We start from the raw sequence: 288,358 nt of genomic DNA on the forward strand, positions 1-288,358 counted from the left end.
AAATGCTAGAATTTAATGAGAGACATTGTTGTCTAAAACTAGCAACAGTTGATCGCCTGTCATGACAAACTCTCAAACGAAGCAAGGGCTTAAATAATTATGCTAGTTAATCAATCAGGTCTCTTAACATTCCCTTTCTTCTCCAGTCGTTTGATATCCACCGACAAATAAGTTGGAAATGACTTTAGCGCGACAATAACCTTATCTAATTACAATGAGTTTGGGCATTCCTTTCAAGTTATGTTGATGTTTATTGTCTCCGTGTGATTTGTACGGATATTGAAATTAGTTAACTTGTTGTTGTTGAGCAATTACACATCATTAATTTTGCTTTACTACCAGGGTTCACCGTTTGATCGCCTTGTAGCGTGTACCTACATGAGCGCTACATGCTCAACTTGTCTAATAAAAATATGGTACCTGCGGTATGCGTTTATGACTGACGCAAACTTAACATTCGTAAACTCATATGCAAGAATTTCGCCTTCTTACAATTCAAAAGTTTATCCATTAAATGTGACATTATTAAAAACTAAAATTTTATAAACTTTGAATTTTAAACTTTTAAATTTTTAAGTTTTTAAAACTAAAATTAAAAAATTTTTTCCATTTTCAGTTTTGTTTCAAGCAAATAAACAGCTTTGTTTGTTGCAATTCATTAATTATAATCTATTTTACTAATGGTTATTAAAATATATTATAATGGATTATTGATGTTTTTAATCAAACTTACAATAAGTGAATGACAAGCCACTGACAAAATAGTAACTGCTGAGCAAGCACTAGTTTAAAATCGTTAGCTGGATTCGTCTACCTGCGCTTAGGAAGTTTAGCAAGGTTATTTAAGCAATCGATGTTGCTCTGTTCAGCCATTAAATTATATTGATTCCAGTTTAACATATTGTCAGTACTGTCTCAGATACTTCAAGCAATTTCAAAAAACTTAAATTAACTCAAACATCTTGAAAAGGCAATGGAACTCGTTTCAGCAGCAAATAAATCTACAATATTGGGTTTTTCTTCAAATCTGCAACTCATACCATCTACTTGAACTAGAGGTTAGATTTTATTAGTAGTCTAATTGATGACTTGAAGCCATCAGTATCTTTCCTTATCACGCTGTCCTACTAATCCTCTTAACCCACTGGAGTCCCACTACCCTTCATCCAACTCCAAAAACTTCTGTTTGTTCTTTACTTTGAACACCTAAAGTTCCAAATCTCTCGTGACGTAAAGCTTTAGATCTCATGGGTGTCACCAGAGCTTCTAGTGCAGCTCAAAGGCTTACAAAATGGATAATAAAATTATATCCGTAATTTAGTTAGTGATGGATACAATTCATAGGGATTTGTAAGTCTCAATATTTTACTCTGTCATTGTACATATATTGCAGATTACTTGTGAGGCCTGTGGTTTCACTCTACTTAGTCGGTGTCTTGCATACCCTAGCGCTATTCAGCCTGGTTCCCATACACGCCGCAAAGCACCGGCGACAGCACTACAGGCTATCAGCGATGAAATTTGCACCTACACATCGGGTACCGACGAGTAACACCGGTAGCTGCCAGCGGTCAACGCAAGAGTTTAGCGTTGTTCAAATTTAGTGAATAGCCACAGGCAAAACCTTCCCGAAATGCACTGTACAGGTGAAGGTCATCATTATCTAAACGGCCTGGCGAGCGAATATTTTTATGCGGTTGTTAGTGATGCAGCTTTATGTGAACAGAAGCCACCGAGCCTAGCGTCGCAAGCGTTTTGCTGCGCAAGATTACTGACGGGGTCTCGCAATCGATATGGGAACCAGGCTTAACCTGAGATGGATTGAACTATAAGAATTTGCCGAGTCAGTCTCAAAGGTTTGGTTGAGATCTTTCATAGGCGACAGCAAAGTTCACACTTATTTGCAAGGTCATGTTTTTTATGCAAAGATATTTAATTTGTTGTGTCTTCATGCATTGTATTGTTTTTTCTTAAAGCACAGTAATGTTAATGCAGTTTATTTTGCGCACTAGTAAAATATATACCTGTTTCGTATGTGAAAAAAGTTTTTTTTTAATAAAAAAACGTTTTTGAAAGTGTATATGAAACTATTGGGGTTCCATATGTTAAACAAGGTTAGAAACCACTGCCCTAAATGGATATTCACTATAAACTTGAAATTATTTTCTTTTTGTAGCTTTAATTTCCATAAATGAATCAGCAAAACAAAATTTCAAAAAAAGTATTTGTGGTGAGTAAAACACATGGTAAGTATTTGTGGTGAGTAAAACACATGGTAAGTATTTGTGGTGAGTAAAACACATGGTAAGTATTTGTGGTGAGTAAAACACATGGTAAGTATTTGTGGTGAGTAAAACACATAGTAAGTATTTGTGGTGAGTAAAACACATGGTAAGTATTTGTGGTGAGTAAAACACATGGTAAGTATTTATGGTGAGTAAAACACATGGTAAGTATTTGTGGTGAGTAAAACACATGGTAAGTATTTGTGGTGAGTAAAACACATGGTAAGTATTTGTGGTGAGTAAAACACATGATAAGTATTTGTGGTGAGTAAAACACATGGTAAGTATTTGTGGTGAGTAAAACACATGGTAAGTATTTGTGGTGAGTAAAACACATGGTAAGTATTTGTGGTGAGTAAAACACATGGTAAGCATTTGTGGTGAGTAAAACACATGGTAAGCATTTGTGGTGAGTAAAACACATGGTAAGTATTTGTGGTGAGTAAAACACATGGTAAGTATTTGTGGTGAGTAAAACACATGGTAAGCATTTGTGGTGAGTAAAACACATGGTAAGCATTTGTGGTGAGTAAAACACATGGTAAGCATTTGTGGTGAGTAAAACACATGGTAAGCATTTGTGGTGAGTAAAACACATGGTTAGCACTTTAGTTCATGCATAAGTTTCAGCATAAGTTCAGCTAACTAATTTACTCTTAATAACATTTAAAATCTTTAAAAAATTTTAGTATTCAAATGTTTACAACTATTATGTAAAAAGTCATTGATTGACCTTCTCTTCAAGACTGCATGGTTAAATCTGCCAATAGCATACACTTGCTAGTGATGGTTTCAACTGTCAATAGCAAGTGTACGCTATAGCATAGCATATAGCATATGCTATACTATATGTTATAGCGTACACTGGCACATTATCGGAAGATTAAATTCCCAGCCTACAGAATATGGTCATTGTCTTATTTCAACATAGCCCAGCCATTTGGACACAGACGCTATTTATAGCTTAGGTCGTGTGGGTTAGAACTGTGTTGGTGGTTTTAGAGATGGTGGTTGGTGGTTTTAGAGATGGTGGTTGGTGGTTTTAGAGATGGTGGTTGGTGGTTTTAGAGATGGTGGTTGGTGGTTTTAGAGATGGTGGTTGGTGGTTTTAGAGATGGTGGTTGGTGGTTTTAGAGATGGTGGTTGGTGGTTTTAGAGATGGTGGTTGGTGGTTTTAGAGATGGTGGTTGGTGGTTTTAGAGATGGTGGTTGGTGGTTTTAGAGATGGTGGTTGGTGGTTTTAGAGATGGTGGTTGGTGGTTTTAGAGATGGTGGTTGGTGGTTTTAGAGATGGTGGTTGGTGGTTTTAGAGATGGTGGTTGGTGGTTTTAGAGATGGTGGTTGGTGGTTTTAGAGATGGTGGTTGGTGGTTTTAGAGATGGTGGTTGGTGGTTTTAGAGATGGTGGTTGGTGGTTTTAGAGATGGTGGTTGGTGGTTTTAGAGATGGTGGTTGGTGGTTTTAGAGATGGTGGTTGGTGGTTTTAGAGATGGTGGTTGGTGGTTTTAGAGATGGTGGTTGGTGGTTTTCACAAAATTTAATAGATTTTATCAAAAAGTATCGGTAGTTTTTTATTATTTGAAATAGTTTTTGACGTTTGAGGTGATCTTGCTCTTAGAATGTGTCAAGATTAAAATCAACAAAACTTGATTGTGGTTAAAATGCTCAGAAAAAAATGCGTGCAAAATGACATCAATAGTTGCTCGGTTACCTGTCTCTCTCATAGATTATGGCTATTGCGTTAAAGCTATAGCGTTACGCGTCTATTCGACGTCATAATCACGCTTTTTTAAATCTGAGAGTTTTAACCGCAACATATTTGTGTCAATTTTAATCTCCTCGAAATATCCTGGCAGTCAGATCCCCTTAAACATCAAAAACAAATGATAGAACAATAATAATAAATGATGAAATCTAGCAAAGTTTAGGCTAATTTCACATTTAAGAGCCAGGTGTGGGTTGATACTGTTTAAACTTACAGAACTGCAACTAATCTGACTGTCGAAGCAGTCATAACATGAAATCAAGTCAAATAAAACCAGCGTGCAGTCTTGGTTCTGTAACCATGTTCTTGTACTATCGCTATCACTGAAGCTGGCTGTCAATATACAGTAGCGTATAAGAAATCTTTTATTCGATAATGTTGCCACTCTTCTAGCAATATATGTACACTCTTAACAGATTGTTGTTTTTTTTTGTTGGTTTACCTTGTTTACAGCATATCATTGTGGCATATCATTCATAAACCACAAACATCTGTTAGGATTGCTCATTATGTAAGTAGATAAGTATAAGTATTTGTAAAATAACTGATCAATGCAAAAACAGTATGAATCATCTAGAACGCTATAACAACTGCGTAAAGTTAAAGGAAAAAAGATTCACATGTAAAAAGTGAGTTCAGTAATTGAGGGTGATTGCAGACTCTGCAAATGTAGAAGGGGTATGCATAGGGGTATCCGTAGAGGTATGCATAGGGTATGCATAGAGGTATACATAGAAGTACACATAGAGGTATACATAGAGACACACATAAGGGTATACATAAAGGTATACATAGAGGTATACATAAGGGTATACATAGAGATATACATAGAGGTACACACAAGGGCATGCGTAGAGGTACACATAGAGGTATACATAAAGGTACACATAAGGGCATACATAGAGGTATACATAGAGGTACGCATAACGGTATGTGTTTGGCATACATATGATGCATTAAGATTCTAAGCATGTAGTCTAATAGTGTTAGGCCAATTACAGTAGATTTTGCTGTGATTAGATTACACCATAATACAATGATAGCAGAGTTGCGTAGAGTCCACTGACAGCGGATAAACACAGCATCAGCAAAGGTCGCCGCCAGGAACCTTAAAAAACGTTGTGATATTTCCGGCTAATGTTGGTGAAATGCGTGAAAACGCCTAAAATGTGTTAGGCAGATGCCAAAAATGTTTACCATATTCATTCACAGGTCATCAATATAGGAATTACTGTATCAGTTGCATATCACCTAAAGCACGATATAAGATAACTCCAAGCTCTAAGCAAATGCTTATTCCATACTCAGTCCATGATAAAAACTATTTTTTAATATTCTATCCTTGAAAGTCCACGTAAAAATCGAAAAGTCCACTAAGGCGTTTAAGTTCCCATAATGCTGCACTAACTTGCTCGAGTAATAGATTAACAGTCAGTGAGGCAGCGAACATAGCATTCATAAGTAGCCCACTCACCCTCTGGCAGCTGGTTATTACCCTGGTAACTTACCCCTTGGCACAGAGCATTGTCCTTCGCACCTTCCGGCTTCTCTGAACGCATGTGATATGAGATGAAGGCTGCCAGTCATGAAGTCATGCTTACAAAGCTTAAACAATTGCAGGCAAATATAGTAAACAGCAGGTCAATCATATGAGCTAGCATTGCTTTTCATTGTTTCAGGGGGACGTTGCAAAGAAAACATTTGTCGCTACATAAAAATAAGCTTTGAGCACGCTTGGGTTTCAAGTTAATGAATGACAAAGGTGCTGGCCTGAAAACATTTGAACATTCCTATAGATTTTAACTTTGTCATCAGCAAGGGTAGGCTAATATTGAAATTTTACAGTTTTTATATGACAGCAATCATAGCATGGTATAATAGAAATTATAAACTAATATAATATAATATTTACATTTTAAATAGGGATATCAATAAACTTTATCTTTTAAATAGCAACATTGATAAACTTTACTATAATAGGAGCCATGTTCAGAGGTTGGGCTAGAAGATTACTTTGAATGGGGTTCAAACTCATTGAATTCAGCTCAGTATACGGACACTATCACACCTTCACCAATCGGCCACCTTTTAGCCTCTCAGAATACTTGTGCATATAGTTATTCTCCTGTGCCTTATCAGCACACATGACGACCTTTCAAATCACATCACGCTGCCAGCGTAGTAATGTTGTTGATATTCCTAAGGCTCAAAGCTTTTTTTTAATCTGTTTTTAAGTTTGTAGCCTGATATGTGTTGGAATACTCAGCCTTCCATCAGCAAGTTATTGTTAGAATTTTACAGACTCATTCACTAGTGTTATACGCTACAAATTTTTGAGCTTCGAAGTTGTGGTTTTAGTCGCAGGAATGAGGACGAATTTACATGACACGCAGGAGTAGTTGTAACACTCGCAATTATTTATAGCTGATGAGTTTTCGTGCTACGAAGAAATTGTCACACAACTCAGCTTTTGCTATATTAGTCTGTTGCGTTTTTATTTACATCGGGGCGCATAATTTATATCTCGGCCGGCACTTCTAAAATGTGTCTAAGGTCAAACGTGAATGTCAAAGCCTGTAAGAAACTTTTTTTTAAATTTCAGAGTTAATACTTTTTATTTTGAAGATAATATTTTTAAAACACGTGCATTAAAAACAGAGATGCTGTAAGGACGTCACTAATGAATACGATGAAAATCTAACCTCCAATCGCAAAGATTTATGCAATAATACAAATATTGATGTTTAAATGATACGCAGTACTTCGTTGTTGCTACGATTTTTTCAAAAATACCCCCTTGAAACGGAGGTTTGAATCGCTTTGAAGATTTAAAGATTCAACGTTTTCAACCATTTACATGCTACGAAGATGAAAAATACGACAAAACTTTGTAGCATGTGACACTAGTGATTGATGAATCCAGAAGGACCATTTGTCATAAATGCTCCAAAATTGTTATGCGGTAAGTAAGCAGTGCACCATCTTCTCTCCACCTCTGATAGAACTATTTGTAAAAATAATAAAGCATAAAAATATAGTTTTTTACTAATCTTAGGTACTAAAGGAAGTTTTATAGCAATTTTAAAGCAAGAAATTTATTGCTTTAAACTCAACAACCTCAGACGTTAGACCACAACCTCTAGTCTGAGCTGATCGTCTTATAACAGCTGTGTTTAAGTTGCTATCATCTGAGTGTGTGTAAACCTTTAAGACTTCTCTGACCTAAATATGGTTACTCTCTGAGCTGGCTGTAAAAACATTAACAATTATACCCTGGTAAGCATGATGATCCAAACTTTATAGCATGGTTTCAGCCAAGCTCTCTCTTTAATGACATAGCAAAGGCTTCTTATGAGTTGAAAATGAGGAATGTCTTATTCAAACTTACCAGGTTAATAGCCTATTGCCTCATGTCATGATTCAGATGATTTTTGGCAAAGTCATGCTTTCAAAAATTATATAAAAACACTCTGTTAGTTGCGGCACATATTCTTACAGTTGTTGGTAACCCTCTGTTACTTGTTCAATTTTATGCTTTGTAAATGAATGCTTTTAAGTTTTTATGTGGGTGGAAATTTTCACTGTTGATTAAAAGTATTAAGTGTTTGTAGTAAATTTTAAATTGACTCTGTTTTGTGACTTTTAGGTTACTTGACAGCACAAATTCCTATTGCGCTAACAGCAGTACATAGCATTACAGATGGGTACTTGAATAATATTTATGCGTATTTTTGACCAAATACCAAGTTGTGTCAACATTTTGAAATTATGAAAGTGGACAGAAAGATTCATGTTTTGGAAAGATATAAAGAAGAAACAGTTGTGACGCTATATAATTATATTAAATTTAGCCGTTTTTTGAACCAGGTTATCTAAGATTCTGCTCAGGATCTTTATTCTCAAAGTTGGAGCACGGGCTAATAGGTTTTACATAAAAAAATGGTTTCTGAAAATTGCTAAATTTTGTAAAAAAAAGCATTCTTAAATTTTGTTGGTTTACAGAAAGAATTATGTGCTAGAACGGTCTAGAAGGCAAGACACACATGCCGTTTGTGTAATTCCATAATCACCTCTTGAAAATTATGCATTTGTGGAATCTATTTCGACCTTGTGTTATACATAAGTATCTGCCATTTTGGGTAGCCAATACAAGACTGTAGTGAAACAGCTAGATGGAAAGAAGGAATTAAAGCAGTAGCAAACAAATGCATTTTTGTCTCGCATTCACAACTTAGTTAATCATCAGCATTGAGATTGTAATCCATACAACTGTGACTTGAACACTTAAATCCATACAATTGTGACAACTGCCTTGACTTAAAAACAACAGCCTGTGTCACAGCGTGGAGAATACGCTGTGAGCGCACTGTTAAAACTTCCTTTAGTAGCTAAGATTAGTAAAAAGCTATATTTTCACGCTTTATTATTTTTACAAATAGTTCTATCAGATGAAGAGGCTTTTTAACATTAAAATCATTGCTAATCATTGAAATGCTTTGATTTTATATTTTTGCCAATAATTGTCAATTCAAGATGCTGTAAATTAACCTTTAAATAGTGATGTAAAATTTCGGTTTAAGAGATTTTGAATAACCTTGAGGTAGCCTCTATATTCAACTAGACCGCAAACCATTTATTTGTGTTCACTATAAATAGGTCTTGATAAAAACATAAAACATGGGTTTCAGGTTTCCAAGCTTTCGGTGAATAATAGTTTCCTTCTTTAAATTTTTTATTCCAAAGAATTAATTAAAATACAACTATGCAAGCACTTAAAGGATGTCTCATGTTTCTGTTGAAAAAGTGTTATTTTATAGAAAAAGTGCCAAAAAAAGTGTTATTTGTTAATCCTGACACAAATATTTTGCTTTATTATTAGTAAGTTTAAATTCTATGCAAGAGACAAGGCATTACAAAGTAAAAGTGCCCTAATTGTGAATACCTTGCTTTTTCTTATGAAATTACTTAGTACAACTCGTTGTTGTCTTTACTAGGTGGCCTGTTTGTAAATCACATATATGATGGTAGAACTTAAAATCAAGTTTTTAAAGCGGGTGCAAATGCTATTTTTAGACTTTTACAGGTCATGTAATTATTTGTTCCAATTTACATAAAACCTCTACAATCACAAATGAAGCTGGCATAGGAACAAGGTCAAGGACATAAATCTTAAAGCCGTTAGTTGTTAGTGCACTTAAAAACCTTTCAAAATAAATATTTTGCCTGTTTGAGGGTCAAAAGGAGTGGTTTTATTGAAAGCTTCTGTTTATAACTGGAGGACTCATCAGTGCATCGTTAATTTTATGCTAATCAGAATAATTTTAATCAGGGCTATAAAAGGAAAGTTCTCTGTCATAAATTTTTATGTTAATCACTTTGATGCCCTGCCTACCATGCTCACTAACAATGCATACAAAACAATAATCACATAGCATTGTTTCAAGGTGTTTATCGGATTTGACTTGATAGATTTCTAGCTTGTCTGATGCATTGTATTGTCTCGCCTCAAAGTGTTATGAGCCGCGAGCTAGCTCATTATTCTATTATATATATGCAAAATATTTAACACATTTTTCTATGAAACCAGCAGAGCTGGTGCCAAAGGCCAGTGCCTGACTGCCATAACTGAATACGACAGACAGCCGATAGCTTGCAACCTTTTTTAAACCCGCACGAATCTTAGTACGACTTTGTTGTCTTCGAGAAAAATTCTTTGTCGATTGCTGAAGCTGTCTAGTGCTAGCGTCAGCTGAACAGCCTCAATGATACCCTCGACATATTTGCACTTATATATTTTATTTCCCGTTCTCTAATTATCTTTAAAATGCTTTACAATATGATACTAATATATACAGTATTTTGTTGATTATAGTATTTTCCCACGACCAAACGAGCTGGAGCGAAGTTTGAGGTTTTATGATAAATTCATGTGCACAAAACTTACAAAAATTATTCATCAATAAAGTCGCAAACCCTTGTCTCGAAATCTCATCAACAAATTTAACTATCGTTTTGTAGAGTCGTTTAAGTATAATAACGATATAAAACACATATAAGCCTAGTTAAATATGTTACCAAGTTTTTGTAAATTGTCGACAGTCTCTTAAAACTTACCCATCTGAACGGATTATACACAAATAACCAGATTTATTTGGCCGAAAATCGTTATTAAAACTTACTAAGCCTTACTTTTATCAAAGTTAAGACCGAAAATTGAAACGCCGAACGACAGAGAATAGAACGATTAAGTCGTGCGCATTTCACGAAAATATAACGTGCACATTTCACCAGTCTATAGCATTGTCGAGTTGCCGAAGGTTTCTGTAATTAACGTAGGAGTACTGAAAACGTTTCATTTTTGCCGATTTAAAAGTAACTGACATTTTAGACACTTTTGAATACTTTGGTATTCTAACTGATGTCTAACGCAGAGTAAGTAAAGGAAATGACGATGATATTTTTTTCTAACGATTCTTATGAGATTATTACAATACTTAATTACTAGTTTGGATGACTACAGAACAATGACTACGTAGTACAGATTTTTGAAAAATCTATATAAATATCACAGCTTCTTGATATTGCTAGCTATGACATTTTGAAATGTAAACAAAATTGTGCATTGGTTTTATATTATTACTATATTAATAATATTGGTTATTCTAATAATATCAGTGCATTTTACTTCTAATATTGGCCAATATTGCATTTCTCCTATTGCAGGAGGAGAGATATAAACATATAATCTTTTCCTTTCATTATTGCTGTTTGTTGTATATAATAACACCCACACCCAGTACATTACAGCTACCATTGCAGTTATCCTATTGCACTGCAGTGCCATTTGACTGCTAATATTGCATTTCTCAACCATCAGTACCCTTTTTTTCCAATATTTCTTTGGTCGTGGGCTGTATGGCAGTGGAATCTCTAGTAATATAGTAATAATTATCTTTAAAAGGCTTTACAATATGATACTAATATATACAGTTTTTATTGGCTGTGGTATTTTAGTATAGATGGATATGAGCCTTATTATTACCAGTGACTACTTTTCAAAACAAATTAGACCGTGAGATAATAACTAAATAAAGATTAGTAAAATAAAATTATGCAAATTGAAAGAAAATACTTTTTGCATTTTATACACATTAACCAGTTAACCTACTAAAACTGAAAGCAATGTTGAAATTAACCTACAGCTTCTTGTTTTTTTGTTGACTTTTAAAGACATTAGAGTGTCTTAGAGTGTCGCCATAGCAACAAATAAAGACATGCTTGCATAAAATAAGAATGACAATGAAATATTGTGGGAGGAATAAATTAATAATTTCTTTGTACAGTACTTGTGTACCTTTCGTTGAACTAAAAAATTCTTCAATTATTTTGACAAATGTTGGTGAACGACCAAAACTCAATAAATACTATAAACCTGTCCAAAGCCAAGTCAAAAGTCAGTCCATTCTGCTAACAAGAGCTGAACTACAGGTTTATTGCTAATTGCTATATCTTTTTAATACTTAAATATCTAGTGTGTATTATATTTACGGTATTTAAAATAATTGCATATTTCATCAATATTTTGATTAAAACTTCATGTATTTCACAGAAGTGTGAGGCAGCAGCTCACTAGAACAACTGCATTGAGTAGGATTATAGAAATAGAAACTAGTCTGAGAGCCTGGACTTTTACTATCACCTGTGTGAGATACATTGATAGACTAGGTCTGCTCTCCAGGCACCTGTTGCTAACACAAACATTTTATATTAGGAGATGCAAGTGTTGCAGCTCTATACTATACTAATGCTTCCTGTTAAACTATTAGGTTTTAGATATGATATGACTCTAGAGTTTCATCGTGGTGTGAGGTCAAGGTCAACTTGTCAATGATTGTGATGCGTGCAATCACACATGATATGAGGTTTAACGGCTGATGATGCCGAACGCTGTGGATGTATATGTATGCTTTATAAAAGTTGGCTATGGACAGGACCCTAACTCCTGACATTCAGCTAACGATACTAACACTCTGTCAACTGAACTAATCTGACAACTATTTAGATTATATATATATTACTTACATATATATAATTTTAATATATATTTTTATTTATATATATTAATTTTTGTAGCTTGCCCAAAATATATATATGAGTATATATATATATATATATATATATATATATATATATATATATATATATATATATATATATATATATATATATATATATATAAAGAAGTAATGATTGCAGACTTGATGGAAGTAGTTTTAGGAAATGAACCTACAACAGAAACAAAAGAATGATTTTTCTCATTCGCTCCATTAAAGTATTATTTTAGGCACATCTAAAATTAAATTGAATGAGAGCTGACGGTTGCAACATTTTATAATATGATCAGTAGATACAGCACTTTGTGTCTAAATTGAGTCCATAGCAAAACTATACGTAGTTCATACTATATGTACATGTGTCATATATGCTATGTATAGTATTATGTACAATACAAAAGGAAAGGATTGACTGCAATCACACATTTCTACAGAGTTCCAGGGCTCTGAATAGGTTAGGTCGAGTGTAAGGACTTCATGGTATGCATGCTTTGCAAAGAGATGCAGTTTTGAAGGAAACAGGTTATATCTATAACAACCAAATAATTCATGTCTGATATTACAAGACTGATGGCTCTTTCATCGCCATGAATTTTATTTTTTTTTTTATTATATCATCATTTTCTAATACCTAATGCAACTGAGACTGATCGCATTTTGGTTTGATCTCTATGTACATGTATTTGATGGTTCTGGAGGGAAGGCAAGCTGAAGTGCTGCAGTAGAAAAGTTAAGTCAATCCTGGCAGCATAGTAAACGAATTGGGCCAGTCACGCTTTACTCTATTTATAACAAATGTACTAGATTTTAAAAGGGTTAATTTTAAATGCTTTTGGAAAATAAGTGAAAAAATTATATTTCAGAATGCCATTTATTGTTATAGCATTCTCAGCTTGTGCTTTCAGATGAGTCATGGCTCATTCATAGCCCTCATAAGGCGTTACACGTTGATGAGGGTGCACGCGGGTGGGGGGGTGCACTGACTAAGACAACTTTTCATAATCAGATGTTGGCTGGCATGTAGTTGAACTCCATCTAATGATTGATGGGAAAACAGTTATAGTGTCAATAATACATGATAAATCTCAGCTTATTCTGGGCCAGAAACTCTGTAATTAATGGCATATTTGTGTTTAATATGTCTTACACAGTGCTATCCAATTTAGTATTTCTGGTCGCAAAACTTTTTTTCCTGATGAACTCAACTGATGCAATTTTGATATAGAGTGTATTAACTCTTTTACTACAATTTTCTTTGTTTGTTCTGACAGAATTAAACCATGCCAAAATATTTTCGCTGCCACACGCTCAGTATTTTTGCTGCAGAAAACTAAGTTTCTGTCACTGAAGTTTAATCTGCAGCGTTTTTGGAATTAAAAGAAAATTATGCACAAAAATGCATTTGACAAACAAAAAGTTGTTTACTTAATTTTTTGTATGTTGTATAAGAAAAACACTATCGTTTTCATAACTTGTCCGAATTGCAGACCCACAATTTTTCAATATAAAAATATAGTTATCATAAATATCCGAGCACTATCGTTGAAGACTTTCGCTCGCACAAATGTGTTTAGATCGCTGTTTATCATTTTTCTTTTCCTCCATCCTAATCCAAAAATAACAAAAATTTGAAAATTGCAATATTATGCTGTGAATTCTGAGTAAAAAGGAAACTAACTGGTTTGTTTTATGGCAAAACGAGAACCTATAATATCCTAAATTTATTGTGGTAAAGTTTTAGATCTGTTAGCTTTCTGATCTGTGATCAATTTTTTTACGCACAAAGGTGGGCCATTATAAAGGCTTTCCGGCAGAAAGAACGATATACGCAAGCCATTATAAAAGCATTCTGTAGCGAAAGAATTAAAAATACAGAGATAAGCCTAGTTGGTACGAACAGTAGTTGACCTACAACAAGCTGCTAGCTTCATTTCTAAACATATAGCAATGCATCATTGGAACTAAGAGGCTAAGGCTAACTTGGGCTGTCAGGAATACATGTGATCTCTAAACCTAGTCTCATCTCTAGTGGCTCCTTATTTTACTTCCTCATTCATAGAGCAATCAGTTTGGTCAGACAACTTCAAAGTCTTACCACATTCTGGCTCACTTTGAAAGACAGAACTACAGAGTATCATAGCATGTGGTGTAAGTTTACACACTAACTCAGTGTCACGCCACTAAATATATTTTTAGGCATTTAAGAAGAACTTGCGGAGATTTTTTGTAGATTTAATAAGAAAGTATCAGTATTTGTGCTATAATTTGCTTTTTCTTTATGTTTGAGCTGATCTGACTGCCAGGATGTTTCAAACTCCTCTTGAAACATCCTGGCAGTCAGATCACCTCAAACATAAAGAAAATGCAAATTATAGCACAAATAAATTTATCAAAATCATCCGTTTCAAAAGGATCTTGAAACAGAAAAAAATATGACGTCATTTTCCGATAAAATCGATAAAATTTCATCGGGATTAAAACAATAAAAAAAACATACGTGTGAAATGATGTTACTAGTTGTTACCGTTTTGATAGTTTACATCGACTATTGGCCATCGACTACTGCGTTGAAGTTAGAGCATTACGCGTCTCTATTCTGTTGGTCTCTTTGCAATTATAGACATAATAGTTGCACTTCCGCTTCATCCGAGTCTTTTCATCATGACCAAGTTTTATCGGTTTACATCTTCAAACATCCGGCAGTCAGATCACCTCAAACATCAAAAACAACTGCAAATGATAAAAAAAATACTGATACTTTGTTATAGAATCTACAAAATATTTGGGCAGTTCATCTTTAAGGGTACCAAAATGCAAGCTGCTAAATTATTGGAGACTGACATACTACCTTGTCAATCAGACACCGTAGTTTTGGTTTAAAATTCCAACTGTTTGAGCAATCCCTCAAAGATCGAGGATGATGTGTGCTTCGTTTACTGTTTGGGTGTGTTTTTAAACGCACTGTTGCACAAACAATGGCTCTGTGATCTTGGCTGAACACGTCTGAGTCCAGTGGCCAGAAAACCACAACAACTAGATACATGCCCAATTGCAGAGAGCTATATAAAGCTTGGATGTCATTTTCCTCACCACCAGTAGCTTTTTCTTGGGAATGAAACCCCAGCATGTTGTTTACAGTTCAGGCCTGTTATACCACTAGGCCGGAATTTTTGATATAGTGAATATGTTACATGCAATAAAATAAAACATAACTTCATGATTTGTAGAGCAGTTGATAGAGTTGAAATGTTATTCCTTTACACTAACCATCTGCCAATTCTGCAATAGTTAATATATGAACCATCGCTCGCACTACTAACTAGTTACTTGGACATTCTACCAGAAACATTAATTTATCTACCATGCGTTATATAAAATGGTCTTTAGAACATCTAAAAACAATATTTCAGCATTACTCTCATGCGAGGTTAGATTTTGCGGATTTCTAAAGATTTATTACATTTATACTGCCATTAAATGCAGCTGAGTCACGAGTTGCCAGAAAACTTGAGTGCTCTTTAAGCTCCTAGTAGACAACCGGCAACAGCCAGTCACTTGGCTTCCTTTTCTGCCTGCACAGTACAAATAACGGTCAGCGCTTTTAGAAGTTGCTACAAATGTAGGTTTATATTATTTTTAACTTTTTGAATTGGTTTCTCAACACATCATTTCTGAATATGGGCAACCTTGTTTGGGCAAAAGTAATTTCTTGCATTAAGATTTTTTTGAATGAGGACTCTGCAAATAAAACTCAGGCAGTCTTTTTTAACATAAAATCTCTCTCTTGCAGTCAGCCGAAGTGAATAAGACTGTTTTTGGTTATAGCTTACGTATGATATCAGATTTCCAATCAGCTCAATTACGAGCAGTTGTCTGTCATGATTCTGTATAGAGTCAACTTCGTCATTTTTTATAGAACTGCATGCAAATGTTTTTAAGTGATATCACCATTGATAAGTGATGAGTTTTTACGCGTGAATGTTTTAAGTGGTAAGTTTTCAAGGGATTCACTCAACCAAAGTTACTCTCTCGACAAAAAGGAAATGGTATCCAGCGAGCAAGAATAGGTCAAGACATGCTAGTATTTCAATCTTGTTGCAGTGGCTGGCCGATGGATAGGTTTTCTTATACTCACTCTGCAGTTGCTGCCAGGGTGCATCACTGGTATAGCAGTGTTTTACAGATGTTGTTTTTGGTTTTGCAAGGGTGTCCAGTTCACCCCTCTTCGATTGTATCAAGGTTGAGGGTTTAAATGCCGTCGGCCCGGTTGCAACCAAAAATCTAAAAAGGCTAGACATAAAAGCATAAGTAAGAAGGGGGGTAGTAATAACAGAGCAGTTTGAACTTAGGCAGTGTCTGTATGGAGTCTTGTAATCATGTTCATGTGAGTCTTGCTTATATTCCATCGTCTCATTGGGTATTGTGATCAGCTGGTTTTAATACTTAAAGTTAACATTTCAATTTCATCAGAGTTATTATGTTTTTCATATTTCAGTAGCCAGTTTTCAGTGTCTTTTTGTTTGGAGCTACGCTCAGAGGTTAGCAAATAAATGCTTTTGATAGAACTGAAACTCGAAACTTTCAGCTTGCTATACTGATGCTCTAACAACTGCATCAATCAACTACTTTCAGACTCTCTGGAATTAAATTTCCAACTTTAAATTTTATCAACTCAGCTGACGATCTTTCACAGCACACTAGACTGCTAGGAGACTAGTCTGTCTGTCTGTCTGTCTGTCTGTCTGTCTGTCTGTCTAAAGCCATAGTTAGTGGTTGGAATAAAAGGCTTTGCACAAACAGCATTTGGCTTTGCACACCTCTACTCTAGCATCTTCACCAATCAACTACCCACTGACATCGCAGAATAATTATAAGTATAGCTATTACACCTGACGATCTCTTACAGCACACTAAACTTCCAAAGTAGTAGTAATGAAAAAAATATACTAGTAGACTAATAATAGTAGAATAATAAGCAAAACTCTTGATCATATAACATATTGTGGTGGAAGAGATTTGTTCAATGTAAAGTTCTGCATTCAGAAGTGTTATGACAGAATACTTAATTGTAGTATAACTTTACTGCAGCCAAGCAATGACAAAACAGATTTATTAAACTATGTAGTTAGTTCAACAATAAAACTAGCAAAATGCAATTGTGGAGTTATCTTTTCTCTTACTATAACTTCAAACAATAATGTCAGTGACATTACCTGGTCTTGGTAATTAGTTGCAATTATTTGATCGTCAGTATACAGGAATGTTATTCTAAAAAAAAGAAATATTATGAATAGCGAGAGCCTGTTAGACAGTTTATTCATTACACCTTACCTCTCAAGTTAGGTAGTCAATCATAGAGGTTTGGTCAAAACTCTATGGTTTTACATAATTAAATAAAGTCTTTGTTTTATTTGTTAGAAAACAAATTTTGAGAAGGTTATGAACTCAAATATAAAACACACACTAAGGATTAGGTATGCCATAAAACTTTTCTAAATTAGTACCAAATGTTATGACAAAAGTTTATTTGCTGGATTAATAAGCCTATATGACCAGGAAAATCTGAGATCCTTCCAAAAATTTTTAAGTTAACGGGCTATCACGATCAAATTCTTGAATCAAAGCAAACATGTTGAACAATGTTGGATATGTTTGAGAGACCAAAAGAGTCAGCAAGGGTTACTTAAAAAGCTGCTCATGAAAGATAAACTGTAAGGTTATAGATAAGCAAACCAATGCTTATCATGTGCACACGATTCCACGAAAGATTTTCTACTATATTTTGCTTTGGGTTCCTTTCCAGAGAAGACATAAAAACTCAAAGAGCATCCTGGGCTTGCGATCAACCAGAAAATCTTGTTAGCAATCTAATTCCTGAACGGTCACCAATGTCTCTGGTTCAACCATTAACAGCCTATCTAAATAGTTGAGACTACAGTTAATGCTCTGCCTAAAGAGTAAGCTAGCCACCATCGGCTCAATACCAGAGTATTGCAGGATGACAATAAATAACAGTAGAAGATATTCGAAAGATTTATTAGTAATAAATAGGTGACAGACATCTTATGGCAGATGAGAAGATGTTTGCTTCAGTATCCTAGAAATCATTTGTGCATTACTAATGCTCTGTCATTCCAATACTTCAAACAATATTCTTCAAGATTATATGCGCTTAGTTAGGTTAGGGAGTTGTGGAGTGCAGTAAGGCTGGGTAGTTGAGCTACTTGATTTAGATAAGTGTTTTACTCTCAGCAAAACTGACTGCTATTAAATTCTAGGCAGCAAAACAGCAGCCTAATCTGTGTTATAACTGCAGTGTGACAGTGGTCAACAGGTATTTGCTGACATTGGTCAACAGGTACCTAGTGTCTCTGTTGTGATCTAACATATACAGCAGCAAAACAGCAGCCTCATGTGTGTTATAACTGCAGTGTGACAGTGGTCAACAGGTATTTACTGATATTGGTCAACAGGTACCTAATGTCTCTGTTGTGATCTAACATGTCCAGCAGCAAAACAACCGATGAACAAGAATAGAAAGCATTCTGTTTGTATATTATATATGCAAATGCACATGGATGAAGTGCTTGTAAGTGTATATTTTAGAACCAACTGCGAATGCTTGTAAGGTGTCAGATATCTGGTTTAAAATGCCAGATATCTGATTTAAAATTTAGCGACTTAGATTTGAGTGGTATTAATCACTATTACTAGTTATTTAATTTTTATCAGCAAAGATTTATATTTTTGCTGCAAACGAAATTTAGAGAAAGCAAAAACTTCCAAAACAGGAAAAAGAAATGTGAGCTTTGATGTCAATTTCAGTATCGACATCATCTACATCAATACGTGACAATATTAAATAAAAGTATCATGGTACGTGTAGTTACCATGGTACGTGTAGTTATCATGGTACGTGTAGTTATCATGGTACGTGTAGTTATCATGGTACGTGTAGTTATCATGGTACGTGTAGTTATCATGGTATGTGTAGTTATCATGGTACGTGTAGTTATCATGGTACGTGTAGTTATCATGGTACATGTAGTTATTATGGTACGTGTAGTTATCATGGTACGTGTAGTTGTCATGGTACGTGTAGTTATCATGGTATGTGTAGTTGTCATGGTACGTGTAGATATTATGGTACGTGTAGTTATCATGGTACGTGTAGTTATCATGGTATGTGTAGTTATTATGGTACGTGTAGTTATCATGGTACGTGTAGTTATCATGGTACATGTAGTTATCATGGTACGTGTAGTTATCATGGTACGTGTAGTTATCATGGTACATGTAGTTATCATGGTACATGTAGTTATTATGGTACGTGTAGTTATCATGGTACGTGTAGTTGTCATGGTACGTGTAGTTATCATGGTATGTGTAGTTGTCATGGTACGTGTAGATATTATGGTACGTGTAGTTATCATGGTACGTGTAGTTATCATGGTATGTGTAGTTATTATGGTACGTGTAGTTATCATGGTACGTGTAGTTATCATGGTACATGTAGTTATCATGGTACGTGTAGTTATCATGGTACGTGTAGTTATCATGGTACGTGTAGTTATCATGGTACGTGTAGTTATCATGGTACGTGTAGTTATCATGGTACGTGTAGTTATCATGGTACGTGTAGATATTATGGTACATGTAGTTATCATGGTACGTGTAGATATTATGGTACATGTAGTTATCATGGTACGTGTAGTTATCATGGTATGTGTAGTTATCATGGTACGTGTAGATATCATGGTACGTGTAGTTATCATGGTATGTGTAGTTATCATGGTACGTGTAGTTATCATGGTACGTGTAGTTATTATGGTACGTGTAGTTATCATGGTACGTGTAGTTATCATGGTACGTGTAGTTATCATGGTACGTGTAGTTATCATGGTACGTGTAGTTATCATGGTACGTGTAGTTATCATGGTACGTGTAGTTATCATGGTACATGTAGTTATCATGGTACATGTAGTTATCATGGTATGTGTAGTTATCATGGTACGTGTAGTTATCATGGTATGTGTAGTTATCATGGTACGTGTAGTTATCATGGTATGTGTAGTTATCATGGTACGTGTAGTTTTCATGGTATGTGTAGTTATTATGGTATGTGTAGTTATCATGGTATGTGTAATTATCATGGTATGTGTAGTTATCATGGTACATGTAGTTATCATGGTATGTGTAGTTATCATGGTACGTGTAGTTATCATGGTATGTGTAGTTATCATGGTACGTGTAGTTATCATGGTATGTGTAGTTATCATGGTACGTGTAGTTTTCATGGTATGTGTAGTTATTATGGTATGTGTAGTTATCATGGTATGTGTAATTATCATGGTATGTGTAGTTATCATGGTACGTGTAGTTATCATGGTACGTGTAGTTATCATGGTACATGTAGTTATCATGGTACGTGTAGTTATCATGGTATGTGTAGTTATCATGGTACATGTAGTTATCATGGTATGTGTAGTTATCATGGTACGTGTAGTTATCATGGTATGTGTAGTTATCATGGTACGTGTAGTTATCATGGTATGTGTAGTTATCATGGTACGTGTAGTTTTCATGGTATGTGTAGTTATTATGGTATGTGTAGTTATCATGGTATGTGTAATTATCATGGTATGTGTAGTTATCATGGTACATGTAGTTATCATGGTATGTGTAGTTATCATGGTACATGTAGTTATCATGGTACATGTAGTTATCATGGTATATGTAGTTATCATGGTACATGTAGTTATCATGGTACATGTAGTTACCATGGTACGTGCAGTTATCATGGTACATGTAGTTATCATGGTACGTGTAGTTATCATGGTACGTGTAGTTATCATGGTACGTGTAGTTATCATGGTACGTGTAGTTATCATGGTACATGTAGTTATCATGGTACGTGTAGTTATCATGGTATGTGTAGTTATCATGGTACATGTAGTTATCATGGTATGTGTAGTTATCATGGTACGTGTAGTTATCATGGTATGTGTAGTTATCATGGTACGTGTAGTTATCATGGTATGTGTAGTTATCATGGTACGTGTAGTTTTCATGGTATGTGTAGTTATTATGGTATGTGTAGTTATCATGGTATGTGTAATTATCATGGTATGTGTAGTTATCATGGTACATGTAGTTATCATGGTATGTGTAGTTATCATGGTACATGTAGTTATCATGGTACATGTAGTTATCATGGTATATGTAGTTATCATGGTACATGTAGTTATCATGGTACATGTAGTTACCATGGTACGTGCAGTTATCATGGTACATGTAGTTATCATGGTACGTGTAGTTATCATGGTATGTGTAGTTATCATGGTACGTGTAGTTATCATGGTATGTGTAGTTATCATGGTACGTGTAGTTTTCATGGTATGTGTAGTTATTATGGTATGTGTAGTTATCATGGTATGTGTAATTATCATGGTATGTGTAGTTATCATGGTACATGTAGTTATCATGGTATGTGTAGTTATCATGGTACATGTAGTTATCATGGTACATGTAGTTATCATGGTATATGTAGTTATCATGGTACATGTAGTTATCATGGTACATGTAGTTACCATGGTACGTGCAGTTATCATGGTACATGTAGTTATCATGGTACGTGTAGTTATCATGGTACGTGTAGTTATCATGGTACGTGTAGTTATCATGGTATGTGTAGTTATCATGGTACGTGTAGTTATCATGGTATGTGTAGTTATCATGGTACGTGTAATTATCATGGTACGTGTAGTTATCATGGTACGTGTAGTTATCATGGTACATGTAGTTATCATGGTACATGTAGTTATCATGGTATGTGTAGTTATCATGGTACGTGTAGTTATCATGGTATGTGTAGTTATCATGGTACGTGTAGTTTTCATGGTATGTGTAGTTATTATGGTATGTGTAGTTATCATGGTATGTGTAATTATCATGGTATGTGTAGTTATCATGGTACATGTAGTTATCATGGTATGTGTAGTTATCATGGTACATGTAGTTATCATGGTACATGTAGTTATCATGGTATATGTAGTTATCATGGTACATGTAGTTATCATGGTACATGTAGTTACCATGGTACGTGCAGTTATCATGGTACATGTAGTTATCATGGTACGTGTAGTTATCATGGTACGTGTAGTTATCATGGTACGTGTAGTTATCATGGTATGTGTAGTTATCATGGTACGTGTAGTTTTCATGGTATGTGTAGTTATTATGGTATGTGTAGTTATCATGGTATGTGTAATTATCATGGTATGTGTAGTTATCATGGTACATGTAGTTATCATGGTATGTGTAGTTATCATGGTACATGTAGTTATCATGGTACATGTAGTTATCATGGTATATGTAGTTATCATGGTACATGTAGTTATCATGGTACATGTAGTTACCATGGTACGTGCAGTTATCATGGTACATGTAGTTATCATGGTATGTGTAGTTATCATGGTATGTGTAGTTATCATGGTACATGTAGTTATCATAGTACGTGTAGTTATCATGGTACGTGTAGTTATCATGGTACGTGTAGTTATCATGGTACATGTAGTTATCATGGTATGTGTAGTTATCATGGTATGTGTAGTTATCATGGTATGTGTAGTTATCATGGTACATGTATAGTTATCATAGTACGTGTAGTTATCATGGTACATGTAGTTATCATGGTATGTGTAGTTATCATGGTATGTGTAGTTATCATGGTACATGTAGTTATCATGGTATGTGTAGTTATCATGGTATGTGTAGTTATCATGGTACATGTATAGTTATTATGGTATGTGTAGTTATCATGGTATGTGTAGTTATCATGGTACATGTAGTTATCATAGTACATGTAGTTATCATGGTACGTGTAGTTATCATGGTACATGTAGTTATCATGGTACGTGTAGTTATCATGGTACGTGTAGTTATTATGGTATGTGTAGTTATCATGGTACATGTAGTTATCATGGTACGTGTGGTTATTTTGGTATGTGTAGTTGTCATGGTACATGTAGTTATCATGGTACGTGTAGTTATCATGGTATGTGTAATTATCATGGTACGTGTGGTTATTTTGGTATGTGTAGTTGTCATGGTACATGTAGTTATCATGGTATGTGTAGTTATCATGGTATGTGTAGTTATCATGGTATGTGTAGTTATCACGGTACATGTAGTTATCATAGTACGTGTAGTTATCATGGTACGTGTAGTTATTATGGTACATGTAGTTATCATGGTATGTGTAGTTATCATGGTATGTGTAGTTATCATGGTACATGTATAGTTATCATAGTACGTGTAGTTATCATGGTACATGTAGTTATCATGGTACGTGTAGTTATCATGGTACATGTAGTTATCATGGTATGTGTAGTTATCATGGTATGTGTAGTTATCATGGTACGTGTAGTTATCATTTCGCCTTCACTGGAGATTGTAAAAAACTGTTAGTCATTTTATTTCTCACGTATTATTTCCTATTAAATGTTCATGTGGCCCAGCTGTTAGTAGTTACACTTTGATATCCGGGAGGAGATTCAGTCTGCTCTACAACTCTGTCAATAATCAGGTCACTTGAGATTAACAAGCTAGCGTCGTAATGTAAAAAATATTTATCAAATTGACTTCACAAGATTATTATTTTAAAGCTTGCTATCATCCAAAAATATGTAAACCTTGGCTTTAGCCATACTGCATCCGCAATGTGGGGTCAAATGAGCTACATAAAGCATGATGTCTCACCCAGATTTTAGCTTCTGGATAAGGAGTGGTTTTGCATGCAGAACAGAACTTGAAGGTGATCTTCAAATACTTATGCAGCTAGCCATTTAAGAGTTGAAAAAGTACAAAAACTGCTAAGAGGTTCACCATTTTCAGAACTATCCATTGTACTGCTCTTTTGTACAGCATGTCTAAGTTTCATTGGGTTTTTTACACTCAAGTAGCTGTATTTTCATTGGGTTCAATAGAATTTGTTAAAGCCATTTTGTTGGCAGGTGTCGGCAGTTGTCAGTTTTGTTTTTCTGTTCATGCCATGCCAAGCTTCACTTGTCTAGATCAGAAATAGAATAATAAATTGGACAGGACATTGTTCACAATAAATTGCATAGACATCGGCTAATAAGTATGTTTCAGTAATTTGCTAGTGGTTTGACTCAAAAACCAACTGCTTTAGGGAAATATTAGTCTGTCGCATTAAGTACGACAGACTATTAAGCTACTTCATGAGTTAATCTTCTTTTCACATGAGGCTAGTAAGTTAAAGTGACTCTAGTTGCTGTAGCTTTTAAGACTGGTTCACACTATATCGCCGTATCTCAGCGTTGGTTCCACAATACTTCGATGACCATCGATGATAACGATGTTCACACTATTACAAACCGATCCCGTTTGCATCAGGAAGTATTCCGTGACGTAGTGTTCCATTTCTCTTTTTAAATTTTCACGAAAAAATCTCTTTGTTTTTGGGTACTGGAATTAAATACTTGGAATAAATTACACTATTCCCTACTGCGAATTACTATCGCCGAAATAGCTCACATTTGAAAATTTGTTGTTGATGTGCGACAAATAATAGAGAAAATCTGACAGCTATAAATTTTCTCGAAGTGTCCGCGATACTTCGTTGATGCTATAGTTTTACGGTTCATATAATTGACGATGAATGGCAAAAGGAAAATGCTGAAAAACGGCGATATAGTGTGAAGCAGCCTTGAAATGAATTCCCTCTGAATTTGAGGTTTGATCTGTTATTCATTTTGTCTATAACTAGACTATCATCCTGTACAATATCGGTGTGTTCTGCTCACTTAGACAGAGAAGCAAATCATTCAACTTTTGTGAGTTTATTCTGTAGAAAACACACTGTATAACATGAACAAATCATCATAACAGAAGTTAAGGTGAATTGTGTAATAGAGTATGGCACTTGAAACTTTGGGTGTGACAGTCATGTAACTTTTAAATATCTTATGTAGATTATTTGGATATGTCATGTTCATATAAACCTATTGGAAAAAATGAAGTTTAATGTGTGACAGCTGTTTGACCTTGCATGCAATGTTTTGGGTTTGTAATTGTAGCAATTTCAGTAGATCACTTTTTAATGTTGCTCCACCATTGAGGTCAGAAATTTTTAAGTACAGTTATTTATGCACTGCTTTTTTAGAGGGTTTTGGCTTAATGGTGAGAATTTTTCTAAAAAGCGAACTTCCTTCATACCATCTGACACCGAGCACGGTAAGTAGTCTCAAGATCAACAAACAAGTTTTCTCACGTGGTAGAACTCGAAGTCTTTAAGAAAAAACAGTTATACTTTTGCTAAGGAAGTGAATAAGTGCTGTTCTTTGATATGGGTCTTCTTTATCTTTATCTCAGCTTCCATCACCAACTGACTCTGCCAGATCTTCATACTATTTATTTATCTAAAGCTGCTGCCAATGCCATGTTCATTAATGCCTGATTTTGTCACAAAGCTATTATACTTAGCTACTGAGTGTGCAAATAAAGTAGGAAAGATTCATTGCCACTTACATGTTTCCAAATATAAAATAAAAACAGTATTTCATGTTGGGTAGCAACTTGTTGCTGGGATACGCAAACTGCATTACACGGCAAGTGCAAGAAAATCTTCCTTGAGGTTTAAAGTTTTTGGTATAAAATACTAGGGCATCAAAAACAACTGATGCCAGCTGAGATCAACTCAGAACAATTGTCAGTAGGTAGAAGGTTCATATCTTTTATCGCTTGCAGTTTTTATTTAATTAAATTTAAGTGTAAATCTTTTTGCCACAAGTGAATCGTTTGAAAGATGAGTAGTTTATATAATTTCTATTGATGAATACATATAAAGACATAAAAGATACATGTAGGTTCTTTATGAGTGAGCAGCAACCACAAGTCACATTCAGTTATCAGCTAATCAATTAACAGTGAAAACTGAGCTGTGGCCCTAAAACTTTTTATATTGCGAAAGCTTAGACGGTTGATATGTTTTTATCAACAACATTTAATCTTTTTTTAATTTATTTCTTATTTTTTATTATTACTAGTGTTTGTCTGCCAATAAAGCACAGAGAATATGTATGCGCACAATCATTCAGATGTTGTTGAAAGTGAATGATCGGTGCGAGTGGGAATGTGCTGGGTGGCAGTGCAGAATGTTATGAGTTCCTATCCAACATGTTGCAATCTTTTTGCCTAATGCTCTAAGCATGATTTTGAACAAACAGATAAACGGACAGACATAGTTTGTACTACAGTACAGACAAGGATATACAAAACCTTTTGCTATACTCTGTGACTATCACAGTCAGAATTCTATTGATAGTACAAAAATGATGCACAAGCAATGCGGAAGATGACTGAAACACCTGTTTATGTCTGCAAGTTTTTCCTTTATATTAAAACACAAATATGTGCCAATTCATTTTACGACAGATCCAGTTGGACTGTGACAGTAGTATATTGAATAAATGGCTGTTCGCGTAATTGGAGGTTTCGAGTTCAAATCCATTTCGCAGCAGATTTCTCATTTCTAAGACTATCACTATGGCTTGTCGAACAGATGGACAGACAGACAGATTGACAAACATTAAGATTTATAAAGATTATGATTTTGTTATAACTTAAAAAGTATGTATTTATATATCGAATTATATTTCCGCTGTTATATGTTACTGTCCGTAGTATAAGAAGGCTAAAAAGGAATATTTGAGAGTCCATAGACATATGTATAACTAGAGTGATGTACTAAAGACAAAAAAGGAAAAGTATGCTCTAAACTTAGCATTAATCTGTGCACCTCTTCACCTTCGCACAAGTGTGACATTTCTCCAATAGTTCACAAACTTTGTAAGTTAGCAGTTAATATGTTCTACTCGCCAGCTGATTTATGTATCAACCAATTAACTATTTTCTGCTTAATCTTGCAGTAGAGAAAAGACAATTACTACAAAACTCAAGCAATGAATTTGCTAGTGGAGTCAAGTTAATCCTTTCAATGCGAGCTGAATTCAAGCCCTGTAAGAGCTGTACTATCATGCTTGCCAGTAATCACTTAGACCCAGCAAAATATAGTAGCTATGGAATGCAATTAATATCATCTAAGGTTAGCTAATCCTTAAACAAAGATAGAGCGGTGTGAAGAGTTGGTAAGAAGAGTGCTGCGTAGCAACAACGGTGATGCAATGCAATAATGGAGTGCTTAGCAACCACTGCAAATTAGATTTACTGTTCAGTCTTCCATCTTCACTGTCCCCAGCATAGAAAATATAGTGAAGTTGCTGGTGCATTAGAACTGGTTTCCTAGTACCATATCTAGCAGTTTATGAAGCTCCATGAAAAAGCTGTGAACTAGCATAAAACTCTATGTAGCTTTGGTTCCAAAGTCTTTGTTTTATAGTTGTAGATAGAAATAGGTGCATGTGAAGACATAGTGTCTCTTAGATAAAGTTTTAAAGTTGCGAAGTCTGGCTATACTCAAAATTTCCTGACTCGCAGTGTAACAACAGCTAGGCAGTCTTTTAAGATCTCACAAGGCTTGTAGCCTACTATGAATAGAGTGTTAGTCACTCCGTACATCATGTCATATAATTAAAGGTTGACTTACAACAAAATTCACATTACAGTTATTTGATATGAAAAGATTCACCATGTCTTACTCTGTTGTGTTGTAGGTACCAAATATGTGGAAAGGTGATTACAAGCTCTTAAAAGCTAAAAAACGAACAGTTAATCGTAGCCACACGAGACCGCCGTAGTTTGGATTCTCTTTCCAAAACGGCTCAAATGTGACATAGTTTTGAAAGATGGTTTCTGTTTACACTTTCATGCAACCTTATTCGTCGAAATATTTTACAAATATACTTCACGCATTCAATAAAACCATGTCTAATGTTCTTACGCGTCTGTTTTATCGTCATTTTAATGCTGTCTCTTTCAGCACTGATATCTTATAATTTACCGTAAAAATTCGTTTAATTTTTTAGCCTTTGCTTGAAGGAGTACATATCATTGTCTGATAATCATGACGAGCCTGTTGGTCACTTGTGATAATCGAAAAGTGCTGCAAAAATTATTTGCGAAGTATTGGGTCACATGATTAGATTACGACTTGCCGATTAGACTAAACCGAAACAAAACTGTAAAGTAGCGAGCATTTATAGTTAATACGAGGTCTTCGGAAAAACCCGAAGTGTTTGTCATAAACTAGTGCTACGATAAATTTTATATTGAGCTTTTAATTGCCCTTTCAATTCACGGGAAAACATCACGTGACAAGATGATAACCAAATTTCATGACTACGTCAGAGAAATAAAGAGATTCCAATCTACGGCGGCTTTTTGTTTTTGAGCTTTTAAGAGTTTGTAATCACATTTCCACATATTTTGCACTTACAACACAACAGAGTAAGACATGGTGAATCTTTTGATACCAAATAACTGTAATGTGAATTTTGTTGCAAGTCAACCTTTAAGTTGGCATGTTAGTCAGTGTGTTCAAGGCTTTCCATATTATTATAGGTGGTGTGTAAGTTGGCTTCTCCTAGTCCTTTGTATCAAAGGTCGTGTATTTATTGTTATTTAGATTTTTGTGATATGAAAGACGTGCAAGTCAGTATAAACTACTCATTTTATATAAAGGTTGTCGTAGACAGTACTAATCACGTGTTTTGTGTTTGTGGTATCTTTCGTCGGTATTTATGAAGCTATCTCAAACAAAACTTATCAAAATGAGCCAGTTATTTGAGATTAAAAACTATAGTTTATTGTTAACACATAAAAAATTATTATTGGTAATTTTCGCCCCGATAGTCACAGGATTTTATATTGTAATGAAGGCATGTAAATGCTGCTTAATGGCTCCCCAATTTTTCTGCTGCTTTTCAATATTTAAAATTTTCTCCATTACAAAAATGAAAACAAAATATTCACCCTTTTCATCATTCAGCTTTTTGTAAATGAAGTCATGCTTAAAATCTTTACTTTTCAACACATTCTAAATAAGAACTCAATAAGTGCAATAGTAAATTATATAGGTCATTGTTGCAGTTGAATTAACTTCTTCTTTGAATTGTAAACCAACAAAAGGATGTAGCTTTCATCTCAGCCAGAGCTAATTTACTCAGGAAATCTACTTTTCACACTAGCCCAAAGCGGTTGCTACTCGAGCACTCAATGCTACTGAACCCTGCCAATATGGTGTCTACATATACAGCCAGCAAAACCAACTTACACAAAAAGGCAACATAGCATGTACAGCTGCCCACTTTAGAAATTCAATTTTGACTTGGGTAACATCAGCAAAGATTCTTGTTTCAAATATCACTGTCTTATTATGACTGGTCAAACAAGGAGTTCTTAAGGCATAGTTAGCACCTAATAGTTAGTACAATGTTTGATTTCTTCAACTTGTCAGACTAGAGGTACTCTATAAACAACCAGGAGGGGTTCCATAATTGCAACACAATATACGCAAAACTAAACAATTTTAATAGTCTAGTTTATAGACTATTATCTCCCTAAGAATGCTTTCTTCTAAAAGGATTTAATTAAAAGTAAGTTTGTTCACAAAAACATCTTTTGAGGAAACCCTAATTGTCACCATTTCGGTTGGCCACACTCTAATCTTGAAGGATGTCAAGCATGGGCCATTATATCCCAGCTTTTCTCTGAAGACTAGCTTCTATCTAACTGGCACCAAATAGTCTTAACGGAGCCAGTAGAAAGATTTCAAAGACTTCTGGATTTGTCACGCTTGGAGGAACCTCGTTATGGAATCAATACAATGAAATTCAGCCTCTTTGAATCTGAAGCTGTTATGTACACATAGGAGATCTCTAATGGCTACAGATGTAAGGCCGTGTGACCAGCCAAGTGTGGCAGAGGCTTTCTGAAGGATATTTCATTCCCGTTTGGCATATGCCAGTGTCGAGAGCAACCGACGGCAGTCGTGTGCACGGGTTCTGTTCAGTGAGAGCCAGGGAATTCGCATGTAAAACGGAGTGGCATTCTATTCACGTAACTAGCCATGAGTGTTGGACACGCTGCTTGGATATGCTTGGCTGTTATGATTACTCGATCTATGGCAGTTGATTATTTTCGTAAGTAGTTTGTATCATGTTTAGTCAATAAATGTATTTATTTACTGAGTTGTAGATATGCTAGTTTATGTTAGACAATTTGATCAGTGTACTTAACTAATGGGCCTAAACAGCTCACATACAACTACTGGCTCGCTGTCAATGAGGAACTTTCACAGCTTTATGCCAATAGAGGTTTTTGGGTTTTTAGTTGTACTTCTCATTTCATATAAATTCATAATATTTGAAATTACATCAGAAGGCATCGTATAATGATGAAAGTTTATTAATTTGTTATCTGTACTGTAACTTAGCAAGAGGGTGAGTAGAAGCCAGATAAAACATTCAGTTCTCACACCAAAAACTTTTTGTGACTTGTTGATTTTGTTAGTTTTCAACAGCTGTCGGGTTGTTTCCTTACCATTGGCTACTGTCAGATTATTTCCTTGTCATTGATCTGGAAACCTTGACCAAAAACCTCTTTTTGTAATATTCAAGTAAACATTACAATAAAGAAGTTTGTGATGTTTGATGATTTTTGGTAACAACAAACTAAAAACTTCAACTTTGAACTATTGATTTGTTTTTACTTTTTTATTCCCGGTTAAGTTTTAGTAATTAGTTAAGTTATATCGACTTGAAATTTTATTGCATGTTTGATATACCTGCCATTAATTTTTGGTTATGAAATGTTCGAACTTTGGTGAAAACTGAATAAATCTTAACTACATTAGCAGGTATATGGATTGCTGTCAAAAGAAACGTTTACTAAAAACCAAAGCAATAGACTGCTGTTAAAACTCTATATACTGTTAACTTGAGGTGCGTGACTCCCTACGCAAGGTGCTTGTATACTGTTAGCTTGAGATGCGTGACTCCCTACACAAGGTGCTTGTATACTGTTAACTTGAAGTGCGTGACTCCCTACGCAAGGTGCTTGTATACTGTTAGCTTGAGATGCGTGACTCCCTACGCAAGGTGCTTATATACTGTTAGCTTGATATGCATGACTCCCTACGCAAGGTGCTTGTATACTGTTAGCTTGAGATGCGTGACTCCCTACGCAAGGTGCTTGTATACTGTTAGCTTGAGATGCGTGACTCCCTACGCAAGGTGCTTGTATACTGTTAGCTTGAGATGCGTGACTCCCTACGCAATGTGCTTGCAAAACCTTTTTCTATAAACCGACCTTGATACTAGACATATTATTTATTTGTGATATTTTCATTTATTACTCTAGTTATATATACATATTACTTTATTGACAATAATTTTATTTTAAACAGAAAAATAATTTGTAAATTATGTCATGGTAGCATCATAGAAGGGCAACAGTTTACCTTGAATTATTATTATTGTTATCATTCATTATTCTTTTTTATTATTTCACTTGATTATTACTAATTATTTATTATTTTAATTTAATTTCTTGCTGTGATATACTTTATTTGATTTTGTTTGTTGCTTTGTTTGTCAGAGCCAACCGTATACCAAATATGTGATCTAAACTTCGTCAACACAACAGTACCTATGGGAACCCATGTAGAAATACACAGCCCTAATTGGCCAGCGGGATATCAGGGACCATATGACTGCTCTCTTACTGTAGTATTACCTGAACTCACCTGGATTGGATTTTACAGTATCGATTTTACGCTGGAGCAACCGGCATCAGGCTGTAGAGATAAGGTGACAATCAGAACTGATGGCAAACCCGGGAGTTTACAAACTCATTGCGGGAATATAACAGCGCACGATATAGTGTTTTATGATTGGTCACTCGATGCTGTAGAAAATGTAGTCATTCGATTTGAAGCTAGTCAATATATGAAAGGAACTACCCCAGAGCAGAGATTTGATGTCCAATATACAGGTAAGCAATTGACTTGCCATTCATTATTGAACTATATGTATATGGTATAATCAAACACCTACATTTAAAGATGTATGCGGCCATACCCTTACTTCTTTAGTCAATGAAGCTTACATCAAATCTCTACTATAATAAAAGTCATGCTCATTTATCCTAAGCCAAACTTAGGAATGGAAAAAAAATGCATCGTACAGGGTTCACACCTGCGACTTTCAGTATGGCAGACCAACCCTCTAACAACTCCACTAATCGATCACCTCTTCAGATATATGAATAACTGTACACATAGCTGTTACACTAAATGATATCTCATAGCATAATAGACTGCCAGAGTACTAGCTTGTCCATCTGGTCGCAGCGGTGGTTAGAATTTGAAAAAAGGATTACATTATATGGGAATCGAACCCACGACCTTCAGCTTGATAAATCGACATTCTAACACCAGCCTCGATCAGAATAATTGTGTACATAGTGATTTGTTGTGTTTTATCAGCACACCTGTCAGACATCAGACAATCTCTCATGGCATACTGAGCTGCTAGGGTACTAGGAACAATAATTTCATCTGTTATAAGTTATCTGTTAACTGTTACCTACATATACAAAGGCTGAGGACAAACATACTGTAGCAAACATCTTGAAATGTTGGTGGTAGCATATTTCTCCCTATCCTATACAAAGCATTTCAGTATTAGAAGCTTTAGTTAATTGTTTTATCAGCAATACAAAGTTACAAACTAACCTTCATAGAGGACAGTGAGCCAATAGTCACACCTGGTTTCTAGTTTGATGAGAGTAAATCATGGCAACAGTATCCTAGGGTTGAAACTTGCCAAATGTAAAAAAGATTTTTTGGGTATAGGCACTCGTTCAGTTAGCTAAACAATACAGTTTTTTGTAAGAATTCAGCTTTGATAGTTCTTGCGCTTGTGTAAAGCCTGGTTCCCACATCGATTGCGAGACTCCGGCAGTAATATTTCGCAACAAAATGCTTGCGACGCTAGGCTCTGCCGCTTATGTTCACATAAAGCTGCATCGTTAAGAAAGACATAAAAATGTTCGATCGCCATGCAATCGCCATGCCACACCACGCCATGACAAGGCTGACCTTCACCTGTACATTGCATTTCGGGAAAGTTTTCCCTGCGGCTCTTCGCGAAATTTGACCACCGCTAAAGTCTTGCGTTATCGCCGACAATTACCGGCGGTCCTCGGCGGTCCTTGGCGGTACCCATCGCATAGGTTCTCATTTCACCGCTAATAGCCTGCGATGCTGTCGTCGGTGCTTTGCAACGTATATGGGAACCAGGCCTTAGGCACAGCTGATGCAATCAGGTAGCACCTATATTAAACAAATCAATGACCGAACTCATGCAAGAGTTAAGTCTGAAATGGCAGGTTTAATGAGCTGCTGAGAATTCAGATAGAAGTTTGTGTTTTGTTAATATCAATCTAGCAGGATCGTCTAATCGGTCTAGAGTATACTTAAACTTAGATGAGCATACAAAAGAAATGAAACCGTTAAAGCTGAGCAATAACTAGAAAAGGCAAAGCTAACCTTTTCATTCCAAAAATAAATGATACCAATATGCATTCTTAGCCCAAACCAACCGGCCAATTCTACATTAGAAGGTAAGCTATAGCAGGATTTTTGCAGCCACGTCAACTGACTACTGCTACAGCATCAAATATCCACTAACATTTGCTAACTCTATGACTGATGCTTGTTAACTCCATGATTAACAAATGCTAACTTTATGGCTGATATTTGCTAACTCTATGACTGATGATTAAAATCACTTATGTAATGTCTAGCTATCCATTACAGCCTGTTGTTCTTATAGTAAAAATACCTTTAGTTGTTCACCAAACTTAGAGTTTTTTTTGGTAAGGTTGACTAGAAGTGGGCTAATATACTACTAGTAAATGACTATCGGTGGTTAGTTTTGAGACAGGAAATTATACATTATTCTCTCTTTTACTTTTTGGCGTCATAAAAAAGTAGCATGTTCGTTTTTTTAATGTCTGATTATGTTTGGTCAAACCAGCTGCAATAAGAGCTTTGGGAAGACTTTGTGTTTTACAGTCTTGTGTTTTATTTTAACTCAAATATTAATTTTAATCTATTAGTTTAATTTTTTTTATTCAATATGCTTTGAGTCGAGACTTCAGTTGTTTGTACATATATATAGGGGCCTATATGTATTTTGTATATAATCAATAATCAATATACAGTAGAGAACCTATATAGTCAATAATCAATATACAATAGAGAACTTATACGTAAAAGGCACAAAGGTGCTCTTATCTTGCTGGTGTTCCTTCCCTTTCATCTAGGTACTCCGGTAAATAAGATCATCCTTCTAAACCGAGATGTCTTGTCTTCTGTCGGTAGTCTGGCAGAGTAGTGTGAGAACAAGTCTAATTGATACAAAGCCAGCCCAGACATAGGGTCTGTTGGCTACCATCACATGCAATCTTAAAACAGAAAAACAGAAGCCAGTTGATTAAATGCATAAAAACATTAATGGTATCAGTAATGTCAGTAGCCACAGATTAGCTCTAGCTGTATGAAGATATAGATGAGAAAGTACTAAAAGTTTTCTTTATTTTTAAGTACATTATCTTGGATTAATGCAAACATTTTTGGCTCAACAGTTTATGCAAAGCATAATGTTTGCTAGCCACACTTTTTATCAACACAAGTACCATGGCAGTTCAGTGTTCTGTGACTTTCCACTTTGTAATTTTGTGTATCTGCTTGTCTGCATAACCTCTAGTTTTTTTCTCATTTTTGGTTTGGTTTCAACCAAACTTTACACACTTTACACGGCCCCAGGTCACTAGGTCACAGGTCACTATAGGACACAGGTCACGCTAGGTTGCTAAAAGTATTTGTTTTAAAACTACTGGATTTTTGAAAAATGGCTTTTTAAACACCCATTTGCAATTATTTGTTTGAAATTAAAAAAATACCACGATTATCAGTATCACGAATATCAGGGGTTACTGCCAATCCAAAAAAGATGTGTTGTTGTTTTTTAGCTTCTAGCAAAAAAGTAACCTAAATTTTTAAAAAATATTTGATTCCATGGTTGTTTCTGTTACAATATTTAGTTCCATGGTTGTTTTTGTTACAATATGATAAATAACAATTCAGAATACATCACCGGTAGCCATTTCAGAATACAGTATTGGCAAGTTGCCCAAAATCCTTTGTGATCTAGTCAATTGTTTTATGATAATAAATAACTGGTATCCATGAATTTTTGAGAATGAACTCTTAACACTCTTCATTCTCCCATCAGCACCATTTTATTTCAAAGTCAACTTTCATATTTGACACTCATTGTCATGTGTCGTGTTTCATAAACTTGTCTAGGCCTGTCAAAAACTTGACACTTGTAATGGTTTAGTCCAAGCCAGTATTACCTTAAATCACGTCTACAGTTTAATGTTTATCCTTTGGATGATGTTTGGTTTAAGTTACTCCAAGTACGTAGTTACTAGGGGCAACTAGCAAAGATTGGCAGTGAAGCTGTAGTCATTACCGTGTATATATACTCTGTGTTTTCATTCGACAAATGGGTTCAGAGTTGCCTTCACTTCGAATAGCAGAAACTGTAAAATCTGAACGCATTCGACTCCATTTCACTTCACTAAATTTGTGCAAAAGGTATTCAGTAAAAAAGTGAGTCTAGTTTAACATGTCTTGTTTTGAGATATACATCACATATCTTTGAAGGATCTATATACTTGTACTCTGAATCCGTGAAACTGTAGGATGCGAATTCGTCGTCAGTGGGCAACTCTGAACCCATTCGAAGCACGGAAACACAGTGATAGTTTCATTTTAACTGCATTGAGACTGAACTCTGAATATAAATTGGATTTCTGGTTTTGCTAGATTTGATTACATAAATAGGTATTGCTGTACGTATTAAAAATGTGTGTTGTATAGATTTGCGCCCAACTTTGTAATCTACATTGCAAAGGTTGGTGTCATGGATTTTTCATATATTGTCCAGTTCGAGTTTCCAGCCTTGAAAGTTTTGACAGAGGTTTTCTGCTTGCTATCGAGTGCTAATGCAGCCTCCACCCAAAATACCAAGACTATATTATATATAATTTTAGCACACTAGCTTAATTATGATTGATTCTCTTTTGAGCATTGCTGATGAAAGTGTCTAATGTTATGAAAAGTTTTACATGTGATTGCGGAATCTGTCAGTATCTATATAATATGGCATCTGACTTCAGCAGATAATCAAATGTTCGTCACTTTTCACACGTCTAATGCTGACTCATAAAGGAAAAATTCAGCGCTTATTGGCTAATAATTTTTTTTTATCATTTCTACTAAACGTTTGCTTACTTTTTCAAAGATGATTTTTAAAACTAAATTTATGATACTCATTGTCGTATTGTAAAATAGGACCTACAACCTTTCATAAAATTCTACAAAGGATTGAATTTTATTATATATAATGAATTTATTTATGAAAATAGTTCAATTGTGTGTATAAGTCTAATTTTTGTTAAGTTTACATAATCTTTAACGATGACAAATACTTTTTACTGGAGATTATGTGGTCACATGATCCTTTTTGAAATTTTACAAAATGGCCAACCAAGAAACATGCTCCAAAGTTGAACAGAGGCCAGTTTTTTGTACCTGAAGGGTGTAAACCCAAAACGATTTATAGGAGTATGATGAATGCTTATGCAGGAGACAGTTTAGCATATAAAAGATGGCTAAAGTCTGGTTCCCATATCGACTACGAGACCTGGCAGTATTCTCGTGGAGCAAAACACATGCGGCGCTAGGCTCGGCGGCTAATGTTCACATAAAGCTGCGTCACTGGTGATCACATAAAAAAGGCCGCTAGCCATGCCGTCTCGAAAGTGTTGACCTTCATCTGGACAGTGAATTTTAGGGTTTTGCCTGCGGCTCTTTGCAAAAGTGGGACAGCGCTGAACTCCTGCGCTGACCGTCGGCAACTGCCGGCGGTACTCGGCGGTGCCTACTCTGCGCATAGGTTCACCACTGATAGCTCTGCGGTGCTTTCACGGGTGCAGTCACTGGTGCTTGCGACGTATAAAGAAACCAGGCTTTAGTATTGGTGCTTGGTCATAAAATAGCAGTAAAAGAGTGATGTCAAAACTATTATTTTATGTTTTTTTGTCGTAAGAAATCATTAAATTTTCACCATTTACCACACATAAGTTGACAAAATAAGAGGATATATTACAAAAAGGCTGATATTACCAGGTGCTTGCTATGATTTTCCTTATTGTGTTTCTTATTGCAGTTGCTGATATAATCTATCCAGGAGTCAACCATAACCGCAGCAAGCCTGTCGTGCTGAATGATCACGGGTATATCGTGAGCCACAACAACTTTGGTTCAAAAGACGAGCACTATGACCCCTTCATCAACTCATTTTTTACTCTTACGGAGCTGGAACCAAATACAGTTGTAGAGATATATTTCATTGCCTTCCAGCTACATCAGAGTGGAACTTGTGCTGACAAGTTGACGATAAGTGGCATCAGCGCTGCCCTTAACAACAATAATCCGTTAGAGCTGTGTGGAGTCAGAGCCCACAATACCGTTTACGAAGTAATAACGATAGGAAATTCCATAACATTTAATTTTAAAACGGATAGTTTGAGTAGTAGCCAAGGATTTTATATACAATACGATGTGAAAGGTTACTGGGATCCTGATGCTGGTTACCCTCCAAACGGTGACATCGATTGGCAAAAGAATAGAGGCTCATCACTTTTCTGTAAGTTGCCAGTTGAGTTGAAATGAACTTACATAAGATTTTCCGAAATTTTGTTGTTTTATCAGAAAGTTTCAGTATTTTTTCAACAACTTGTTTATGTTTGCGGTGATCCGACAGCCAGGATGTTTTAAGATTAAAATCAACAGAGCTGGATAGCAGTTAAATTGCTCAGCTTCAAGCGAAAGTGTAATTATGATCGCTGTAGTTGCGAAGAGACTGACAGAATAAACACATGTAATGCTGCAACTGGAATGCACTAGTTGATATCAAAACGAGAGAGACAGGCAGCTGAGCAGATGGTGACATCATTTCACACGTATTTTTCATCTGAGCATTTTAATCATGATCAAGTTTTATCAATTTTAATCATGAAACATCCCGATAGTCAGATCCGCTCAAACATATAAAACAATCTCAAATGATTAAAAATTAACTTTACTTTCTGAAAAAAGAAAACTTCTGATAAAGTCTACTAAAAGTTTGTTTAAGTTCTTCTTTAAGGTTTCTCATGAATTTTGTTATTACATGTAACAGTATGATATTTTTATCTCCTTTCATTTGAGTTTGTTGCTCACAGTATACCTATATCATCCAGGCTAAGTTTAGGATGTAACCATTACATGCTATATGTATCGAATACATATAGCATGCATATAGGAAATTAGGAGTATGTTGCTTGCAGTATACCTTCACCTACATTGGTCAGGCTATGTTTATAATGCAAAAGATGTTTTAGAATACATATAACATGTAATATAGAAAATCTCAAAGCGAGTAGTAAATATATACAGTACATACAGCATGTATCTTATACACCCAAACAGTACATTCTACATATAGATGTATATGGTACATACAGATACATATAATACCTAAATGTGCATGTGTATGTAGTACATATATATATAGTACATACATATAGATATATATATATAGTCCATACAGATGTACATAGTACATACCTATGTATTTAGTAGATATGAATGTATATAAAACGTACAGCTTATACATAGTAAATACAAAATGTAGTCATTGGTAGAAAGGTTTTGATCTGTACAAAAATTTCAAACAGCAGAACCATGAACCCAAAGTATAAAACATGGACATTCTACACTGTAAATATGAAGTCTGTCTTATATGTTAAATATTGAATGGTATGTATTGAAAGCCTACAAATAAATATTCTATTCAGAGTTCAAACATTAAAATCTTTGCAGTATCATAAGATAAAATCACTAAAGTGGTTGTTGATATATGCAGTTAAGGCTAAACACGTGGAGGAAATATATCATTTGAGTAGCAGTCTTCGTTGCCTTTGTATCTATATATATAAATTTCACATGGCCAGTTATAGTGATGAAGTTTTGGTTACGAAAAAGCTGCTTCGTTGTGGATTTGAACCGGGAACCTTCAGGTCTGCAGACTCATGAGTTAACCCTCTAAACCACATGGCCTGCTTGCGCTGCAATGAAATAGTTGTGCACACGATTATCACACCGGTTAAAATACTCACACCTAAAGCGCGGGGAAAATGCTATCGGTTACTACTAGCTTAGTTTATTAGTTACTAGATGCGTTAAAGTTCATTGTTAAAGTTCATTGTTAGAGATCATTGTTAGAGATCATTGTTAGAGATCATTGTTAAATATCATTGTTAGAGATCATTGTTAGAGATCATTGTTAGAGATCATTGTTAGAGACCATTAGTGTAATGTAACCATTATTAAGCAAACTTCCGAAATGGCTCTTATCATAGTAAATACTTAGACTTGCTTAAGTTACTAGCTTAAGTTACTCAAATTAATTAGGTAATTTTTTATATTACCGGTGCAAAGTCAGACATTCAGCAGTTTGTATTTATATTGAGTACCTGAAGCTATCAATGTTGGATATAATTCTTACTCTGTTTCTTTCATTTCTAGATGAAGCAATATTATGAGCTCTTTTTATGACTAATAATAAATTGACAGTTTTAGGTCAAATCTAAATATGTAAAAGCGTAAAATAGTGTAAATATGTTATAACGTAATCAAAATATCCCACATGAGTTGAGTAGTACTTCACACTGTGCAACCATCACTATTAATATTCTTTATTTGCTGGGGACTCGTGCAGTTTAGTCCAATCTTTATCTCATTATCGACTGCCATTGATGGCATGTCATCTGCGGAAGCTATAATTTGTAAATTTGTCTCAAATAGCTTTGCATTGTTGCCGCTGGCCACCCAATCATTGCGAGTGTATTACACCATTTCCCAATGAACTCAGAACTATACGGAGGTACAGGATAGTGGAAAAATGATAGGCACATAAATAGCCTCCCTTTTGTATCACAGTTGTCAGTCTTCGTATTAGAGAAAAATGATTTAAACTTTGTTTAAGATATAATAATATAAATAGGATTGTTTAGTATGGATGCTGACTGGTTGATCAATGTTGCTGTCGATATATTGGCTATCAACTGAATAGACAGTAGTTATGGGTAGGCAATCCCTCGAAGATAAAGTATGGTATCAGCTTAGTTTACTGTAAGCAGAAATTGTGTACATGCTTTAAAGGCATTGAAGAACAAACAATGACTCTTTGATCTGGACTGGACATATCTTAGTCCAGTGGCAAGACAACCTCAATGATTGGAGGCATGTCCAGTCGCAGAGAGACATTTAAGGTTGGGTGTAATTCCTGTCACCACCAGTAGCCTGTTTGGGAGTTGAGCCCCAGCCTGTTGTTTGCAGGGTCAGGGGGTTCTAGACCACTAGGCTATGGCGACTCCCAGTAGAGCGTTGCCAGCTTTAAAACAATTTGTTTAACATTTGTAAGAAAGACCCTCAATTTATCTCTTACAAACTTAAAATAATATTCAGGCTATTCAAGCTAGAATTTTTATGTACGTAAAGTTTAGGCGCTTATGTATGCAAAAAGGTGCATACTCTCGGTATATTAGCGAGACACACACTTTGAATAGAGTTAATTAACTTTTACAACAGAACTCTGTAGGTTAGTTAATCGGTACCGTCTGATTCTCATCTAATTGCACAGAGAGTGTTTACTAGGCGCACAAATGATTCCATATTTTGAGTTCTTCTAATGGCATACACAATAGTTCGCTCGAGCATGACACCACAACACCATGACCCTTGTGACACCATGACATGGTGAGACTGTACCGCCGGGACACTGTAACACTGTGAAATTTTGATACCGTAACATCATAACACCTTGACACTGAGCAAAATCAGCAAAGAAACATGTTAGAATGAGTTTATTAAGGCAAATATCTAGATAAAAGCTTACAGCGCATTCAGTTTCCTAGTCAGCTGTTTCTAGTTAAAACTCTACAGCTTTGAGGGCACATACTCTGTACTGTATGATAATATAATTCACTATTAAGGCCGTTTTGGCAAGTATGCACAAGTGCCAAAAGTAGATTTTGAAGTGTTTATTTCATCTACTAACTAAACTTCAAAATAAGCTCAGAAAAACTTTATACTAATTTAACATTTATATAATAGTAAATAGTAACATTAGGTTTACGGATATAGAAACACTATATTTTAATACAATTCTATTTTTTTTTTAATGTACTCCGAGTATCAAAGAACATTTTTCTAATGATTGGAAGCTGCTAGATAAAACAGAATATAGTTCTTAAATTTAATAAAATACTTGTAATAGCAATATACTTTTACATAAACTCATTTGTACATTTACAACTTATAAGGATCTCAGTTTCAGTTTATATGATTCTTAAAATTCCAATTTTATAGCAGTGTGCTGATAAGTATATAAACTATTTTTATTGCCTATTTCATCATCCATCTTCTTGGGCCGACAGTTGTCAATAGGATGTCATTTTGTCCTATTCCATAATCCAAGCTGTGGAAAGCTACAGATTGTTATGCAAGTGACAAGTCCAGACCAGTGCAAACATATGACAAAGATTTAAGATGCATACTTTGGTTAAGGAGGAAAGCAAGAGTTGACAATTTTGTTTATGGCAGTTGAGGTACAGATGTGGACACCTAATGTGGGCATTGATGTGGGCATCCATGTGGGCATTGATGTGGGTACCCATGTGGGCATTGATGTGGGTGCTGGTTGTAGGTCCTGATTTGGCTACTGATCGAGTGTTCCTCGTGTGGGTACTATTTTTTTACTCGAGTGGGTATAGATGTAGGCAGTCATGTGAGTTTGCTACACGTGTTGAAGTGAGCGTCAATATGGGCAATGATGTAGGGACTAGTAAAAGTACCGATGTGGGTATTGTTCTAGATACTAACGTAGGCACCAATATGAATCTCAGGATGGGGATCACCGTGCCTGCTGATGAGAATATTGGGTGTGTTTAAAAGTGTCACTGTTTAGCTCTTTAGTGTTAGGCTCAAGTACCCTTTTCTGCAAAATTACTCTTGCACCTTTGGCTAAGAACACGCTAGTAGCTACTTCTAGCGTAAACAACTTTTTTAAAAGTTGGATCGGTTGATGATTCAAGAAAACTTTTTATGGTCGACCAATCTGAAACTTGTCAAGTAGCCGATTAGAAGTCCAGTTTTCTTTCGTTCATGTTCGTGGAACTTTTATTAATTGAAGATAAAATCGGGTGCTTTCAGTGTTTTTTCATCAACTGTTGGCTTAGAGCCTGAGGTTTAATCAAACCCTATGGGTTTAATGAATCAGTCTCAAGAGTTTGGTGAAGGTCTCACAAAGATTACAACAGAAATCAAACCGATTTGCAATACGATGTTTTTATAAAAAAGCCATGTAATTTGTTGTGAATTCATTCATTGCATTCGCTTGGTTCTTTGAACACAGTGATGTTAGTGTACAGCTCATTTTGTGCTCCAGTAAAATATATACCTATGCCTTGAGTGTGAAACAAGGAAATTTTTTTTTTAATAGTAAGAGTTTGGTGAAAACGCATATGAAACTGGTAGGGGTCGGCATGACCAACAAGGTTAAGAACCACTGGCTCAGAATTAAGATTTGGATGAGATTATTTCTAACCACCTGAACTCTATATACCATCTGCCAATATTGGCAACTGTTTTGCAATCTATATACAAGTTTACATGTTGGTGGGATATATATCTTTAGTTTCATATTATCATATCTTATCATAGGCTTGCACAATCCATTCAATGGGCATTAAATCTTACTTATGGTTTACAATTATATAGTTGGTAATCCTAGCCATATAAGCATCGCAGCAAATCATATAAAACCACATATTAATGTAAGTTTTTGACGTAGATCAAATTTTCAACATTCCCATTAAATTGTCAAAAAACACCGATTTTAAATATTTACAACCACAAATGGAAATAATTCATAAGTTTTCCAAAAGCATTATTGCATGCTGAACCATTCCTAGTTGATTGCCTGTATTCCATGAGACTATTAGGAAATCAAGATAGGGATGGTTAGGAAGGGCCCGTGTTATTGCCTGTATTCTATGAGACTACTAGGGAATCAAGATAGGGAGGGTTATGGAGGGCTCATGTTATGCTAGAATTAAAATATGTTTATCCTGACCTCCATAAAGATTGCTCTTGCTAAAATTCATTAAAAGTAGTCGTTAATGCTACAGTCGCCTCTACTTTTTTGAACTTCACTTTCCAAGACATTCAATTGATGCAGCTGTGTCTGTCTGAACAATGACAACTTTTTCCAAAAGGTGGCGCAAGTGGCGCATGCGTGTGAGACTCCAGTCAGAGTGTTGTACAGTTGTGCTGCAATTTTTGTTTATTATTATTACTGTTATTAATATTATAGTGTACCTTATAGTAAGTACGTATAACCATAGTTTACTCTCTCGTGTATATTCTATATGTATACTGTAAAATACTGTAACCTAGGAGTATATGTATGAGACAATATAGCTTGTTTTATGTACAGTACAGAACTGTACAGTCGGACTTGAAGAATATTGTCTGGTCCAGTCTGTATTAGCTCAAACAAAGGAGAGTTGTCTATAGTTTATTGTTGATAAATTTCATACCCTGCTAATGAGTCATACTTTCAACTAGCTGATACAAAATCAAAGTGTGTTGGGTTTGTAAACTTGATGGAGATTCGCTATTCACATTCTGAGTAGAATAGCAGCCTGAAGAGAAAGGTAACTTTAACTATTTGACAGCGGGTAGCGCACAGAATCAACATAGAAAGATCCAATTTTTGTTTGAACTACTTCCTTATAATTAACAACAACTTGTGTGGAAATCATAAGGGGTTCTAACACTTATGTCAGCCAACTGCTGCTGTCATCTAGATGCTTGAAAATAGCTTTAATTTTGTTACTTATAAATTGATTATAGCCACTTCGAAGCCAAGAGGGACAAGTTCTTTATCAGTGAACCATATGACAGGCACTACCTCCAGAAAACAGAAGTATTTAGCCCTTGGTATTGGAATCGGCGCAGGAAATTGTGTAATTATTATCGCGCTCGTCATAGGTATTGTCTGCTTTATCAAGAGAAGGAAGAAAAGGTAAGTCCTTGTTTTCTTAAGTTCATTCATTTTGTTGGAGAAGTTTTAATAATAATTCATTTTGACTTTTGTTTAATTAATGTAATGTTATTTATGTTTTTTACTTAAGGAAATTGTATTGTGATTCTGACATTTTCGGTTTCAGTAAATGGTTCACTCCCAACAAACAGGTTTCAAAAAGTTTCTTTTTAAAACTATTTTTAATAATTTAGTTAATACTTTTTACACTAGAAAATGAAAAATAGTCTAGTTATATCAGCTGAAGCTTCTATTATTATAATAATTCTAGAAAATAAAAATAAAAGTCTTTCAGTAAAGCACAATTTGTTCTAGCTGTTCTTTCAGGTGATTTTTTAAGCATCACTTTTGTCACAACCAACTGCCTTGTAACTAGTTTATTTCAATAAAATAAAGCTTTAGTAGGGTTGCACAATAGAATGTATTAATTGTTCATCGACAGCAGTTTTGTTTAAGATCTGCTTCCTGTGAATTGATGCAGCATTTTCAGATATATATATGTTAGCATATGAACTGTGAGCACAGTGCCACACAAAAAAAACAAATCACTGAAAAGGATTTGATCTTCGGGTCACCAACCAAAGCGAAGTATGTGTGTTAATGACTTGCCTTAACCACCAGTATCATTTGTAAACAAGCTGGTGCTGAGAAGTGCTTTTTCCAGGTTGCTTGCAGTTGTGGTTTTATTTTTTATAAACAATTTTTAAATAAAATTAAAAAACAAGTAGTTAATATTGTAAAGGATCTGACTCTGGTAGCTGAGTCAGCTTTACTTCCTAACAAGGGAGTCGCAACCTGGGCTACTGGCTGACCTTGTCCGAGGCCTGACTGACCTGCCTGTGGCGGTCCAGTCAGTCCAAGACAAGAATCTAGTAGTCAGGCTTGCTCCGAAACCAAACCCCCGGCCTGCCTCTGGATCTCTATCCCAGGCTAGTCTGGATCCACTAATGGCTGGTCTTAAGACTGGATCTCTAGTGCCATGGCACACCCGATCGAGCCTAGACAAGGCCGTGGATCGCCTCCTAGCCTTCTTAGAGTCACCCTGGCAGTTCCGTCTGTTGGTTGCACTGAGCCTGCTTGTACAATCGGTGAGCCAACCAGGCAGGCGTCAATAGAAGCAGTTCGTATGAGTATATAGCAGTTTATTATCGATATCTTCAATACAAGTATGCACAAGTATGAGTGGAATCAAGCACACCTTGCCTATCTATCGCGCTGGCTTATATAGCCAGCGCCTATAGTTTAGCTCCGCCTACCGATCTATTTATATCACAAAGGACATGCAAGATATAACAGGATTAGTATGGTTATGTAACAAAAAGGCAGTTCAGTAGTATAGTTATATAATAATAAAAAGGCAGTTCAAGTATGCGATAAAGGAAGTTCGAGAGGTTCGGGTAATTGCTAGTGCGGATATATATATATAAGTGCAGTAAATAATATACATGTATGTCCCGGTCCTCCACACTCTCCCCCCCAATTGTTTGGCCAGGGGTGAACAATTAAGTAATGACCATAAGTAACGTTTCAGCGGAAACGTCGCGCTTGTGCTCTCAACCTCTGAGCTTCTATACGGCATTCCGCGGCCATCCGGGTGTAACGTTGGTATCGTTCCTCTTCTCTTTCTGCTCTACGGTTGTACTCTTCCCGCCGGGACCGTGTGTTCTCGTTGGCCCGGGTTACCTTGCTGCTGGTAGGTTCCTTGGTCTTGGCACCGGCTCCGGCATATACCCCAGCGATATCGTCCGCACTGACGTGTATCTCTAAAGCGGTCTCGCCTTTTCCTGCTATCTCTATCCCAGCTCCCTTAGGCGGTGTGTTTATTTCCTGACTAATGAGTCTCGCTTTCCTCTGATTTACCCTTGGGATTACATACCCTTGGGGGAAAGGCCTTTGGACCCGCTCCTCCCTTCCTTCGGTGGTTCGGCATCGGTTTAGGTGGACGCGGAGGTCGGCTTGTCCGTCCCTCCCGTCTTCTTGGAGGGTCTCCTGTTCAGCACACCCCTTTTCTTCTGGTGAATTTGTCCTTAGTCGTTTTTGTCCTATCCTTCTACCTCGTACCCATCCATTCCCATCCTTTATGGGAAGGCAGGTTCCAAACGGGGGGCACTCTGTCCATTTCATGTATGTACAAAAATCGGTATACCACTCCTGGTCTACTTGGTATACAATACTAGGGTGTAGTCGGGAATCCTTGGCTTTCTTTTGGTGCTTGTATATACTAAAGAACGACGATGAGTTTTTCTGACATTTGCACCAGTAGCGCCAGAAGTGTTGCCGTATGTGTCTCCTTACTACCCTACTGTCCTTGTTTCTAAAGCCACAGAGTCTGCATTCCCCCTTCTGGCGGTCTTCTGCGGCCTCCATCTTTTCGTAGGAAGTGGGGGAGTACCAGATATCCTCAGCTACTTCGTCGAGGGTTTCCCGGTTTTTCCTTCTCTTGGGCAGTCCGTTCTCTTTTGTCTGATCGACCGGAATCGTTGGTAGGTTTATCGAGCAGGCTTGCATTGGTCCTGGTCGTAGTGGAGTATACATTTGGTGCCTCTGGCTAGTCTCTAGCGGAGGGCCACCCTGGAGTGGTTTACCTCTGCTCCTGACTTGGAAACTCTGGCCCTCAGAATTTTGCCTGGCTTGTTTTGGCTTGGCTTTGTCCTGGGGCGTCCTGTTCCCTACCATTTGCACCATCCTGGTATTGGTTATTGCCGGTTCTACCGGCCTCTCTCCCTTATAGGCAATGGATGCGATATTTCTCTTGGCTACGTTATTCCCAGGTAATTTTACCTGATCGACTTCTTGTTTTCCTGTCGTTATCTCGGTTTCTTCCAGGATCTCATCTAATTCTGTCAATAATTCCTGCAGTTCTTGGTCCTCGATGGCTCCGGTTTCATCTGAACTTGGTCTCATATTTAATTTCGCGATATAGGTTTGTGGAGAGAGCTGGTTCTTCGTTAGCGTACAACGGTTGAAGTGACTGGAGGCAGTCTCAATAGAAGATGGCCGCTTTCCGGTCCCGCCGTGCTCTTCTTCCTGAATTTTTCTGCCGTTCGGAGTCTGCTGTCGAAAGCCTTCATTGCCGGACGGTTCCTCTCCTGCTTGATTTTCTTCGTCTGCCTTCGTCTCCGCCCCCTTTTCCGAGTTGTTTCGGTCAGGTATGATTGATTCTGGTTGCTCTTCTCCGTGGTGGCTCGCGGCCATCATCTCTTCTAGCTCGGCAACTGACTCCTTTAAAATTGTGTATTGAGACATCAGTTCTAGATTCGTCCTCAGGCCTTCCCTCTCTATCAAGGTCTCCAGTTGTTCCACCATAACTTTGGTAGACTGGTACCGTTCCCTGAGTTCGGCTTGTCTTTCTCTGGCTTCCGATCCTTCTTCTTCAGGGTCGATTTGGTGGCACACAGTCTGGCCGTATCTGATAGGAGGACCCACCATTCGCCGGGGTCTCCCGTCTCGTCTTTCTCCCATACTATTTTCTGTTCCCCTTGGTTCTGAGTTTATTCGCACCTCTTCTTCAGCTGGTGCTGGTATAGAAACTTCGGGTTGGGGCGGATCCCTTTGCTCGGTGACCCCGGAGTCGGACGTCTCATCGACTGCGGTATTGTCTGCCTTTTCTTCTGTCAGCTCCTGTCCGGAAGGCTCCACCGGGGGTTCGGAACAGGGCCCGAGACTCGGTTCCTCTGGTTCTGTGTTGGATATACCGGGTTGCTCTGTTGCCTCTCCAACCCCCTCGGTAGGATCGTGACTGCCCGAGGCGGACCCTCTTTCTCTGGCCAGGACCTCCAGAAGTCGTCTCCTAAACGTGTCACTGTCCATATCCGGGGGAGGTTCCATCCTCTCCTGCCGCGTTGGCGGAGGGGGCTCCCTTCTAGTGTACTCTACTGTGGGCAGCATCTCTCCTAGTCCTTCCAGCCTCCTCTCTCTTCGTCCAGTGGCACCTCTCATGTTTGGCCTTCTGGAGGGTTCCTTGGTGGCTGGGGCCCTCCCATCCGCCTCTGGACACGCATAGTATGGTTTTAATCTCTCCTCGTTTTGTACTGATATTTGTCCTTGTCTCTCTACTTGGTATGTATGGTTGGGATTACACCTAGTGACTGTATAGGGTCCCACATATTTGGGCTGTAACTTGGGGTTTTCTCCACGTCTACGTCTCTTGTTGACCAGCAGCACCAAGTCACCGGTCCCAAACGATGGGGGCTCTTCATCGTCCTCCACCCGGATCTTCATTTGGCGGTCTCGGAGAATTTCATACGTTTCCTCCAGCCGGCTGGCCAGTTCCAGTACGTAGGGCTGTACCGCCTGGCCAGTGACTGCAACGGGGTCTGAGAGCTGGTCTGGCAATCGCAGTTCCCTGCCCATCATCATGTAATTCGCGGTTTCTCCCGTGGCGGAGTGGGGAGTGCCCCGGAAAGCCCTCATTATCTGTGGCAGCAACAAGTCCCACTCTGTAGGCCCACGGCGCAGGAGCAAGGCTCTCAAGGAATCTCCCAAACTCCGATTGTTTCTTTCTACAATGCCATTCCCCTGGGGGTGGTATGGTGTAGTCCGTGTTTTGTCTACGTTCCATAGACTACATAATTCTCCCATGAGTTTAGACTCAAATTGGGCCCCTTGGTCGGAGTGCAGCTCCTCGGGTAGGCCAAAATAACAGAACACCCTTTCATCCAGGGTTGTGGCCACCACCGGGGCAGTTGCATCCGGGATCGCTATTGCATCCTGCCATCTGGAGAAATGGTCGCTAATCACTAAGATCCACTTGTTCCCTCGGTTAGTCACTGGCATCGGTCCCACCAGGTCGACCGCTAGCTTCTGCCATGGTCGCCCGGCGTACAATCGGTGTCTGCTCCTAGTTGCGTGATTCCCGCCGGTTTTTGCCACTTGACAGATCTCACACGTCTTGATGAGTCGTCTCACGTCGGCATTCAGTCCCGGCCAATACCAATTGAGTAGTAATCTTTTTACCGTCTTGTGAACCCCCGCGTGGGCAAGCCTGTGCGTGTCCCACATTACCCGGCTCCGGTCCGCCCGAGGACATAGGGTACACCATCTGGGGTGGCCGTCCGTCGTTAGTCTGACCTCCAGGACGCCGTTTGGGGATAACCTCAGAGCCTCCCGTCTCTTGTGTAGGACCCGGAGCTCGTTACTCCCTAGAGTCAGCTCCTCCTCTGGTAGCTCCTGATCATTTTTTACTGCCCAGTACATCCTGGCCACAGCCTGTGTCCCTTCCATTTGGCTCTGTACCAGCTGTCGAAAATTTCGGTCTCCTGGTAGTTTAATTGCAGCCACGGTGTCAGACTCTCCTTCCAGCAATGCCTGTTTGCTAGGGCCCCCGTCTCGCTCCTCTATTCGGATACACTGTCGACAGTCGTTTGGGCAGACCTGTCGACTCAGGCCGTCGGCATTCCCGTGCTTGACCCCTGATCGGTGTTCCAGTAAGTACGAGAATTCTGACAGAATCTCCAGCCACCGAGCTACTTGAGCCGACGGCTCCCTCCTCCTACACAGCCATCTCAGGGAGGCATGGTCCGTGCGGAGCACGAACTGTTGACCATACAAGTAGGGCCGGAAGTGCTTGACGGCTTTTACTACTGCCAGGAGCTCTCGGCGCGTTACACAGTAATTTTGTTCGGCTGGGCTGAGGGTCTTGCTGTAGTACGCCACTACGGTCTCCCTGCCCCCCTGGTTCTGGGACAGGACGGCCCCCACTCCCACATTACTGGCATCGGTGTCCAGAGTATATTGACTCTTTGGGTTGGGGTACCCCAGCACTGGTGCCGAGATCAGGCCTTGTCGAAGGGTCTCGAATGCCTGCTGCTCTTCTGCTCCCCACCTCCAAGGCTTCCCTTTGCTAGTCAAGATCGTGAGTGGCTTGGCAATAGTGGCGTAATCTCGTAGGTACTGTCGGTAGTACCCCGTGGTCCCCAGGAAGGCCTGCAGTTCCTTTATATTTCGAGGGGTCTGCCATTCGGCCACTGCCTTTACCTTTTCTGGGTCCGTGGACACTCCCTCCGGGCTCACCACATGGCCAAGGTACCTCACTTTCCTCTGGAGGAGCTCGCATTTAGAGGGCTTCAGTTTCAGCTGCGCGGCGGCGAGTCTCTGGAAGACCTCTCCCAAACGGGCCAAATGGGTCTCGAAGTCTGGAGCAATTACGATGATGTCGTCCAAGTATAGCAAGAGGGTTTTCCAATGGAGCCCGTGAAGTACAGACTCCATCAGTCTTTGGAAGGTGGCGGGGGCCGACGTCAATCCGAAGGGCAGTACCTTCCACTTCCACAACCCGCTTCTCGTGGCAAAGGCGGATTTCTCTTGAGCGTCCGGATCTAGCGGTACTTGCCAGTATCCACTGGTCAGATCCAACGTACTAAAAAATCGGCTTCCTGCCAGGGCGTCCAGGCTTTCATCAATCCTAGGGATGGGGTACGCATCCTGTTGGGTGACCGCATTCAGCTGTCGATAATCAATACAAAATCTCCATCCGCCATCCTTCTTCCTCACCATGACGACTGGGGAACTCCATGCCCCATTGGCAGGCTCGATCAAACCCTTTTCCAGTAGTTCCTGTACTTGTTTGTCCGCTTCTGCCTCCTTGAGGGGTCCCAACCGGTGGGGGGGTTGTCTGACCGGCCTGGCACCCTCCATCAGGGGTATGCTGTGGGCGATTCGGTCGGTCCTTCCTACGTCGCCATCATACTTGCTAAACACGTCCTGGTACCTGGTCAGAAGATGGGCCAGGCTCTGCTTCTCTCCTTCGTGCCGGCATCCTGGGAGGGCCTGCTGATATAGCTCAACCAGGTGACCCGGGACGGCTTCCCCCGTCTTTACCGTGGCACACCCCACTCCTGATTCGTCGAGGCTCCCGTGTTCCGGCCCAGACCAGAGATCCGTCTGTATGTCCTCTTCTTCCACAGCCGTGTATGAGCCAATGACGTGTCCGGCGCCCAACTCTATCGGTTGACGTCCGGGGTTCAGGCATCGTATGGTGACATCACCCCCCTCTCCAGGCCTGTTCAGGCTGCATGCCACGGGTAGGTGTGGATCAGAGCCCTCTATCAAGCCCATCGGCACGTAATTTCTGGCGGAGATCTTCCCCGTCACTCTTACCTCTGACAAGGGAGGGATAGTAACTTTTTTCCAGGCGTGAACGTTGGACACCATTATCCTCCCGTATTTGTCGGTGCAAGTAAGTTGCCTATTCCCTAGGGAAATGACGGGTCGGCCGAATTCAATCTGACACTTGTGGGAGATCAGGAAAGGCATACCCAGAATAGCGTCTTCGCTGATCTGGCTTACGAGGAAGTTCTCCTCTATAGCCACGTCCCTGATCCTTCCGGTTAGCCTTATCAGTCCATAAAACTGGAGCTTGCTACCATCTGCCATGAGTCCATACCGGTCATTCTCTTCTAACTGCACCCTCACTCGCTCCGGCATTCTGTCGAACACCTTTTTGGAGAGTAGGTTAGTGTTGCAGCCGGTGTCTATGAGGAACAGGAGGTCTTGCCTCTCTACCTTTCCCGGTAGGAAGTAGCTCGACCTATGGGGTTTCTCCAAGGCTCCAACCCTTGGCAACCCTTCCCCCGTTGCGGCGGTATTGAGCATCTCTTCCGATTTTTTCCTCCTCGGACGTCCCCTAGGCCTGTCCGGTGGTGGACTCTTTTCGAGCTGGTCCTCCAGGCTTTCCTCGGGAGTAGCTGGCCTTGTGCTCTCCCCGTACCGGCCTGTCGGACCCGACACCGGACTCGTGGGTTGGCCTAGATTCCCTCCTCGGAGATGGCCGCCTCGGGTCGGCCCCCGTCTCGGGGGTTCGGCTTCATTCCAGCCCTTTTCGTCTCTGGGTCTATGGTACTCCAGTCTCTGGAGATGCTCCACCATTGCTGGGTCCTCGTTCCATCCTGATCCGGTTGATACGGATCTCCTGAACGGATCAGCGCCGGTGGGGCCATCTCTCTCTGACCTAACCTGTCTAGGCTTACGGCGGGGTTCCATTTGGGTCGCAAGCTCCCTCCTTCCTGATCTGTACAGCGTTGGTCTCTCGAGAGCTTCAGTTACCCCTGAATCCGCTCTCTGTCCCGACCCTTGCTGTCCAGATCGCTCGGGGTGCTCGGCCCTAGTGGGACCTCTCTTCCGCCCTGGCCTCTCTGGTTCTCTGGTACGTCCATAAACTCTTCGTTTCTCGTCCAGTCTCTGGATCTGGTGGAGGTATTGCCGCTGCGCCTGTTTGGCCGCCCGCGGTGAGTCCCGGGGGCTCGCCTCGCATCCCTCTTCCTCTTCGTCCAGTTCCCATAGACTTTGATATGGGTTGTAGACGGGAATCGTTTCTACCGGGGGTCTCTTGACCGGTGCCACCGTTTTAGTCGGATGCTGCCAACCCTCCGGATCAACTCCAGATTCCCTTCGACTTGTATTGTTACGTTGTCTGTGTTTTTCGTGTCCGGGTGCCCTTGTGCAGCCAGCAGGTAGACCTACTGCTGCGGGCCGTAGGCGTTTCCCTGGTCCTGCCTATAGGGTGTCCTCTGATTTGCCTGCCTCCGCGGACAACTTCTCTTCTGGTGGCCTTCCTGGTTGCACCCCCAGCATCTCGCCATTTCCTTTTTCTTCGTCCCGCTTTCTGTAATAGACTGCGGTCGATGGATATACAATTTTAACTTGGCCACTTCTTTGGCTAGGTCCGTCACCGAGGTCAACAGCAGCTCGAGGGTATTCGGGGTAGTCCTAGCCACCACAATCGGCTCTTCGGGGCCCTGTTCTCCCTCGCCCTGTCCTGTCTCGTCTGGCTGGACTGCCCTGACGTCCGACTTGAAGGGTTGGGCTTGGTGAGACGCCATACTAGGTCGAACCTGTAAGTACTCGTTCCCTGCTCTCACGGCTGCCTCTAACGTAGGAGTAGGCACCGCTAGCAGATGTCGCTGCAAATAAACATTGCCCAGCGTACCACAGAACGTGTCCACGGCCATCTCCTCTTTTAGGCGATCTGACATTTCCCCAAACGCGATGTCGGTCAGCTTCTCTATTTGGGTGGCGTGCTCAAATAGCGTTGCTTGCTGGTCCTTTTTTAGGCCCTGCAGTTTGGCTCTGGCTTCTTTGGGTGTCAGTCCAAACCTGGCCCGGAGGTTGTTAAATACGCCGTGTATGGTCTGCCCGTGTCCACAGTCCTTAGCCTGCCCTCGCAGTCTCTCTCGGATGTGTAACAGCGCGGACCCTGGCCCCCAGTCATTTGCAACGGCTACATCGTTGAACTGCCTGATGAAAGCCTCTACATCGCTATTCCCGTCATATTCTGGGGCTCTGAATGTTTCTCTTGGTGCAGGGGGTCCCTGTGTTCCCTGGTTGACGAGCAGTCTTTCCAAGACACCTGTCAGTCGCTCTAGACCTCCTAATCCCTCCGTTCGGAGAGCTTCCGGTCTTTCCGCGCTGCGAGTCCGTCTGGTCATACCTGCGTCGTCTTTTTAGTCCCTGTTAGTCGTCCTGTTGTGGGTTAAGCAAATCCCACTGCTGCCACCAGTGTAAAGGATCTGACTCTGGTAGCTGAGTCAGCTTTACTTCCTAACAAGGGAGTCGCAACCTGGGCTACTGGCTGACCTTGTCCGAGGCCTGACTGACCTGCCTGTGGCGGTCCAGTCAGTCCAAGACAAGAATCTAGTAGTCAGGCTTGCTCCGAAACCAAACCCCCGGCCTGCCTCTGGATCTCTATCCCAGGCTAGTCTGGATCCACTAATGGCTGGTCTTAAGACTGGATCTCTAGTGCCATGGCACACCCGATCGAGCCTAGACAAGGCCGTGGATCGCCTCCTAGCCTTCTTAGAGTCACCCTGGCAGTTCCGTCTGTTGGTTGCACTGAGCCTGCTTGTACAATCGGTGAGCCAACCAGGCAGGCGTCAATAGAAGCAGTTCGTATGAGTATATAGCAGTTTATTATCGATATCTTCAATACAAGTATGCACAAGTATGAGTGGAATCAAGCACACCTTGCCTATCTATCGCGCTGGCTTATATAGCCAGCGCCTATAGTTTAGCTCCGCCTACCGATCTATTTATATCACAAAGGACATGCAAGATATAACAGGATTAGTATGGTTATGTAACAAAAAGGCAGTTCAGTAGTATAGTTATATAATAATAAAAAGGCAGTTCAAGTATGTGATAAAGGAAGTTCGAGAGGTTCGGGTAATTGCTAGTGCGGATATATATATATAAGTGCAGTAAATAATATACATGTATGTCCCGGTCCTCCACACTATGGTGCCTCACATAAAGCAAAGTCTGCTACTCATAAGTAAATAGACATCTTAAAAAATATGTTCTAATCTTTGCATAATTTAGACATGCGCTTTTATTGAGATAGTCAGTAGGTGATAGCTATGCATTTTACTGCATTCTCAGAAGTTATGTACCATGAGCAATGTCCTCGAAGTTTACATTTTGAAAAGATCCCCGCCACTGCAATTGTTTTGTATCTAATAAAATAACAGCGAATTGAAATTCAAAAATGGCTACTTAATAGTTAAAATGTTATCATATCCAAAATTACTAAAAACTTTTGTATAAAGTATTTTAAAATGCGACGTTGGTTAAATGGTTGACTGTTTTAGTTTTGATGGGAGCACCATTATGACGCGATATAAGCTCTGAAGGATATCAGGCTATGTTTATGCCATCTTAATATCACATATTTATTCTGATTCAAAGCTTTAAATCATAGTAAATTCTCCCAGCAGATGCTGCGGTATGACCCGACTTTTCAGTGCAAAACAAAAACATAATCTTATGGCACTAGTAGCTAGTGTGACGGTCACGAAGGTTGGGATTTAGGATGTCTGATTTGCCATAAACATCCGTCGATGGTTTTATCGATGACGCCTGTTACTCCTGGTAACTATCTTAAAAGAATTACGTAGGCAGATTAGAGGGTAAGGTACAGTTAGCTAATAAATGGTACGAGAAGAAATTTCTTTGAGATTAGCCAGAACAGCAACCGTATCATCGTCCATAAAGCAATTAATCATTTCACGTCGAGATACGACTAACATTCTTTACGTTAGTGCTTTTGGTTGATATAACTACCTAGCGTGCCGTTAATAGCGTCCCTTTTGAGATAGCAGCTGCCACTCAGCAACAAACTCGAGCTTTAGAATACTTATCCCGTCACATTAATGTTGATTGATTTGAAAGACCTAGGATGGCTTCTATAGATAGCAGCCGCGTAGCTCAGTTGACCTAATACTGACAAGTCATGAACGCATAAATATTTATACAGGCGTGTAAGATTTATGTGAGCATCTACAATGATGAGGGGAATATAATTTTTATTGAAGGAAAAATTAATTATTCTATGCTTGTTTCGGTTGCAGCTGTAGATTGAGCTAGTCGCATCTAAACCAGCTTGTGCCAGCCCAAGCGGGCCATCAATCATCGAGTTCACACCTTTTTCTATTGTTTTGGTCGTTAAATGGATGCAAATAAAATATTAAACAGGGTTTCCAGGGTCCTCAGCCACAGCACGAGCTTGTTGATTGCCAAAGCCAGCCATTAAAATCTTTCAGCCATATTGAAAAATGAGGAAAGGCGCTGACGGGAACAAAAAATCAATTTAATAATGTACATATATACAGAGATATACAGAGGTAGATACTGTAGAATTGCTTTGAGTGAGCTGATCTTTTCAGTTTCTGTAAAGACCAACTTACACCAATTTTCATAGATTTTATCAGAAAGTATCAGTATTTTTCTATTATTTGCGATTGTTTTTGATGTTTGAGGTGATCTGAATGCCAGGATGTTATAAGATTAAAATTGTTAAAATACTCCAATCAAGCAAAAGTGTGGTCCTATAGACTAAAGAATTGCACTATAGTCGTCCTGTCATGTATATTTGCAACTATAGATGTCCTGGCTATAGTTGCAATAAAACTGACAGAGACACATAACGCTGCAACTTGAACACAACCAATAACAACTATAGCAACCATAGCAACTAGTGATGTCATATCGTCACTTCTTTTTCTGAGCGTTTTAACGACGATCAAGATTAGTTGATTTTAATCTTAAAACATCCTGACAATTAAATCACCTAAAACATCAAAAACAATCATAACTGATAAAAAGATCTTATACTTTCAGAGAAAATCTGCTAAAATCTAGTGTAAGCTCATCTTCAAAGTGTTTCAGCACATGTGAGGCAAAACAGTTTAATATTTGTATATTTAAATCTCTTTATTGTTGATTTTGAGACAAAAATTTCTAAAATGGTTGGCATATGCTTACTTTAAATTTTAGACAGTTGTCTAGAGATAGCAAAAGAGTTGGTTTCACTGATTCAACACGAAGCGGGCCCCTGCCGTCCCCGAATGGATATTCGTATGAGAAGAAGAAAAAAGGTAAGGCACACTTGCCTTGTAAATGATATTCAACTTGGCACTAGTAACTCTCTCTAGCATCGCTAGTGGAAAAAGGAAAGACCATAAATTAGCTTTAATTTTTGGTTTGTGGATGATTTGACCACAGAAAAGATGAGAAACATGCCTTTTATTCAGGAGGTGACATGATACACAGCCTTGACACTGCTAGTTATTGATTAGAACACAGTTTATTTTGTATTTACTTTTTGCTAACTATTCGCAGTGTACTACATTTCCCATATTTTGTGTTATCTGTACATGTAAGTGGTATATATAAGTGTTATATGTAAGTGTTATGTGTAAGTGTTAATTGTTATGTGTAAGTGTTATATGTAAGTGTTATGTTTGTTTACAGCTTGGCTTGAGTAGAGTGGAATCTGGGCTTAAATTACAGAATTTGTTTTTTATGTTAAAACCATCGCCTGTAAAATGACATATTTACTTAAGAATTTAATGTAATTTGTTTAATATATTCTATGCTTAAAAGCCAAATAAACATTTGTATTAAATACTGCAAATGTTTTATATATAAGAGAAATTTGAAACATGCATTCCTCAATAAATAATGAATAAAAAAGACTCTCACTTTATCTTAGAAACGTGTAACTACAAAAATATGTTTGTCAATGCTGACTCTTTTTGGCTTCAAGTCAAAGGAAGGCTTTACTTTCTTTCTCTTCTTAACCACTAGCACTAACCTTGTTAACCACCAGCATTAAGCTTGTTAACACCTAAATATTAAAAACAACGAAAGGTATAAGACAATATAAAAGATATAAAACACTATTGATTATTATCTAAATGATGCTAAAGAGAATTGTGCTAGTAAAGGTTTTATTGTGTTAGATAAATAATCTATCTTTGAGGTAGTTCTCCAGTAGTTAAAGACCTGATAGCCATTAGTTCATAGAAAAGCAGTTTGGTTGCCTTCAACCGTCCCAGTTTCTGGTTTGGCAACAGAAGAGACATTTGGTTCTATAAGCTCTCTCTTATCTATGCTAGCAATGTGAACATTAAATTCTCTAGTCATTGCAGCTTTCTGGCAATCCATTGAAAGAATTTGCTGAGTGTTATGTGTTTGATACACTGCCAGCCTCATGTCTAACAGTGTATTTATAAGTTTTGCACATTTTACTCTACGTTAGGTATCACTAGTAAGAGATAATATCAGTAGTATTACTAGTACTGATGTGTCATACCTATATACTGTACTATTACATGTGTATCATGTACTTTGTAAATCTTATTGAGTGCTTTACCCTATACTCTGTGTTCTGTATATTAAAGAGCTTTAACCTTGTCATACCGGCTGTAAATGCTATAGTAAAATGTGCTAACACTGTGACAGTGTAAGCTCTGTAGAGTGTGTGGACAGTGTAGTCAAATGTCGGGCTGTTGTAGTATAATGTGTTAACACTGAAGTAAAGTTCGCAAACACTCGTGATAGGGTTGTGGTCATTCACTAACTTTCAAGAGAAATATTAAACAAAAAAATTAAACACGTTATCTCAGAAGCTTTGCATGGTTTTTGCCAGCTGCATTCTTTAGAGACCAGACTTGGATTTTGCCAATATGTATTAGTAGTCTCTTGTAAGTTGTAACAAACAGGATACAGCTCTATATTAAAAAATATTTATTGTATAAGTTGACCATAAGGTCTGTCCAAGTTTAATCAGTTTGGTCTACAGCATTTGTTATTATTTATTATTATAAAGACAAAGGAATGGTTCATCACTTTGCCAAAAGTGATTTTACATTTTTGATTTTTAATGAACCGGTAGTGAAGTTTTTTTAACTAGATTCAAGTTCGTCATTCTCTAAAAATTTTATCGGTCAGTCTGATAAACTTTCTATTGTGAATTTTTCATTAACAATTTAAGTAGTATATGAGTTTTTGTTTTATTGTTTTATAACTATAGCGGAAATACCCAGCATTGTTTGGGTCAGGTATACGAAACAAAATTCACATGTGATTTACTTTTTAGCTTTATTCATCAATCACATTATATTCTACAATAATTTCTATTAAAAAAGCTTATTTAATCTGGCTATAAAATCATAATTTATAATGACATAACACTTAAAATAATATTTCAATATTTGAATCTAAGACAGTACATCTTTATGGATAATATTCTCTGTTTCTTATTTGCTCCATAAAAATCATTATAGCCTTCAAAGAATATAAGCACAACGTCCTAGATATACTTTTAAGTAATGTCGTCCTTATCAATAAAAATTTATAAATGAAGCTGGCATCGCAAGATGTTTCCTTTAAATACTTTTCAAGAAACTTCTAGAAGAATTTTGAAGAATGTGGAATAAGTAATTTACCTATCTAAGTAAGATAGCACAAGTATTCTGAGGGTTTCAAAAGTGGATGATTAGCTCAGTTGGTAGAAGCATCAGCCTACAAAATCGCATTTAGCTTCATCTTCATTTTAAAGCACTTTAGCCCCGACACTCATTACGCTATGACTCACTTGGTGATCTTAAAGTTTGTTTTGACTAAAACTTGAAGGAGTATTAGAAAAACCACATGCAAATTTTCTGACACAATGCTTAATTAGGAGTTAGTTTTTATAGTGGACAAACAAACAGACAAACAAAGACAAATTCAATTTAATTCATTAACTTAAGATTATAACCATAAGCTTTTTAATTTGTTGTTTATCATAATACATAAAAATCTTTTTTGCAATTATCAGAAAAGCTTGTCAGAAATGAGTTTATTATCAGAAATAAGATTTGTGCTGCATACACATCATTACTTTTATAGCTGAACTGAACAGAGTTCAGTATAAAGTCATTGGTTTCTTGTTTGAAGAGACAAATATGTCACTACTAGAAGTGCGAAAGGTGGATCAAAAGACTAGAAGAAAAAGATTGGCATGTCTGTGATAGTCAATTACACTTTTGGCATGTCTGTAGCAGTCAACTCCGCCCTTGTAAAAAGGGAACTGACTAATTCAAATCAATCTACCATCTGGTCAGGAACTGAAACGAATTAAAGCCCATGGCAAATCATTCCTTGGATACGTCCTTTGTCATTCTATTCACCAGCTGCCTGCTGAAGCCAAGCCGTGATAACGCTCAAAACCTTCTACCTATCAATCCTTTATAGATTTTGGCACAGCTAAATCTGACTTCCTTTCTTTGCACATTTTGTCATGGTACAGGAATGCCTTATATCTGTAGAAGCATCTCTATGACCCTCTCATTTAGGCGTCTGATAAAAGTAAAGCTGTCATGGCCAATTAAAGTTAGATATTTCAAAATTTTAAGTCTGCCATTTGATCAGCTTTGCAATCTGACCAGAAATTTTAAAAATTTACATTAGCCTTTTGCAATGTTGAGTAACAAAAACCAATCCTTAATTACCGTGAAAAGTTGTTCTAGAGTTTTATCGAAATGTTTCATAGTTAATTTAAAGTTGTTGTCATTAGTTCATCTTGTTTGTGATCGCCGAGATAGTTTAGAAAGTTAGGCTTTATCATTAAAATGTTGAAGTATCACTGTAGCTTTAGCTAAAACAGAAATTAGCCTCATCAAACACTGGGTTTGGCTGGTATCTTCACATTGTTTTTGTATTGGAACTTAAGCTACAAGCTTATTTCTACATGCAATAACAAGCTAGCGATAGCTAAAACAACCAGAGGATATTGAAGAGGATATACTAACCAAAAGTTGGTTTTTGATATTAGCATCGCTTGATTTTGTAAATGGTCACATGACCTAATTGGTAGGTTTAAAATGGTACTTTATAGTGTTTTGAGCAGTCTCGGTACAATTTGGAGAGCTAAGTACAAAATTTCATTAAACTAGAATAATTTGCCCAAAAAGCATACAATGAAGCATTTAGTATGTACAGAAGCGTTACTTGGTGTACGCTTAGTTAACGACTTATTTAGATTTAAACTTTTAATAATTTTTATTAAACCAACTTTTTAAAAATTTTAAATGTAAATAAAGTGAATGTACTAATTTTTGCCTAGCAGAACTAAAAGCACCATTTTCTCATGAGTCTGGTAAAAAGGTAGCTACACTTTGGAAGCTGTATTCGGTGAAGCAGTCAAAACACTTGAATGCCCCAAGCTCGAATTTGATCAGCTTTAATAATACTCGCTTTTGTCAGGTAGAACCAAACTCTGTGTTTGGTTGTACAACTTATTATTAACAAATGAACTATTCAATTATAATTCAGAACTCACTAAATTGAGCCTCACGACTATATGATTGGAAACAGTCAAAATGACGTAAAAATTTGCAGTTCATTTGGGTACTTGTCAACTTGTGTTGCTTTAATTGAGATATGCGCAGTTTGGCAGCTTTGATTATGTATGAAACACTATCAACATGTATGTTTTTCGAACAGTCTCCTAAAAAAGTCTATTTGATTGAAACAATTTTAATCTAGACAAATATGCATAAATTAGCTGCATGAACAAAGACAAACAGAGTGCGATTATAGAGTTATTTGGCAATATTACTAGCTTATATTGGCAAGCTGCACTCTCCACATAACATTCAGCACAGGTAAAGGTTTATGATTGGATAACTGAGTGCATAAAGTTTATCCGACCGGAGAGATTTTGCTATTTATAACATCATTAAATAAATCAGTGTTCTAGATTTTTCTAGAGAGAGTTGGTTAAACGTTTGAAAAGTTTCATATACATGTACTACTATGTATATTATTTCATTAATAAATAAAATTATTATTGTTTATTTCATATCCACTGAGAGTATTACGAGTGTTTAACAGAACTAATAAGTTTTGCTTAAATTGTTCCTCTTCTTCTCCTTCTTTTCTAAAAATTGCTCTGTAGTACTTGCGACCAAAGTTTGAAAAAAAATCCAGAAAAATTTCGTAATGCCCTTTTTAAAGTAGGCGTGAGAGATTTCAGCCAGGCTAAATTTGATTAATGAAGACATGAATCCCGTAACAAAAATGACTCTAACCAAAATGAAATTTTTTGAAAAATTGATACAAGAAGCATTCACTGTTGGCGCAATCTGAAACATTCAGGTTTCAAAGACAACACAACATTCTTTAGCAAAGATGAACTTGCATAACATTTTAATAGACTTTATCAAAAAGTAGCTTTATTTTTTTATCACTTGCGATTGTTTTTGATGTTTGAGGTGATCTGGCTGCCAAAATATTTTAAGATTAAAATTGACAAAACTTGATCGCGGTTAAAATGCTCAGATCAAGCAAAAGTATGGTTATGACATCTATAATTGCAAAGAGGATAGCAACAATAGCAACAATAGCAACTATAGCGACAATAGCAACTAGTGATGTCATCTTTTACATGCTTCCCTTCTGAGCGTTTTAACCGCAATCAAGTTTTAACGATTTTAATCATAAAACATCCTGGCAGTCAGATCACTTGAAACATTAAAAATTATCACAAACGATAGAAAAATACTGATACTTTCTGATAAAGTCTGTTAAAGTTTTGTATAAAATAATCTTTAAATATAGTTAGGAATTATTTCATTTTAAAGCAGAAAACTGCATTCTCTATGAACAAATAAGTGTTATTTATCACACCCTTTTGTGTTCACCAATATCAGTGAATAATATGGTGTGGTTTCTGCCACTAAATTCTTAAATTTAGTTTTAACCCTTTCAGGAAATATTAACTCAGCACCAGAAGTCAGGGATGATGAGTCTGCATACTATAGCGAGATCGGAACTTATCATAAAAGACACGAAAGAGACAACTCGGACGTACACTATGCCTCTAGAAATATACGTGACACGCATTTCTACCACGTTGTCGAAGATGACAAGCCCGCAGCTCCCCGTGTACCGCCTACGAACTCGGCAGCGCGGCCACCAGATGGACCCGTGCTCAAGCCGCCCTCACTCCACAAAGAGAGAGACTTTCACCTACCATACCTCAATCCACGTCAAGAAAGCAGATTTACTTATACTAAAAATAATGAAAGGTAAATATTTAAAATTTCTTTCAAGGAATAAATGTTAAACAGTATGTTTATCAAATATTATAAAACTCGCCAAGTCAAAAACCACGAAAACATCAGGTCTTTTTTTAATATAATAATTAGTTGGCTTATTTAGGCAAAGGAAATCAATTATTTTAATAAAATTTGGTATTACATTGGCATTATTTGAGGATGTCATTGTAACGAAAATCAATCTCCAGAAACTAAGGCTATATGTACTTGTATCTTGACCCTCAGTTTTGAACTGACATATCACTTGGCAAAACTACTATGCGAGGATTATGGAGATCACTTGAAGTGTATATTATCATATATACAAACATATTATATTATAATAAATATATTATATTACATTAAATTAATACTTTATTATGTATATTATATTATAGTATGCTGTGTTATCACCATATAAATGATATATCATTGGAGGTGTATATGTAGATGCATCCACACTATTCTTATATATTATATTATTTGAATATTAATGACACTACGCCATTACCGCTAATATTATTGTACAATATTAATATATAATGTGCAGTTAAACACAGAAACTATATATTAATTGCTGGAAAAGATGGTCATGGCTTTAAAAACCTTCATATATTAAAGTTCTCAAAGAAAGCTATGCAGGTTTCAACTATTGAATGCTTCAGTTACAACATTTTAAAAGACCAATCAAAGAGAGTTTAACAAAGGTGTCCGGGCTGACAGCCGTATTCCGTTAAGCAGCATATACTGTCCTAACATAAAGTGCACACTCAAACTAATGCTCTTTGAAGATGAGAGCCGCCGGTTTGCATTGAAAAGAAACTCGTTAGATTTAGGGATAGGCAAAACTTTAATCTTTGGCCAGACTCCAACACGAAGTAGTACCATTTAGACAGCCACTTGGGTTTAAACTAGGTTTCATTTGAAAAAAAGCATCATTAGTTGTCGAACTTGCATTGCATGGTAATACCAAACTGGTTGTGGCTGCCAGAATATACTATGTGATTACTATTATATCAGGAAAATCATTGCCAAACGATGCATAGTAGGAACTAGTCATGATGTGATTATAACCAATCCATATCTGTTCACCATTAGATAATCGGCACTCACCCACCTTCAGCTAAAACACATCTGTCCACCACTAATTAGTCCTCATCCGCTCACCATCAGCTTGCCCATGTCTGCCCTTTTCAAGCTAGCTAATCTAGCGGTGTCTTTAGACAGACTGACAGATATGCCTTCCCTTAGAGTAACAAAGATTGAGCAGATATGGGAAGATGTGGGACACCTATTGGGTAGTCAACGTCCATCATTACCTAATCCACATTTACCTACTGGTAGCTAAACCATATCTACCGACATAAACTAACCCAAACCTGCCCACCACTAGGTGTCCCAGATCTTCCCATATCTGCTCAATCTTTGTTACTCTAAGCTAAGGGAAGGCATATCTGTCAGTCTGTCCAAAGCCACCGCTAGATGTTAGAAAAGGTTTCCATCATATGGGATTCAAACTCTCAACCTCTAGCAAGGTGAACCAACATTTTCAAAACTGAGCCAACTAGCCACTCCCTAGTATTCCAGAATAATTGTGCAAATACTTAGTCTCAGGTCTCTATCGTCACTGCTGACAATTCCTTATATAACACTAGACTACCAGAGTAGAAGTAATGGAGTAACATCAAAACATTTCAAATAAAGCCACTATGCGCATAGTTTAATCGCTATATAACTGGAGTTGTCATACTGTGTAAATGCAACCCATATCAACTAAGGGAGGTTTAATCAACATTTGGATAAAGTTTGTCCAGTCACTGATACAGTAGCGCTGACTCTACTAATGACTTCTTCACAGTTAGGTAATGACTTCCTTTTGTCTCACTGTTTGGTATCGATTTAGTTTAGAGAGTTATGAGTGACCTTGTTGTAAGGATATACATGTACAAACATTTTGTGCCATAAATCTTAACAACCTGATAATATCTGCCATTTTATGGCAGACAAAATGCAGTAATTTCACTCAAGACGAAGCTTCACACGTGATTTAATGCATCTTTGAAGTGATTCACATAGCTAGTTATTGTGCAACAACCCCCCTGCGTTGATGAAATACTTTTATCTTCAATATGTTTACTATTTTTATCTTGAGTTGTTTACCGGTCAAAAAGTTACTCAGTGTGACAAAGATATAATCGCCTGTATAGAATATATGCAGGTGGTGAAGTTATATGATAATTTCACCAAACAAAGTAAAAATTCTCATATCTTTATTATGTATAAATTTTATATATATTATATATAATGTTTCATAAACAGAAGGATAGCACTGTTGTTGTATTTTTAATTTATTCATCGTCATCTGGTCAATGGCAATAATATTCCCCATCTTATCGTATCAGCAGCAGAAAATTTGAAGATATATAAAAAGAGGATATTTCGGTTACACAAATCTGTACAAAGACTTGTGTACTACCGATCACGTATTCCAGCTAACCATACTTCAGCCAATCTTATCACAAAATCATTGAGCATATGGCTTTATTCCAAATCTGCTCGTTTGTGCATCTATGTTACAGGTTTTAAAATCCTGCCTAAACTATGCCCAGAATATTTGTATTTATCCTTCCACACATATGACAAACATCATTTCCTATTCTGTGACACCAACATACTGCATCCACCATCATATGTTTCAGTTTATGAACTTTCTGTTACTACAACCTTTAATTCACCATCCAGAGACCTTCACAATACTATTAGATTATCATCTTTTAAAACATGTCTGTTCAACTCACTCAACAATTCCTGATTTCTGTATTTGCATTTTTTTTCTTTATGTTGGCATGTAACGAAAAACATCATTTTGTTGGTGATTACCAATGCCAATGAAAAGTTATGCATATGTACATCATCAAAACACTTATATGTAGTCTATGAATCATATAACAAAATGTTCGGGATAATTTTATACAACAAGCAAGCAGACATAGCTAGCCAATATTGATGAAAATCTCAAACCATTATTTTTAGCAGACCTACCGTAAGCAAGGTCTTTACGACACTAAGACATGTAGTTCTTGGTTATCACCTCATGATATAGCTATTGCAAAAGCTACAGCTTAGTATAAATACCAAGGGTACATGTTTAGAACCTGAATGTCACATCATCATCATAGGAGTCTGTCGATGTGACAATGACTGTCCTCATGTCTGGTCAAACATCTCCAACCATTTTTATGCTTAGCCCTTTCTTGCCAACCATACCTGTCTATATCCAGCTTCTTCATATTGCGCTTCACGGTGTCTTTGAATCGCAACATGTGCCTCTCCTGGTTACGCTTTCTATCACAAAGCTGAGAATAAAGAGGTTGTTGAGGCATGCGCTCATGATCTATTCTATCGACATGTCTAAGCCAACTAAGATTCATCTGTATTAGAATGGACTTGAGTCGTGTTATGTGTGCTCTTCTCAATGCCTCAGTATTGGTGATCTTGTCCCTTCATGAGATACCCATGATCGATCGAAGATGCCGCATCATATATGCCTGCAGCTTGTCAAATAGTATTCGGTGTACTGAATATTATCTGACAAATAAGTGATATTCAGCCTGAATGTCACTTACTTGCTCATATACTTACTTTTCCCATAGGGGAAATGCTTATACACATACCCTATCTATAGGGAACATGTCCTAATACATACCCTACCCATAGAGAACATGCCCATATGCATACCCCACCCTTAGAGAACATGTCCATATGCATACTCTACCCATAGAGAACATGCCCATACGCATACCCTACCCATAGAAATAATGTCTATATGCATACCCTACATATAGGGAACATGCCCATATACATGTACATACCCTATCTATTGGGAACATGCCCTAATACATACCCTATCCATAGAGAACATGCCCATATGCATAACCCACCCTTAGAGAACATGTCCATATGCATACTCTACCCATAGAGAACATGCCCATATGCATACCCTACCCATAGAGATAATGTCCATATGCATACCCTACTCATAGAGAACATGCCCATATACATACCCTATCCATAGAGAACTTGAATGTATTCTATACTGGCTAAACATTGATTATCAATACAAGTTAGTATTGATCTAATGTTTATAGTGTTATCTGTAGAATATACTGTTTACAGTAGTAGGTTTAAAAACATTCAAACAAATGATTTGCATTTATTGTCTAATTCGAAAACAATTGTGACTATTTTGTGTTTTGACAGATTGAATGGAGTACAGGTGGAATACCAGCCACAATCATGGCAGAACAGTCAAGGACTGCAAAGGTTTTAGCATTAATTCTACCAGAACAAAGTTTTATTTTTCCTCTCTTGAATGACTCTGTTCTTGTTTTACTCATTTGCTATTTAAATGCTTTTATGATTGCTGAAAATTTTTGTCTTGCAGAAATAGACGATTTCTCCAACAGCGGAAAGTTGTGTTTTTTTCTGGCTTTGATATTTTTTATCGTATCTTTAGTGTGACTGCATAATATCGTGATTTGTGATATTTTTTTGATAAGGCAAGTTTTCACAGCTAATACATACATACGTATATTCATATATATATATATTGTAAACCTTATTTCGTGCTAAATATTCAATCTATTAAATCTGATGCAAGGTGTTGTAAATCTAAATTTACTCGTCATGCTAAAAAACTCGTATGTAATAAAATTCATCTAGAAGTGAAAAAAGGCGCGTTTCACCAGGTATTTTATATTTGCAATGAATCCATCGAGAATTGTGCTCTCAATCTTTTTGTCTCATATATAGCTGTGAAAAATATTTTGCATAAAACAAATTTAACATCATGTTATTATTGGTATTAATAATAATAATATTATCTTGCTATTAGCCTCCGTCAAATTTTTGAGAAAAAATTAGTTTTTCGATCAGAGATGAATAAATTTCGTTGGCAGCCATCATAACAGCAAATATTCAAGATGGAGGATTATGTTACAGCAGGGAAAGTAGTGTGAATATAGAAGAATATGTGTGAGCAATGCTTTGAAGATGGAGTACAATATCTGCTTCTCTTGCTACAAGCAGAAGCTGTGCACTTTTAAGAGTATTGTTATGCACACAATGGTTCTGTGTTCTTGGCTAGGCTTGTCTGAGCCAAGTAGCGATGGAACTTTAAAGATTGTAGGTATAGGTATTTTATATTGCCCATTTACAAAGAGCAATTGAAGGTTGGACACCATTTGTGACATCTATGATTTGGACGTCAACTGGATGTTTACAGGTCAAGCACTCTAAGCCATTAGCAAAGTCGCTACTTGCATCAGATGCCATATGCAATTTTTGAGAGATTGTCGACTTACATAGAATAAACTCGAGTGCTAAAGTATTTGTTCTTAAAAATGAAATTACACAAAATTTTAAATGATTTCAAACGATTTTCTCAGAAAGAATCGATATTTTTCTATCAATTGCGATTGTTTCTGATGTTTGAAGTGATCTGATTGGCAGGATGTTTCAAGATTGAAATCGACACAGCTTGATCATGGTTAAACAGCGCAAATCAAGCAAAAGTGCAATTATGACATTTATAGTTGCAAAGAAACAGACAGAATATCGACCCAACTTGAACTCAACAGACAATATCAATGATAGCAGCGACAGCAACTATTAGTGACATCATTTTGATTGAATTTTTTCTGAGCATTTCAACCACGATCAAGTTTTGTCGATTTTAAGCTGAAAGCGTCTCGGCAGCTAGATCATCTCAAACATATCGCAAATGATAGAAAAAAATGGATATTTTCTATTAAAATCTACTAAAATTTGAGCAAGTTTATCTTCAACATTTGGTCATATGTATTCTGCCTAAAAACAAATTGCATACAATACTTCTGACACTTTAGTAGGTTGGGTAACATTTAATGTAGTTACAGCCTGTGGTAAAGAATTCTGTCAAATCTGTCTGTGATGAACACATGGCCATAAGTGTCATGCTGACACTTTCGATGAAAAGGTCTACAGCGCGTGCCAAATCTACCCATAAATAATTTCTTTCTAAATATATCAATCTATCAAAGCAGATAGTCATGCCGAATTATCCAATTTACTTCCTAATACAATGATTTGCAAAAAAATTATTGCGTGTCATCGAGATATAATAGTCTGGCAAAAAAAGAAGCAAAAAACTATAAATATTAACATTTTTAATAGTCATTTTATTTTTTAATAGACACCGGCTGGTGTCACTGCGTTATATCTAGAGACACCCGGATTTCTATTGTCACTGACACTAATATGGAAGTGAAGTGTCTGGATCTTTTTTTAAGTAAATCTGAAACCTTTGATACTTTTTACTAATTCACTACAAATAAAAGTAAAAGTAATTCAGCATATCAAGCTAGCAAACTCAGTACAATATATTGCAAATTTTCATTTCTCGGATAAAAATATCCAGTGAGTACTATCCCTGTCAGATTATATCAGGGTTTACCATATTTTCGAATATACTAAATGAGGAATGTAATACATTCCTGATTAGGTGTTTTCGCACCCCTAAGGTGTGCAGAGCTGTTGTTGTTCGCGCCTTGAAAGCCTTGAAAAGAGCCTTGAAAGCTTCTGTTCCATTTTTAGCAAGTTGGCTATGTGAGTCAAGGTATTTATTTTTTCTATACACCAAAAGTAAAATTATAATGCTATCAATCTTAAAAAAATTATCACCGCATTTCATTCAGCCACAAGAAAACTCTGTTTCAATCATATAATAGGAGAAAGAGGAATGAAAAAAGTCCAAGAACCTAACGTGAGTTGTTTTTAAATGTTGCTGGAGTGTGAAAACGTTAGAGTCTTCTCAGAATGGCCTTCTAATAACATATCGTTTTTATATATTCCCGATATGTCTGTTTTTGATCGCTTTGAGCCTTTTTGTCTCAATCTAAACAAGAAGTGAGAAAATGCCCTTATGAGTCATAGGGGGTGTTCGGTGATAAAAGCTAATAAGAAGCTGCTGGATTACATGTATATATTTATAAACTATGGATTCAGTTGATATATTTTGTGTATCAGTCAAGTCAGGGTGTACAAACTATATTTCTGATGTCTCCTATTTACAGCACTATCAACCATTACGATCAATTAGGTTAGGAGTGAAATCTAATATTTCTATTATCTTTATAGAATTAAATTAATTCATGGGCATTATTTTATATAAGTTATATAAATATCAATTAAATATATATTTCAAATACAAAAAAAGAAATATTTTTTACCTACATTTTCTGTAAAAAGTAATGCTCACTATATAACCCAACAGATCTAAACCAAGTTAGTTTGTGTTGAGAATTGTTGATCTAAACTCATATGCTGAACCGGCGCACCTCTAGTCATTTGAACCGGTGCACCTCTAGTCATATGAGCCAGTGCACCTCTAGTCATATGAGCTAGTGCACCGCTAGTCATATGAGCCAGTGCACCTTTAGTCATATGAGCCAGTGCACCTCTAGTCATATGAGCCGGTGCACCTCTAGTCATATGAGCCGGTGCACCTCTAGTCGTATGAGCCAGTGCATCTCTAGTCATATATATATATATATATATATATATATATATATATATATATTATCCTATATATATTATCCTATTATATATATATTATATATATTATATTATATTCCTATATATATATATATATATATATATATATATATATATATATATATATATATATACTCATGCTACAGACAGTACTGTTTCGACTATTGAAGCCTCATCAGTGCAGCTCAGAGCTTAGGCAAGGGACACAAATCCCATTACCAATGAGAGTTGACTTCCTGCCACGAAACAACCAAGTTGTCTCACAGACTTTAAGAAAGTCAATGTGCTGACACCAGAGTGCTCTAATCACAAAAGTGATGAGCTTTGCACAAAGGCTAATAGTGCCGCACCTCTTACAGAGTGCTCAACCAAACCGAAGTAGTCATACTCATACTACAGACAGTACTGTTTCGGATATTGAAGCCTCATCAGTGCAGCACAGAGCTTAGGCAAGGGACACAAATCCCATTACCAATGAGAGTTGACTTCCTGCCATGAAACAACTAAGTTGCCTCACAGGCTTTAAGAAAGTCAATGTGCTGACACAAGAGTGCTCAAATGACAAAAATGATGAGCTTTGCACAAAGGCTAATAGTGCCGTACCTCTCACAGAGTGCTCAACCAAACCGAAGTGAGGGAGCATAATATGCTCCCTCACTTCGGTTTGGTTGAGCACTCTGTGAGAGGTACTGTCTGTAGCATGAGTATACTATACTCATGCTACAGACAGTACTGTTTCTACTGTACAGCACTGTACTATATATATATACAATATGTATATATATACATATAATATGAAATGCATGGAAATATATATATATGGATATATAAATATATGCATGGATATATATATATAAATATGGAATGCCTTAAGAATGCAATCAAAACTCTTCTTAGACTTTTTGTGGCAATGAAACTGCAAAATCTCTGGTCCGAGCGATCGAGGCTGTGGCGGTGGCACACATTTCCATCTGTTGCAAAAAGTCTGTGTCTTCGTGTCTGTCAATCAACAAGTATCTACTGCCATATTGTGCATAAAAGAAGAGTGTTTAGCAATATCTGCGATGACCAGTAGCTACTAGGTATAGCTAATCATATCAAAGAAAGGGTTATATTAGTCATTGTTTCGCATGAAAGCTGGCAATTATTTTTCTTTGACACATGGTATAGCGGTTTACGCTAGGTTCGTAGCTTGCAGGTGTCTAAAGGTAGAACTGAACCACTGATTTGGAACTCGTTGCTGTTGTAATGAATCAACACCGAAACCATGAAATCTACAATTAAACAACATGTTTACCACAAATTCATTCACCGCAATACAAAAAATAACGATTTTATAAAAGATAAAAATTATCGACACAAACCTTTTGTCGTCTTTAAAAAATATTTACAGAGCTAATTCAAGTAGTCCAACAAAACCAATTAACAGAATAAATTTCAAATTGTTCGTTTTTTCGTGACGTCATTCTATCGCTGTCTGCCATCTTTATGGACAACTTTTATTGTTAAAAACACGAAGCTTCTGCAATTAATTATTGCAAACAATGCTTTTGTTTGCAAATTTTTTATTTTAGTATCAAAACAACACCAAAAAACACTATTAATCAAGAGAATGACGATCGTTTCTACAAAGATGGCGGCTTTTTCGTGGACTAGCGCATGTGCAAACAAGGTGATGACGTCAAAAAAAATAATGGTTTGCTCTTATCAAAGAAATCATCTATGAATCACCAGCTGTGTGTAACTCGTTGGAATTCAAAATTATAATGCCAAGCTTGGATGGAGGGTACTTACTGGAAGTAAAAAGAGCGTCGAGACACAGGCCTGGCCACTGAAGGCAGTTTGATTCTACTGCCAAACAACCAGCACAGTTAGCCGAACACACAACACGCCGAAACAAGTCTCGTGGCGCCTTAGACCCGAACACAATGATGTTTTATTATCAAAGGACAATGAAATCGGTGCGTGAGTAATAGACAGAAAAGGCTACTTGATTTCTCTTACAAACGGTTTGATCATCAGGTCCAGTTTTTTGGTGTTTGCTTGGCACACAATTGCATCTCGTTACCTGATTATATTAGTTTAGCCGAAGTTTTTCTTTTTGAAGAGTAACCAGCAACTGTAAGATCACAAGTATAATAAATCCTGTCGTGAATAACTAAAAAGAATCATTAAAAAGCCAGAGTAAACTGTAATATGAATATTATTAAAAACTAACAGTAAGTCTGGCTGATTTTTAACCAGATAGCCTTTTTAAAAATGAACTTACACAAAACTTTTAGTAAATTTTACCAGAAAGTATCAGTATTTTTTATCGCTTGCACATGTTTCGGAAGTTTAAGTTTGGAAGATGCTTCAAGATTAAAATTGATAAAAAGTGAACTTAAAATGCTCAGATCAAGCAAAAGTGTAAAAATATGAGGTCTATAATTGAGACACGTAACTCTTCACCTCGATTGCAATAGCCTATATCAACTATTGCAACGGTAACGACTAGTGACGTCATTTTGCACGTATTTCTCTTCTGAGCGTTTAAATCATGATCAAGTTTTATCGATTTAAATCTTCAAACATCCTGGCAGTTAGATCCTGGCTATCAGATCACCTCAAGCATCGAGAACAATTGCAAATGATAGGAAAATACTAATACTTTTTGATAAAATTTACAAAAGATTTGTGTAATTTTGTTTTTAAGAGGCTGGTTTTCAGAAACCAAATGAAATCTTGAAACTAAATACTTTGAGCAACCTTGCAGAGGGGATAGAGCATATGCTTGTGAAGGTTGGATAAAATCTGTCAAATGTAGCATTTGCACAACAAACAAAGAAACAAGCACACTAGCAGATGCACAAACACAATGGCAAAGTGAGATTTATTGATATAGATACTAGCTGTGTCTTCCGGCGTAGCCTGGGTATTAAAAATCAGATTATAAACAATGAGAAGTGATGAGATTTGCTTACCACTTGCTGGCAGGCAACTCTCCAGCAAGTGGCAGGCCATTGCCAAGTGGCCTGGCACATTGCCAATGGAAAATTCCAATAACCTAGTTAGTAAGCTTCAAATGCCGGTAGGCAATAACATTGCATCAGCATTGTTGCCCAGCTAGGCTATTCTAATAATAGCTATAGCCGGAATTCGGACAGACATACGACATACAGACATAAAACATACTTTGAGAAATGTATATATATAGAATATAGAATATAGATATGTTGACTACATGGGAAACACAGTGAAGGGAACATTGGAAGGCAGGCTCAGCCTGTCTCACCTCCAAACATTAAAATAAGGCTCTTTGCTGAGTATAAGTGCCCTGTGTTTTGGTAGCTTTAAAATGCCAATTGACGTGTCTCATTATGTCTAATTTAGAATAAATTTCTAAATCATTTACTTAAATATCTAAAACTTAACAGCAGCAGTATTTTGCATATGATAAACCTTTTACGCAAATTTCAATTAACATAAAAAGTTTATGTAAATCTTTGCATTATATTACATAATAAATTCTTTATAACGTAAAGCATCAAGTCTGTGCAAGTTCTCAAACTGGATTTTAATAAGGAGAGACCCATAGCTAGCCTTTCAAGTATCATTTCCTTTCTTTCCATAATCGGGAGAGAAAACAACGTATATTCTAAAAACAATTGCATGAAGCGTTTTAGAAGCTTTAAAAATTCTCAAATGCAAGGTTTGTTTGATAGATATTTTCAAAGCTTTATCTACTGTTGGTGGTGTTGGTTCACCAGAAGTAATAAAAAAATTGATCATAGAAGTGGCATGAAAGACAAATAAATTAAAAGATTTTTAAATACACAAACAAATTTTAAAATACAAAGTTTTGAAAAAATATTCTTAGTTTTTTTGTGTGTTACTGTGAGGTCATTGAACTTAGAAGTTATGTTTAGTTTTTCATTTTGAAGTACCAAAAGTTGTAAGTTTGAGAAGATCTTGAAACAGATCCGGTTTTTTATGTGTATTTTACAGTTTGTATAACTTAAACATTCTTAAACCAAATAATTTTCATGTAGGAGTGTTTACTGTATACCCAAATTAGAAGTAACTGTTAGCTGAGTGATGCCTTTGAAGCAAGCCAGGCTATAGGAACTTTCTGCCAGCTTTTCTGTCAGTTTGGAGACGCAGAGAACACCTGGCCAAATGGTTCGTATAAGTAAAGAATGGCTTATCATTTCCTTTTAGTGGTACCAGAAGTAGTCCTTTTGTGATTGGCCAGGAGGAAAGCAGCATACCAAGTTGTTAATTAGGCTGTCATTTGAGACAACAATTCAAAAGTGTCTAAAACCTTAGCATGTCTTGATAAACTGTTGTTTTTGCGAAGTTGTCCCCCGGCGATCGAAGCGAGCAAAACAACTGTTTTGTTGCTCGCTCCATTCGAGAAGAGACAATTCCGCAAAAACAACAGTTTGTCAAGACAGGCTACTCAAACCTCTTCTGTCTAAGCAGTTTTACACTCTGAAACAGGAAGTATGACAATGCTGCTCTTAGAGTAATCCTGTAAGAGTCGGAGAATGAGTAGTTTTGGCTACGTCCTCCAGTCAAACTTCATGTTGACTGGAGGACGTAGCAATTCTCACATAGAAATACATGATTGTAGTTGCTTTGCTAGTAACAGAAAAACTATTAAAAACATTTCAGTGCCAGCTCTGTTGCAGACAAGTGAGAATGAGGCCAGTCAAGAATCTATTACTGACTAATTAGTACTACCGAGAAGAGATTATAAATCATGGTAACAAATCATAGCGCAGATCTCCAGTAAAATTATTCTAAGCAATAGAATCGCTTGGAGCGAAGGTCTTTTCAGAATTTATAAATTTTCTAGAATGGGATTCAGCGAGAATGTTTGTAGGAAAACGACAGATTTGAACTCGAGGTATAAATGGTTACGGAAGGGCATTATATTAGCGGTTGAGAAAAACCTGTGAAGCAATCACTCGAAGATTGTGTATTATGTCAGCTTAGCTTACTGCAAGCAGATGTTGTGTACGACTTTAGGAGTATAATTGTTACACATTGCAATGGTTCTGTGATCTTAGTTGAACAAGTCTGAGTCCAGTGTTAACGGAACCTCAATGACTGGAGACATGCCCAGTTCAAGAAAGAATTTTAAGGTTTAATGTCACTCCTGTCAACACCAGTGGCCTTGTTTAGACCCAAACCTGGTGTTTCCAGGTCGGAAGTTCAAGAATATTATGCCACACCTGCTTTATAACTATAACCATAGATACAAGTCCAATAGAATCCTAACTTGGTATTATAATAATTTTTATCAAGATTCGCATGTTTTATTTTTAATGTGAATTTTATTGGTACAACTATTTAGAGCCAACGCGGTTGCCTAAATTTTTGATTGAATGTATTAGCTTGAAAGTTCGCAGAAGGTTGAATTACATAACTAGTATTTCAAGCCATTTGCATATTTTTTCCACACCGCCTGAATTACTTTTGTCAGCATTGGCGAGCGAAATAAAGTAAAGCTCAAATAAAATATTGTATTTTAGCATGAATTGTTGGCTTGTCGCTGATCATTAATCAACTTAGTAGAAGTTGACACGATGGCAGTGAATCACAAACTACTAACCATTACTAGTTGGTCGAGATAAGTAGCCAACCGTGATTGATTCATTCTAACTCTTATTCACAGTAATTTTCATGGTCATGTTGGTTAATTTCTCAGATTGGTTAATCTCGAGCCCTGTTTTGTAAAACTAGGGTCGCTAGCTGTAATTACAATATTCTCCTAATCAGAGAGTATTGCTATCTTGTGGTGTGTTATTCACATGTTATTTATAATAATAGCATTTTCAACTGTCAACCACGGGGTTGATGGTTCGATTCCTGCTTAATGCCGATCTGACAAAAAGCTCTCAGCAAGCTTTCAATCCTAAATTGCTGGGTCTTTTGTATCTAGACCGTAACTTGGAGGCCCCGTGTACCACACTGACAACATGGGCACGTTAAAGATCTACCTCTGCCCTTCATACATTGGGCAAGTGAAATGGCTACCCGGTTCTGTTAGACTGAACGTGTTGCGAAATGCATCCCTTCAGGTTAATCTGACAGTTCCAGAAGTGGTAGACACTGAGAACAGGGTCACCTCTACTCTACCATCCTCTTGACACAATTAAGCGTGCACCACTAAGATGCAGGTCATCATCGATTTTGACAGACAGCCATACTACTTATACTATTGATACTAGTACTCTGGCAGCCCCTGTGCCATGAGAGGTCATCATGTGTAATAGCTAGCCGCACAAGTATTCTAAACTGTGTAAAGTGGTGGTAGATGATAGTGGGCCTGGGTTGTAGTCTGAATATCTTGGTTCGAGTTTTTTTCCTAAAGCTATTAGCGTGGCTTAAGACAGACAGACAAACAAACCTCATATTATAGTAAAGGCTAATACTCTGGCAGTTTAGCGCGCTGAGAGAGAACATCATTTGGGCCAATGATGCGCAGAGAATAAGTATGTCCACAATAAATCTAAACTCCTGAAAGGTGAATGATTGGTGCAGGTGATAGTGGCTCTAGGTGGCAATATGAAGTTTTGTGGCTGTAAATCTCCAGAAGCAATCTTTTTTCCACCTTCCAACCATGGCTTTGGGCAGACGGAACAGATGTGGTTTCTATTATAGTACAGACTTTAATTTTGTGGAATACCATTATCTTTAGGATGTTATTTATAGTGATCCCTATTAAAGGAGGTTGCATCATTGTTATATCGGGTCTACTAATAGAAAAATAAAAGAATTAATGGCAATGACGACAAATAATTAATAGCTAGATATGCCTGCTCTGCAGATGCTCATCTGTAGAATGAGTAATATTTTGTGTACCGCAAAAGGCAAACTAAAGATATATAAAACAGAGAGCTGTCGATATACAGGATTTCTGAGTTAGTACGCAGTAGATTCCTATCTAGCTTATCAAAATAACCTAGCTATTTTGATAAGTTAGGTAGTACAGTGTTGCTGTTTTCAGCTTAGAAAGAGTAGTGGTTTGGAAGAGCATGGAGGCATTAAGGTTGTTGCTCTATTGAAACTTTAGCACATAAATCTTTTGTGGGTTCAGAGCCATTGTTCAGTTCGTTGAAATAAATAAACGTTTAGCCACAATTCTGACAAGCAAATTTTATTGCAGAATCAAGTGAACACTCAAGCTCTGTGGCAGAAGCATTGCTTATATGTATTGGTTTAAGATGATGTAATGTGTTCTGCAAGCAACATCAGCTATGTTAAACACACTGAGAAGAAAAAGAAAAAGCTCAAAAGCAAAGAAAGATAAAACCGGCAAGTAAAAGAAATTTTTTGTTAGAACTATGATAAATTAAAACTTACTCATAAAAATAAAACAAACGGATGTAATTGTTTTTGTGTATGTTTACATGCACTGTTGAACTTTTGCTACCTTACATAAAATACCCCAAATATGGAAAAAATATTTGCTCACCTAATTTCTGTTGGGTAGTTGGACTGTCAGAGTGCAGACTTATTCATATTAGTTGAATTTGAAAAAGAGAGCATGAATTGAATAACGTCTCTACTATTGACTTTCTTTAGAATTAAATTCCAACCTACAGTTTACATGTCAGGCATTCTTGACTACTAGGTGCCTGCCATTCCCTATAGAGAAGATAACTCTTATAAACTTCTACTTACTAATCATCAACTTAATTTACTCCTGTGCTTTGTAAAAAAGAAACTTTTTTAATGACACAACAGAAAAATGATTATAGTGTTGCAGTTGACTTTAGAGTTGCCTTACCTCTGTAGATGAAGCACGAGAATAGGATTGACCATGGCTGGATAAAGTTTCTTTTAGTACGATGTTACATTTCGTGTAGAATTTGGTTTGCTTAACAAAGAAATCCTATTACTGAGATTAAATTTTATTGATAGAAAACCTGGTACGTGAGTAATTAAGCTTATCTCATATTGAACACACAATAGAAATCAACCGCAAGCCAAAAAATTTTATTCATAGTGATGACATGTGCTGCTACTATATATTTCTGTTTTTGCTTTATTGTTCTTTATATTGTATATTTATATACAGATGAATTAGTTTAGGTTTATTCCTTTCAAATATGTCAAACAACTTAAAACCGTAAAGATTGTCTCTGATGCTGCATCCTTACTTTCTAATAAGTTTAAATCAGCAGCTAAACCCAACTTTGACAAAGTCAAACTTATTTGAAAGCAGAACTGACAGATGAGGAAGCATCCAAAAATATTGCAGTACAAATTAGAATATAATCGTATTTGTTAATGTTATTGTCAGTAATCTGATTTGCTATACAAACAATAAATACTTATTATTACTGCTTTCAATCAGTGAACTAGACCAGACTCCACTTTTATATTATTTTATATTTCGTTGGGATGGAACTGCACAAACTAAGCACATTATTTGTTATTACTTATCCTTTCTCGATATCTATAAGATAAATTATAAAATATGCATCTCAATGGAAAGCTACGGATCTTCTACTCATGAATATTATTAAGTATTAACTGATATTTGTTTTTTTAGCCTAATTTTAGTAAAATAGCAGTATCTGCACATTATGACAAAAAAGTCGACAAAAATTAAATCAATATTTGTCGACTATATTGGTCAAATTCACATGGTTTTAAACATATCTACAAATGTAATCATTTGAAAGCAAATTGGTGCCCCTTTGGAGTATAAGTAGCATTTTAATATTTAGTTGGCCAGGCCTTATTATCAATTACAGGATAGGATAAAGTGGATGCTTAGTGAATAGATTATATTTTTATAAATACTTGTGATGACAGCGAGAGTGTCTACAAAACTTGCTTTTCAAATAAAGTATAGTTTCTGTGGTCTGAGATATTTATGGTCTCATGCTATTAATGGTTTTATACCATAAATAGCTGTGCTACCTGGCGTTGCCCGGGTAATAAAAAAGTCTTTGGACAGAAAATTGATTTGTATTTAACATATAACAACATTTGCCATTCTAACTTTTAAACTACATATCATGAGAGAAGTGTTTTGTGTAGTTGAAATAAATTAAGAGAAAAATAAAAACAACTGTAAAGGTTTTAAAACTTTGTCAAACAACTGTAACTTTCAAGCTGTTAGCCAAGCACATTGCCAATGGAAAATTCTTGTAAGTTGTTTAATAATATAGTAAGATAGGCTTCTAATGGGGGTAGGCCATGACCTCGCGTCGGCATTGTTGTCCAGCTACAAGTATTCTAATTATTGCTATAGCCGGACAATCAATCCTACAAATACACATACGGACAAACTTTGTGAAATATATACAGTCAAACATGGATAACTCGAACTTCAAGGGACCGAGCAAAAGTGTTCGAACTATCAGAGCGTTCAAGTTATCAGAGCACTGTCACAAGTCCATATATTTACTTATTTATTAGTAGATACATGTACATATACAAACTATAATATAAATCAAAAGCACAAATGGCTTGTTTCAAATTAAAAGCTTCTAATGTAAAGTTTAAAACGTTTTCATGAAAAAGTATAGAGATTTTTCTATCACTTGAGATTGGTTTGTTGTTTGAGGTGATGTTATTGCCAGGACGTTTTTCAGATTGACATTGGCAAAACTTGATCGTTGTTGAAATGCTCAAAAGAAAAGACATTTTTTTCTTTTGGGGTTTTACCCACGATCAATTTTGCCATTTTTTCTTGAAGTTTATGCAGATTACCTTACTTTACCTGGGATTCGTTAAGAGCAACACTCCGAGGCAGTTCAATTAGAAGTTTTACGAGGTTTTACGGTACATTTTATATCACTCACGCTTTTTTAATAGATACTTATTGAATGTACACACGTATTCTGTGTTTAGGTCAAACGATGAATAGTTTTTTGTAGTTCAGACAACCGTATACGTTTAATTACAACATTTTTAAGACGTTTTAAACATTCAACATTCCGACGTTGATTCAGCACGGAATCAACGTCGGAAAACTATTCATCACGGGCTAGCCGGGTCACGCACTCAAGGATTTTCGCCACGCACATACAAAACAACATGCGATTTTTGTTTTGTATGTGCGTGGCGAAAATCCTTGCGCGCGTGACCCGGCTAGCTCGTGCTATTCATCGTATCACAGTATAAATCAAATTTCACCAAACTTTTAGAAAAGTCGTTGACAAAAATATTTTGCCGATGGTGGTAATAACGACGCTTATGAATTACGAAAAGATGAAGTTTACCTCTATGGCTTTGAATAAAGTGATTTTCTAAAGCGATAACAACCGTTTCGGTAGCCGTTGGGCAAAAAAACAGTTCGAATTAACAGTGTTGAGTTCGAGTTATCTATAGCAATTTATCATTACGTGGGAACGGACCAAAGGAAATGTTCGAATTAACCATGTGTTCGAGCTATCCGTGGACGAGTTATCCATGTTTGACTGTATATAGAATAGCAAATAACAATACAACAATGACCAAGTAGTCTCATAATTACGTGGGAAATGATAATAAAACATTTATACTTTCAGATAATAGAGTAACATATTATTACATATATTAAAAGAACCTTTTTTATTATCAAAGAATCTGTTGCATTCACTACTTACGTTATGACGAAGGCTTTCCGCCACGCATGCTGTCTCTAAAAGATTATCACACTCTTATGCAAACAAAGTATTTTTCACTTATCTGCTGGAGATACTGGGCCACTTCAATCAACTTCTGTATCTTTCAGCCTTTTTATCAGATCACTGCATATAGTCCTTACAGCCTCAGCACTAACTAGGTAGAAAATCAAGCCGGTTAAAAAAGGTTTTTTGAAATGTTTAGTATTGTCTTCTCTTTGGATTTTCAGTTTACTTTCAGTTAAATCGTAATTGTAATATTCTGATGGGTTGTTTAAATAAACCCAAAAAAGAACATTTTAAAATCAGCTTTTCAGTTGATAGCCTATGTAATGACAAGCAGTTATTCATCAAAAATTGTATTTATATACAGGTGTATATAAATTACTGCTGCAAGAATAACAAAATCTAACAAGAGGTGTCCCAAAAGCCTGTATAGATTGAGCTGCTAATAGAGGTGCATTAATCTTTAATTTCCATAAACAATGACATGTATTACAGATTTTTTTAACCACCAGTTTTAAATTTTATGCATTGTAAAGAAAAAATTGATAAAAAGTTGGCAAAATTTATTTAATGAAAATAAGCGTTTAAAGATAAACAGTCTTTAGTCATAATATACTGCTCTCTCACATAAATAACTGGTTTTTTAAAGACCTCCTTCTACATTAGGTGGATGAGTGCATGGCATTACACTTATTATTAAAATAAATTATGAAGGTATCTAAGGTTAGTTAACTTCTGGTTTTTAGATTCTATTTTCAATATTTTAAACTTTTAATTTTTTTGTCTCGGTTCCCTTAGTAAAGTTTTACCCTAATAAGCTGCAGCGATTGAGTTGAATGCAATGGCTAATATCTAAAAGTACTTCATTAGTTAAAAAGGGCACCGCTGTAAGACAAAAGTTTAGAGCAAAACATTAAGCTCTCTCTAAATCTAGTTTTAAATCCATTTTGCATCCACTATGTGACGCTTTCAGACTTTTTTCTTAATTGTAAGCCAGCATTTTTTGGAAAAAAATTTGCAATGAGTTTATTCAACTGTATATATACTAGTCGTTTATAGTTTGACAGATGTCAACACTAAAAATTCTCAACTGTTGATTCAATTTAAGTTTCCATTTTAGGTCAGCAGTAGATAAAACTATTTAATAAACTATGAAAATAGTGAGACTAGTTGCTGGGCTAGTTAGACTGGAGTTGTTACCTCATGGCTAACAATGTAAAGTTTAGATTAGGTTTGAGTTGAGATTAGTTAAGCTAACCCATCAATTTTGAGCTAGCTAGGCATCCAATTGTATGCTTGGAAAAATAATAAAGCTATTTACTCTTTGTAACTATTAATAAATCTGATTTTAAAGATCGAAATGCTAACACTAATTTTTTGAATTTCAAAAGCGAGTTACTTCTATCATTAAAATTCTATTGCAAGATAAGAAAATTGTTTTTGTGGCATGTTATAAAGTTGGCATGCGGTATAGTGATGGAAATGTACAACTTGTTTGTAGATAAGAATAAATACACATGTTATAAGCATTGGTTTGGTTTCATCTGTTCAAATGTTATGTAAACAGATACCAGGTGGATCTCTATAATTACTAGTACCCTGGCACTATAGCAGCCATGATCGATCAGCAGATGTAATAACTACCTGCACAGTTGTTCTTTAATATGGCAAGGTGGTTGAATGGTGCAACAAGTATCAGTTTACCAAACTGAAAGTTGTGGGTTCATGTCCTGTTGAAAGTTCTATGTTCTTAACAGGTTGACGGATGGGTACAGCTTTTATCATATTAAAGAGCTGAAAGGTTGTAATCATGTCTCAGGAATAGAGGTGGAACGAGACAGGTTTTTAACTAAACTTGAGGCACTGTCTTGTAAAATTTCAAGAATCGAGACACGTGACAGTAAAATAATGAGCATTTGGTGATGATTTTACTACACAAGGACTAGCGCACTTGATATATGAAATTGATAAACCTCTTTTTAAATGGAATTTTCTCCTGGTGTAAACAACTTAAATACAACATTTTAATAGCAATGTGCATGTGTTTTTTGTAAAAAAAAGGGACACAAACTGCTCTAAAATAGCGAAGTTATATGTTTCTAAGAATTTTGAGCTTGATTGATAATAACTATTATAAACATATTGCTTTGTACATGTATAATTGTACCATCTATTGAATAGGTCTTACTTTATTTCCTGCAACTTTATTTTCCTTCTTCTGCAGCCATGTTTTAACAGCTGTGCGCAGGCGCTATAGTTCTATTTCCTGTCTCGAGTTTGGCAATAGTTAGGTCGAGACGAGAGCAATCTGGGATGAGACAGGTCAATACTCAAGATGTCTTGTGTCTCGTTCCACCTCTACTAAGGAAGCTTGTCAAAGCTTGATCATTAATTGAGAAAGTACGGTAGCAGAAACTTTTCTAAGGCGTACTAAGTGGACTAGAGAGCTAAGAAGAGCATAAAAACCTAAGGTTTCTTGTTATCTGAGTAAATATTATGTTGTAATGATTAACAAAAACAAGTCATCGGAAGTTGCCTTCCTTGCCTACCTAAAGTAGGCTAACAAATACAGTAAATATTTAGAATTGCCAAGAAGGTTGTAACTTTAAAACCAGTATGGATCAACCAGTTTTTCACAACTGCACTCAGCTCCTACCACTTATTTCAGCAAATCTTTACTGTTGGATAAGAGTCGTGTCCCTCCGTCTGTCTAAAGTCTTGGTCACAGATTAAGAAAAATACTCCTTTTAATAGGATTTGATCTAACAACTTTCATGTTGGTGGACCAACTCTCTACCACCTGCTCCAGTCAACCACCTTCTCAAAGTTTGGAATAATTTTAGAATTAGTTATTACACGTGGTGATATCTCATGGCTTATCAGTGCGCCTGGGATCTCGTATTTTATAATTTAACCCGCGATTGGTTTGGTACATAATCGCAACAATACCTTGCATGAGACAGTAACTACAGCCTTCATTACTTAACCCTACAATGTTTACGCTACCCTCAACAGCTAAACTAAATGCCGCTACATATTTATAATAAAAGATTTTTCAACACTTTTTTCCACTTTGCTGTTTTTTCATTACATGTAAGTCAATTTGAAAAGAAATATGGCTAACAAAAAAAATTAATAAACATTATATTTATTTTAATTTAAACTTTGTAAGTATTTAATACAAATTTAAATGTTTTTATTTTGATTTTTAATATTAAATATTAATAAAATATATTGAATAGGATGTCCTCTAGCACAACACATTAAAACAAACGTTCACTGCTGCTGAGTATCAAACAGTATAGATTATTTTTCTTGTTACCAGCATAGCTGAGAGTGATTTTCATATTGACTGATTTGTATTTCATTTCAAGTGTTTACACCACACAGTATTTTCTTGTAACACAGACGATGGACTGCAGTCAGGGTTTTGACAAGGGGAAGTAATCAATCATCACAAAACAGGAACTCTCATCATGTAATTAAATTTACACTGTTAAGAATGCCAGCATCTATTACATTCTGTTGAGAGATTGGTAGAAAGTTGCGCCAAAGGGTTGGCTGTTATTTGCCTGCATTTCCACTCACCAGAATGTAGCACATCTTTGGTCTGAGCCATTAGACATTTAGAATGGAGGAATATTTCACCAGAGCCATTGTGATTTTATACACAACCAGTTACATCTCTGCTGTCACAAACTGTAAGTAAGATTTAACTTTTATTATAGTTTTGTGTTGTTATTCCTTTTATTATAAGCTTTTATAACTTTGATTACCTATAATTATTTATCATTCACGTAAGTATCCTTTTTATTTTCTAGAAAAAATACAACTTATTATGTCTTAAGGAATGGTTATCAGAATGTTGACCAGAAGTCATATACGTATGTAACAGAGCGGCCTTTTCGGGTTTTTCATCTGAAATAAAACCACCAAAACCACCCTTACTTAAAACACTTGAGCCAAAAAAATTGTTCTAGCCTGAGGTCTCAACCTGTTTGTGCAGCCGTTTAGTAATCTTAAACTATCAAACTCTAGCAAACTGTTAACTTAAACAGGTTTAGACTGCAACCAAAACTCAGTGACAAAATCAACATGACATTTAAATGTTTCAATGAACTAGACTAGAGGCAACAGATTTGCTGGCATTTTATAATGTTTGTTTATTTGCACCCCAGTTAAAACTTCAAAATGTCATAAACTTTTCCCTAACCACTTCCTCATCTGTGGTTAGTTTCTACACAGAATACCTTTAGAAGTCTTTGTATCATTATTGCCTGATTGCTTCTTTTTCATATGTAATGCTTACTTGCTAGAAAGTCAAGCCGTGTATGTATGACTACCATTGTCGCTAGTTACAGCATACACTAGAGATGTGAAAGTCCTTGAATTCTTTACATCCGCCATATACAGTATATGAGCAATCCATTGTGTTTCCATAATGACAGTTGGACACTATCATTTACATGTAGTAATGATTTGCGGAATTTTCGCCGTTGCACAGATAATAAAAAGGTTTTTGCACAGAGCATTTATTTTCAATCAACATTTACTATTCAAACTTTTAAATAGAGAAGTTTGTTTATTTCTGTATGTGCTATAAGTTTAATTAAGTTTATATTATATATACATATGTTTATGACAAATATGTATGTCATATTTATGACATATATTTATGTCGTATCTTTGGGAGCTCAACTTAATCCACTTTTAGTGAGTACAAACACACGCGTTTGCACTTGCGTGTTTGTAGTGTGTAGTGTAGCGTAGCGTGGCATAGCGTAATGTAGTGTTTGTTAGGCACATTAATCTCTTGCGTGCAAGAACTTGCGTGCAAAGTCTCAAATTCAAACTTTGCTAAGGATTGTAAGATGTCTTTTGTCCACAGTTGCTACTGCACTAAGTCTACAATAATAACAATGGTAGTTATTAAAGCTGGCAGTATTGTGTTTCACATCCTTTCAGCAAAACTGGTAGTTGAGCTAGCAGCTGGTTCTAATGTCACCAGAACATTTCTATCTTCTAATATAATCATTTTCTGAATTCTTTGCAATATCTATGCATCTTTATGTAATGAGGGCTTCTCTGTTGTCACAAATAATAGATCTACATTAATCCAGGCAAGATTGGTCACCATTGTTTTTTTAAATAATAATATTATTATCATTGTTATTATTATAAATATTAGTACATAGGTAGTACGATATGTGGTGAAAGATTGCCAGGTGTAATAAATATGTACACAATTATTCTTTGTTGTGGAGAGGTGGTTGAGTGGTGCAGGTGGTAGCATGCTTGGGTGGGAGTCCATATATCAGGGTTTGATTCCCATGCAGTGTCATCTTTTTTTTAACGTTGTATGTATGTTTTGGACAAACGGACATGGCTCTTATTATAGTAAAGATAATTATCACTGCTATTATCTTTCTCTATAAATAAAAGTGCTTGTTTGATGGTTTGTTGGTCTTTCGTATGTCTAGTTACAGCGATAAAGTACGCACAAAAATCGCTTCAGCGCAGGAATTGAACTTGGAAACACCATTATGGCAGACAAGCGGGCTAACTACTGCACAACGCAACCACTTTGCCATATTAAGGAATGATTATGGACATGCTTATTACATCTGCCAATTCTTAATGACGATTGGTTAAAATATTCACACTTCACATTTCAGCTAGCACGCTTATACTACTATAAAAAAAAATATGTGCCTAGACTTTCCCAAAATATTATAAATATATATATATATAACATAAGCTTAATTAGACTTATAGCACACACAGAAACAGACAAACTTCTTCATTTAAAAGTTAGAATAGTAAATGTTATACATTATGTTTATTGAAAATAAGTTTTCTGGGCAAACACCTTTTTATTATCTGTGCAACGGCAAAAATTCAGCAAATCATTACTACATGTAAATGATGGTGTCTAACTATCATTATCCAACTATGATTTTTAGATGATATTATATGATTTGATATGATACTATGATTTTTAAACTATATTTCAAGGTTGGTCATCATTTATTGTAACCAAGATAAACATTTCTTAGAAATAAACATTAAAAACTCCTCATTGTGTTTGGCAGAGTTACTAGAATAGAGTTTTTCTAAAATAAACCTACCAAAATGAAGTTGAGTAACATTTGAGGTCATTTGTGATTCCTTATTTCAGATGCTTATGTCGGCCCTTATGATATCTGTGATCCAGAACTGAGTTGGCATAGTATACCGGTCCTTCCTTATGGGCAAATAAGGAGCCCTGGCTATCCTCATCCTGTTCTCCATCCTTACCATTGTGACATCACAGTAATGGTAGAACGAGAATCTTGGTTAGGGATATACACGAGCAGCTTCTCCATTCTTCCTTCTGACAACTGTATCGACAGCAATGAACTAGTGCTATCAAGCAGCATAGGAGGGCCAGCAAAGCATTTCTGTGGAGTGCAGACAGGACTGCTGTACAGAATGTATATGCCATCAGCTGGCAGCTTTGCTCGTTTGAGCTTCAAGACATCTGGAGACGCAGAGAGCGATGCAGTGTTTGAGCTGCACTACATAAGTATGTCCTAGTAATAACTACATTAGTATCTCTATACTATATAACTCACAGTTTTTTTTTTATTAAATCCTGTGTCCATTTATAGCAATTAAAATCTAGCAAAGAAAATTTCGCACAGACCTGGATTTGATCTCAGGACCTCTAGATATCGAGGCAGCAAACTTAACCATTACACTACACGGAATACAATGGAGTCATTGGGCAAATATTCATTACATTGGTTAAGATACTCATGCTTAAAGCACTTGTTTGTGGTTAATAACTAACACTGTTGTTCATTATGCGAAATGATTGTTAAGCTGGCTCAAAACGTGGGTATTATTTTAGTAAAGATCTAGCTTTCCAGTTAAACTCCTCAAATCATTGGGTAATTGTTTTACTACCTGTGCAAGAGAGAGCTATAGAGGGCGTAGAGCTATATTTACATGCATATAGACCATTAAAGCATAACCTCACTAACTGTAAGCTCTCCAGTGTTTAAAGGATTCGCCATGAATCTAAACAGACTTTCGGTAGAGTGAAATCTTTACTTAACTTGACCGAACTATATGTGACTTGACTTTATTTAGGTTCACTTTACTTTACTTGACCTGATTTGATTTTACTTGACCTCACTTAACTTCAAATGGCTTTACTTAACATAACTGAAAATTACTTGACTTTACTTGACTTTACTTGGCTTTACTTTACTTGACTTAACGTGACTTTACTTGACTTAACGTGACTTCACTTGACTTTACTTGACTTTACTTAACTTAACTTAACTTGACTCCATTGTAGTGTTTTTAAGTTAATTTTTACTTGACGTATTTTTGCATGGTTTAACTTGACTTCACTTTATTTTTGTTAAAAATGAGTTAAAAGAAGCCCAACAACTCATGTAATAAAGCTTATGGCAGAAGATATCAAGGGTTAGAAATTATCTTGAATAGTTGAGTTGTTTTAACACTTTAACAAAAACAAAGTGAAGTACGCAAAGTTGAGTGAAGTGAAATAAATGGTATTAGTGAGGATAATAACGTAATCACAATCTAAGCCCATAAAGCAAAACAGCATTTCGTAGCCGTGTTTAAGTAATTCTACATAGATAAAACACTAGACCATTAATAGAAGATAAACAAAGCATATGTACAATGTATCTAACTTTGGTTGGTTGATTATTTGCTGATTCAACGATCGAAAAATATGTTTAACTGCTTATAAATACATGTAGTTTGAAATATATTAAACAAAACTAGTTTATGTCTAAAGTATCTATTACCTATGTTATGTTATAATTGGTTTGGCCAAACTGTTGTAGATACCGTGTTTAGTTTGCCAATATCTTTTAAACATCTTTTTAAAATTTCTGTAGTGGATGTTCTGTACATTTAAACAAAGAAGCATACAAAATATAATTATATATTTCATTGTCAAACTAAGCAACTCTATTTGCTTTGCTGTTTTTCTGATTAATTTCGGCATATCTTCGTAGCCTGCTTTAAACATGATAAGACATGTTTGTAGTGTATGTAGTGTATGTATGTAGTGTATGTATGTAGTGTATGTATGTAGTGTATGTAGTGTATGTATGTAGTGTATGTATGTAGTGTATGTATGTAGTGTATGTTTGTAGTGTATGTATGTAGTGTATGTATGTAGTGTATGTATGTAGTGTATGTATGTAGTGTATGTTTGTAGTGTATGTATGTAGTGTATGTATGTAGTGTATGTATGTAGTGTATGTATGTAGTGTATGTTTGTAATGTATGTATGTAGTGTATGTATGTAGTGTATGTATGTAGTGTATGTATGTAGTGTATGTTTGTAGTGTATGTATGTAGTGTATGTATGTAGTGTATGTATGTAGTGCATGTATGTAGTGTATGTATGTAGTGTATGTTTGTAGTGTATGTATGTAGTGTATGTATGTAGTGTATGTATGTATGTAGTGTATGTATGTAGTGTATGTTTGTAGTGTATGTATGTTTTGCCTGTATGTAGTGTATGTATGTAGTGTATGGATGTAGTGTATGTATGTAGTGTATGTATGTAGTGTATGTATGTAGTGTATGTTTGTAGTGTATGTTTGGTTTTAGTCTCAGTTTTAGTTTTCAATACTTCAAATGCCTATCGTGCAGTTTCCTTATCTTGTAGTTACCTTGCCTTGTAGTTGCTTTACCTTGCAGTTTCCTTACCTTGCAGTTTTCTCACCTTGCAGCTACCTTACCTTGCAGTTGTCTTACCTTGCAGTTGCCTTGCCTTGCAGTTCTTGCCTTGCAGTTGCTTTACCTTGCAGTTTCCTTACCTCACAGTTTCCTTACCTTGCAGTTGTCTTACCTTGTAGTTGCCAAAGCAATATACAACAGAGCAAACATTTCAAGGAGAGTAGAAGCGAACAATATTGGACACATTGTCAGCCACAGTGAATTTACTGACAAACGCACAAGCCCCGGTTATGACACAAATATCAATGCCTCACTAACTCTGACAGGTTTTCGCCCTGGCAGCAACATTAAACTAGACCTTCTGTATTTTGATGTCTACAAAAGTGCCGGAGTTAGCTCACCCTGTACAGACTATCTTAAAATTATTGGCGCCATTCGACCTCTATCCGATCAACAGATACCCAAGTTGTGCGGTCAAAAAGGTACTAGTGACAGCATTGTAAAAACTCTGGTTACATCTGGAGAAGAACTAACATTTACTTTTAGAACCTCTGCCATCAACAACTCTAACAGAGGTTTCCTTATACGATATGAGTTGTTGTTGGATGAGATGACAACTCCATTTTACACTCCTTACTCCACAGAGACCACCTTTGATGAGGAGACTATACCTAGTGGTCAGGACAAGCGCAATCATACAAATGTTAATACCAAAATATCTTCAGGTATGCTGGTTTAACAACCTCTGTGCTTCCATTTTCTCCAAATGTTATCTTTGAAGTCAGGATTGTATTCTATAATACAATTGATATATATTGTTATAAAATGCCCTATGATAACCTTTTCTATTAAGGCTATGTTAAATTATAATATACTTGACTACTGTGATTTTTCCTATAGTTATACTAATATACATGTATTAACATTTTATTATACTCTATAAAGTAATATATCTTAACATATTGCATAGTAACGCAATGCGCTGAAGTTAATTAGTGTTAATTTAGTTTTGAGAGAAATAAAATGATATCATATCACATTGTATTGAATCATATCACATTGTGTCATATGGCATAGTGTTAAATTGTATTATGTAAAGTTGCGTTTTATTATATCATACTATTATATCACACTATTATATAATATTATCATATTATTATGTCATATTATTATATAGGATCACATTGTATGAGGTTTTATTGTGTTATGTCATGTTGTGTGATGGTGTATCAGGTTGACTCAAGTCATATAACATATTATATTATATTATATCGTATTATACAATATAACATTATTTTTATATCGAAATTTTTATATAATCTATCATATTATATAATATTTTTTATGGCATATTTTATTATATTTTGTTACTTCCCAAGATTTGTCGTAAAGTTAGCTACCATTAGTTTGCCGTCATGAGTATAAATGAGCAAGTGCCCTATCACTGGAATATTCATTATTAATTTAATCAATCGTGTTTACTGGAGAATTTTCAACTTTTAATGTCTAGCTTGTTTGCATGGATGTTATAAGAGCTTTGATAGCTTTTTATTATATAATATCATTTACTGATGGTGTGGTGAGGGCAACTCCAATTTTTTTGCATCCAACATGCTTTACTTTTTTAGTAAAACTGGCACAAGAAACAACTCCCAAACAATCAAATTCTGAAAGAGAACCAACAGAAACCACAACAAAAGACACTTATAAAAACATGGCTAAGAGCAATAGAAATGCGCAGCTGTCGCCGAGAAAGCAATTGTCATACACAACAGAGATCACTATCGGAGTCGCATCGCTTATAGTAGTTGTAGCACTGGTGATCATTGTGGTCATTGCGGTCCTTCGACGTGGTCGGCGGCAAAGGTAGATAAAATAAGTGCTTTTTCATTGTAACTGCGACCGTGCAATGATTGAACAAACCTCACAGGTAAATTTTAAGACTATGTAAATCATTTCTTAATAAAGAAAAATTGGAATAGATTTTCTGAGTACAACTTTAAAATTTAAATAGTTCGACATATGGGAGAGTTTATAGCGGAGTTTAAGTTTAAATCAATGTGATGAGTCATAATTAATGTGATGAGTCATAACTCTGTCCAGCCATCAGTAACTGTAGTCAATGTATTAGCCAGCACACCATAGAGTTCTTTCCATAGATAGCGAGTAAGGTATGATAGCCTGAGTTCTACTTATTCATGATTTATGAATCTAAGTTGTTCATACAGCAGACACCCCTACATCGAATATAACTCGTTCTTAGATTGTTTACGCAATAGTGATTTTATGTTATACGAACAGTAAAATACACATAAATTGCCTAATCTGTGCCATTATCTTTATATTATTTTCTTTCTAGCCCTTCAAAATGAAAAAAACTAAACTTAACTTTTCAATTTAATGGCTGTACAGTAACACATAAACTAAAACTAAGAAAAATATTTCAACACTTAAAAATTTTGTATTTTTTCACTTTTTGCAATTTTTGCTTTTTTATCTCACATTTTTATAGATTACAATAAGTATATTTGTATATTGTCAATGACGCTATCTTTCGGCTATCTTCAAAGGTTAACTTCGCTTTGAAATTAATGACAGTTTTTAGTTCATCTACAGCAGACATTCGCTTACATTTGCATATGTCCATAGGTTAGTTTACCTATGGGCATATGCACCTATAGTGGACATATGCGCCTGTGCATAGTTTACCTATGGACATACCTTTATGTCTGGAAAACACATGTACCAATAAAATTAAGTTGTTGTATATGAAATTGTAAACTTAAGTTCACATGTATGAATACAGTAACATGGATTTGTCTCCAAAACTACTTCCTGCTAAAACTAGCCTAGCCTTACCTACAATGCTAGGTTCAATGTGTAGATCAAACTTGTCCAAATCATTATCAGCCACAAAAGTAGTGCAGATATTATTGTTTTAAAATCAACAACTTCTGTGCTGCCTTTGTGCCAGAACATACAGCAGCCTTGGCTATTAGTCATTCATTATTTATTCATTCAAGTCAGTGATGTTTTTATGGTTACTAATATCGTAAATACATTGCTATATGGGAAGGACTCCCATCAAAACTGTTGGTATAAACAGCTGTGTGTTGCTAGACTGAAATATCAAAACAACTCAAATTGCTAAAATACCTATAACCCTTTGCAGAAATATTCAAGAATGTTTGAATTTTTTAAAATTTGTTTGTATATAATGTAACTCAGCTTACCATGGCACCATTTGATGTCACCGTGGTTTACTGAGGACCGCAGAAGTCTGAGTCTAATGTTCTCATTTAAAATGTACAGTAGCCATATTTCTGGCATACCATTGCCCTTAACTAAGTTTCGTTAATCTACGGTTACTATGACATTCAAAAAACATTCAGTGATGAACTGGCTTAAAAACTATTTATATACATGGATTTTACATCTAATGTTCAAGAGATACCTAATATTTGATGTTTCAAATAAGTGCCAGATGCTTATATATTTTTAGTCAACAAACCTTGAAATGGTTTTTGTACCTGTTGGTTTTTAAGACTTGACGAGTAATCAATACGATTGTCATTGCAAATCATTATTCTAACTAGCATGGAAAGCTTACAACTTCATCCTAGCATCAATCTGAATATCTACAATATTATAAATATTTTAGCGAGGAAGGCTGCTATTCTGAAAACATCTTCTCCGTGAGAAACCTGCCTCAGCCCTATATTTCTAGAGAAACTCAAGCCGGGGGTATGTAGCACTACACACTTATGGCTATGAGGAGATACCATTTTATAACAAGCCTAGACCAAATACAAAAAGCTAATGGCTTGAGTTAGCACCCAAGTGGAGCATATTTGTCTCAAGTCATATAGCACCTAAATGGAGCCTGGTACTTACCAGCTGGTAAGTAACAGCTTAACAGCTGGTACTTACCTAAAAACGTGATTGTTAGCAGTCTGATTTTTTTTAACCGTACATTTTTTTCTTTTATTTTGTGGAACCAGTTATCAACTTCCTGTTATTAAAATGCAGCTGCAGTGGTCATCAGAAAATGTCTCTTCATACTTAATAACACGATCAGCATGTTCATAGATCAAATATGAGAATTTCAAAAACTGTTATGTAAAATAATTTGTTACTATTACTGTATTATATTCAATATTTTACCATATTTGAACTGCTAAAACACATTTTGATATATTTTCAAACATATAATTTGACTTTATCGCATTGCATTAAATCATATCGTTACATACAGCCACGCTTTGCGTCGCTTTGATTGCAGCGATCATACCGTATCATAGTGTATTTTATTGCATTTCAATGCAACGCATCACGTTGCAATGCATTATTGCATTGCATTGTAATGTAATGCATTGCAGTATGATACAATGCATTATGTTGCATTGTATCATGCTGCAATGCATTATTTTGCATTGTGTTGCTTGCAATGTAATGCATTGCATTATACTGCAATGTATTATGTTGCATTGCACATTAAAAATGCATTGCAATGTGATGCAATGCATTGATTGCAATGTAATGCATTACATCACACTGCAATGTATTATGTTGCATTGCACATTACAAATGCATTGCAATATGATGCAATGCATTACATTATACTATTGTATTGCATTATATTGCAATCCAATGCATTTTATTGCACTAAGTTGAATCAAATAACACGTATTGAACATCAAATACAAAATACTGATTTGAACAGTTACGTTGATCTTTAACCCTAACTCTAATGCCCTTTAATACAAGTTTGTATATAATTGAGTTGATTTTATTGAATTTTTCAAGTTAGGTTTACTGCTGAATAGTGAATACAGGTTATATTAGGAGTTACAATTCTCTATACATTTGTGATTTTATAAACATTCTCCTACCTAATAGAATAATAACATACAGCATAACACCGGCACAGCCAAAAGTTTTATCCGTAAAGGTTTCCTATCTTGAATAGAGATAAATATGAGTGAACAGCATTGCTGCTAATACACTGAAGCCTTGGTTCTACCACAGAAACTACTGAAGAGAATATATACTACAATGACTTGGAGGTATTTGATGAACATAATAGAACACAGGATGAAGAAGAGAACTTTTACCATCTAGTAGAAGAACCCTCTTGTTCAAATGATCAGATATCCTGTAACGGCAGCGAGCCGGCAGCATGTGAGCTACACATCGACACACAAAGGTGAAGGAATAGTTTAATTATCATTGGGATAGCAGAATAGTAAAAATAACGATGCACTTGCCACCTTATATCAAATAAACTGCAGCAATTGATGAGAAGGAATTTAGAAACAATAAAGATTAACAGCGAGTGGTTGTTTTTGAGTTAGCAAATGATTAACAGTTTACCGATACCGTTTGGTTGGCAGAATGTTAGTTTCTAGCTTTGCGTGTCAGCAATAGTAAAAGTTAACACTGCTGACACCAAGTTAGGTAACATGAGCCCCAGTTAACGCGTGTTAGTCAAAAAGTTAGTGTTAACAGTAAGATGAGGTAGTATTAGCATAACCTGTTAACATTGTTGTTTAAGAATAATGCTAGTTATCACTAGTATTAGTTAATTCTAGTGTCTGTTAACTTATACACAACTAAATGCAGTTAGAGGTAACATTCAAGTGACCTAACCTTAAATCATTTAGTCAGTTAGCATTAGCCTGTGATTGTGGCAATCAACATACCGTAGACCTTCTGTGTTAGTAGAGAGCAGTATACCTAATCAGCCAATCAGCCAACCTAGTCAGCCAATCAGCCAACCTAATCAGCCAATCAGCCAATCAGCCAACCTAATCAGCCAATCAAAATCAAGTTTAAGAACAGTGTAACTCACTTCTTGAGAAAAGAAAGTTTTGAACTAGGCAATTTGAGCACAACTTTAAAATTCAAACAATCGATGTTTCTGGGTTTTATCCTTTAATTAATGTGATGAGTCATAACTCAATTGAGTCATCAGTGACTTAGTCATCACTAGCTATCAGTGTTGAGGTAGCAATACAATCTAACCAGCCAACCAAAGTTATAAATTGGTACAGACAGTAAGGAAAGTGTTGCTGCTTTTAAATCAACTAAATTTACAGAGTAAAACTGCATATTCTATTACAGCGGTCAACTTACCAAAGAGAGCACCATGTCTGCTAAAAACTCTGCTGAACTACCAGAAAGCTTGGAGATGGTTGACAATGATTTCTACACATCTAGCGACGCTTAAATGAATGTAAACATTTTTAGCTTTTTGTCAACATTTTCGATGGTTTTTGATTTTTATTAGCATTTTCTGTAATTAAGAGCAGTCAATGAGAGTTTCTTTTTTAAATTTTTATGTGTATTTGAAATATTGCAAAAAAATGAATTATTTTAATAAGATAACAAAACTATAATAGTTCAGTTACCCAATATGCTTCGAAAATTCTTGCCAAGTTTTTAATGAGTCAACCATTTCTGGATCACTTCTTTTTGTAAAAAATCTCTGAAAGGAGGTTGATTGATAGATGGGTGAAATGGTAGAGATAAAAATAGAAAGAAATGAACCAGGCTTACACCAAAGTCACTGGGTTACTTCTCCTGTTTACTCTGAGAGAAGGCAGAGGTAGAAAGTACATGTATAGGTAGACAAAGCGGGCGGCACCAGCAATGCAAAGGTGGCAGGAAACTATAATGTGACTAGGTAAAAAAATGGCTTAATATCAGAAGTTGTAGGAGGTTGAAAAACACTGGGAAATTGTGGAAGGCTGTGGAAGGTTGCAGAACACTTTAGAAGATTGTAGAAGGTCATGGAAGGTTGTAGAAGGCTCAAAAGATTGTAGAAGATTGTAGAGGGTTTTTGAAAGATGTAGAAAGTTGTAGAAGGTTGTAAAAGAGCAGCTGCATAAAATTAGGGGTCACCAGCCAAGCCTACCAGAAAGTTGAGTTCCTGTAATCATGTAATCATGTTGACACTATTTGTAATAAGGTCACGAAATCATTGACTTTGCTCCAATTTTGCAGACCATATATTAACTCCAAATCTGCCACAGGATTTTATTATCAGTTTATATTTTGCCATAATATTTATGGTATACACAGTTATTATTATTTTTGTTTTAAAAAAGAACATTCCGACTAACTGCAAATCTACATCATATTCTAGTATATCTTATTTCCATGAATGACCTTTCCAAATCTTTGCATCATTTTAATCTACTTATGAATGCTAAATGTTTATTATACGTCAATTTAAGGTCTCAAGATATTTCATGGTTTGTGTCCTCATTTGTTACGGGGCAGTTACAGGTTTTCAACTCATTTCAACTTACTTGATATGAACAAGGTGCATATAAACATACAAACAATTATTTTTAAAATAACCTTGGTAGCTGCTTTAATACTGTTCCACCTAACATCCGTTTTCTTATCAGAGAAAGGTATTTTAAACGCTATATTCCAAACCATTTACTGCCAGTAGTCAATAAATGAAACAGTTGTTCAATAAAACCATAAAATCACCTCAAATAATAAACACAATTTCATGTTAAAAACAACTATACCTTCTGATAAAATTTGACGTGAGTAACAGGGATAGCCGAATGGCAGAGAAAGGCTTTTGACATCACATGAGAATTGAACCGACACACCAGAAGTCTAAAATCGTAAAACCGAACAGACAATGTCAGGTCCAATTTTGTTTGGGCCTTCCTAATGTAACTGATCAAACAAACTTCTGCTACACTGCAAACACAATATTGATTTTACTTCTTCAAGCCAATAACAGGTTTAGAGATCTTTCATAGTTTGTGTCCTCAGTTCAGCTAGCTAGCTTCCTTCTGAGAATTTTTTTAAAGTTCTCTGATTTCGCAGCTGAGCTGACCAATACGAAAATATTATAAGATATATATTTTTGTATTGTCAGTTTTATTATATATACGTATTATATATTTTAAAATGATGTAGTTGTCTATCAGGCAGAGCTGTGATAAGGTCTGCACACCTCAAAAACCTTTGCAAGTAAAATCTTGGGTGCAAATCAGACAGACAGAAAGTTATTCTCCAAAAGATACACTCAATGATTTATCTGCCAATTCTTTTAACCTTTTAACTTTTTAACCTTTTAACCTTTTGTCAAAAGAGATAAGATGTATCCCTAAACATAGTATTTTCCAGTTTCCTTTTTGTATAAATTTCTGTTTTTGCATAATACCCTTTTATTTAATGTTTTGCGGCACTATTTTTAAAACATTTTTTCAATAAAAATGATTATAAAGTATCCAATAAAAAAAGATGTATATTTCCGGAGCCACTCATATTTGGTGAGGTAGCCTTGACCAGCCTGTCTGTATTACGCTACAAGTAGAAACGGTTGCATACATAAGTACATACATGTAGCTCTGTTCTCAACGATATATTTCGTAGCCATGTTGACACGCTTCTACTAGCTCAGCTATGAATAAGTGAAAACCTCAGAATGACAGGCTGTGAAATTGATTTCTGGTAATTAATCTGGATCAGTGACACAATCTTGGCATTTCCATAGACTTTTACAGCTAGTTGGTTGCAATAATTGAGGGTGTCTACATGGAAGTATGCTTCATAGCTAGCCTGTGCTTCCTTATGACATCAGCGAGTCTGGAGCCTTCATTACCCTTGTGATAAATTATTCCTCTACAGTCAAAAATTCAAGCTAGGTTCACATAAATGACCTGTTAGGTAACTTTTGTTTACCAGAGATTACTTCCTACTTTTATAATAAAATAACATCACAATAAATCTGTTTCCTCATTTTTTGTTTCAGAGTTTTCCTATCATGATGATCAGTCCAACCAGCCATCATGCTTGTCAGCAATAGTTTTTATTATTTAGCCAAGCACTGCTGCCTGATGTTAAACAGCAATTTGTTTTAATAAATAAAATAAAGGTAAACAAAATTTGCCAAGTAGTGTTTTAGCTAGAAAATTTCAAAGTGTTTTCTTCAATATATTTTGTTTCATGCAAAATATAAAAATACCATGTTTTATGAATCCCTTCCTAGAGTAATACTAATGAGTAGTCAAAGCTCTAAGAAAATTTTAGCCAAAGTAGTAATTAAGTTTCACTAAAGAGTGAGCACTAACATCAAAACATGTAATAGAAAGACTCTAACAGCTGGTCAATTGTTTTGCAAATCTGATAAATTCTTCTTGTTAGTTTTTAAAAATTGCTTATTTGCTAGACAAAGGTGAGGACTGTTTGTTAACCTGCTGCCACTAGGGCATTGTAAAAATAGATCCTAAAACACTTATAATGAAGTTCCCACATCTGGCATCACTCAGTTTCTAAAGCTCAACTCTGCAATCTCTTTATAGCGAGATAAGTGAGTTAATTTTTAAGTTTTTTTGTTAATCAAGTATTTTCGTTTGCTGCGAAATGTTCTGAAATGCAACAGTGAATGTAGGCCAAGTCACTACTTAACTGTAGTGTACTGTTGTAGGGGAATCAGAATATGTTTGTTAGGCCGCTGTGGCAGAAGGTGCAGACTGCCGGAACGGAAAGGAAGTAATTTAAAACGTTAATTACTTGTACTTCCATTGTATAACCTAATAGGGGATTATGTATGTTGAATTAGACTGACTGATTAGAATCAGATATTCCTCCAGTGCCACAAGTTAGAGCAACTTGGCTCTAATTTGGTCTCTGCTTCCTCATTTTAAACACTTCAAATTCCTTTTCCTTTATAAAAAAATTTTTGCTGTTTTTTTTGGTGTTATGGTTATTATTACTAGTACCCTGGCTGTATTGAGTCAGGCGTGGCAATAAAGCGCAAAGAATAAGCATCTTCACAATTATTCCAAAGGTCTGGCAGGTTGTTGGTTGGTGCAGTTCACCATGCTGAAGGTTTTGAGTTCTAATCTCAAAAGTTGTAATTGTTTCTCTCAACCCCTAATCATGGACGGATGTGGCTCTTATTATAGTAAGGATTGTTATTGTAAAGCACTTAGTTAGGCATGTTACTTAAAGCTGTTTTAGTAAATTAGCTCCGCAAACAAGTAAACCTTTATTACAAAAACACATCAAAATCAAAATTCCAAAATCCGTGATATAGCTTATATATGCCTACACAATACACATCATACACGTGTATAGCGGCAACTTTGTGTTGTTATACAAGCTCGGATCAGTCTATGTGGACCTGCTACCGATAATACATATATAATCCGGTACCATCTGTGCATGGGTTGGGTGGACAACGACTCAACCCCCATACAAATGGGGAGGGTGAGCTGACCTAAGGCGACCTAAGGCTAAATGAGAATTATGACGTCACATTTTGAGTACCTGAACCAAGTGTTTTTTTTGCAGGACATACTTTTGATACCCTGTTTTTCATAGTTCTATTATTCTTTGTGTGTTGAATATAGGCTCATTCGAAAGCCAAGACTGATGTATTGAAATATATAATAAAAAATTATGTAATTTATGTGCTTGAAAGAAGCAAAAGCAGTATCAGTAAAAAGACTGCGATATACTAGTGATGCATCGCCGCATCACCTTGAGAGCAAGGATAAACCAATCTTCTAACAGCCATTCGCTGCGACACGATGGAAATGATAGTGTGTCTCCACCTGTTTTTGCTTGCTGGATACCATTTCAGTCCTGTCGAGAGAGTGAGTCTGATGCGGTGAAAGCCAGAAATCATTTTAACATTCACACGAGGCTCTATGGAATATAGCTCTATGGAATACAATCATAGACAGTCGTAGTCACCTTGAATGACTTTAAGAAACTATTGCAACATCATATAGTCAGCATGCTATGAATCATTGAGGCAAAAAGAATATATACATTTAGCAATGTAAGTTGAAAATGTGATATTACTATTAGATTGAAATATTTGAAAATGGCTTAATGTTTCTGATAATAATTTTAGTAATAAATGCTCATATATGTATGCTGCCATACTATGTAGTCAGCATGCATCGAAGGCTTCAGTACCTAGAAGTCAGGCTAAAAATTCAAGCCTCGGCTAAAGCATAGGGCATTTGAAAGAAAGCGATGCCCGCATCAAATTTAGCAAAACTATTACAAGTGTCGCTAATTATTGAAAATTTAATGATCACATGCCATTTTCAGCCTGATCACGGATAGTTTGAAATTCATTCAATTACAACCATGTCATTGCCCTACAGGCAGAAGCACCAGGGGATCTCAATGAAGGCTGTGCTAAAATCAAAACCTTTTAGTTTGCCGCTAGTGTGCATACAACTTCATAATAGACCCACTTACATGGATGCCTCTTTTCATAAACTGTATGAAGAGAGGTCAACGCATGGGTCAAGAGAGTCAAGCACCTTGCATATTTCCTTCAATGAAATTATCTCGTTTACGTTTAATAAAAGTGAATCAATTATGGATAAATTGCTTTGGACATGAAACTACTGCGTTTCCGTGCTTCTAGCTAGTTGCTTCAAGTCAGCCGCAAAGAAAGCAAGAAGAAAATTTGCCTACGCGCAGGTAAGCTAGTATTAATGTCTAACATGTAAGACCTAAGGAAGACTTTGAAACTTTTTAAGAGCTCATCAACAATAGTTAAAAAGCAATATGTTTATCGATACTATTAGGCCTACTAGTAGTCTGGTAGTCTGGTAGTCTCATGCGCCGTGAGAGATCGTCATGTCTATTGACCATTGTCTATTCGTCTGTTCACATTTCTGCCACAAAGCAACCTTATTCTCAGGTTGGTGCAGTTATTCTAAATTATCAGGTTGATTATCTCAGTTGGTTGGAGTGTTAGTCTAAGCTAAATGCCATGAGCTCAAGCACACCATGTTAGCCATCTCTTTAACCCGGTGTACAGAATGTTACACAACGTATGTATATATAGTTAGTAACGCATGTCTAGCTATAGACATACGTTGTGTATGTCTATAGCTAGCTATACACATGTATTGTATGTATATATATATATATATACTCATGCTACAGACAGTACTGTTTCGGCTATTGAAGCCTCATCAGTGCAGCTCAGAGCTTTGGCGAGGGACACAAATCCCATTACCAATGAGTGTTGACTTCCTGCCATGAAACAACTAGGTCGTTTCACAGACTTTAAGAAAGTCAATGTGCTGGCACCAGAGTGCTCAAATCACAAAAGTGATGAGCTTTGCACAAAGGCTAATAGTGCCGCACCTCTCACAGAGTGCTCAACCAAACCAAAGTTAGGGAGCATATACTCATGCTACAGACAGTACTGTTTCGTACTGTTTCGTACAGTACTGTACTGTTATATATATATATATATATATATATATATATATATATATATATATATATATATATATATATAAATAAATATATATATATATAAATATATATATATATATATATATATATATATATATATATATTAGCCAAACATATGTATTGTATATAGCCTACATATATATATATGTGTGTGTGTGTGTGTGTGTGTGTACAATATACATACTGTAAACTTCATTTTGTGCTCCATTTTGTCCAATTTATTTAATTAATATGAATGAGCCGAACATCAATCATTATATTAATCCAATAGATTGGTATAATGAGTCAGCATATCAATCTATTGGATCTATATCAATCAGCAGAACTGCTACACTTGGAGAGTCACCTAAAGGTTGACTCGCAACAAATTTCACATTACAGTTCTTTGGTATCAAAAGATTCACCATGTCTTACTCTGCTGTGTTGTAGGTTCAAAATATGTGGGAATGTGATTACAAGCTCTTAAAAGCTCAAAAACGAACAGTTAATCAAAGCCACGCAAGACCGCCATAGTTTGGATTCTCTTTCCATAACGGCTCAAATGGGACGTAGTTGTAGTTGTTATAAGATGGTTTCTGTTTACACTTTCATGCAACCTCATTCGTCGAAATATTTCACAAATATGCTTCACGCATTCAATAAAACTATGTCTATTGTTCTTACGCTTCTGTTTTGTCGCCATTGTAATGCATTCACTTTTAGCACTGATATCTTATAACCTACCGTAAAAAATTGTTTAATTTTTAACCTTAGCTCGAAGGAGTACATATCATTGTCTGATAATCATGACGAGCCTGTTGGTCACCTGTGATAATCGAAAAGTGCTGCAGAAATTATTTGCGAAGCATTGGATCACATGATCAGATTACGACTAGACGATTAGACCAAGTCAAAATAAAGCTGTAAAGTAATGAGCATCTATATTTGATACGGGGTCTTTGGTAAAACCCGAAGTGTTTGTCATAAACTAGTGCTACGAGAAGTTTTATATTGAGCCTTTTATTGGCCTTTCAATTCACGTGAGAACATCACGTGACAAAACAATAACCAAATGTAATGACTACGTCAGAGAAATAAACTGATTTCAATCTAGTGAATCTTTTGATACCAAATAACTGTGATGTGACTTTTGTTGCACGTCAACCTTTTAAGTAAGCCCTTAGAATGTCTGGAGTTGTCTTCACATAAAACAACAAATGTTATTGGAAGCCTTTTTCATAAAAATCTTTAATTACCTTCAAACAATAATTACATTTGAAAAACTTAAAAATTAATTGGTTCTTCACGCAGAAAATTATTATCATTCATTATTATCACTATTATCTGTCATGAAAATGCATGATAATGTTCACTGTTGTATCATCTACAATTGTCACAATATTTATGTTATAATATATGGTTATATGTACAGCGTAATTTATGGTTTTATGTGTGGTATAATCTTTGGCTATATTTTTGACATAATATGGTTTACTTTATGGTTGTATCTATGGTATGAATCTATGATTACATCTATGGTGTAATTTATGGTTACATCTATGGCATACTTTGTGGTTATATGTATGGTGTAATCTATGGCTTTGTCTATGATCTAATCTATGGTTATTATTATGCTATAACCTAGTTATGCCTTTATAGTATGAATCGATGATTACACCTATGGTATAATCCATAGTCATCTATGGTATAATCTATGGTTATATCAATGGTATAATCTATGGTTATGTCTATGGTTGTATATGACATAATTTATAGAAATAAATATGGCATAATCTATGGTTATGTTATATCTATGGCATAATCTATGGCTATATTTGTGGTATAATCTATTGTTATATCTGCTATATAATCTATGGTTATATTTATGGTAGCAGATAGCAAATAGAGCAAGTAACTAAATAAATATAAATATAAATAACTATTAACCAATAAATCAATATCGTTACGGCTATAAGCTGTATAGCGCATGAAAAACTTAAATCTTTTATATTCTCAAGATCTTATGACTAAACAATGTATTTATCCAAAATATACTATAATATATTACAATGTAATATATTATAGTATATTATACAATAATTACTATATATTAGATATATATATTTTTATAACAGTTTTATAATGATACTGAATTATTATAAAATAATTCAGTAAAATAATATAGTATTATAAAATGTATTATGAGGAAATATAATGCTAACCGTGTAAAATTATAAAGTATATGCTAACGGCACTAGATGCAGCTCATTAAGGAATTAGTAACTTGAAGTGTAAATAGAGGCTAGAAGTAAGTGCATAACTGTCTCTACGCGCTAAATACTGCCTTAAGTAAGGCATTACAATAATTCATTCTAATGTTCATCTAAAATATTCAGAATCTAGCAGTTAGAATGAGAGGAAAGAGACATTTTAGTGGATCTCTCGGATTCAGTTGATTTCATACACTAGTCATAATTTCACCACTATTATATTTTGGCCAAAAAGATGCTGCAAGTGGAATAGGTGTGAGGATAACTTAAAATCTGCAGCCTCTAGTTTAAAGCTTTTGTTGATGTTGTAACGCTGCAACGCTGTTTTATTATTCAAAGCATGTCAAGCGGTTGCCTGTCATCGAATCAAGTTTCACTCATAGTTCAAATACTAGCTAACAAAGCGGGTCATTGTGTGTGGTAATCACATTAATATAAAGCATTGTCAGGGAGTCACGAAATAATGCATTGTGCCCGATGCTGATGTTTGGCAACATCAGTGACTGCATTCACCCAAATAAACCCTTTCAGTTTAGACCATTTCTTTCCATCTTTACTAGTAACTAGCCATATTGGATTCTCGGATTATGCCATTTTTAGTTAAACTTATGTGATTGGTTCAACAGCAATAAAAACCTTCTAAAATCGAGACAATTTGCAAGCCGATAGAAAGAGAAGACAACTGTGTATTTAACTATTTATAAAGTTCAAGTTACTGTATTCTATTTTAAAGTTATTCTACCAAATGTACTTTGATTACTTAAAATATTGTTATTTGCTAGTAAACATTTGTACAAAAAAAATTATTTTATTCAGACAGCATAGGAATGTTCCAAATGAGTTTATTTTTAAAAAAGAATTGATTGTTTGTCATATTTCTGTAAAATTGTTTGAGACATTGCACCAGCTTAGTGATACTGTGTGTTGGCATAAAGTTTGTTGTTTGGTCATTGGCAGAAGACTATATGATTTTGAATTTCATGATTTTTTTGCGTAGTTACAGAGCATGTTCTCTAATCTCTATTTTTCTCTCTTTCGCCTTCCCTATCAGTCGTTTTGTCAATCACTGTCTTATGGTTTACACTTCATTACCGAATGCTCTCTTTTACCATCTGTTTGTTTTTAGTTCCCTCAACTTCACATTACGCTCCGCTGCATCTTTATATTTTAGTTCGTGTCATTTCTGATTCCTTATTCTTCTGTCAGGTTGTGAATATAATAGTCGTCTTGTATATAACATTTTTTGTATATATGTATCTCACTCTGATATAAGTGAGACAAACTAATACTTGGCATAGTATTCAATTTTTAACAGTAACATTTCAGTAACATTTTTTAATTACTCATTTCCGCCTAATAGTTTGTCAGGATATGAAACTTCGCTGAAGGTAGAGGTATATTTAAGTCCTGCAACTTATCTTCACAATTTAAGCTTATCTTCAAATAGTAATTTGTAAAACAATTCGTTTTTATGTTTAACATTGAGGCTGTAGACTGGGTTCCTAGTTTGTGTAGTTTGTTAGCACTAAACTAGCGTTAAAAAGTAATGATGTAGCCCTAAGCGTGCATACATCATTACTGTAGACTATTTTGTCAGGGTTATACAATAGCCCGTGTTTGCTTTAGTGGTGCGTGAGGCGGGCATTTATTGGGTTAGTACGTGGATAGAATGCCTCTCTCTCAACAAGGCAATTAATTCATTATAGAAAACAGAAGTGGTGGAAGAAAGAACCTGTGTGCACTTGGAGTACTTCGACATAAAGCATACACGGACAGGAAAAGGTCATTTTGAGCAAGCGTGCGAGGATTAACATAACTTGCCTAAACATACGTTTGGCCAGCTGATCTGAACTGAATGAGCAGGAAGGATACCATTAGACGCTGTCAGAAAACATGTGAAGTTCCATACAGCCGCCGATCTAATGTTTCGTTACTTGAAAAAAGCTGAAACACTCACAAGCATCAAGAATATGAGTGTTGGACTGCTCTGAAGATGATCCGCAACGCATAAAATGGAGGACTACAAGATAAATTTGACGAGCAAGCAAATTGCGTGTTCTAGCACGAACAATATAGTATACTACAGCTTGATGCTGCCGGTGGCTGTGTTTGGTAATATATTTACGCTCAGTGCTGTTTCCATGGTGCTCAGGGTAAAGAAGAGTATTCCAAACATGCTGATTGGAATTCTAGCTTTCGCTGACCTTACCTCTGTCTTCACATGCCACATTATAGCAATCGTCAGCATGGCAAAGCACGAATGGGTCGGAGGTACGACTTTGTGTCGCTTTCAGTCTGTAATGACATTCACTTATTTTAAGTTGGGCTTTTTCAGCAAAACTTGTATATCTATAGATCGGTTTATCGCATTGAAATATCCGCTCAAATACCGGTCAATAGTCACAATGAAAAGAGTGACTTGGATCATGGTCTTCAACACCCTGTTTAGCATTGGATCCTCAGCACTCACATGGATAGTCGATCCTGAATATATAATGGAATTGGAGACGTGGCCGATGTGTACCAATAATTTTGCCGTATACACTAACTATAAGCTCGCCATTGTTATCGGTGAAGGTACGATCTTTCTTGGAGGTGTCGTCATATTTTTCGTTGGAAACATCACGGTGGTTAAGGTGATGCTTGAGCTCGGCTCTAAGATCAAACAAATCAAGGAGAAAGATGACACCTTGAAGAAACTCCATCTTATGCATCTCTCGGTAGTAACATCTGCATCAGCTGGTTTTACGGACCTTAAAAAAATAACAGAGATATCTGAGAGCAACAATAACCTACAGGATGAAGGACTCGAGAGCGGTGATGAGTATGAATTGCAGACACCTTTAGCGAAAAGGGCTAAAGTTAGAATGGCTAAGCCAAATATTAACAAACAAAATGGTCTCAATAAACAATTGGGTAGCAAGCTGCAAGTACCAGAAAGACACTCTACTCCCGAACCTTTGAAAAAAACACCAAATGCAATGGCAAAGCGATACTCCACAGGAAGCTTGCCGGCGAACAATGAACCCCGCAAAGAACGCAAAAAATCTCTATTTAAAAAGGTTGTGGAAATGTCAGCCAAAACTACAAGGAAAAAGAAAGAAAATCGACAGAAGAAAGAATTGCAATTTGCCAAACTAGTCATGGTGATTGTAACAGTCTTTGTGATACTATGGATTCCATACATGGTAAGTGCAGATACAACTAGTTTTTGTGATACTATGGATTCCATATATTGTAAGTGCAGACAACTAGTCTTTGTGATACTATGGATTCCATACACGGTAAGCGCAGACAACTAGTCTTTGTGATACTATGGATTCCATACATGGTAAGCGCAGACAACTAGTCTTTGTGATACTATGGATTCCATACATGGTAAGCGCAGACAACTAGTCTTTGTGATACTATGGATTCCATACATAGTAAGTGCAGATACAACTAGCCTCTATGTATTAGAGCTATCACTATGACAGCAACTAGTATATAAGTAGCACCATACGAGTCTATTTATAGATATTCCATATATGGTAATGGAAAATGTACTTAAGATGTTCCTCATATGATAACTAGAAATCGATATATGTATTCCAGACATTGTGACATATGTTCAAATGATATGATCAAGGACTTCAAATATCTTTGACTATACTATCAGCCATTTCATGACCCTATCCATAACTGTTCCATAAGAAAGTTTTGCTTAAAGATTTTGAAGGAACTTTTACCCTTGATCATTGTTTGGTTGGGCCAAGCAATAATCAATTTTGCACATCATGATGAGTCGCAAATGATAAGACAATGAGCTGACTTTTAGCCTCTTTAAGCAACATATTGCTGTAAAATAAGTTTGTCTCACAAATTGATCACAGTTCATATACATGCAAGATTAACTAAGGTTATATTCACTGCGGGCTGACCGTTGACATCAATCTAATCCAAGCTAGTTGTTCATTTAGGGATTGCAGCAATATGGCAGCAACATGGCAGCAATATGGCAGCGGTCGTAATCTTGGCTGATCAGTTTATAATTTTAGCATGACTGATCAACAACAAAATTGTTAAGAAATGACGCCACCATTCATATGCTTCAAATCAAAACCTTATGTTGAGCACCAGCTTTAACAGGTCGAGACAGCATTTCATCAGAAGGTTAAAACTTCGGTTTACTAGTTATTAGTTACTAGCTACTAGTTGTTAGTCGCTAGTAACTAGTGATTAACAGCTTGTGATCAGTGATTAGTCACTAATCACTAATCACAAGTTATTAGTGACTAGTTATTAACTAATAACTAAATGGTAGTGAGGAAATTAATATAATTTTCTAAGGTAATGAGTGAATAGTAACAATCACTAGTTATTACCTAATGACTAGTTACTAGTCACTAGTAGCTAGTTACTACTAAAGTTCACATTGTGAAGATGTGCATCGGTGTTACAAGCTTGCAAGATTATACATAAAAATCAAAATTACTCCACAGCGTAAAACATTTATCCCCAAAAATATACAAATTAAGTTTTAGAGTAAATTATTTCCTGAACGCTTTCTCTATCAACTTTTTACATCATAACAGCCACCTACCTACCAGCTAAAAGCTAGTATCATATTTTGGTGGAAATCACTTCTTGTCAGGGTATTTTAGTTTCAAATACCAAAACATGGTTTTGTTTATTTGTATTCTATAGTCAGTCTATCTCTCGCTATTTTTAAAGATGAACGTACCCAACATTTTAGTTGACTTTATCCATAAGTATCAGTATTTTTTATTATTTGCGACTGTTTTGGTGATGCTTGTGATCTTTTGGAGGATGTTTCAAGATTAAAATAAGCAAAATTTCATAGCAATTAAAACGCTTTAATATTAAAACATTTTAAGTACGTTCTGATAAAACAGCAAAAAACTTTGTGTAAGGACATCTTCGATCGAGTCTACCCCGAGGCCTCTAGTTACGTATCTGTTTTGTAAGTGCAATGCAAGACAAACTGCAATGCAAGACAAAATGGAATACATTGCTAGAAATGTTGTGGCAACCACTTCTATTTAGCAGAAGCAATTATATACGGAAAGCAATTCCCCAAAGGCCTTAGTGAGTAACACTAATACATTTAGATAACCTTCGCCACATTTTTGGTTATAGCAAGATCAACTCCTAAAAGCTATGTAGGCCATTTTGTCAAAAGCTAGTAGTTATACAATCTACCTTACTGAGAACATTCATTGACAGAGTCATATGTTGATCGTAAGCTATGGTAATAGGTAGGTGAGTCTGCAATGTGTTCCGATATGCAATATGTTAATTCTTATGCTCTGCTGTAAGCTCATAGTGGTGGTTCATCCTGTTTCCGATTGCGTAGTCAAGAGGTTAGTAGACATTCATAGTTTTTGAACTAGTCTCGTCTAAACTAAAGACCCTAACTTCTTGTTCTTGTGCAGCTGATAATTAATTTATGAATAACTCTATGTAATTATGCGTGTCATTACAATCACCTGATCTTGTGGCATGACATTATGCCATTGTCGTACTGACGGATGGCAGGCGGTTCATTGGTTTAATATTTGTTTGATTGTATGCTGCCATGAGAACAATGGCCATATGAAACATAAAACTGCGCTCATGTTTTTTGCTATTGTGACTGTCAAATTAATGTGATGCAAATCATATTTTTAAATCTTTGCGTCAGTATTGTTTAAGTTAACTGCAATTTGGTATTAAAAAAAACTTTAAGTCTGGATAAAAACAAAATTGGTATGGTCATAGAGTTACTCATGAAAATAGAGTATATTTCTGATCAAAAGCCTCATCCGGAGGAAATTTATACGTACAGGCATATATATAGATTTATATGTACATAGAGATATGTATATATCAATACATGTATATATATATATATATATATATATATATATATATATATATATATATATATATATATATACATGTATATATACAGTCAAACATGGATAACTCGCCCACGGATAGCTCGAACACATGGTTAATTCGAACGGTTTCTTTGGTCCGTTCCCACGTAATGATAAATTGCTACGGATAACTCAAAATCAACACTGTTAACTCGAACTGTTTTTTGCCCAATAGCTACCGAAACGGTTGTTATCGCTTTAGAAAATCACTTTATTCCAAGCCATAGAGGTAAAGCTCAACTTTTCGTAATTCATAAGCGTCGTTATTACCATCATCGGCAAAATATTTTCGTCAACGACTTTTCTAAATGTTTGGTGAAATTTGATTTATACCAAACATCTACTTAGCAATCGCCCTTCGTAAGCGAGGTAAAGTGAGGTAATCTTTGCATAAACTTCAAGAAAAATCGGCAAAACTGATCGTGGGTAAAACGCTCAAAAGAAAAAGATGTCTTCTCTTTTGAGCATTTCAACAACAATCAAGTTTTGCCAATGTCAATCTAAAAAACGTCCTGGCAATAACATCACCTCAAACAACAAACCGATCTCAAGTGATAAAAAAATCTCTATACTTTTTGATAAAACGTTTTAAACTTTACATTAGAAGCATTTAATTTGAACAAGTCATTTTTGCTTTTTATTTATATTATAGTTTGTATATGTACATGTATCTACTAATAAATAAGTAAATACATGGACTTGTGACAATGCTCTGATAACTTGAACGCTCTGATAATTCAAACACTTTCGCTCGGTCCCGTGAAGTTCGAGTTATCCATGTTTGACTGTATATATATATATATATATATATATATATATATATATATATATATATATACAGTCAAACATGGATAACTCGAACTTCATAAACAGTAGGCATGTGTATACAGTATATATACAGCATATATGTATATATACAGTGTATATGTATATGCGGTATATATGTATATACAGTGTATTTGTATATACATTATATATGTATATGCGGTATATATGTATTTATGCTGTATGTATATACATTTATATAGAGCATAAAATTGTATTTTTATAATAGCCCAAGTTACAAAAATATCTGTTGCTTATATGGTTCTCACGACTCAACACGCTACTATATATTATCATCAAATAACAGAAACCACTATTGTCATATATCCCAGACTCAGCGTCTACAGGAGATGCTTTTAGAAACAACAAGCCTAATATAATGCCAGTCTTCTTTATACTCTGTTCCCTATTACATCTCCATCATAGTCTCCATCATAGTCTCCATCATACGGCAAGTGTGTTTGCAAAGAAACTTTATATGGTTGGCGTTATATAAACAGCTGATGCTTGCTATGGTGTTAGATTAATTTGTCTTTTCTCACACACACAATAATAAGCAAATAGAAGACAAATAAAGAAAGGGAGGTAAATTAAACACCCAGCTCTATATCATTAATCGTTAGGTCTCTGCAGAGGAAGCACAATTTCACTAGAGAAAACCATAGAGTGAGCTGTAGAGGGCTTCATCAATCCTTCTTTTGGATATCATACAAGGAAATACTTAAGACATGAAACCAGCAATTTTAGATCATTGGGTAGAGCATCTTGTTGCATTAGCAGCAAATGATAAGCTAGGTATATGATTAGCATGGTGAAATAAGAGGTTTGGCGCTTGCAGTCTACATATACTATATGCAATACATATATCTATACGCATATGTATATGTATATGTATACACATATGCATACATATTCATATATTTATATGTATATGTATACATATATGTATACATTTTCATATACGTATATGTGTATGTATGTATATATGTATACATATTCATATACATATATGTATGCATCTATGTATACACATATGTATACATATATGTATACATAAATATAAACATAATTATATGTATACATAAATATAAACATATATGTATACATATACATCTATGTTTATTTATATACAAGCAAAAACAGGAAAGTATATGTTCTGTATATGCATAGACATATATACATGTATATACATATTCACACGCATATATGTATATGTAAATGCCTATCTATGCATATACATGAACACCGACATGAACACAGACATTTATGCATACATGCATATATATGTATGTATGCATAAATGTGTACATGTACAAATGTATGCGTGCCTAGACATATATGTATATATTGTTGTGTATGTATACGCTCATGTAAATATGCCCATATATAGGTATACAAATATGTATATAGGCCTGTGTTATAGCACCGAAGCTTTATTGCTACTGTGCATAGTATATATACTTATCCTTGTAGCATACTGGACATATAGCTCATACACTTATGTTCTTACATGTACGTTATTATGTGTACAACATATATACACATATGCACATGCTATGTATATGATATACATACACATATGCATATATTATGCGTGCAGTATACGTATAATATATACATGTGTCTTATGTAGTATACGATCAATATAAGCCTCACGTTGTTTTGTGCTTGAGTACGAAATTAATGACGTTTGGAAACATATATTTTCAGGACTGGCTCATATACCTTGTGCAGCCTCAGGCTGAGTACGCAATGGTTTGCAGTTTTCTTACCATGGTTGTATTGCCTGCTAAATAACTAGCTTTAAAATTCATGTTTGTCATAGGTCAGTAAGTAGTGCTTTTGTGAAAGCAGTTCAGAGGAGAAACGCAAATCTCTTGTCCACAAAAGACAAAAGCTAGAAAATGCTAACCAAACAAACACGCAGACAAAATTTTTTAGGGCATTTTTAGTCCTTAACGACGGCAGCACGACGGCAGCATGCACATAACGTGCCAATGACACAGGACCTTTCTATATCACCTCTGCATCACGTTATGAAGTGATTCAAATTACATATGTGAAAGAGGCAAGTCATTGCACACTGTAGGAGTTATGCTATAATGTCCTTTTAATCCTTCATATTTCTTACTAGCGATGCCAAATAGGGGTGAAGAAGGTACACTCAGTATACCGGCATCACAACAGACTGTTAATACAACAAAGGAGGTCTAAATATAGGAAGCCTTTCCTGGCACAGCCAAATAATCTGCTGTGAGGTTAAACCTCAATCGGTTGGTTGCAGGCTGTGTACTCCACCCCTAAGGTCTGGTTGTGCCTCAGTCATGATACTATGCCATAGCATATATCATGGCATATGCCAAGCTAGAGCAGGTTGCCTAAGCGCACTCAAATTCACCTGCGCTAACTTGTCGGCATTGCACTAGTATTTGTTGAATCATGTTTCATTCCTTAGTATTTCATCTAGTAACAAGACGTCACACTCCAATTATAAGTATTTCTCTCATCTGGTTCACTAAGTGATAATGTAGGTTAGCTCGTTGAATAAATTGTAAAAATTTTGTACTCAAAGTTCCTCTTTTGTAACGCATAATTTTGGAACATTAGCATAAATTCACCATGCTTGTGAACATTACGAAAAAATCATAACTGCGTATTGATAAGTACTCGCTGATGTAAAATGCATTACAGTTGCAGTAAATTATTGCCTGATTATCTATATAATTGCCTTAGCAATACTGTAGCAGTAGTAAACATGTCATACTCGTGCAGTATAATTGCATAGCATACTTTTACTACTGCGCAATTCGCAGTATACATGCAGTGCAATGATTTTATAATGTGCATTATGCAGTACATGTATTGGTGCAGTGGCGGTGTTGTCATATCGTGTGCAGTGCAGTGTGCAATGGGAGTGTTGATAGTGTGCATTTCGCCCTGCTAGATGCAATAGGAACTTTTGCACAGATCTGCCAACACTGGAGTGGGGAAAGGAGTGAGAGTCTATTTTGGGGGCAATGAAAACGCAAGGATTTAATAAGTGAGGTAAATTTTCATAGCGTATAAAAACACCACAGCAAAGATAATACCTATAACTCTATATGGAAAACACATGTCGTGGAGGTAGAGGTTATTGATAGATGAGAATGCCACAAATATGTTTATACGTACTTGTTTATTAGTAGCAAGTATATGATTACTACTTGAAAATTGGGGCAAAAAAACAGGTTTGCTTGGGTAAAAGGGGCAATTGCGTGACAGGGGCGTGAGATGCGTGAGGCATGGGGCAATTGCGTGAGTCTCACGCCCAATGCGTGAGAGTTGGTAGGTATGCTTTAGCATTGCACTTTACATACATGCACAGCACGTTTTTGTGAAAGCTCATCAAAAAATCAAGTATGAGTTGATTTTAACACAGCCACAACACAGTAAGATGTGAGAGCTGCGAATGAGAAAAACTTGAGAATGAGTGAACAAACAAGTTGATCACAATGAGCATGTTGTAGATCAACTATGGCCAAATGGTGGATCGAGCTCCGGATGTGGATCTCTGTAGTTTTTTTGTGGATCTTTCAAGTTGGATGTCAAAAATATTTTTGAAGTCTTTTTTTTAAAATTGGGTTTAAAAAGACTTTTGGAAACTTTTTTTGATTTTTGTAAATTCATTGTTTTCAGCAATGAATTTTGTGAAAAACAATCATAGAACAAGTTTCACAAATACTCCTCTTTATATACTTTAAGAGTCACTGTAAGTAGCAGGAAACCGTATTTTGATAGTATTGTGAAGTCAAAGCTCAGTCTTCATTTGTCTCACTGATATCAGACCTATTTATCACAGCACATTCTTTCACTGATTTTTAGTCCAACTATGTATATAAACAAAGTTTTTTTAAATCGTATTTGACGCTTTGTTTTAAAATGTACACAAATAATTGCATGTCTATATGTGGTAAAAAGAAAACAGCGCATCTTCAGCTTGTTGTGGATCATTAATTTGGCAGACTTGACTGTAGCGGATCATGACCAAAATCATTTGGCCATCCCTGTTGTATTTGGTTGAAATAAAGATTTATTATGGCTTTAATATACAATATTAATAAGACTACAATACAAAGACCTCAGTTTTATCGGAAACTGACACTCAACATAATGTAAAGCTTTTGTTTTTATCGTGATAATAACAAGAGGTAAGAAGTCTGAAGAAATGTGAATTTATAATAATAATAATCAGCATGTAATAATAATCGGAAGTTTATATTTCTATTAATTATTTTAATCTTTAAAAAAATCAAAACCAATTTTTTTCGCACTGAGTACCTCGGTGTCAGTACTCTTTGTGTCCATATCAGTATTTCACAAAGAGACAGGATATTGAATTCCGTCACAGCGATGGATTATAAAGATGCAACATCAATATCAACAGGAAGGCCTTGTTTGTTTACTAGCAACGCTAGTGAAAAACAGTAGCATAGCCCTAATTCTACAGTAGCGGCTTTGAGATATAACACTAGAGCCCACTCTTATTAATAATACCAGTGTATAGGTTCTGTATATGCTTAAGCGGACGTGAGTTGTGTAGGTATGAATAATGTATCCAGGTAGTCATGGATAACCTAAGGGCTTGACAGCAACGGTCCAAAAAGCAAAGCATTCTTGGAGTAAATAGCACTGTCATAACAACCAACAATAACATTAACCTATCATATACATGTAGGTCTATCAACTGGTAATTAAAGCAAGCCAAAGCAGAACAAGATGGCTTCCTAGTAAAATATTAGGACTAAAAAAGTGAAGTACGAATAGCTAACAAGAGCTTTTTTGTTAGATTTGAATAGTCGAAGTAGTGACACCAAATGGGGTAAGAAAAATCCAGCTATCCATAACAATTAAAAGTAGATCATCATGCATTTTCCATAAAAAGTTCGTTGTAATTGTTGGATGTAATCAATGTTGTCCAATTTTAGTAAAATGTGGAAAGCTTTATACATGTTTGTAGTGCTCATAAATGCTGAATTCAAGTTTTTAATTCTTTGCTAAACTTTAATTCATTATTGGCATTAGTCGTACCATTTTCTAGAAAACAACAAAATTTTTGTTTCCAAACAGATGAAGTTTGCTTGGCAAGTCCGTTTTTGACGAAAGCTCCAAATCATCGCGTCTATTAACTTGATTTATTCAAAAGCTCCGACATGAGGTAATTCTGGCTATTAAAATAGCTTATGTTCCAGACTTGAACACAGTGCCTTAATATAGTTTATTTGCACTTAATTGTTCTCCATTAACGGCGGTCAAGTAACCCAGCAATATTGGCTCTCTACATTTTCTAGGTTCATATTTGAATCCTATTTTTGATAAAGCCAGGCTTATAAATGGGACACAAACTCCGTATTGATGTTCACCTTATCTGAACACTGACCAACCGTGAGCTCTTGTTGAATCTGCCATGTTTCTGTTTTTCAGTTTACTATTTATTACGAACACAGCAATCGAACACGGCTTCATCCCCTTATTGTTGACATCTCCATGAAGCTCGTGTTCGCCAACGCCTGCCTCAACCCTATATTATACGGACTATTCAACGCCAACTTCCGGAAGGCGTATGTATATTACATAAAGATCATCTGCTTCTATCTTTCCTGCAAGTCAACAGAAAAACCTGACGGTAAGAATATGCCTTGGAGTGTCGTTACACCAGGTCTTCGAGCCGTGCCTGCGCTGCCAGCTTCACCTGCTAAATAGTTTTAGTATTGATGGCTACTACCTCCTGGGTGCTTTCAACTGAGTGCAGCGTTGTGTTCCTTCCGCTCATGACTCAGAATCTCAAGGTCACATATTCCATGTATCATTGGGTGTGATCTCACGCTACCATTAACAAAGTGAATTTATGCATATGCATTTTTTTGGTAGATTAGCAATAGTGTGATGCGCTTCATTGTTAGAGAGACAGCTTGGTGCATGCCTCTTCTCTGGCTTGCTAGAACATTTATCAAAAGGCATTTTTGTGCAGCCCTTCAAATTGTCATGAACGAGTTTTCTAGTTGCAACCTACTTGACAAGTCCGAATAGACCTACACAAAGCCTTTCAGTAGATGTTTTTAGGGTGCAGCATGATATTTTGCATACTAAACAGTCTTGAAGCTACTTGGTAGTTTTCTATTATGGCAAATACATTCTATTCTGTTTTTTGATATATTTATTATTTCTATGGGCCTGTAAAATAAAGGCTAGTTATTGTGATCTCAAATACTTTATTTGTTCCAATCTTTCATATTTTATTATTACTAGTGCCTTGTCAGTTCAGTGCGCCGTGAGAGATTTTCATGTGTAATAAGTATGTCTACAATCATTCTATAGTAGTTGAGTAGTGCAGTTGTAGCGTGATAGGCGGCAAAACGAAATACATGAGTTTGATTCATGTGTGAACAGACAGACAGACACGGCTCTTATCGCAGTTTACAGTTAAGATTGCAGATTTAAGTAAGTAGGGTAAGCATAAATTTAGGGTAAGTACAAAAAATAAAATTCGTTTCAATTGAAGCTACCAAACCTTCAATGCTGGCCGGCGCTGATGAAATACAAACAAATACTCTGTTGTCGTCAGTACCAACATGTTAAATTCAATCTTCTCTTGTCATGATTCAGTCAAACATGAGCTGCTGCGTGTAAACACTGCTTTATGTAAGAAAAATGAGTTCTTACTATTTACTGAAGGAGTCAAGAACCTATAACATTACATCTGACAGCTAGGAACGGGATATTAAACAAACAGCACTGAGCTATCGGTTACTTTTGCTGAGTTTGTGTCTTGGTAACCAGCCTTTTCCTAAGACCGCTTTAGACAGAGATATCTTACTGATGGGAATAATCAATACTTTCGCTGACAAGATGGTGTCATCTGATAATTATTTATTATCTCTGGGTTTAAATATGAACTAGCACAAACATTTTACCTGATTTATTAAAACGTATCAATATTTTCCTAGCATTTGCAACTGTTTTTGATGTTTGAGGCAAGCTGACTGCCAGGATGTTTCAAGATTTAAATCAACAAAACTTGATCGTTGTTAAAATGTTCAGATTAGTCGCAAGTACGATTACGATGTCTATAGATGCAAAAAGATTGACAGAATACTGACACGGTGCGTTGTAACTTGAACGTAACGGCCGATATCAACTATTGCAACTATAGCAACGAGTAACGTTATTTTGCACATACTTTTCTTTAGAGCATTTTAACCGCGATCGAGTTTTGTTGTCTTTAATTTTGAAATATCCTGGCAGCCAGCTTACCTCAAACATCGAAAACAATTGTAGATGATAGAAATGTATCGACTCTTTCCAATAAAATCAACTGAAATTTTGCGTAAGTTTATATATTTTTAATCTTGTTCTACTGAATATATGTATCTTCAAACAATACTTTCTGATGTACTTTCTGAATAAAGTACGTAATACTTTATGATAATACTTTATGATAAACTTCAAGCTTCCATTCAATTAACTAAAAAATGCAACAAAATGTTTGTATTTATCATTAAGACATTCACGACAACTTCAACTACAGACAACAGGGTTCAATCATCTGTACATCGTACTTCCAACAGCCAATTTGAACAGCAAATCAAATTTTGACAAAGTTTGCTGGTGTCAAGAGCGGTAAATATTGATTCGCAAAGATATAATGAAAACTAAAGATTGTTCTTTGTAGATGTAAAAGCAATATTTCGTATTATAGGGAACACAATTGTTCGCAGGTGTAGATAACTCATGTGAAATACATACAACCTCTGAACACACTATGAAATATAAGTTAAAGGAACTTTCAGAGAGAAATTGTTGTAATACTCTGACATGGGAAAAAAGTTAAAAACAGGAGGTCTAGAAGTCAGTTTTGCACTTCTGAACTTGCCTGGCATCATATCATTTGGATTGTCATATCATAAAAATTCATAGGCATTTTCATATGGATATTGCTTCTATAGTATCAGTCAATCATTAGTTATTGATTTTTTGTGAGTCATTTTTTGTTTATTTCTAAATTTACTTACACTTTTGTCCGTATTCAAATGTATAATTAACAAGATAAAACGATATTCGCTCTTGATAGTATTCACGCATGCGATTCATTTGAGTACTTCAGGCACTCTTTCCACCAGACCTTTTAGACCTGCTGGGCTACCTGCAATTTAGATATTCAGTGAATAAAAAGCTACAACGTAACTCATAAAATTTTAATAAGAACTAAAATGCAGATTTGTTTAACTATTTTAATTACTACAAAACTAAATTTGAATAAGATTATGTCTGGTACAATTACATAAACACTTTTAATATGTATTGTTGTAGCTAATGGTTACTCTCAGCATAATTTAAAGATTGCGTCTTGCACAGTTCTAAAGTGCGCGAGTAGTATATATGACAATATAGTATGCTGTAATATAGTAATATAGTATGCTGTAATGATGTATAAAATAACTAAACATTCACAAATTTGGCAAGCAGCATAGAGAGTTTCTTATCCGTAGTATTTCAGTAGAGCTCCTCCAGCTATGCTCTCCTATTATTTGTAAATCAAGTCCAATAATCTTGATCATCATCCGGTTAACCTTTCATTCTCTGGTTCTTATCTAACGTCTGCACATTTTGTATAAACAATTAGAAAGTTGCTCAATCAACTGCACATTGCATCTGCATGCTGCTGTCTACACAGCTAATAATCTCTAACATTTCCATTTGCTCACTTATTGACCTGATAGCTTTCTGCCCCAACATTATAAAAAACTAGATAATTTGTAAGAGTACACAACTCCTAGAATGACAGGGTGTGTTTCGCCCTGCTCAAAATAGTAATATTTTTCTTATTATTATTTTGGGTAAATCTGACTAAAACCTAGTTCACATTATGAATGATCAAAATAATTTTTATACTAAAATGCTGGACGTTTTGTTTATTGAATCTCAGGCTAAATCTTTGGACTCGTACCAGCTACAGCAATATTATTGGTAGACATTGAAGCAATACTGATTGCACCAAATCCAGGAATTTCAGTGTATTCTATTGGTTGATATTGTACCATTCTATTGACTAACTACATATAGTAGTAAAGAATACTTTTTTGCATAATTTCGCACTAAAACGTTTGCACCCGCCACTGACAGCGCCTGTGATGCATTGGGAGGTAGCTCCTACCAATTTCCTAATGCTAGAACTGAACTATATTTTACCCAGAATGCAATGCAGCATAAACTGTATTGTAGTATTAGGAGAGCTATCCAGTCAGCATTTATTTGCTAACAAGCTCTGTCTTGCTGATCAGTTCAGTGAAAGCCTGAGAATATCATACGATGAACTCGAAAGAAACACAAGTTTACAAAGAGGGCGTCGTAAAACGCTATCTTCTTTGGAAAAGAGCAGCACGTTTCCAATATTCTTGGAAGAAGAGAAAGTGAGAGAGATGTACAAAGAGTTCTGCAGCAGCAAGGCAGGGACAAGAGACAGCAGAGAGCTGGATAGTTCAGTCATGAGATATGCCATGAATAGGCTTTCTAAGAGTCGAGGGTGGACAACTCACAATAGATGAGCCAAACCGATGTTCACACTCAGATATTGTTAATGTTGAAGGATTACTTTTTACTATTATTTCTGATTATTATTACCAATAAAGTGAAAAATAAAAAGCTCTCTGTAAAAACAAATTTATTATTTTTGAGCAAACAGAAATATAACAGTTTATCAAAAGTCCTACATACAAGTATAATTATGCTAATTTTAATAATAGAACTGTGCATACAATAGTCAGAATACAGTACTATCCTTATAAAACAAGTTACAACAGTACTCTAATCTAGTAAACAGTAAATCTAGCAAAATAACGAAATGAGGTCAACCACCATTGATACAATAAAGTTAAAAGTTAACACGCATATTAAAACTGATAAAACAAGGTAAGACCACTATAAAATTAACCAAAGACGTGATGAACACGTGCTGCGTATAAAAGTTATCCTAAATATGTTGCGATATACTCAATAGCTTAAGGAATGTTTCTGAATCATAGCTGTTAGAGAACACAGCGCTGTAAATAGAGACGACAGAAAGCTGACGATAACCGCCAGAACACTCCGATTTTCTGGAGAGTATTGAAGATATATTCCCAAAATGTGCCAACAAATTCATTATTAAGCAGTTGTTCCCACTACTCTAGCACATCCTATCATGGCGTGTATCATTGAGTGAAATATAGGGAACCCATGCGCCGCCATGATACGCAGGGTCCGCCCACTTGTAGTCAGGACAGTTTCTAGGTGGTTGGGCAGCACCAGCAAATTCCATAAGCTCCGCCCACAAGACCTTGACCAGATTGGTTTGTTTTCGAGCGATGTTATTATACTCGCAAGGATCAGCGTCGAGGTCAAACAAACAGGGAGAAGTGTGATTTGTGCAAGGAGGCAGGGTTGGGTCTCTAGCAGGACATTTCACAGTGAAGTTAACCGTATCTACGTCTATGCCTTCCGGTTTGTACCACGTCGAGCGGTTTAGAACCATTTCATCATATCCCAAAACCTACAATTCATACAACATTTAAGTCAAGTCAGCATACATAAAATAGATAGCCTAGTTACATGAGTACGCCAACTTGGCAGGCAGCACTGAGAGTACATAAAATAGATAGCCTAGTTACATGAGTATACCAACTTGGCAGGCAGCACTGAGAGTACATAAAATAGATAGCCTAGTTACATGAGTATACCAACTTGGCAGGCAGCACTGAGAGTACATAAAATAGATAGCCTAGTTACATGAGTACGCCAACTTGGCAGGCAGCACTCACTATGTTTCCATGACTCGCATAATCCGCATGTTTCACATAATTCGAACGATCCGCAAGTTGAGTTAAGCCGTGGTCAAACGAGCACCGAACCGACGTAGGATCGGTTCGGTTCGGAGGCTGGTTCGGTTCGTGGCACATGTCACACGGCCACCGAAGTAACTTCGCTTCCTAGATACCATACGTATAGAGACAGGACACGGTTTCATTAGTAGTTGTTATGTATTTGAGTTAAATATTTCTATTGTAAACAAAAAAACTTTGAGGAACAATTATAATTACACAGCAGATTTATCAGAAGATCGTTCGGCTGCTCAAAATAAATCACTCGATACAAATATTTTGCTAACCCTTCCCATCAACATAATTATATTTTTTTTATCAACATATGAATGTTTTTCTATGCTGAGTACATAACAAACAAAAACAGTCTTTATCATAGTACTGTGGTTTTACATAAATAAATCAGTCAACGATAGTTCATCAGGATGAATATGACACATTACTTATATTCTACACGAAAGAAAATCACAACCATTCCCCTACATTTACGCAAAACTTAAGTGCAACATCTTACATTTATGCAACACCATCACAAGTTCGGGTGAACCTTGTCGTAAATTGCTTCATGTTGTTTATTTAACGAAATAAAAGTATCGTCCCATTTCTTTTTTAACTTTACTCACACGCACGTAAGAAGAAATGTGACGCGTGCTCGCTAGAATTCTAGAATTTTAACCAGCCAATAAGAGCAAGGGTTCGGCACGAAATTTCGAGCAGTACCGAAATAGTTCGTTTCGGCCAGAAATGTCCTCAGCCGAACTTTTTATAGCTGAAAACGACGTCGTTTTGCGTCATTTAGTTCGGTTCGGTGCCCGGCTTTACTTAGCAATCGAGCGTTTCAATGAACACCTGGCGATGCGGATTTAACACCAGTACTTGACCCCATAGGTCAAGTATTAGCCTAATTAATGACTCTATAAATAGCTAAGCAGTCTTGTCACGCTTAGCTTAGTAGCGATCGTTCGTAACGTTGGCGCATTGAGACTGCTGAAATCGAAATAAAAACGACTGAAGCGTGAAAATGTTTTTAATGTAATAGCCAACGATAATCTAATGCGCATCAATCGCAAGTACCGTTTCCATTATTCGCAAACACGATGGATTCGATAAAGTTTTGCGGATCGCAAAACTCGCTTACACTGCGTTTCCATGACCCGCATAATTCGCAAATTAGAGCCAATCCGCAAGTTATCCGCGTCATGGAAACGGCATAAATCCGCAAGCTATTCGCAAGCTAAGCGAGTTTTGCAATCCGCAAAACTTTATCGAATCCATCGTGCTTGCGAATCATGGAAACGGTACTTGCGATTAATTCGCATTAGAATATCGATGGCTATTACATTAAAACCATTTTCACGCTTCAGTCGTTTTTATTTCGATTTCACCAGTCTCAATGCGCCAACGTTCCGAACGATCACTGCTAAGCTAAGCGTGACAAGACTGCTTAGTTATTTATAGATTCATTAATTAGGCTAATACTTGACCTATGGGGTCAAGTACTGGTGTTAAATCCGCATCGCCAGGTGTTCATTGAAACGCTCGATTGCTAAGTAACTCCACTTGCGGATCGTTCGAATTATCACTATGTTTCCATGACTCGCATAATCTGCATGTTTCAAATAATTCGAACGATCCGCAAGTTGAGTTACTTAGCAATCGAGCGTTTCAATGAACACCTGGCGATGCGGATTTAACACCAGTACTTGTCCCCATAGGTCAAGTATTAGCCTAATTAATGACTCTATAAATAGCTAAGCAGTCTTGTCACGCTTAGCTTAGCAGCGATCATTCGGAACGTTGGCGCATTGGGACTGGTGAAATCGAAATAATAACGACTGAAGCGTGAAAATGTTTTTAATGTAATAGCCAACAATAATCTAATGCGCATTAATCGCAAGTACCGTTTCCATGATTCGCAAGCACGATGGATTCGATAAAGTATTGCGGATCGCAAAACTCGCTTAGCTTGCGCATTTATGTGGATAGCTTGCGGATTTATGCCGTTTCCATGACGCGGATAACTTGCGGATTGGCTCTAATTTGCGAATTATGCGGGTCATGGAAACGCAGTGTATGTGAATCATACGGATTATGCGAGTCATGGAAACATAGTGTTAGCTTGCGAATTTATGCGGATAGCTTGCGGATTTATGCCGTTTCCATGACGCGGATAACTTGCGGATTGGCTCTAATTTGCGAATTATGCGGGTCATGGAAACGCAGTGACTGAGAGTACATAAAATAGATAGCCTAGTTACATGAGTATTCCAACTTGGCAGGCAGCACTGAGAGTACATAAAATAGATAGCCTAGTTAATTGAGTATACCAACTTGGCAGGCAGCACTGAGAGTACATAAAATAGATAGCCTAGTTACATGAGTATTCCAACTTGGCAGGCAGCACTGAGAGTACATAAAATAGATAGCCTAGTTACATGAGTATACCAACTTGGCAGGCAGCACTGAGAGTACATAAAATAGATAGCCTAGTTACATGAGTACGCCAACTTGGCAGGCAGCACTGAGAGTACATAAAATAGATAGCCTAGTTACATGAGTATACCAACTTGGCAGGCAGCACTGAGAGTACATAAAATAGATAGCCTAGTTACATGAGTATTCCAACTTGGCAGGCAGCACTGAGAGTACATAAAATAGATAGCCTAGTTACATGAGTATACCAACTTGGCAGGCAGCACTGAGAGTACATAAAATAGATAGCCTAGTTACATGAGTATACCAACTTGACAGGCTGCACTGAGAGTACATAAAATAGATAGCCTAGTTACATGAGTATACCAACTTGGCAGGCAGCACTGAGAGTACATAAAATAGATAGCCTAGTTACATGAGTATACCAACTTGGCAGGCAGCACTGAGAGTACATAAAATAGATAGCCTAGTTACATGAGTATACCAACTTGGCAGGCTGCACTGAGAGTACATAAAATAGATAGCCTAGTTACATGAGTATACCAACTTGGCAGGCAGCACTGAGAGTACATAAAATAGATAGCCTAGTTACATGAGTATACCAACTTGGCAGGCAGCACTGATAGTACATAAAATAGATAGCCTAGTTACATGAGTACGCCAACTTGGCAGGCAGCACTGAGAGCGTCGCGTGAGAAGCAAATGAATGCTTCAGAGCAATCATGAATAACATTAGCCATCTAGGCCAGTTCGGAACAAGCCACATAATGAGAGTAGAACAAGTGGAGATCATAGTTGCCTTTCAGATTATCATGCAGCTTCTTTGGAGCTCTCGAGTCATTTTCAATTTGTAAATACAATTGAAAGACAGTAGTTGGCCACTGAAACAATTACAAACAATATCTTTACGCCATCGTGACGGACAACAAACCCGAACCGCTAAATCTTTATGGTAGAAGTAGCTCCATGTCATTGACACAACTCACTTGGGAGCTAATGGTTTTGAATTGGTCAGTCAGCCAGATATTTGCTCGTTTTCTACCACCAGAGCATTACATTTAAGCGAAACAATATTGGTATATCACTCTATGAAGAGAGACTTTGGTTGAGTGGCATGACTCAACGAATACTCACAAAAGGGTCAAATTAAAACCGCTCTCAATGCTAGTATCATTGCCTATGAATAGTACAGGAAAAAAACTGGCCAACCGAAAGTTTTATACTAAGCCTCTGATTGGTTGATTGAATTCTACGCAAACTACGCATCACTATGAAGAACCCCCAGTTTGTACAATACTTTGGATTAACTATGTGAAGGTCTTCTAAAGCTCAGAGAATGAACAGGTTAAGCAATACGAATTCCCCAACAATTGTCATTCCGTCTACTTACTAATCTTGCTCAATAATAGAGGTATGTTCCCTTTTTTAGCAATATAAGTATGCTACTTTTTTAGTAATAGAAGTGTGCTACTTGCTCAGTAATGAATGTATGCTATTCGTTCAGTAATGGAGGGATGTTACTAGTTTAGTAATAGAGGTGTGCTACATGTTCAGGTTTAGTAATAGAGGTGTGTGCCTTGTTCAGAAATAGAGGTATGCTACATGAAAAATACATACACTCTACATGTATATGCATGCAGTAATCATAAACAACTTTTATGAAAGAAACAGATACAAACAAACAGTGCAACCACATGAGAGCACATGAAGGCAGACTTATGGTGCGTTCAGACTACAACCGCATGCAACTCACAATGTTAGGAAAAATATCATAGCTTTGGCCCTGACTGAATTACCAGATGATACACACCGACAGAGTGAGGTAGGGTTTATTGACTAGTGTATGCCTAGCGATACATCTGCAAAAGCTGTAGCCCGGGATCTTTATAAACATTACAATGTATTTAGGCTAAGATGATCGAACGGCTGCTTTATAACAAATACATCCAGTGTAGGCTAAAATGCTATTCATTTTGCTTGCAGCCAATAGAAGATAACTCCTAATTTATGGACAGGTATGGTACTAATGCTTATTGTGTAATGTATTTACAAATCTACATTTGTGGACATTATGTCATGCACGATGTTCCAGCGTGCAGCATCGGGAATTAAAAAGCGCCATAACTAAAACTTATGCCACGAGCAAACTACTCCTAACTTACACAGCGTTATCCATCTACAGATGTAGGTGTATTTGCTGTTGTTTAAACTCTTTTAATCTCTAAAGCAGAATGACTAGAGCCAAGAGTACATGTACGCCATATATAATTATACAATACATATATAATTATATAATATATATATAATTATATAATACATATGTAATTTTATACCTATACATTTTATATATAGTTATATATAATAACATACAACTAGTTTGTAATTGCCTCGAATAATAGCCCCAGTGTTCATGTCCCAGTTGACGATGAGGGTGTCACGCTTCGATTTCCCTCCTTCTGACAAAGCCTCCCACATGTCTTTTCCATACAGATTAGCCACCTAAACAAAAATATGAGATTCAGAACTTAGCAAATTCTAGTGGTGAAGTCTGATATTATATTCAAACAATTTAATTTGATGAGAGGAGAGGAGATAATTGCTGTGCTTTGGGACCACATCATCATATGCTTTTAGCAACAGTTGACCGATGTGACTAACACATGAACTATAGATGAAGCTATGGAAGATATCTACGCCGCTTTGCCTAGACATTACATAAACTCACAAGAAAAAGAATTGAAATCAGATTTAAGGCCAGAAGTAATGCTTAGCTTTCATCAAAATAACCTATAGGTAAGAATGTTTGACGCGCTAGCATGCTAAAGGTATGAATGTTTGACGCGCTAGCATGCTAAAGGTAAGAATGTTTGATGCGCTAGCATGCTATAGGTAAGAATGTTTGACGCGCTAGCATGCTATAGGTAAGAATGTTTAACGCGCTAGCATGCTATAGGTAAGAATGTTTGACGCGCTAGCATGCTATAGGTAAGAATGTTTGACGCGCTAGCATGCTGTAGAAAATCTGTCTTGCGGTATGGTTTTAAAAAAATGTACATTTTTGTTATTAAAGGTGAGAGTTTCGTTTTATTGGCGAAGCAGGCCAATACAATGGTCAAATTTTTTTTTTCATGCCTTGTGGTCTACATTAGAATTGTGATCTCTCGCTCTTTTGTTAATTCTAATACTTATTTCCAATAGGACAAAAAAACAAATTCAAAACTGTCATCAGTTTTTGCCTTTCCCATGAATCAAGACTGTCATTTCCTCAGCTACGCACCGCTCGCCTCTAATACCGACTGAACTATCAATCAAGCCTGATTTGAGCCTGAGAAGGTGTTTGACTTATGCAGCAGGGACAGGCCAAATCAGAATTTTTAAACCAAACTTCAGACCTCGACTTACACGCCGAGTCGACTTGCACACCGTAATTTACAGTACATGACCAGTATGTTTACGAGTGTCTCATCCTAGTAATAGTAGGAAGTAAAAAGTTAGATGTTTGACAGGAAAGAGTCATACAGAGTGACGTAATATTCCATCCTTGTCAGCAGTACAAGTCAGCGATTCAAGTATCAGTCAACTCTGTCAAGTACAACTGGTGGCAGACTAAGTGTTACCGACAGCGGGCTGACTGATAAAAAGTGGTTACAAATAGCTAACATATGAATACCTTGGGTGGAGAGCCGGTGACTGCATGTAGAATTGTTGGGAGCCAGTCAGTGACATGCATTAGTCCAGAAAAGGTGTAACCAGTCTGCTTGAGAAGACGACTCCAAATAAAGGCTGGCGCTCTCACTCCACCCTGCCAGTATGACGCTTTGGCACCCCTAAAGAACAGAGAAGCCTCACATTTAGTGACCTATTATTACCTTAAAACAGGTTAACTGAGCAAGTACAGTAGACGCACCTACGATGTAAACAATCTGTTCTGAGAACGTTTACATTATCGGGACTTGTAAATTGCCTGCCTAATCCATTCCATGATCTTCCCAAACTTACCCCTTTGGACCTTTGAAAAGAAAAAACTAGATTTAACTATTCAATTAAATGACTGTACAATAACTGTAGCATTATTGGTTTGCATCGACAACTTTTCTACTGTTTCTTTTAACCTTCACTTAGTTCAGGGTCCATGATTATGGTAATTCTATGTTAAAGGTTGACTTGCATTAAAGTTCACATTACAGTTATTTGGTATCAAAAGATTCACCATGTCTTACTCTGTTGTGTTGTAGGTGCCAAATATGTAAAAATGTGATTACAAGCTCTTAAAAGCTCAAAAACGAAAAGCCACCGTAGATTGGAATCTGTTTATTTCTCTGACGTAGTCATGGCAGTTTGGTTATTGTCTTGTCACGTGATGTTCTCACGTGAATTGAAAGACCAATAAAAAGCTCAATATAAACTTATCGTAGCACTAGTTTATGACAAACACTTCGGGTTTTACCGAAGACCCCGTATCAAATATAGATGCTCGCTACTTTACAGTTTTGTTTCGGTTTGGTCTAATCGGCAAGTCGTAATCTGATCATGTGAACCAATACTTCGCAAATAATTTCTGCAGCACTTTTCGATTATCACAAGTGACCAACAGGCTCGTCATGATTATCAGACAATGATATGTACTCCTTCAAGCTAGAGCTAAAAAATTAAACGAATTTTTACGGCAAGTTATAAGATATTACTGCTAAAAGTGACAGCATTACAATGACAATAAAACAGACGCGTAAGAACAGTAGACATAGTTTTATTGAATGCGTGAAGTATATTTGTGAAAATATTTCGACGAATAAGGCTGCATGAAAGTGTAAACAGAAACCATCTCTCACAACTACATCACATTTGAGCCGTTTTGGAAAGAGAATCCAAACTACGGCGGTCTCGTGTGGCTGCGATTTTCTGTTAGTTTTTGAGCTTTTAAGAGCTTGTAATCACATTTCCACATATTTGGCACCTACAACACAACAGAGTAAGGCACGGTGAATCTTTTGATACCAAATAACTGTAATGTGAATTTTGTTGCAAGTCAACCTTTAAGTTAAGAGAAGCGCACACCTTTGATGTCAATTGATATCAACTTTTTAATTTTTTCTACACATCAAGATTAATGCTACAAAAAAAAGTATCTTATACGTCTAAAATAAAACAACAATATATTTTTACTATAATAAGAGTGGTCTCTGTCCGTCCACCTGTTCAAAGCCAGAGTTAATTAAAGGTTATGATAAAAGATTGCTTTCAACTGGACTCCAACTTGTGACATTCAGATTGATAGGCCAACACTCTAGCACCGGCAGCTATTGACTGCCTTCAAGTATAATTAAATTTGAGAACTTGCACTGGTTTAATGCTTTATACGTTATACAGAATCTCTTACGTATTCAGAAAATTTTTTTTACAAAAATTGTTTACATTACATTAAGTGGAATTTATGTAAAAGGTCTACGTTATAGGATCATATACTGTACTTGTAGACAATATTCATTGTATGCATTATAATATATTACCGTAGAGGCCAGTTGCTCGCATAGTTATAGGATATGCCAGCAGGAGGGCCGCCATTATCGGAGGCGAATATGATGATGCTGTTGTCCAGCATTCCTTCCTCCTCCAAGGTCCTCGTCAGGTTCCCAATCGATTCATCTAGCAGATATGTCATTGCTGCAGTACGTAATAATGATAAGTTTGTCATTGCTGCAGTACATAATAATGATAAGTATGTCATTGTTAGAGCACATAATAATGATAGCTATGCCACTGCTACAGTACACAATAATGATAGCTATGCCACTGCTAGAGCACATAACAATGATAGCTATATCGTTGCTGAAGTATAGTGATACCTATGCCACTGCTGCAGCACATCACAATGGTACAAGTGTATAGATCATTGATACCAATATATCCCAATAAGAAAGACTAACATAGTAATTCTGTGGTAAACTAGTGACAGAAACGTAATATTAAGAGACCAGAATTGAGAGTAGACATCATTGCTGCAGAGGGCAGTAGTAGAACCAACATGTGTTCACAACAAACAGTTATTCTGCATCTAAAATTGTTAACAGTATGCTATTCTCCACTCAAGCCCAACTACAGACAAACTCTAGATATGGCTCACATGCACCAAGGGGTAATATTTGGAGGAAAGGAACCATTATCGGAGGCCTACAGGAAGTGCTGACTATGTTGGTGAACTCAACAAGCCGTAGGAACTCAACAAACATTTTAGGATATCGAAGCAGTAGTGTTAGACAACTGCTTTGATATCCTACAATTACTCTGAGGAATGCCAACTTTAATTTAGTCTGGGAGATTTGAGCTAAATTTTGTGGGAAAATAAATACTTCACCTACCTGCGAAGCGCCTGCGGCCCTCGTGGTTGATGTATTTGAATTTATCAATAATTGCCTGAGGTGCCTCCAATTCTTCACGCACAGAGGTTGGCTGGTTACTGCCAAACCCGCTGTGCACGGCTTGGTGAGCCATGTAGAGGAACAGTGGCTAAAATTTATTAAAATGATCAAAATTAAGAAGGTAAAACAGGGATGACTGTTAGCGTAGAATGACAATACTGCCTGTGACTTGTGATATACGCAAACATTCACTAACGTATCAACACTGAGATGATTCATCACATTTCACAGATGAGGACATATGCAGTTCTCATATCTCAGATCCGTTCATGTTTCACCATAAGTGTTGTGTGAGGAATTAAACTATTATTACCGCTATCAGAGCAGTATGCTGCGTGTCTAGATATACAAATTTTACAAACATAATATACGCAATATTTCACACAAAAATTACTGATGTATCAAGTTGAAACATTAATGTTTAAATACACAAAAATTTAAAGGCTGAAAACATCTTTATATATTGTTCCAGGTAACAACTTGTTTATTTTAATGGTTTTGATAAACCAATGAAAAAGCATGACAAGAAATAAGAACGTGTCATAAACATTAAGGAACCAATTTTAGTTTCCAATTTTTCCTCAAATGGTCGAAAATCAAATCAGCGTAGAGTAACAGCCAAATCAAATATCAACATGATCAAATCTTAAATAATCACCAGGGATTTACAAACAAATTTCCAATCACCATACCTGAGACTCCCGCCTCGTAATATTTGACAGTGAGATTAAAGACAGCAAAGCACTGCATCAGTCAAATATTATAATACTCCATAACAAACTGCTAGAGTAAACAATATTCCATTAAATATTGTTGTTATTATTATCAAAACTGTCCTATTTATTAGAGCAAATTATATAAATAAATTAATTTAATTACAATATACAGTATTTTATTATTTTCCCACTCCAAAATCCAGCAATATGCAGCAAGAGAACAGATGAAGTAGAAACTACATGTAACAACCAATAGCTGATAGAAAGATGGATACATCTGGATCTTCTTCTATTGACAACCTAGCTTCTACCGTTGAAGACAATGCAAACAGTTGAACTTTATAGAATTAAACATTATTATTATAAAATATAACAGTTTGTCACGTGGACAACCAATGCTTTTTGAGTAGAATGCACCGCAAGTAGTAGTTCATAGGGTTGATCAGAGCTCAATGTGCACAAAAGCGCCTTATTTCCACCTCAGACGGATTACGCTAGAAGCAAAGATATTCTGAATCAGAACCTTGACATGACATTAAAAGATCATGAAAGATGCCACTAATTGACATAATTACACTTACTGTTTATTGTTAGTCCAGCCTATTTAACTCATTCGCGACCATCATGGGTCACCTATTTTGGTAGCTAGGCTACCGGACACACGTTATCTCACCTTTGAACTTTACTCATTCCATGGATAGTCATTTCTAAGTTATTAAAGTATTAAAGAAAGTTTTTGATTGGTTATGTAAAATCAATGTTGCTAATCAGAAAAAATCAAAAAACTTGTCAAATCATATTGTCTGCAATAGTTATAATGCATATACTAAACCTACGCTTGCAACAGTTATAATGAATATACTAAACCTATGCTGAGATCAACAACTGAAACTAGAAAATATAATGGCAACATCAAGCTTAATCGATTGCGATTTTCTGTTGACGCTGGTAGTGAATATGCAGTCAGAAGAGGTAAGACAGTGGAGGAATGCTTAAATCAAATTCAAAAATTAACTTTTTCTTTTAAAATTATCATCAAAATTTAATTCTGCTGATTTGAGTTGTTTTAATAAAAAAAGCCTTTTATAGTGAGTGAGTCACGCGTATCTGGGGCAAATCACATGGGAATTAGTTGGTTGTGAATGAGTTAAGAAAGATGATGAACTAAAGGAGAGGAATCCACACTCACTCTGAGTCACCTCACTTACTTGCAGGCAATGCATAGGTATGCAGCAACTAACCGTTGACTGGTTGTGCTCTCTGACGATCTCCTGAGCCCGTTCTGTGTACAGATATGTGCTGTACGTACCGTTATCCTTTACATCTAAGCTCAGGTTGTCTCTGAAGTCATATCCGTCTTTGCCGCTCTACAGTTATCATCAGTTACCATTACAGTTTCATAGAAGTAAGCAACAAATACTGCTTATTATAGTGTCATTATGGTTCTCTCATCTGCTAGCAATAGCGCTATTGGGGCTCAGCACTCTCGATAAGGCTGATTCACACTATATTCAAACACACATCTGTAATACCAATGTTCACACTATGACAAACCCATCCTCGTTTACATCAGTGAATATTCCACGGCATAGCATTCTCATACAATGTGGTCATCAAAACGATGAAGTGGTAGTCCCGCAGCAAATATCACGAGAGGTGCTATAGATCAAGCAATCCGAGACAGCCAATAACCATCCCCGAAGTGGTGTATATTACACAGACTGTCGCAGATGCTCAGCAAAATATCGGAAAACTTTGATAGCTGCACTATTTCCTGACATATCTGCCTTGCCTTGCAATTCCATCGGTCTACAGTGCATATAGTTGAATAATCACCAAGAGACCACCCACAACATACAGCAAGACGGTATCAACCAGCCTTCATAATTTGAGTTGATTTTTGCACAAAGCATTCATAACTGAATTTTAGCAAGTGACAGATGAAGCGGGTGCTCCGCTGCTCTAACCACTAAATTACCCTCGTATTACCTCTGTTTTAGCCCAGCAGAAGCACCTGTGGTCATAATATGACTCATGCGAAGTGAGATATCCATAGAAAGTGTCAAAGCCTCGATAAAGGGGAGTTAACTCCTTGGCAAAAAACCCCTGGTGCCATTTACCTACAAAAGCGATTTTGAGATTAATCTTAACGGTAATTATATTATGAGCTAGCTTTCCATAGATATCGTTTATGAATACCCAGAGACAGGCCTCCCAAACAAGCAAAACGAGAGAACTTACCAACAATATTAGTGGAATAGCCGAGGGGCTTGAGATACTGTGGCATAATTGTCTCATTCAAGCCAAGGCCAAAGGGCGTTGTCTCAGTGATGACAAACCTCTGGAGGCCTGTAGCAGAAATGATGGCATAACTACGTGTATATTAGTATTATTATATTAGTATTAAATAAACTAATTAAAATAATTTAATTAAACTAATTAAATAACCTATTTAAAATTGCTCATAGCTTGTTACGTGATGTTTAATAGGCTGAACGCCGAGAAAAATGAGCTCAAAAAAGCCCGATTTTATTACAAGCTAGTGTTATTATCGCGCTTTTTTGAGTTCATTTTTAAATGTGCAATGTTAAATAGCTCATCTACCTTTCAGAAAAGACTGAAATTATTTTGAAGGCTGAATTTCGATAATAATGGGTTTTAAGACACACATCTCTATCATTCTAAATCGAAATAAACATGCCCAACTTCCGTTCCTAAAAAGCTAGGCTACGTCACATATTTAGGGGCGGAGCTTGTTGTGCCAATCGTGTTGTTTTCGAGACCGATATAAAAACGCTGTAAAAAAGCCTTCTTTACTCTGAAAGTTAGAGGACCAATCTTCATTTTGAGTACAAAATCGGAATCAGCGTGTCTGATTTACCTATAAGATATGATAAAAGTTGTATGTGACAGTTATGAATGAAATTTAAACTTTATATTATGTTACATCACAAAAGTATAGCGTACCAAAGGTTTTGTCATCGAGTCTCTTGCATGAAGGTAAGAACTCCATACAGTACTGTACATAATAATGTTATATTCTGTTGCAGATCATAACCATTAAATAGGTATTTGTTACTTTGTGAGCATATGTGGTGAATTAGAACAATTAATTACACATTTGTTATCGTAATATCTTGTTTTAGGTAGTTGTTCTGAGGGTGGGCAATGGAGTAATTTGTATTTAGGTACTTTATACCAGAAAACTTGCTTTGAGATATGAAAGAATTGACAAATGAGCTCAAACCCGAAACGCATCAAGCGCATATGTCGAGGTATCTAACTAGCAACAGACTGTACCTAGCTGCATAGGGTGCCTGCCAGTCAACAATGCTCCTCTAGTAGGGCTACATAGATGCATTGTATAGTAGTTGTTAAGGGTTATTCCCTCTCGTGACAGCTTGTCAATATTTGGGGTGGGAATCTGCGGTGAGCCATGCAGGCTGACATCATTCCATCCCTGGAACAGCAATACATGTACAGAAATTTAACATCTTAAAACGACTCAACCTTCAAATATACAGTAATTCCTCTTTACTTCATGGTTAGCCTTTCCAGCTTCAGCACTTCGCAAGGTAAAAAATACTCCTTAATAAATTAAAAATGAAAGAATAAAAAATAACTACAATACATAATCTATCATATAGATCTATATCATAATTATATCTATATCATAATCTGGCCCAGTGTGATCCCCAATGAGCATCATTGTGATAGCAGTCACAGCGGCTCGCAGTTTTCCTGTTATGATTTGAAAAGTCAACAACTGACAATAAAAGATAAGTATTGTATAATATATTACATTAAATGTATTATATATTACATCCTAATATAGGTAATCTAGGTCAGGCATCAACACCTGATCAGTTTGTCAAGTTGTATATTTAAGAATGTTTCTTCACTTCATTACCACCATAAATTAAGTCAACTCATGAAGTTCAATCAATTATGAAAACAGTGATGAAAGATATGCATAAAGCCTCAGACTAAACCATAAAATAGCTTTCCTACTAGCTGTACTGCTATAGAACCTACTTGATGGTCAGAAATAAATAATACGCAATGGCGTAGCATAAATGCTAATGACTGCTAAAATAAAGTTGAATAATTTATAATGTTACAAATATGATAGAGTAAGAAATCTTTGCTAAAATCGGTACTATAATCCATCTATATATATATTTCTCAAAGTCTATGTGTTACTCTGTGATTCTGTACTGCAGTGTGTCCAGCTACAGCTTTTAAAATATTGGAATGAAGAATCCGTATCGCAGAAAATTTGATCTCAAAATAACCCGTTTGCCAGGCAAATACCCTACCAATTTAGCTGCGCGAGATTGATGAATACATTAGGCAATATATGTCGCTATGTGGGTAAAAACACGCCACCACTCTCCGTCACGACGCAACATGATTTTATGCTTGCTCTCCCTGAGAGAAAGTAGTTAGCTCTAATTAGTAAGTTTAAACTCAAATTAGCCATTGGCAATGTGCCACGCTAATGGCAAGTGGTAGGCAACTACATTACCTCTAATTGTTTATAAGCTGATTTATAACACCCATGCAACACCGGGACTTTTGCTAGTCTTTACTATAATAGGACCCGTGTCCGTCCGTATATCCAAAGCTACTGTGAACGGCAAGAATTTAATTTCAACTGCATTTGAACTCATAAAATTCAGCTTGCTAGACCACTACTCTAACACCTGTGCCATTGGATAAACTTCCATCATTTTGGAATAGTTGTACGTATAGTTATTACACCTGACGATCACTAACGGCACACTAGATTGTCTTGGTACTAGTGTGTATGTGTGTAATGTATGTATGTGTAATGTGTATGGTCCTCTATCTGTTGAGCTTTTATCTACGAAATTTGTTCAAGCTCTAGCATTGTTGTTTACGGTCTCATGTAGACTATGATCCTCATGTTACAAGTGTGTACTAAGTCTTTAATCACCTGATTTTAGACAATTTTCCAGATTCAGGCTGCGAATGAACTGTGAAATTGTCTCTCAAGCTCAAATTTAACCAGATTTGTGATAAGAATAGGGTTGAAGTTTAGACAGATTAAGTGAATCAGAGCTTAGAGACAATGACAAAGCCTGATACAGTATTCAAACAAATTGCACACAATCAAACTGGGTTTATTGATGAAGAAATTAGAATAGTAAAATTGAGGATGCAAAATCGGCATTTTTTTCTTAAATTCTAATGATGATGTAAGTAGTTTCTGGCAAAACAAGAGGATGCCAATGGAACATGTGAATTCTTTGCATAAATGCTATCCTACAACTTATCTGTGCAAAAACTAATGCTGTCCTTAATTGAAATGTACAAAAAATGAGGCGTTCTATAAAACTATTGCATAAAAACCCTCATAAGAAATAACTGGACAAAACTGCTTACCAGATCATCAGCTAGAATGAAGATAATGTTGGGTCTTTGAGAGGCTTTTCCAGCAGCGATTGACAAAAAACTAAGAAAAGCTACTAAAAATATTCCGTAAAATTGGCGAATGGGTGGCATTTCCAAACTGAGTCCGCAGCAGGTCCAACTCTAGGTTCTTTCTAAAATGTAACGCCACTGGCGCATTACTTTGCTGATGAATTTATTCTGCAAAGAATGTTACATTGTAACTTCTAGTTTTTGATGTTTAGAATTATTCTGATAATTTGCACATTAAAACCAAGTTTAATCCTAAATCCTAGAAACAGATATTATTCTCGTGTGACTGCTATAAATATGTGCTGTATTAACTAAAAAAAACTTAATAGGCCTATAGTGGAAATGGCGTTAAAATAATTAAACCTAGTGAATTTTTTTGAATTTCATTGCATCCAGTCAGCTGAAGACTAGTAAAACTTTAGGTTAAATTTCTTTTTCTCTAAGGGCAGTTGGAAATTTGCAATTTATACCATAGAGGGTATGAAAGACAAGACACCAAAAAAGACTTCTAACGAGGATTGGAGCATGCGATAGGTATTCATTTAATTTCAAACCTAATTTTAAACTCTCAATTATCTTCTATATGCTCAAAAATGTCATTGGCTGAGTCAAACTGAATACAAGCATGACTACCAGCGTGATGCATGCTGCACGGATGATCGATGCAAGTGATGAGTAAAATAGTTTTTAAAACTAACCAAATGATGAGCTTATGAATTATCTCACAAACACTGAAAGTGTTTGCAAGCTACAAGCATAATATAAAATTAGTTAAGAGTTGCAAACTCTTTTATAGCTACGAAACAATTACGCTAACTGTTACGGAAAGTCACAATGTTGAAATACCCTTCAATGGTGCTCGTAGAAAATATTGTGTTGCACTGTAAGCCTATGGCTGCTAGAAAAACACGCGACGAGCCTCGTAGAATAATAGAAGCAGCGTATAGCTAAGTATTCTCGGCATAGTCAAGGAGCCCAGGCCACCCAAAGTATTTACATCCGCCTGCGTCCCAACGAACAATAAATAATTGGTGTGGCTAATTTGGTATCACATGAAGCAGCAATTTAGCTCAACAAATTTTAGGGCTACAACGTTAGGTAGCCTAGCGAGTCCTTCTACGCAATAGCTCACACCACTTCCTCATTACCCCCCCCCCACACACCCACAAGTAATAGATGTCTTCAAAGGTGAACTGAAAGCATTTATCCTTATTTGTCCACACAAATTTGTAATGTTACTTCTATGAAATGTTCAACTTTTGAAGATAACACCAGAGTTGCTAACACCATAGTCACATGACCTTTATTTTGACTCGGCAACCTACGTAATAAAATATTCGGAGTGTAATCGTCACGAGAGTTTGATTATAAGATTTATCGCCTTTTAAAAAGCAGCTGGTGTTTAGTTTGCTCTCAATCAATAAATTTGGTCTCTAATAAAAACACAAGATATTAAAAATGTCTTTCTTCAAGAAATCAAAAAAAGGTGACAAGAAGGAAGGTAAGTACATAAATGTGCATCTATTTACTGCGTTTTATGTTTTTATTCCGAACAAGAGTTTTTAAATGACATGGATTTGACTATATTTGTTATTTTAAAAACAGGCTGTATTTTGTGTGCAAGACGATCATTTTTTCTAAAATGTTTCGTCTTTGGTGGTGCAGCATTTGACATTATGAACAATTTACAGAAGCAAGAATACGCGCTCTTAACTTCGTTTCAAACCTATTTCAGATCAGATTGTTCTCACTGAGAGCCTCTAAAGGCAAAAATACGTGAACACTCAGTTTCAAGAACCTATTTTGTTTATTTTTTACTTTTGTTTATTTATTTTTTTATTCTTTATTATATATTTATTTATTGACATATAAACATGTACACATCTCTCCGGTTAAATCAAAGAAACTAAACATCTGCACACTCGACATCCCCTCGAAGATCTCTAGTTGTTTTTGGTTAAAAGGAGTGAAAATGTTGCCCTGATTTTATAGATGGCATGTACAATTCCCTATTTTGTCTTGTATCGTGCGGGTTATTGGGAAGAGTAAAAATGTTTTGAATAACACTAGAACTCAACACTTTGCAATATAGTTTTATTCGGGCATCTTTTCTACGTTCTTGTAATGATTTTATGTTAGTGTTTTCCCTTAATTGTGAAAAGCTTACTGGTGATCTTATGCGATAAACAAATTTCAGACGTCTGTTTTGGATTTTCTCGATCTTCTTGATATCTTTTTCAAATGTGGGTCCCACACCTGGCAAGCATATTCAAGGCCTGATCGTATCAGAGTCTTGTATGTCACTAATCTTGTTTTAATGTCAGCTGTTTTAAGAACTCTATGTAACATTCCTACTAGTCTGTTAGCTTTTGATGTAATTTTATCTATGTGTTTTTCCCATTTTAATTTACTACTCAGCTCAACTCCTAAATATGGATTAGAGTCAACATTTGTTAACTTTACATTATGTAAATAGTAGTCTTGCTAAGATTTCAGTTCACCGATGGAAAGCAGATGTCCAATTATTTATACCATCGTTATTAGCATTATTATATTAAGTTTACAAGTTTAAATTTATTGGCAGCAACTTGCAGTCTGCATTCACACAAACTAGCCCTATTCGCTAATTTTACACAAATTTAGTTATGCAGTTTCAACTTTCAGATGAGCTGAAAATATTTTGTAGAAGCAGAAAAGACTACTTATCCTACAAATCCTGTTTACCCCACGCAATCATCTGCGCCTCCAGGTTATGCTGCACCGCCTGCTTATGCACCACCAGGACAAGGTGCTCCCCAAGGCGGGTTTCAACAACCAGGTAGTGTGTTCCTTTTATTGATAATAAATTGTGGTTTCGTCTATTCACAAGGCTACAATAGGCCTAATAGCTGAGATGGGATAGTTGTTACAACACAATTTATAATTCATTTGACATTACCGCCTTGTATTTTAGAGATGTTGCTAAATTAAAAAATATTGAAAGCCAATTAAACTATGACCTCCTTGTAAGAACTTTGTCCTTTAAGTGAGTCACTTTATGGGTGTTTTTGTATTAAAGATTTTGACATGACATCAAAACCCTGAATTTTGCTACATAATTGAACTGTATTTATAACATGTAGTGCTCTCATCAGCTTTTCTTAATCTGAGCTGATAAGTCAAGATATATTTTTCTGCTGTAAAAAGACCTCGACAGTTTTTTGAATAATATGATATCTAGTTTCAGTAACGTTTAGGCACTGGAAGCTTAAACAATAGTAGAAAGTTTTGACCCAATTCGAACACATTTTAGTGACTCATTTGCATCTTTTCAGCTGTTTTGATGTTAATAATGTTTTGGACGCCAATTACATTTGTGATATTTTTGATAACAATTAGTCACTTTCACTGTCTCTCATTTTCTCTCTAATTGTAAAGGTCACCATGTCAGTCACTTTCTTAGCGTAGAATTTTTAATTCTCAGTGAGGCCTGCCTACTATCCTCAACAACCACAATATGGTGCGCCCCCTCCCGGAGCATATCCACAGGCTGCTGGAGCCTATCCCATGCACCCACAGATTCCTCCAGGCGCTAATGTAGTTGGTCATGGAACATTCGATGCAGGCGCTCGATTCAATGCTGGTGCTACTATGTCAATACCAGTAAGTGCTATCAGATGTCCACATGTATATTTTCTTGTTTATGTTCTTATGTTAAAGTTTTTTATGTGGCTTCTTCAGTCAACAACAGTATGTTAAAGGACTTTACTAGAGCTGCTTAAGGTCGTAATTATAGCTGCCTAAGGTCATAATTATAGTTGTCTAAGGTCATATCTATATTTGCGTAAGGTCATCTTTATAGCTGCTTAAGGTCATATCTGTAGCTGCCTAAGGTCGTACCTATCTACATTTCAATTTTCAGTATATCATTGTCATTTAGAAATTTGAGGATATTCAGTTACATGGGCCCACCGTGTTATTTTGTTGCATAGACTATTTACAGACAAATTTCTAGTTTTTTTAAATGACAAAGCCATATCAAACTCTCCATTATATAAATAAATGAACCTGGGTTCTTTTAGATAGGCATATAAGCGCTGGCTTGGGTACAATAACTCATAGATCAGATGCTTATCTAAACTGCTGACTGCTTATTTATGTCAGCAGATGCTAAAATGTTGTTTAGCTTTATCTAGGTGCACACAATTCATCAGGTATTTATATATATATATCTATATATATATATATATATATATATATATATTTCTCAAAGTATGTTTTATGTCATATGTGTGTCTGAATTTCGGCAATAGCTATTAAAATCTTGAAATAAAGAATCCGTATCAAAGAAGATTTGATCTCAGACCCTACCATTGGTCAGTCTGACACCCTACCCAATAGGCCACAGAGATTGAGCTGTTCACTTGCCGATCTACATGTAAGTCGATAGAAGTCGCTATATGGGAGCACATAACCAACGGCTTTGCATACCACGCAGGGTGATTGCGTAAAGAAATGATTGTCATTAGTTAGGTTAGTTAGGTTACTAAAATTTTCTATTGGCAATCTGCCAGGCTAACAGCAAGTGGCAGGCAACTCTCATTACTTATTATTGTTTATAAGCTGATTTTTAATACCTGGGCAACACCGGATAGCACAGCTAGTATATATATATATATATAAATGCCCAATTTTGCACAGGTGTTAAAAAAGGTTTTTGTACCGAAAATTTACTTTTAATCAACAAGTTTATTTCTGTGCACTGTGTTGGCTTCAGTGCTTGCCGCAGCTCCATGTTGATTGCAATAGACCGAGTTTAAGCATTTTTCTCCACATGAGCATACATTTCTTTTCTGGTATGGTTTCACACATAAAACTAGCTCAAGTGTTAAGCCTGAAGCCGTAAAAATCGGCAGGTGTAATAACTATGTGCAAAATTTGTTCCATAGTATAGCTAGTTAGACAGCGTGGTGTATTGGGTAAATGCCTGCATGCAGAACTTGAGGTTTCGAGTTCAAATCCACTGCAAAGCTGATTTTTCAATCTTAAAACTTAATCGCTCTAACTGGACGTACAGACAGGCGACAAATTTATGCTGCAATATTATATATATAGATGATATATATATATAAATTATATGTACATGTATATAATTTATATATACATATCTAAATAGTATAAATTTATATATATATATATATATTTATCTGCGTGCTTTCATACAGTGCACTTCACTGCAGCTTGGATTTTTGTTCCTTTGTTTCATCTTACCCACTGCAACAATGTAGATCATTAAATTTCGTTACACCGGGTTCTTGTAGCTGCTATATCTTATCTTGGAGCAACCATTTTTACTGGTGGTTAGGTATGCTGTGTGGGCAAAATATTTCTACATTGCGCAATACAGTCAAAAATCATGTCGGGAGGATTGTAATTAAATCTGGTATGATATGACCTACTGTACACATGTACTGAACATCAGATAATCAATGTGCAGGATGAAACTTTGAATACAATCGGTGGAGACTAAATGTGTTTATTGTTGTATGTAGTTGTTTGTGTATGGCATGTAGCTGCACTCACCCGGCTCACAGCTCTGTTACTAGTCTAGGTGCACTCAATCTGATAAACTTCAGTATTGCTGATGCGTTTATCGCTAGTAATAAGCTCTTATCTTAGCATGCGTATACTTGATGACTGTAACATCAAGCTGAATCTTTCATGTTAGTGTGGAACAGTTATATTCACCCGTAAAAGTAAAGATATATCGTGTAAAACCTGTACTTGGATTTGAATGAAACTACTTTGGCAGTGACCCATCCCTCATACTGAAAGCTCACCTAAGATTATATCCTTATGCTAACAAAGTACTGTTGGCTCAGTCTCTTTAGAACGCCATTAGTCTCGGTACTCTAGCTATCTGTCGAGAGATGGTTTTGTTATCCGTGTTAACATTTCAACACTCTTGTTATCCGTATTAGCACCTTGGTAGTCAGTTGCCCCGGTGGTATCATCATGAGTAATAACTATGCGCACAATTATTACAAAATACTGTAAGATAGTTGAGTAATGCAGGCTGTAGCAAGCCTGGCTGCTAAGCTGAATACCCGAGTTCAAAGTTCAAATTCCATGTGATGCTATCATTTTCCCCAGCATCTAACCTGGCTACAGACACAGTTCCGATTATAGCAAAGATTTGTGTGAATCAGCATACCTATTATAACCTATGAGTTGTTTTCTTTTTCTATCGTCTTTGTTCTCATTCAGATCATGAGATCTTCAAAAGTACTTATTACGTAGTTGCGCTGATTTGGTGCTTCCTTTTGTTTGTCCTATTCTGTGTGATCAGACTGATCTGTTAAATTAAATATGGTCAAGAAAAGCTCATTTGTCATTTTTACATTAGCATTGCTAGATGAGTCAGTAGTTTGTAGTCTTTGCCTTTGTTGATCACAATGTTTACGTTTTATGCTGTTAAAGTTATTCCATTAAAAGCATTTTCTATAAAATATGGTTAGTCTTTACGAAAATTGACAAAGTTTTTACTGTCGATACATGATGAATGTTTTGAATTCGGACCCGTTATATAAATTTACTTTTGGTTTTAAATTCAAAGGTTGTTTGTCAACCTGTCATTACTTGTTGCTTATAGTTTTCTTTTGGTGTATTTACCCAACACCAATAAGAAATGTTTTGGCAAACTCTTTATGTTCATTTAGTTTTGTCAGTAAAATGACAATGTTGATGTTATTTTTAGCCTCCACCTCCTGGAATGATGCCGAACGCTGCTCAGTACGCTGCCGCTTATGGTGGCACAGTCACGATGGCGCAGAACAAAGGTGGCTTTTTCAGTGGAGGTTCAGATGGCGGAGTTTCCACCCATATTGATTGAATGCATAGATTTTTCTGTTTTGAAACTGTCTAACTATAGTTTTAAGCATTGTAATTCTTATTCAGTTAGAGCATAGAGTGTTATCTTTTTCTTTCAGTACAACAATACCTGGCTAGCTACTAGTATGGTCAATTTCACATCCATCTATCTGGTTCTCTGCAACATTCCAAATAGAGTTTCTCCTTCTCACTATAATAAACTTCTCCTTTGTGATATGCATATGCAATACATATATTTATATATCCTTGCAGACTTGTTGTGTTATGGAAGTATATTTTTATTGTAATAAACCAATATATCATATAATTCAATGAGATATTTTTATAGCATTCAGCTTGGCAAAGTGTCCGTTACTTCATTATTTGTAAGGGTACGTCATTCTATTTGATTTTCTTATTCTGACAAAATATAATGTTGAAAAAGTATGCCAACAGAAACATTCAAGTCATTTCATGGTTCCACTCTATTATTGTCAAGATGTGTAAAGTTGTTAGGCAAATGAAGAGGGTTGCCTTTAGCTTTAGACATGGCGTTTTTCTTCGGCATTTGTTTTAGTACATATTATTATTTATCTATTTAACTATTAGTAAGAATGCTTGGCGACTGAAAATATTTAAGACGGCGACTAGTAGACATATTGTCTCTTCAATGTGACTAATTTTGCAGTCTCGCCATCAGCTGAAGCGTATATGAGAGCTTGCTTGTTTCCAAACAAACAGGCCACACCCACTATTTTTTATATAAGTTGTAATGGAGAGGCCGCAACATGGGCGTAACATTAACCAACAAAAATTACTCCCATTGGCAATCGCTCTGATATTGATTGTTGTATAACGCACCTATTGAAAAAACACAAAATTCTCTACAAGAAGATACCAATATTTTTTGTAAAAAAGTAAATGCAAAGAAGTGAGGTATTGAGAGCGAGGTATGAATGCCATGAATATTCCATTAGAGATCGCGTAGGTTTGGAAACAGTATGTCGATCGAGTTTGTTTGGAAACAAGCGTTTTTGTTTTCGGTGTGGGTCGCAGGACTCAGTGAAGCTGAATCCTGCGACGCAATTTTTAATTTCGATGGGACGCAAGCATTACAGGCCACGCCTGTCTGCCGAGCGTGACCTAGACCCAGCGCGGGTACAATTTTTTCATCGTTTGGGGGGTTCAACCTACTTTTTCGTTAGGGGAAGCAGATGTATAAGCCTTTGCAGCTATTGCAGCTACTAGTTTGTTCCTGGAAGTCGTCGGTGCCCTGCTGATTGTCTTGTAAGTATTTATATCATTAACTTGTTTTAGTGTGCAGGTGCTATATGTGTTGTACATGTATTTCTTGTGTTTTTGGTCGTATTTTTGTTGTTGATTGGTTCACGTTTAAGATTTAAATTATAATTACTCATAAATATCTAACAAACATTTGTATGCCAACTATTTGCTACTTTTATCTTGACTACCTTACAGTTTACCATCAGCCCATCAAGGAAGCAATGGTTATATTAATTGGTTGCAGAAAGAAAATATTATAACTCTTACGCTATATCTTGTTTCAAAAATATTTGTAATGGTCAATATTGAGTGTAATATTGAGTGCAAATAGTTTCATCAGTCATGTGAGAACGTATGAACGTGCTTTGGACGAATGTAGGACAAACTACTATTAGTAATATCATTGTGACAAAACTAATCACGGTAGTTAGTCAATGAGGCAGCAGATTATATTTTTACAATACTTCATCGCTTTTGAAAAAGTCTGCGGCATTTTCTTCTGTGGCAAATGTTTTCTGGCGTTATGCTATTGTCGGATTGATTTTTAATGTTTTAGTCTAAATTTTGTCGCATGTTTAGTTTGTGGATTGTTTTAATGAAGGGTACTTGTCACTAAACTTAGGGCATTGTAAAATATTGAAAGGATCTGTTTTAGAACTTTGGACTAACATCCTTTGTTTGTAGGCCTAAGCGACGAGTTTGACATAGCAAGCAATATAATGGGAGGACACAGAAATTTGGAATATGCATTTTGGGCTAATGAGCAAACATTTGGTAGCGCATTCTGTGAGTATAGATGTAATGAATATTGCGATGAATATGTCCAGATTCCGTGCTACTTCACCGTTTAGTTAGTCAAACCTTGGCTTACAAAATCTTCTCCTCTCATATTGTTGTTGTATCTTGAACTATTTGAAGTAGAATTGCATACATTTGTAAATTGTAGTGTTTTTAGGAACTTCATACATTTCATGTTGGAAATGATTTTATATATTTGCTCCAATTTAGCGTCGTTTGTTAAAAAATTTGTATAATAAATGACACTACACTGTATTTTAGTTTGACGTTAAAAGTCATTGCCTTTTCATCAGCATCAGCTGCTGAGTTTTAGGTGATAGATAGGTGTTGGTTGGCTTTTCATTTAGTTTATAAGTCAACCTGTACAACCCGATCTGTTGGCTTTACAGTTCACAGGTTGTTATGGGCACTCTAGCGTAACCATGCTATAAGAAAATTGTGGGTAGTTATTATTTATGCTTGATATAGCAGTGGGATAAATTCTCAAATGATTACTTAATATTGCAGCATACAATCGCAATGTATTCGAGATGCAGGTAACCTGCAAGTCTGTGTCATCCGCAAGATAGAAACAGCAAAAATTCACAAGTCCAGTGAGTTTTGTTACTCGCAAGTTCTTACCAAATGTTTCATGCTTGCAAAAGATGAAACAGCTTTGAAGAATGTTGCGAAAACTTTCATTTTAAACATTCTCTATATTTCGATTTCAGTGGTTCTAAATGCGCTGCTATGAACTCTGGTGTAGAATTTTTTATATTTTTTAACAAAGAGTCCGGAAGAACCCACAGCATGCGAATGTCCATTGAAAAACTCCAAATCTGTAACAATTCCAAATCTGTAATATCCTCGCAATAGAAACAATATCCTCGCTATTCCATGAAACGGATGTTACAATTTTGGAGTTGTGTGCACTTTGAGTTACTGTGCGATGATTGTTTCAATGATAATTCATTCGCTTGTTGCTGATTAACACAGACGATTTGTAAAAATATAAGGAATTCTACACAAAGGTCACAGCGGGGCCCTACTGTCTTGTTTATCAGCTCATGCTCTAATCAAAATAGAAATGACTGAAGTGTGGAAAATGTTTAAAATGGAATAGCTTGTGATGCATTTTCTTGCTCAGCATTTGCAATTGCCATTTCCATCTTTTGCAAGCATGAAACATTCAATACAAATTTGGGAGTCATAAAACTCTCTCGACTTGCAGATTGTTGCCGTTTTTATCTTGCAGATGATGCAAACTGGCAGAGAACAGCGTGGAAACATAGTAAATAAGAACATACCTGCATGTCAATAGCTATATCAATTCACAAAAAATATAGTCACTTCTTAAAGTATTCATGAATTCTCATGTATCGTTAACCCACTCAGTAGTAAATCTGCTGCAGAAACTCATGCAGTGCGCTGTAGAAATGGCAGACGCAAGAAGTTTTATCTGAACAAGTTGCTGAAAAGTCCTCATGTATTACATTGTTTACATTTGTTTATTGGTTTGCTACATAGTACAAATCATATCATCTAGTTTCTAAAAATTACTCTAGATTTTCAGATATATTGAAAACTCTATGTTCACTTATGTCTCATGTTTGGTACTCAAACTCCTTTAACATTTCGAAGCATACCCTTGTATAAGGAAGCAGGTTCCCTGTTCCTAGAGAGTATTAACAACTTGTAAAAGTACTTAAAATAACACAACGTAAAATAATTTTGTTGCTCTAAGCTGGTAGAATTGAATGAAAAAAAACAGAAATAAAATGGAGTAAATAGATTTTTTTCACTCTCTTTCAAAGAAGTGGTGTTTCAGAGATAGCTAAAGGAACATAGGCTAATGATTGCGGTACACCGAGTCTGATAGAGTGTGTATATTTGTTATGATTAGAAAACGAGTTGTTTCAGCGTGAAGCTCTTGATGATGAAAAGGAGTTTTTAGTTTTATCTATTTTCAATCCTTCATTACCAAGAATGTCCGTCTGTCATTAAAAACTAATATTCTGCCAGCAGCCATTTTTCATTTCTCAATCTGTTAGAAATGTCCTTGGTATTTTGGTGATAGCTCAAGAACTAATAGTTTAATTGCCTGAAAACTTCGGAATCGTACTGAAAACTTATTACACACACAGAACAAACAAGCAAAACTACTCAGTCAAGTTTCCTCGGATCTAGCATCAGCTGAGAAAACAATTTCTCAAATCTCGGGCCTTGGCTTCAAAGTTCTAATAAAACAATTTAGTGGTTTTGTCTATGCATGCATTGCATTGTTGGCCATCATTTCTGGCTCTTTCTGACTTGGATAGATTTTCAGATTGAATATAAAATTGAAGAGGAAAGCTGGTAAACTTTCTAATAGTAAGCACTGACTGTCTGCAGCATTGCTTGATGATCAAAGGATTATTAGATAGAGCATTTGAAATCTGAAAAGAAATAAACCCTTGTTCTTAAAAATAAACCAACATCCTTAACCAGGAAATACTTATGGCCTATTATGATGCATCCTACTTTGCTTCAGGTTAACTAGAATACATTAGGAGGTGAGAGTCGCTATAGATCACTAATATAAATACTAATACCAAGAGGCGTGGCAGCATGTAATACTCTAGTATGTTGTTGATTTAGTATAAGTCAGAAATGACAGCTCTCATATTTAGTATGTTCAGTCTGTTCCGCAAGTCTTAGCTTGTTACATATTGTGAAGTGCTAATTCACAGCGCACATGCGATTCATGTTTTCTTTTGATCACGTTTTATATGAGTCATATATCATGATTCAAATATTATATCACTCATATCTTATTTGATATATGATTATAATAACACTCATATTAATGCATGTACATACAGTAATACATATAATCATATGTTCATATCTATATGAAGATATAAACACACTAGCTAGGCTACCTGCCGTTGCCCGGGTATTAAAAATCAGCTTATAAACAATGAGAGTTGTCTGCCACTTGCTATTAGCCTGATACATTGCCGATTGATAATTTGAGTAAGCTTACTAATAAGAGCTACCGCTACGCCATGGCTTTGCCTCGTGACCGAAAGCAGTAGCCTATTTGCTCCGTTATACTGACACATATTGCCTAGCCAAACTATCAAGCTCAGGTGGCTTAGTTACTAAGGTGTCGGATATGCAAATGAGAGGTTCAGAGATCAAATATTCTGCTTTACAGATTCTTTATTCCAAGATTTCAATAGCTATTGCTGGAGGAACACACATACTAACATTGAGAAATATATATATGGAAAATAAATCATGATAGAAGATAAATCATGAAATAGCACTATGTGATAAGATATGTTATAAGATGATATGTTATAAGATGCTTGGGCTTTAGAAACCTTTCCCCCTTTATTTTTTGCTGACTGTTGCTCTCCTCATAGGTATGAATCACGTGCTGATTCAACAGTCCTTTTATGACTATTAGCAATTGACACTGGTGAAATCAATTACTTTGAGTTAATGTGTGAGGAATGTTTCCTTGACTAATCTCTTCACTTGAATACTAAGTATTTCAAATGCTAGTAACCCAACATCATTGTGTTTGTATCTCTACATTGTATCGCTAGCTTCGTAACTATATTTGATAAATATTTTATTTACTCCGAAAGCTTGCACCTGAGGCTTTCAGATTAACTCCATTTGATTCTAAACTAATATACAGTATGAATGTAATTAGGCCTATATAACACATTGGTTTTCCATAAGGCGCACTTACGTGTAAGTGCTTTAGTCTTCATCACAGAGATCCCTACTCTGCCATTTTAATCATAAATGGGCTTTCACATAAAGCAGTAGTCTTGTGCAAAAGTGTTAGCACTGCCTACAATCATCTAGTATTTCTCAAGTATATATAACCAGTTGAAATTGTAAAACTTAAAAAGTACAATAATAAATCAACTTTGTATCATTTAATGCTGAGAATCTCTTCTATCTGTTTTTGGTATTAATAGTCATTAAGAAGAGTACTCTGGCTGTTACACAGCTAAGCTAGGTCAGTAGAACTGTCAAACATTTCAGAAAACTTCAAGATTCAACACAATAGCTTGAGGGAAAGAACAACCATTTATTAACTTTACCTAGTGTTTCATATTTATATACAGAGCAGATCTTTTCCCGTTAGTATATTATGTAATTAGGAGGAATAAATTTCAACTTACTTTTACTCATTTTAAACATTGCAATAGCATTACAAAAAGTGTACACCATTAAGATTATAATAATATACATGTATAACTTTTGTTTAAGTTGACTACAATATTGGGCTTATTGAGTCCTATAATTTAAGTGTATGAAAATTATTGAGCTGTCTTATCTTTTTACACATGGCTGTATGTGCTGCCATTGCGCTAGTTGGGATAGATTCAGTTCTGGTTTAAATCCAATTTGTAAGCATCGACAGACCTTTTGTAGCTCTACACTTGATACTATTCCATGATGTCTGAACAATATATTTCAGTGTTGTTTTTGGGTGGAGTGACCGGAGCCCTACCTTATGTCGGTTTTGATGGGAAAGCGACCCAGTTCAACTACTATTGGGCAGGCATATATTCCGCCATAATCGGGTTGATTCTCATGATCGTAGAGTATCCAAGAGGAAAGCGACGCAAAGGAAGAACAATGGAACGACGGTGAGCTGTTGTTTTAACACCGTCTGCTGTATGCGTAGGCTTATGTTCATGTTTGTTTGTTTGTTTATTTCTGTGTACAGTGTTTATTTCTGTGTGCTGTGTTTATTTCTGTGTACTGTGTTTATTTCTGTGTAATTCATACGTGTGTCACTTCTCAGTCCTACATCAATATTGTAAAATATCCGGAACTTTGTGTTACAGTTTTTACCTGAAAAGGTAAAATATGATGACCAAGATATTATATTCATATGTAGCTTGTTTTTTTGTCAATGTCATCTTAAGTCGAGGCTTAATCGCACTTTCGGTCAGCCAGGTGGATGATTAACATCTTTTAATCATGTTTCATTATTTTATGTCTTGGCAGCCCTCCAGCTATACAACAAACATCTAAAAAGGGAATGTGACATTGACATAGTTTACGCAATTTAGGAAAAATGGTTACAGAATAAAAAATTATATTTTAGTCGTAATGATTTTTTTCCGCAACTGTTTATCTTCCTCTGTTACACCCACACAGTTCAATGACAAATCCTAAGTTTTGTCACTATGGTTATTCAATGAATCAATCTCTCAATTTATTAAAATGACACATCTCTCTGGTTGGCCTCGAGGGCAGAAACTAAGTTCATTTTTTAAATAATTGAACTTGCCTCTGAGGGCTTTTTTTTGAGTCGTCAAATTTGGTTGCTTTCTCGTTTGTTGAAAACTTAGTATATCACGCCTTTACTGATCTGGATGACACTCTTTGATTGGTGTAATTTTTGTGAATGCCAACAAATGATTGGCAATTGATTGGTACATGGGCTATTACTGTGAAGCAATTGAAAAATTTCTAATATTATCATTTTTTCATCACTTTTCAACTCATATTATATATATCATTTAAATAGGGATGGTTTTTAATTGAAGCAAAACATATTTTATTTTATTTTGCCAAACGTATCTTCAGACAACATCAATAAGCAATACCATAGTGATTAATTTTGCGACCCGCAGCATTTTTCTTTATTTCAATCTAGCATTTCACATCTGGACTTCCTGCATAAGTTTAAAATTTTCATCTGTGTGATACTAGGTTAAAGATACAGGCCTTTTGAGATAAACACACATGTAGATACATTCAGTATGCACATGGTCATATGATTAGATGAACAGCTGATCTCATGGTTGAATACAGTAACATAATCCTCTTGTACGGCCAACTCTCCACCGCATACAAAAATGGATCTGTGACTCTGTTTAGATTCCTAATTTGATACCCTTTTTTGGTAAAATTTTCTAACCAATAGGTTCAATCATTGTGGTATGACAGCTTTACTATTAGGTAGTTTCATTATTTAAACAAATATTCAATTAAGTCGTTAAATTGCAAAAGTTAGAAACAAAAATCTGTATAATAGTTGTTTCGTAAGTTAGGCAATTCATTTTATGACCAAATTCTTTTCATTATTGTATTACTGTAACTCCGATATATGAACATAATTATCATTCTTGATCAAACTCTGCCGGTAGGAAGCTTTTATGTGTTAGACTCAAATATGTTTTGAGATATTGTGTATGTCGTTATTACACATTGTATAATTATCAGGAATTTTATTGGTTTCAGCTATCAAAGTGGTCTGGCTCGGTTTGTGGGAGCTCTCGGTCCTTTGACGAGGAACTATTTCTCAAGATTTGTAATCTATTTCCTGCTAGCCATTCCTTCCTGCATTTTGATTACGACAATCCTTGGAGGTCGGTCAAGAAATATATTTCAAATTTTTTTATGCACTTCAAACTCATATATATATATTTTTTATACTAGCAGAATGCCTGGCATTGCACAGGTAATAGAATACATTACCTAAGGAATTTGAGTAACTTACTTGGAAAGCTAGATCTTTACCAAAATAATACCCCCGTTTTGAGTCAGCTTAACAATCGTTTTGCGTAACGATCAACTGCGCTAGTTATTAATCACAAGCAAGCGTGAGTATCTTAACCAATGTAATGACTATTTACCCAATGAATTCATTGTATTCTGTGTAGCTTATCGATTAAGTTTGCTGCCTCTAGATTGGAGGTCCCGAGATCAAATTCAGGGATGTGCAGATTTTTTATTGCAAAATCTTAATTGCTATAACTAGACTCAAAAATTATCAAAAAGACAAACACCGAGGTATAGATTATCGACTATAGATTATTATAAATACTAATATGCTTGGCAGTCCCGCGCACTGTCAGAGATCATCGTGACTAGTCAGTATGTGCCTAAGTAGTAACTCTTTCTCTACCAAATTTATTTATTTACTCGGACATAATTAGGTATTCGATAATACCTAATATTTGACGGGGCGCGAATAAATAGTTACGACTTTTGAACCCGACAGTCAATAAAAAATATTTTGATATCGTATTAATTAATCATCATAACATCTTACATTAGCTGATGCTATGAAATTGACCACAATTGCGTTGCAGAATGAGAACGAACACTTGTTCGGTCATTGTCGAAAATACCATTAGTCGGAGGATTTATCAACATTATTAAAGTTTATTTATTATTAGTACTGATAAAATATGAATAATAGCTCTCAGTAGTACTAATGTTCAATAACAATTAGGCATACCCAAAGTCCATAGATCTAAAATTAGTAAAAATTCATCGCTGTAATTCGTCTAGCACGACTGGTCATGGCTAACAATAAATTGCTATAAAAATGTTGCAAAGCGAAACTACACTCAAGCTGGGGTGTTAACATCATTTTGATTGGCTCAGTGCATGTAGACAATTGTTTCTTTTCGTTTAAGTACAGATACGAGGGTAAATTAGTGGTTAGAGCGGTGGACTGTAAATCGGACGAAGTACCCGAGTTCAATTCCTTTGGACGCACGGACACTTTTCTTATTACTTTATATTGAAATCACGCATTATTTTATTATTATATTATAAGCGCATTATATTATCATCATATTGTGGTATATTCAACTATATTACTTATATAGCTAAATTATGATCTTTTAATATTTGTTATTTGTTTGATATGTCACAGTATAATGCCATTGTGCTCCTATTTAATAATAGTGCTGCAGAAAAGATGAACTTTGTGAGGTAGGTTAGATTTTAATTAAGTGTTTGATTTATTTCATAAAAAAGTTTTCGATATGGTTAATATATAAATGCCAGAAATATTCAAGGTTTTCTCACTTTGCATGGTCAAAGTAAGATAATAATACGAAGCGGGAAGGCTGAGATGGGGAGAGTAAAATTTTACACAATTGTTCTTTAATATAATTATGTTGTATGATATACATTGTATGATATATGTTATATGACATATTATATGGTATATGTTGTATAATATATGTTATAAAATTTATGTTACATGGAATATGTTATATGATGCATGATATATGTTATATGACATATACATGGGTTATATGATATATGTTATACAATATATATTATTTGATCTCAAGAAACTGTACATGTAAAATCATGTGAATTCTTGGTAGAATAAAGTAAAATCATGGTTTAGTCGTGGTTATAATGTTATTTTTCTATTTTATAAATATGATATATTTTACTACAAACATGTTTATGATAATTATAGTTTTAGTATGGTATTGCTAGAACAGCTGATATTGCATCTGATCTATGTTATTGTCGTTTGGCTGGTATGTAGCTATGCACATATCATAGATATATAGCTATGCACATATCATAGATATATAGCTAGGCACATACCATGTATATATAGCTAGGCACATATCATGTATATATAGCTAGGCACATATCATAGATATATAACTATGCACATACCATGTATATATAGCTAGGCACATACCATGTATATATAGCTAGGCACATATCATGGATATATAGCTAGGCACGTATCATGGATATATAGCTAGGCACACATCATGGATATCATATTTTTACTTTTTTAGGTGTAGGAGTGATTATAGGAAGTTTTATATACTTGACCTCTGCCATCAAAGGTGAGGAATGGCTTTCTCCATCCGCTGATGCTGCTCAGGCTCCGTCAGCTGCTGCCAATGCCAGGTATATAGCTGATGCTCCTAATAACCCTCCACCGCGTCGACCCGTCGAGTTGACTACAGGCAGAGATGAAGAGAGCTAACTCCTTGTTGCAATATGGATATACTCATTGTTCATAATTCTCACACCATTCTATATTTTTTAGTTTGGTACTATTCTATTTTATAAAAATTTTTATAGTGGATCTTTTTTCTTAATGCTCTTTTCTAACATGTGTCACTATACACATAATACTTTTTCTATGGCAAGCTCTTCCAATCAACTTTATTTTTAGTTATATTGTGACATTTCACATTTTTTCTACTTTCATCAGTTGGTGACCAAAACATGCCTAAAAGGGTCTTAAACCTATTTCTAATAGAAGGTAATTTTAAACACTACAGTTTAATTCATTTTATTTTTGTAAAAGAAAGGTATTCCTTAGAGGATATTTTTAAATACTAAATTTCACCTAATTATAGGATTTTAACTATTAATCAAATTATTATAGTTTATTTTAAGCTGCAGTACTGACCTATGGTATGTTCAAGACTTGTTTCAGTACTGACCTATGGTATGTTCAAGACTTGTTGCAGTACTGACCTATGGTATGTTCAAGACTTGTTGCATTACTGACCTATAGTATGTTCAAGACTTGCTGCAGTACTGACCTATAGTATGTTCAAGACTTGTTGAAGTACTGACCTATGGTATGTTCAAGACTTGTTGCATTACTGACCTATGGTATGTTCAAGACTTGCTGCAGTACTGACCTATGGTATGTTCAAGACTTGTTGCAGTACTGACCTATGGTATGTTCAAGACTTGCTGCAGTACTGACCTATAGTATGTTCAAGACTTGCTGCAGTACTCACCTATGGTATGTTCAAGACTTGTTGCAGTACTGACCTAAGGTATGTTCAAGACTTGCTGCAGTACTGACCTATGGTATGTTCAAGACTTGTTGCAGTACTGACCTATGGTATGTTCAAGACTTGCTGCAGTACTGACCTATGGTATGTTCAAGACTTGTTGCAGTACTGACCTATGGTATGTTCAAGACTTGTTGAAGTACTGACCTATGGTATGTTCAAGACTTGTTTCAGTACTGACCTATGGTATGTTCAAGACTTGTTTCAGTACTGACCTATGGTATGTTCAAGACTTGTTGAAGTACTGACCTATAGTATGTTCAAGACTTGTTTCAGTACTGACCTATGGTATGTTCAAGACTTGCTGCAGTACTGACCTATGGTATGTTCAAGACTTGCTGCAGTACTGACCTATAGTATGTTCAAGACTTGCTGCAGTACTGACCTATGGTATGTTCAAGACTTGCTGCAGTACTGACCTATAGTATGTTCAAGACTTGCTGCAGTACTGACCTATGGTATGTTCAAGACTTGTTTCAGTACTGACCTATAGTATGTTCAAGACTTGTTGCAGTACTGACCTATGGTATGTTCAAGACTTGTTGCATTACTGACCTATAGTATGTTCAAGACTTGTTGCAGTACTGACCTATGGTATGTTCAAGACTTGTTGCAGTACTGACCTATGGTATGTTCAAGACTTGCTGAAGTACTGACCTATGGTATGTTCAAGACTTGTTTCAGTACTGACCTATAGTATGTTCAAGACTTGTTGCAGTACTGACCTATGGTATGTTCAAGACTTGCTGAAGTACTGACCTATAGTATGTTCAAGACTTGTTTCAGTACTGACCTATGGTATGTTCAAGACTTGTTGCAGTACTGACCTATGGTATGTTCAAGACTTGTTTCAGTACTGACCTATAGTATGTTCAAGACTTGTTGCAGTACTGACCTATGGTATGTTCAAGACTTGCTGAAGTACTGACCTATGGTATGTTCAAGACTTGTTGCAGTACTGACCTATGGTATGTTCAAGACTTGTTTCAGTACTGACCTATAGTATGTTCAAGACTTGTTGCAGTACTGACCTATGGTATGTTCAAGACTTGCTGAAGTACTGACCTATGGTATGTTCAAGACTTGTTGCAGTACTGACCTATGGTATGTTCAAGACTTGTTGCAGTACTGACCTATGGTATGTTCAAGACTTGTTGAAGTACTGACCTATAGTATGTTCAAGACTTGCTGCAGTACTGACCTATGGTATGTTCAAGACTTGTTGAAGTACTGACCTATGGTATGTTCAAGACTTGTTGCAGTACTGACCTATGGTATGTTCAAGACTTGTTGCAGTACTGACCTATGGTATGTTCAAGACTTGTTGAAGTACTGACCTATGGTATGTTCAAGACTTGTTGCAGTACTGACCTATGGTATGTTCAAGACTTGTTGAAGTACTGACCTATAGTATGTTCAAGACTTGCTGCAGTACTGACCTATGGTATGTTCAAGACTTGTTGCAGTACTGACCTATGGTATGTTCAAGACTTGTTGAAGTACTGACCTATAGTATGTTCAAGACTTGCTGCAGTACTGACCTATGGTATGTTCAAGACTTGTTGAAGTACTGACCTATGGTATGTTCAAGACTTGTTGCAGTACTGACCTATGGTATGTTCAAGACTTGTTGCAGTACTGACCTATGGTATGTTCAAGACTTGTTGCAGTACTGACCTATGGTATGTTCAAGACTTGCTGCAGTACTGACCTATGGTATGTTCAAGACTTGTTGCAGTACTGACCTATGGTATGTTCAAGACTTGCTGCAGTACTGACCTATAGTATGTTCAAGACTTGCTGCAGTACTGACCTATAGTATGTTCAAGACTTGCTGCAGTACTGACCTATAGTATGTTCAAGACTTGCTGCAGTACTGACCTATAGTATGTTCAAGACTTGCTGCAGTACTGACCTATGGTATGTTCAAGACTTGCTGCAGTACTGACCTATAGTATGTTCAAGACTTGCTGCAGTACTGACCTATAGTATGTTCAAGACTTGCTGCAGTACTGACCTATGGTATGTTCAAGACTTGTTTCAGTACTGACCTATGGTATGTTCAAGACTTGTTTCAGTACTGACCTATAGTATGTTCAAGACTTGTTGAAGTACTGACCTATAGTATGTTCAAGACTTGCTGCAGTACTGACCTATAGTATGTTCAAGACTTGCTGCAGTACTGACCTATAGTATGTTCAAGACTTGCTGCAGTACTGACCTATAGTATGTTCAAGACTTGCTGCAGTACTGACCTATAGTATGTTCAAGACTTGCTGCAGTACTGACCTATGGTATGTTCAAGACTTGCTGCAGTACTGACCTATGGTATGTTCAAGACTTGCTGCAGTACTGACCTATAGTATGTTCAAGACTTGCTGCAGTACTGACCTATAGTATGTTCAAGACTTGCTGCAGTACTGACCTATGGTATGTTCAAGACTTGCTGCAGTACTGACCTATAGTATGTTCAAGACTTGCTGCAGTACTGACCTATAGTATGTTCAAGACTTGCTGCAGTACTGACCTATGGTATGTTCAAGACTTGTTGCAGTACTGACCTATGGTATGTTCAAGACTTGTTGCAGTACTGACCTATGGTATGTTCAAGACTTGTTTCAGTACTGACCTATAGTATGTTCAAGACTTGCTGCAGTACTGACCTATGGTATGTTCAAGACTTGCTGCAGTACTGACCTATAGTATGTTCAAGACTTGTTGCAGTACTGACCTATGGTATGTTCAAGACTTGCTGCAGTACTGACCTATGGTATGTTCAAGACTTGCTGAAGTACTGACCTATGGTATGTTCAAGACTTGTTTCAGTACTGACCTATGGTATGTTCAAGACTTGTTTCAGTACTGACCTATAGTATGTTCAAGACTTGCTGCAGTACTGACCTATGGTATGTTCAAGACTTGCTGCAGTACTGACCTATAGTATGTTCAAGACTTGTTGCAGTACTGACCTATGGTATGTTCAAGACTTGCTGCAGTACTGACCTATAGTATGTTCAAGACTTGTTGAAGTACTGACCTATAGTATGTTCAAGACTTGCTGCAGTACTGACCTATGGTATGTTCAAGACTTGTTGCAGTACTGACCTATGGTATGTTCAAGACTTGCTGCAGTACTGACCTATGGTATGTTCAAGACTTGCTGAAGTACTGACCTATGGTATGTTCAAGACTTGTTTCAGTACTGACCTATAGTATGTTCAAGACTTGTTGAAGTACTGACCTATGGTATGTTCAAGACTTGCTGAAGTACTGACCTATGGTATGTTCAAGACTTGTTTCAGTACTGACCTATAGTATGTTCAAGACTTGTTTCAGTACTGACCTATAGTATGTTCAAGACTTGTTGAAGTACTGACCTATAGTATGTTCAAGACTTGCTGCAGTACTGACCTAAGGTATGTTCAAGACTTGTTGCAGTACTGACCTATGGTATGTTCAAGACTTGCTGCAGTACTGACCTATAGTATGTTCAAGACTTGCTGCAGTACTGACCTATAGTATGTTCAAGACTTGCTGCAGTACTGACCTATAGTATGTTCAAGACTTGTTGAAGTACTGACCTATAGTATGTTCAAGACTTGCTGCAGTACTGACCTATGGTATGTTCAAGACTTGTTGCAGTACTGACCTATGGTATGTTCAAGACTTGTTGCAGTACTGACCTATGGTATGTTCAAGACTTGCTGCAGTACTGACCTATGGTATGTTCAAGACTTGCTGAAGTACTGACCTATGGTATGTTCAAGACTTGTTTCAGTACTGACCTATAGTATGTTCAAGACTTGCTGCAGTACTGACCTAAGGTATGTTCAAGACTTGTTGCAGTACTGACCTATGGTATGTTCAAGACTTGCTGCAGTACTGACCTATAGTATGTTCAAGACTTGTTGAAGTACTGACCTATAGTATGTTCAAGACTTGCTGCAGTACTGACCTATGGTATGTTCAAGACTTGTTGCAGTACTGACCTATGGTATGTTCAAGACTTGCTGCAGTACTGACCTATGGTATGTTCAAGACTTGCTGAAGTACTGACCTATGGTATGTTCAAGACTTGTTTCAGTACTGACCTATAGTATGTTCAAGACTTGCTGCAGTACTGACCTAAGGTATGTTCAAGACTTGCTGCAGTACTGACCTATGGTATGTTCAAGACTTGTTGAAGTACTGACCTATGGTATGTTCAAGACTTGTTGCAGTACTGACCTATGGTATGTTCAAGACTTGTTGAAGTACTGACCTATGGTATGTTCAAGACTTGTTGAAGTACTGACCTATGGTATGTTCAAGACTTGTTGCAGTACTGACCTATAGTATGTTCAAGACTTGCTGCAGTACTGACCTATGGTATGTTCAAGACTTGTTGAAGTATTGACCTATAGTATGTTCAAGACTTGCTGCAGTACTGACCTATGGTATGTTCAAGACTTGTTGAAGTATTGACCTATAGTATGTTCAAGACTTGCTGCAGTACTGACCTATGGTATGTTCAAGACTTGCTGCAGTACTGACCTATAGTATGTTCAAGACTTGCTGCAGTACTGACCTATAGTATGTTCAAGACTTGCTGCAGTACTCACCTATGGTATGTTCAAGACTTGCTGCAGTACTGACCTATGGTATGTTCAAGACTTGTTGAAGTACTGACCTATAGTATGTTCAAGACTTGTTGAAGAGCGATTAGAGAAAGGTAGTGGCTGGAGGTTAATGATACTACTAGGTTAATGATACTACTAGGTTAATAATACTACTACTCTGATAATACTGATAAATTGTAGTTTTAGAGCTTATTCCACTTTTTAATATGATGTCTAAACTGCTTATTCAATATGAGGTTATAACAAACACATTGAAACATAAAGAACCAGGATTAACTTTTCACAAAGATCATTTTCATTTTGATCTTATAAAAACTCTCCAACCTGCTCTTTTTTTTGTCTTTCTTTGCCGTATGTCCGGCTTTATATGAACTACCTTCATATCGTTCTAGATTTTTTTTTCATATTAACTTGTACCCGGGCAGTCTAGCGTGCTTGTACCCGGGCAGTCTAGCGTGCTTGTACCCGGGCAGTCTAGCGTGCTTGTACCCGGGCAGTCTAGCGTGCTTGGAAATCATCAGGTATGCTGATAAAAGGCTGAGAGCAAGAATGTGCACAACCTTTCTCATGTGCTGGAAGGCAGACAATCCGATCAGGTGTGAGAGTGTCAGGCTGCTAAGCTGAAAGTTACGGTGTTTGAATCGTGTACAATGAAATATTTTTTCCTAACCTCCCACCTTGGTTGTAGGACAGACGGACACGGTTTTTATTATAGTCCGGTTGCCGAAATGACTTGTAAATGGCCTGTGACAATCATATTATTGCAGTAAAGATGTTTTTTTCTCATGTCGAAAAGCTCAGCCTCCCCTGATTGCGTCTTCTTTTTCGATTGGAGGAGCAACAAGTTCCGCTATTGTAACATACACTACCCATTTCAATTGCATTTAGTTAAGAATGACTTTGAGTGATGGTTAGATATGGAGAAATTATGTTATGCATAGTTACGATTAGTTATTCTGACTCCACACACAACATCAGTGTTGAATTTGTTTTTTCATTTTATTCTATTTTGATTATGTTCAGTTGCGCACTTTTGCTTAGCTTGTGGGAATTAATTTGATTATTACTAGTTCAAGTACTAATGAAGGTGTTAAGCTAATGTAAGTAATTCTGATATTTACCAGTAACAATTACTTTTTTATTACACAATTAATACACAACTAACAGAATTCTAAATAATAATATTAATCAAAAAAGGTTAAAACAGCCAGTTGAAATTACACCCTTACTCGAACAGTAGTCCATGTATGCTTGCTCGGTCTCATACGCTTGCGAGTTTCAATAGTCAAACAATAGTCATGGCAGTCCTTAGATATATAGAGGCTCAGTAGTTGATATAGTGAAGTAGAAGATGATCAGCTGATGGAGGAGGCTTCATAGGTAGGAAAAATATAGAGACTCCCCAGGCAGAGGGAAGAGAGAAGGAGGCTCTAGAGGCAGAAGAACACGCCTCTGCAGGCAGGGAGAAAGAGGGTACCTCAGCAGGCCCTTGGGAAGAGAGAGATAGATGCAGAGTTGTTGGAGCTGTTCCCTTTTATAGATGTTTCTGTTAGCCTGTGAGAAAGTGTTGAGACGCTTTGGTTCTGTTCTATATATTTCAGAGAGTTAGCAATTGATTTGGGTCAAGTACATCATGGATGTTTACTGATTAAAAATGATGACTCACTCCAATTGTTTTGTTTGTGTCTAGTAAAGTTCTAATTTTTTTTTGATGATTTTCTGGCGCATTAATTGATATATCTTTTCTCATAGGCTACTTCCACTGGAGGTCTCTAAGCTGCTTGTAGATGAGTATCTGATGACTGTCCTTATTGCTGGTCCACTAATGTATTAGGTGTCATGTTCATTGTAATATTGCATATGTCTCTGGTGTTCAGGCAGTTCTCTATTATGCTATCTGCTTTTGCTAATATTTCTGTACAACAATAGCATTCTAGCCATTTACATTATTTCAGCATTACAGCTCTGGTGTAACCAGCATGGATTGTAAATGAGTCGTCATATATGCTTGCAATCTGTCAGTTAGTTTGCAAACTGTAAACAGTTTAGGTTTTAGTACCATATAACAAAGCTGTAGCCTGAAGTGCTGTAGACAGGTATAGTTGGCAATAGGAATCTTATATCAGATTTATGAGTCCAGTTTAGCTTTGTCATCTGTAGTACTGAGATATTTAAATTGTCTGCATTGTTTCAGTAATGCATCATTGATGGCGGTAGTATATGTTTAAGAGACATAATTTGAAAACTTTGATGGTTGATAAAAGCAGAAGGTTTTCTTAATATTGAGGTTCGGATTCAATTATCTTGCAGCAGGGGGTTCACTCTCAACTTTCATTCCCTCGGGTTTGACGAAAAAAGCACCTTTTAGGGGGTGTTTTTTGATGGCCTGACACTGGAATGTTTTCATAAAAAAGGCATGTTTTTAGCTTGGTACATGAATACCCCTTTCCACACAATGGAAAGGGGTATTCATGAGATGTATTCATGTATGTACTCAGGAATACCACTTTCCACACAATAGAAAGGAGTATTCATGAGATGTATTCATGTATGTACTCAAGAATACCCCTTTCCACACAGTGGAAAGGGGTATTCATGAGATGTATTCATGTATGTACTCAGGAATACCACTTTCCACACAATAGAAAGGAGTATTCATGAGATGTATTCGTGTATGTACTCATGAGTACCCTTTTCCACACAGTGGAAAGGGGTATTCATGAGCAAAAAAGGGCCATTAAGCTGTGGCGATGAAGTGTTATGGAGTAGTTTTTTCTTAATGTATGAGTCAGTGCATTTTATAGCATCTAAGACTAGCCCTGGAGAGATGAATAGAAGAGAATGGGCACCCCCTGGGCAGCAGGTATGGATCCGAAATAATTAAGAACATAGGAATACAACTCCGATACTATATTAGATCTTCAGCCTTTTTCAAAGCAGCTAATTGCAGTCGTTGTTAGAGTTTTGTTTTTAAATAACGGTTGAGAAGCCATGTTAACGTCCCGTTACCAGAGCTACGACGATCGATGGTTAGCCGCACACGCTCACCAAGAAATTTGCAATATTTTCTGCGAAGGTGTACTTTATACCTAAAAGTATCCCTAACGAAATAAAGTTTTTGTTTAATCATTAAAAAAGAGTTGCACAAATATGTCTGAACTTAAATTACCAAGCATCGCATTTATAGGATCGGGGAAAATGGCCCAAGCCATGTGTAAGGGATTCTTGGCTTCAGGTATGTGCAATTTATGCATTAACTATTATTGATTGTCAGAAGTTAATTAACGCTTAACAGTAACATAAGCTGTATTACTGTCTGATTATAAACATGTTTTCTAAAGCAATAGGTTCTCAATGGTTTAGTGATAAATATATATAAACTGTGACATGCGAACATGACAAATTTTTTTTTCTAATTTGCGGTCATTTTAGTTCAAGGTAGGTGTTGTTTATTTTTTGTTGTTGCCTATGAACTATTACTTGAAGTTTGGTCAATTTGGAATCAATTGCTTGCAGGTATTGTTCAGCCATCTCAAGTAACTATGAGTGATCCTCATGGCAATCAATATCCTGTTTTGGAGGTAAGGTTTATAATAAATCAATGTACAGTTAGTACTTGCCCTCTTTTGACAGGGTGATTACGTAAGTTTTTACATGGATAGTCGTTTTGATGACTGTAGTAAGATTGGTTTAGCACGGCCACTAGGCTAGATGCGTTCGATAGATATTCTTATTCAGTCATTAACAATCTCGTGTTGTTCTGCCCGGAAGCGAGAGAGAATGATATATTTTTCCACATAACCTAATATATAATCCTACTGCGATAATGCGGATACAATACACGTATATATGTGAACGAGAGAAGACAACTACTACAACATCTCCCTTTATACAAAATAAGAAGTAGGTAAGGCATATGTGGATTGGGCATACAGAAAGAAGGCATTACAAACTATGCTGAACAGCAAACATATAAGCCGTAAACTGAGAATAACAAGAGTGAGTATAATATGTACAAGACCTAGCAACGAATGAATGCAACGGCTGCTCACAGATCCATGCGCTTTACAGGTCTACGTATGCGAGTGCTGCGGCGTAGTACTGGTGGCTGATTGTCAGAAATTGACATAGGTTGTCGTACTGCAGCAGTGTTGGATCCGGCCTCACGCTCGACTAGTGGGAGAGTGCTCGGTTCGACAATGTCCTGATTGTTCGGTGACAATCGGCAGAGGGCTTGACGGTTGCGACGTACGCTGCCGTTCGGAGTCTGTACTTCATGCGAGCGTCCTGGAAGGTTTTTGGTAACAACGCCTTCTCTGTCGAGATCCCTAATATACACATCGTCACCTCGCGATAACGGAGATAACTCTTTCGCTCTGTGGCGGCTGTCAAAGTCTCTCTTCATGCAGGATTTGTAATCCTGTTCTTTCGACCTGACTATCTCTATGTCAGGAGGATTCGGTAGGAGTGACTTCGGATCAACGGGTATGTCCGATCTTAAACGGCATCCCATAAGTAGTTCGGCAGGAGAATAACCGTTCTGTATGGGCGTGTTCCTATACGCTAGTAGCGCTCTATACGGGTCGGATGATTTGTATAGCAGATTTTTAACTGTGCGTACGGCACGCTCTGCTTCCCCATTAGCTTGTGGAAATCTCGGTGAGCTGGTTATGCTGAGGAAATTGTACTCTTCGGCAAACCTCTTGAACTGTTGGCTAGCGTACTGTGGGCCATTGTCAGATATAACAGACTGTGGGATACCGTGACGAGCGAATACGGACTTCAGTGCGTTGATCACGGAGTCGCTATCGGTTCGATCTAGCTTTATCACTTCTATGTACCTAGAATAATAGTCTATAACTAGTACATAGTCTTTGCTTTGCCAATGAAACATGTCGGTGGCTACACGCTGCCATGGGTGGTCGGGGAAGATTGACGGTTGCAACGGTTCAGTCTTTTTGCTAGAGTATGTTTGGCATGTTCTACATGACTTTATCATTTCGGAAATCTCGGAAGAAATGCCTGGCCACCAGACTGACTGGCGGGCTCTCTCTCTGCATTTTGTGATGCCCTGATGGCCGCAATGCAATCTAAAAAGAATGTCTGCGCGCATCGGAAGAGGTATTACCAAACGGTCCATATACATGAGAACATTGTCCACCAGACTCAGATCTCCTTGAACTTGCCAATATGGCTTCAGGTTCGTCTGCAAGTCTGATAAGTAAAATGGCCAACCATGTTGCACGTATTGTCTGATTTGCCTACATGTTGTATCCTCCAGCTGTGCGTGTTTAATCTCGTTAAGCCTACGGTCCGTCGCTGGTAGTTGCGATAGAGACGATATAGTGTACACCTCAATTTCATCGGCGAGCTTTTTGTCCTCGACGTCTGGTCTACCTACTGGTCGGCGTGAAAGCAGATCTGCCACATAATTTGACTTTCCCGGTACGTGTTTAGTTACAAAAGTGTACTTCATTGCACGTAACCTTTGTCTTTGAATGCGAATCGTAAGATCGTTTACCGCCTTCGAATTAAATATGGGCACTAGCGGCTTGTGATCAGTTTCGACTGTCACGTCCTGATGGCCAAGAATGTACCTATCGAACTTAGCACATGACCACGCTATACCTAGTGCCTCTTTCTCTATAGATGACCAACGCTGTTCGGTTTCGGTTAGAGATCGGGATTTACATGCTACTAGCCTTCGGGAGCCATCGGATTGCACTTGTAGCAAAACTGCTCCTAGACCCTGATTGGAAGCGTCACACATTATGATTATTGGTTTGTCGATGCTGTACCATGCTAAACACGGAGCCTTCGACAATTCACACTTAATGTCAGACACGGCTTGTTTTTGGGCAACATCCCAGACCCAATGTGGCGACTTGAGGACAGCACGAAGTGGTATTGTCAATTCAGTGATGCGTGGCGAGAACTTTCCCAACTGATTCACGGTACCTAAGAGTGATTGTAGTTCAGTTATATTTGTCGGGTCAGCGAGATTTTGAATATCTCTGATACGATCGGGATCAGGTCTTACGCCTTGTGCATCTACTAAATGACCTAAAAATTTCGTGGAGCGTTGGCTGAAGCAACATTTCTCCGCATTAAGTGTCATGCCGGCCGTCCTCAGACGTTGGAGCACTTTGCGGACACGATCATCATGCTCCTGTTCGCTGACAGAGCTGTATACTAATAAGTCGTCCATGTGACAGACAACACCGTCAAGACCTTCGAGAATGTTATATATACACCGTTGAAAGATGTCGCCGGCGCTGACTAGTCCAAATGGAACCCTATTGTAGCAATAACGCCCAAAAGGAGTCACGAATGTCGTGAGTAGCCGGGATTCGTCGGATAGCGGAATTTGATAATAGCCCGAGTTTGCATCAAGCTTGCTCATAAATTTTGCACCTGATATCTTAGCAAGCGAGCTATCGACCGACGTACTTGGATATGTGTCACGCCGTACGGCCTTGTTTAAATTTGTAAGGTCGGCGCAAATTTGGATCTGATTTTGGTCTGCCTTCGGAACCTGGACCATACCCGCACACCAGTCTGTAGGTACGGTTACCTTTGAAATGACCTCTTTTCGTTCCATATCGTCCAGCTGCCTCTTTACGATCTGCAAACGGGGCATCGATACTTCGTACGGGATATGCAACGCTACTGGTTTCGCATCGTCTCGTATCTGTATCGTGTATGGATCTGCGAGCTTGCCTAAACCACAAAAAACATCAGGGTATTCAGATTTAAAATCATGTTTCCCTACAACATCACCAGAAACAGTGTTAACATTGAATACATGATTTACATCACAAGTAACCAAACCTAAAGAAATACAGGCATCCTTGCTTAACAGATTAGTGTTCTGATCAGAAACTATATAAACTTTCTCAACAATGTGTCGGTTGTCAATGCGCATCTTAGTATTGGCATAACCTAGTACAGGTAAGTGAGTGTTACCGGGTCCTACAAGTTGCTTGTCGGGTTTAGACAGTTTATGAATGTTACCTCCAAAAGTATCTACACTGCATACAGATACAGCAGCACCTGTATCGAGTTTGAACACACTTACGACCTCGGGACAGTTGTGGAAAGTGATATTTATTCTCACCGACCAGCTGCGATTGTCTACTTTGAGCGGTTTGACCTCACCTAGGAAATGTGGTGTCGAGATATTTTCAGCTACTTGAACTTCTGAAACCTTAGATAATTGTCGGCATACCGATTTCCAATGCCCGATCTTCCGGCAGTGGTTACATACAGATTTGATAGCTGGACATGATGATTTCGGGTGGAAGCCTTTTCCACACTTGTGACAGGCTTTCGGTTTACTGGCTGGATTAGGGTTATAACTAGCAGCACCAGTCGTTATGGGCCTAGCATTCTTGGCAGTCGCTTTCATAGATCTACGGTTTTTCAAATGTTTAACGCTGTCTACTGACGCCGACGAACCTTCAATGCCAGGTCTCACTACCGTCTGTGCCTGCTTTGCTGATTCATATCTTCTGCAAATGTCTACAGCAGTGTTGAGAGTCAAATCTAATTCTGATTGTAGTTTGTTGCTCAGCGAATCATCCGTAACGCCAACGACCAATCTATCGCGGATGAGTTCTTCTCTCAATGCACCGTAGTTGCAATATTCAGCTTGTCTATACAGCTTGTTGATAAATACGTCCATGCCATCGTTGCCTTGAGCAAGCTTGTTGAATTTCGCGCGTTCTACTATCGTATTAGTGCGAACACCAAAATATGTATCGAAAGCATTAATTAAATTGTCGTGTGTATCCTCCGGGATAGCTTTGGCTAAGATGATATCTTCTGCTTGAGGGCCTAACGTATAAACAAGGGTGTTAATCTGTTCTCGGTCCCTTTGCTCACATAATCTACTTGCCTCCCGATACCTGAGCCATCTGGCTTTCCACCTAGTCCATTGTCCTGGGTCACTGAAGTCAAATTTGTCCGGTGGATTCAGTCTTGGAATTGAGTAATGTTTATGTACCACAGGAGCGGCATCTTCTTCTTCGCTATGCTCACTGTCTCCCATAACATTGCTGAAGACCTCCTCTCGCTGCCACCATGTAGTAAGATTGGTTTAGCACGGCCACTAGGCTAGATGCGTTCGATAGATATTCTTATTCAGTCATTAGCAATCTCGTGTTGTTCTGCCCGGAAGCGAGAGAGAATGATATATTTTTCCACATAACCTAATATATAATCCTACTGCGATAATGCGGATACAATACACGTATATATGTGAACGAGAGAAGACAACTACTACAACAATGACGCTGACCAAAAGGTCTAAAATTAACATCACTCGTATTTAGTGCATACGACATAAAATATTATACCGTCTTGTGACAAACAAACATGTTGCTTGCTATTGACTTCAGTCTTTGTCACATTATTAATTAATATAGGTTCACTGTATAAACATTATTTTTAGCATCTGTTCGTTCTAGTCAATGGTCAATGTTTGTTTGAACTACAATAATTCTTCTGTCTGGTATCACATCAACAACAGTTAAGGTACTGACTTGAAACAGTTAAGCAATGCTTTTCTTTTGCATTCAGTTTTAGTGCACTAAATGTTACTATTGGCTATATACTCTAAAATATGTATTTGCTCTCTTTTCTGGGATATATTATAAATTTATATTTTTTGGCTTGCCCTTCACCTGATCACCCCAAGATAACACAAGAGTTTGTTGATAGTAGAAATATATCTTATCCTCTAAATAAAAGATATAGTAAACAACAATTTATAAATAATAACAAGAGTGTGTTTGTGTTTCTTCTTTGGTTGTCTCTCATTTTCTGTTCAACAATATGATATTTATCTGCATCTTTGTCAGGAAATTCATGTTTATAAGTTACTGCTTTAGCCTTTAGGCTCTTTTAGGCATTTAGTTACTGTTTTAGTTTGAGGACTTTCTACTCAGACAGAAATAACTTATAAATTCTCGTTGGGTTGCTAGTACCTTTTTATATCTTATTTGAATTTTATCTTGTTTACTTTTTTCTTGCATTCAATTTGAGAGGATTGCTAATTAAAATTTAAAATGATGTACATTTGCAAGTTAAACAACTGATTAACGAAAAACCTTCCTACGAGCCAGTTTTCTTTGCTTTTTAGTTGTTGCTTTTTATAACAAAATTTAGCAAAATGTAAATCAGACACATACGCACACACACCATTTTACACCACCACACACATTTGTTTATACGTGTTTAGTGTTAACATATTTTTTCTGTCAAACTTATCTTCCATTTCCATAATAATGGACCTTGTGAAAAAACTAGAAAAGTAACTACATAAATGTTGATTATCATTAATATGTGATATTCTGTGAACGTATATCTAGCATAAAATTGTTATACCTGAAGCACACTCTCCTTGTAACTAGCTGCTGTACTTTGGTGTTTCTGGTGAAATATGTACAATATTGATTTACTGTTTCTTTACATTTGAGTTTGTCTGCTTCTAGCCTCTCTCAGTTCGTCTAACTCGGTCCAATATCACAGCCACACAGCAAAGTACCATTGTGTTTATTGCTGTCAAGCCACACATAGTTCGACCGGTGCTCCAAGAAATCTATGATTATGTTACCACAGAGCACATCATCGTTTCCATAGCTGGTGGAATTACGATAGAAACTTTAGAGAAGGTTAGTAAAACAATTTCATGCCAGATTATTTAGAACACTTTAATGATGGCAATTTTTTCTTGTTTTCTTTTATTTATGATGCATATATATTTTGCTGCACGTTATTTTTCTGTAGTATGTGTTGAACCTTATATTTCTCATTTAATAATTTGTTATCCAAAGAGATCAATGTTTGTATTTTTGACTTTTTTCAATAAATTTATTGACAAATTTGTTTCATCATATTGAAATTTTTTGAATATTTTAATTGCTATAGAAAAAGCAGAATTAGTGAGAAATTAAACTCATCAATGTGGTTACCTCTTATAGCGGCGTTATTCTTGGGTAGGCGTTATTCTTGGGTAGCGTTGGTTTTGTCATCTCAATAAGAAGAGACCTACCTCTCCGTTTACTACCCACAATCTGATTGTGACATAACTTGCACTAGTATTAAATTAACCTTGTAATAATAATATAATTATTATATAATTATTATATAATATATAATTAATAAGATCAACTGTATTGATTTTACTTTGTGACTAGATTACAATGTTTGAACTATCGAAGTTCCACAATTCTTACTTCACTATCAACACCTTTATTGTTGATAGGATCTACCAAGCGGTACACGGGTCATATCAGCTATGCCCAACACTCCATGTTTGGTCCAATGTGGAGCAACAGTCTACACGCTGGGTACATGTGCTTCGAAAGATGATGGGCAGCTTCTTGCAACTCTTTTGGCATCACTTGGTCTTGTCGAGGAAATTCCAGAGAGGTTAATGGCAGCTGTGGTCGGTGTATGTGGCAGCGGTCCTGCTTATGTGAGTTGTGGCCAACTGTTGTGTATTAATAGTTCTTTTAATATTAATTTTCTTGGTTCTCAGGCTCAGTCAATACAAGTCATTTTGAGTACTTGTATTACATAGCGTTCATAGTTTATAATCAAGTATCTTTATTCAGAGAATGAGGTGCTTGTACTGTATATGAAACTTTTCACTTGTCTCTTAAAATATCTTGTAAAACATGTTTACCTTGAATCACGAATGTTAACATAATACCATATATACATGTATGTGTATTTGTATGATCACTTGTTGTACGAATAGAACGGTCTCAAAGACGGGCTGTGCCTTCCTTTTCACTCACATATACTGCCTGACCTCTACGTCATCAGCTTTTCGTAACTTTTTTGACTACCTACATTCTGTAACCTCAGACATCAGTGTAGCCTAGGTTTCTCCAACCCAATCATACAAAACAGCCAGCTTGAAATATTTTGCAAACTCAATGACCTTTGTGAGAACTTACATACATGTATAAGCTGACCCTCATGTATCATGGTGTGCTATTTAGTCTAATAACAGCTGCATATCAACATTAAATTTACTAATAAAAGTGAATTATCTAAACCAATGTAAAAGGCGTTCACATTATGATAGAAAGAATTGAAAAAGTAAAATGATGGCTCCAGTAATAAACATAATCTGCTGTATTAGTGAGATTATTTTGCAGTTTATTTGAGGTGAGATAAAGTTAATATTTAAAATTTATTCATAATTAACTCTATTTGTGTAGTTTCCGTTTTAGAATTGATTTTATTTTTGTAGTTTCATTTTCAGAATTGACTCTATTTGTGCAGTTTCAGACTTAACTCTATTTGTGTAGTTTCAGTTTCGGACTTAACTCTATTTGTGTAGTTTCCGTTTTAGAATCGATTTTATTTGTGTAGTTTTATTTTCAGAATTGACTCTATTTGTGCAGTTTCAGACTTAACTCTATTTGTGTAGTTTCAGTTTCGGACTTAACTCTATTTGTGTAGTTTCAGTTTCAGAATTGACTTTATTTGTGTAGTTTCAATTTGCATGGCTGTATTAATGACTGGGATATCAGTAATATTGCAAGAAGTTGTGTCCTGCCATTTGGTGTGTGAGGTTAGATGTGTGCCTGTCAAAGTCACCCCCATAGCTTGATAAATTTTATGTTTAAATTCAGCTAATGTGAGAACCTTGACAGTAAATCGTTATAAATAAATGTGAGTATTTGTTGTGTGGCAGATGTATATGGCAGCTGAAGCACTGGCAGATGGTGGAGTGAAGATGGGTCTACCCAGAGATATGTCACAAAGACTCGCTGCTCAAATGATGATGGTAAACTAGTTCTGTATAAGTTACCGTGTAACCAAACCAATTCTGTATAAGATACTGTGTAACTGCATTACATATTGCTAGCATAAATTAATTTTTTTTATCATAAGAATGGTAGATGATTGGCTGGCGCTAATGAATGTTGCTTTCGATTGGCTCAGGCTATAGCCTACCGGTTGTTGGCTAATGATTATGTTATGCATGGCTGATGGTTCGTAATTTCGTTGCTATTGTTTTTATTCGCTTTGACATTTGCACTGTACAACTTTTTACCAAATATTTGCTGATGAAAAGGCAAAAATGTATCTTTTTAATTACAGTTACTCAACTGGTTGATCAACTCAGTTGATCAACTAGTTTTTATTATCATCAATTCTGTACATATAAATTAATTTGTTTTTAAATTGGCTACTTGTATCAAAACCGAAATGATTTATCTGTGAAAAATTGAAGCACTCTTTCTGCAGGTGGGGTTTCTCACCTTGTGTTCTGTAGTTTTATGACATATGCATTATGATCATTTGCCAGCTAGAGTAGCTCAACAGGTGCTTTCGTAGACTCTAGTGTGGTAAATATCTTGTAAAAACAGAGCCTTAGAACCATGCAGTAAGAATCCCGTGATAGCGTAAGTGTTTGGGTTTGTTGCTCAAAAATCAGTGTGAGTAGAGGCAGTGTCTGCAGGTGCTTGTCATAGGGTGATATTTGACACCTACATTACCTGAGTGTATTTGTTCTCTTTTTTCTACCTTATGTTCTTTCCTAACCTTATGCTACTGCTTTTAATTATTATTTTAATGATTAGTTTAAAATAATTATTCTTTTTAGTGACATCAGAATTTGAGATGACTCTCTATAGCTGGGTACCAATCCATTCCTCAATAGTGGTGGTCTGTCTGTTAAACAGTCACAGCATTTTATTTTCTCGAGCTGCTTGCTTTGGCATCAAGTTGTGATACATTTGATACTTATTCAGGGAGCCGCTAAGATGGTGCTGGAAGCAGGAGAACATCCTGGTAAACTCAAAGACAATGTCTGTTCACCGGGTGGCACAACTATTTGCGCTGTCGCTGCTCTAGAGAGGCTTGGCTTTAGGTCAGCGCTTATCCACGCTGTTGAAGCATCAGCCAATAGGTCACTAGAGATCGGAGAAAGAGAAAAACGTAGAACGGAGGAAGAACGTTCAGCTGATGTCCAGAAAAAGAGAAAGATTGTTGATAACTAGCCCTGCTGATCTTCTGTGTTGTTAAGGGTTTTACCATTTGCCTTTGAGCCTTATACGTTGTTAATATTATATGGGAACAGGTTGAGATAGTGATTTTCTTCTATTAATTGTGCTTTGTTTGCTATGCTTGAATGCTGTGAATATTTTTATTGCATACCTCAAGTTCTGCAGTGGGTCTTTCTACCACGAATTACTTGCATATAATAGCCTACGTAGTATTTGTACATTTTGTAACTGTTCCAATGAGAATAATTATGCAAGTATTACTACTCAATAAACCACGAATAAAAATTTTAAAACTATTTGTTTTTATGAAATAAATGTGTGTTACTGAATAATATCTCAATTTTGAGCAAAGTGAGACTCACAGGTCAGTGATAAATCGTAAATCTCTGTATGCCATGCTTAATCTCTATACTTTATGGGTTGCCTACTTGAATGTTATATTTCTGATAACCTCTTTACCAGGTTCCGAGATATAAAAAATCCCTACTTTGTGAATGTCATAGTTATTTCATATTATTCAGCAAGAAAATGCATTTCCAGTAGTTTCCATTTTCATGCTTTCTGTTATTTTGGTATACAGATCACGTCAATATTGACAGCAGTGCTATACATAATTATTTGATCCAATTTTTTGGCATACCATACCTGGTTTTTACAGTAGATCAGTGGATATCCTTGCCAACACTAGTTAATCTGCTCGCAAATGACTACCTGGTTACTGCACTTTCATATTTTATGGCAGCATTTACTAACAGTTAACCTTGGCATTATTATACCTTAGTCGATACTCAGGATAAGAGAACACTAAAATACTAACCAAAATCAGTGTATTTAATATTAAATAATAACCTAATTCAAAATTTTACCAAGAAAAATCCTCTATAGGATGCATCAGTCAAGTTTATCAGCTGATCAGTCAATCACTCCTCTGCTTGTAGGTAGTGAGGAAGAACAAGAAACTATTGTCAGTTATCAGCACCATTGCGGGTGACAGGTTTGAAGACATCAAGTTTCAACTCGACACCGGAGCTTCATGCAATATACGGAACTACCAGGACTATTGTGACCTTCTCTAAATGGCAATGAGTCTGAACTCCGTCAGTTTGATAGATCAGAACATCATGCTTTGGGAGGACGTACACGAAGCAGGATATTTCTGTCTTGGCTCCTTTAAAACACGCAGTCATACTGTGCTATCCCTGTGCTACAGAAGCTTCACTAAAGCTGTGCCTCATATTGCTCAAAGAGTGATTGAATCTAGTGTCTGAAGAGAGCCTAGACGATACTCTAAATAACTTCAAGGATGTCTACAAAGGAAGTGGCTGTGTGCTTGGTGAACAAAACATTGAATCGATGAGTCATCCAAAACAAAGTCTTAACAGAAAATCCCTCTATCCATTGTGAATGATCTCAAAACAAAGCTCGGAGCATACAGAGAGAAATGTTTTCTGACTCCAGTTGACCAGCCTACTACACAAATCCCTAATTGTGTAGCTATGCGAAAACCCGATACAGTATATTTCTACTTGTGTATCTAAATCTGTGCAATCTAAACACAGTAATCCAAAGAGATCATTTTTTCAATGTGTACGCTGGATGATGGGCAGTCAGGGCTTCTATGCCCAGGCTTTCTCACTGCATGATTCCAAGCATAGGTTTCTGTAAATAAAATTGGGTGATGCCTTTAGGGATTTCACCACTTTTTGGACACCGTTCACAAAATATAGAAGATCAAGAATGCCTTTTGATCTGTCGTTGAGTCCAGAGAAACTTGAGAGGAGGTTGTGGGATGCTTTGAGTGGACTCATGGGTGGCACAGTTGTGGCAGATGATGTCATAATCTATAAAAACGGGTTTACATATAATCAAGCAGTCAGAGATCACAATCCAAAACTAGGGAAACTGCTAACCCTGGCCAAAAGAATCAATCTGAAACTAAACAAAGAAGTGTGTAAGTTTCTCATTGAGGATCTTTCATACATTGAACATCACAAAAAAGCGTGTCAAAGCAGACACTACTAATAATGCATCTATAACCGCAATGAAATGTCCAAATGATAGTGACATCTGAGCTATCTATCCAAGTTCATCCCACATTGCTCAGCTCAATGAAAACCCTTGAGGAGGCTCAATGGTTTGAGCCCAGATGAGTTTGTATGACAGAGAGACCAAGAGGTAGCATTCGAGAAAGACAAACAGTTGATCACAAAAGCTCAAACCCGCAAGTACTTTGATGTGAACAAACCATCAGTTGTCCAGACTGATGCCAGGTGACAGGTTGGGAGCTGATTTGTTGCAAGATGGCTATCTAGTAAGTTATGGTTCCCAAAGCTTAACTGATTCTAAAATTAAGGACTAATCGAGCTAGTCTACAGCATGAAGAAGTTTGATAAATAGATGTATGTGTTAGGTACTCCGTTGTTTACGGTTCATACTGATCACAGGTATCGTTTTAGTGCTCTTAGCACTAAAATGGGACCTGTGATCAGTATGAACCATTATCATCTGGTATCATTTTAGTGCTCTTAGCACTAAAATGACACCTGATGATAATGGTGTACAAGCCTGAAAAGGAATGAATCACTGGAGACTTGCTATTTTGATCACCAGCAGGACCAGTAAAAGATGGTGGCGCTGAAGAACAAATCTTCGTCGTGAATCAGCTCATGTCATTCATATTAGATCAGAGTGCAACAAATATGAAGAGATATCTATCAGCATGTGAGATTATCTACAACCTTATACAGAAAGAAACAAGTGAAGATGCAGTCTTCAAACAACAGCAGTCAACCATACTGGCAAGGTGACCTCGAAAACCAGAAAAAATGCTAGCAGATGTGTGGGTATACTAGTCATTCAAGGATGAGCTTGCAGCGTTTGATGGTATTGTATTTTTGGGTTCAAGATTCGAGGTGCCGAGCGCTGCATGACCTGAAATTCTAAAAAAGTTATGCAGCAGTCATCAGGGGACTACTGCCATAGTCAGATGAGCAAGAGTGTTGTCTATTGGTCCGACATGGCTAAAGATAATCAAGTCAAAACCAAGAGATATGGAGCCTGTGCAATGAATGCCTCTGCACCACAGCGAGAGGTCATAATGCAACATGACATTTTTGGGCAACCCTGGATCAAAGCCGGAATGAATATTTTTTTACGCAAAACAATGACTATTCGCTCCTTGTAAATTACTACCAAGAACTTTTTGAATACAAGCCTCTAAATGGACAATAATCACGAGATGTGACTAAGTTCTGCAAGAAAACATTCTGACAATGTGGGATAACTCAGCAACTTCAATCAGACAATGGATCCAGTTTACCTCAGCAGAATTTGCCAATTTCTGCAAAGAGTGGGGCTTTCACTATACCACGTCCTACCCTAAACATTTGCAACCAAATAGAAAAGTCAGAGCAGCAGTTGAAAAGATATTGTCAAGAAGCTAATGAAACTCATGTAAGATGCGTACGTACCTCACACTGCTGGAATATCACATCACACCAAGCGGAGGATTAAACACATTCAGCTGAGTATATGTTTGAGCACCCGTCAAGATCAATCCTAGTAGCAAGCAACACAACCAAGTTTTTTTAGAGGTTTTGTAGTGGAAAGCACATAATAATCTCACTGCTTCATAAGCAGTATAACAAATCAAGTAGAGATTTACCAAAGCTGGAGACAGATTTCATTGCTCTGTTGAAAGCCTTTTCAATCATTCTGAAGTGGGTGGCCAGAAGGGAGATTCATTCACCAGTTTACTGATAGATTCTACCAAATACTCAATGACCAAACCCAGCAAACTATTAGGCAAAACAGAGTAGATCTACATCCTGTTTGTGATCCAGTGATGATGTCACACAACAGAGCAAGCTACTGATGATACTACTTGACTGGTCCAGATAATTCATCTACCGTGACGTCTGCTGATCGGTCAGCTGAGTCCAGTGATGAGCCGAATTCAGTATTCGAGATTCCAGATGCTAATGTTGTTACGAGACGTGATGATGATTGACCATTTCAAGACAACTTCGTAAAATCAACACCAGCAAAAACAGTCAATAAATTGAAATCTTTTTGCTGTACTAGTAGTGACATTTGGATACAGGCGCCGTTTCTATGATGAGTGAATACTGGCAAGCTGAATACAGTTGTTGCAACCAACTTATGCTGTTACACCTAGGTACTGTTGTGGTCACTAACTTTCGAAGTTGTGTTATTGTGAATCAAGAGATGTCTGTTGGGTGCAAGTTGTACCATGCAACAGGTTTGTATATTTTCGCTTGGTATCAGACATACGTTGATTTTCCAATTCAAAACTAATCTTTTCAAGCTATGCAAAAGAGTATGTTTGCAGTATGCTTATGTACATTATGTTTGCATGTGATAGTATTTTAGGTCTTTCTTATTCTTGTAATTTATGTTTTATTTGTGAGTTGAGTGCATCTTAGATTACAGTTCAGAAGCTAAACTGTCGAGGCCTTACAAAAATCATCACACTAGGAAACAATTTACGCGCATACATACAATCATAAACAGTCTTGGATGCATTATGAATTATTACTAAAAACATTTTTCATCGGAACAAATATTGTAAAAATAGAACATTAGAATATAGACAATAGAATATTTTGAGAACAAACAAAGAATTAAATCATTTATAACGTGACTCTATCAATCAAATTATTGTAACCCCAAAAATCATTATAATCTATATATATATTTCACATAGTTTGGATATCTGTCCGTCTGTCCGGCTATAGCTATTAAAATCTTGGATATTAAAATTTCCCATTTTGCCTGACTGATTACTTAGCAGGTTTACAATCTAATTCTCTATCACTGAAACTACGAAAGCTCTTAAAATTCATAGCTTCTACCATATACTCTATACACCCTTTTTTCGATTGCACAGGCTAAGTGTCGTATTAACTGAAATTCTATTAGCTCTATGAAATGCGATGCTTTTTCGCACTTTTGTGAACTTCTATTTCTGATTTTTTGTAGGGTTCAATTGCTACATCGCGCTCAAGGTCAATACTTTTTTCGCAAACAATTGTATTATCTCGAATAAAAATAGCCTCTACATTCTCCCTCCATTGGGTCAGACAGAGAGAGTCCGATATCTCATTTTTATATTTGTACCAGTGTTAAGAGGTACCAGTATTGTCACATTCAAAGTTTTGATGGCTAGCTTCCGCTGGAACAGTGACCTTTTTTATACACACACTCACTTCTATGCATGAATTGTTATTATTAATTCAACATATTCAGAATTTCTATTTTGTTTTTCTTTCAGTTCGTATTAATTGTATCATTACCAAATCAGTTTTTATTGTAATCGTAGCAAAACAGATATAATTTAACTATTACTTGCTAATTATTTCACATTTACATTTAAACACTTTTATATTTGTTTAAGTTTGTTTCTCAATTTATTTCACCACCACAAAACATTTTTTTCTTTATATGAAGTTGAAAAGTTACAGTTGTTTGATAAAGTTTGAAAACCTATACAGTTGTGTTATTTTTTCTCTTAATTTATTTAAACTGCACAAAACACTTTTTTCATGATATGAAATTATGACAGTTAGAATGGTAAATGTTATTATATGTTAAATAAAAATAAATGTTCTGTGCAAAGACTTTTATTACCCGGGCAATACCGGGCATTCAGTTAGTATAATAATAATTCACAAGACTTTATTATAAGACAACTATGTATATTCTCAATAGGTTCACTAATGTTATTGTTACTAATACCCTGACAGTCTGGGAGATCATCAGGTGTGCTGATTAAGCATAGATAATAACTATCTGCGCGATCATTGACATAGCTGATTGGTGCAGATGTTACACTGTTGGTCTACCATGTTGAAAGTCGCAAATTTAAATCCAGTGCGATGCGGTCTTTTTTCTACACCTCCAAATGTCATTCCAGATGGTCATGGTTATTGCTGTAGTGAAAATAGCTAACTCAAGTAGCTGTAAATCAAAAATAAACCAAAGGTTACAACAGAAATGTTGAAATTAGATATAGGTATGTACGGCCATCTAACAATTGAAGTAAAAAGATGTAATCTTTCTAATATCACCGTCTACCATTTTACAATTAGTTTTCTTAGGCAACTGCCGCTTGAAACTACCATTGACAAAGGCTGGCCACTTCAATTCCACCATTACAATACCCTAACTGCGTTCGTTGTTAGGTGAAAGTGCTAAGCTAGATAACATATCTTTCTGGTTTATAACCAACCAATTATCTAGCAAAAGATTGCATATAACAATTATACGTTATATTATATAACATGAGTATATATTGTATAACAATTATATGTTAACAAATTATACATGATCTCATTTTTTTAAATTTACTCTGGCGTTACTTGAAATTGTCGAAATTAAATTAAGACTAACTTGACTTGCTATAAAGAGGATTTGTTTGAAGTAGTTAAATGACTACTGATTCTGCCACAGCTCTGTATATTGCATCTTTTTTTGTTACTTGTGACAAAAATGATGCTTTGCACGTGGACTGTTGTGGAAGTTAGCATCGACTAGCCATTTGCAAGTGGGTTTTGCATACAAGTTGTCTTGAATACGCAATAGCTCTTTGTGCGCAGCTGTAATTGCAACAAACAATGTTACTGATTGCTCAATATAGTTTATTTATTGTTCAAGTTCTATCGTGAGCATTGAAAGTAGATAATTATTAAATACAGTTAATTACAAGGAAGGGTAATGCTGAAATGAGTATAAAATATTAAGTACCTACTCACACAGTTACAATAATAAATGTAAGAATGCAAAAGACGCATGTACAGTCAAACATGGATAACTCAAACTTCACGGGACCGAGCGAAAGTGTTCGAATTATCAGAGTGTTCAAGTTATCAGAGCACTGTCACAAGTCCATGTATTTACTTATTCATTAGTAGATACATGTACATATACAATCTATAATATAAATCAAAAGCACAAATGGCTTGTTTCAAATTAAATGCTTCTAATGTAAAGTTTAAAACGTTTTTATTAAAAAGTATAGAGATTTTTCTATCACTTGAGATTGGTTTGTTGTTTGAGGTGATGATATTTCCTGGACGTTTTTTAGATTGACGTTGGCAAAACTTTATCGTTGTTGAAATGCTCAAAAGAAAAGACATCTTTTTCTTTTGAGCGTTTTACCCACGATCAATTTTGCCGATTTTTCTTGAAGTTTATGCAAAGATTACCTCACTTTACCTGGGATTCGTTAAAAGCAACACTCCGAGGCAGTTCAATTAGAAGTTTTACGAGGTTTTACGGTACATTGTATATCACTCACGCTTTTTTAATGGATACTTATTGAATGTACATACGTATTCTGTGTTTAGGTCAAACGATGAATAGTTTTTTTTAGCTAAGACAACGTATGCGTTTAATTACAACAATTTTTAAGACGTTTTAAACATTCAACATTCCGACGTTGATTCAACACGGAATCAACGTCGGAAAACTATTCATCGTTTGACCTAAACACAAAATACATGTACGTTCAATAAGTATCCATTCAAAAAGCGTGAGTGATAGAGTGATATACAATGTACCGTAAAACCTCTAATTGAACTGCCTCGGAGTGTTGCTCTTAACGAATACCACTTTCCTTGCTTCCGAAGGGCGATCGCTAAGCGGATGTTTGGTATAAATCAAATTTTACCAAACCTTTAGAAAAGTCGTTGACAAAAATATTTTGCCGATGGTGGTAATAACGACGCTTATGAATTACGAAAAGTTGAGGTTTACGTCTATGGCTTGGATTAAAGTGATTTTCTAAAGCGATAACAACCGTTTCGGTAGTCGTTGGGCAAAAAACAGTTCGAGTTAACAGTGTTGAGTTCGAGTTATCTATAGCAATTTATCATTACATGGGAACGGACCAAAGAAACCGTTCGAGTTAACCATGTGTTCGAGCTATCCGTGGGCGAGTTATCCATGTTTGACTGTATGTCTAGTTATACATGCACCCAGCTGTGGAGAGGTTAATCAATGTTACCACACTGTTGTTTCATGCATTGTCGCTCCTTGCTTTGTTGTCCACTAGCTCTTGGGTCTTTTTCACTAGGCCTCTCTCTCCCGCAACACTGGATGACAGTTGTTTATATAGCAAGTTTTGTGTGTTAGTCCATTAGATTTCCATGAGAGCTGGCTTGTGTATTATCAGGTGAGACTAACCTTAGGAAAGCTTTGCTTGACAAGTCCATCACAATACCATAATTAAGCCAGCGTTTTTGCCATAAGTTTGAAATTTTCATAAATTAATCTGCCTTTAACGACTTAATGTATTTGCTTCAGATAAGCTTTCCACTTCTAGTATGGCCTCCGACAACACTTAATTGTTTTATAACGTCGATTCATAATTGGCAAAAAGTCTTGTAACGTGAAAGCAAAGGTAAAATCTAGATCAAACTTGATTTTGACCTGAAATTTGAAAGCAGACTTTTTCGTTCTTAGTGAATGATGACAGTCAAGTCAAATCAATTAATCGCATTCGCCCCATAATGGGGCATTAGAGCGATATCTTTATTAGGTAACATGAGTAGATTACTCTTAGTTTGGGTTTCTTCCTTCCTATTCTTTCTTTTTATTTTATCTTAACTCTTTCCCTTTTTTTATTGTGTTTTTTAAGTTTGGTTGGGGCAATGTTGTTATTAAAGTGGAGGATAGGGATTAGGCGGGGGCAAGAACTTTTAATAAATATTGAAGGTTCTTAGTAAGGTTGCGCAAAAAAGAAAAAAGGGGGCTAGCTGTTAAGGGTTCGCACAAAAAAGGAGTGTTTTTTAACATTGGTGTTGATTGCACCTTTAGTGCATTTGTGGCGTGTATTGTGTAAGTGGGCATTTGAGAAAAAATGGGTTGGTATTGCAATTTCTTCCCTTGTTATTTTGTTTTTTAGATTTTGGTCAGCCGTCCTCCGACGCTTTGCAAGTGTGGCCCATGACCACTCAGACATGAGGTCAGAAATCCTCTCATTTTTTAAGCTTAAACACCCACCTAAAGGCTTTTTTGTTCACAGACTCGAGGGAGTCTATGTGCTTGGATAAATATGGAGACCAGACAGAGGATGAATATTCATTAACTGGGCGGCAGATGCTTTTAAAAGAAAGGGCTTTTGTTTTGGGTGAGCAACTTCTGAGGGACCTCATGAGCATGTAGAGTGTGGATAAAGATTTGGTTATAGTCTTTTCTATGTGAAGGTTAAAGTTGAGTTTATTGTCTATAATGACCCCGAGGTATTTAAAGTGATTGACATAAGTTAGTTGTTGGCCTTTTATGAGATATTTGTGAGAAAAAGGGATCTCACGACACCTAAAAAAAGAAGTTGTCTCACATTTTGTGTTGTTAAATTCCATCTGCCATTTATCAGCCCAGTTTATAAGAAAGTCAAAATCTGCTTGAATATTTGCACAGTCAAGCATTTTAAATCAGTACTGTTATTAGTTAAATTGCTGTAGCTTCATAAGCGGCATTTAATGTTTAATAATAAAATTTGCGTTAAGCACTGTACATCACAACGGTTGTTATACGTTGCTACCCAAACTTAAATGGCTGTAGGAAACTCTATGACGATGCGTTAAACTGGTGCGCTCGTTCGGCGCTTTGGGTTAGAAATGGTCACGGTTGATATTAAAATGTAACCGTAAAACTTTGTGTAAACTTAGCATTGATTTTTGTATATTACATTTATAAAACACAGAATAATTATACAAAAATATTTTTATATAATATAATGTACGTAATACATTTATTTGTTAGTTAAAATCTTAACCTTATTGAATTTTTACGCCATAGCTCAAAAAATAAAAGCGGTTATTTCGTTTAACTGGGCGTCCGCCGCTATATTATTGGCAAATGTTGAAAACATTTGCCCATTCAACAAGCTATTTACTACGAGAACGTATTTTGTACAAAGCTATTATTGGACGGGTTTCATTATTTTATTTCATCAATCGATGGGCTAGATCTGCAAGCTTGAGGTTATTAGATTTTTCATTAGTTTTGAATACAAAACATACATTTATTCAAATATGCATCGGTCGTTCCCATTTTAGATTAATTGTTGCTAGTAGCTGTGAGTATGGTGACGCTGGTCTTAAACTTACTTTGCACGAAATTTATTTAGGTGTTCAATCACATTGTCAATTACGTAATTACTCTGCTGTTTACATATAGTATTATTTAATAGTTCACGCTTCGGTTTTTCACGATCAGTTAATCACATGTTACTGAGCATTGTATACCGTTATGTTCTCTAAGACAAATGTTCTCATTATTTGCTGCTGCATGTTGTTCTAAAAAGTGTTGTTCTCTAATATAAAAAGTTCGTTTCAGTCAATTCATTATGAAGTTGGTTCGCGCTTTTTTGTCTTTCCAATAAGCGATGTTGTTTTTTTTATATAAACATTGTTGCTGTGAGATCTTTGCATGTCAAAGCCTCATGACCAAATTAGTCTATGTTTACTCGCTGAGGGACTGTATCATGTTTGTATCACATGCCAACAGAGTAGATTGAGAAACCAGTTGAAATGAGCAAATGAGTTTTTAACATTTTTTTCACCTTACGTTTATGCTTTCTGGTTCGTCTGTGGGTTCCATTAATGATGACAAAGCAGACAAAGTTTTAAAACTTGTTCTACAATATTAAATATTTCAACCAAACTTTTAAATTATGTGAGCCAAGACTATGACTATAATGGAATTGAGATTTAGAGCGTTGCAAGAGTTGATTAAATATAAATTGATTAATAAGTTGCCGAATTGCTGATAACATCCTATAAGACTGGCGCAAACTCCTTGCTAAGGCAGCATTTTCGCTGTGTTTAAGCTAATCTTAGATAATGGCTATGATTAGTACCTTCTTTCAGCCATTTGTAGTCTTGTGGAAGCGCCCTGCCTTAAGGTTATAGTGATAGCAAGTTTATAGTCAGCAATTATACCTTGTGCAGGCTATGCGTTATTGAAAGTCATCAACAACACTTGCCAGGTTATTGATCATACATAAAAAAGATACTAACAAGCGACTCTGACTTTAAATGTAATTCGCTTGTGATATGCTTGTAATATGTGTGTGACATTCAGAAAGTAGTCCATGTTGTATCAATGTGATTTCTTGTAGGTTTATGCAAGGCTAGCTAATCTCACAACAAAATGTTTTATGCTCATTTTGTTCTGAGCAAGAGAGGGCCATTGGCCAAGATCTGGTTGGCTGCTCATTGGGAGAAAAAATTGACAAAAGCACAAGTTTATGAAACTGATATCGACAGTACTGTAGATGCCATTCTTGAGCCTAAGGTAAGAAGCTTATGTATTGACGGTTCGGTTTTTTATCTTTCATCCGCTGCCAGTGATGGTTATGTAAAAGGTTTGACTGCCAGTAAAATCTTGCTGTTTCTGATGTTATCACGGGCAGTGCTTGACATTGTGCTCGCTTGTTTAAGGCTGATTGGTGAGTTTTTCTGCAGGCATACATGTAATGTAGCTTTGAAATAGTCTGACATGTCATGTTAAAGGTTTGTCTATTCAGTCACTCGCTACAACACAAAAATCTTTATATGCTTTGATTTCATCAGACACATGAGATTTCGGGCAGAAGTGATTACAAACTTTATCTGAGGCAGTCGATCAAAGTTTGAGTTTGTTTATTCAGTTACGATTGTTAATCCGTTGTGAGCTCAAATGTTAATTACTTCATGTTTCTATCATTGGCAAACTTATTTTCCTATATATTGTTCAGTATCACTTAACATTAATATTCACAGGTAAAGTTGGCACTGCGAACTTCCGGTCACCTCCTATTGGGAGTCGTTAGGATATATTCTCGCAAGACCAAATACCTTTTAGCTGATTGCAATGAAGCTTTTGTCAAGATTAAGATGGCATTTCGGCCAGGTGTTGTCGATTTACCTGATGATCACAGGGATGTTGCCCCCAGTGCAATCACTCTGCAGGAAAACTTTGATGATTTTAATGTAAATTTCAACGATTTTGAGATGGAGTAAGTATCATTGGGTAACATGTTTATAAATGGTTTGGGATATTTTTAGCAAACTTTTTCACCTTGATTCTTTGTCTTTAAATTAGCTCCTTGTTCAGCAAACCCAACAATTATGCTGAGTTCTTTTGCACCCTGATCTTTTCTGTTTTTTCATATCAATGATTGGACACTTGAAACTTGTCAACAATATTCATGTCCATTTCTTGTTATCCCTAGTTTGTATAATCAATCATTTGCTAAGCTGTTGTAGTCTCCTTCATTTGTTATCTAAAGATGTAGTTTGCAGCTACCCAGTCAATGCTTCAACTTGAACACTTGTGCGCTTGAGAATTGAGAATAATGTTCACCGTTCTCGTAAAGTATTCTTGAATGCCCATCGATTGAAGATGGGTATCAATTTGGAAGTTGTCTTCTTTTTTTAAATTATGTAGCAGTTGAAATGTTATGTTATTAACAGTTACATTGTTATAAAAGTTCATCTTTAATGTTACTTGGTGATGTCAGCGCTGCTCTTTTATGTTTCATGACATGTAATTTGTGATGTGGAAGCTCCTGTTCACTCTATGCATAAAGATGTCTGCTTTAGCATCTGGATGTCAATTTTTTAGCACAATAGCTGATGTTGCACCCAAGTTTGCAGTTAATCAAAGTCGCCCGGAAGAAATCACAATCAAAGAAGATGTTGGCCATATCAACTTCATCACTGATGATGGATTCGGTGCGTTTAAACTTCCTCAGTTATTCTCAAAAGGCTTTGTTATTATAGCATTCTCAATATTTGTTTCAAGTTTACATTGGCACTTCTAAAAAATGCTTTTGTTGCAGGCGATGTCGGCTTTGATGACAGGGAGATGTTGAGAGAGGCTTCAAGCATAGAGGACTCTCTGTTTCAAACTCCGGCGCCTATTGGAGATGCTAGCACTTTAGCCGCTGCCGATGACAGCAGCAAGATGGATAGCACTCTTGCTAACCAAGAGAAGATGATGGCTAATGATGGCTTTGGGGAAGATGACGATGGAGCATTGGGTGGGTCGTTTTTCTCATCTTATCAAATATCGTCAGCAGAAGATAACTCTCGAAATGTTCGTTTTGTAATAATGTATTCATATTGGCATGTCAATGGCAAGCACTAATTGGTGTTAGCACTTTGTAAGTTCCAAAGTGAGTTACATGTGTGTTTTGAGTTGGTCCGCTGTGAATTGAACATTTGGAGTTGTCTTCCATTATGGAAAGTTTATCTGCAAGTTTATCCCCATCTCTTCAGAGGAAACTCCTACATTCAATAATGTTCCATGGCATGTCTATCCATGTTGATTTTGCGAAACTTGCGGTAACTTTTGTGAAATAATTTGCAGTTGTAGTCTAGAGATGTACATCACTATGTACTACAAGTTTGTTAATATACCGCCTTGAATTGTAGTTCCATTATGTTGTTTATTGATTGGATTTATGCGCAGACGATGGCTTGTTCGGAGGGCCGGGTCTGTTTGAAGACATATCTGTTGATCCCCCTAACATCTCCAACATTGAAGCTAAGCCTCTTGATGATGACACACTGACTGACATGCCACCTCCTCCAGGTACAGTTATTACCTACTAGTATGGCAGCATTTGTCACTTACATGATTGCTTGGCAGCATACCCATTACACGTTCTCAACGCAATTGTGTATTCTGCAGCCATTGAAAACATAGAAGATGAGGCCAGCACTATAGGACAAGCATCATCCATCATGGCGCAGACTACTGCTTCTGAGACCACTCTGCTTACCAATGATGACGAGGCTTTTGCTCTGCAACCGTTAGATAATACTAGCATTGTCACTGGTTAGTGCCCGAGATTATATTTTGTAGTAGTTTGTCATTATGGTGATTGGGTCAGGCTAGAAAGTATTAATTTTTTTACCTATTTTTGGTTGCATCAAGTAGAGATAGATACATTTGGTCACCATTTTAATATTTGTTATTAAGATGTTCATCCACATCACTGATTGGGTCTCCAATGTTAGGAAATACTTAATAGATCTGTCAAAGTTGACAACACTGGGCACCGGTTAATGTGTGTATTCCCTTAACGCGTGCAGGTGTTTCGGGTGTTAGCGTGGAGAGGAGGCCGAAGAGGCGCAGGAAGTTGATGGTAGATGAGCAGAAGGGCATCGACTCGCAGTCTATGAAAGAACAACTGATTCAAACAAATGACATCGTTACAACTCTTGATCTCGCTCCACCCACTCTCAAGCTCATGCACTGGAAGGAAAGCGGAACCGTGGAGAAGTTATTCGGTCTATCTGGTCGGCACATCCCGAACAAGTCATTGCAGAAGGTTCGTTGCGATTGGCCATGTTTGGCTGTGATCGCAAGTACAGTGAGGTAGACGCTCCTATAACGTAAATTTACAGCGTAAATTTTATTTAACGCAAAGGATTTATGCAGTTTTTGCTTCGTAGTGCGTAGGAACTTCCATATAACGTGAAGAGTCAAGTTGGTGCAAGTTCCCAAACCCAAATTAAATTATGAAAATCCTATCATTAGGCTTAATTAAAAATGTCTCTTTTCCTACCGCACTATGGAGAGACAACGGGGTATAGGGGTATCTCTATTATATATATATTAGTTCCTGCACAGTCTAGCATGTCGTGAGAGATTGCACATGGCAACCTACATATTCTCTTTGCTTTATATGGTGTGACGATAAAGCACAGAGAATATGTAAGTGCACAATTATTCAGAAATATCTAAAGACAGTCGATTGGTGCAGGTGTTAGTATCAGCCTACCATGTTGAATGGCACAAATTGGAGTCTTACAAATCAATCTTTTATCCTAAACTCTAAACTAGCTCTGCAAAAATGGACGGACATATAGACACTACTCCCACGGAAGTAAAAAAAATTCTTCTCTTCAGCATAGACCTTGCAGTCTTTCGATTTAAATCATAACTATCACATACAACTTTTATCGTATTTATTAGGTAAATCAGACACATTGATTCCGATTTTGTACTCAAAATAAAGATTGGTCCATTAACTTTTAGAGTAATGAAGGCTTTTTTACAGCGTTTTAATGTCAGTCTCGAAAACAACACGATCGGCGCAACAAGCTCCGCCCATAAACACGTGATGTAACCTAGCTTTTTAGGAATGGAAGTTAGGGATGTTTAGACCGATTTAGAATAATAGAGGTGGGTGTTTTAAAATCCATTATTATCTAAATTCAGCCTTAAAAATAATCTGTCTTTTCTTAACGGTAGATAAGCTATTGAACATTGCATATTTAAAAATGAGCTCAAAAAAGCGCGATAACTACGCTAGCTTGTGGTAAAACCTCGCTTTTTTAGCTCATTTTTCTCGGCGTTCAGCCTATTTAATTATCATGTAACAAGACACTAGCGATTTTGAATAGCTTATCTACCATTCATAAAAGACAGATTATTTAACAGGCTGTATTTAGATAATATTGGGTTCTAAGACACCCATCTCTATTATTTTAAATCAGACTAAACATCCCTTCCTGAAACTTCCACCAAACTTCCGTTCCTGAAAAAGCTAAGTTTCATCACATATTTATGGGCGGAGCTTGTTATGCCGATCGTGTTGTTTTTGAGACGGATATTGAAACGCTTTAAAAAAGTCTTGATGACTTTGAAGGTTAGTTCACCAATCTTTATTTTGAGTACAAAATCGGAATCAGCGCGTCTGGTTTATCTAGAAAACACGATAAAATTTGTACGTGACGGTTGTAGTTTAAGTTGACGTTGAAGATGTGCGCGTAAAATTGGCATAATCGTCAACCCTAAACCAAGCAAAAGTGATGTAAAGGAGAAATGTTGTTGATACAAATCAATAATACCACAGTTATTGAGGTAAAATTTATGTTTTAGTTTTTGTGCTATATGAAGGGCCACATAGGTGTGTTTTGGATAATCTTGGAACAGATTAGGCAATTTACATATACAGTCAAACATGGATAACTCGCCCTCGGATAGCTTGAACACATGGTTAACTCGAACGGTTTTGTTTGGTCCGTTCCCACGCAATGATAAATTGCTTCAGATAACTCGACCTTAACTCCGTTAACTCGAACAGTTTTTTGCCCAACGGCTACCGAGACGGTTGTTATCGCTTTAGAATATCACTTTATTCCAAGCCATGGAGATAAACCTCAACTTTTAGTAGTTCACATGTGTCGTTATTACCATTATCGGCAAAATATTTTTGTCAACGACTTTTCTAAAGGTTTGGTAAAATTTGATTTTTACCAAACATCCGCTTAGCGATGGCCCTTCGAAACCCAGGAAAAGCGAGGTAACCTTCGGATAAACTTCAAGAAAAATCGGCAATTTTGATCTTGGTTAAAACGCTCAAAAGAGAAAGATTTATTTTCTTCTGAGCATTTCAACAGCGATCAAGTTTTGCCAATTTTAATCTGAAAAACGTCTTGGCAGCCACATCACCTAAAACAACAAACAAATCTCAAGTGATAGAAAAATATCTATACTTTCTGATAAAAATTTTTATAACTTCACATTAGAAGCATTTAATTTGAAACCAGACATTTATGTTTTTTATTTATATATAGTTTGTATATGTACATGTATCTACTAGTAAACTCATGCACTTGTGACAGTGCTCTGATAACATCAACGCTCTGATTACTGCCAACACTTTCACTTGGTCCCTTGAAGTTTGAATTATCCATGTTTGACTGTATTCAACTGTTCGTATAAAATATCAAATCCTTGTAACGCATGCGCAGTCGGAATGGATTATTTATGTTGTAGGAGTGTCTACTGTATTTTACATGGTGCGTTAGATTCATGTTAACTCATCTGTATATACTTTGCTGGTAGGATACGTATTTTAAAAGATTTTTTGGTCGCAGATCTTTGCACACTATTTTATTCATTAGGTTAATTTTTAGTTAAAAAACTCGAAACACAGTTGCTGTGCTATTGCAGCAAAGACTCTTCTATTGGCGTAGTTGTAGAAGGCTTGATTATTCTGGGTTAAAGTATCATCCGTAAAAGCTTTTGGTTTTGCTACATTTGTGGTAAACTCTTATAGTTATACACCCGTAACCTCACGGTTCATGTGCCGCAATCCATAGTTGAGGAAGAAGATAAACGATCAAAGAGGAGCAGAAGTCCTGAACCAGAACAACCCCGTGACCAACCTAATGACACATTTGGTAAGTTGCTACATCATGTTGTTTGTTGTTCATGAGCTCCACATTTTGGTCTTTCAGTTGGATGGTCGTCCTTATGTTCAGCGTGTACAAATCAACTTTCGTGATTGTTGGCAATTTCAATAAGCTCATATACCTTCATGGAATTATCTTAATCATGTTGATAAGTCTGTTCATTGATAAGTTTGTTCTCAGTGATGCCTGAACAAATCAATGAGAGTTTGTTCACGCATCTCACAGAAATGCGTGAGATTTTTGCTGTACAAAAATCTCATTTTTCACGCGTTGTTTTTTTTCGGTGTGATTGCTGTTCGTCGGAGATGTATTTTGGCGACACTGTTGTCCGTTTAGTTGTGACGACTGGTGGTATTGATATTGTAGCAGTTCCAGCCGTACCAGATGTCAGTCAGGTACCCGAGGCCGACAACACCCCCATCCCTCCAGAGGAAACTCCTACATCCAATGATGTTCCAGAGCCACCTACATTGGAGGATGAGACCCCAAGAAAACGACCGCGATTAGATAAAACTGCCAAGGAAGCCGCCGAAGATAAGCCAAAAGCTGATGAGGTGGACAGCGGGGATGAGATTGAAGCACCTACTCTGGAGGAACAGGTTGGTTAAACACCGCAAATGTACACGCAGTGCGAGAGAGCTTATTAGATACAACTAACTAGCATTGCACACAAGTATTTATTTGTAAATATATTGCTGCCAGGGGTAATTGTGATGTTATACAATGCAGGAGAACAACATAGTAGCGGAGGAGAGTACAGGTGATGAGGTGGAAGACAAAAGACTTAATCGTCGCACACATACCATGCTCACAACACTCGGCAGACAATTTGATAGTAGCAATACTGTTAGCCTCCTCGATATGCTTAAGAAGAATCATAGTCGGAAGCAGGCCGCTGCCAAATTTTACACGTGCCTCGTTTTGCAGAAGCACAGTATGGTGTGTCTTCAGCAGGATGAACCATTCGCTGATATTGTTATTAGTCGTGGTAGTAGCTTTGTTCGGTCGGGATAATGTCTGTGGAACTAAATCTCTCTCGATCAATTCTATGTTTAGTTATATGCAGCGCTATGTGTTTTTCTTTTTAAATAGCCTGCTTGCAAATGTGATGCTGTACCCATATTACCGTTCTTGCTCGGTGACTCATCTTGCGTTTGTTTTCAATCACCTGCAGGCCTAGTCAATTGTGGTCCATTTATTCTAGTAATTTTTTCTTACTTTTTTTTGTATATGCATCCACTCTTATATCGGTTTATTTCATAAAGTGTACAGTATTTTATATATGAATTTCTTGTATTTTAAATTTTGTGTAAATAGCATGTTGGGACCTGAGTCTTAGTATATAAACAAACATTAAGTTATGAGTTAATGTTATAAGGTTTTATCTCTAATTGTAATAAAATTGTTGGATATCCTGTAATGCGAGTATATTTTATTTTCTTCAGATGTAGTTACCAAACCTTTGAAGCTACTGGTTTCTTGTACTGGTATTTAATTTCAGGAGTTGAAAGCTGGATTGGAAGCTCCAATGAGGATTTAGTTGTTTATATTTTTGGGATGTCACTCTTGTCGTTAAAAGCAATAGTTGTACACATAGACCTATTACCTATACAATAGGTAATAGTATTATATGTGATAGAATATAATAGGTTAATAGTTAGTTAATAGGTCTATGGTTGTACATAATCTCGTTGTCATTTGGAGTTATACTCACGTTCTAATAGATCGATAAATTATAAAAACCTTAGCGGCAGTCTTAGAATATTCGTAGTAATTTACCGTATCAATGCGTACTACTAAATCTTGTTAATAACATGAGCACGCTGCAGTTCTCGGAATGTTTGGACTAAAACGTCTGCTTACTAGCGTATGTGATATAAAGACTCTGTAATTTGCTTTCGTTATTTCTGTGCATTTAGTACAATCGGCAAATTGTAGTAATTGTACGTCTAGACATTTTTTCAAATTAACAGTACACTAGCTTCATCATTCGTGTCTTCTAGCTAAATGATGATCAGACAAGATATGTTTTGTTTGCGTTAATCGGAGTATGTTTGTTGTAAATAATACGTTCAAATGTTCAGTTTTTGTGTTTAAAAATTCAAATGAATGTTTTTTTGCCATTGAACGACCTACTACTAGGTATTATGCATGAGTAGTTTTGCCGTTTGTCTGTGTTAGAAGTAACATGGAAGTTCCACTCATGTTTCTTATTATTTTTGGTTCTCAGTTTTACTCTGTGTAGTGATCTTGGACAGTTACGCTATGTTAAGGTTAGTGCTGAGATGGGCATTGCAGTAAGCTTAAAAATAAATATTGCATGCAGCAAACTAAAAACAAACATACATACTTAACTAGTTGTCTATCATTAGGCTTATGACTTGATTATAAATTGTAATATGTTACACGAGTTGACATTGCAACAGCTAGTTAGATCGAGTAGCTGCAACTTGTATTTCTTATAGAATATTTGAAACAGTTCAATTTTTTGCAGCTTTCCAAGTGCTAACAATGGAGAGTGTCAAAAAAGGGTGCTTCTTTCTCCTGATTTTCACAGTACCAACTAGTGGAGATGGTCAGTCACTACTTTTATTTGAAAGTTACACTTGTAGGCCTATGTATTTTCTTGTTTTGTTTTTATAGATGAGCAAAAATCTCTGTTGACTCCTGAAAGCCTTTTACACATGAATCGATGAATACCGGTTCGACGGGTAACAAAATAATTACCCAATGAATTTGAGCAGTTTAAGCTAGCAACTTAAGCTAATCTAAATCTTCATTATTAAAAGAGCTGAGTCTGAAGCCTGCTTAATAATCTTTACATACACATAGTAATCTCTCACGCAATCATGATCTTCAAACGCGCTAGTAGCAACCAATAGTATTTTCGCTCGCGCTTCAAGCATGTATAATTTAATAAATATACATAGATAAGCATTTTTATAGAGATAAACATATACGGTATTTATTATAAGTATGATTTATGATACGGTAAGCATATTTTTGTATAGATATGCATTTTGATGATGTAATGATGCAACATTTATGTCAGCGCCTTAAATCACAAAACCAATCTGCTAAAAGGTTTGGGCTAGTGTTTTGTTAACTGTCTTTGTAGAAATTTGAACATTTGAGGTATGGTTTTTTGTATGGTTTTAAAATATTTGCCCTATTCCCACAAATATTTTCATTTTCTATATGAGTGTTAGATCTATCAATAACACTGATACTAACAGTAATTATTTTGTGAAAGCAAGAATTTTAAGGCAGAAAATGGTGATAGCTTTTAGCTACCATGCTTGTTTGATGGAGAATCATTAACCGTGTTCTGTATACTCCAATTAGCAAATGAACAATGTGCGTGAAGCCAGCGAGTAGGCATTTCAAATTCCACACTACATTACCTCATCACTTTTGCCGTTGTTACTGAAGGCATATCAGGTTACTCACTAGCTCTCATCTCTATGTAAAAACATTTCATTTGCTTTAGAGACTTGTCCTTCTGGTCAGTACAAGTATGGAGATTGTGAATGTTTAGAGTTTGTTATCACCCCTCAAGTTGTCTGGGATGATGCTAATAGAAAATGTGTATCTAATGGAGGCAGCCTCGTTACCATCTAGTAAGTAGATACTCCTTCATTTGTTTTACAAAATTGTATCGTATGTCTGCATGCTATCTCAGAGCTTCTTCATACTCGCGTGTAAATCTTTTCATCACTCACTTTATGTATGTGGCCAGGGCATTTATTGACACGGGCAATTATTACAAAACTATAAAATTGTTTTACCACTTTATAAGGTAACTTGGTAAAGTCGTTTTACTTACATGAAATTAACCTTTGAATAAACTTCATGTCATTTCATTCTGTGTCGATGAACTTCAAAATAATCACTCTAATAGCATGCCAGAACTGTGTCAAGGTCAATGGAAGGGACACAAAATAAAATTACAAAATAATGCATTTTTCAGTTTCTTTATTTTATATTTTTCTTTGATTTTAACTACAGCTTTACTATAGGCCTTATTTATTGCCCTGCGACTCTATGATGAACATCCAGCAAGTTGATAATTCATAGCCAAGTTTCTATCATAAAAAGGTTTTTTGACTGAACCAGCTTTTAAACTTTTCTTACAACCAATGATATTGACCAGTTTTTGAATTTTTGAAGGTATGTTCAAATTTATAGTTATTCGTTTACTTAACATTGAGTGGATAGAGCACCCTTTTAGTGGGTCGAGCACCCTTCTAGTGGGTCAGTGAGATAGCATTATTTAGATCATCATCGTTAGTCAGCTAAGGCATCAGATCCATACAATGGCTAGGTTAACAAGTTCCCAATGTAGGTGCATGCAGTAAATCTTTGAAGTTTGAGTAAGTTACATTGCCTATACCTATCACTCATTTTACTAGCAACCTACACACCGCTCAGCATGCAACCTTCTATTCAATTTCTTTGTGAACTGAAGATGAGATCCTCTTTTTACTGCTTACCTCTATATTAATTTTGTTTTTACAAATTATTTAGAGCTTCCATTTAGCTTTTTTTATATTGTTTCGTATATGTAGTTATTTATAAAGTATTTGTTATTATTTGTTGGATCTGGAGTGAATAAACCAAAATGTAATGTATTCTTTTAAGAATATTGGCTCCAACATTTGTTTTCTAAGTCACAACGGTTGTGACTTAGAAAACAAATATCTAGATTGGTTAACTTTTAATAAAAAGGTTTGACTGTATTTTGAAGTTGTCTTATGGTAATATAATAAATTTTTCACAAAGCAATGAAAGTCTAACGGTGTAGCTAAATAAAAAAGTCGATCAGGGCAATTGATGTTTTCTGTAAAAAAATTTTAAAATCTGTCATGAAACCTTAGTTAGCAGCCTTACCAATATTTAGTAAAATTAACAGTTTGTGAAGAACGTAATTTTAGTTATGTCCTTTGTCAAGACGGTAGAGAAAGTGTTTAGAGGTAACTATTCCTTACAATCTCTCAATGCCATGACTATCAGAAAGCATACAGTAGTTAGTTGATATCATAACTCCTATTACATCGCTCCAACCATCACAAATTATCAAATGTTAGGAGCGGAACATCTTGTCAATAATTCATACTGATATTTATTTTACGACGTTGCCTACCCTCTCCCTATATTTTACCAATTATATTTTATCATCTTATTTATACTATTATTTATCATATATACTTTATCAATATTACGGTGGCTGCATAAAGTTGCACATACCAAGGTATTAATCATACGATGGTAGATTTAACATCATTGAAATTTTTTTTAAACGCAAAAAGGGCACTCATCACTAACAGAATTAACCATAAGTTATGAGCAATGTAAAAATGTTTCAAGCAAGCATCAGCATTGGAGACTTACCAGTTACTACACCTGAATTTTGTGATGACACATCGGTGTCAAGTGTCAGCCTCTGACATCACAATCACGAAATCTTTTATTAATGGTTTTTTATATGTCTCATAAAGCACAAGTCTATGAATCTAATCATTTATGATATAGGTCCTAATGACCACATTTTACGAATCAAGAGTAGGAGGAGGAGGGAGCGGAAAGGGGCCAGGCGACTAGCAGGTTGTTGGCCATACCATTGATTAGTAGGCAATTATATCATACTAGTTACCATTATATCTTAAGAGTGTCAATGATATGAGGTATTTATGTTGTACAAGTTAAAGCCATGCTACACGCACTGATGAAATGCACAGTTGTCGAGCTGCATAGATATTAGTCTCAGTCGTGTGAAAGTCATGCTGTCTTTGCCGGCTTTGTTATTTTTTATTACTTTTCTATCACCATTATTTTTTATTACTTTTCTATTACCATGATTGAAGCATCGTCAGGGAATTTATTATTTGATAAGGTTCAACAAGTTGTGATAGCCAGAACTTTTGTGGGGGTTTTTGCATTGCTGTATCTTTGCTCGAGAAGAATGCGCTACAAGTTACTGAGTAACATCGGTTAATGATAACATAATTTGGACTCGTTAAATAAATCCATTTAGAGAAATATTCTGGTTTCAGCAGATTTAATTGTTGGGTTTGAAAATAAAAAGGTATCCAAATTACACTCATTGGGAAACAACCAGGTCAGCGAATGAAATGCATTGGTTGTTTCACCAAGAAAGCGAACACACGGGTTGATTTAGATGCAGCACATCGACATCGAGTTGACAGCTCAAACTACACATTTTCTTGGTACATATGTTTGTGGCCACTCCTTTAGGTATAGCTAGGTAATAACATAGCATCACTACATTTTGACTACAAAAGTTCTGTCTTTTAATCAGTCATGAAAAGTTTACCCTACACCCTAAAGACACACGGGTTTACATCGCTTTTGTTTGTTGACATTGCTCCTAGTGGTTCTGGTGCGCACCAGATTTCACAACAAACAGCATCTCACATGCCTTCAGACTTCCATACTACAATGACAATCATTTTTAATTCTCTCGCCATCAGCGAGCCAGCTCTCAGACTTGAAAGGTGTGTCTGCTGTAATCAATTATTCATTCCCTTCCCATAAGCATCTATTGGCATGCTTGCATTGATATTCTGAGATAGGCTCATGATGAGCGTTTTGTTTTTAGCACCATTTATCTATTGCAATTATTGCATTCCGATGCCTCTACTCATCGTATAGTACTTGAGCCATCGACAGGCGCTGTCAGCAACTCCATTGCTTCATCGGTCAGGGTAGTTGTTATTGATGATTGTTTGTGTTTTTAGCTAATTGTTGTTTATCATGCATCTTGAGCTTTCTTGATAGATTATGCCTCTGCTTCTTCCTGTCTAGTGATGAAAACAAACAAAATTTCATTGCCGACACTCTAACTAAGATCTCTGAGAAGAATGGGGTTTGGATTGGCCTGAGAAGGGATGACAATAAAGAGAAAGAATTTCGATGGGTGGATGGTAAGTCAGTAATGCTGCTAGTACTATTGACTTACCCTAGGATGTGCTCCTGTACAAATTTATCTGTCTTCTCCGGCTATCTGTGAGTATATTTAGAAACCAGTGTACTGTTCACCAAACGACCAAAGGACAATTTTCAGCAAGTTTAGGCGGAAGTTGGGTAAAATTTTATGATTTTCTCACAAGCAAGCAGTTTATGATCAACTGTACATTACTAGTTCAGAATCACAAAATTAATAATAGCTGTTTTTTAATTTTACTGGTCACTAAAAAGGTGCAAACAACACATTATATTGTATTTTAGTAGTGATCACCTAAGCGTATGAATTTCTTTTACATACAGCTTTTAAATCGAGCAAATATGAATCAACATTCCAAATAATTTTCAACGTGATTTTCAAAGTATATAGAAATATCACAGTTTGGTAAATCAGCAGTCTTTCTTCAGTTTAATTCTCAAATATATGTATAGTATTAAGCGGCACCATACCTTTCACCAAATCTAGTGCCGGTTGGTGGTGGTGAGAACAGGAAGAAAGATAAGCTTTTCTCATAATTACAAGAAATTGTAAAAAAATCAGACTTCTCAGGAGTTCAGACATTTTCAGATCATTTCTTTGAAAGTTCTACAGAGATGTCTAGTAGTTATTGTTAGGAGGAAAGATATCTAGTAGTTATTGTTAGGAGGAAAGATGTCTAGTAGTTATTGTTAGGAGGGAAGATGTCTAGTAGTTGTTGTTAGGAGGAAAGATGTCTAGTAGTTATTGTTAGGAGGAAAGATGTCTAGTAGTTATTGTTAGGGGGAAAGATGTCTAGTAGTTATTGTTAGGAGGAAAGTTGTCTAGTAGTTGTTGTTAGGAGGAAAGATATCTAGTAGTTATTGTTAGGGGGAAAGATGTTTAGTAGTTATTGTTAGGAGGAAAGTTGTGTAGTAGTTATTGTTAGGAGGAAAGATATCTAGTAGTTATTGTTAGGAGGAGAGATGTCTAGTAGTTATTGTGAGGAGGAGAGATGTGTAGTAGTTATTGTTAGGAGGAAAGATGTGTAGTAGTTATTGTTAGGGGGAAAGATGTCTAGTAGTTATTGTTAGGAGGAAAGTTGTGTAGTAGTTATTGTTAGGATGAAAGATGTCTAGTAGTTATTGTTAGGAGGAAAGTTGTCTAGTAGTTATTGTTAAGAGGAAAGATGTCTAGTAGTTATTGTTAGGAGGAAAGGTGTCTAGTAGTTATTGTTAGGAGGAAAGATGTCTAGTAGTTATTGTTAGGATGAAAGATGTCTAGTAGTTATTATTAGGAGGAAAGATGTCTAGTAGTTATTGTTAGGAGGAAAGGTGTCTAGTAGTTATTATTAGGAGGAAAGGTGTCTAGTAGTTATTGTTAGGAGGAAAGATATCTAGTAGTTATTGTTAGGAGGAGAGATGTCTAGTAGTTATTGTGAGGAGGAGAGATGTGTAGTAGTTATTGTTAGGAGGAAAGATGTGTAGTAGTTATTGTTAGGGGGAAAGATGTCTAGTAGTTATTGTTAGGAGGAAAGTTGTGTAGTAGTTATTGTTAGGATGAAAGATGTCTAGTAGTTATTGTTAGGAGGAAAGTTGTCTAGTAGTTATTGTTAAGAGGAAAGATGTCTAGTAGTTATTGTTAGGAGGAAAGATGTCTAGTAGTTATTGTTAGGAGGAAAGATGTCTAGTAGTTATTGTTAGGAGGAAAGGTGTCTAGTAGTTATTGTTAGGAGGAAAGATATCTAGTAGTTATTGTTAGGAGGAGAGATGTCTAGTAGTTATTGTGAGGAGGAGAGATGTGTAGTAGTTATTGTTAGGAGGAAAGATGTGTAGTAGTTATTGTTAGGGGGAAAGATGTCTAGTAGTTATTGTTAGGAGGAAAGTTGTGTAGTAGTTATTGTTAGGATGAAAGATGTCTAGTAGTTATTGTTAGGAGGAAAGTTGTCTAGTAGTTATTGTTAAGAGGAAAGATGTCTAGTAGTTATTGTTAGGAGGAAAGGTGTCTAGTAGTTATTGTTAGGAGGAAAGATGTCTAGTAGTTATTGTTAGGATGAAAGATGTCTAGTAGTTATTATTAGGAGGAAAGGTGTCTAGTAGTTATTGTTAGGAGGAAAGATGTTTAGTAGTTATTGTTAGGAGGAAAGATGTCTAGTAGTTATTGTTAGGAGGAAAGGTGTCTAGTAGTTATTGTTAGGAGGAAAGATGTTTAGTAGTTATTGTTAGGAGGAAAGATGTCTAGTAGTTATTGTTAGGAGGAAAGATGTTTAGTAGTTATTGTTAGGAGGGAAGATGTCTAGTAGTTATTGTTAGGAGGGAAGATGTCTAGTAGTTATTGTTAGGAGGAAAGATGTCTAGTAGTTATTGTTAGGAGGAAAGTTGTGTAGTAGTTATTGTTAGGATGAAAGATGTCTAGTAGTTATTGTTAGGAGGAAAGTTGTGTAGTAGTTATTGTTAGGATGAAAGATGTCTAGTAGTTATTGTTAGGAGGAAAGTTGTCTAGTAGTTATTGTTAAGAGGAAAGATGTCTAGTAGTTATTGTTAGGAGGAAAGATGTCTAGTAGTTATTGTGAGGAGGAAAGATGTCTAGTAGTTATTGTTAGGAGGAAAGTTGTCTAGTAGTTATTGTTAGGAGGAAAGATGTCTAGTAGTTATTGTTAGGAGGAAAGGTGTCTAGTAGTTATTGTTAGGAGGAAAGATATCTAGTAGTTATTGTTAGGAGGAGAGATGTCTAGTAGTTATTGTGAGGAGGAGAGATGTGTAGTAGTTATTGTTAGGAGGAAAGATGTGTAGTAGTTATTGTTAGGGGGAAAGATGTCTAGTAGTTATTGTTAGGAGGAAAGTTGTGTAGTAGTTATTGTTAGGATGAAAGATGTCTAGTAGTTATTGTTAGGAGGAAAGTTGTGTAGTAGTTATTGTTAGGGGGAAAGATGTCTAGTAGTTATTGTTAGGAGGAAAGGTGTCTAGTAGTTATTGTTAGGAGGAAAGATGTCTAGTAGTTATTGTTAGGAGGAAAGGTGTCTAGTAGTTATTGTTAGGAGGAAAGATGTTTAGTAGTTATTGTTAGGAGGAAAGATGTCTAGTAGTTATTGTTAGGAGGAAAGATGTCTAGTAGTTATTGTTAGGAGGAAAGATGTTTAGTAGTTATTGTTAGGAGGAAAGATGTCTAGTAGTTATTGTTAGGAGGAAAGATGTTTAGTAGTTATTGTTAGGAGGGAAGATGTCTAGTAGTTATTGTTAGGAGGAAAGATGTCTAGTAGTTATTGTTAGGAGGAAAGATGTTTAGTAGTTATTGTTAAGAGGAAAGATGTCTAGTAGTTATTGTTAGGAGGAAAGATGTCTAGTAGTTATTGTTAGGAGGGAAGATGTCTAGTAGTTATTGTTAGGAGGAAAGATGTCTAGTAGTTATTGTTAGGAGGAAAGTTGTGTAGTAGTTATTGTTAGGATGAAAGATGTCTAGTAGTTATTGTTAGGAGGAAAGTTGTGTAGTAGTTATTGTTAGGAGGAAAGATGTCTAGTAGTTATTGTTAGGAGGAAAGGTGTCTAGTAGTTATTGTTAGGAGGAAAGATCTCTAGTAGTTATTGTTAGGAGGAAAGCAATAGTAAAAAAAGCAAATGTGAAATGGGTGAAGATGGAGGAAGCTGGACATGATAAAGATAAACCATAATAAACGTCAAATATCAAAACAAACATTCTGATTCAGTTACATTAATTAAAAGTTCCTGTAGTCTAGATCAGATACACTCAATATTTTTGTCACTACTTTTACCTTCATTAAGGTAAATGTGACATTACAACTTTTTTATAAATTATTACCTTATTTATTACGTTTCTTACATCTAATTCAGGTTTTATTGTTTTAAGTTATTTTGTATAGGCCTAATGTATTTGTGTTAGTGTAATGCATTCATTATTAAGTTTTTCAACTGCTAGCTGAATTAGCAAAATACATTGTATTTTTAGAAGAACGTTTGCTCCAACTCACAACGGTTTTGACATTGGAAAAAATCTTCATATGTTGTGGTTTGATTATAATGTAATAATTGGTCAGTGAGCTGGTCAGGAGCTTCGCTCATGGTTGTTTTGTCTGATCGATACCAGACTATAATTTAATAGAATACTTGTACAGCTGCCAGCTCATGACCGACTGCTTGTCATTTATATTGGCGTTTCACCTGTCTTGGTACTGGGACCTTTATGGGACACTAAGATTACAGTTTCAAAAGTACAGTGTATCTGTTTTTAAATGAAGCAGATTCCTAGGTTTATTAGGAATGCTACGAATGATTTGGTATTTCATCATCTCATTGTAGTGCTTATGTACATGTAATATTCTGTCTTTTAGACAGCCTTTTTTTATTAACTGCTGACGCCTTGTTAGCATCTTTCATTCTTTCTTTAACTGAGTGAGCCACCATATATTCTCTGTGTCAGATTAGCTATTGTTGAGAAGGATGGCTAACCCACACATCAGCACCTGCCAAAGAGGAAGAAAAGCTGTGCACACTTGTTCAAAACAGTTTGTTCAATACACAATACACGTGTGTTTTTTGGCTCAGTCGTAGCTGACAGTACCGGCTTGTGGCAAGTTGGAAGATCTTTTACATTAAAAGATGAGCCAAAGTTTATTGGTCCTGATGTTTCTGACAATATCTAATCAATACCTTGAGGCTAGATCTGCTGTCTGGTTCTATTAAATACTTTTCATGACCAAATTTAGATCGGCAGTGAAATATTGATCTTTTCAAAATTTAGTTGCGATATTTGCATGTTCGGCCATGACACTCTATCAGGTCACTCTTTTTTTATTCCAATGCATGTCAAGGTCAGTAGTCCCAATGGATGAACGGTCTCGAGTGTCTGCAAAATGTCGGTTGTATTTATTGCTTTGCACCATTATGGCAGCCTTTCGAGGATGACTATCTTTCATAAGTAATACATGCGCAACAGGGGCAACAGGGTCGATATTTCAAATTGAATCATTTTAATTGTATTGATTTAATTTCTGCTTGTCTTTGCTGGCATGATGTCAGTACATCACAATACTGTTATTGATCTGTGAATGTATCGATGCGGTGTTGACCGAATTAGTGTCATAAACAGTGGCTTAATGTAGTTAAGATGATAGATGCAAACCATTTTTGAATAGGCTGCCAAGAAGACGTTAAATATCCGCTGTCTAAACCCTAAAGCCTGCTGTCTGAAGCCTGCTGTCACAGTGGTTATATGAATCATTTTTTAGGTACACCTTTGTCAGGTGGTTACACCGCGTGGGCTCCTACTGAACCAGACCGGTCACTCAACCAACAGTGTGGTTTGTTACATGTAAACACGGGATGGAAATGGAAAGACTTTTTTTGTGGATTTGAGGTCTATAGTTATATCTGTCAGTACGGTAAGTGATAATTCCCATCAGTTTAAGCAGCGTATGTTTTGCATGGTTATAGAATGTGTTAAATAGTATGGAACAAGGGTGAAGTAATGGTTAGACGTCTTGTAGTAAGGTATAAACACCGGCAGTTTGTCTGGCTCACACTTGAGCTAGGTAACATAGTTTTAAAAGGTTATTATATTCATCTTCAAATTTTAAAAGATTTCATCAGAAAGTATAGATACTTTTCTGTCATTGAAATTTTGTTTGTTGTTCTGGGTGATCTGACTGCCAGGATGTTTCAAGATTAAAATTGGCAAAACTTGATCGCAATTAAAACGATTTACATAACCCTCGCAGTGCTCTCGCAACTCCCTTTAAGAGTGGTCTCGCAACTGCTGAAGGCTTTTGACATATTGAAATTCCGAAGTCTGACACCTAAAGTCTAAAAGCTTGAAACCGAACAGGCTATTTAGTTTTATGGCAGGCCCAGTTTTGTTTGGGCACTCATAATGTAACTGATCAAACAACCTTTTGCTACAATACAACTACAATATTGATTTTACTACTTTGTGAACAGTCCACAACTTTCAAACTACTTTAGATGAGTGAGAAGCTAGCTTTACAATCTGTATTTCCCTTTTACCGATTTCATCAACTATTTGTTTTGAAGTTTCCTAAGCAGATCAGCAGTAAACTGCATAAAATAGTCCAACGCATACCTCATGATCCCTAACCTTCTTCTTTCATAGCTTTCTTGTTTGTACTGATTTTCTAGTTACATTGCTAAATGTAGGAAAACAGAATTTAGCCAAATCAACACTGAAAATGATACACTGTCTTGTTTATCCATAGAGTTAGAGTGTAATGCACTGTCTTGTTTATCCATAGAGTTAGAGTGTAATGCACTGTCTTGTTTATCCATCGAGTTAGAGTGTAATGCCGGGGAAGCCTCAGGAACAGGAAAGTTGAGCCTCAACGAAGGTAATTATACCCTTTTAACTTCCTGGTTAGTAGTACTCTAACTACTAGTAGCTGTACTCTTACTGCATCATACAGTATATCTTACTGTAGTAAATGATCTTTCCAAATCTTTACATCTTCTTACTCTGCCTAAGCTAACTGTTTATTTTAAGTCAATTATAGGTTTCAAGGTCTGTCATGGTTTGTCCTCATATTTTACGTTACAAATACAGGGTTCTAACTCATTTCAACTTATGTGGTATGAACATGCATACAACGTTTAACAATGATTTTGAAAATATCATTGCCAGCTCCGCTAACTATCTTCTATCTAATATCCGTTCTCTTAGCAAAGAAAAGCATTTTAAACGCTATATATCAAACCATTTATTTGATATATGTCTTTGACATTTGACTGATGTACTGTAGCACTTTTTTCGGTTTTATGATTTTTGTCGGGCATAATTTGAAAAAAACTTCTGTTTGAAATAAAATGTTTGCCAATAAAGTAATATATATAATGTATATATAAGCATCACATATATATATGTATATATATACATTTATATATATTATATATACAAAATGTATATATAATATACATAAATGTATATATATACAAAATGTATATATAATGTATATACTGGTATATATAATGCTACTTTGACAGTCTTTGATCTTTACGAACCCATAATATCAATTGAACAGTAGAAAAGTGTTCACAAAATCGTATTAATAGTGAATCGTTTATATCAATGACAATTAATTCTCTCGCTGTCTAACTCCAAAGCTTTTCGTTTTTTTTTATTAAAACTTTGAAAACAACATCATTGAGATAATTAATACTCATGTCTCAAACTAACAGTAGCTCCTTGTTTAAGACGATCTTGATATTTAGAAGTATCTGTATATAAAAAACAGTTTACATTTACGATGGTAGATAAATGACTAGTTTTAGGCTAAAGGTTGCATTTAGCCAGCTAAACTTTTACGCATTGCATTTGTGCATGCTAAATGCTTAATGAAACTAGCAAATGAAAGTATTTTTGTTTTAAAATGTTTATTTGTGTTTTAGCATGTAATATAAGTATGATTAATTTATGTCACTTGTTCATGAATGTATATATTTGTAGCATTTGATTGATTATCATTATATAATTTATAAATTTGCAGATTCATATCATATTATTTAATAGCATCCTTGCTGTTGTCTTAGCGCAGCTTGCAATGGATGGACGCTCATAACTCCTTTTACATTGCACATAAAAGCCAGTTCTGGCTGCAAACTGTACCAAACATATCACTGAGTGCAATGAGCTTTTATGCACATTATTTAAAGGCTGACTTGCAACAAAATTCACATTACAATTATTTGATATCAAAAGATTCACCATGTCTTACTCCGTTGTGTTGTAGGTGCAAAATATATGGGAATGTGATTAAAAGCTAAAAAACGAACAGTTAATCGCAGCCACACGATACCGCCGTAGTTTGGATTCTCTTTCCAAAACGGCTAAAATAGGACGTAGTTGTTACAGGATGGTTTCTGTTTACACTTTCATGCAACCTCATTCGTCAAAATATTTTTATAAATATACTTCACGCATTCAATAAAACCAGGTCTATTGTTCTTACGCGTCTGTTTTATCGTCATTGTAATGCTGTCAATTGTAGCATTGATATCTTATAACTTACCGTAAAATTTCGTTAAACTTTTTAACCTTAGCTCGAAGGAGTACATATCATTGTCTGATAATCATGGCGAGTCTGTTGGTCACCTGTGATAATCGAAAAGTGCTGCAAAAATCATTTGCGAAGTATTGGGTCACATGATCAGATTACGACTTGACGATTAGATAATGCCGAAACAAAACTGTAAAGTAGCGAGCATCTATATTTGATACGGGGTCTTCGGTAAAACCCGAAGTGTTTGTCATAAACTAGTGCTACAATAAGTTTTATATTGAGCTTTTTATTGGCCTTTCAATTCACGTGAGAACATCACGTGACAAGACAATAACCAAACTGTCATGACTACGTCAGATAAATAAACAGATTCCAATCTACGGCGGCTTTTCGTTTTTGAGCTTTTAAGAGCTTGTAATCACATTTCCACATATTTGGTACCAACAACACAGCAGAGTAAGACATGGTGAATCTTTTGATACCAAATAACTGTAGTGTGAATTTTATTGCAAGTCAACCTTTAAGGTTGACTTGCAACAAACTTCACGTTACAGTTATTTGGTATCAAAAGGTTCACCATGTTTTACTTTGCTGTGTTGTAGGTGTAAAATATGTGAAAATATGATTACAAGCTTTTAAAAGCTAAAAAACGAACAGTTAATAGCAGCCATCACGAAAACGCCATAGGTTAGAATCCCTTTACTTTGATGACATACTTAACTCGACATGGTTATTGTTTTGACAAGTAATGTTATCACGTGAAATGAAAGGCTCAATACAAAACGTCTCGTAGCACTGGTTTTGACAAACACTTCGGGTTTTACCGGAAAGCCCTTATCAAATATAGATGCTCGCTACTTTACAGTTTCAGCTTGGTCTAATCATCTAGTTGTAATCTGATCATGTGACCCATACTTTCTGCTAAATAGTGTGAACAATTTCTGCAGCATTTTTCGACTATCACAGGTGACCAACAGGCTCCTCGTGTTTATCAGAAAATGATATGCACTCCTTCAAGCTAAGGTTAAAAAATTAAACTAATTTTTAGGCTAGGTTTTGAGATATCAGTGCTCAAAGTGACAGCATTAAAATGATGATGAAATAGACATAGACATGAATGACATAGAACGAAATAGACATGGTTTTATTGAATGCGTGAAGTATATTTGTGAAATGATTTCAACAAATGAGGTTGCATGAAAGTGTAAACGGAAGTCATATTGTACAACTACGACCCATTTGAGCTGTTTTGGAAAGGGATTCTAATCTACGGCGGTTTCGTGATGGCTGCGATTAGCTGTTCGTTTTTTAGCTTTTACAAGCTTGTGATCACATTTCCTCATATTTTGCACCTACAACACAGCAGAGCAAAGCACGGTAAACCTTTGGAAACCAAATAACTGTAAATTGAATTTGGTCGCAAGTTAACCTTTATATATAGATATAAAATAGAGATATGTCTTCAAATTTAGAATGAAATAAAAATTCAAAGCTCCAACAAATCGCAAAGCAGTACACAGGCTATAATATCATCGCAGGTTAATTGTAAGCAATAGATATTAAATAGTAGAGATATTTGTCGGTTTCTCAATGCATATTTATTAAGAGATCTTTGACAAGTTGGAGTTATGTTTGTAGATTTATTGCATCCAAAAGTTGTAACTCTTTTACTACCGCAAAAGCCGATGTATCGGCTTTTGCGGTAATATAAGTACTGACCGTAAGCCATTGTATCGTCTTATCAATTGGGTTTCACGTGGCTAAATTTATCTTCCCAAAACTCTGATGAGCCATTTGAAAAATACAACGCCAGCCTCTATTTGAACGCCACCTCCCAATTGACTGCCACTATAGACGAAGCCTCGAAAAATGGCATTCAATCAGAGGTTTTGCGGTATACACATCGATATATATATATTTCTCAAAGTTTGTGTATGTATGTAGTTCCAGGTATAGCTATTATAATCTTGGAATAAGAATCTGTATTGCAGAGGTTTTGAGCTCGGGCTCTCCGGTGCACCAGTCCGACGCTTTACCAGTTCACCCTCACGAGCTTGATGTATTCATTAGGTAATATATGTCGGTATATGGGAGCAAATATGCTACCGCTTTCCGTCACAACGTAACGTCATGAGAAGCAGTAGCTCTTATTAGTAAGCTTACTCAAATTATCCATTGGCAATGTGCCAGGCTAATAGCAAGTGGCAGCCAACTCTCATTACCTCTCATTGTTTATAAGCTGATTTTTAATACCCGGGCAACACCGGTAGCATAGTTAGTATAAATATATATACAAATCTACTATATAAACGACAAAAAATCTGTATGTATATATAAATGTATATATATATGTATTAATATATACTTATATATATATGTATGTATATATACATATATACTATTAGAAAGCACCGCAAATGAAGCAAACTTACTTACATTACAAATGAAGCAAATTTATTTTTATGTATAATCTGACACTATAGTTAGATAGAGAAAATTAACATCATAGATTGTTACTGTGGCATACACTTGAATCTAAAACTGATTATTGTTCATAATGAACTGCAACTACACTCTTTGGATGTTGAAATTTTTACTGTTGGATTATTGTAGATAGACATGACCTATATTATTACTGGTCAATACCGTTCAAAGTAAGTTAGACCATGAGACATAAATAATAAAGAATATTAAAATTATAAGTATTGGAAGAAAAAGATCTTTTTATAACTCCGTTTCACAACGTGGATTGGCAAGGTGTTGGTGTCTAGTATAAGGTATTGGTGTCTGGTATAAGGTGTTGGTGTCTGGTATAAGGTGTTGGTGTCTGGTATAAGGTTTTGGTGTCTGGTATAAGGTGTTGGTGTCTGGTATAAGGTGTTGGTGTCTGGTATAAGGTGTTGGTGTCTGGTATAAGGTGTTGGTGTCTGGTATAAGGTTTTGGTGTCTGGTATAAGGTGTTGGTGTCTGGTATAAGGTGTTGGTGTCTGGTATAAGGTTTTGGTGTCTGGTATAAGGTGTTGGTGTCTGGTATAAGGTGTTGGTGTCTGGTATAAGGTGTTGGTGTCTGGTATAAGGTTTTGGTGTCTGGTATAAGGTGTTGGTGTCTGGTATAAGGTGTTGGTGTCTGGTATAAGGTTTTGGGGTCTGGTATAAGGTGTTGGTGTCTGGTATAAGGTGTTGGTGTCTGGTATAAGGTGTTGGTGTCTGGTATAAGGTGTTGGTTTCTGGTATAAGGTGTTGGTGTCTGGTATAAGGTGTTGGTGTCTGGTATAAGGTTTTGGTGTCTGGTATAAGGTGTTGGTGTCTGGTATAAGGTGTTGGTGTCTGGTATAAGGTGTTGGTGTCTGGTATAAGGTTTTGGTGTCTGGTATAAGGTTTTGGTGTCTGGTATAAGGTGTTGGTGTCTGGTATAAGGTGTTGGTGTCTGGTATAAGGTGTTGGTGTCTGGTATAAGGTGTTGATGTCTGGTATAAGGTGTTGGTGTCTGGTATAAGGTGTTGGTGTTTGGTATAAGGTGTTGGTGTCTGGCATAAGGTGTTGGTGTCTGATATTAGGTGTTGGTGTCTGGTATAAGGTGTTGGTGTCTGGTATAAGGTTTTGGTGTCTAGTAGAAGGTGTTGGTGTCTGATATATGGTGTTGGTGTCTAGTGTAAGGTGTTGGTGTCTGGTATAAGGTGTTGGTGTCTGGTATAATGTGTTGGTGTGTGGTATAAGGTGTTGTGTCTGGTATAAGGTGTTGGTGCCTGGTATGAAGTGATTGGAGATACAATTTGAATATTTTAAACAGCAAATATCTACAAACACATTTAGTTCATCAGCATTAAGGACATTTAGATACTGGTCATAACTGTCCATATCAGGTAGCATAACTCTAAAACATAATTTTTCTTAATCAGTCTTTGATACAAAGGGACACTACTGTGGAGCAGCATACACAGAATGTCAATTTAGGAATATCAGTTTGAATAAATTAATCGCAATCGATCTTGTTTCTTCATATCTATTATTTTTGCATTACATCAACCGGTGTGTTAACATTTATAAGGTGTTTCTATAATCAGTTATGCAATAGATATTACATTGTGGTGGTCGTAACACACAGACATTATTGGCTACATTTTAAAACTTACAGTTTATTTTAGTGATCTTCCGTAGCAGTAGCTGTCATGTATGCATATCTATTATTAGCCACTTATTATATAATTTGCCTTGTGTATTGAATAAGGTCTTACCACAACTTATGTAATCGCCATCAAGAGTTTGACCATGCTATCTTATGTAATGCTTGTTGTCTTCGACGTAGGCCGACCATATAAAAGGCTGGCACTTGTCCTGAGATGGCAGATTAGCCTTTGGCTGCAACTGTGCCTGTTATAAGCAAATATACACTAGAGCACTCTACTCTCATGCATTATTATTTCTGAGCCTAAAAAGGGGAATTAGCTAGTGTGCCGTGAAAGACTGAGCAGCGTCTTTTACAACATCACAATTACGCTTACAAATGTCAACATTGCTTGGAAGTTCAGCTCACAGCTTTATTTACATAACTCAATCACCAAATTTACCTGTTCCATAGTATGGTGTTAAAACAATATTTGTTAGACAATATACATAAATTGAATACCATAAATAATTACTGCCGAATGTGTTTCCAAATGAAGCTGATAATTGTTGATGATACACTCTGTGGATGACGGAGTTCTCTACTCCACTATTCTTGCAGAATATTCATCTGAAAACTGAACGCGGATGATAATTCTAATAAAATTTCTTCGAATGATTGGTCGATTTCATTTCAGCATAATCTGCCCAATAAGCGCAGCTCAAATAGTATGATGGATGTTCTGCTGGAATGAATATTTGCTTTGTTAGAAACATTCTGAAGCAAATAGCTGGTGACAGTATTCAGCCATTCATTCATTAGTGTGGATTTCATTCCACTTTGGGCCAAAAATAAAAATTAGGTTCTTCGCCTCCATCTCAGAAGTTTGATGTAGTGCAGTTTTCCAAATGGCTGTTTTAGATTTAGAGGAAATCAGGTGACACATTTTTAAAGGCATTCAAGTCATTTAGCGATATTGCTTTATCACTATGCAGTTATGAGAAAAACAATCCGTCATGCATCATCAATTTCTTGTCATGTCTGACTTCACAATATACGTACTTGTGTATATCTACATGGTTTAATGGATAAGTAGTTAGGCCTGCTGCTAACAGCATTATACGCTCTGAAAAGTGTGTGAGTGTTATTAATAACTAGAGTGTTGGAATAGGTTAACTGTACTTATCTCTATCAATGTTGAGGTTTTTCTCTGGAGTTACTATAGTTGTGTTTCTTGCTTCTTCACTCATCACCTGTAGTAACTCCAAAAAAGTTCAAGTTGAGAAAGAGTACAGTACAGTTATTCTATCCCCACACTCTAGTTATTTATATACGTGATATGTACATAAAAAAATGTTTCCTTACCCTGGTTTACCCAAGCGGGTGATGTCTACTCAAGCTCAGATTTTTTACTAGAGACTTGGGAGTTTAAGCACTCGCCTCAAGATCTTAGCCGTTCCCAAATAACAAGCTTCTTTGCAACTCACTTGTGTTACTGGTTGCCGGTATTTGGCCAAGCCACATTTGGTGTGCCAGTGTTATTGCACCCAATGCTCTAATGACTACTGGGATTACGGTTGCTCTTACATGCCAGCACTTTTCAATCTCTTCTCCGAGTGGGAGATATTTCTCCACATTTTTCTTTTCAGCAGTGAAAAGGAAAAAGTGGAGAAATGTTTCCACTCTTTCCAGTGAAATGAATATATATACATCTTTTTTATATATGTATTAATTTATTAAGTAGGGATCCTGCTGGTCAGAGTGATTGGTCATTTGTTGGTCAATTGCAGTCATAGTGATATCAGCTGTTGGCGGAGTTGTTGGTCTGATCTGTTTCTTCGCTATCGTCTTTATGCTCATCAACTTCTGCAGGTGCGTGATTAATTTCATCACATTCTCATTGCATCCAACGTAAGAACTTGCTCGTAAAATTGTTCTTTGTTCCTCTTATTTTATTGGTTTTGTAACAGAGATGCTATAAGCAGAAAAAGGCACGGTGTACCACCTGTTGAATTGCGAGAGGTTGAAACAGGGCATAACTGTGAAGAGGTGTTAGCCGCTGAACCAATGATACCAGAAGCTGTCACACGTGAGTTAAGCACGACTATTACTAGCAGCAATTGTTAAAATAAGTTAAGAGAGACACCTTATTGGTTAGTTTCATTGATAAATTGTTGTGTTTAGCGCAGCACCTAACAATGAACTTGGACATATGTAATAATAAACTTGTCTATTATAGAAGTTACTAGATGAATGCCCGGTGTTGCATGGATAATAAAAAAGTTTTTGCATAGAAAAGTGATTTTTAATTGGCTAAGTTTCGATACCCAATCAATTTGAGTAGCTCAAGTTATAACTAGAGTCGTTATTATAACTCACGCTAGCGTTAGGAAAAGAGATTGCTGCATGATCTTTGAGCGTACTAGCTGAAGCATGAGTGTTTTAACCAATGAAGCATTAAAGATTGGCAGGTGTATAAGTATGTTAACAATTATTCATCGTTAAGGCCGGCATGTAGCCTAGTGGTTTAATACACCTGTTTGCAGATCTGGAGGTTCAGAGTTCAAATCCAGTGTGAACTGCGTTGTTCGTTCCTAAAACTTTATCACTATAACTTTACACATGAATGACAGACAAACGACTAACCCTGAGATTTATATATCTATAGATTATAGAAGTTATCACCGGCCCTTGAGGTTTTAAAACAAATTATACCATGAAACAAAAATAACAAAAAACAAATTAAGAATAGTTAAATAAAATTATGTGTTTTGGAAGAAAAAGCTCTTTTTGCATAACTTCGTTTTAAAAAGTGGAAGGGTGTTGGTGTTTGGTACATTTTGTGTTTTGTATATGCCTTGCTTTTTCTTTTTCATTGCACTTTTGACAGCCTTATCTCATGTGGCATTTTAGGAAATGATTTAGACAGAGCAAGCATGAAAAGGCGGAAACCTCCTCTGGTAGCTGCCAATGTCAGAGCATCAATCACTACTGACTCTCCATCTATTACTGGTCAGGAAACTAGACGGAACAGTTCTAAGATCGTCCAACCGGAGAGCTCTGTAAAAGTAAGCGTACCTTTAAAGGAGATTTGCATTAATCAATAAAGTTATTTTATTAAAAGCCACTGAATGATCAGTGCATTGGGACTCATTACAAGGAGCACTTATATATACTAGTCGAATTCCTGGCTTTGCACGGGTAATAGAATAACTACCTAATGAATTTGAGTAACTTAAATGGAAAGCTAGACCTTTACTAAAATTTTTACTACAACATTACTCGCATTTTGGGCCTGCTTAACAGTTATTACGCGTAATAGTCAACAGTTCTAGCTATTAACAGAAGCAAGCGCCTCAAGCGTGAGTATCATGACCGATGTAATGACTATTTGCTCAATGAATCTATTCTATTCCGTGTAACTTAATGGTTAAGTTGGCCGCTTTTAGATCTGGAGGTCTCGAGATCAAATCCGTTGTTGAATCATTAAAATATATGTAGGTCTAAATACAGTAGGTCTAAATCATATATTTTACTATAAATCTTATGTATATATATAAGATCTCTATAAATATGTGTATATATATACATATTATTATATGATAATATATTTCTTTTATATAATATATAGATATATTATATATATAGATATCTATTAATATATTATATGTGTATATATAATATATTGTATATATTATATATATTTTGATATGTATACGTAAGAAACTTTCTAAAATGACATCAACAGAGCAACATGTTTATGAGGCTGAGTTTAAACCAAAGCTGCTGTCGGGAAATTAGGTCTCCATATGCGAGTAAGTTAGGCACCATATGTGAGTAAGTTACGCTACCATATATGAGTAAGTTAGGTCACCATATGCGGGTAAGTTACACCACCATATGCAGGTAAGTTAGGCACCATATGCGAGTAAGTTAGGCCATCATATGCGGGTAAGTTAGGCACCATATGTGGGTAAGTTAGGCCACCATATGCGAGTAAGTTAGGCACCGTATGCGGGTAAGTTAGGCCACCATATGCGGGTAAGTTAGGCACCATATGCGGGTAAGTTAGGGTACCATATGCGTGTAAATTACGCCACCATATGCGGGTAAGTTAGGCACCATATGCGAGTAAGTTTGGCCACCATATGCAGGTAAGTTAGGCACCATATGCGAGTAAGTTAGGCCACCATATGCGAGTAAGTTAGGGTACCATATGCGAGTAAGTTAGGCACCATATGCGGGTAAGTTAGGCCACCATATGTGGGTAAGTTAGGCACCATATGTGGGTAAGTTAGGGTACCATATGCGTGTAAGTTACGCCACCATATGCGGGTAAGTTAGGGTACCATATGCGAGTAAGTTAGGGTACCATATGCGTGTAAGTTACACCACCATATGCGGGTAAGTTAGGCACCATATCGAGTAAGTTAGGCCGCCATATGCGGGTAAGTTAGGGTACCATATGCGAGTAAGTTAGGGTACCATATGCGTGTAAGTTACACCACCATATGCGGGTAAGTTAGGCACCATATGCGAGTAAGTTAGGGTACCATATGCGGGTAAGTTAGGGTACCATATGCGAGTAAGTTAGGGTACCATATGCGTGTAAGTTACACCACCATATGCGGGTAAGTTAGGCACCATATGCGAGTAAGTTAGGGTACCATATGCGGGTAAGTTAGGGTACCATATGCGAGTAAGTTAGGGTACCATATGCGTGTAAGTTACACCACCATATGCGGGTAAGTTAGGCACCATATGCGAGTAAGTTAGGGTACCATATGCGGGTAAGTTAGGGTACCATATGCGAGTAAGTTAGGGTACCATATGCGTGTAAGTTACACCACCATATGCGGGTAAGTTAGGCACCATATCGAGTAAGTTAGGCCGCCATATGCGGGTAAGTTAGGGTACCATATCGAGTAAGTTAGGCACCATATGCGGGTAAGTTAGGCACCATATGCGAGTAAGTTAGGGTACCATATGCGGGTAAGTTAGGGTACCATATGCGAGTAAGTTAGGGTACCATATGCGTGTAAGTTAGGCCACCATATGCGAGTAAGTTAGGCACCATATGCGAGTAAGTTAGGGTACCATATGCGGGTAAGTTAGGGTACCATATGCGAGTAAGTTAGGGTACCATATGCGTGTAAGTTACACCACCATATGCGGGTAAGTTAGGCACCATATGCGAGTAAGTTAGGCCACCATATGCGGGTAAGTTAGGCACCATATGCGGGTAAGTTAGGGTACCATATGCGTGTAAGTTACACCACCATATGCGGGTAAGTTAGGCACCATATGCGAGTAAGTTAGGCCACCATATGCGGGTAAGTTAGGGTACCATATGCGAGTAAGTTAGGCACCATATGCGAGTAAGTTAGGGTACCATATGCGGGTAAGTTAGGGTACCATATGCGAGTAAGTTAGGGTACCATATGCGTGTAAGTTATACCACCATATGCGGGTAAGTTAGGCACCATATGCGAGTAAGTTAGGCCACCATATGCGGGTAAGTTAGGGTACCATATGCGTGTAAGTTACACCACCATATGCGGGTAAGTTAGGCACCATATGCGAGTAAGTTAGGCCACCATATGCGGGTAAGTTAGGGTACCATATGCGTGTAAGTTACACCACCATATGCGGGTAAGTTAGGCACCATATGCGAGTAAGTTAGGCCACCATATGCGGGTAAGTTAGGCACCATATGCGGGTAAGTTAGGGTACCATATGCGTGTAAGTTACACCACCATATGCGGGTAAGTTAGGCACCATATGCGAGTAAGTTAGGCCACCATATGCGGGTAAGTTAGGCACCATATGCGGGTAAGTTAGGGTACCATATGCGTGTAAGTTACACCACCATATGCGGGTAAGTTAGGCACCATATGCGAGTAAGTTAGGCCACCATATGCGGGTAAGTTAGGGTACCATATGCGTGTAAGTTACACCACCATATGCGGGTAAGTTAGGCACCATATGCGAGTAAGTTAGGCCACCATATGCGGGTAAGTTAGGCACCATATGCGGGTAAGTTAGGGTACCATATGCGTGTAAGTTACACCACCATATGCGGGTAAGTTAGGCACCATATGCGAGTAAGTTAGGCCACCATATGCGGGTAAGTTAGGCACCATATGCGGGTAAGTTAGGGTACCATATGCGTGTAAGTTACACCACCATATGCGGGTAAGTTAGGCACCATATGCGAGTAAGTTAGGCCACCATATGCGGGTAAGTTAGGGTACCATATGCGAGTAAGTTAGGCACCGTATGCGGGTAAGTTAGGCCACCATATGCGGGTAAGTTAGGGTACCATATGCGGGTAAGTTAGGCCACCATATGCGGGTAAGTTAGGGTACCATATGTGTGTAAGTTACGCCACCATATGCGGGTAAGTTAGGCACCATATGCGAGTAAGTTAGGCCACCATATGCGGGTATGTTGGGCCACCATATGCGGGTAAGTTGGATGGATGTTTCTAATAAAAAAATTGTGCTGCGATTAAAAATTTTTGGCTTGTAAAAATTATACAATAAAATAATATTGTTGAAGATAATACAAAACATTATTAAATACATCATAGCCCCGTTGCCGCCTGTCCTGAAATCTTGTGTGATATATGGATTTATGAAGTGTAATCAGAGCTGTATTGACAGGTACTTTTGCATAGCTCGACTCAATTCCAACAGACCAAATTTTAAGTTCAAAAGATTTTATGCTCCGCCCTACTAAGTGAAAACAGGTGAGTCCACGAACCAGGTGCAAAAATGGCTTTATTAACCTTACGTCAGAATTGGTGGGTATATTATATGATTTCAACGAAGTTGACGTTTTGTGTCACTATTTCAGTCAACTCATAAAACCATTTGTTTTATACTTGAATTAACTAATCGAATGTTACCAGTGAATTTTTTTTTAGAAATTGATACTAATTATGACTAGATAACGTAGACTAGGTTAATACATGACTTTTTGGGATGCAGTTGGTTTCACCATATATTCGAACATATACTTTTCAAAGATGGCAGCATGCTTATTTCATTTAGTAGCTAGTTTCCAGCGTGGGTAGCAACTGAGTAACTTAGCTGATACAAAGGCCCTGATACAAAGGCCGCGGTGAAATAAGTTGACTCCACTACCTAATTACCGTAGACTGGTGGCATCGTAGTCGGTACGCAAATGTTTACACAGCATTTAGAGGAGACTAATATGACAAATTTTTAATTTCCTTTATTTGAGGCGTTTGAGACATTTATAATAATGTATCTGTGGCTAGATTAAAAATTTTATTTTAGCAATCATGAGCAAATACAACATAAACTATATGCCGATAGAGCCGCGTCGGACTAGACCTTTATCACCATAGCCGATGTGAATACGAGAGATAGAGACAGGTTGTATCACTAGCTACATCATTTAAGCAAGTCTTTTTTTCCTGAGCGTTTTTGCCACGATCAATTTTTTTCGATTTTAATCTTAAATATCTTGGCAATCAGATTGCCTAAAACAACAAACAACATGTCAACTGATAGACAAAAATGAATATTTTTCGTTAAAATCAACTAAAATTTGACGCAATCACATCTTTAAATGTTCGACTCTAGAAAGTGATGAGGAAGAACCCGAAATGTTGGAAAGTGAAATAACTCAGCTGTTTAATTCAATCAGCGAGGACTAAAACTTTTGAGGGTTTCGTGGAAGAAGACTGAATATTTTACCCGATAAAGTAGACTAAGTTCGTTGTTTTGCCATTGTTGATATTTTGCATATATCGTTAAAGATGCCTTTTATACTATGGTTCAACTTATATATTGGTTAGGTACAGAAATAGACACGGATTTGAGACTGCACTCTATGATACCGTGCACCTTGCATTGTGGAAAATGCGATATATATACACTTTAGACATGCCTCTATAAACGATATATATACACTTTAGACATGCCACTATAAACGATATATATACACTTTAGACACGCCTCTATAAACGATATATATACACTTTAGACATGCCTCTATAAACGATATATATACACTTTAGACACGCCACTATAAACGATATATATACACTTTAGACACGCCTCTATAAACGATATATATACACTTTAGACACGCCACTATAAACGATATATATACACTTTAGACACGCCTCTATAAACGATATATATACACTTTAGACACGCCACTATAAACGATATATATACACTTTAGACATGCCACTATAAACGATATATATACACTTTAGACACGCCTCTATAAACGATATATATACACTTTAGACATGCCTCTATAAACGATATATATACACTTTAGACATGCCACTATAAACGATATATATACACTTTAGACATGCCTCTATAAACGATATATATACACTTTATACACGCCTTTATAAGCGATATATATACACTTTAGAGATGCTTTTATAAACAATATACAATGTATATACACAGACATGCCTCTATAAGCGATATACATACACTTAGACATGCCTCTATAAATGACAGTGACAATATCTTTGTCTGTAAGAATGGTGCCTTCTAACAGTGAAACAATCTGCATTACATATTTCCTCTCCTTGTGCACTAGGGTGACCAGCAACGCAGAAATAGCAGAGGCAGCATCGAAGACAACTATCTGGCAGCCAATACAAACATGGATGAGCCCAAGGTTTTCAGCTCCAGTACACGCGGTATTGACAAGTCGTAGACCACCATGTCATGCGAACTTAATTTAGCACAGGTGTTGCTTGTAGATGTTTATTTTATTCTTGTTAAACTTGTTCTGTTTACTCAATTTATATATGATTTTACAGTGCTTTAAAAGTGTGTGATTATGCGATATGATATGGTAGATGAGTCATTTAACTCTCATATTTTTAAATTTTGTTTATTTTTAATCTGAGCAATCAACAGAGATGATTATATTTTATAGTGCATTTACCACAGAGTTGTTCAATTGTATATGTATACACAAGCTGGCTTTCAGTAAAATATATATTGCATTTTGGTTGGTATTTTTATTGTCACTGCTTGAATGGCTCGCGCATCATGTTATCCAAACCAAAGAATTGGCATGCCAGTAGGACAAACTTATATATGTAAAAATTAGAACACATATTGGAAGCGGATTAATGCTCTTCAAATGCTACATCTAATTGTTATATTCTTTTAAACTGTTTTATCATTTGCAAAATAAAGCTTATATTGTTATTTTCAGGCTGCTATTAAATATGTTGCTGCTCGTTCAGATGGACGGTTGAACTATATAATGTGTAATATACATAGATATATATACCTAGATTGGCCAATAGGGAAAAAGCCTGTCAGACTTAAATAGCATGACGTAACGTCATTGTATTGTACCTCACGCTTGACTGCACTGCTGGTAACAATGAAGCTTATGAGGAGAATTTGACAAAATTACATTTATTTTCACACAAAAACTTTCTTGGATACATAATCCAGTAAACTAAAGCAATTCTGTGATAATATCTGATAACCACCATAGATTAAAAGTATAAAAGCTATGAAATGTTGCACACAAATCATGAGCCATCAGGGCTTTATTTGCCACCCTCTCCTATCCCCATTCTCTCTTTTCCCCTTCTCCAAAGAAGAAGTGAGAAGGGGAAAAGAAAGGAGAGGGGGGCAAATAGCCCACCCACCCGAAGCACCAGACCCTGGCTAGGTGAATAGACTAATATGTTGAACTAAACATGACGAAATATGATGAGCCTGTGAAGTTTTGATCTGATCAGGGAAATGGAACCAACGGCTTTCTTAGCTAGAGCTGGAACGAGATCAAGAAATGCAGGGTCGGACCAGACTCGGGGTCAGCAATGAGGGCCAAGATCGGGTCGGACCGGGTCAGCACGATTTTTTATTCATTTAAGGTTAAGAGATAGTTCTATTACAGCCTAATGTTGTTACATCAATAAACTAAGTTAAAAGAAATCATTATCACACCAATCATTATATTTTGTGGCTTGGTTTATCGATGCAATCTACAATTTATGGCTAGACATTGGTGGATCAATGCTATTCAATGGGTGATAGATTAATGACATGATTTGGCTAGTGTTTTTATTACAAATTTTATTTTCAACTGCTATTATAACCAACAAGAGATTAGTTAGAAATACTTTACAAATATAGAAATGGATAACCCAGCATAGTGGAAAACAAAAATCCTTCACTTCCCTAAAACTTCTGGTATTAGTGAAAGAAACTAAAAATGAAATAAATTTGCTGGATTGAAGGTTCTTAGACGCGCTTTTAAATTCCTCAGGATGCCCTCGTTGTAAATGCTTCAATAGTATTGAGGTGGATCGTTCTTTGTAACTTAAAGGTTGTCTTGCAACAAAATTCACATTACAGTTATTTGGTATCAAAATATTCACCATGTTTTACTCGGTTGTGTTGTATGTGCCAAATACGTAGAAAGATGATTACAAGCATTTAAAAGCTCAAAAACGAAAAGCCGCCGTAGATTGGAATTTATTTCGATGACGTAGACATTACAGTTTGGTTATCATCTTGTCACGTGATGTTCTCACGTGAATTGAAAAGCCAATAAAAAGCTAAATATAAAACTTATCGTAGCACTAGTTTATGACAAACACTTCGGGTTTTACCGAATACCCCGTATCAAATATAGATGCTCGCTACTTTACAGTTTTGTTTCAGCATTATTCAATCAAGTCGTCATCTGATCGCGTAACCTAATATTTCGAAAATAATTTTTGCAGCATTTTTCGATTATCACAGGTGATCAACAGGCTCGTCATGATTATCAGACAATGATATGTACTCCTTCGAGCTAAGGTTAAAAAGTTTAACGATTTTTTACGGTAAGTTATAAGATATCAATACTAAAAGTGACAGCATCACAATGACGATAAAGCAGACGCATAAGAACAATAGACATGGTTTAATTGAATGCATGAAGTATATTTATAAAAATATTTTGACGATTGAGGTCGCATGAAAGTGTAAACAGAAACCATCTAACACAGCTACGTCCCATTTGAGCCGTTTTGGAAAGCGAATCCAAACTACGGCGGTCTCGTGTGGCTGCGATTAACTGTTCGTTTTTTAACTTTTAAGAGCTTGTAATCACATTTCCACATCTTTGGCATCTACAACACAACAGAGTAAGACATGGTGAATTTTTTGATACCAAATAACTGTAATGTGAATTTTATTGCAAGTCAACCTTTAAACAATAGCATGATGTTGAATCTCAGCAACTTCTCCATGACAGCACTTAGTGTTAGTCTGGGAAAGTTTTTCACCAATCCAGCACTACTAAGCAACACTCTCGTCGCTTTCTCACTGTGGTTGCAAACCTCAATCACCACAGGCGAAGACAAAGTCAAGCCACCATGATTCTTAACTGTGATCAGGGAATTTGTTGTTTGGTTTACATGATAGTTGGTAACATCTACGATGCTAGTGATACAATCATTACATTTCAGCTTTGGTGACCTAGCCAGCTACATAGCCAGCTGTAAAATAATCATTCTGTCTCATTTTTGACTTAAGACATGCTTGCATACTCATCATATTTAGTCATGTTTAGTTCAACATGATATTAGTCTATTCACCTAGCCAGGGTCTGGATCTTTGAGTGGGTGGGCTATTTGCCCCCCTCTCTTTTCTCCCTTCTCTCTTTTCCCCTTCTCACTTCTTCTTTGGAGAAGGGGAAAAGAGAGAATGGGGATAGGAGAGGGTGGCAAATAAAGCACTGATGGCTCATGACTTGTTGGCAACAATTCATAACTTTTATAGTTTTAATCTAAGGTGGTTATCAAATATTATTACAGAATTGCTTTAGTTTACTGGATTATGTATCCCAGAAGGTTTTTATGTGAAAATAAATGTAATTTTGTCAAATTCCCCTCATAAGCTTCATTGTTACCAGCAGTGCAGTCAAGCGTGAGATACAATACAATGACGTTACGTCATGCTATTTAAGTCTGACAAGGCAACCGATAGGAATAGCTATTATTGGCCAATCTAGGATTATATATCTATGGTAATATACTAGGCATCAAAATCACGCATCCTTTTTACTGTTATATCTGATATATACTGAGATATATCTGATATATCTGATATATACTGATATATACCTGATATATACTGAGATATATCTGATATATACTGAGATATATCTGATATATACTGAGATATTTCTGATATATACTGAGATATATCTGATATACACTGAGATATATCTAATATATACTGATATATATCTGATATATATCTGATATATACTGAGATATATCTGATATATACTGAGATATATCTGATATACACTGAGATATATCTGATATACACCGAGATATATCTGATATATACTGATATACACTGGTATACAATTATGGTAACTAGCGTTTGGCTGGTAACCGACACGGTCCAGGTACGCTAGGCGCTGTTGGGTCAAAAAGAAAAACTGTCTACCAGTGGTTCGGCACGGGCTGGTGGATAGCATTTTGAGCTAAAGTTCTTAGCATATCAAACACTCCTTCTACAATGTTAGGCCATGGTGATTCCAAGCATAGAGAGTACTAACGGATAACCTTCTGCAGAGCAAGCTACATACTTTGATTTCCATGCATTGGCATCAATGTGGTAGCAGTTAGGAATCTTTGTAGTTCTTGCACTAGCCGGTAGTTCATAACACAACAATCATTTTGATAGGTGATTGGGACATCTGAGAGACTTGACCACACTCATTTCATTGCTGCCTCATGTATATTTCATCATATCTAGTAAACAGCTTTCAAGATTTTGGCACTCGTGTAGCAAACCGAAATGAGGTGGGAGTGTATGTAACAATCACCCGTATTCTCTCTGTAGAATGTCAAACAATGATTTAGACCTGGGTCCTAAATTTTTCTGTTGCCTCAGGCTACACTTCAACCTCTGAATGATGTTGTAACCTATTGCAATGTGGCTGTAAACTATGAGAAATTTTGCATAAAATCGAGCTAATAAAAGTGTGGGAAATCGTCTCCTCGTCAAACAAACTAATTTTTAACACTTGCATTCTCAACCATTCCTCACTAATTTAATCCATTTATTTCCTTGAAGCTAACAACTTTGTTCAAACGCTATTAGTGCATACACAGCAGTACTTAATGAACTGCACGCCATTTCCATAACCAATTTGGCTACACAAAATTATTATAACTTTCTACTATCAGCTTCCTTATGATATTGTTTGGCTGGTGTAGCCTTACATACCCAGGGCTGATACTCTGAAAAAAACACCCACCTGGCTAGGCCCAGACTTGGATATTGTACGGCCAATGACCTGGTTGGTCAATTTGAAATACACCCCCTAAACACTGGGCATTCCCTAGGGAGCACCCAGGTTCCACACCCGCTAAACATCCAATATGATTCAGAAGCTATAAATATAATTTACACTAGGCCTATAGCATATGTATTCCCTATGTATCTAGGGGAACACCTAATCAGGCCAATCAATGAAAGAAATTGTTCAGCAAAACTTAGCAATTTAACTTGTTTTTGACATCAAAATCACCATTGAACAGTGTGAAGAAAGCTATGAGAAACATGGGCCCTTTCCCTGGCTCGGCTGTAGAAACCCCCCTAAAGTAGCAAATTCACTGACAGTGTCATAGTGCAGTGCCCCATAGTCTGAAAACCCCCTCAAACGTGATTTTGGGCCGAGCCTAATGGGCCTTTTTGGGGGAGTATCAACCCTGGGCTTACATAGTTCTCTGATCATTTCCTCGTTGACAGTGGAAACATCAGATCCTGTATGAAGTCTAATGACACTTTTATTCCATCTACGTTTACAGAAAAGCAAAACTCTGCATCGCCATGCTCTTCAACAACTGACTGTACAAATCTCACCTTTAGGGAGGACATCTTAATCTGGTTTATTAACATATTCCTTTTTGATCTTCATGCACTCATGAAGGCTATGTTCCTTTTATTTACAGTGTTAACCGGAGGGAGATGAATCCATAAATCTTGTGAAACACCACCATAGCCATAACCTATACTTTCGAGTACTTTACCATAATTAGGGCCGAGTAATAACATATCTTTGAACATCTCCTTTCTTTTAGGTTTTAGCCTCAGTTTAATAGAGTTTTAGAATGACTGTCGGACTACGCAGCACTTCTACATTTTGTCTAACCACATGACAACTACTGAATGTTCTATTGTCAAAGACAGTACCCAAGTGTCTAATAAAATTTTATAAATTTTATTTCCACTACCCTTTTTTGCATTAGTCTAATCTACTTTTGTCTTGGCCACTTCATTAAGTTTTCAGATCCTCAGATGAGCAAGGTAATCTGAGAATAAATTATAGATGTATTATTAAGTATGTCTTCATGTGTCTTTTTTATCGAATCCAATCCCATACAACTGTAGGAACTGTGGTAAGAACATTGTTGCCCAAAGGACGATGGCAATGTCCTCCGGGCAACATTGGTCCATAACATTGGTTTTCCAGTCATGGGATTTTATAGAAGTTTTTAATCAGCAATAATTCTCTGTCATTGCTATAGCACCATCACCTGACATCCTTGACATGCTTAGGCTTGCCATCCACACACTCTGTGCTTAGAAATGACCCTAGCGGCTTGACATAGTGTCCACCGTTTTGTGCAAGATGGTGGGTATATGTTCACCATGTCATCACCCACCCTGAAACAGCTCTCAGCATCTTCCTTAGATGCCCTGCTGTTGATATCAGAAGTTACTCGCTGTTGATATCTAACTCAGCAACGGTGATGTTCTGTCTCAAAGACCGGTGCGCCATTTGCCGGTATTTGCGATTTGCCAATGGCAGGGGAGATAGTGAGGAATAGTTCGTATTGGAAAAAGCTCATTTCTTGTTACAACGGTTCCTTAGTTGACTCGCTGATCACCGCAAAATATAAGATATTCGCCTGAGTGGTGAAACTACATGTAAGTTACTGTTAGAGTATCTGGAAACTATACAAAAGGAACCCGGTATAATCTTTCAACAGAATCAGAATGAGTGATGATGAAGAAAGTCTGGCAGCAAAGGAGAAAGCAATAAGGTATGGTGAGCGAATAGTGTAGTAGATACTAGAAGTTTGTCTATCTCTGTAGGGTATCTCTGGTGGCGCGGTTAGCTTGTGTAGATAAAATGGTTCAAATTTTAAAACAATCAAAGAAAAAAGTTAAATAAATTGTAAAACTTTAATGTTTCGATTAAAAATAAACTTTTTATTGTGTTAGTATTTATAGTATGTCATATGTTGTTGCATCTAGTAAAATGTTGAAAGTTGGTTTGTGTGAGCCAATGAATAGTAACGTTAAGATCTTGAGATTGGATTTTACTGAAGGTGTGCAATCTTTCAGCTCTTGTCTCTATTGAAGGGATTGCCAGTTGCAACTTATCATTTTAAAGAAAATATAATTAAGTCTACTAAAGCCATATATTTTCATATAAACGCCTTGATTAATTTTCTCTAATAATCTAACTAAGTATTTTAGACTAGGGTACCATATCTCTGACGCGTATCCATTATAGGCAAGCAAATACCAAATAAGCAGTTCACTTAGATAAAGAGGAAGCGTCTTTGAAGGTCAAGACGGGTGACATTTAATTCCTGAACAGCATTGTTTATAAACCCAGTGAAATCCACAAATATAGCTTGATATGTTATGCTTAATATAATAATCAATCAGCTGATAGTGTTATTGCTTAAGGAAATGTTTGACTTATGTAGGAACTACATTTATTATTATATCTCCTAAAGAAAGTGTGCAGCAAACTTTTAGACAACCAGTTTTATCCTAAAATTCTCTCCTATACTAGATGAGCTTATTTGTAAATGTTCAGAGGCATTCTCAAACAGTTTGAGGGAGTAGTTTGTTGTGAGGTAAAAGAAAATGCAGCTTTCTGTTGAGGATATAATTTATAGTTATCCGTTTTGAATTTGTTTTCAGGGGTTCATAGGCCAAAGGTCAGACGGATTAGAACATCGCACATCCCGCACTATCAGTGACAAGGTAAGACGTCGTTGTATAAGTCATAGTAAATAATCACAACACGCTTTTGATGACTTAAGTACAGCCCTCCGTCAAGTTGGCACATTTCATAAAACACAACTTGAGACTGAAAGGACTATCTATTTTGCAAGAGTTTTCTTTACTCCTTCCCTACTGTAAGAGGCTAGATTTCTGTTAACAAGTTTTCCTTTGCTCAGTTTTTTTCTATTGTGTGCATGTTGTATCCCTCACAATGATATCCATTTGGAAACACCTGGATGGAGAGATTATTGATTGTGGTTCTTAGATTTTATGCCTGGTCTGTTGTAGGTTTACTGTGTATACAACAAGCATCAACAAGCATACAATGGCCAACAACAAGCATCAGCTTGAGAATAACTATCATAGAATAGAATAGCATAGCATATCTATGATTCAGTGCAGTGCTTGCGACAAGTGATACCATAGGAGATGTATAACTCTCGAGCTACCAGATATCATCACCTTTTCACTAACAAATTATCGGATGATTATTTCTGTAGCCCCATATTGACAGGGACAGGTGCTTGCAGTAGTTGTTTTCATTTCATTTGTCAGATTTCTTGTCGTTATTTCTAATCTATACTTTTATGCCTGTCTTCTTGTTGAAACAGACTACATATACTCTGTCTTATATACCCACTGATAATAAGTTTCCATTGTGTTCTATGTCTACTGTAAATGGTGATGACATACTCCGTGTTGTGCATGCACACCTATTGTGAACAGGTATCAGATACTCTGTATTGTAGACATACTGTCAATTGCTACAAGTATTGCTTTTCATTAGACATACAGTGTTACTTTGCGTTGTATACGAACATTGAACATATATCACATACTATGTTTTGTTGTACTCCTACTGTTATTAATGAGTATCAGATAGTCTTTTTGCATTACAAAACGTTGCTTTCGTGTGTTGAAATAAAATTGTGAATAGTTATCACATACTTTGTATTGTTTTACACCTACTACTGTTTAGTAATAAGTTACCAACTACTGTCGTAAGCACAACATACATAGTAGTTTTGTGCTACAAAATAAAGAGAGCTCCTTTACTTTCAGAAACCTGTTAAACTTTTTGTTTAGCCCAGTACATGGAGCCAGGCACACATTTTTGGTTCAATTTTCAAACATCTTTTTCTGAAATTAGAAGTCATAACAAGAATAGTGTCTGCTATAAGAAAAACAACAATCAATTAACACCATAAGACAATATTAGTAACAGTGAATTTCAATTCAGCTCGCGTTTTTGCGATGATAGCGTTTACAGGTATCTATAACAACTAGGATGACCAGCGAGTCAACTAAGGAACCGTTGTAACAGGAAACGAGCTTTTTCCGATACAAACTATACTCTTCTATTCATTATCTCCCTTGCCATTGGCAAATCGTAAATGGCAAATATCGGCAAATGGCGCATTGGTCTTTGATAGTTCTGGTTATCAGATTTTTTTGGATTTTGACACATCTACGACATCACCATTGTCCTCCAGGGCAACACCCAAGTCAAGGAAGCTTGCTTAGGTCCACATTGTAACAGAACCACAAAGGTTCACCCTCCTCCAAACTCCCTTGACACGGTCCTCACGCTAGGCTCTCACCAAAAGCTCTCCAGCAAAACTGCTAGCTGACTTCCCGACAGAAAACTCCAAAGATCCATTGCAACCTAGCCGCTTTAGGAAACTGAATTGTAGTCGCTGCTACCCCACCACTGAGTGATGGCCAACTATTCGATGACACAGCAAGAACAGTTCCCTCTCAGTTAGCATTGATGCCTCAAAAAGAGCTGTTCCCCTCAACATCTGCAGATGTCTCGTTGAAGTCTTTAAGCAAAGCGACACCTAGCACTCGACCTTCATCAAGGCCATCAGGTTCCTTCGCCTTGAGCCCATACTCAGCCAAATGGTCCTTCAGCTTTTGGGCACTCAGTATGGACTCCTGAACCACTATATCATTAATATAGTGATCTGTTCCGTGACAGATGGCTATCAAAGACTGAGGTCATAATTCTACGTGCACACGACAGGCTAAAATCCAACTGACTTAAGATTTAGCGCCATCCCTTATATCTCGTTACTTGATACTTTTCTAAGTCAGCGGAAATGTGGATTTGCAGGTATGCGGACTTCCAAGTCTGCAATCTTGAGCTCACCTTGCAGCTGCCGCCATTTCCTAATGTTGTTGCCACACACCGCGACCGTGTCATGACCAGTATGAGACTAGACAAATGCGTTCAGCTCACAGTAATCCATGACTGACTGCACCTTGTTTTTTATCAGCTGAATCACTGCCAGAAGTGGAATGATGTCGTCAAAAGCTCCTGCCAATACTTCAGGCAGCCCTTCAAGAGCTAACTCCCCAATTCGGCGCAATAACTGTCATGCACCTGAGGTGCGTGAGTATACTTGCACTCAGAGATCCAGGTCTGCAGTGCCTTAAGCAGCTCCCCTGAAACCACCACTCGCTACTGGTCCACTGACCTTTGACAAACTCAGTGAAACCTGGGCCCTCAACCCAGAGCAGAACTGTAGTGTCACAAGTTGACAGCCTGGTGCCACCCACAGCCATGCTAGCAGCACCAACATCGAATCTCCATGAGAGGCCCTGCAGCATCCTATCTTGGTAAGGCTTTCCTCACAAGAACCGTATTCCGAGTCTGAACTCTTCCAACAGTGACACCTCCCAAAATCATCGATGACATCACTAGCAAAAAGACAATTGACCCCAAAGTCCCTCAACTCATTCATTACTGGTGCAGTAACATGAAAACAGTGCCAGCTCTGTCCAATAATGACCCAACATCAGCCACTTTCATGAGAAACCTGCTATCGGCTGTTAAAGAACAGAGAAAGCATAATATTATTATGCTTTATTAGTTATCTTGATGTGTTGACTGATGTTCTAAAAAAAGAATCAAGGAGATTGACCCACTAGAAGCTGAGATATAGCCAGCCAAACACAGGTCTACCTAATGAAGAATCAGAGGAAAACCCTTCGAAAAGCCCGAGAACTGTGACGTATGAAATCGACTTAATGTTCATGTGCCGGAGTTGTGCACCCTTACCGCCGTTACGTATGATTGTTTTGGCTACGAGATGTGAAACGCTTCTCGCGATAGTAAATAATTTACAGACTAGCTCTGGTTTCTCAGAAAAATCAAGCAAAGATTGTGTGGTAAAGGCATTTGCCCACAACCCCTCGTCATGATTTTCCAAAACAGAAGAGCAGATTTTGACTATTGTGCTTCAAATTTTAACTTGATCTCCACGGATATGCTCCGAAGATCCTCTGTTCAACGAACGGCGCGTGTATAGTCTATATGCGACATCCGCGATTGCAGTTCGTTTAGAATAAGAAATGGGAATGTGAATTTTTGTTCATTCATCATTTTTCTACTGTGTATCTACTGCAGCATTCAGTTGATTTTCATGATTATCGTCACTATTAACAGACTGTAAGTTCACTACAGCCATAATCTTAAAAAAGAATAACTTGACCGTGCTGCTCTTGCTGTAAGAAAAAAAAACGATAACTTTTGATTTGATTTTTCTATTGATCTATTATCTTATCCATGATTATTTTTTATAATTAATATAATAATCATAATGCATATTATACAAAATAATAATATAACTGCGTATAGAATAAATGATGTAACTAATATAATTTGTAGAAGTGATAGCAGAATTTTGCGAAATAATAGATGCGTGTAATTATTTTATTCTAAAACTAATCTACACGTCAGAGGGACTCGTTCGGAATTCTCAGAGCAATGATTGTTAGGCCCAATTTGATTGTTCTATACTTCCAGGGATTAAACCAATTAAAACGCCGTGATTGTTATAGGAGAGCGCATTAGTTGGCTTAATTGACCAATGGCACACAAGTCGATTTTATACGTCATATATTGATGATTACCAAAACACTTATGTTTTTTGGTAGACCTGTGTTTGGCTGGCTATATCTCAGCTTCTGGTTGGTCAATCTCCTTGATTCTTTTTTTAGAACATCAGTCAACACCTCAAGATAAATAATAAAGCGTAATAATATTATGCTTTCTCTATTCTTTAATAAGGTCTGGCATTGCCTAATAGGAAGCGCCTCAGCCATGAGGCAAACTCACCAATGGCCACTCACTCCCTGTGTCTACAAGACACGTCAAAAGGATGACTGTTAAGAACGGCCCTAACAACTGGAGAGTGACTACTGCACATAGCCCTACCAGTTGCCCCTAACAGCACTGAACTGTCCAACTGCAGGTATGTAACGCCGCAAGCTACTTTATTTCCATTGAAAAAAACGGTCACTCCGGTCGGGGCCCTTATTGGTTAGTTTGTGATATTGAAAACTGCAGCAAGTTTCATTGATAAGTTGCTCTGTTTGTAAATTGGTGAAAGATTAACCTTAACATATATTTCCCCTAGTATCCATATTTGAAAGTATTAAAAATAAATCCCTAGTATCCACATTTGAAAGTACTCGAAATAAATTCCTTCTATTCATATTTGGAAATACTGTACTCGATTTAAATTCATTTTATCCATATTTGGAATTTTATAACCAACAAACTCCTTTTATCCACATTTGAAAGTACTCAAAATAAATCCCTTTTATCAAAGATTTGACATTACTAATTTTATTAATAGTGAATAAGCTACTTATTCAATTTTCTGATCATGTTAATGAGGGAACATAACGAGGTGAAAAGTGAAAACCTCTAATAAATGTGAAAAATACAGTATCGGCTGGTACTGACTCTTGCACACTCTCTGTGTTGCTGGTCAGACAACTAAGCCAGACTATGATAGATAAATGTGATAAGAAAATAAAATTATTTCATCAAAATCGAAAAACGGTAAGATCAATAAAATGATGACACTTTTGACAGAAAATAGATTTCTATTTAAATTCCTTCCTCTAATATATACACCATAACAGACTTTTTTTCCAAAATGAAAGGCTGAGATTACTAAAAGACTCATCTTATGCTCTTCATTAGTTCACCATGCACGCGACTCACTCTTATACCACGTGGCTTCATTAAACATGCCAATGCAACAACTTATACGTGGCAATTCATTTGAAATAACTAATGTATTAATTTTTTATGGTTATATAGCCAGGAAAATTTGTAACTACTAGCTAAAAAGTGTTTAAATACATGATTGTGATAGTTACACCTAACAATTTAATGACTAGACTACGGTAGATAAAAGATTCACTGAAAACTTTTTATTGAATTTGTTTAATTCACTGCTTCCAAATTTTCTTTAAATCTGAAATTTTTCACGGCTCGTTTGGGATATACTGAACCTTTCAGACATAAATAAAAAATGATAGTGTGCTGATTATAGTAATCTGTAATTATTCCTTTTCTCATATTTACTAGAGGGACCAAGAGCACATAATGGCATCAAAGATAAGTATCTGGTTACCAATATAAGGATGGATCAGCCAAGGATTACAGCTCTTTGATGCCGGATGTTTCCGAGTCATGGACCATTATGGTTTACATATGTTTAGACAGTTTATTGTTGCTGGCTTGCAATGGTTTATGTGTGTTAAAGATGTTATTGCGTAGTTATGTCATATTTTACTAAACACCGCTACTGCGTATATAAATCAACTGAACTCAACCACTCCTTAGTAAAACAGTACAAAATATATATTTCATTAATTACTAATAGAATTTCTATGAAAATGCATTTATATCTTATTTACTGTAGTTTTGTTTAGTATTGTGCTACTATAAAACATTATATTTACCAAATAAAGATTATCATTATTGTTTATCAATATCAATAATTGCTAAGTTCATCTATTTAAACACTCTTTTCAACAACTTGCTGAAGGTTTTTCCGACCTGAATCTTAGACTATCTTTTAATCCTACATGTTTTTTCAAATGTGAAAATGTTGTAAGCTTTTCCCATGAGCAGTAAATGTTGACAGCTATGTTTACATAGCACAAAAGCATGTTAATATGAAAGGCAAAGTAGCTCCCAATCTGAAACCAGTCATTCGGAGTCATGAAACAATCACTTTAATATTAGATTTGAGAGATAATTAAAGGCGAAAGGGTTTCATTATGGTGTTTGCTCTTACATGCAGCGCAGAGAAGCGGATTGGCCATTGAACCTTAAAACTGATGGTTGTTAAGGACTGCAGAAGGAACTACCCAAATATACCAGATATACAAAACTATATATCTCTAAAATACAAAATATACAAATATATATATATGGTCTCCTCTTTCTACTCTGTAGGAAGTATTAGTGAATACACACCATTGATCTAATATTCATAACACTAGCGAGCCACTCTAACAAGCATTGTATTTTTCTCTACCTCAGAATGGTTAGAAATTCCAAACAATAAAACCAGTCATCTCGACACTCTTCTCAAGTTTTTCCGGAATGAACGGTTAAAACCTTTTTTATAGCGCAACATCATATAGTGTGTCGGACATACACGAGCTGTCTCATACAAAAAATGCGCACCATATAGTGTGTCACACATAAGTTGTGTCATACGTAGAATGTCTTAAAACCATATAAGAAATTGGAAAATGTGATAATATTGTTGAATGTACTAGAATTATCGAAAGAAATAAAAAACAAGTCATAAAAACAACAAGAAACCATTCTGGTTCAGATGGCTGGTCTGATAATATCAACATTTGAGGCTTTCCCTGCAAAGGCTCAGCCAGCTGTCATGCTCACGTATCCTAATCTTTCCATTAGATCCAAAATCATCAAAACTTGATGAGCCATAAGAGATATCATTACAAAGCCTAGCTTTCTTAAAAAGGCATCGCCATAGACTGTATCATTTTAATCAAGTATTCATTTTCATGTCGAATCAAAGAATCTATCAAATAGAGCTATACTCTGACGCTCAGCGACAGATCTGGTACACTCAAGACAATGCTGCCAAGTTTGATTGTGCTGCCACAATAACATATAGGGCAAAAGGGCAAGAGGTAAAACAATGAATTTGCCTAGAAAGAAGGGAGAAGAAATCATCATCCAGAAAGCTTGGCCATTCGTTTATCTCTTTGCTTTTGACGTACCAGCGTACGTGCTTTAAATAACGCCTGGTTGTATAGCTTCTGAAAACATGACAAGCAATGGATATAATACTCATTTTAAATGAGGGTCTCAAATCAATGTCAGCAATTTACAAAATATTTTAAGTGATAGTTGGTGCTAAGAGAAACCATCTTGAACAGAATTTAACATGAACAGAATTCAACATGAACAGAATTTAACATGAACAGAATTTAACATGAACAGAATTTGACAGGAGAATTTGGTAAACTCATTACATTTCAACTTTCTGATTTATGTCTAAACTAAATTTAGGTTTACATCAGTTTGCTAATTACACATTTTACTCTTGCCTATAAGATATTTATAGCGAAGATATATAAAAGAAAATCTAAAACAAGTAAATAAAACAATCCAAAACTTTAATATTTTTAATACAGCTAAAAACTGAGTAGTAATGGACTTGGCTCATTTCCAGAGTATTTAGATTATATGAAAACTAGCCTATAACGAGAGTCATGATAGAATTCATGCTCTTGATTATTATGATGGTTAAAAAATGATGGTTGACAATGTCTAGAGTCAGTAAGTTAGCCAAGAAAATAATCCCGTAATAGAGAATTACATCGCTATAATAATAATCCAACTTTGTTATTGACCTGTTAAGCTGCCAGCGATTATAATTTATTTTACAAGTATGACTATCGATTGAAATTAACTTGTCAGAACCTAAGTTTTTCACTGCACGCTAAATGAATCTTTACATTGTGCAGTTGTCACACTCACTTTATACATCAAATGTAATTTCTAACAATCTATATGAGAAATTATTAAATGCTGATTATATATCTTAATTAAATGCTGAATAATAATTATTTTATAAAACATAATTCTATTGTCAAGACCTTTGCATGTTTTCATAGGCCACGTAGAACAGGAATTTTCACAGAGCAGTAGAGTGAGTTTAGATAGCTCGTATAGCATTTTACTACTATTATATATTATTTTTTATATAAAAAATGGTATTATGCAGCTTCTAACAAGTCTGGTAACGAATTCACAAAAATTGACTTCAACCGTGACCTGCTTTCTCTGCACCAGCCACTATCATCATAAGATACTGTCTTGCCCAAATAATCTCTTCCGTTTAAACCAAAACAGACCAAATAGATTCAGCGATAGCTTGCACTAGTTTAACTGATAGCATGCCTTCATGTAGCAAACGACCCCAATAAAGTTCGAATGACAGGCTAAATACTAGCTAAAAACATGAAAATGATGGCTGACTCTGAGCTCCTATTTACAGCGCATACATACATGCACATACATATAGAAGTACGTATTCCCTCTACCGACATGCCCATACGCATGTACAAACAGACATACGCATACATAAATATATGAGAGCTCATACTAACACAGATGGATACACTCAAATAAACACACAATCTGGTGCACATACTCATATGTTGATGTTTTCGGACATATCACTCAGATGTGCACATATACACCATACAGACACATATACGCATATACAGATACACTTATATGTGTGCAGATACACTTATGTGTGCAGATACACTTATATGTGTGCAGATACACTTATATGTGTGCAGATACACTAATATGTGTGCAGATACACTTATATGTGTGCAGATACACTTATATGTGTGCAGATACAATTATATGCATATAAATAAACATTGTCACACTTCGACAGAATTACAGGAAGTGACGACAAACATTCTCGTAATAGCTCACCCGATCTGTTTTACTCGCTTTGTCTGTGATTGGTCCAACTGGCAAGGGTGCACCAAGGCCGAAGATGTCACGTAGCAGCACATTATCCTGTAAGGCATTATCATGTGTCAGCTTAGTGAACTTTAAAACTTGCCACATCACAGTAAAAGACAAAAGAACATGAATCAAATTCATTGAACAAAGGCTAAATACTGTAGATGAAAACTTAGAGTTATTTCATGCATCAGGTATATGACGTAAAACAATTAGAAACACAACATCAGCTAAACGCATGTCTACAGGTTATCACCCCATCGATAGACAACAAGTTGACAATTCATATCAGCAAGTAAATATCAATACAAGTTGCTACAAGTGAATTACACAGGATACTTCATTAATCATATGAAGATCTTAGCTTTAAAAAAAGAGCACGACTCCCAATATCTTACCAAACATATCGCGTGAATTTAACCCTTTGGCTGGGTAAAAGCCCGGCAAAAACACCATTCAAAATTCAATAAAATCGATATTTTATGAACATGCATAGCTCAAATCTTAAATTTATTTCTATGAACAAAATTTTTTGTACATAAGCATTCATTTACATATCTACTACTACAAAAAAATACAACCATGCACAATTGTCCCTGTATGAAATGCTTGGAAGCATTTTTTTCGGTAGAGTCAAACCGTTATAACATAGCCGTGCGAGCCAACATAACAATTGTTTTTCTCTGTATATTCCAAGTATATTAAAAGTCCAAAAAGTTTACATCACTTCTATCATCTGAATTATTTTTATTCTGATCAGACAAAAAATCACTAACGATCGCAGGATCAAATAATCTTTTATTTTACCGTTTTGAAAGTCAAGCCGATGTTGACTGGTTTTTCCAACTTTTATCCTTTTACAAGGATGTGCGATTTGTTTAGCTTTTAGCACAAAGCAACGCCTTTCAGATAATTAATAAATAAATAATCGTTTCATATTGTAAATCATCTACTGATATCTTGTTGATGATATTTAAAACTTACTAGCGTTCATATCCTTTGTTTAACGTTACTAGGCGACAGCTTTATAAACGCCTACCGAAAGCGACATAAATGTCGTTTCCCCACGCAACCGGTAAACGACATTTTGGTCGTTTCCCCAGCCAAAGGGTTAAGATAACCTGTTCAAGTTTTGGAGATGTAACCAATGCAACAAAAAAATTTGTGCGCGACAAAATTTTTCGATGTCTTTACATATGCTTTCTTAAAAGTGTCTCATCCAGGGTAACATCATGTATCTATCCATACCGTATGATACACTTCCTTAAACAATGCACCACTTAGTATAGAATGATCATCATAAACCGTGGTATACTAACCTCCTCAATGATACAGCAATAAAAATGGCATGCAAACTATGCAAATCTCTATACTGTTTACTACAAGACATACAGTAAAGCAAGCTATAATAGACTTTAATCCAGCAGATAATCTGAAACAACTACCTACACTACTACCTAAAATAGACTACGACACTAATGGACCACAGGCTTGATCACTTACCCTTAAATGGGTGTTCATGCCAGACTCCAAGTTAGAGCAGAGACTGTCATACTGCCTTTTTCTGGCCCACGTGTCTATGTAAATACTCTCACTGCCTACCTTGCAGTCGTACTCGGCAAACTCTCCACTCTACATAAGACAAGCGAGAGAAAAGTTAGCATTCAGATGACTCAACAACCTACTAGAGACATTTGCTAGCAGTCTAAAGGCTTGGAGACTACACTATATCAGTCAAAGTTCTTTTGGGTAGCACAGAAAAAAATCCAGAGCAAAAATTATAATTTATTTTAAATAATAAGTCGTCCTCTGTAGGGTCTCAAACAGTCACTAGCCAGCGCCCCTACATAACAATATGACAGCTCATACACTTATTCACTTTCTAGCTTAACAGTCGCTTGTTTATTGACACGCCTTTGCACTTCTATAGCCACAACCAAAGAGCTTCATAATTACTCACCTCGACAGAATTTAAAATATCCCTGAAACTGCTTCGTTGCTGTTTTCTATTTTTCTTGTGCTGATGTTTGTTGTTGTCTGTAGACATTTGACGCAGTTTCTCACAGAGCTCGTTCATTTGAGGCCCCTCAAAGTCCTGTGAGTGAGACGAGATAGAACAATGGAAATACTGTAAACAGCCTAGAGAAATGATGCAGAAATTAGATTGACCAATGATACTATCGATCTATGTGCATCCTATGGTTACGATGACACCTTTATACGATTTTTTCGCCTTACGGTGTAGAACACGATGATTTGTCACCCTCTCCATACGAAATACTTAAATTTATAAATATACTTTTTAAATTTATAAATATTTATAAATTTATAAAAAAAAAAAACTTAAAATACTCGAAATTTAAATTTGGCAGTTGGTATGCTGATTATGTTGGAGTAACAAAGATGCCAACATGCTATTCACTAAAATCCCTTTAACGAATAAAAGAGATACTGTGCTTGATCAGCTCGCCGTTATTAGTTATTGTGAAAATGAAACCAGAAACAGATAAGTGATAAAATTTTAGCCGATGAAGAAGTTGAAGTTCAGTAAAATAATTAAAAATATATACTAAAATTTAGCTCTAAGTATGTGTTTAGTAGGCTAAATTCATTTAAGTTAAATTCAACGTTTATGTTATACATCTGCCTCGAAGGTAAGAACTCCCTATGGGACATGCTATGCTGCACATAGTAATGAAATTTTTGCATCCCGATGCCAACACTGGAACAAATTAAAATCGTATGACGAGAGTTCTCTGCACCAAAGTCATCTCCTTTTTTAATATTTCTGATACGATAGCTAGTGAGTTGTCACTGCATGATACAAGGGTTGACAATTCTTCAATACTAACCGTAAGTTCACATCGTTGCAAAAAACATGGACAGAAAGAGTAGCACGGACGCCAGCAATTGCCAATTGGTACAATGTGCAAACTTTAGAGATCAGAATATACACTGATATGTAAGACATCCAGATTTCGGCCGAAAGACACTGGGCAGACATACATTTGACCTAATGGACATTTAGTTGAGGGACATTTGGCAAAAAAGTGAAAACACATACTATTTTAAAGCATATTAAAAGAACTAATGAGTTTTTAACTGTATTGTTTTAGATTTTGTTTATATATTATATACATGTATATTATCTCATAAGTGTTGCATAAGCAACAGTACAATGTGTAATTGGTAGATTTGGAAAGTGCTATTGTGTACAGGATTAAGTCTGATTTATTGTAGAGAGGAAATTCAATAAGCAAGTGAACGATCTAGTCAAATTAAACATATGTAAGTTCTAACAGTTTAATGTATAAGTTAAGTATAATTTTAATGAGCGACTCCAGAATTAAACCAAATCTTCATGAAGTCTAATGCCAGTCGGCAAGTCTGGTCTCGATATTTACTCAATATCGTCTCACACACATCTACGCTCAACTTGACAGCATTCCTAAGAGCTCCTTTAGCTAACATACCCAATAAAATAAATCAACCTCAAATAATCTTTTTTATAGTTTTAAAAAGTTAAAATCTTTAAAGATGTTTTTTTACATAAACTGACAGAGCAAAGGAATTAAATGCAGCCTCTAGGAGTTGCGTTTAGCTGACTCATACAGAAGTGGTTCCTAAAAAGAAGAGTAGATAACTTCCTACTCACTTCATCCTGCTCACGTGCCAACTCATAGAGGAGAGATATGCTTTCTCCAGCTGCTATCCTAACATCCAAGTCTGGACTTTCCAATAACTCTGGCAGCTTGTGTAGATGTCTAAATGTAAGACGGCGTAATCAGTTGACGAAACAGGCCAATCATGTTAACCAAAGATGATGATGAATCAGGCATGACCACTACTTCTACAGTTCATTGACTGACTAACTGACTGAGAACTCTCTAAAGCGTGCTTGTGGCATGATTTGCCTCTGCCAAAATTATCAAGTTGTGTATAATAGTACAGCTGGTTAACAAGAAAGCAAACAGCAACATCAATAAACTAATGGTTTGCTCATTTCAATAGAATGTAGTCGCGAATAATAATAATGACTTGTTACTGAAAAAGACAAGTTATACCAAATAAAACCGCAACTTCAATACCTGTCGACTAAAGGTTTGACCGAGTTGGGTGTAGAGATGGAGAGAAGAAGGTTCCAAGCTTCGATAGCGGCCCGGTGAAGGTTGCATGTCTGAGGGGACAGGCTGGGTGGAGTCTTGTCACCCTTTAGATATGACTTTACGAATACTGATTCAAGCTTGGACATCAGATCAGCGATCACCTGCAGACAAACAAAGGCTGTTCGGTGATTTAATTAAACAACGACTCTATCGCTGAAACCCTCCAATTCTTTCTCCCAAATAGCCAAAAAAGCCTGGTTAGGTTTGACCAAACATCGTATTTCTCACAGCATAGGATGTATTTTAAAGCCTAAAATCTTCTAAAAAAAATCAACTGTGTGTCCTTTAATACAGTGCGTACTATGTGTGGACAGAGTTCTAAAATTTGTTGTGAGCCTTGGGTAAGTGCACTATAGTCACCGCTCCATGGACTATTTCCTGATAAAACAATGAAAATTCTTAAGTATACAGTAGAGGTGTGCTGCTAAAATGTTGATTACTCGTTTAAAGTGTATCGTGTATCTGTGAAGCGACGTGCATGTAAGGGTCATTTTGAACTGAGAAGCAGGCAAGCTATGCCCCCATACGCGGGTGGACCGGGTAGGCATTGGCTCAGGAAGTAAGCCTCTATTGTTTGAGTTTTCGAGAAAGAGGGCATCAATCACTAGTGTTACACGTTACCAATTTTTGAGCGTCCAAGTTGTGGTTTTGATCGCAGGAATGAGGATTAAGTCTGATTTATTGCAGAGGAAATTCAATCAGCAATATATATAAGTTTTCGTAGTTTAATGTATAATTTTCATGAAGTCAAATGTCAGTCGGCCAAAAGTCTGGTCTCGATATATACGGTACTCAATATTGTCTCACACACATCTACGCTCAACATGACAGCATTCTTAAGAGCCCCTTTAGCTAAAATCCCTAATAAATCAACCTCAAATAATTTTTTTTATATCTTCAAAAAGTTAAAATCTTTTAACTAGTGTTCAAATAAAGTCCAAATCTCTGGCCTCTATTTGAATGCCATGTCACTACGTAGTCTGATGTCATTACGTATTGACATGATACAGTGGAGTGGTCGCACAACTCCCAATTGTTTGTAGCTGAAGAGTTTACACGCTACGAATAAATTATCGCACAGCTCTGCGTTTTCTATATTAGCCTGTTGCGCTTTAAGCTACCGCAGGACGCAAACTTTATATCACAGCTGACACGATTAAAATGCGTCTAAAGTCAAATTTCAAATTCAAAACGCGTAGAAAATCTTTTTTTCAAATTCGGTAATATTTTTTATTTCGGAGATAGATTGCTAAAACACGTGCGTTGAAAACAAAGCTGTGTAGAGATGCTGTAAGGACATCACCAAAGAAGACGATGAAAATCCAACCTCCGATCGCAAAGATTTATGCAATAATACGAATATTGATGTTTACATTATACGCAGTACTTCGTTGTTGATACGATGTTTTAAAAAATACCCCCTCTTGAATCATAGGTTTGAATCGCTTCGAAGAATTAAATATGTGACGTTCGAGACCATTTACATGCTACGAAGATAAAAATATGCCAAAAATCGTAGCATGTAACACTTAGTGAATGTTGAACCACAACCTACCGATGAATCTGACTCAGATAATGATGAAAGGAACGCGAAATGTTGAACGTCAATTAGTCAATAAATTACGAAATTTATTGCATCCAAAAAGGTTAATGTCGCTTCGCCCGAAGGAGAGTACAAAATATAGGTGACATTCACCTTGCCTGTTGAAAGGGTAAATTAATCTTCCCACAATTCTGACAATCTATTTGAAAATTACAACGCCGGCATCTATTTGAATGCCACCTCTATTTGACCGCCACCATAGAGGAAGGGTGGAACAATAGAGTGCCATGGCATTCAATTAGAGGTTTTACAGTAAGTTGACAAGGTTCACTGTTTTGCCTTTGTTGTTTTACATACATATTTTTAAATGTGTCTGATAATATGGCGCACCTTATATATTGGCTAAGTATAGAAATCAACCACTGAGTTAAGACTGTGCCATATGATACGGCACTGCCTCTGGTAAGGAGAATACGATACTTACTATGTCTTTGGCCAGACAAAGCGTAGGAGTTTAAAGAGAAATTCTCTCAAACATGGTGTAAGGAGACATGAGAAAATAACTCCTAATAAAAACACAAATCTATTCTAGTCAATTCACTCTGCTAGACCAATCACATCTGCCTTAATATTGATAATAATGGGAATATCACCCGAAAGCTTCACAAGAATAAATACTTTGAACAGATCTAATAATCTGTTGCAGGGTACTTCCTACATGAAAACAGGTTGGGACACGCAGATAAATCCTGACTAGTTCTGTAATTGGTAAATCCTCTCCAAACCACGAGGAAAGGCGTGTGATGATGAAACGGTAGACAGAGGGTGTTAAAATGATTTGATTGCAAATAGAACACACAGATACCACAACTTTTTATCACTACCAGAGAAACTACTCGGTGACTGAACTAAAAACCGATAGTTGTTCACACTCAAGGACTTCTGCTCACTACCAGATACTGCCCACACGCGTGCATATCATTTTAGTCTAATGGTGCGTTTACACTGGCCGATTTTGTTACCGATTTTGTCGTGCACAGACAAATTTGATGAGTCGGTGTCGGTAGGTGTGAACAGAAAAATCGGTGTCGGCACCGATCTGAAAGTCGGTGTCGGAGCTACCCAGCAGTGCCCGGTTGCACCGACAAGTCGGACGCTCGTCAGCCAATCAGAAGCTAGGAGCCTCTAGTTAAATGAGCCTAGGCTTTAATGACAGTGCTAAGTTTATGAAACGAAAGGGCTAGGTTTAATGAGAGGCTAGAAGACTGTTATTAAAATTTCCCTCGTTCTCTTTTTAATAGTGAACCAGCATGGCTAGCAACGATGTGAACGCGAGAGTACCAAAAAATCAAGTTTTTTTATTTAATTTAATTAAAAGTGAATAGCCAGTTGTACGACTACTACTAGTTCTACTACTAGTACTACTGTAAATACCACTGTAAAGAAATTTGCCGGTCCTTACTTGGCACGATTTAGATTATGTCATACAGAAATACATTGCGTGTAATTTCATTCAATGTTTTGTTAGCGAAGGAAATTCACTAGCTGAGGAGCGTACGGCCATTTGCTCTGTCTACTAAGTGAGCGTTGCTCCCTTATATACAATAAAATTGCCCGTTCCGGCTAACGGGACCGAGTGAGAACACCGGCTAGCAATGTTTAAATGGCCAATAATTAGGCCCGCTAGTGCGTTGATATGACAACATAAACGACGACAATAGATAGCATAACAAGTAACAAGGCCAACAATAAAAAGGCAATAAAGAGAGAATAAAAAGGACAACTCATATAATAAAATATTTACAGACATATAAAATATATACAAACAAATAATTACAAGAAGTGTAAAGTGTTGGCCCGGCGTCCATCACACTACTACTACCACAAATATACATTCACCATTCAATCTTCTTCATTATTCATTTTATTTATTATAATTACTCGAACGAAAGAACTGTACGTACAGTTCTTTGCTCGGATTTTCATTGCCTCATCATTCATTCATTGCTTGGCATTCAGTAGTTGCTTCTAGCAGTAGTAGTAGGAGCAGTAGTAGTAGTGTAGTACTAGTATATAATTTTCCACATCAAGCGCGTTGATTTTTATGTGTACTCGTCTTCGCGTGGTCGGGTGAAGGTCAGAACGGCGAAACGCTGTGATTGGCTGTTGGTACCGACAAAAATCGTTTGATCGTTGCAATGTAAAGTGGGAGTCGGTGTCGGCACCCATGCGTGAAATGTCGGAGGTACCTGTCTGAGTCGGGGTATTGGCACCTAATCGGAGTCGGTGTCGGCCAGTGTAAACGCACCATAATTGTTCTAATTTATAATTCACTTGCAGACGATCAACACTCATTTATTATCTCACAGAAATATGATGCAAAGAGGCTATTAATTTCACAAATATCAATAATCTAAGGCACAAAAAGAGTGTACTGAAATCGTAAATCAGCAGAGATTTACATTTTAACTGATCGACCACCATAACACCCTCAAACAGATCGTCTAACATGGTGACATGACTGAGACCAGCGTACTACCCTAGACAAGGTTCAGTCTATATCCTGTATCCCAACCCATTGAATCACACTCTACATGTGGTCAATTGAAGTCACATCCCAATGGATGACAGATAATCGATGCTGCAGATATAGATACTGGATGAAAATTAAATAGCCAAAAACCCTGCTGCAGGTAAAAAACGAGGGTATACTTCACAAAGATCTAAGCAAAATCACTGCAATAAGCATTTAACTACGTCTAAAAAAAATTCCTGCTTAAACCAATATTACAACAATTTGCGAAACAATTTTTCATCATTTATTCCCTAACATCCAATATACCAAAAACTCACCTCTAGGTCATTGGCTGCTATAAATCCGCACAAGCCCAGGGCCTCGGCGCACTACAAGAAGAACTGTCCGGTAACCATGGCAACTCATTTGGCTATTATGTAAGTACTACATAATAAGGAATGGACCACTAGTTAGTGCCTACATCAAAAAGAAATATTACCATTCATGCAGTAAAGATATGGGAGTTCACACTAGTATGGTTAGCCTTCGATAGGAGACAGAAAGTATCCTAATAATTTACGACTAAGGTATATTAGAGTAGCTGTTGATCAAGGCAGTGGAGATTTACAGCAATTAGTATAGCAATAACGTACATTCCTATAGAGAGATGAAAGAGTTTAGGTTTCAGATGTAGTAAGGAAGATAAACTACATAGGCTGCTCAAGATAGTTATTCACCTATCATCTATCATGAAAAAGCTTGAAGATTTGTCTTGAAAATCATATTCAAAGCATTTATTAAGCAATAAACAAATAACATCTTCGGTGGCCCCAACACACGAACGTGAATAAAACCGACGACAACAGTAAAATTTACCGCTGCAAACTTTCGAAAACAGCGTTTTCAGGCGAGCTCAACACACCGAGCTTTGTTCGATATGCGTTGTGAAAAGTATTTTCATTTGACAATTTAAGCGTGCCATGTTCAATGCATTTGGGGTGCTGCTACCACGCATTGATGGCCCCTGTAGGATTGCTTCTGCCAAATACTTTTTTTTATTCTGACCTATCTTAATGCAAGAAGTTTTGTATATACATGCTGTTGCTCCTCAAACTTGCCTGTGGAACATGTCACAACCAGATTAAAGATTAACTGACAGCATTTTAAAACTAATTCTATTTATAACTACATAATCATTGTCTTCTTCAGCCATTATTTTGATGCTTGAACAAAAAACTAGTTGAGGAGACGAAAAAACTCTGCGATGCAAGCTTCAAACTGAGACCTAAGGAGGCCATTTTTTGGCAAAGCAGATGTATAATATACAATATTAACGCCAATCTTTGGCCAATGCGTGAGCATGAGACATGCGCACTTCTGTTGCCTGCCATTTTTACATATCTTCCACACATTTAGTCATCATGGTATGTTGTTATGGCTACCAAACATGGCAGATCATAACAAGTCAGAGTGTGCGCAGTATTTAAACGCCCACATTAACCTGAGGAAGCAGTTATGGAATTACACCAATCAGCTTGTACGCACATCTTGAGGAGTGCACTAGCAAGAAATTCTTCCTTCGAATAGGAAATTTAAAAACTTGTCCATAAAAATTTGCTATTCTCGACAGGCATCGGTGAAAAGACATCTTTCAAAAGACGATTGGCTGCTGTTCATGCGATAGTTTGTGTTGTCAGCTAATCTTCAAATGCAAAAACTTCATTTTATTTTTTAAATATTGATAACAAATATGAAAACTACATTAAAGGTTGACTTGCAACAAAATTCACATTACAGTTATTTGATATCAAAAGATTCACCATGTCTTACTCTGCTGAGTTGTAGGTGCAAAAATATGTGGAAATGTGATTACAAGCTCCTAAAAGCTCAAAAACAAACAGTTAATCGCCGCCATCACAAAACCGCCTTAGATTAGAATCTCTTTCCAAAATGGCTCAAATGGGACGTAGTTGTACAAGGTGGCTTCTGTTTACACTTTCATGCAACCTCATTCGTCGAAATATTTTCACAAATATACTTCACGCTTTCAATAAAGCCATGTCTATTGCTCTTACGTGTCTATTTTATTGTCATTGTAATGCTGTCACTTTCAGCACTGATATCTTATAATTTATCGTAAAAATTCGTTTAAATTTTTAACCTTAGCTCGAAGGAGTACATATCATTGTCTGATAAACATGATGAGCCTGTTGGTCACCTGTGATAATCGAAAAATGCTGCAGAAATTATTTGCTAAGAATGGGTCACATGATCAGATTGACGATTAGACCAAGCCGAAACAAAACTGTAAAGTAGCGAGCATCTATATTTGATACGGGTATTTAGGTAAAACCCGAAGTGTTTGTCATAAACTAGTGCTACGATAAGTTTTATATTGAGCCTTTTATTGGCCTTGCAATTCACATGAGAACATCATGTGACAACAATAACCGAACGTCATGACTACATCAGAGAAGTAAACTGATTTCGATCTACGGCGGTTTCGTGATGGCTGCGATCAACTGTTCATTTTTGAGCTTTTAAGAGCTTTTAATCACATTTCCACATATTTTGCACCTACAACACAACAGAGTAAGACATGGTGAATCATTTGATACTAAATAACTGTAATGTGAATTTTGTTGCAAGTCAAACTTTAAACACAGAAGCATGAGGCTAAATGCAGTGTTGATAGGTTTCTTTGCAGTGTGATTTGAGACACAAGTGTCTAGATGTTATCCAAAAATGCATTTTTACCAACCAATTTGAACCTTATGTTCTTATACTGGATCTATTCTACCGAATGCAGAATGAATTAATGATGTAATGTTATCCTCTGTGTAAGCATTGAGGAGGAGAAGGAGGAAGATAAGAGATGATAGGGCTGAGAGAGTAGCAGGTGTGTACTGTTTAAGACTGCTTCAGTGTTAGGAATAGGAATACAGTGAAGGAGCAGGAGTGAAGGATAAGCCTATTCCTTTACTACTGCAGTGTTAGTAATAAGCATATCACTGAACACATTCATACTAATATACTAAAGGCGTGGTCAAACGAGCACCGAACAGAACTAAATGACGCAAAACGACGTCGCTCTCAGCTGTAAAAAGTTCGGCCGAAGACATTTCTAGCCGAAACGAACTATTTCGGTACTGCTCGAAATTTCGTGCCGAACCCTTGCTCTTATTGGCTGGTTAAAATTCTAGAATTCTAGCGAGCACGCGCCACATTTCTCCTTACGTGCGTGTGAGTAAAGTTAAAAAAGAAATGGGACGATACTTTTATTTCGTTAAATAAACAACATGAAGCAATTTACGACAAGGTTCACCCGGACTTGTGATTGGGTTGCATAAATGTAAGATGTTGCACTTAAGTTTTGCATAAATGTAAGGGAGTGGTTGTGATTTTCTTTCGTGTAGAATATAAGTAATGTGTCATATTCATCCTGATGAAGTATCGTTGACTGATTTATTTATGTAAAACCACAGTACTATGATAAAGACTGTTTTTGTTTGTTATGTACTCAGCATAGAAAAACATTCATATGTTAATAAAAAAATATAATTATGTTGATGGGAAGGGTTAGCAAAATCTTTGTATCGAGTGATTTATTTTGAGCAGCTGAACGATCTTCTGATAAATCTGCTGTGTAATTATAATTTATAATTGTTCCTCAAAGTTTTTTGTTTACAATAGAAATATTTAACTCAAATACATAACAACTACTAATGAAACCATGTCCTGTCTCTATACGTATGGTATCTAGGAAGCGAAGTGACTTCGGATGCCGTGTGACATGTACCACGAACCGAACCAGCCTCCGAACCGAACCTACGTCGGTTCGGTGCTCGTGTGACCACGCCTTTACACTGCCCAGGGTCACAACACAGGACATGAAATAACCAGGGACTAATGTCATTGACACAAACAAGGCTTTTTGTTGGCTGTAACACAGGCTTGCTGAAGGGGATACAAAACACTGTTAGGACATCCTAAAGTCTTAGCAAGGAGCTGGAACTATATAAACTATCTAAATCAAAATGTAGAACCTCTATAAATTTAATTAATTTTAATATGTACAATACGTATATAAAATGAATATGTACAATACGTATATAAAATGAATATGTACAATACGTATATAAAATGAATATGTACAATACGTATATAAAATGAATATGTACAATACGTATATAAAATGAATATGTACAATACGTATATAAAATGAATATTTACAATACGTATATAAAATGAATATTTACAATACGTATATAAAATGAATATGTACAATACGTATATAAAATGAATATGTACAATACGTATATAAAATGAATATGTACAATACGTATATAAAATGAATATGTACAATCCGTATATAAAATGAATATGTACAGTATGTACATGTATATAAAATTAATATGTACAGTATGCATATAAAATTAATATGTACATAAAATTAATACGTACATTCAATAAATATATTTATAAATATATATAAAATTTTGATGTTTTCACTGAGCTGAGAGGTGTGCATTAGATAATTACTATAGGTTCCTATACCTCTCCATACGACATTTCCGCCTTAAGATCCCAACACAAAAATGAAGTAACATAATATGGTGGGAGGTCCAATATACAGAGGTGTAAATGAACGGAGGTGTAATTTTGATCAAGTAAGATGCTGACAATATGGCGATGAGCTGGTGAGCACACTACCTCGGACTATGTGAACTTCTCCAGAGTGAGAATTTTTTTTTTTAATTTTCTCTTTAACCTTTTCTCTTTCTCGCACATACTGTGTTGCTTCAAGAACCCAAGAATTGTATGATAAACCCTCACATACGGTGTTGCTTCAAGAACCCCAAGAATTGTATGATAAACCCTCACATACGGTGTTGCTTCAAGAACCCCAAGTATGATAAACCCTCACATACGGTGTTGCTTCAAGAACCCCAAGTATGATAAACCCTCACATACGGTGTTGCTTCAAGAACCCCAAGTATGATAAACCCTCACATACGGTGTTGCTTCAAGAACCCCAAGTATGATAAACCCTCACATACTGTGTTGCTTCAAGAGCCCCAAGTATGATAAACCCTCACATACGGTGTTGCTTCAAGAACCCCAAGAATTGTATGATAAACCCTCACATACGGTGTTGCTTCAAGAACCCGAAGTATGATAAACCCTAACATACGGTGTTGCTTCAAGAACCCCAAGTATGATAAACCCTCACATACTGTGTTGCTTCAAGAACCCCAAGTATGATAAACCCGCACATACGGTGTTGCTTCAAGAACCCCAAGAATTGTATGATAAACCCTAACATACGGTGTTGCTTCAAGAACCCCAAGTATGATAAACCCTCACATACGGTGTTGCTTCAAGAACCCCAAGTATGATAAACCCTCACATACTGTGTTGCTTCAAGAGCCCCAAGTATGATAAACCCTCACATACGATGTTGCTTCAAGAACCCCAAGAATTGTATGATAAACCCTCACATACGGTGTTGCTTCAAGAACCCTAAGTATGATAAACCCTAACATACGGTGTTGCTTCAAGAACCCCAAGTATGATAAACCCTCACATACTGTGTTGCTTCAAGAACCCCAAGTATGATAAACCCGCACATACGGTGTTGCTTCAAGAGCCCCAAGAATTGTATGATAAACCCTAACATACGGTGTTGCTTCAAGAACCCCAAGTATGATAAACCCTCACATACGGTGTTGCTTCAAGAACCCTAAGTATGATAAACCCTCACATACGGTGTTGCTTCAAGAACCCCAAGTATGATAAACCCTAACATACGGTGTTGCTTCAAGAACCCCAAGTATGATAAACCCTCACATACGGTGTTGCTTCAAGAACCCCAAGTATGATAAACCCTCACATATGGTGTTGCTTCAAGAACCCCAAGTATTGTATGATAAACCCTCACATACGGTGTTGCTTCAAGAGCCCCAAGAATTGTATGATAAACCCTCACATACGGTGTTGCTTCAAGAACCCCAAGTATGATAAACCCTCACATACGGTGCTGCTTCAAGAACCCCAAGTATGATAAACCCTCACATACGGTGTTGCTTCAAGAACCCCAAGTATGATAAACCCTCACATACGGTGTTGCTTCAAGAACCCTAAGTATGATAAACCCTCACATACGGTGTTGCTTCAAGAACCCCAAGTATGATAAAAATTACTTCGAGAAGAGAGTGAGATATTTGCATGAAATATATGAATATCAAGTTAGAAAGTTGCTATGCGTAAGAAGCTACTAGTAGTGGTTCCCATGTGTCTGAAAGGCAAAATATTTTGGTGTTTGTCCTTTGGTTAACAATGAAAAATAATAGTTTAGTCCAACAGTATAAGTACAATGAGTTCATAATAGACATACGACCAACCTGAGCGCGGGCAGGAAACGAAGCAGATGGATCTAGCATCAATGCCTGCAGTGTAGGTTGAAAACTATGAAATGCAGCCTCTCCTTCATCAGTGAGGCCAAGCTGAATGGAAAGTAGCATAAGCCCCGTGGCAGCATTCGCTTGCTCGTCCCCCTTCCCTGTGCATGTCAGGAAACATGCCGATACAAAATTAAAATAACCAGGTCTTAAACCGAAAGATACATGATAAACATACAAGCATATCTGCACACAGATGAGTGCAAGCGTGTAAATAAAGCCACAGCTATAAGGTATGTTGACTACCTACACAAATACTAATGCTACCTACTGAAATGCTAAAAATCAAAGCGACTCAACTGGTATAAGAAGGCTACAGCCGATCAGAAGCTTTTTAGAAGTAGACGACCAAGTTAGGAATGTTACAGACTACAAAAGTACTACAGATATTCACAAGAGAGCAAGATAACCTGATGTGGAATTATTAACCAAAATAGATGATCGGCAAGACCAATAAAACAGAAACAAGCCAACTAGAGTGTCAAACAACATCAATTAAATAGAATCGAGACACTCACATTTCAAATAAACAAATGCACAAATTTGAGATAGTTGAGCTGACAAGACCGCAGAGCACTTAGCAAAAAGCTGAAAAAATGAGGCTGCTTATGAAACTGTTTACCTTTTCACAATTAAAATTGTCTCGGGTAAAAGTTCTCCGCAATAGAAAGCTCAATACTTGCAGACAATAAACCAACTGCTAACTTGATCATACCAGTAAAGATCAACACTTGTTTAGATCCACTCTAGTTGACCCATCCAGACACAATTTCCACTAACATCTGGTTAATTTAGCAGTTTACCTATGCAAAAAACATGGAGTTATTCGGGGATTTGGCATATTTTCATACAGACACCACTTTTCCAGTAAAACCACTTGAAAAAGAAAAAAGTCTGTTAGCATTCACAACAGGAGCAACCCTGGGCGCTGGTGTTTGATTAGGGTGAGGTAATGAGGTTGTCAGTCAGTATGTCCCACTAACAATGTCACGTGTCTTTGCATTTTATCATTTTTCCATTGATAAAAATGTGACCTTTTTGTGCGCAAACACGCATTTTAGCAAGTCCACATTTCACACACAATTCGGTTTTAGATCAGTAGCTTATGTATTCATTTAGTTTAAGTCATCGCTTGTAAGATCTTTACTCATGAGAATGGCCAGCAATTGCCAGCTGTCGACTGATACACAACAGATTTTCTGCTAGTAATACCCCAGCCAGCCCCCCCCACATACATTAAAATTCTCCACAAACAAGTAGCACAACCATTGACCAATCACCATCCACCATAAAAACCGATTTCAAAGTTGTATATGAACCACACTTCACTTTTGATCACCAGGTTTTTATGACGCAGTTTGCAAGTTTTTCGCTCGCAAAATTTTATCGTATGTTTTATACATGCAAAAGATGTAAACGGCATTTATGAATGATGCACAAGAAAATGCTACGCAAGCTGTTCCATTTAAAACATTTTTCACACTTTAGTCATTCCTGTTTTGAAAGCGTGATAATAAGTAAGATAGGAGTGTGCCGCTCTGACCGCTGCTGTAGAATTGCTTATCTATTTTAACAAACCACCCACGCTAATCCGCCACATGCGAATGTTCATTGAAAAGCTTATCACATGGTAACTCAATTTGCGCACAATTCCAAATCATCATCGGCACAATAGGAACATAGTCAATAAAACACTAGCAACTCAACAGTGTGTTCATCATCATGAGCAACCCTTAATATGACCAATGTGTAAACCACATCCAGGAAGGCATTACAGTCACTTTCTATGAGACATAGACGTAGGTGTAGGAACACTCTGCTATCAGGATTAAAAAACAGTGACAAGGTAAGATTGAGTGAAGTTCACCTTTTTTTAAGCTGCGCTCGAGAGCATCTGTGAGGGTCACATATCGGTCTACGAGAAAATCTGTAAGAATTCTCTTCCTCATAGCCGAGCAGACAGACTTTATACTGTTCACCCTTGCCTTGAGACTAAAGAAGCATAATTTACTGTTGGTACTACACTGCACAAAGTGCTAACTACAGAGAAATTATATTGGTTAACTCCAATACTCATTATGATACTGGTTTTATGATTGGTAATTATGGTCATTATGATGACTATAATGACTTCAAAACAAAACTTTTTAAAGTAGGCTAGCTTTCGGGTAAAAGTCACTTTTTAATTCAACTTTAGTCAACTAGTTGCACTAAAGTCTGGTTCACACTATATCGCAGTATGACGGTGTTAAACACATAATACTTCGGTGATCATCTGTGATAACAATATTCACACTATCACAAACCCATATGCGTTTACTTCAATGAAATGCCCGCAGCATAACGTTCGCGTCTAATGCGGTCACGGAAATGATGAAATACTAGTCTCGCAGCAACAGTGATAAAAGAATATATGGACCGAGCAAGCCGCAACAGCCAATCACTTTGCACCAATCGCATTGCACCAATCGCATTGCACCAATCACATTGCACAGGCTGTTGGAATGCTCAGCGAACGATCAGGAAAGTTTGACAGCTGCAAACTTTCCAGAAGTATCAGCACTACCTCGATGATGCCATCGATTTACGGTACACATGATCGGCGAATAATAGCCCAGAAGACGACACCGACCATAGGCGATATACATGTAGTATGCCAGGATGCATGATCGCAATGCTGAAGATTTTCTACCTCCATTGAGGAGAGCTTAGCTGAGTATTTTCGATTCAGATCTATCAGTAGTGAGCGATTCTATGAGGTCAAAAAGTACTATCACAGTGAATGCCTTCGCACAAATTTTGCAAAGCGAAATGGTTTCGAATGTGTTCGGATATTACCATTTCTACAATTCAGGGTAAAAGCAACTCCGAACACATTTGAAGCATGGAAACGCATTGCATGTCTGTCTTACCTTTTTTCTAAGATGCCTTCTATTGCCTCACCAAGCTTCTCTTCAAAAGACACTTGGGCTGAGAGGTCGTCTGCACCATCATCCACAACTGCATCTGCACGATGTTACGTACCGAAGTTAATGTGTTAAGTACCGAGGTTCAATAGACAATATTGTCTATTTTACTATTTTTTGTAGTTTTATTTCAAACAAATACTTCGCTATATACTGGACAAAAAGCACAAACAAAACACCATGCTCAGCTCAAACATAAATACAAATGCATACACAATGCTAGGTAAAACAGTAGACGCTCCTTTAACGTAAATTCGACATAACATAAAAAAATTATGAAACGTTTTTGCTTCGTATTACGTAAGAAGTTCCATATAACGTAAGGCGAGATGCTGCTGTAAATTCTCAAATTCAACTTGAATAATAAGAATCCCAAAGTCAGCCTTAAAAATGGCAGTAACCTGTCAGTCTAGCGCTGTGAGAGAGCGTCAGGTGTGCTGATAAAGTACAGGGAATAAGCATACAGTCATACTTCGACTTACAAGTGCCCCAAATCACGAGAAACTTGAGATACGAGCCAGCTTTTAAGCAAGTTTTAGCACTAACACGCGAGTCACTTTTGAGATACGAGCACGCGAGTCAGTGGCGAAGTATGTAAGAGGCGTCTTATGAGAACAGCATCACTCTGTATGTTTCAACTGCGCAGGTTATACATTTGCAACGTGTTTTTTATGCATGATTAGTGCAGAATCAAGTGAATTAAAAATACTGTGTGTAGACCGTAAAACCAACCGGTACAATGAAGGATGAAAAATATGGGAATGTAAAGGAGGACCGCATTTTTACTAAGGAAATATAAAATATGTTTAAAAAAGACCATAGTTTCCAGAATTTATAAAAAATAGACATTTGGAAAAGTTGGCTAGTGGCTGTACATTAGCTCATTGTGACGACACCTGTGTTCACCCTTTTTGCAACACGTTGAAAGGGCGACACATCCTTAGATAAGTTTCTCTTAAGACGATTGGCTGATCATAAGAGCGAAACATAGAAAAAATTAGCTAAACCGCGAGTAAATATTTAAAACTATGAACGCCAAAGAAATTACAATCAGGTTAAGTTTAAAATAAGATTGCTTTTAAGTCTGTGCATCAGAATCCAAATTTATCAACGTCAAATGTTGTAATGAAGATTAACTTTGCTCTCCCTCTTTGGCAAATGCTAGCGTGTAGCTGCTATTGCATGTATTTAGTTTTACATTTCCATTCATCACATTTCCTTCAACTATTTTTATTTTTTGCTTTTGAAAGCATGTAGTAAGTTAGGACAATTACCAACATGTTTTTTTCTGGTATCTTGTTTTAAGTGTTTTTGTTCATGTTTGTCAAAGTATGGAAACCAATCAATATATATTTAATTGTTCTATATATAAATAAATTGCACCCAACATGCGAGTTGATTGACATACAAGCTCAGTTCCAGAACTCATCAAGCCCGTAAGTCGAGGTATGACTGCATATATATAATTATTTAGAGATACTTAAAGGTGGTCAATTGGTGTTCGAGTGTCGGTCTATTAGCCTGAATGTCACAAGTTGGAGTCTCGTTGAAAGCTATCTTTTATCCTAGCCTCTAGCAATGGACAAACAGACACCGCTGCTTTTATAGTAAAAACACATTTTTGTTGTACTTTATTTTAGCCCATTGAAAGAAATAATTGATACTAGCAAAGAAACCTGGTTTTGGAAAAATGGACAGACAGACACTGCTCTTATGATAGCCATTATTTTTGTTTTACCTAATCTTAGACATACAATATTTTTTCACTTTTTTGTCTAGACAAAGTCTTTGCTTCATAGACTCTGTCTAAACATAAAGTGAAAAAAAATTGATTTAAATTGACATAGAAAGGTGTCCGTTCCCCATAACGTAAAATTACCGTATTCATGGACCCTAAGCCAATTGAAAATGATAAGAAAAAGAGAAAGGTTACCAACACAAGCATATAATATTACAGTTAAGCACACTTCTAGTTGTTTTATTTTTGAAAGACTAAAGGGGTGAGCTTGGGAAGATATTGGAATGTATTCGGCAATTTACATGTATTTTACTGTTCGTATAATGTAAAATCTCTATCGGGTAAATGTTCCCGGAACAGGTTATTTATAGTAAATAAATAACACGTCTGCTATAGTAAACTACTGAAGAACACTATGATTGGCAGCCACTTTATAGAAACTTAAAAGCAAACAACTGCCTCCAGGGTTTCTGTACATTCAGGTATTTAATAGACAATAAACACACATATAACTGTAGAATACAGTACAAAATCAACCTGACAATATTTAACATTACTGAGAACAGATCAACAGAACAAGATTTTCTCAAATCAAATTACTTTGGAATAAGTTAAACAAAGGTCAGAATTATTCGAAATTGTACATCAAATTTATTATACAATATTAATACAATTACAATATTAATTGTAATCATAACACTGTAGAATCATAAGCTAGAGCAGTTCGGGAAACTTATTCTTCATGATAAAAATGGTAACTGATTCACACTACATAGAGAGAGCAATCAAATTTTAAAACCATGCATTGGAAGAAATGTTTAAATTCATTTATTATAGACACTTATGACAAGTAAGCTGTCAGGTAATTTCAAATAAATCGACGGATGATAAAACTGATATCCATGCACCGCAAACAGCTAAAATGTTGATTATGATTGTAAAGCATAATAATACATAATGCACCGTATGGCACGAGCAAAGTCTACATATTGACCATTTTAAGGTCATTCTTATTCAAGGTCATTATTATTCAAGGTCATTCCTATTCAATGTCATTCCTATTCAATGTCATTCTTATTCGAGGCCATTCTTATTCAAGGTCATTCCTATTCAATGTCATTCTTATTCGAGGTCATTTATATTCTAGGCCATTCTTATTCAAGGTCATTCTTATTAAAGGTCATTCAACATAGAAATGGTCAGAAACCCTAACTCTTACTCTTTGTTTACAATCTACACAATTGATAGCTAAATATGTGCAAACGGCGCGGTAGTGCACCAGAGGTGATACTAAGGGGTTGGAAGAGACCGCAAACGCATTAGCATGAAAAGAGTCAATAAATATAAATCGCTTTTATTCTTAGAGAGAGTCTTAGTCACCCTTGTTCTTTAGAAAATATCAGTAAAATCGAATAACATAAGGAGGGTCCCAACCAAGGATGAACTGAAAATGGAAAAGATACTAGAGAATTCATTGGCTTGTATATGATGACACATTTCCAAGAAGTAAAAACTGTGTTATATTCTGATCCTGTGATGTGTGTCTGTGGCTAATTAGCTTATTCAAAGCAAAAGTACAAACTTACCGGCAAAAGGATCTAAGCTCTGTTCACTAGATAAACTGCCGTGTGAGGTTGTACTCATGGCATCATCCATTCCTTCAGCTGCAGCAGAGACGCCTGCCTCGGTCTTTCCTGTATCAAACAATTTCGTAGAGCCTTTCAGTAATATGTTCTAACTGACAGTAATAGACATATATACAATGTCAGTGAAACGAGATTTTACCTAAAGGTACATTGTGACTGACATGTATATAAAATCAGTTGTGTTTTAAATTAATACATTCTTTGGATGAAAACTTTGTCAACTTACCTCTTTTTCGATTCTTCTTAGGCATTGCAGCAGTCAGGTGTTGCTCTCATTTGATTATGCCAAGAATGGACTATAGGCAGTCTAGACTCTAAAAATAAGATTAACAACATATACAATGTAGCAGCTGTTCAAGTATCCAATATAGGCAGTTAACAGCAAACTTTGTAACGAACTCGACTAAATCCTTGAATTTCTGATTAATCATCGCAACTCGGTTAATTGAGACGTTTAAAATGATCTATAATAATCTGGAGAACTACCAAAGGAGCTCATTAATGAACTCGTGTTTCCGTTATAGAAATTGTTCCTAGCAAAACGTACAAGTCATTCGTATATTGCTCTTATATATAGAGAGGGCAACCTCAACTGCAGTTCATCAGCCAAGTCATAGTAACATAGCCACGTCTTTGTGCATACAGTATGATCAGTCAATGTCGCGATCAGTCATATTAAACTACGTTTAATCCATTTTCATAGCAACTAAAATCAGTGTGAATATACTACACTACATAAACATTTATTGAAAAGGCTACGTTCGTTACCGATCATTAGCAAAAGCTACGACGCACGCTGCTATACTACTGAAAGTAATATTATGTATTTCTATATAGTACTGTGAATCATGCCGCTTTCACGCGTATTTCAGTGAGCAACGCAATAACCTAGTCGTCGTTTAACTTTCCGGAATTTGTCGTATGTTTCAACAATTCCAAGCGGCTAACAAGCTGCGCTCTATGACAACGCTGAGCGATACCGATGTTGCTCATGATGCTTTCATGAATATTTGGCATTGTTAACTTGTAATAGCACGAGAGCGATTGGCTAAGACTTTTGACCAATAGTAGTAGATAGTGTTCGCCAGATTACAACGAATGTTAAACAACTGAGGAGACGGGGTTCTATAATAGATCTATTAATTAATTGGTCGTTGGTTTAAAGTAGGCAAAAATTCGTTTCGCAGCGTTTCCTTACGTCATCGCTTCGTAATACTGCGCTAGCTTGTGGCGGCCATCAAACAATTGTGAAGCTCCACACTGTTCAGACGTGTCCTCATCAAATTTGAAGCTTTTTGCCAAATCGCTCGTTTAACTTCACCGAAAACTGTTAGCAATAGTTGTCGTCGCTCTCACTTGAGTACAACCAAGAAAAGGTAAGCATCAATATATTATTTTTACATTTTACTATATAGAAATTGCAACTTCATTTGTAAGTACATCAGTTAAACACTTCAACAATTTTCTTAACTATTGACATTGACTAAAGCTGCACGTTAGTTATTGTTTGTTCAATTTTTGATTTGTAGATTTGCTGTGTAATTACAATGTAAGGTTGTTGTTGTTGTAGAAACAAATTTTAATATAACGTAGTATTCAAATTGATTGAAAGGCGTTTTACATCATCAGTATATTTTGTCGTTAAAATGGCATACACTGCTGGATTTATATGGTTTTTAGATTTGCGTCGTTTTTCTAACCGTTCATTAGAGCTGTCGAACTAATAGTTAATCAGTGTCTTCATGCTGTTTGCAATTCTGCTGCATTTTGCATTGGTAACTCCGATATCATTCGAATTTTAATTATCTTTTCGTCACCCATGATATGGTTATTTCTAACATTGTTTTAAAATGTTTGTTTGTACAAACGTTAAACTATGGTTTCTGCGAAACAATCTTGATGACCTTTCGGTTTTGTTGTTATAGATGTTTGAGAGTAGCGAGGAACTTGATAATGATGCTTCAGCAACTGTTGATGTTCAAAGACCTGAAATACTCAGTAAATCACCCAGCTGCCCAGAAAAAAAGAAGCGACGGAGAGGCAAGAAACGACCAAGAGGCGATAATACTAGCACTAAAAGTGATACCACCTTTAGATATAGTCCAAAGGCTCCAGAAAACTACACTCAGTTCCTCATCAGTGATCAAAATGATAATTTTTTAGATAACAGCACTGAAGAGTTCTCCCATTTTTTGGAAGCTCAATTTGAAACTGATTTTACTGAAGCTCGAGCTACAGAACTTTCTCTTAAATCTAAAGCTGAACTCACTGAAATAATATGCGAACTAGAAAACAAAAAGGCTAGGTTACTGGCGTGTCGCAGTTGTGCAGATGTAGAGCAGGGAGACATTGTACAGGTTACTTCCTTAAACACTTCCACTAGTGATACAGCATTAATGTCGGGCCAAACTGCTCAGACCTGCTTACTTTACAAACAGCTTATGGATTTACAGCAAGAGAATGTTCGATTACGAACACTAGCCAAACCCTTATAGGCCTTATCTATTTATTTTTTAAGATATTTCTGACAAGTACTTCTATATTTTTTCGCAAAAATGTACACAAACCCCAAATATTTTGCTCAGAAAGTTCGAATAGCTGTTCTAGTAAAAATGATTTTTGTTTTGATGTTCACAAGCCCCTAATAATACCAACTGGGATTTAGTTTTTATCTGCTTGTTTAGTTAAAAAAGTTGAATTGTTTTCACAGCAAGAAATGATCGGACCTAAATTGCTACATGGACTGGCATGTGAAAGGCTGTGACATGATATGTTGCCGGTTGCGCAACACATCTAGCAACTGCAATGGTAATAACTCCCATTTTTCTATTAGTTCTTATCAGGGTCTGCTAATATGCTGTTGTTTGATTTTCTATTTTTCTCAGATTATATTTGTCTAATCACTAAAATTATCCCGTCGTAGTCTAAATATATGCCAATATGTAAATATATATGTATTATATCACTTGTTTTCATTTCTTTTGCCATTTTCATTTGCACGTTGAGTTTGAATTTCAGCTCAGCGCACCAGCATGTTGCATACAAGCTGAGCCGATGACATCCACTGCCTTTGGATTCCTGCTCTGCCACATTTTGGGAATCTCTAGCGGATGGAGAGCCAAGGATATGTGGCGGATGCCTTGGAACCACTGGTTTGTCACCAAGCACTGTAGTTTACGTACTTGATGAAATCAGCTTGGTGTGGCATTTGTGATACGCAGTTTATAGAGCTCTTTATTCATTCCTGTGATATAAATCGCTTGTGAATAGGTAGTTGTCTACCAAGACATAGATCACTAAGACTATTTAAATGGATATGAAATCATTGTAAACTGCATATTACATGATCTTTATGATTGCTCTGTTCCAGCGAACCATAAAAAGTCATATTTTATCTAATGACTGTTATCAAAGTGCCAGTATGAATAATATATTGAAATTTTGTAATATGAACAGTGGCTGCACCCAAGCTGCTCTTCATTGGATCCAGTCATACGCGTATCATATACACGTATATGGGTGTCCGGATTGCGTTCGCTTGAGGCCTATGATTTGGAAATGCTGGCAGTTGCATTGTAATGTCTGGCTATGAACATTTTTGTAGGGAGTTAATTGTTCTTGTTACTATGGCCCATTGTGTTATACTCACGCTGCATCATTGTTCCATTGATAAAACAGATTACTCCCCTGCAAGTTTATCGAATATTCAACTAGATCAGTTGTAGTTAATGTGTTCAATATAGTGAAAATAATAGTTGTTCCAGTATAGGCGCTTGGCTACATCAGCATTGAGTTGAGTGAAGCTAAGATTTCATGAAAAAGGGTTTGTAAGGCAAGATATATATATATATATATATCGCTAGTGTTTAAGTCATAAGCATATGGATCATTCTACAACTTTAAATGCAAGCATATGATAAGATTGCCATTTGATTGTCTCCATTCCGTATCTAGTATATTCTAATAACATAATGGGTTGTACTCTTACACATTTTCTTTGGTTCGTAGCTTAGTTTATCTTTAAAAGCATTAATAGCCCACATGCAGTCACTGTTAGAACTGATTCCTAATTAAACCAAAAAAGGGTGTTAGAGCAACGCGCATTAAATGCAAAGGGTTGTACATTTTACAAATTTTGTAAAATTACAACCCTTTGCATCGCTTTCAAGCTGAAGAAGCTACATTGTTCTCTCCAGTTATTGGTTTCTCTTACTTGACTTTTGAATTTGACTTTACGTCGACTTAGGCTCTAAAGTCTAGACAGAAAATTTAAGTTAATTATTTGTCCATGTTTGAAGTATAGAGTGATATGTTTATCGGTCTGTCATTTGAATGTTCATAAGTCCACCACAAAATGTTGTTTAATGAATTTGGTATGCAAAGCTGTGTATGCTAGTCATAATCATACTTGCCATGCTATAAAGGAAACCAGTTCAACTGACGAGTCCTGGTATTGGACGAAAGGTCTTCTGCTATCAAACAACCCTTGAATAACTTTCGCTTTATTATGTACTTTGAGCCCCCATGTAAATCAGCTGACCTGCACATTCGCTAACTTTATTGCAATTGAGATTCTAGTACTTGTATGCATTTGATAGCAGTTGGCCTATTGAACATGTTTCATAGCAAGCCTGTACAATGTCAAGGTAACAACATGGGTATGCTTTCGCGATGAATGTTCTTATAGGCTGCACCATTGGTCATTGCTTGAGAAGTAGTCCAAACTTGGATAGCCAACAACCACTGAGAGTTGTTTCTACTACATTCGGTGTTAGTTGTGTGATTGATTTGTCTGACCATAGCAGCAGCTGGTACACTCTGATCATTAGGTTATATGCATGCAGATATATTTGTCCCCACCGACATTGGGGAACTGCATTGACAGTTGTCATGCAATAGCGCAGTAGTTGTGAGATCAATATTTACGACTTTGTTTTTGGTGTCAGTTTTAGGAATAACATAACAATACATGGCATAACCAATTCTGTTGTAAATATGGATATTGTTCTCTCACCTTACAAACCAGAAAACCTTCACTGATTAAACGGTAGTTAAGACTGGAAACCGGTTGACACTGCTCATTTCTTTTAATCTATTGAGTTGATTGTAGCTTAGATGAACTATTGTACATCGTTAAAAATGAATATTTTGTTACCATTGTACTGTCTGCTACATGTTTAAAGTTAAATCAATGCATGACTAACCGCTGTGGCTATATTAAAGTTCACTTGTTGGTATCTTGTTTACTTGTTTATTATTCTCTATTATTTCTGCCTGATGGTCTGATTTGCTTTAAAGGACATTCACCATCGATAATAAAGGACATGCATCTATCCTAAGGCTGACGATAATAAAGGACATGCATCTATCCTAAGGCTGATGATAATAAAGGACATACATCTATTCTAAGGCTGATGATAATAAAGGACATACATCTATCTTAAGGCTGATGCGTGAAATCAGATATTGGCATCAAATGTTACAATGTCGTTTGGCAGCTTTGTTGATCAGAATAACCAATTGTAAGGCGGTGAGGAAAAAATGCATTGTTTGATGATCAGAAATGCTTTCTGCATTGTAAAGCTTGTCGTTGATCGACTAAAAATTGTGATGGTACCATTTTATTTGAGTGACCTATTTTGTTGTGTCCAAGACATTGTTTCGCTCACACATTACTTCGCTTTTCAATGTTCTTAAATAAATTACTACAACTTTGCTCATGCTTTGGACGGCATTCAAACGCGCTGCTTTACTGCTTTTCAATGTGCTAATATTTAAAATTCTGTCAAGAGCACAAGAGTAGATAGAACTGCACATGTTATGATTTCATTTATTTGATTTGAAGAAAGTGTCGATCAATCATACCTTATGCATGTCTTGTGCAGTCGTTTATACTGCACAAATTGCTCGAACCAAAGCCGGTAGAGATGCACATTATGAGATGGGTTGGTGTAGGATTTGATAGCTTTAGAAAACTAGGCTACTTCTGGGATGTCCCATATTTGATATATGTCGAATATATCAAATTTCTGTCTTTCATTTCAGCAATGACTGTCTTATGATTTAAGCTTTATCACCGATTTCCATGCAGATATGTTTTCCATCTCATCTGTTTGTGTCTTGTTCCCTCAACGTCATGTTATGCATAGCTACATCTTTGTATATCAGTCCCGGTTTACCCTAGTTCCTCTTTTCTTTATAGATTTGTGAATATAATGATAATTGTATATGTAGATTAAATGATCCATTCAACAGAAATGTCAACATTGTAACATACATCTGATAAATTAATATTTAGGTAAATGTCACAAATAAACAAAGTTTATTATTAGTTCTCCTAGCTCGGCTCGCACAACAGTACTGCAGCTCATATTTTGTTCATAAATTTTTGTTTCCGAAAGGTAAAAATCTGACTAGCCACAAGTGTTTGTTGCTGAATCTGATGCGATACAGTCTAGATGAATGCCAATGTGACGCTGCTCTACAAAAACATTCTTAATAGTGAACATAATTTTTAAAGACAGACAACATCAATTATTTGAATGTGGTTCGAATAGCATCTAATATGAATCAGTTGGTCCAAGATCTTGTTTGCGTACAAGTGCTTCGATCGACAAGTTATTTTGTATCGATTTTTTTATTTCGTGAGTAGTGAGGGGCACAAATTTTTGTATTGGTTGTCTATGTAATAATGCTTTGCCGTAAAATTGAACCAAAGTCCGTTTGCTAATTTTATTACTGTTACGAGTGCCCAAATTTTAGGGATAGCCAGTCGACTCATTCATGTTACATCCCAATGAGTCATCACGAATACTAAACATTGGTTATTACCATAGATATAGTAAACCCTTTACTATATCTATAGGTTATTACATTTGTAATGCTTCAGGAGATCTTTATGTCATGTACTTGTGTAATCATCGCCTTGTTTATATGCCTGTTGTTGCCATATGACCTTTTCCAAGGACTCCTCTAATTTGGGTGACACCAGAGGGGTCCTTGTAGCAACATTAGATATTTACAGATTTACTTGCAACGAAATTCACATTACAGCTATTTGATATGAAAAGTTTCACCATGTCTTACTCCGCTGTAGGTGCAAAATATGTAGAAATGTGATTACAAGCTCTTGAAATCTCAAAAACGAACAGCTAATCGCAGCCATCACAAAAACGTTGTAGTTTGGAATCTCTTTATTTCGACGGCGTACTCTAACATGGTTAGCGTTTTGACACGTGATGTTGTCACATGAAATAAAAGGCTCAATATAAAACATCTTGTAGCACTAGTTTATGACAAACACTTGGGTTCTACCAGAAAGCCCATATCAATTATAAATACTCGCTACTTTACAGTTTCGTTTCAGCTTGCTTGGTCTAATCATCTATTCGTAATCTGATTATGTGACCCATACTTTCTGCCAAATAACTCGAATAATTTCTGCAGGATTTTTCGACTATCACAGGTGACCAACAGGCTCGTCATGTTTATCAGAGGAGGATTATGCACTCCTTCGAGCTAAGGTTAGAAGATTAAAAAACGAATTTTTACAGTAGGTTTTGATAGAGGTGGAGCGAGACAGGTTTTTTGAGTTCGAAACGAGACTCGAGACACTGTCTTGTAAAAATTTGAGACACGAGACAGTAAAATAATGAGCATTTGGTGATGATTTTACTACACAAGGACTAGTGCACTTGATATATGAAATTGATAAACCTCTTTTTAAATTGAATTTTCTCCTAGCGTAAACGACTTAAATACAACATTTTAATAGCAATATGCATGTTTTTTTTGTAAACAAAAGTGACACAAACTGCTCTAAAATAGCAAAGTTATATGTTTCTAAGAATTTTGAGCTTGATTGATAATAATTATTATAAACATATTGCTTTGTACATGTATATTTTTACCATCTATTGAATAGGTCTTACTTTATTTCCTGCAACTTTATTTTCCTTCTTCTGCAGCCATGTTTTAACAGCCGTGCGCAGACACTTCAGTTCTATTTCCTGTCTCGAGTTTGGCAATATTTAGGTCGAGGCGAGATCTATCCGGGACGAGACAGGTTGATACATGAGATGTCTCGTTCTACCTCTAGGTTTTGAGATATCAGTGCTCAAAGTGACAACATTACAATGATGATGAAATAGACACATAAGAGCAATAGACATGGTTTTATAGAATGCGCGAAGTATATTTGTGAAACAACTTCGACGAATGAGGTTGCATGACAGTAAAAACAGAAGCCATCGTGTTCAACTACGTGCCATTTGAGCCGTTTTGGAAAGGGATTCCAATCTCTGGCGTTTCCGTGAACATGCGAGTTGAGTTGAACATGCTATTTTATGTTTTATGGCATACAGGAAATGTTTTTAAAAGAGCCTAGTTCAAAGATGATTTGTGGATGTATTTACGGCATATCAAGTGTAACTGTTAAACTTTTTCTATCCTTGATAGCAAAGCACTCTTTGTAAATTGAAAGTGATTTACAGCTCAAAGTTGAGCATTTGGGTCAACAATATAAGTATTACATGCGCTGACATTAATTTTGCTGTGCTTGGATCAGTTGGTTCTACCAACAACTGTACATAGTTTGTTGAACACGTGTTAGACATCGCCTATACTGTTACATACCCGTTGGAGTTACAATTCTAAACTTACAAGGGCACACACCAGGTCAATTGGAGCTACTGAAAAACATGAACTTGCAGTAAAACATTTTTTTTATCCATCATTACACATTGACGGCCATGTCTTCAATTGGAAGTTTTATCCTCATCTGTTAGTCTACACATCTTCATTGAAGTGTTGGTGTATACAGGGTTATGACTGTCATTTAGTGTGGTTCTATACGGACGATTAGCTTAAAGATCGACCAATTGGCATAAGCAAATGTTAGTAACACAGTATAGTATACAACATAGTATCACATATACACCGTGTGCTCTTCAAAAAACGCTGCCGCTTGCATTGAGTCACAGACCAGTTGGTCAACAGATGGATTTCTAGAAGACGGATAACTCCCAACGATGAATAGTCAAAGTCATACACTGCTCATAGAGAAGTTACCTACCGCGATCTCACTGAGTGTGATGATGAAATAATGCATTGCATGATAATTAGCCACAATCATCTAGATATGTCAGGGTTAGTTCTGGTTGTACTAGTAGCTTACGCTGGTTAAAAAGAACATGGTGCTCGACGCACAATGTGAATAACCAGTGTGAAAAGACAATCTATTGTATATGACAAATGAAAGTTCCCGATAATGTTAACAGAAAATTGTCTAAATGTAAAAACCATAAGCATGTCTTAGAGTTAATGGAAACAAAGCCGCACCATTTGCATAGATAGAAAAATTCACCTTTACCCTCCTGTGTAAACCTGATCAAATACAATGTAAATATTTCTAATAATATGCAAAGTGAGCCATTTGGTATACTAAAATATCAATTTCTTGTATTCATTATTGGTTCTTTTTGGCTTTTTTCTTCGAGGCAGTGGTCTTCTGCTGAGATGCCGACTTCGTTTCATTGCCCTGACTACATCCGTAGTTGCAGCTGCAGATCATCGTGAGCAGCATAAGCATCGGAATGATCAGGTAAGGCGAGTACAGGGCTATGAGCTGCAGCCGCTCATCTTGAGTAGTCGGTCCTACTCGATGCATTTTAGAGAAATCATCGACAAGCAGCGAGTACATGATGGGAAGGAGTGTTGTGATAACGTGGGTAGAGTATATAATCGTCGGCACCCTAATCCATGCACGGCTTCCTATAAATATAGCATTTAGTGAAGTTACCCCAAAGTGAACTCATGTGGTTTACAATAATTCATTTCCCACTAAGCTATTGATGGGTGAAGATTTATACACCAAACTCTGGCCGCTGACAACTGAACGTGACATATATAACAAAGAGGATCAAAGTCAATAAATAGTCTACAGATGAGATATACGTAAGGAAATCTACTACTGCAGCAGTGCTCCAAAGGTTCGAGCAACTACTGTTGGCAATGATTGGATAAGATTTAATCATGAGACTCAGTGCACTGATAATGAGGTCAAGACATTTATTGAATAAAACAAGTTTTACCAAACAGAGCATTGCAAACACAATAATTAAGGCCTGAAAATTAATTTTGGAAAGTTTGGGGTTGAAGAAATGACATTGCAGGAGTTTTGTAGAAGAAATGCTTGAACAAATATCACTAGCAAAACTCATTATCAAGGTACGGCCACGCGTAATGAATTATTCGTTCATTCTGACCGAAATGAACAGAATTGTCTAAGCTGTGCACACACACCGCAATCGTCGACGAAACACTTTTAATTGGTTGAACAAACATAGCCAGCGCAACTTTAGCAGCTTTTGCCATTGGTAAGTCCAAGACACGTACTACGACACACAAAAGTATCAGCACAATTTAACCTAATACATACGATGCAACTGCCTAGATGCGTTAAAGATTGTTGCTAAGAAAATGTCATTATTGAAAGAGAAACTATTTGTAGCCATATGGTGCGAACGACAAAAAACCAACAATAGCGCAATCTAGGCAGTTGCATCATATGTACTATGTCGAGTTGCGCTGGTACTTTTATTGTGTGTCGTTATACGTGTCTTGGACTATATAAATTGTAAAAGCTGATAGAATCGTGTTCGCTAATAATTTGCCAATTACAAGCGTTTCATCGACGATTTCGGTATGCATGCACAGCTCAGATAATTCTGTGAATTTCGGCCAAATAATTCATTCGTTTGGTGATTTCGGTCAGAATGAACGAAAAATTTGTTACACGTGGCCGTACCTTTAAAGCTCAAACACAGCTTCCTACCTTAATTACCTGGACTACCGAAAGCATTAATACGTTTGAGGTGAAATGTATTTCTTGATTGTCTTAACTTATTCTAAAGACAAAATAGGTGCAACATATTAGTGATTGACGCTATAAATTTCAAAGATTTGAAGTTTTTGTAATGCAATTACAGATAACTATTCATAATAGGTCTACAAGAAAAAGTTGATCATGCTTTGTAAGTATCACTGTTATTATCGTTGTTATCTATCTCATACTAATTTAGTATTAAATATTGTAATATTATTCCTGCAGACATTGAAGTCATCAATGTCTGGATATTTTATGTAACTTTGAACATCACAAAAGATTATTGCTTCTTTTCAATAACTTGTTCAATTAAACATAATTTAGCATTATGCTCCATGAGCCTAAATGTAAGATAATTCTTTCATTCATACATTATCCCCCACATGCCACGTCAATTAGTAAGATTCTCTTGTAATGAACATCGTCATTCTGTATAATTAAGGTTGATTTAATGATCCAAAGCAACTCTTCAACTACTAATCCTATGAGCTTTAAATGAGTTTCAAGACGTAAAGTAAGCCACTCTGCTAAAATCTTACACAGCGCTACGCTGAAGGACAACCTATCAAACTGCATGTAATCACAAACCCCTAATGTAACACTAGTATTTTATGAGAGCTATTCAGCACAGTATTGCATAAAATTAATAGTTAACCTTTAGAACCAACAGTACCTCGAAGGAAAGCATAAGATGCAATGATGCAGAACGGCAGCTGAAATACAACTTCACAGAAGCAGAAAATTTTGTACCACGATGGCGGGTTCACAAAGTACGGATCCTTAAATTGTGCGACATATTGCTTCGACATCTCCAGCACCTACAAACAATGCACGATTAATTACAGCTTCAACCAACAAAATGATTATGTAACGACATTACAATATAATAAAAAGAAGTCAAGCCTTACAACTTTTAATGACAAGTAAAACAATTTATATTATCAAAACTGCATCATCAATGTCCAAGACGCAGTTTACATTACCGCTTTGTTTTCTTACATATTGCTATTATAACATTAGTGTGTCAAATTGTACTGAACAACCATGTTAGCAAATACCTGCTCTGGGTAAACTTCTTTTGGTATGCCTAAATCGGAGGCAACTATTTGCGTGTCAAAAAGTACGGCTATGAATATATGTACAAAACAGTATAGAAAGAACAACAGTTCCATAATCCGAAGAAACATTTTGCTGTTTTTGTCAATTACAAATTTATAATGGCAGCTCCCGCACAAATTCACGAACGATGACTGTAAAAGGCCGGGTTGGCAGGATATGAGGCACACCTATTGGTGAGCAATGATTGGTTGGTTGTATCGACACGTTACAACTCATGATGACATTTTTAATGCGTCTATGTCAGAATGTTCTACGTCAGTGAGAAACAATACGCGTTATCTTAACGGCTGCTATCAATGTGGAGCTTCCGATAGACATACGCAGTACATTACGCCCTATGGTTGTGAGCTTGACCGCTTGACTCGTCACAGCTATGAGTAGACAAATCCTAAATATATGTGCAATGTGTCAAATACGGTATATCTTTTCACGAATCATCAAGACCTAGACGTAATAGTCTTGGTCAAGATCAGAGGTACATATTTTGTTACGCCTGGTCTAGAAGTTAAAATGAACACGTAGCTTTTAGTAAGCTACCCCACCCAATTGGTTTGTTATTAGTTAGGGTAACTAGGTATTTCTATGTTTCTGTTTAAATCGGTTTGATCAATCGCTCCTCGTCGGGCCCTCATCTTCATCTTTGGTTCTACACAACCATGACCTGCTCAGCAGCGTCAAGGTTACACCACCAAGGAGCCTATACAAACGAATCAAAAGTTCCAAACAAACATCAGCCGCGCCTACTTTTATAAAAAATTACAATAGACCAGTCTTACCTGTCTTTGTTTATCAGCCAATAAAACTACTTTGGGTAGCCTTAGAGCACTATCGAATATACTACAAGAAAGCTCAGGTTTTGCTCTAACCAATGATATACAGCCCCTACATAGGGAAGGGGGGGGGGGAGAGCTGTATATCATTGCTCTAACTTACACTACAGTTATAAAACTGACAACTCCATGTTTACAAGTTTACAGCTACTTTTCATGTGCTAGAATGTCTTAGCTAAATTGTGTTTACTTGCTATTTCACAACCTAAGGCCTCCAAACAAATAATTTCATATATTCACAATAATAATTATATTCGTAATACCTTCAATAGCCAATTTTTTTTGTTCTTAGCAGTTATAAAAAGTATAAACAGACTTGTTTTATGCAAATTAATGGACATCCGCAAGTTTATTATGAACAATGATTGTAACAAAAAGTGCAAGAAGTATGTAGTACAACATAAAAATTTAACAACCTTCCATAATAAAAACTGAAAAATAAAAGAGTACATTATACTACATAGTAAATCCTTAATAGTAATGTTACAATATTATTTTTGAATAAACAATAAACAAGGAGCTAAGCTGTACTAGTACTATTATAGCCAGTGTAGTATTTCGTGTGCAATGGCTGACCTACACATGTTTATAACATAAATACATACTATACTAGCCAACAAGCATGAGTACATTAAAAATACAGAAAGTGTCAAATTTCAACAACACTTGAAGATGTGATTGCGTCAAAAAGTTGATAAAATGCTAACACAGCTACAATTTTATGTCAAATTTGTTTTTGTAGACTAACCCTGTCCAGAAATATAAGCGTTTGAATAAGATCATTATTTGAAAAATCGAGTGAGTGCTTTATTTGTGACGTGTATAGTAATACATGTAAAAAGAGTCTACAAGCGATAAATATAAGATCTCTTCTGTAGCCAATCATCAGCATGAAATGTTTATATAGGACATAATAAATGTTATCGCTCGTAAAATGCGTTGTCTGTGATTTCGCCGTTATGGATTTCACTCAATTATGTACTAGATCGCGCATCAACATCGATATTTACTGAACTAATTGACATTGTGATATTAATGAATTATTGCATCAACACGTTTTATTGACGAACAACAAAATTGTAACAACGCTTCCAGTTCCTGCGAAGGTGATTCAGAGTTTTCTGAGCATCAGGACATAGAGTAATTTGTCTTGTTATATGAGCTGAAACTATGTGGGTGGCCCCAACTTGGATAGATGTTTTTAATGAAATTTTTTTGCTGAGATAAAAATTTTTTGGCCTGAAAAAATTATAAAATGAAATAATAATGTTGAAGATAATGCAAAACATGATTTGCAGAACATATTGAATACATAATAGCCCCGTTCCCACTTGTGCACAAACCTTGCCTGAATTTATTAAATGTAATCGAGCTTATTGAGTAAATACAAAATAAAGTATATGAAGTCTAACATTCACAAACTTTTTCACTAGTGTCTGTAATATAGCATGTCAAGTGGGCAGTTCGTGTGGCATATCAATATTCTACATGCATTTAGAAGCTATCAAAGTACCTATATGGTTATTCTTATATTTATGGATATTTTATATTGTATTTGCTCAATAAGCTCTGATTACACTTCATAAATCCGTCTATCAGACAAAGTTTTGGCACAAGTAGGAACAGGGCTGTGATGTATTCAATATGTTCTGCCAACATGTTTTGTATTATCTTCCACATTATTATTTTATTATATATAGTTTTTAGTTTTACAGTTATTAGTTTAAGCTTTTACAAGCCAAAAAATTTCCATCTCAGCAAAAAGCTTTCATTAAAAACATCTATCCAAGTTGTGGCCGCTCACATAATTTCAGCTCATATAATAGGACAAATTACTCTACTGCAGCAAACTCAAACTCTGTATTTATCTAAATAACAGAATGACACATATTATGGTTTGTGCTGCACACATTTATGTCTCTCTTTCCCGTGTATGGCAGTTTTTACAGTGACACAACTGCTCTACTGGTGGCACCATATAAACATCCTGTAATCAATAAAACAAATGTAATAAATATATGGCATTCATCGATATGTCGTTCTAACGTGTATCTACTGAAAGCTTTTAATGTAGGAATTGGATAGATTGAGAAAAAAATTACAAAACGAACAAATGTTTAACAAAAACATAAGTACGACAAACTAACGATTCGAAGCTTGCTTCAAGTGAGAAGTGAACGTAAATTCTAATCATAAATCTACCTTACTAGTTAAAACTGCCAAAAAAAATTTGAAGGAAAATAGTTATTATGAAACGCTGATTGTTGATAGCAAAAAATTATAATTTTATTAACTAGTAAATCACGAGTTTAGTGTATCAAGACTTCTGGTGGCTGGCTAATTCAAGACTTTTATTTGTACATTACAAGCAATATATATGTGTATACAAGTCATCAATGATTCACCATAGTGATGATTTCAGGTGCAAAAACAACAGCACAAAGAGATAAACATATTGCCACATTATTGCAATTGTTGACAGTATGATTCAGGTCGCATATTTATGACCCTGATACATTACATCCCTTACCAATTTTACAAAATTGAAAACTTATGTAATACAGGTACAGGCTACAAAGGAAGATATGACAATCTTTGACAATTCAATAAACATATAAACATATTCCTTCCTTTTCTCCCAAAAAAAGAAATATTCACATGATACAAATGCAAGATCTGTTAAGAAGTTCACACAGTACTAACTCAAATTTTGGCTGGACTACACTAGAAACACTACACACAGTAGATAGCAGAAAAGCATCACACACAGTGAATGGCTGAATAACGTCACATTTCAAAATTAAGCAAACAGTGTTGACTGACTAACTGACTAGCAGATTTACTGGCTAAGCTGACTGGCTTAAAACAGGGAATCGTCGTCCTCGTAGTCAAAAAATTTCTGTGCCTTCTCAACAGCTCCGATGTTATTTTTCGGGCAGGCAGGGGCTTTTGCTAGATGACCGTTGCTCCCACATTTAAAACATGTGCGCCCTTTTGCTGGGCGCTTGTGGTTAATCCGTTGGTCTAAACCACAATCACCACTGATTGCTTGTCCCTTGCAGAAACCATTCCTCTTGACTGCATTATTTTCAGGTTTCACATCTGAAAGTGTAATCTGCTCTATAGCGACCTTGGCATTTGCTTCTTGCAATACCACACTAATATCAGTTAGCTTTGATTCCTCAAGTGTGATCAGCTTTGACCTCAGCATAGTGTCCCGCATGCCACGTAGAAATTGTTCCACCAAGTTGACGTCCAGACTACTGGCAAACTCACATTGGCGAGCTGTCCTTTTCAAGCGGCTGACATATTCATTGAGATTCTCACCCGAATTCTGTCTCATCTCTCTGAATGAAAGTCGTTCCACCAGCCAGTGCTTTGACGTACCAAAGTGCTTGCACACAAGGTCAGCTAGGCCACTGTATGGCAAATCCTTAGGCTTCTGTGGGGCTGCCAGATCTCGTATTGTATCGTATTGATAGCCTTTCAAGCCCATGAGCAGTAAGTCCTGACGAGAGTCTCCCGTAACCTTGTTCACAACAAAATATATCTCTAACCGCTCGAAATATGACTCGACACTCGTAGAGTTGTCCCATTCTGGCAAATTAGCCATGGCTTTATTATCCCATCCTCGTCGCCAATTTAGTGTATCAAGACTTCTGGTGGCTGGCTAATTCAAGACTGTTTTATTTTTACATTACAAGCAATATATATGTGTAAACAAGTCATCAATGATTCACCATAGTGACGATTTCAGGTACAAAGACAACAGCACAAAGAAACAAACATATTGCCACATTATTGCAATTGTTGACAGTATGATTCAGGTCGCATACTTATGACCCTGATACACTACAACGAGTAGTAAATTTATTACCTTTGGTTTAGTATATACATAGGAGACTAAAAGACACATGTAGATTCCACTCCATTTTTCTATCTTCCCCTGCAGCATAACGCTGCTGACACCTGCTGACACCTGTAAACTCTAACCATAAGCTGTCTGCTCTTTAATTCTTTAATCCTTACAATCTTTAATAACCTGATGCTCAGGAAACTTCACCTTCGCTGAAACTGCTAAATTAACGATGTCAATTAATTCAGTAAATTAAATAACGATATCGATGCATGATTTAGTAATTCAGTAAATTCCCTAACGACGAGAATCTTTGATACCACAGACAACGCGTTTAACTAGCAACAACATTTATTATGACCTAAATAAAAATTTCGCGCTAATGATTGGCTAAAGCAGAGATAGTATATTTATCGCTTACGGACTTTTTCATATACGCTCACTACACGCATCACAAATAAAACACCCGTTAAAATCTGAGCGTTTCAAAAAATGATCTCATTTAAATGCTTAGATTTCTGGACAGGGCTAGTCTACAATGACAACAATGACATCAAATTGTAGCTGATGTTTTAGCCTTATTTTTGTCTTAATTTCATTTGAATGTCTTCAAGGGTGCAATCCATAGATATATAAACCTAGGTTGGCCAATAGGGAAAGAGCCTGTCAGACTTAAATAGCATGACGTTACGTCATTGAATTGTACCTAATCCTTGAATGCACTGTTATTAACAATGGAGCTAATGAAGAGAAGGTGACAAAATCACATTTATTTTCACGTAAAAAACCTTTTTGGATACATAATCCAGCAAACTAAAGCAATTATGTGATAATATCTGATAACCATCATATATTAAAACTATAAAAGTTATGAAATGTTGCACACAAATCATGAGCCATCAGGGCTTTATTTGCACCCCTCTCCTATCCCCCTTCTCTCTTTTCCCCTTCTCCCAAGAAGAAGTGGGAAGGGAGAAGGGAAAAAGAGAGGAGGAAAGGAGGGCAAAATAGCCCACCCATCCAAAGAGCCAGACACCAACTAGGTAAATAGACTAATATCATGCTGAACTAAACATGATTAAATATGAGCCTGTGAAGTTTTGATCTGATCAGGGAAGTGGAATCAGTGGCTTTCTTAGCTTCATGTGCCCTAATCGAAATTCACGTACATATCTTTGCTATATCACGAGCTAGGCTACTAGCATGCGGATTACACTTGAGCAATAGCATGATGTTGAACCTCAGCAAACTCTCCATGGTGGCAATTAGTGCTAACCTGGGAAAGTTTGTCACCAATCCAGCACTGCTAAGCAACACTCTCATCGTTTTCTCACTGTGGTTGCAAACCTCAATCACCACAGGGGATGGAGGTGGAACGAGACACGAGACATCCCGAGTATCGACCTGTCTCATTCCGGATCGATCTCGTCTCGACCTAACTATTGCCAAACTCGAGACAGGAAATAGAACTAAAGCGTCTGCGCACAACTGTTAAAACATGGCTGCAGAAGAAGGTAAATAAAGTTGCAGAAAATAAAGTAAGACCTATTCAATAGATAGTAAACATATACATGTGCAAGCAATATGTTTATAATAATTATTATCAATCAAGCTCAAAATTCTTAGAAATTTATAACTTCGCTATTTTAGAGCTGTTTGTGTCACTTTTGTTTACAAAAAATGCATGCATATTGCTATTAAAATGTTGAATTTAAATCGTTTACACCAGGAGAAAATTCAATTTAAAGAGGTTTATCATTCATCAATTTCGTATATCGAGTGCGCTAGTCCTTGTGTAGTGAAATCATCATCACCAAATGCTCATTATTTTACTGTCTCGAATCTTTACAAGACAGTGTCTCGAGTCTCGTCTAAAACTTAAAAAACCTGTCTCGTTCCACCTCTAACAAGGTAAGACAAAGTCAAGCCACCACGATTCTTAACTGTGATTAGGGAATTCGTTGCTTGGTTGACATCATAGTTGGTAACATCCACGATGCTAGTCATACAATCATTACACTTCAGCTTTAGTGACCGAGATACATAGCCAGCTGTAAAATAATCATTCTGTCTCATTTGTGACTTAAGAAATCTTGCATACTGTACCTCAATATAACAAACCTATTTGATTTTAATGAAGCCAGTAATTGTCTGGTGAAAGTCTATGCTTTTCATAGCAATTTATCTGGCAGTGCCAAAAAAATCTAACATAATTTGATTGTCTCCAATTATTCTTTTCAAGTGTCAAATATGGGGAAAATATGTCCACTATTGGTATGAAAACTGTTCTAGTTTTTACTATAAAGCCTTACAGCTGATATCTAGGAGTTCTAAACCTATCTTTGATGTTAAAAGTACAGTAGTTGACATGCTCCTCCCAGCCGCAGCCATTATAAACTAATGATGAATCATGCATTCAGTCAAGCGTAAGGTACAATAGGAGTGCATTGCATCATGGTATTTTAGTCTGACAAGGCAACCAATGGGAATAGCTATTATTGGCCAATCTAGGTTTATATACAGTGCACCCTCGAGATACGATTACCCTGATATACGATTTTTTCACCTTACGAAGTCAACATTGTGATATCTTCACCTCACTATACGAATTTTATTTCACCATACGATTTTGAGAAAAGTTTTGCCCGAGTTAAAATTGGCGGTCGGTGTGCTCATAACGCACGTCGAAATAAAAAGACACCGAAATATAGTTTGTCGAAAACATTTTCAGAACGTTTAGAAGAGACATGATGATCGACTTTTCTCATGTCAGCATTCCGCGTGGAAAATTTCGTGTAAAATACACAAGCAAGAGCAAATATTCATTTGTAGCGTTATTATATCTTTTACTATAAACTTTCAAGTCAGCATACGTATATAACTACAAGTATCTACATTTAATTCGTTAGCTATGGAATCTGAGACCGATACAAAGGTTACAAAACGAAGGAAAAATGATTTCTATGTCAACAAAGTTAGATGTCGTAAATAAGAAAGCACCCGTATTATTAACATTGTCAAGGAATATGATCGCAACCAATCAGCATTTGCAATTATTATTAAAACAAAAACTCCATTAAAGCAAGCACAAGAAAGAGCTTCCGATAGAAGATTTGAAGGAGCTAGGTCATGCACGCAATCAGCATTCAAAAGGAGCAACCATTTAGTAAAGGCGAGGAAGTAGAAGATACAGAAAACCCCACATTGGCAGAAATATTTCAAGTGTTTAATTTACTGATGTGGACTGGTACATTAAAACAATGCATGTATAATATATATTATTTATCTCTTGTGTGGCATGTTTTTCATATTTTATTCACTTAATTTGTTTCCTTTTGATTTTGCTTTATTTTCTTGTTTAACCATGTCTTTGCAGGTGGGCTTGTTATCTCCCACGTGAATACAATTCATCGTATGTATGCCACTCATATAACTAACTACTCAAGATAGTTGACGCATTTACATTACTTTCTGAAACTTGTTAAAGCCCTTTTCTCGAGGGTATAAATACGTGCAAACTTTTTACGTATGGTTACATTGATTCTTGTGCACATTCCATACAAGAAAAACTACTGTAGCACCTTCTCTGGATCCTTCTACAAGCTTTAGCTAGCTAGCAGTTTTCTGCAATGCACCAGCATTTCTTCTTTTAAACCAGAAGAAAAATTGGACAGGACTAGACAAGCTTCTTTAGCCTGCTAAAAATTCCATTTTATTACGTATTAAATTAATCTTCAAGTGTACAGCAACATAATTAGCATTGATACCCATTTGCCTCCTCTCTGCTTTATTCGCTACAATATACCAGCTAAAGTCACGTTACTCCAAAGGTATGTACGTCCTGTATGGTAAATAAAATTTCATTTTTCTTTTCGGTAGCCATTAAATGGCCAGGTGTGTGAGAGGCCGCTTTCGATAACTGCATTGCTCGGCCTTATTGAAATCTGGTTAAAAAAGGTTTCAACCAGACACGCTAAATCTTATAATGAAAGTGAAGACAGAAACTTATGAAAGATAAAATTCCGTGATAACAGTTGAAATTCATTAAAATAGTTCAAAATACATACTAAAACTTGGTTTTAAGGGTGAGTTTGGCAAGCTAAACTTAATTGAAGTGAATTCAACGTTTATGTTATGCGTACCTTTTGAAGGTGAGAACTTGTTACCGTACAATCTGCATTCGGTACACAAATTACAATTTTACAGTATTGCAGATTATAATCACTAGGTGCACTTAACACAATGCAGCTACTGTAGGTAACTATAGTTACTAAAGTTAACATACTATTTTGTTACTAATTTTCAATATGAACAGCATTTTTATAAAATTTTGGACGGTTTTTACCTTTTTTTTTTCATTGTATAATTGCGATGGTTTCTATACCCCGACATACGATATTTTCGCCATACGATGCCAGTCTTGGAACGGATTAACATCGTATCTCGAGGGTGCACTGTATATCTATGGTGCAATCACATATTTAATGTCACGCTGTCAGATAAATGGAAGTTTGCTTATAGCCTAGTGTAAACTTAACTAACTGCAGATAAGATGCTAGTCAAAAATCAGAAAATCTTGACGATCTTTGTAGTGTATAAAAAGGTCAAAAAATGGTGATTTTGTCTATGTATACGTCGTATTTCTAATTTAATACCATAATTTGCAACAGAACTTTATATGACCACGTGAGTTTGTCTGGAAATTTTGAAACTATTTGAACTTCCGGTGGTGTCACTCACCCTAACGACACTGTACCTGCTATGGTAGCTTTTGTCTCCTATATAAAATTTGTTGAAGAGGATATTTATATTCATAATGTCGCTATTACAGAGTCACAATTTATACTCACACTTTACTAGAGCTACCCCGACGCGAGGTTGTACAACTGTACCATCGATTCTCTATTTACCAAGGTAATCGACTTACCAATTTTTGGTTCTGTTTTCTTAGTGCCATCATTACTCCTAAAGAATTTTATGATATCGGGCACACGGCATTTTAGTTTTTTGTATACAACTTTTCACATGATTCCAACAGTATTACTTGTCTCCACCAACCAGTAAATATTATTAACCAACCAGTTTTTTTTCAACCAGTATATATTGTTCAATTTTAAATCGTAGTGACTTATTGAAGAATCAGCTGAAAGTTTAAAAATATTTCAAGTTAGTTTATTTTTTAGCATTTGAAATTTCAACAAATTTTATATTGAATGTAAAAAACACTAAATTACGTTCTTTATCTTCATTTTTGAACAATTGATCTGTTTTCTAAATAAATTAATGAAAGCTCGTTTTTGGTCAGGGCACCTATATACTTGCATATGTTGTGACAGAGCGGCTAACTCATTAATAGTAAAAGAGTTGTTCAGAATTTGTTTTTCAAATACTGGTTCATTTGTAAGTTGTTGTGTGGTTAATGCAAGGAATTCCCTTACACGATGACACCTACTCAACACCAATGATTGTTTACTTTTGCACTCCTGACTATGTTATGAATGTGTGGTTAATGATTTCTATGGTGTATTAATCTTACTGAGATGGTTAAGTCTTACTGGCTTAGTCTGTGAGGCTTAGTCTAGATCTCAATTCAACCATAGCTATTTCCAATACTAAGATGGCGTTTGGTATCAAAGACGTATTTTATTCTTGAAAACCAACACCTTAGTACACAAATAACAAAATTCTAGAATGAATAGAATAACAATAGCATAAGCTCAAGTAATAAGTATACCCTTACACTAAATAGCTGCTACGCTCTCAAGCTGGTCTCGTACGTCTACGAGGCGGTGAATGCAAAAGAGAATGAGCAATTGTGCCTGTCCTCTTTTATAGATGTCTCTATTAGCCTGTGAGCATGTGCCTGGGTATTCAGGCTGGTATCTAGATGTATGTAGGGGGTTGATATATGAGTGGACACTCTCTCTCTCTCTGGGTACATCATCTGTTGATTGCGGGTCGAGTGGGAAGTGATGCCATGATGGAATATATCAGGAAAGTTGGCGCTTGTGTACGTCAAGGGAAATGTATCGGATTAGGGAGTTGGGATTATAAGTTCTTGTTATTGTCATCATGTCTGGCAGTATCTGGTACGTGTGTCTTCAGTCGTCCCTGGCTGGTTCTAGCATGTCAATTGATGTCTCTTTTTCCATAGATAGCTTTCACACGGAGGTTCTACTCTGTGGTAAATAGGTATATCTTTTCCTTGAGGTATCAATTGTTCTGTTTGTGGAATATTGCGTAAATCTCCAGTCGTCTAAGGGTTGTATTCTGTTGGCATCGATATTCGTTGATATCTCCCTATTACATTTTCACCCGCTGTTTAAGAATGATATGTCCTCATATTGTTGTCGATGTTCTACGGTAAATCTGGTGCAGATCAAGCTAGTGCAAAGATGTAAAGGGGATAGGGCAGCATACAATTAGAGCGAAAGAATATAGCTAAAAGTATATTTTGTAAGCAACACAATAATAAAAGTTGAGTATGATTAATAAATTCAACAGCATAACAATAAAAAAAATTTTAATTGGAGTTTTGAACAATAACAATAAGAAATTGATGAAATGCAGTTCAAAAGTTGACTTGCAACAAAATTCACATTACAGTTATTTAGTATCAAAAGATTCACCATGTCTTACTCTGCTGTTTTGTAGGTGCAAAATATGTAGAAATGTGATTACAAGCTCTTAAAAGCCCAAAAACAAACAGTTAATCGCAGCCATCATGAAAACGCTGTAGGTTGGAATCCCTTTCTCAAAATGGATCAAATGGTACATAGTTGAACACGATGTGCTTCTATTTACATTTTCATGCAACCTCACTGAATCGTACTGAAATCACTGCGTACTGTTCCGTGCGAAGCCAGTGCAAATTAGCAGCAAGGAAACAGTAACTGCGCAGTGGCTGCCCATGGCTCTCTTGATGTGGAGGCAGATTCATCGAGCGCCATAAAAAATAAAAAAGTTTTCCCGAATATCTTGTTTTTTTCCGATTCTTCCACTCGTCTTTCACTTAAATTCAATAATGGTCTGCACCTACGAAGATGAGGTGATTACGTTCCTGGACTATGTTATAGATACTAACACTTTTAGAAAAATAGATGGCAAGTCCCAAAATAACATTAAAATATTCAATATGCTGGCTGCAAAGGTGGCTGAGCGAGCTGAGGAGGGTGAAGAAAAATCATGGAGTTCAAAGACAGGGGCTCAGTGGCGGATCAAATGGAAAGCATTCAAGTTAAAATATCTAAGCTACAAGGCTGAAGCATCAAAGTCGGGTAAGCAGAAGTTCGATCAAACAAAACACTAGATACAGATACTTTCTTACCTATCACATAAAATAATCAAAAGTAATTATATTTTTGCTGACAGTCAGTGATTGGCTTAACTATTATGTATTAGATGATGTATTACAATTATTATTGTTGAAAATAATTATTTTTTAATCACAATAAAACATGTAATGTACAATAATAACATTTTTATTAATATCTTATTTTATCTTTTTTGTGATATGATAATAATTTATCATCATTAAGTATTCAAAAAGATGAAAACATGAATTTATTTTGTTTTTTCTATTATAATATAAGTTGAAATGAGATGAAGAGGCTACTCTCTCTCTCTCTCAAAATATGCCCTAGGGAGTACAAACGCATTCACCAAGTCTATTAATTCAAGGAAACATAAGACATGTTCAGCAGTTAAACAAACCATACACAACTGCTCATCCTGATACTGATACATTTGCTATTTCCATTATCCAGGAGCACCAGAGCACCCTCATGGTGCTTCAACCAGAAGCTTCAGGAGGGTATGGGTAATAGACCCATAGCTAATGAGATTGACACGAGGAGCAGGCAGAGAATATACAAGGCACATGGAACATGCCATTCACATACTCTACTAGGTGATTGATCTTAAAAATCACTGAACAGAACTTGATTGCATGTAAAACTAGACCTGCTAGTCGCTGTTGAATCGTGTAAAAAAGGTGTTGCATTTGAGTGGGGTGGTCAGAACCTAGGGTATCTGGGTTGACAATACAAGACATAACAAAATACAATAAAAATGTGGCAGCTTACTATTCAACTTTATCAGATGTTGACCCTGACCAGGAGAGGCCCAGGTCTGCTGTATCATCATGTTCATCTTCTTCAACAAACAGAAGAAAAAGGTCAAGAGATGATATGAAAATGCATGAGTTGAAGATACTCATAGAGCAAAGGCAAGATGACCTCAACGCTGTTGCTGCCATAATTGAAAAGAGTTCAATGACATGTTGAACAGAATTTCTGCTAGCATGCAAAAGATGCAACAACACTCTATACTTTATGCCATGATAAACCACGTCAAGGACTCTGTCCCTTTTTCGCAACCCCGTACTGATACTTTCACCAGTCCACCCCACACCATCAGCAATACAACATTTCTTCACACTACCCAATCATCAAATAATGTGTTTGCCCCAATCATACCACCAAACCACCACAATATTTTTCCCAGTACACCTCACACCGCAACCAATCCTGAAAGACCCTCTACCTCATTGACCAGTGATGTATTGTCAGGATATAATGTACCCATGTTGGACTAGTATTTAAATTATAGGTGTAGTAAACCTTATTATTTTCAACTATGTAAACATTTCACAAAGTATTGGATGCAGTACATGTATGTTTAGCTAAAATTATTATTTACATTATTATTTTCTACTAAGGGAAAGCGGGGTGAAATGGGACGCGGGTAAGAAGGGACTGGATTGCTTTGCCATCTAGGAATTGCTAATCATGTGACTTCAAAGGCCTAGGGGTCAAAGGTTACTACAAGCGTGGTCCATATATCATTCTCTTTGTTACTGCTCTACCGGTAAGTAAGCTATAATAAAATTTATAAATTTGCACTACTTATGTGAAATTTCATTTTCAGAAGTATGATGAATTTTGTTTATGAAGGCATGGTTTGATTGGCATAAGTTTTGGTAGATTTTGAGCTAGAGGGTGTCTACTTTACCATGTTTACAGTACTTTGCCTGCTTGTCTGATTTCAACTAAAATTTTGACAAAGAGTGACAAAATGGCAGATGGGGTAAGATGGGAAAAAAAGTGTGGGGTAAGATGGGATGTTCCATCTTACCCTCCTGTCCTCAAATAATTGTTGGATGTAGGTATTATTGAAATTCTGCCCATTTTTTGTAGGAAAAAGTGCCACGTACTTACAAGAGAAAGACTCAGCATCAGCCAATTTCATCTGCAACTCTACAATCTTTAGCTAATGATGTGAAGACGAACAAATTGTTCTAACGAGAAGCATCAGAAAGGTATGGTCTTACTAAATCAACTGTGTATCGTCATTTGAAAAACTTGTATGCTCCTACTGGTACTACAAAAACAAATCTAAGTCGGTTACACACAGCTGGCAAAAACCAAAGAAATCTTAAGCCCTAAAAAGGAGTTGGAGTTAGCCAATCACCTTAAAGCTCTGGACAAGCGATTCTATGGACTCAGTCCGGTGCATTGCAGAAAGCTGGGTTATCAGTTTGCCATACAAAATAAGTGCAAAGTTCCATCATCATGGAAGGAGAAAGAGATTGCAGGTGAGTTTAATCAAACAGAATTCACATGTAATAATATTTATTATTCAAAAAGCTTCCAGAAATTTCTGACCATTCTAATAAAAATATAATATGATATACGATAAATTAAATGTGCTTAATCAACAGCACTAATTATGCTTTTGTTATTAAAAAAGGCAGGTTAAGGATTGGCTCGCTTTGTTTGTGAAAAGACATGGACTCTCAAGTCGAACACCAGACGCCACATCCATTGTCAGACAGACAGCAGTCAATTGGCCAGTCGTGATGGAAGTTTTTCAAAGTATGCAAGGACTTTATGACAAGCTAAACATTTTGCTGTTACTGCGGACTTATGTTCTAGTTTCTAGCTCTCATTACACAGCTTGGTTTTAATAATACCCCTGATTCAAGTGTTAAAGTCTTATGGTAGGTTGGCAGCCATTGTAAGCATTTCACCACATAAATGTAGACTTCATTGAGACACTATAGCATGTTTTGTTTTCATTTTCCAGATACAAGTTTGAAACTGGTGCTATGTGAAACCTTGATGATCGGATTAACAATGGTGCAGAACCCAAGCAAGGCAGTGAGTATGACAGGCAAAAAACAGGTAGGAGGAACATCATAACAAAAACGTGGTGAACTGACTACAATTGTGTGTGCCATAAGTGCTTCTGGGCAAGCCAGCCCTCCATTCTTTATCTTTAGATGAGTCAAGATGAAATTAGCTTTCCTGAGTCATGCAAACCCCTATGTATGGTGGCACAGGCAATTTGAGATTCCTCTGCATGGATGAATATTGAAATCTTTACAGAACAGTATCTGCAATTCTCCATTAAGCATATCAAGTGCTCCACTGTAAGCCCTGTACTTCTATTGTTGGACAACCGTTGCTGTCAGGTCTCCCTACCGGCAATCGAGCTTGCAAGGAAATCAGGCGTTGTGATGCTTACCCTTCCATCTGACACATCTCACCACCTACATTTCCTTGACAGATCAGTTTTCGGCCCCATAAAGTCATATTACAACAGAGCTATCGACAACTGCATGAGAGCTCATCCTGGACGCTGTGTTAGTATATATGATGTTGGTGTATTAGTAAATTCTGCATTCACACAGTCTATGACACCTGCAAATATTAACTCAGGATTTCATGCCAGCGGGATCTATCCGCCCTACAAAGACATATTTTCTGATAATAATTTTATGCCATCAGATGTTACAGACCGCCAAAATCCCTCATAAGCTAATGAAACCCCTAGAAAATGTTTTTCAGAAGTTGAAGTCAGCAGAAAAGATCATACTGCAACACCATCACAGACAGGCCTATCAAAGCCAATCACAAGCAGTGCTGTTACACCAAAACAAATCATCCCCTGCCAAAAGCATTAAAACCCAAGAATAGCCGAAAAAGACTCAAATTCAAGTCAGCCACCATCACCACCACCCTTGAGAAAGACCGTATCGCTGCTTTGTACAGTAAAAAAGCTCCCAAACTTATCAGCAAAGTTGAAAAGCAAAAAATTGTAGATAAACATGAAAATGAAGGTGCTGAGCAGCAGTTGGAAAGCATTTAGACAGATTCATAAAGAGGGAAATCAAGGTATTGAAGAGCAAACCGAACATGAAGACATGGAGATTGCTATTGGCAAGTCAAATTTCAGAGCAAGACGAGGGAATGCTATTATGTGGGTGAGATTGTGGAAAAATGTGAGCTCGAATAGAGGGTTGTATTTTACCGGAAAAACCACCCAGGACACCTTCATCAAGCCAACTCAGCAGGATGGCAGTTTGGTTGAAAAGCAGCAAATCATTTCTCTGCTTCTACCCCCATTTACTACTGGGACACTAGAACACTAGAACATTTGGAAGTGTTATATTCGCAGGCCCAACATCAAGTGTTAACATTGACTAGACTTGGAACATAGATGGGTACATGTCATTGAAACTGTCGGTTTAAATCACACTTTTATAATTTTAAACTGTCATATATACTGTCTTTATACCGCTTTTACAAAAAAAACATTTCATTTTATTCATTCTTGTTTTATATTGTATCAAATACATTTAAAAAAGCTATTAAAATGTGTGTCCCAACTTACCCCTGCCCAAAAATACTCCGCACGTGGGGCATGTTGGGACAGTAGGAAGCCTGTTAGATTATTAGTCGTATACAAAATTCAAAGAAGGCTACAACCTTTAATTTCAACAAATTGGTGGGCAATATACATGTACATCCACATGGGTTCTTATGAACTCAGTTGTTTTTTCGGAATGGTCTATAAACTAAAGGTGAAAAACCAAAAATTGTCCCATCTTACCTCGCTCTCCCCTATGTTAAGATTTTACATAAATATTGAATACAGTAACACAATAAGTTCAACATGTGGTTTTACATGTGAAAAGGATGGAGTAATGGTTGGGTGTGAGCAAGGAACTCCTTGATAGTATCACGCATCTCAACTGCATCTCTAGTTTGCTCATGATTGAACACAGGTGGCAGATGTTCACATGCTCAGAGGTTCATCTGCTAGTCTGTTTAGAAGGTGGCGGGGAAGTACAACTTTTCTAGTTTCTAGCATGTTATGCAATATACAGCGTGTAGCAATCAGCTTGAGCACCAACTCATACTTGACATCAATACATTGTCGCAGCATTCTCCAGCATGCTGAGTGCTTTAACTGTCAGTCTGTTTGGTGTGGTGTCAATAATTGGTACATACTTACCTTGCTGGCATGGTCGGTTGCTCTGATGGTTATAGGTTCATGTGAACTCTTGATGTATTGGAAGTGTGTCCTGCTCGTTATTGTCAAGTTTCACGTTGTGACGATCATTCGTGAAACTTGTGTAACTGGTGGTCTTGTAAAGTGGGTGGAGCTTGCATGGCGCCATGAGTTGTTGGCAGGAAGGTTAGAATTAATGATAAGTCCTTCTGCATTACCAACGGGGTGTCATTAAGCGGCGCTTGACATGTCTTTTCATTCTTTCACGCGCAGTCAGATAACCTTGTTGGCATTTTCTGTCGTTATCTTCTTGATTGTTTTATGTATGTATTGAAATTTTTATCCTAAATATTTTAGGTAAATAAGAAAGTAAGCTGTGATGTCTATGTACACTTAATAAATCTGGAACTATCTCTTAAAATATTGATAACATAAAATTGTAGTCAAACCGCTAGAATGGAAATGCTTGATTTGGATAAACAATCCTTTGCATTAGTGTGAAGCATTATTAATTATAAAATAAAACACACAGATAGCCTTCATCATACGTCAGTAATTTGTCATACTAGTCACACTACATCACACATAAAAAAACTGCAAAACTCCAGTTCACATTGATAGTATTTTGGGCACTATACTTTTGAAATCACCTAAACTAATGTATCTAAATTTTTCAATAAGGCTATATCCTATCAAATGTTACCATTATACTTGTGACATGTATGTGTATCTTCACCGAATAAAACAAAATTTTGTGACATTCAATATTGAGAAATGCATTCAGTATCAATAGAACCTATTGATGTGCACTACAATTTGAAGGAGCGAAATATTCCAACAAATATCAATTTGTTCGAATTTTGTTTGTTAAAATGTTCCATCGAAGCAACTAAACATGCATGCTGGAGGTGGCTGTCACATCTATACTTAGCATATCCTTTGCCTAGTCTACCATACTAGCATTTGCCTATGCAAATTTTATTCGAATTGAAAAGGTTAGCGTGATAAAGCCATTCTTGAAATGCTGGCCGACACGGTCTGTTGTTATAATTCTGAAAAAAAATATAGGGACACATTTGTAAATACTTTTATCAAATGTCCTCGCGATTTCATTTGAAAGGACCCGAGTTTTAAACAATGTCAAAATGAGTAAAGCTGTTCATGCAGCAGATGCAGCAGAGCTCCGTGAACTTTATATAAGCCACCTGCTTAGTTCAAGGCAGTTGAAGGTGAAAGCTATTTTGAACTATTGATAGCCTCACTTCAGAAAAAATGGCCGATTTGAAACAGCTTGTAGAGAGACAAGCAAGGAATTCAATTCAATGTTCAATTCTTAACCAAATAGAGCGAACCAAAAACAGAAGTACTATACATTTGACAATCAAGCAAAGCCTAGAGAAAAACTAAAATTTCTTCACAGAGCTAACAATTCCTTTACACAGGAAGTACGACCCAAATGACAAAACTGGGCATACAGCCTCACAGTCAACCAAATAAGGAAAAGAACCAGTTCTTTCTCAAATAATTGATTACACGCTATATTAGAGGTGAGGATCATATTCTTGGCTAATTTGATGCTCAATCTAAGCTTAAAAAAACTAAAGGTTTATCGACAGGAATAACAATTACTCAATACAGAAAAAATAAGCTAAACAACAAAACTGACTTGCAGCAACAGCCTCAGTCTGAAAAACAATTACAAAAACCATTTCTCGCACAAAATTATTGATAATGGAAATGAGGATCATGTTCTTAGCAAAGAAAAATCACTTGCCATCCACTGTTTTATTAGATGAGATGTTTAGCAAGCGCTAAAACAGAGACAAAGAAGCTTGCAGAAAGGTGTGTTTCGATTAGACTTTCCATCTCTATCTTGCTTCTCCTAGCATAGGGCTACCGATTCACACTAAAAACTATACTGACCAATAGTCTAGTGAATGACTCAGGCTAGAAATTCTCACAATGAGTGAGTTAATTAGATATGAGTAACTAAAAGAAAGCCAACTTGTAAGCGCCCTTCCTAAAAGTTGGATTAAATCTTGCTTGGCAAATAAACTGTTGTCATTGCTTAGGGAAGGTTACCTTTTTAAAGTTGGAAACTGGCCTAATTGAAAAATGAAATATATGCTTACTCCCAAAGCAGAGGTAGAAAGGTAGAAAAGAACAGAAGAGCAAGCTTCTAAGTATGTAGAATCTTTGTGGAGATCAAGCAAACCTGCAATTTGCTATCTTCCAATACATGCACAATGCATGTAGTAGTTTCTTCTAGAAAACATAAAATGGGGAATTTCTAGGGTTGCAATACATGCAAAATGAATGCAGACTAATTTGGAACAATTTGCAATACATGAAGTTTGCATTCACTTTGGAAAACCCTAGAAGATGATATAAAGTAATGGATAAATTTGTTTATGGCTATGTGTATTAGATAAGGGACACTGAAATGAACATGTGTCAATGAATATTGTTAAAAAATAAAAAGTACGCTCTGTGGCTCCTTGTTGCATGTATGCAAAGTACGCTCTGTGGCTCTTTGTTGCATGTATGCAAAGTACGCTCTGTGGCTCCTTGTTGCATGTATGCAAAATAAACTTTAAAACTTGATTGGGTAACTCCTAGTGTTTAATTGTTCAAATATTTCTCAGTTATATTCATGCATATGTTTATGATACTATAAAGCCAAATGTGATTGGTCCTCCTTCCTATGATGTCATCAGAAAGGCCATTTTGAATTCCACCTTTACATGTGTACCGGTGAACTACCGGATTGGTCATTTCAAATAAAGACTAAAGGCCTTTTGAGGTAAGTTAAAATGAATATTTTTCTATTGGTAGATACTGTTTCGTGTATAATTTTATAAACTCAAAACAGTTTTAGTACAAAAGTTTTCCTTATGACATACATTTGTCCCATAACTTTCCTGTGCACTAGTGGAACAATGGGTTTTCAATGACATTCTTTTGAAGATAAGCTGATAATTACAGTTCCACAGTAACTCATGGTTTGTTACATTCTTGATTGCCTCGCATATAATGATACTGTACCACACTCTTATAAAATAAATATAACTGCAAAACTATGTTCACTGTAAGCTTTAAGTGATTTACACCTACTTATAGTCAATGTAAATAAGTAGCTTACTTTTTTATTTACTACTGTAGATGCATGCAGCTCTTGACATTGCAGGAGTTGCCGGCATATTACATGGCTTTGAAGTTTATCAGGGTGGTGATGGCGAGCGATCAGAACTATGACACGAAGCTGATGTTGTGCTCAAGTTGACATCAATGATTCAACAAAACTGGTGCTTCAAGATATTTGAAGACAACTTATTCACTAGTCCTTCTCTGATTGAAAAGCTGAACGAGAAAGACATGTTTTACACCGTTACGGTTAGAGCAAACAGAATACCTGAGTGCAAGCTGAAGGAAGAGAAAGATTTGAAGGGCAGAAGGATTTTATGATTGCTATGTGAAAGAAGTAAACAATGTTATTGTAGTGTGGTGGTATAATAACGAAGCCGTAACCTTGCTCTCCTCCTTGATTGGTGACCAGCCTTTAGCTCAAGCCAAGCGTTGAGACAAATCCTCAAAAACATACCGATTCTATGACATGCCTGCTCTTATACAATGTTATAACAAGAATATGGGAGGCATTGATCTACTGGACTCGTTCTTGGTCAAATACCGGTTCGCAATGAAGAGTCGACGATGGTACCTATACCTGTGCTGGCATTTCGTGATGGTTGCAGTCATCAATGCATGGAACCTGTATAGGCGTGACTCCCGGCTTTTGAACCTGCCAAAGAAGGACGTGCTCAACCGATGAAAGTTTCAAGCGAAGGTTGTTGAAAGCTTGATCAAGGTAAACGCAGAAATCAAACGAGGACGCCCATCGGTAGCAAAAAATGCCCCTGCAACACCTTTTCTACAAAGAAAAAATTCGTCGAGGCCCATTTGAGGAAGTGCATTACAATAGCTTTGCTCATTGGCCAATCAAGCTGCGAAAACGTGGCAGATGTAAGCTGTGCGAACGATAACTAACAGCGCCTGTGAGAAGTGTGAGATAAACCTCTGTTCTTT

The 288,358-nt window shown here is 36.4% G+C and overlaps 12 protein-coding genes and 1 long non-coding RNA gene across 17 annotated transcripts; 9 read left to right on the forward strand and 4 right to left on the reverse strand.

Annotated features, from left to right (window-relative positions):
- The first annotated feature begins 30,114 nt into the window (after nt 1-30,114).
- LOC137387479 (uncharacterized) lies at nt 30,115-67,456 on the forward strand. Its single transcript, XM_068073912.1, has 7 exons — nt 30,115-30,285; nt 31,742-32,137; nt 37,450-37,929; nt 44,244-44,415; nt 56,701-56,801; nt 62,465-62,783; nt 67,053-67,456. The coding sequence occupies exons 1-7, from the start codon at nt 30,213-30,215 to the stop codon at nt 67,120-67,122; spliced, it is 1,611 nt and encodes a 536-aa protein (XP_067930013.1). The 5' UTR covers nt 30,115-30,212; the 3' UTR covers nt 67,123-67,456.
- Nucleotides 67,457-84,545: 17,089 nt separating this feature from the next.
- Nucleotides 84,546-96,125, forward strand: LOC137387669 (uncharacterized). The gene is made up of 7 exons (XM_068074152.1): nt 84,546-84,705; nt 87,183-87,569; nt 89,896-90,441; nt 91,345-91,582; nt 93,378-93,460; nt 94,745-94,922; nt 95,840-96,125. The coding sequence occupies exons 1-7, from the start codon at nt 84,636-84,638 to the stop codon at nt 95,943-95,945; spliced, it is 1,608 nt and encodes a 535-aa protein (XP_067930253.1). The 5' UTR covers nt 84,546-84,635; the 3' UTR covers nt 95,946-96,125.
- A 9,837-nt stretch (nt 96,126-105,962) lies between these two features.
- On the forward strand, nt 105,963-117,013 carry LOC137387543 (D(2) dopamine receptor-like). The gene is made up of 2 exons (XM_068073996.1): nt 105,963-107,423; nt 116,442-117,013. The coding sequence occupies exons 1-2, from the start codon at nt 106,248-106,250 to the stop codon at nt 116,718-116,720; spliced, it is 1,455 nt and encodes a 484-aa protein (XP_067930097.1). The 5' UTR covers nt 105,963-106,247; the 3' UTR covers nt 116,721-117,013.
- Nucleotides 117,014-120,661: 3,648 nt separating this feature from the next.
- On the reverse strand, nt 120,662-137,762 carry LOC137387341 (arylsulfatase J-like). Its single transcript, XM_068073731.1, has 11 exons — nt 137,733-137,762; nt 136,848-137,008; nt 134,739-134,898; nt 133,680-133,787; nt 133,428-133,558; nt 132,680-132,805; nt 130,663-130,810; nt 129,814-129,967; nt 127,977-128,133; nt 126,677-126,805; nt 120,662-121,545 (listed from the first exon to the last, which is right to left on the reverse strand). The coding sequence occupies exons 2-11, from the start codon at nt 136,965-136,967 to the stop codon at nt 121,183-121,185; spliced, it is 1,596 nt and encodes a 531-aa protein (XP_067929832.1). The 5' UTR covers nt 136,968-137,008; nt 137,733-137,762; the 3' UTR covers nt 120,662-121,182.
- Nucleotides 137,763-138,199: 437 nt separating this feature from the next.
- LOC137387629 (DAZ-associated protein 2-like) lies at nt 138,200-144,182 on the forward strand. The gene is made up of 4 exons (XM_068074109.1): nt 138,200-138,387; nt 139,573-139,704; nt 140,350-140,528; nt 143,623-144,182. Exons 1-4 carry the CDS (start codon nt 138,345-138,347, stop codon nt 143,755-143,757), a joined length of 489 nt encoding a protein of 162 aa, XP_067930210.1. The 5' UTR covers nt 138,200-138,344; the 3' UTR covers nt 143,758-144,182.
- Nucleotides 144,183-144,928: 746 nt separating this feature from the next.
- Nucleotides 144,929-154,926, forward strand: LOC137387741 (cytochrome b-245 light chain-like). Its single transcript, XM_068074242.1, has 5 exons — nt 144,929-145,022; nt 145,704-145,805; nt 150,283-150,454; nt 152,061-152,188; nt 154,385-154,926. Exons 2-5 carry the CDS (start codon nt 145,739-145,741, stop codon nt 154,576-154,578), a joined length of 561 nt encoding a protein of 186 aa, XP_067930343.1. The 5' UTR covers nt 144,929-145,022; nt 145,704-145,738; the 3' UTR covers nt 154,579-154,926.
- An 8,134-nt stretch (nt 154,927-163,060) lies between these two features.
- Nucleotides 163,061-173,350, forward strand: LOC137386996 (pyrroline-5-carboxylate reductase 2-like). The gene is made up of 6 exons (XM_068073267.1): nt 163,061-163,261; nt 163,543-163,607; nt 169,521-169,700; nt 170,294-170,506; nt 171,740-171,832; nt 172,803-173,350. The coding sequence occupies exons 1-6, from the start codon at nt 163,177-163,179 to the stop codon at nt 173,049-173,051; spliced, it is 885 nt and encodes a 294-aa protein (XP_067929368.1). The 5' UTR covers nt 163,061-163,176; the 3' UTR covers nt 173,052-173,350.
- Nucleotides 173,351-182,887: 9,537 nt separating this feature from the next.
- LOC137388841 (double-strand-break repair protein rad21 homolog) lies at nt 182,888-191,693 on the forward strand. Its single transcript, XM_068075303.1, has 11 exons — nt 182,888-183,064; nt 184,204-184,379; nt 184,847-185,082; nt 185,691-185,800; nt 185,908-186,108; nt 186,540-186,662; nt 186,762-186,908; nt 187,166-187,404; nt 190,144-190,267; nt 190,646-190,878; nt 191,009-191,693. Exons 2-11 carry the CDS (start codon nt 184,236-184,238, stop codon nt 191,291-191,293), a joined length of 1,842 nt encoding a protein of 613 aa, XP_067931404.1. The 5' UTR covers nt 182,888-183,064; nt 184,204-184,235; the 3' UTR covers nt 191,294-191,693.
- A 397-nt stretch (nt 191,694-192,090) lies between these two features.
- On the forward strand, nt 192,091-218,571 carry LOC137387171 (uncharacterized). The gene is made up of 10 exons (XM_068073497.1): nt 192,091-192,146; nt 192,774-192,854; nt 193,770-193,899; nt 197,105-197,223; nt 202,462-202,612; nt 203,516-203,574; nt 211,135-211,216; nt 211,315-211,433; nt 212,258-212,412; nt 217,943-218,571. The coding sequence occupies exons 2-10, from the start codon at nt 192,791-192,793 to the stop codon at nt 218,060-218,062; spliced, it is 999 nt and encodes a 332-aa protein (XP_067929598.1). The 5' UTR covers nt 192,091-192,146; nt 192,774-192,790; the 3' UTR covers nt 218,063-218,571.
- Nucleotides 218,572-231,727: 13,156 nt separating this feature from the next.
- On the reverse strand, nt 231,728-256,072 carry LOC137386993 (interferon-related developmental regulator 2-like). Of its 4 annotated transcripts, none has more exons than XM_068073261.1 (13): nt 256,057-256,072; nt 255,515-255,602; nt 255,229-255,336; nt 251,851-251,944; nt 250,806-250,930; nt 248,882-249,039; nt 242,816-242,866; nt 238,342-238,520; nt 237,909-238,017; nt 236,214-236,348; nt 235,757-235,885; nt 234,221-234,307; nt 231,728-232,521 (listed from the first exon to the last, which is right to left on the reverse strand). In XM_068073261.1, the coding sequence occupies exons 2-13, from the start codon at nt 255,537-255,539 to the stop codon at nt 232,435-232,437; spliced, it is 1,287 nt and encodes a 428-aa protein (XP_067929362.1). In that variant the 5' UTR covers nt 255,540-255,602; nt 256,057-256,072; the 3' UTR covers nt 231,728-232,434. The 4 variants fall into 4 exon arrangements, with proteins under 4 accessions (XP_067929362.1, XP_067929360.1, XP_067929363.1 ...); XM_068073259.1 differs by lacking the exon at nt 256,057-256,072 and adding an exon at nt 255,836-256,026; XM_068073262.1 differs by lacking the exon at nt 256,057-256,072 and adding an exon at nt 255,882-256,017.
- Nucleotides 256,073-256,536: 464 nt separating this feature from the next.
- Nucleotides 256,537-261,265, forward strand: LOC137387210 (uncharacterized). Of its 2 annotated transcripts, XR_010977878.1 has the most exons (4): nt 256,537-256,664; nt 257,214-258,096; nt 258,307-258,440; nt 260,587-261,265. It is a non-coding gene; the product is annotated as an uncharacterized lncRNA (long non-coding RNA). The 2 variants fall into 2 exon arrangements; XR_010977877.1 differs by lacking the exon at nt 260,587-261,265 and having other exon boundaries at nt 258,307-258,997.
- A 3,240-nt stretch (nt 261,266-264,505) lies between these two features.
- On the reverse strand, nt 264,506-267,449 carry LOC137387346 (sigma intracellular receptor 2-like). The gene is made up of 3 exons (XM_068073737.1): nt 267,232-267,449; nt 266,847-266,991; nt 264,506-265,059 (listed from the first exon to the last, which is right to left on the reverse strand). The coding sequence occupies exons 1-3, from the start codon at nt 267,358-267,360 to the stop codon at nt 264,755-264,757; spliced, it is 579 nt and encodes a 192-aa protein (XP_067929838.1). The 5' UTR covers nt 267,361-267,449; the 3' UTR covers nt 264,506-264,754.
- A 3,533-nt stretch (nt 267,450-270,982) lies between these two features.
- Nucleotides 270,983-271,735, reverse strand: LOC137388126 (uncharacterized). Its single transcript, XM_068074637.1, has one exon. The coding sequence runs from the start codon at nt 271,733-271,735 to the stop codon at nt 270,983-270,985; it is 753 nt and encodes a 250-aa protein (XP_067930738.1).
- Nucleotides 271,736-288,358: the final 16,623 nt, after the last annotated feature.

The sequence above is a fragment of the Watersipora subatra genome, chromosome 2, assembly GCF_963576615.1.
Source record: "Watersipora subatra chromosome 2, tzWatSuba1.1, whole genome shotgun sequence".
Classification (NCBI taxonomy): Eukaryota; Metazoa; Bryozoa; class Gymnolaemata; order Cheilostomatida; family Watersiporidae; genus Watersipora; species Watersipora subatra.

What these genes read in the sequence shown, in the direction of transcription:
- LOC137387346 (XM_068073737.1), bottom strand. Translation starts at nt 267,360, where the DNA reads ATGTTTCTTCGGATTATGGAACTGTTGTTCTTTCTATACTGTTTTGTA. An exon ending in AAGAAGTTTACCCAGAGCAG is followed by an intron (nt 266,992 to 267,231) that starts GTATTTGCTAAC and finishes CATTGTTTGTAG; the next exon opens with GTGCTGGAGATGTCGAAGCA. An exon ending in ATCTTATGCTTTCCTTCGAG is followed by an intron (nt 265,060 to 266,846) that starts GTACTGTTGGTT and finishes CTATATTTATAG; the next exon opens with GAAGCCGTGCATGGATTAGG.
- LOC137387669 (XM_068074152.1), top strand. Translation starts at nt 84,636, where the DNA reads ATGGAGGAATATTTCACCAGAGCCATTGTGATTTTATACACAACCAGT. An exon ending in GTTTGAGCTGCACTACATAA is followed by an intron (nt 87,570 to 89,895) that starts GTATGTCCTAGT and finishes CTTACCTTGTAG; the next exon opens with TTGCCAAAGCAATATACAAC. An exon ending in TAGAGAAACTCAAGCCGGGG is followed by an intron (nt 93,461 to 94,744) that starts GTATGTAGCACT and finishes GTTCTACCACAG; the next exon opens with AAACTACTGAAGAGAATATA.
- LOC137387171 (XM_068073497.1), top strand. Translation starts at nt 192,791, where the DNA reads ATGGAGAGTGTCAAAAAAGGGTGCTTCTTTCTCCTGATTTTCACAGTA. An exon ending in AGAATTTCGATGGGTGGATG is followed by an intron (nt 197,224 to 202,461) that starts GTAAGTCAGTAA and finishes ATCATTTTTTAG; the next exon opens with GTACACCTTTGTCAGGTGGT. An exon ending in GATACCAGAAGCTGTCACAC is followed by an intron (nt 211,434 to 212,257) that starts GTGAGTTAAGCA and finishes GTGGCATTTTAG; the next exon opens with GAAATGATTTAGACAGAGCA.
- LOC137387543 (XM_068073996.1), top strand. Translation starts at nt 106,248, where the DNA reads ATGGAGGACTACAAGATAAATTTGACGAGCAAGCAAATTGCGTGTTCT. An exon ending in TACTATGGATTCCATACATG is followed by an intron (nt 107,424 to 116,441) that starts GTAAGTGCAGAT and finishes TCTGTTTTTCAG; the next exon opens with TTTACTATTTATTACGAACA.
- LOC137387629 (XM_068074109.1), top strand. Translation starts at nt 138,345, where the DNA reads ATGTCTTTCTTCAAGAAATCAAAAAAAGGTGACAAGAAGGAAG. An exon ending in AAAAGGTGACAAGAAGGAAG is followed by an intron (nt 138,388 to 139,572) that starts GTAAGTACATAA and finishes AATATTTTGTAG; the next exon opens with AAGCAGAAAAGACTACTTAT. An exon ending in AGGCGGGTTTCAACAACCAG is followed by an intron (nt 139,705 to 140,349) that starts GTAGTGTGTTCC and finishes TTTAATTCTCAG; the next exon opens with TGAGGCCTGCCTACTATCCT.
- LOC137388126 (XM_068074637.1), bottom strand. Translation starts at nt 271,735, where the DNA reads ATGGCTAATTTGCCAGAATGGGACAACTCTACGAGTGTCGAGTCATAT.
- LOC137388841 (XM_068075303.1), top strand. Translation starts at nt 184,236, where the DNA reads ATGTTTTATGCTCATTTTGTTCTGAGCAAGAGAGGGCCATTGGCCAAG. An exon ending in TTCAACGATTTTGAGATGGA is followed by an intron (nt 185,083 to 185,690) that starts GTAAGTATCATT and finishes TCAATTTTTTAG; the next exon opens with CACAATAGCTGATGTTGCAC. An exon ending in CACCTACTCTGGAGGAACAG is followed by an intron (nt 190,879 to 191,008) that starts GTTGGTTAAACA and finishes TATACAATGCAG; the next exon opens with GAGAACAACATAGTAGCGGA.
- LOC137387741 (XM_068074242.1), top strand. Translation starts at nt 145,739, where the DNA reads ATGGGAGGACACAGAAATTTGGAATATGCATTTTGGGCTAATGAGCAA. An exon ending in GGAAGAACAATGGAACGACG is followed by an intron (nt 150,455 to 152,060) that starts GTGAGCTGTTGT and finishes TATTGGTTTCAG; the next exon opens with CTATCAAAGTGGTCTGGCTC. An exon ending in GATTACGACAATCCTTGGAG is followed by an intron (nt 152,189 to 154,384) that starts GTCGGTCAAGAA and finishes TTACTTTTTTAG; the next exon opens with GTGTAGGAGTGATTATAGGA.
- LOC137386996 (XM_068073267.1), top strand. Translation starts at nt 163,177, where the DNA reads ATGTCTGAACTTAAATTACCAAGCATCGCATTTATAGGATCGGGGAAA. An exon ending in GTGGCAGCGGTCCTGCTTAT is followed by an intron (nt 170,507 to 171,739) that starts GTGAGTTGTGGC and finishes GTTGTGTGGCAG; the next exon opens with ATGTATATGGCAGCTGAAGC. An exon ending in TCGCTGCTCAAATGATGATG is followed by an intron (nt 171,833 to 172,802) that starts GTAAACTAGTTC and finishes ATACTTATTCAG; the next exon opens with GGAGCCGCTAAGATGGTGCT.
- LOC137386993 (XM_068073261.1), bottom strand. Translation starts at nt 255,539, where the DNA reads ATGCCTAAGAAGAATCGAAAAAGAG. An exon ending in TAAGAAGAATCGAAAAAGAG is followed by an intron (nt 255,337 to 255,514) that starts GTAAGTTGACAA and finishes TGTTTGATACAG; the next exon opens with GAAAGACCGAGGCAGGCGTC. An exon ending in CGAGCGCAGCTTAAAAAAAG is followed by an intron (nt 249,040 to 250,805) that starts GTGAACTTCACT and finishes TGACATGCACAG; the next exon opens with GGAAGGGGGACGAGCAAGCG.
- LOC137387341 (XM_068073731.1), bottom strand. Translation starts at nt 136,967, where the DNA reads ATGCCACCCATTCGCCAATTTTACGGAATATTTTTAGTAGCTTTTCTT. An exon ending in TCATTCTAGCTGATGATCTG is followed by an intron (nt 134,899 to 136,847) that starts GTAAGCAGTTTT and finishes TTGCTGTTCCAG; the next exon opens with GGATGGAATGATGTCAGCCT. An exon ending in GAGGCAATTACAAACTAGTT is followed by an intron (nt 121,546 to 126,676) that starts GTATGTTATTAT and finishes TATGAATTGTAG; the next exon opens with GTTTTGGGATATGATGAAAT.
- LOC137387479 (XM_068073912.1), top strand. Translation starts at nt 30,213, where the DNA reads ATGAGTGTTGGACACGCTGCTTGGATATGCTTGGCTGTTATGATTACT. An exon ending in ATTTGATGTCCAATATACAG is followed by an intron (nt 32,138 to 37,449) that starts GTAAGCAATTGA and finishes TTCTTATTGCAG; the next exon opens with TTGCTGATATAATCTATCCA. An exon ending in GTATGAGAAGAAGAAAAAAG is followed by an intron (nt 56,802 to 62,464) that starts GTAAGGCACACT and finishes TAACCCTTTCAG; the next exon opens with GAAATATTAACTCAGCACCA.